At 37.3% G+C, this 256,953-nt stretch overlaps 3 protein-coding genes and 1 pseudogene across 5 annotated transcripts; 2 read left to right on the top strand and 2 right to left on the bottom strand.

Annotated features, from left to right (window-relative positions):
* Positions 1-28,578: 28,578 nt before the first annotated feature.
* On the bottom strand, positions 28,579-29,065 carry LOC115498679 (annotated as a pseudogene).
* A 32,681-nt stretch (positions 29,066-61,746) lies between these two features.
* LOC115528038 (U1 small nuclear ribonucleoprotein C-like) lies at positions 61,747-77,079 on the top strand. Its single transcript, XM_032595336.1, is given in 4 exon segments — positions 61,747-61,920; positions 76,428-76,653; positions 76,656-76,718; positions 76,721-77,079. Coding segments are annotated over 4 exon segments (654 nt in total). The 3' UTR covers positions 76,912-77,079.
* Positions 77,080-109,795: 32,716 nt separating this feature from the next.
* METTL4 (methyltransferase like 4) lies at positions 109,796-180,960 on the bottom strand. Of its 3 annotated transcripts, none has more exons than XM_030336613.1 (9): positions 180,891-180,960; positions 178,473-179,223; positions 176,615-176,677; positions 160,753-161,122; positions 158,251-158,320; positions 142,446-142,620; positions 139,377-139,483; positions 138,891-138,982; positions 109,796-110,163 (listed from the first exon to the last, which is right to left on the bottom strand). In XM_030336613.1, the coding sequence occupies exons 2-9, from the start codon at positions 179,001-179,003 to the stop codon at positions 110,075-110,077; spliced, it is 1,497 nt and encodes a 498-aa protein (XP_030192473.1). In that variant the 5' UTR covers positions 179,004-179,223; positions 180,891-180,960; the 3' UTR covers positions 109,796-110,074. The 3 variants fall into 3 exon arrangements, with proteins under 3 accessions (XP_030192473.1, XP_030192471.1, XP_030192472.1); XM_030336611.1 differs by lacking the exon at positions 109,796-110,163 and adding an exon at positions 132,397-133,329; XM_030336612.1 differs by lacking the exons at positions 109,796-110,163; positions 180,891-180,960 and adding exons at positions 132,397-133,329; positions 180,612-180,884.
* Positions 180,961-181,006: 46 nt separating this feature from the next.
* On the top strand, positions 181,007-243,362 carry NDC80 (NDC80 kinetochore complex component). Its single transcript, XM_030336610.2, has 17 exons — positions 181,007-181,146; positions 182,665-182,774; positions 183,952-184,029; positions 186,405-186,528; positions 186,607-186,779; positions 187,469-187,571; positions 197,039-197,128; positions 199,917-200,010; positions 201,226-201,332; positions 202,078-202,222; positions 204,840-205,045; positions 210,463-210,615; positions 212,929-213,018; positions 227,031-227,123; positions 228,363-228,493; positions 230,762-230,864; positions 242,930-243,362. Exons 2-17 carry the CDS (start codon positions 182,674-182,676, stop codon positions 243,065-243,067), a joined length of 1,929 nt encoding a protein of 642 aa, XP_030192470.1. The 5' UTR covers positions 181,007-181,146; positions 182,665-182,673; the 3' UTR covers positions 243,068-243,362.
* Positions 243,363-256,953: the final 13,591 nt, after the last annotated feature.

Raw genomic sequence — 256,953 nt, forward strand, 5'->3', positions numbered from 1 at the left:
GACCAAATGCTCCAATCAAAAGACAGAGGGTAACAGAATGGATAAGAAAACAAGATCCATCTATATGCTGTATACAAAAGACCCACTTTAGACCTAAAGACACCTTCAGATTGAAAGTAAGGGGATGAAGAAACATCTGTCATGCTAATGGTCAACAGAAGAAAGCCAGAGTAGCCATACTTATATCAGACAATCTAGACTTTAAAATAAAGGCTATAATAAGAGATGAAGAAGGGCATTATATCATAACTAAGGGGTCTATCCACCAAGAAGACCTAACAATTGTAAACATTTATGCGCCAAATGTGAAAGCACCCAAATGTATAAATCAATGAATCACAAACATAAAGAAACTCATTGATAGTAATGCCATAACAGTAGGAGACTTCAACACCCCACTCACAGCAATGGACAGATCATCTAATCAAGAAAATCAGCAAGGAAACAATGCTTTGAATGACACCCTGGACCAGGTAGACTTAACAGATATATTAGGGACATTTCATCATGAAGCAGCGGAATATACATTCTTCGCCAGTGCACATGGAACATTCTCCACAATAGACCACATACTGGGACATAAATCAGCCCTCAACAAGTACAAAAAGATCGAGATCATACCGTGCATATTTTCAGACCACAATGCTCTGAACCTTGAAATCAACCACAAGAAAAAACTTGGAAAGATAACAATACTTGGAGACTCAAGAACATCCTACTAAAGAATGAATGGGCTGACCAAGAAGTTAAAGAGGAAATTAAAAAAGTACATGGAAGCCAATGAAAACGATAACACCACAACCCAAAACCTCTGGGACGCAGGAAAGGTGGTCATAAGAGGAGGTATATAGCAATCCAGGCCTTCCTAAAGAGGGAAGAAAGATCTCAGATACACAACCTAACTTTACACCTTAAAGAGCTGAAAAAAGAACAGCAAATAAAACCCCAAAACAGCAGAAGACAGGAAATAATAGAGATTAGAGCAGAAAGCAATGCTATCAACACCAAAAAACAGTAGAACATATCAATGAAACCAGAAGCTGGTTCTTTGAAAGAATTAATGAAATTGATAAACCCCTAGCCAGTTTGATCACAAAGAAAAAAGAAAGGACCCAAATAAATAAAATCAAAAATGAAAGAGGAGAGATCACAACCAACACAGCAGAAATAAAAACAATAATAAGAGAATATTATGAGCATTTATACGCCAATAAAATGGGCAATCTGGAAGAAATAGACAAATTCCTAGAAACATATACGCTACCAAAACTGAAACAGGAAGAAATAGAAAATTTGAACAGGCCCATAACCAGTAAAGAAATCAAATTAGTAATCAAAAACCTCCCCAAAAAACAAGAGTCCAAGGCCAGATGGTTTTCCAGGGGAATTCTACCAAACATTTATGGAAGAGTTAACACCTATTCTCTTGAAGCTGTCCCAAAAAATAGAAATGGAAGGAAAACTTCCAAACTCTTTCTGTGAAGCCAGCATTACCTTGATTCCAAAACCAGACAGAGACCCCACTAAAAACGAGAACTATAGACTAATTTCCTTCATGAACATGGATGCAAAAATCCTCAACAAGATACTGGCCAACTGGATCCAACAACACATTAAAAAAATTATTCATATATTATATATATATTAAAAATACATATAAAATATAACACCAAAAGCATAAGAAATTGTGAAAGGGAAGTAAAAACATAGTACATTTAGAATTCATTCAAAGTTAGGTGACCATGAACTTAAAATGACTACTATATACATAGATTGTTATCTGTGAACCTCATGGTAACCACAAACCAAAAACCTATAATAGATACATTACTAAAAAAAAAAGAAAAGAAAAGAAAAAGAGAGAGAGGGAGAGAGAGAAAATCCAAGCAGAACACTAAAGAAAGTCATAAAATCACAAGGGAAGAAAACAAGAGAAAATGAAACAGAGAAGAACTACAAAAACAACCATTAAACAGTTAACAAAATGGCAAAAAGTACATACCTATCAATAATTACTTCAAATGTAAATATACTAAATTCAATCAAAAGACACAGGGTGGCTAAATGGAAAAAAGAAAGAAAGAAAGAAAGAAAGAAAGAAAGAAAGAAAGAAAGAAAGAAAGAAAGATGAGAAAGATTAATCTATATGCTGCCCTCAGGAAATTCACTTCAGACCTAAAGACACACAGACTGAAAGTAAAAGGATGGAAAAAGATATTCATGCAAATGGAAATGGAAAGAAAACTAGAGTAGCAATTATTATATCAGATAAAATAGACTTTAAAACAGCCTGTGACAAGACACAAAGAAGGGAATTACACAAAGATAAATGACCCAATCCAACAAGAGGGTATAGTAATTATAAATATATATGCACCCAACACAGAGCACCTAATTATAAGCAAATATTGACCGACACAAAGAGAGAAATACAATACAATAATACAATAATCATAGGGGACTTGAACAGCTCATTTACATTGGATAGATCATCCAAACAGAAAACTAATAAGGAAGCATCAGCCTTAAATGACACATTAAGCCAGACAGACTTAATAGATATATATCAGACATTGCAACCAAAAACAGGAGTATACAAATTCCCCTCAAATGGACATGAAACATTCTCCAAGATAGATCACATGACAAGCCACAAACAAGTCTCAAAAATTTTTTAAAGATTGTAATCATATCAAACATCTTTTCCAGCCACAAAGGTATGAAACTAGAGATGAATCACAAAAAAAAAAAAAAAAAAAAAAAAAAAAAAAAACCTACAAACACACGAACACATGAAGGCTAAAAAACATACTACTAAAACACCCAAGGGGTCATCAAAGAAATCAAAGAGAAAAACAAAAATTACCTGGAGACAAGTGAAAATGGAAACACAACATTCCAAAGTCTTTGGGATGCAGTAAATGCAGTTCTAAGAGGGAAGTTTATAGTGATGAGTGGGGGAGGGGCAGAGAGAGAGAGAGAGAGAGAGAGAGAGAGAGAGAGAGAGAGAATCGCAAGCAGGCTCCACACTGTGTGCAAAGCCTGACATGTGGCTCAAACTCACAAACTGTGACATCCATTACCTGAGCCAAGATCAAGAGTTGGACATTAAAACCCACTGAGCCACCTCAGTGCCCTTAAGCACAGTTCCTTGAAGAACTGAGGAGATACTGAAGTATTAAAAAATATGTATTGAGAACCTGAGGAGGTATGTAAGAACCATCCATTCTACCTCTTTCTTTCTTGCTTTCTTTATGTGGCTTGTTTGCCAAGTGGTAGTAAACCCACATGAGTGGAAATTAAACCATATTGAAGTTATCATTCTCACTAGACTTCAACATTAGACTAAAATGTGTTCTGTCAGAACTAGCTCTGCTGGACTTCTTAAGACTGTTATTTTTTGAATGATACTATTTTAATTAAATAAATAGTTAAAACTTATTTCAGCTGCTATATATCATGCATTTAGCTAGACAATGGGAAACCCAAAGGTTAATAAGAAATTAAAAAAAAACAAAAACCTCTGCCTTCAAAGAACTTGGAGTCCATTGAAGGAGACAGACAAATAAACAAATAAAATGTGTCCCACGGTGATCTGCATTGAGTGCAGTGAGAATTCAGAGGGCTACCTCACCCACCCAGTTAAGAACATAAGGTCGTATTGGAGGTGAGAAAGAATAAGATAGAGATTATCTTTTTTTAATTAGTTATTTATTTTTTAAATATAGATAGAGACATTATCTTAAAGGGCAGAGGTAACACTTGAACTAAGGACTAATTTGAATAGTCAGGAGAAAATGAGATGAAGATATTCTAAAGGGAAGAGGATAAGCCTGAAAAAGGAGGCAATGAACTGTGTGATATGTGCAAGGAACCAGAAGTAGTATGCTGCATCTAAAGCAAATAATGTGAGGCAGAAATGACAAAAGATGAAGTCCATGGCATATTTCCATGAAGGACTTTGAGCTGTATTCCATGGGTGATGAAGAGTCACTAAAGGTTTTATACAGAAGAGTAATATAGTCAAATTGGTGTTGCCCACTGGACAGTGAGTCCCCTGGGTAGAAGAACTAACTCAGTGGCAGTTTAAGTTAGGTCTTGATAAAGAGAAAAGAAGATTTTTTATGCTCTCTAGCACATGAGCTTGTGTGTCCAAAGCAGTTCGTTTTCTTTCCTGTGTATATATGTGTGTGTGCTAGAAAGACAGATTTATCTGTATCTTTATAGCTTCTGGAAAACCACCTTTATGAGAATATTAAAATGTTTATTAGAACATTCATAAATATTTTTGGGCATTATGTAGCAGAGATTACAATAAAACCTAAGGCTATAAGAGCACATAATTTCAGAAGTAATGTATGTAAGGAAGGGACTCTAACCAGTATCTCTCAGAGGATGTGCGCTGTAAATTGCTACTGAAACAGCAATCAACCCTGCTAATACAGCAGTCATTGAAGGTCAGGATCTCCACGATTACCAGTAACATTCAGAGTTCACCCAATCCAGGTATCTAAATGTAATAATCCCATGCTCTCTGGGCTCAGACCTAGTTTGTGGCAACATGGCTAAACATGCCAAGAAGGTCAGAATCATTGGTAAATACAGGACCCATTATGGTGTCTCCCTCAGGAAAATCGTGCAGAAGATTGAAATAAGCCAGCATGCCAAGTACACTTTGCAAGGGCACATTGCAAGTACACTTGCTCCTTCTGTGGCAAAACCAAGATGAAAAGACGAGCTGTGGGAATCTGCCATTGTGGTTCCTGCATGAAAACCATAGCCAGTGGTGCCTGGTCCTACAACACCACTTCTGCCGACATAGTAAAGTTGGCCATCAGAAGACTGAAGGAGTTGAAAGACCAGTTGAAGCTCCACCATTTGAAGCTAGCCTATTAAAAATGGGTTCATTTATATAACAAAAAATAAATGTAATGATTCCTAGAGGGGTTCTTTTGGCTAAGGACCATGAGTAGGCTAAAAGTACTCATTGGGAAGGACTCAATCCAAACTCAAAGACAAGAAACAAAAAACACAAGTATAAACAATAAGCACTAATATTGTGAAATTGACTTTCAGGTCCTTTAAATACTCTAGCAGGCACACATAGCTGGTATAGCTAAGAGCAGAGCCTTAACTGCTTCATCTGGAGCCATCTTCCTGAGTAGCCCCACATATACTGAATATCTCTAAGGTATGCTGCCCTAGGACTGATGCTACTTCCATTCAGTAGTATCAGTCTTGGCATACGAAGTTATTCAAAGTTCTTCTTTACCTGTTGATTTATACTGCAGCCTTGTTTCATACTAATATGCTTTACAAGATGCTTGTAGCCTGCTTTATCTAACTCTTGGAATAGTTTTTATCTGCCTGCTAGTCTAGGCAGCACTAATATAAACTTCATGTGTTTAAATGTCCACTCTGACAGCTGCATTCTCCCTGGGGTGGAGGGGCCAAGAGGAAGGTTTAATCTGTCCCCTTGACAGAAAGAGTGTCCATGGCATTAGGGCTCGAGCTATACAGACCTACAATGCATACACACTTGGCACTTCCTACCTTAAGCATTCATCTCCAACAGTAAAAACTCAGAGATACTATTACTTACATTATACTCACTACACTCAGTTTTCTCAACTTTCTCTTCAATGGGACATATTTGACTTTGTTATCAAAAATTGTTGTATTTTAAAGTAATAAGTAAGGAATCCAGGTTCTCCAGCAAAAGAGACACAGTTCAACCTTGTAGCTTGCATATACTCAATCTTGGAACCCTGTACAGTATACCTCAGTCTCTGAGCCCCTTCTTACCAAAGACAAATCTACCCAGGATGGGATAAATTCCAATTGGTCTCAGAGACATATCTGATTTTGAACTCATTTATGTTCTAAATACTGAGCTGGGATACCTAAGTCTTTGTATTTTATTTATGCTTTCTATGTTGTGATAAACTTCCTAGTTTCCAAAGTTGCCTTTGAATTCTTGTCTTTAAAAATTCTGCACTGGTTAATAATTATTTATATAGTTATATCTATCATTGCTCACTTCTCTCAACTGAGAAACATATTAGGCATATTTTCTTCCACCTATTCACTTTTTTTGACCAGAAATTTAGCAGACAGAATTCTATTCTTGCTCTGGCAAAATGCCTAGAAAGGATCATTATCTTCAAGTAATTTGAGTAGAGAGAAGGGAAAGGGTACTTATCCTATAAAGCCCAGAGTCAAGAGATTCTGTCTTCTGCACTCCACATAGTACTGGAAATCTGTAAGCCACCAACAAAATTTCATGGCATTCCTGGCACTCCATGAGTTGCAGAAACATTTATGTAAGTGTTTCTAAATGACCTACCATTCCAGACCTGGAGATGGCAAGAATGCTACCAGTTCTGACTTCAGCTTCTAACAGCAGCACTTTATTAGTAAAAAATGAACACTGCTTATTATAGAATTCTGTCCTTGACTTTCTCTGTGACAGGGCCAATTCATCACCCTCTGGTTCTCTGCTTCCAGCTTCTGTAAGTGGAAATGTTGACAAAACTTGACCCATCTTCTGAATGGTGATGTGATGATGGCAATCAATACATGTAGAAATACTTAGGAAAAATATAACTTGATATTAACAGCATCAGCATTACTGCAAGTAGTACAAAATAAGTTCCAGCTTGGTGAGGAAATATGCTAAGCCAGTATGACAGATGAGAGGTGAGAACTAAAACTGGGGAATTACTTCTTCTTCTACTCAATTGTCGGGCTTTGGTCCTCCCTCAAAGACAAAGATTATTGGTGGTAAACTTCAAACAGAGAGACCAAGAAATGCACACTTTCTGGCTATTACAGAAAGCTGTAAGTTGGTCTTAAATAGAGCACAGGTCCTTATTCCTATAAGCATCTTCTTTGTTATATCAGAGTCACATAACCCAGAGATGGAAGTGATTCTAGAAATCACCCATCTATCTTGTCTACCTGCCTCATTTTTCAGAGGACATCAAGGCTTAAAAAAGTAAAGCAGGTCCCAAACAACATAGCTACCTAGTGGCACTGCTACAAATAGAATCCAAGTGCCTGGATCCACTGTTACTCACTGCCCATCTCTTTCATGGTTCCTGCATCATTTAAAAATAAGTAACAAAGAAGAGGCAGGGGATGGAAAAAAATAATAAAATAAAATAAAAAAAATAAAATAAAATAAAAGTAAGTAACAAAAAGGACAGCAAATTCATTTATTCATTCATTCAACAAATATCTAATACATGCTTATTTGGGGCCAGGCATTTTCAATGCACTGACAACACAACAGTAAATAAAACAGCCAAAATTCACTGCCTTCGGGGAGCTTACCTTCTATAGTGAGAGACACAAAAATGATTGTTAAGAAAAAATAAATAAGTAAGTAAAGCTCCTGGGTGGCTCAGTCGGTTAAGCATCCAGCTTTTGATTTTGGCTCAGGTCATGATCTTGTGGTTCATGAGTTTGAGCCCTGCTTGGGATTCTCTGTCTCTCTGTCTCTGTCTCTGTCTGTCTGTCTCTTTCTCTCTCTCTCTGCCCCTCCCCTTCTCATTCACTCTCTCTCTTTCAAAAATAATTAAGTAAACATTAAAAAAATAAGCAAAGCAGAGAAGGAAAGTATGGGGGGAGGGGAAAAAATTTCTAAATGAGATAGCCAGGGAAGGTGACTTTTAACTCAAGACCTGAAGGAAGTGAGAAAACCAGTCATGCAAATACATAGCAGAAAAATGTTCCAGACAAAGGAAGAGCAAAAGCAAAGTTCCAGAGGTAGTAGCTCTTAGTGTGTGCAAGAAACAGCAAGGGGGTCAGTGTGGCAGGTGTGATAAAATGATAAAAGGGTTAATAAAGTCCAAGAAGTTCAACAAGAAACAGGTTTATGGAGAGCTTTGTAGGTCATGGCAAAGACAGGAACTGAGTCAGAGAATAAGCCATAGAGAAGTAACATGACCAGATTTTCACGGGAAAAGTTATTCCTGTAAGAGCAGGCAAAATTATTGTAATTATGCAGAGGACAGATGATGGTGGTTTGGGCCAGGATGATAGAACTGGAGGTGGTAGAGTGGGCAGAATTTGCTAATGAACCAGATAAAAAGTATGAGAAAGAGAGATGTCAAGTATGACACCAAAGTTTTTGACTGAACAATTGGAAGAACGGGATTGCCATCAGTTGAGACAAGAATACTGGAGATACTGGTTTGAAAAGGAGGTAGTGAATCTCAGGAATCTGTTCTTTCAAGAGCTTATTCAACATCTGTGTGAAGGTATCAACTGGATGACTGAGTATATAAGTTGAGAGTATAGAGGCAGAGCCTAGCTGAAGAAATAAATTAGTAGGAGTTAAGCAAATAGATATTTAAAGCCATGAATCTGTATTACATCACCAAGGGAGAGTGAGGATGGACAAAGAAGATGGTCAATTACTGAGCCCCAGGGTTCCCCAACATTTTAACATTGAGATGATTTACTAGAAAATATCAGGGAGCTAGAAACCCAACAAAATAATTATGACCATTCTCTCTGAATTCCTGTCTACACATCCTTTTATGCCCAAACTTATATTCCCTCTTATTAACTTATTTGTGCCCAAAAATCATATTGCACAATTTTACCATTTATCTTATTCATCAGTCTTTCTTACAATATTTTCCAAAACCCAAACTGCCTCCCACTCTCTGAAAGAAAACATTTGCTGCCATCAATTACTCTCAAATGGATATGCCACAAGACATTATTATAAAAGTTCATATATTTCTCCAGTGGCTATTTAAAAGGAGGAAATGATCATTCCTATATATAGTTTCTTGTGTGTGTGTGTGTGTGTGTGTGTGTGTGTACACAGCTGATATTTATTAAGTGTTTCCTAGGTGCCAGTCATCCTATTAAACACATTACATTTATACATTATCATAATACTTTCACAATAACCTCATAAACTAAGTACTATTATTATCCCCATTTCAGACATAAGGAAAATGAGGCTTTCAAATGTTAAATTAACTTGCCAAACTTATCCGCTAGCCTGGTTAACAGGAACTGAACCTAGTTTCACTCTAGAACTTCTGCTCTTTAAACTTTTGCCCAGCTGCCAATCCAGGAGATGGACTTGAGCCCATACAGCTCTTTTTTGGGGGCTACATGGTGGTTTGAAAAAAGCAATGTACTTTAAGGGGTGCCTGGGCGGCTCAGTCAGTTAAGCATCCAACTTCAGCTCAGGTCATGATTTCACCATTCATAGTTTGAGCCCCGCATCAGGCTCACTGCTGTCAACACAGACCCTGCTTCAGATCCTCTGTCCCCCTCTCTGCCCCACCCCTCTACGGCTCGCTCTCTCTCTCTCTCAAATAAATGAAAACATTTTTTAAGAAATTTTAAAAAAGAAATGTGCTTTGATGCCTTTTGGAGGTATGCATGTTCATTACCTCACAGCCCACACCAGCGCTCATAGCCTTCGTCCTCCCCCTTCATCATGTACTTTACCTGATGCACCAAATACATTTGAGCTATTGATACTTGCTCTACTATACTACTTCCTTTCATCCTTAACAGGTGTGACATGACTATAGGGTCCAGAACACATATTTTCATTCTTTCACATTCACACACACACTACCACCACCACCACCACCACCATCACCACCACCAACAACAACACTATCAGGAAAAGTACATATAAGTTTTACTTTCCATCACTAATATTTTCCCCTTTGGTGGTCATTCATAGTGCCTAAGATTTATCTCTGCAAAGTTAATTCAAATCCAACTTCTGCAATGTAGGGGCAACTTGTTTCTTGCATAAAAGCATCGGACTATGCCCTGCGTGTGTTCCATAACAGTGGGAATCCATCCTCCAAGAGATGCATCATCTCATAATTTGTTTGATATTGTCATACCTCTTATCTCTGAGCAGTAGCCTAGGACACATTTTTATGTTCTAAGTGCTAGTGGATTAAAATCATTTTTGTTTTTAAATGGAAAAGACTCTGCTGATATGTGTTGCCTTATGAACTCATTCTTAATTGCACATCCATTATACATTCAGCACATAAGAATAGTTTCCTAAATTACTTGTATCAGGAGCTAACATATTTCTTTGATTATTTCTGGCTCTTGAGTACTAGAAAGGGAATTATGGTTTTGTCTCCTTTTTTGGATTTGGAGGGGAAAATCTGAGTTCTGTATGTATCTTTTGTTGTTGTTTCCTTAAAGAAAGTAAAAAGACACTTGAACAAAAGCCATATTGAAATCCTGTTTGCTGTAAAAAGAAATGATGAAAAATGTCAGTTATTTGTGGATCAAATATCTTGGGAATATTATCGTAGCAAGGTATTAAAACTACTTTTTCAGAAGCTACTCTGTATTGCCAGTTCCAACAGAGCAGAAATAAAGACGGGTGCTGAGCACTAAATTGGGCCAGCTGCGTTACCCATCTAATGGGCTGATGTTTGCACCTGGGGCAGTGAAAGCGTGCACAGCTATTAACCCCTATGGGTTTTTTTTCTTTCTGACAGAAGGGTTGAATTTCTCTTCCCTTTACACATTTATACACAAAAGATGATTTTAGCCTTAAACCAAAGAGTCACCTATTACATGTTTAATGATTCAATTCACTAATTAGAACACCAGGACTCATTCTCATTTAAAATTTATTAAACACTTTAAACAAATTAAAAAAAATCAATACACTCTGCCAACTTTCTACACATGGTAACAAATATAATTCAGAGTAATTCTAGTAATATAGAGCTATTACTATTATTCCCACTTCACACATGAGGAAACTCAGAGAACTAAGTCACCTTCCCAAGATCACACAGCTGCAAGTGATAATGGAAAAGAGATTCCAACTTACACCTTATCATTCCAAATCCCATATTCTTTCCATGGCTCTCCTTGTTTGTGGGTTGCCCTGATATTGGTGATGAAAATCACTAAACAGCTGCCCACTGTATCAACACTCACAGTCAACAATCTGCACTAGAAATTGGTTAGGAGAATGGAAAATGCTGTACTTGTCATCTGACAACCTTTCCTTAGTCAGTCTATGGATATGAAAAGCTCCAACAATTCCTAAACTGCTAGGACAGTTTTCCCATGGAACACTAGCTCTGCAGGGTGTTACACATAGAGAGGTTTTGTGAACACATTTCCTTTCCTTCTAGAAGTTTCAGTATGCTAGTGTGTCCCATGATTCTCCCAGAAAAGGGTATAATACAAAGTGTTTTCCAAGTATATTCCATCACAGAACTCATTTTATAGACTAACTGGATAGATCAGTGAACAATGGATGATCTTAGATCCATTGTTCTTGTAAATCTCTGCAACTCACTAAATTCTGGAGAATTTATCCTAGGAAGCATCTCTCTTAGCTTGAGAATACATTGTTTAGGACAGTTGGTAATAAATTTACAGAGATCACTCTCCCAAAATTTGGTATAGAACAAAAATATAAACAGATTCAAAAACAGCTCAGACAAATTTATTAATGGCATATTTACCATAATTTACTAAGGGAAACTTACCAACAGAATGGTACAACTTAACATCTGTGCAGATATCAGAGTTATCACTTAGTCTGTTTCCACCCTGCTCCTATGTGCCACTCTCTGAGAGAGTGTCCCAGGTTGTATGGTCCAAGCCTGACCCGGGATGACAGCCCTTGTGTTCTTAACTCAAATTTACTTCGGGGTGGCACCCAGCACTGTATTCATTCTTGTTAGCGTAAAGAGATGAACTCAAGGCTCAAAAATAATTGTGTTTAGAGGAGGAGCCAAGATGACAGAACAGCATGGAAGTTTTTGTGTGTCTTGCATCCATGAAATACAGCCAGACCAACACTAAACCATTCTGCACACCTAGAAAATTGATCTGAGGATTAACACAACAATCTGCACAGCCTGAACCACAGAATTCAGCAGGTACATGGGGCAGAGAAGTGAACTTGGGGAAAGAGAAGCTGAAGAGGGCAGAGAGCCTCTTTTGCATGCAGAGAGAGGGGGGAGGGGAGAATACGAGAAAAGCAAAAAGCAGCTGGAGAGAAAGTAGAAAAGTGGAAACAGCTGCAGGGACTGAGCTAAAAAGGGATAAAGGAGAAGGTTTAAATTCCATTAAGACTATAAACATGGGGAGCACAGAGTCTGAAACTCCGCAGCTCTGTACCTTGTGGTGCTCTGGTGAGAAGGACGAATCCCCAGGAGAAGAGCGGAGTCCAGGGTTCTTCAGGCCACATGGGGAGAGGCAGTTACCCTGCTCGGAGGACACCTGGTAGAGGCTGTGTGGATCCCCTAAGGCAAGGCCCCAGTGGACCCGGGAGACCCACATTTGCTGGTGCTGGAACAAGGTTGTTAAGGGTGAAGTCTGGTGCCAGATGTGTGTTGTGATTTTCCATAATTCCTGAAACACTGCTACACTATCTCATGAACTTTTTCTGGGGCGGACTGGCATCTGGCTGCAGTCTCTGGGCATTGGCAGCAGCACAGTCCCACAGATGATCCTGGGTGCGGCCAGCACCCAGCCATTGCTCTGTGAGACCCTCCTGGGGCAGAACAGGTCAAAGCCGCAGTCCCTCAGAAGTAAGGTATCAGGGAAAACAGCCACATCTGAGACAGATATCAGGAGGGAGGTGCTGCCTGGGGCTTGGTCATGGACTGTGTAAAAGCGGGGAGTGGTTGGAAGCTGAAGACAAAGGATGGGTGTGTGATTGCTGATCAGGGACAACAGAGTTCTGATACTAGAGACTGGGTAGCTGGGTGACGCCATTTTCACCACTCCCACGCATGCGCATATGCACCAACAAGCACCACAAATCCACTCCAGTAAGCTAAGCAGCGCCATCTAGTGAAGAACGAAGTCGTTACACTGAGCCCGCACAACTGGGCCAACCTCACTCTTCAGGAACACAAATCTCTGCCAACTTAGTTTATGGACTATGAAGTGCTTCATAGTTTGACTTCTAGAGGAAACGAAGTAAATTTAGTCATATTTCAGTCTGTTTGTCGATCCATCCATTCAATTTTCTTTCTTTTTTCTCTTTTTCATTTTTCTTTTTCTTGAATACAGAAAGAGGAAAAGTTCATTTTTATTATCAGTTTTTATTAAAAATATTTTTAATTTTTTTCAACTATATTTTTTACTTTTGTGTAAATTTTTTCAAATTCTACTTGCATCATTTCAATTTAGTCTACTTCAGTGTATTCATTCAAATTTTCAAACTATTTCCTTTTCTTTTTTCTTTCCCCTTTTTTCTCTACTCTATCAAGCCCCTTTCAACACCCAGACCAAAACACACCTAGGATCTAACATCATTTATTTGATTTTTTTGTGTGTTTGTTTTTCATTTTTTAATTTTAATTTTTTTTAATTTTAATTCTTTTACCTCATTAATTCCTTTTCTTCCTTTACAATGACGAAATGAAGGAATTCACCCCAAAAGAAAGAGCAGGAAGAAACGACAGCCAGGGACTTAACAACACAGATACAAGCAAGATGTCTGAACCAGAATTTAGATTCACGATAATAAGAACACTAACTGGATTCGAAAATATATTAGAATCCTTTTCTGTGGAGATAAAAGAAGAAAAAGCTAGTCAGGATGAAATTAAAAATGTATAACTGAGCTGCAATCTCAAATGGAGGCCACGGGAGCAAGGATGGTTGAGGCATAAAAGAGAGTCACCGATATAGAGGACAAACTTATGGAGAATAATGAAACAGGAAAAAAGAGAGAGATTAAGGCAAAAGAGCACAATTTAAGAATTAGAGAAACCAGTGCCTCATTAAAAAGGAACCACATCAGAATCATAGGGGTCCCATAAGAGGAAGAGAGAGAAAAAGGAGTGGAAGGGTTATGTGAGCAAATCATAGTGGAAAATTTTCCTAACTTGGGAAAGGCACAGATCAAAATCCAGGAACCACAGAGGACTCCCATTAGATTCAACAGAAACCAACCATCAACAAGGCATACCATAGTCAAATTGACAAAATACTCAGGCAAGGAGGAAATCATGAAAGCAGCAAGGGAAAAAAAGTCCCTAACCTACAAGGAAAGACAGATCAGGTTTCCAGCAGACCTATCCACATAAACTTGTCAGACCAGAAAGGAGTGGCAGGATATATTCAATGTGCTGAATAAGAAAAATATGCAGCCAAGAATTCTTTATCCAGCAAGGATGTCATTCAAAATAGGAGAAATTAAATTTTCCCAGACAAACAAAAATTAGAGGAGTTCATGACAACTAAACCAGCCCTGCAAGAAATTTTAAGGGGGTCATTCTGAAGGGAGAAAAGAAAAAACAAAAAACAAACAAACAAACAAAAAACACCAAAAGCAACAAGACTAGAAAGGACCAGAGAACACCACCAGAAACTCCAACTCCACAAGAAACATAATGGAAATAAACTCATCACTTTCAGTACTCACTCTAAACATCAATGGACCAAATGCTCCAATCAAAAGACAGAGGGTAACAGAATGGATAAGAAAACAAGATCCATCTATATGCTGTATACAAGAGACCCACTTTAGACCTAAAGACACCTTCAGATTGAAAGTAAGGGGATGGAGAACCATCTGTCATGCTAATGGTCAACAGAAGAAAGCCAGAGTAGCCATACTTATATCAGACAATCTAGACTTTAAAATAAAGGCTATAATAAGAGATGAAGAAGGGCATTATATCATAACTAAGGGGTCTATCCACCAAGAAGACCTAACAATTGTAAACATTTATGCGCCAAATGTGAAAGCACCCAAATGTATAAATCAATGAATCACAAACATAAAGAAACTCATTGAGGGGCGCCTGGGTGGCGCAGTCAGTTAAGCGTCCGACTTCAGCCAGGTCACGATCTCGCGGTCCGTGAGTTCGAGCCCCGCGTCGGGCTCTGGGCTGATGGCTCAGAGCCTGGAGCCTGGTTTCCGATTCTGTGTCTCCCTCTCTCTCTGCCCCTCCCCCATTCATGCTCTGTCTCTCTCTGTCCCAAAAATAAATAAACGTTGAAAAAAAAAATTTAAAAAAAAGAAACTCATTGATAGTAATACCATAACAGTAGGAGACTTCAACACCCCACTCACAGCAATGGACAGATCATCTAATCAAGAAAATCAGCAAGGAAACAATGCTTTGAACGACACCCTGGACCAGGTAGACTTAACAGATATATTAGGGACATTTCATCATGAAGCAGCGGAATATACATTCTTCGCCAGTGCACATGGAACATTCTCCACAATAGACCACATACTGGGACATAAATCAGCCCTCAACAAGTACAAAAAGATCGAAATCATACCGTGCATATTTTCAGACCACAATGCTCTGAACCTTGAAATCAACCACAAGAAAAAACTTGGAAAGATAACAATACTTGGAGACTCAAGAACATCCTACTAAAGAATGAATGGGCTGACCAAGAAGTTAAAGAGGAAATTAAAAAAGTACATGGAAGCCAATGAAAACGATAACACCACAACCCAAAACCTCTGGGACGCAGGAAAGGTGGTCATAAGAGGAGGTATATAGCAATCCAGGCCTTCCTAAAGAGGGAAGAAAGATCTCAGATACACAACCTAACTTTACACCTTAAAGAGCTGAAAAAAGAACAGCAAATAAAACCCCAAAACAGCAGAAGACAGGAAATAATAGAGATTAGAGCAGAAAGCAATGCTATCAACACCAAAAAACAGTAGAACATATCAATGAAACCAGAAGCTGGTTCTTTGAAAGAATTAATGAAATTGATAAACCAGTTTGATCACAAAGAAAAAAGAAAGGACCCAAATAAATAAAATCAAAAATGAAAGAGGAGAGATCACAACCAACACAGCAGAAATAAAAACAATTATAAGAGAATATTATGAGCACTTATACGCCAATAAAATGGGCAATCTGGAAGAAATAGACAAATTCCTAGAAACATATACGCTACCAAAACTGAAACAGGAAGAAATAGAAAATTTGAACAGGCCCATAACCAGTAAAGAAATCAAATTAGTAATCAAAAACCTCCCCAAAAAACAAGAGTCCAAGGCCAGATGGTTTTCCAGGGGAATTCTACCAAACATTTATGGAAGAGTTAACACCTATTCTCTTGAAGCTGTCCCAAAAAATAGAAATGGAAGGAAAACTTCCAAACTCTTTCTGTGAAGCCAGCATTACCTTGATTCCAAAACCAGACAGAGACCCCACTAAAAACGAGAACTATAGACTAATTTCCTTCATGAACATGGATGCAAAAATCCTCAACAAGATAGTAGCCAACTGGATCCAACAACACATTAAAAAAATTATTCACCACGACCAACTGGGATTTATATGTGGAATGCAGGGCTGGTTCAATATCCACAAAACAATCAATGTGATTCATCACATCAATAAAAGAAAGGACTAGAACCATATGGTCCTCTCAATAGATGCAGAGAAAGCATTTGACAAAATAAAGCATCCTTTCTTGATAAAAACCCTCAAGAAAGTAGGGATAGAAGGAGCATACCTCGAGATCATAAAAGCCATATATGAGCAACCCAATGCTAATATCATCCTCAATGGGGAAAAACTGAGAGCTTTCTCACTGAGGTCAGGAACAAGACAGGGATGTCCACTCTTGCCACAGTTATTCAACATAGTATTGGAAGTCTTAGCCTCAGCAATCAGACAACACAAAGAAGTAAAAGGCATCCAAATTGGCCAGGAGGAGGTCAAACGTTCACTCTTTGCAGATGACATGATACTCCACATGGAAAACCCAATAGATTCCACCAAAATACTACTAGAACTGATCCATGAATTCAGCAAAGTTGCAGGATATAAAATCATTGCACAGAAATCGGTTGCATTCCTATACACCAACAATGAAACAACAGAAAGAGAAATCAAGGAATCAATACCATTTACAATTGCAAAAAAAAACATAAAATACCTAGGAATAAATCTAACCAAAGAGGTGAAAAATCTATACACTGAATTTGATATGCTAGTGTCTTACTGAGAATTTTTGCATCCATATTCATCAGGGATATTAGCCTGTAGTTCTCTTTTTTTACTGGGCCTCTGTCTGGTTTAGGAATCAAAGTAATGCTAGCTTCACAGAATGAGTCTGGAATTTTTCCTTCCCTTTCTATTTTCTGGAATAGCTTGAGAAGGGGAGGTATTATCTCTGCTTTAAATGTCTGGTAGAATTCCCCTGGGAAGCCATCTGGTCCTGGACTCTTATTTGTTGGGAGATTTTTGATAACTGACTCAATTTCTTTGCTGGTTATGGGTCTATTCAAACTTTCTATTTATTCCTGTTTGAGTTTTGGAAGTGTGTGGGTGTTAAGGAATTTGTCCATTTCTTCCAGGTTGTCCAGTTTGTTGGCATATAATTTTTCATAGTATTCCCTGATAATTGCTTGTATTTCTGAGGGATTGTTTCTAATAATTCCATTTTCATTCATGATTTTCTCTATTTGGGTCATCTGTCTTTTCTTTTTGAGAAGCCTGGCTAGAGGTTTATCAATTTTGTTTATTTTTTCAAAAAACCAACTCTTGGTTTCATTGATCTGCTCTACAGTTTTTTTTAATTCTATATTGTTTATTTCTGCTCTGATATTTATTATTTCTCTTCTTCTGCTGGGTTTGGGGTGTCTTTGCTTTTCTGCTTCTATTTCCTTTAGGTGTGCTGTTAGATTTTGTATTTGGGATTTTTCTTGTTTCTTGAGATAGGCCTGGATTGCAATGTATTTTCCTCCCAGGACTGCCTTTGCTGCATCCCAAAGCTTTTGGGTTGTTGTATTTTCATTTTTGTTTGTTTCCATATATTTCTTAATTTCTTCTCTAATTGCCTGGTTGATCCATTCACTCCTTAGTAGGGTGTTCTTTAACTTCCATGCTTTTGGAGGTTTTCCAGACTTTTTCCTGTGGCTGATTTCAATCTTCATAGCATTGTGGTCTGAAAGTATGCATGATATCAATTCTTGTATACTTATGAAGGGCTGTTTTGTGACCCAGTATGTGATCTATCTTGGAGAACGTTCCATGTGCATGCGAGAAGAAAGTATATTCTGTTGCTTTGGGATGCAGAGTTCTAAATATATCTGTCAAGTCCATCTGATCCAATGTATTATTCAGGGCCCTTGTTTCTTTATTGATCCTGTGTCTAGATGATCTATCCGTTGTAAGTGGAGTATTAAAGTCCCCTGCAATTACCACATTCTTATGACCCATCAATAGCACTGCTAGGAATTTACCCAAGGGATACAGGAGTGCTGATGCATAGGGTCACTTGTACCCCAATGTTTATAGCAGCACTCTCAACAATAGCCAAATTATGGAAAGAGCCGAAATGTCCATGAACTGACGAATGAATAAAGAAATTGTGGTTTATATACACAATGGAATACTACGTGGCCATGAGAAAGAATGAAATATGGCCTTTTGTAGCAACATGGATGGAACTGGAGAGTGTGATGCTAAGTGAAATAAGTCATACAGAGAAAGACAGATACCATATGTTTTCACTCTTACGTGGATCCTGAAAAACTTAACAGAAGTCTATGGGGGAGGGGAAGAACGAAAAAAAAGAGGTTAGAGAGGGATAGAGCCAAAGCATAAGAGACTTAAAAACTGAGAACAACCTGAGGGTAGATGGGGGGTGGGAGGGTAGATGGGGGGTGGGTGGGAGGGGAGGGTGGGTGATGGGTATTAAGGATGGCACCTTTTGGGATGAGCACTGGGTGTTGTATGGAAAACAATTTGACAATAAATTTGATATTTAAAAAAAGGAAAATCTATACACTGAAAAGTATAGGAAGCTTATGAAAGAAACTGAAGAAGACACAAAAAAAATGGGAAAAGATTCTATGCTCCTCAATAGGAAGAACAAATATTGTTAAAATGTCAATACTACCCAAAGCAATGTATATATTCAATGCAATCCCTACCAAAATAACACCAGTATTCTTCACAGAGCTAGAACAAACAATCCTAACATTTGTATGGAACCACAAAAGACCCTGAATAGCCAAAGCAATCTTCAAAAAGAAAACCAAAGCAGGAGGTATCACAATTCCAGACTTCAAGCTATACTACAAATCTGTAATCATTAAGACAGTATGGTACTGGCACAAGAACTGACACTCAGGTCAATGGAACAGAGAACCCAGAAGTGGACCCACAAACATATGGCCAACTAATCTTTGACAAAGCAGGAAAGAATATCCAATGGAAAAAAAGACAGTCTCTTCAGCAAGTGGTGCTGGGAAAACGGAAGTGACACACAGAAAAATGAACCTGGACCACTTTCTTACACCACACACAAAAATAAACTCAAAATGTATGAAAGACCTCAATGTAAGACAGGAAGCCATGAAAATCCTGGAAGAGAAAGCAGGCAAAAACCTCTTCGCTCTTGGCTGCAGCAACTTCTTACTCAACACATCTCCGGAGGCAAGGGAAACAAAAGCGAAAATGAACTACTTGGACCTCATCAAAATAAAAAGCTTCTGCACAACGAAGGAAACAATCAGCAAAACTAAAAATCAACCGACACAATGGGAGAAGATATTTGCAAATGGCATATCGGACGAAGGGTTAGTATCCAAAAATCTATAAAGCACTTATCAAACTCAACACCCAAAAAACAAATAATCCAGTGAAGAAATGGGCAAAAGACATGAATAGACACTTCTCCAAAGAAGACATCCAGATGGCCAACCGACACATGAAAAAATGCTCAACATCACTCATCATCAGGGAAATATAAATCAAAACCACAATGAGATACCACTTTACACCTGTCAAAATGGGTAACATTAACAACTCAGGCAACAACAGATGTTGGCGAGAATGCAGAGAAAAAGGATCTCTTTTGCACTGCTGGTGGGAATGCAAGTTGGTGCAGCCACTCTGGAAAACAGTATGGAGTTTCCTCAAAAAAATTAAAAATACAACTACCCTTTGACCCAGCAATTGCACAACTAGGTATTTATCCAAGGGATACAGGTATGCTGTTTTGAAGGGACACATGCACCCCAGTGTTTATAGCCAATGTATGGAAAAAGCCCAAATGTCCATTGATGGATGAATAGATAAAGAAGAGATGGTATATACATACAATGGAGTATTACTCGGCAACTCAAAAGAATGAAATCTTGCCATTTACAACTACATGGATGGAACTAGAGGTTATTATGCTAAGCAAAATTAGTCAGTCAGAGAAAGACAAATATCATATGACTTCACTCATATGAGGAATTTAAGACACAGAACACATGAACATAAGGGAAGGGAATCAAAAATAATATGAAAACAGGGAGGAGGACAAAACAGAAGAGACTCTTAAATATGGAGAACAAACAGAGGGTTACTGGAGGGGTTGTGGGAGGGGGGAATGGGCTAAATGGGTAAGGGGCATTAAGGAATCTACTCCTGAAATCACTGTTGCACTATATGCTAATTTGTATATAAATTAAAAAATAAAATTAAAAAAATAATTGTCTTTATATTTAGATTTATCTACATTTAGAATGTGTCTCCAAATCTCATTATATTCTTTTGAACTAATAGTTATTATTTTTCCTTATTTTCTTTCAGTGATAAAAAAATTAAAAATTAGAAAGTAATATTGTATAAGAAATATTTTATAAAACTCCCTTCTTACCCTGAAATGAATTCCATAGATAATCTTACCTGTATATACATAATCTTTGAAAATAAAAACAACCTAATATCTAAATGGTAATATAAACGAGAGATAATACTTTATAATGAATTCATATGAATGTCAACATATAAATGCAAAAGGATTGCAGTATTTCAGGATATAGAGAATCCTGACTCCTACCAACTAAAGAATAGTAGCCCACCTTCACTGTGACAGTTCAAAACATGTCCTCTCCTTTTGAGAATGCCTTCTAGGCATCCATTTCCTCCCCATTTAAAAACAGCATATTAAAGAAATTTAAATAGAAAGCAATGTGTTCCAATTACTTCCTTAAAAGATCACTCTGGCTGTTGTGTGGAGAATGAACCAGGAAGGGACAAGAGAGGAAACAGCACGAGCAGCACAGAGGCAATACAGTGACCCGAGCAAAAGATGTTACATTCATGCTACTGACAACCAAATCTCCAGTCAGTCCATTCCCTGTGTCTAGATGTCTCTATATTAATAAGCTGGTAATATGTGAAATATTTTAATCGTCAAATTAAATTTTAGAATCCCCCTCATTCTCTCACAACACACTAGCATATCCAATTTTGTCAGCATATCAATTGTACATATCTCTTCTGAAGCACCTCTCGAATTTTTTTTTTTTATATCCAATCCCACTGTTGTTTTTCCATCTGGAAAAAATGACAGCCTCTTAGTTAGCCTATACCTAGTATCTCCAGTTGGAATTCACTCTATAAGCAGCTTCTGGAACAATCTCTCTCAAATGCCAACATCTACACATCATCCACTCTTTGAAACACTGTCTTATTCTGGAATTGAAAGACTGACTGGAGCCTTCACCTGGCCTGGGATGGCCATGGAACACATGGTGGACCAAACTCATTGTCAAGGTATCCTAACCATGTAAGTTATCATTCTAATGCAACATCTTTCCCATTCCTCCTCTCCATTGCCTACTCATATTTTGCAATTCCTTACAAAGAAATTGAGAGACTTAACGACCATCCCCAGCATTCTGAGAAAACAAAAACAACTTGTTTCTCTCCTCTTAAATGATACACACACACACACACACACACACACACACACACAGGTTCTCAGTAAATGATAAATTCACTTCAAATGTTAAAATAAGGCTCCAAAAAGATGACATACAGGAGTATAAAATGAAAACCTTAGTTATTTTTTGTGGATTTAAGATTTTTCATGACTTTGCAAATCACCTGATCATTCTACGGTGGAACATCAGTTTAAATATTCCATGAAGCAATAATGCAGTGCAACTCTGAAGCACTGATTCCAAAGTCAAATTATTTGTGTTCAAATCTCAGAAACATCATTTACTACCTGTAAGAATTTAGGCAAGTTAAACTCTCTGTGCTTTAATTTCCTCAACTGTTTAATGAATAGCAATAGTATCAACTTCACAAGATTATTCTGATGAGTGAATGACTTGTTGCATATAAAACATTTGAAGTGATACTGGACACATAGTAAACATTTCTCAAGTATTAGCTATTATTAATACAGCAAAGTTTACCCCTAAAATGCTTATAAATATATCCATAGACAGATACCATTATTTTATGAAATTAATAGCCTTTTCTCAATAAAGATATGAGGCTTAGCAGTTATATATAACATTTAACACTACCAAAAAAAAACTTACTAATTAGAAATAAGTCACAGACTCTAAAAATAAAGGGAAGGTGTAAAAATAATCAGGTTCCATTTATTCCTTCTCATGTGATAGTTGTGACACTTTTCAATGGCTATGAAATAGGCCTACTGAAATCTTTTAGAAAAGCTGAGTTCTCAATGGTATGCTTCTTATGAAATCCTAATTTTATTTTATTGATGGCCACCCTAGGAACTTTAATTTTCATTGATATCACCAAGAAATTGCAGTGCTAAGGTTCCTTCCCTTTCCGGTCAGAAATTAAGACTGAGAGAAATTGATTTCTTACTATTTTCCAAGTAGGTTACTCTCTCCAGAATTAAAAGAATACCTTTTTTATCCCACCATTAAAACATAGTTCAGTAAATGGATATCAATAGAACATGCAGTTATAAAAAGGAAAAAAAAAAAAAAAAAAAAACATTTTGACCAAAACCCTAGAATGTTAACTACAAAGAAGATTCCAGAGATAGGCTCTCTATATAATAAATGCATTAGTATTTGTGTTTGTATATAACAAAACAAAACTTTATGTGGATTGACGCTTTCCTTGGCTCTTTAAGAACACATCACAATCAGAAAGAAAAGATAAAGGGAAAAGGCATTATCAGATATGTCCCAAATTCCTTTTACTGAAGTGGCAGACAATGAAAAGCCATCATGTAACCTTGTGCAAGAAGTACATTTTGTAGCATAATTCCCGAGTCAAAGCAGAGGGAACATTTGAATTCACATCTTCAACTACCAACCACAAAAAACAAAGCAGACTTACTTCTGTTCCCTACATGTTCAATCATTTGTCCTAACTTCTCTCTGGTGTCTGGGAGTCTACTAACCAGTGATGCCTCATCACTTTCCCAGCTTCCACTGAGGTCCTGGACACTTCTCAGAGATAACAGCCACTCTGAAGAACCCAAGGAGAGGTAGGACATCTCTAAAGGATGCCAGCAGAGGCATGATCAGTTCATCAGCCACTTTTCTATGTTTCAGAACTCAGCAGTGAGAGGTCTGAGCTCTACCCAGGTCTGGTAAAGTTCTGCTTGAAAACTCTCTGGTTTCCAAGAAAACTGTGGCCAATTCCCCCCAAAACAGAACTACTCTCAGGGAAGAACTCACACCTCCAGTCTAGCTCAGACTCTGCCCTATAGTGGATTCTTCTCCTTCTATGAATTTCTTCAGCAAGTGCTTTCAAATTGCAAATGTGGCCTTGCATTAATGCCTAAAGGGCAATATCTTGTCAGAGAAATTGTAAATGCCTCTCATGTCAGGGATGTTTCTTATATATCCCTTTGAAGACCAACATATGCATGTACTAAACCAATAATGAATGAATGAATGAATGAATGAATGAATGAATGAATGAAGTTATTTGGGAGGAAGGAGGAGCTTAACTAGCACAGACTCATTCCCTACATGTCTGCGGTTTAATAAAACATCTTTATATATTAGTCTCTGTTAAATCAAATTATTTTAAATGTCTTGAACTCATTCATTCAATATTTAGTGCCTGCTCTTCAAGGGGAGGAATGCAATAGAAGGTAGAGACAGAGTCCAGGTCATGGAGACAGTCATATATCAAACTAAAGAACAGGAGGATCTTGTCTTTAATAGGTTGGAAAGTCACTGGGGAATTTTTGCATGGTTAAAATGGTCGGTTTTGCTTTATAGATAGAACTCTCTACTGACAATGTGAAATGTGTATTTGAAGGGCAAGACTGGAAGCAGAGATAGATGCAGGACACCAGGAGAGAAATAATGAGGACTTCAACTAGGGCGATAGTCTTAATGATGTAGAAATGGGAACAGATGTAAGATACAAAATAGATACAATTTGGTGACCGACTCAATTTTGATGATCAAAATTGAAGAATGACAGGTTTCTAACTTGGATAAGTAGGTGGTAATGGTTTAGAAATATATGATTGGCTTCCCTTCAGACAAGAACCCTAGATTTTTCTCATGCTTCTTTCATAATACTCATCACCCTAAAAATGCTATATGTGTCTTTCCTGTGTGCCTATAATCTGCAAGAGGTTGTGGGCCATGCTGTGGTATTTACCATTGTCTATTACCTGGTACAGACACCAGTACATGTTAGATGCTTAAGATATACTCTTTGAATTAAAATTGGCATACTAATTTGAGGTGAGTCGTATATATCTAAGAAGATCATTTGGAAAAAAAAAAAAAGCCACTTCATACTTTTCTACCTCTGAGCCTACCAAGTCAACTTTAGGAGTAAAAACTGTATTCTGGGGGCGCCTGGGTGGCGCAGTCGGTTAAGCGTCCGACTTCAGCCAGGTCACGATCTCGCGGTCCATGAGTTCGAGCCCCGCGTCAGGCTCTGGGCTGATGGCTCGGAGCCTGGAGCCTGTTTCCGATTCTGTGTCTCCCTCTCTCTCTGCCCCTCCCCCGTTCGTGCTCTGTCTCTCTCTGTCCCAAAAATAAATAAACGTTGAAAAAAAAAATTAAAAAAAAAAAAACTGTATTCTGTATCACTATTTATCAGAAACAAAATTCCATAGTCTAATTTAACATTTCCATGGTTCAGCAGACCTTGCTGTCAAAAAAAGTCTTCCTAAATATGGTGCAAAATCATGGTTTCCATTTAAGTCATAATTGTATTTCATGAAACAAATATGTTAGTTTTGTTTAAGCTGTTCCTTCATATGAGTCAAAAAAGGTTTGAAAGAAGACATACCTCCATGAAGAAAAAGTGAAAGCTGGTATCAAGCTGTTGGCTGAATACACAAAATTTTATTTTCCTTAAAAATAAATTTATAGGGACGTCTGAATGGCTCAGTCAGTTAAGCATCCGACTTATGCTCAGGTCATGGTCTCACAGCTGGTAAGTTCAAGCCCCACATGGGGCTCCGTGCTGACACCTCAGAGACTGGAGCCTGCTTTGGATTCTGTATCTCCCTCTCTTTCTGCCCCTCCCCTGCTTGCGCTCTCTCTCTCTCTCTCTCTCTCTCTCTCTCTCTCTCTCTCTCTTTCTCTAAGAAATAAATAGACATTAAAAAAATTTTAAGATAAATAAATATATAAAACCGTGATAGTCACATGGTCTTTGAAATCCTAACAGTCTGGCCTTAATATTCTCCTAGGTAATAGAAAATAATATTGTTCTTTGCTTTTTTGTGAAGTTAAGCATTAATCACTGGGCCAGTGTAAATCTAATAACATTATGTGCCTAATATACAGATCCTTAATATTTGCTTTCTTGTGGATTAATAGAATTTTAACCAGAATTCCAACAGGAAACAGGTGGCACACTTGAAATAGGCTAATTTGACAAGTTTATTTACAAAGGGATTAATTATAAAGGCAATGCTATCAGGGAACTACAATATACAGGAAAATCACCCAGGGCTATTATAGCCTGACTATGATTATCCCTACACCAGAATGAATGTGGGAAGCAGTGGTTACTGGAATATGAAGGGAGAAAGCCAAGTAGGGAATAATCCCTCGAGAGGACCAGAGACTTCTGTTGAGAGAGACTAAGTCAGCCTCACAGTAGGCAATCCAGGGGGAAAATACCCGATCAGCTCTCCCCTTCCTTTTTCTCTTTTACCAGATCTCTCTACTGGTCAAACGCATCTGAAGACAAAGGGAATGGGAGCCATACAAGTTAGCCTCCTGAGGCATAGAACAGAGTGCAGAAAAGTAGAAAGTTGATTTGAGGGACAAATAGAAGGTATCAGATCAGAGTTACCCTTTTGAACTTTTCTACCTAGAAAAGACTACCTTTGTCCATTTTCCAGGGCCCAAACTGTTTTCCATGACCTCTCTCTTGCAGAGGAGAATTTTCCCTAAGTTTACATTTAAATCTCTAAGTATACAGCTGTCAACAAACCCTGTGTTCCTCTAGCATAGCAACAGAAAATCTAAAAGATGAATGCAGTTCTAGAACATTGGGGAAACAAGTACAGAGAAAGTACAAAGTAAAACACCCAGTAAAACTGTAAATAAACATTCCAGGAATTACATGCAAAAAGTTCTATAGAATCTTTTTGAAATTTTTTAGAATTTAGGGATGGATTCATGATTTGTATCTCATGCATACAAACACAAACATCAGGACCTATGACACTAAAAGCATCCTCCTTTTCTCTCTTTTTGGAGATCTAAAATCTGCCTATCTGTGGAACTGTACTTCAACAGTCCCTTTTATCTAAATGCTTAGATATGTCCTCAGATAGTACTATTTCAACCTGAAAAACATCATTATTGATTTCTACTGCTTAACAATAGTACAATTTTTTGTCTTTTATGTTCATTTATGACAATATGTCCAAAGGTGTTAGACTCCCATTCAGCACTTTCTTGACTATTTGATATGTGTACGAGAGAGTACAGCACTTAGTAAGTGCATAAAATTAGTATAATAGTAACAGGTAGCTGTTGCTCTTATTTGTTTCTCTTTTGAAGATATAGTATATTTTTTCAAAGCATGGATTCAGAAATGTACTCCTTAGCGTGAGGTTAGAATCAAATTTCTTTCTCACAATAGGTACTGCCATGAATGTAAATGTTAACAACAATAACAACAAAAAAAAAGTTTCTACATTCCCCTGGTGAATATCTTAAAGTTTAGGATAAAGACATTAAAATTCAATGAACCAAAGAGATTCTAGGTAAAGCCATACTGGCAAAGACTCTAAAATCAACCCCCCAAGGAGGAAACAAAAAAGAGAGAAAGAGGGAAGCAAACCCTAAGAGACTGTAGAGAACAAACTGAGGGTTGCTGGAAGGCAGGTGGGCAGGGGGATAGGCTAAATGGGTGATGGGCATTAAGGACGGCAGTTGTGTTGAGCATTCGGTGTTTTATGTGAGTGACGAATCACTAAATTCTACTCCTGAAACCAATATTACACTATATGTTAACTAACTAGAATTTAAATTAAAATGTGGGGAAAAAAGAAAAAGTAAGAAAATAAATAAAACCAACCCCCAATATAGTTATTTATTCATTTATTGGAGCATTACATCCTGTTTCTTCCCAAAAGAAATAAAATGCTTCACTGTCATTTCCTCCTTATTTTCCCAATCTTTCCTTAGATTAGAAACTGACAGTTTAGATCACGCTCTGTCAGAGCACTGAAACCACAGCACAGCCATATGTTATTTAAAGACCTGGATTTTATTCACCTTAGGTAAAGTTGACTGAAGTGCAAGAGCCTGATTTCTATCACTGGGCTGCCAGCGGGATAGGGATCACAGCCCCTGCCTCCCATTGTGAACAAGATCTATAAAGGAAGCTGAGCCTCTATTTTTCTACCAGAGCACTCATTTTACACAGTGCCAAGTGACAGAATTTTCAGGAGCAAACCTTCAGCGAGTAAAACATGAGAGTCTCTCTAACTGGCTTAGAGATAACTAGTCAAAAGATAGTAAATATAAGAAACAAAGGAAAAAATAGTTACAAACAGAGAGGGAGGGAGGCAAACCATAAGAGACTCTTAAATACAGAGAACAAACTGAAGGTTGATTGGTGGGGGGGGAGGGAGATGGGGAATGGGCATCTAGGAGGGCGCTTGCTGGGATGAGCACTGCGTGTTATATGTAAGCGATGAATCACAGGAATCTACCCCCAAAACCAACCAAGAGCACACTGTATACACTGTATGTTAGCCAACTTGATAATAAATTATATATTAAAAAAAAAAAAGTTCAGGCATGACTTCTCTCAAAAGATGTCTGTTACTTTGAACTTGATATTGCTAATGCCACTTAGAAAGACAGGCATATTGGTTAAACTCTCACTTGAAATGCAAGTTTAAAATGTTTATCTCAAGTCGCTATTTCATAAGAATTTCATAGTCAACCTATCTTTATACTCATGGTTTTCATCGTTAACAGTACTATTTTAAAATATGACAATCCTCTGACCAGAGGCTATACTAGCCACTCTGCCTTAACCAGTACTCTACTACACTGATTACATTATCACCCTGAATGTAAGTGCTGTCCAAGGACCTTTAAAGAAGGACTTCTATCAACTTCTTTTATTATTAAAGGTATCAAACTAAATTATACAAGTCCCACTTCTAGTTAGAGCACAGAAAATCATAAAAGAATATTGCTCTTGCCATAACAAGAATACACCAGCTAAACTAAAAAGTATGCTCTCCTTTTCTTTTCTTTTTTTTTTTTTTTTTTTACTCATCAAAGAAAATATTTTATGCAAGTTCCCAAAACAAATTTGAGGAGTTAAGTTGGGTCTGAATTGAAGAAAAAGGCCAAGTTAAGTCTGGAAACAAAGTTTTAATTTGGTGGAAGTTGAACTCGATGTATATACATTCTAATCAAAGACTTGTCCCATGTAGGATTTTTCAAGTTTTTAAGAGTCTACCAGACCAAACCCTTCATTGCCTTTGCTGCTCTTGCTTTGCTTTTCCCCTTACCTTTTCTCCCTTTGCCTTCAGCCTTTTCGTTTGTCTCTGGTTCATCCATATGGGGTAGAAGACTCTTTGTTTCTCTTAATACAAGTCTCCAAATTCATGTCATCTTTTTCATTTTGCACTATGCACTGAGATTTCTCTTGACAATGTTTCGGTACTACCACAGTTGCTACCTCTTGAACATCTTTCATTAAAACATCACTGTATACTTTAAGAATACTTTTAAGTCTGCTATGCTCCTTTGGGGCATTCTTTTTTCTCTTTTCAGCACCCATCTTCCTTTTCCACTTACTCCACAAGCTTTTTGCCATATTTTGCCTGGAACACAGGAAACTCAGAAACTTACTGACCGGAAGCCTCCACACTTCCACCCTCCGGGCAGCATCTTCCACAGACTCCCCAAGTATGCTTTAATTTAATGCCATCAAATAATAATTCACACAATTAAATTAAAATTTCCAGAGAAAAGTGTGAGCCTTTTCCAGGTGAGTAAAGACTGAGACTGCTTTCATAGCTGGGAATATGTCTTATCTGGGGATATAAACAAGTAGAGGAGCTCCTCTCCTATAAGCATTTGTTTGTTTGGACAAAGAAATGGACAAATAAAATTGTATGACTGTAAAAACTGGAAAGATGGTATAAAATCTAGAAGAGTCACAAATGTAATGCTAATCTTCCTGATCCAACAATTCTTCTCCAATCTTACTAAGTACCAGCTGAGGGCAGAGCTCAAAAGAAGAGAAAGCTTTCACTGACTTCTAGTTCTTAAGTCATAAAGTCTCGCCTGAGGAGTAGAACTGAACTCATCCAAAACCTATTTTAAAACAGAGAAGATCTGAAATTAGTTAAAGCTTCAACCTAGCACTGATGTAACTCAACTCTATTAAAATAAAAAATATCAAACTTTCACCCTAGCTTCCTTACAAAGGAAACAGCATGCCCTCCAAAGGAAAAAAAAAATCTAGTTCAAGCTTTACTGTGTCTTGTTTTTTCATATAACATCTAGCATACAATAAAAATTAAGAGGGAGATGCCTGGGTGGCTCAGTTGGTTAGGAATCCGACCGCAGCTCAGGTCATGATCTCATGGTTTGTGAGTTCAAGCCCTGTGTCAGGCTCTGTGCTGACAGCTCAGAGCCTGGAGCCTGCTTCAGATTCTGTGTCTCCCCCTCCCATGCTCATGTTCTGTCTCTCAATAATAAATAAACGTTAAAAAATTTTTTTTAATTATGAGACATGGGCTAACGCTTGAAAATGTGACCTATAATCAATAGAAGCAGCTCCACAATTGATTAATACGTTGCTATTAAAAGACTTGGATTTTTAAATAATTGTTGTAAATATTTAGAGAAAAGGCTGGACAAAATAGGTGATCAGATAGGATTTTCAGCAAAGAAATAGTCTGCAAAAAAAATTTGAATATCCTAGAAATTAAAATTTTTTAAGTTGAAATAAAGAATATATTGGATGGGCTTTAAAATATACTGAGCATAGGGGCGCCTGGGTGGCTCAGTCGGTTAAGCGTCCGACTTCGGCTCAGGTCATGATCTCACGGTCGGTGAGTTCGAGCCCCGCGTAGGGCTCTGTGCTGACAGCTCAGAGCCTGGAGCCTGCTTCAGATTCTGTGTCTCCCTCTCTCTCCGACCCTCCCCCCGTTCATGCTCTGTCTCTCTCTGTCTCAAAAATAAATAAACATTAAAAATATATATATACTGAGCATAGTAAAATAAAGGATCAGTGAACTTGTAGATACATGAAAAGAATTACTCAATCTGAAGAATGGGAGATAAAATATTAAAACCAAATAATAACAGCTTGGGTGGCTCAGTTGGTTAAGCATCCAAATTCAGCTCAGGTCATGATCTCACAGTTTATGAGTTCCAGCCCCACATCAGGCTCTGTGCTGATAGCACAGAGCCTGGAGCCCACTTCAAGTTCTGTTCTCCCTCTTTCTCTGCCCCTCCCCTGCCCCTGCTCACCCTCTGTCTCTCTCTTTCCCAAAAATAAACAAACATTAAAAAAAATAGCCAAGGGGCGCCTGGGTGGCGCAGTTGGTTAAGCGTCCGACTTCAGCCAGGTCACGATCTCGCGGTCCGTGAGTTCGAGCCCCGCGTCAGGCTCTGGGCTGATGGCTCAGAGCCTGGAGCCTGCTTCCGATTCTGTGTCTCCCTCTCTCTCTGCCCCTCGCCCGTTCATGCTCTGTCTCTCTCTGTCCCAAAAATAAATAAACGTTGAAAAAAAAAAATTAAAAAAAAAAAAAATAGCCAAATAATAACAAAGCACCAGAGACTTGTGAGACAATAACATACATGGAAATTAATCCAAGAAAAATAAAATAGATGGTAAAAGAAGAAATATGAAAAAATAATGACTATAAAATTTTCAAAATTCATAAAAATCATCAATTCAAAGATTCATGATACTTAGCAAGTGTCAGTCAGAATAAACATAAAGAACATAAAGGGAAATCATAATTAAACTGCTGACAATAAAATGTAAATAATTTAAAAAGATATATACATACATATATACACATACATATATTGATAGAATCAGCAGAAATTTGAGAATAGCAAGAACTCATAAATAGTGGAATCTAGATGACATTTTTTGAATGCTGAAGGCGGGGGTGCGGGGGAGAATCAATCCAGAATCCTACAGAAATTAAGATGAAATTAAGGTATTTTTAAGACAAACCAAAACTGAGAGAATTCATTGCCAACAGACCTATGCCTCAAAAATTACTAAGGGAAGTCATTTGAGCTGAAAAAAATGACCCCATATGAAAAATAAGACCTGCAGAAGTATACATAATTACCAAAGACTATATTTAACATCTTTATAGAAAACTGATTGTTCAAAGCAAAAAATGTCAACAATGTATTATGTGATTTATAACATACATAGAAGAAAACTGATAGTAATAACACAAAAAATGAGAGTGAGCTAAATGGAATATACCTTTGTACATTTCTTCCATTGTTTGTAAAATGATTTAGTATTAATTTAAGGTAGATTAAAGATTCATTTTTAGGGGCACCTGGGTGGCTCAGTCAGTTAAGTGTCCAAGTTTGGCTCAGGTCATGATCTCACAATTCAGGTCAGGCTCTGGGCTGGTGGTGCAGAGCCTGCTTGGGAATCTTGGGATTCTCTCTCTCTCTCTCTCTCTCTCTCTTTCTTTCTCTCTCTCTCTCTCTCTCCCCCATTCTTCCCCCACTTGTGATCTCTCTGTGTCTCAAAAATAAACTTAAAAATTTTTAAATACATTTAAAAAAAAGATTCATTTTATAATTCTTGGAGTAACCAAAAAAAAACTAAGACATATATAAAAAATCAATAAAACAAGGGGCGCCTGGGTGGTTCCGTCAGTTGAGCTTCCAACTTCTGCTCAGGTCATGATCTCACGGTTTGTGTGTTTGAACCCCGCATGCGGCTCTGTGCTAACAGCTCAAAGCCTGGAGCCTCTTCAGATTCTGTGTCTTTCTCTCTCTCTCTGCCCCTCCCCCACTTGTGTGCGCGCGCGCGCTCTCTCTCTCTCTCTCTCTCTCTCTCTCTCTCAAAAATAAATAAATAAATGTAAAAAAATCAATAAAGCAATTAACATTTTTAAATAGTTGATTAAAAGAAGGCAGTAACAAAGAACAACAACAACAAAAAAAAATAGCAAGATAGCAGATACAAAACAACCATATCAATAATTATACTATGTATACATGGATAATGACGAATGAAAATTTCAATTTGCCTGGCTATCAAATCCTTTTTGAAATGATATCTAATTATAATCCTATGTATTTTGAGAGATATAGAACTAGTCTGGTCTTATCGTTTTACACTTTAATAAGTATTTTCAGAACATTGTTTCACTCTAACCATGAGCACTTCAAAGAAAGGATTATGTCTTCTATTGTTGTTGCTCCTCCATTAGCCATAGAGCATAATTTATTGCATTTAGTTAAGTGTCCTCTCATTGTCTGGTCAGCTACTGTATCCATGAGCTGGATAAAACCATGATACATTGGTTTTATGTATAAAGAGAAAAGTGAAACATTTTGCTCAGTAATCAAATTAGCCAGATGTTGGATAGTTCAAAACAATAAATTGTAGCAATAAGTAATGAACTTTCCTTTAAAGCTTAATGTTTATTTATTTATTTTGAGAGAGAGAGAGAGAGAGAATCCCAAGCAGGATCCACACTGTCAGCACAGAGCCTGACACAGGGCTCGATCCCATGAACCATGAGATCATGAGCTGAAATCAAGAGTTGGACAATTAACCAACTGAGCCACCCAGGCACCCCTCCTTTATATTTTAAATACCCCTAAATGATAATATTTGGTAAAAATGATAATAATTGAGCACTTACTTTGACAGGCATTTTCTTATTTAACTTCATGACAACACTAGTGTTTTACAGACAAGTACATTGGAGGTCATGGAAAGCAATCTGCTTTCCCAAGGCCACACAGCTGAAAATGCAGGGAAGCTAGGATGCCAGCAGAGGTCTTTAAGTTCCCATGCCCTTGCAGACCAAGATTCCCTTGATCAGGATGGCTGCATGAATAGTTCAGGACCAGATGAGGTGTACCACGCTAGGTGTACCTTGTTCACCTGGACTGCACTTGAGGGTTGACCAATTGCTCATTACTAAACAATGACCCTTACCAATGCACTTTATTTGATGTCTGATCTTTTTTATTGTTTATTTATATTTTCTAGAAGTTATTATATAAATGGAATCATGCAGTATGTACTCTTTGCTGTTTCACTTGCCATGTTTTTGAGCTCTATCCACGTTATGTATAGCAGGAATTCATTTGTATTGATGAGTAGTTCATTTGTATAAATATACCACAAATTTTTTCACCTATTTTCCTAGTTATGGACACTTAAGTTACTTACGGTTTTTATTGTTGTGATGAATAAAGCTGCTATGAACATTCATGTCCAAATCTTTGTGGACATACATGTCCATTTCTCTTGGATAAATACTTAGGAGTGAAATTACTCGGTCATAAAGTATGAGTACTTTTGTCTTGGAAAGCAACTGCTAACATTCGAAAGTAGTAGTTATCATTTTTTATTCCTACCAGCAATGCATGAAGGTTCTGATTATTCTATGTCCCTGTCAGCATCTAGTTATTACCAGTTTTTTTCAATTTTAGCCATTCTAGTTGTTGTGAAATTGTATCTCACTGAGTTTTTAGTCTTCATTTCCCTGATGACTAATGATATTATACACCTTTTAATATGCTTATTGGCCATTTGTATGTATTCTTTTTTCTTAATTGAGCTGTCTTGTCATTATTGGCCTGTAGTAGTTCTTTATATATTCTGGATACAAATTCTTTGTCACGTATCTACATTAAGAGTATTTTCTCTGTGTAGTTTGCCTTTTCATTTTCTTAAAGGTGCCTTCTTATGAGCAGAAGTTTTGAATTTTGATTAAGTCCAAGTTGCCAATTTTCAACTTTTCATTTGTTGCTCTTTGTGACCTTTTAAAGAAATTCTGCCTACCTCAACATCACAAAGATGTTGGGCTTCACATTTAGGCCTATGATTCATCTCAGATTACTTCTTGTTTGTATGCAAGGTAGGGAAGTGGGATCATTTTGTTCTAAAGCTTCTCTCCAATTTTCAGCACTATCTGTTACAAAGACTTCTCTTTTCTCATTAAACAGCCTGGGGGCCTTTGTCAAAAACCACTTGACTCTCTCTACGTGGATCTATTTCTGGACTCTATTCTGTTCTATCAATATATTTGTCTACCACTGGAGGGCTTGGGGTGAGTGTGTATGTGTGTCATAATCTGATTTATATTTTAAATATATTGATCAGGGGGGCGCCTGGGTGGCTCAGTCAGTTGAGTGTCCGACTTCGGCTCGGGTCATGATCTTGCGGTTTGTGAGTTCGAGCCCCATGTCGGGCTCTGTGCTGACAGCTCGGAGCCTGGAGCCTGCTTCAGATTCTGTGTCTCCCTCTCTCTCTCTGCTCCTCCCCCACTTGTGCTCTGTCTCTCCCTCTATCAAAAATAAATAAAAAATGTAAAAAAAAATCTTTTTAAATATATTGATCAGGACAAAGAACAGAAAAGGACAAGAGTGGGAACAGAAAGACCAGTCTGGAGGTGACTGTAAGAATCTAGGCAGGAAACAAGAATGCCTGCAATTGGGTGGTTGGAGAGGAAACCACAAGAAGTGGCAGGTGTGGAATAAGTCCTGAGGTTGAGCTGCCAGGGCTTGATGCTGGATTGGATGTGAGTATGAGAAGCAAGCAGAAAAAGAGGGTAATTGCAAGGGTTCTGGCTCCATCAATGCGAAGAATGTAGTTGCTATCCACTGGGATAGGTTCTGGGCCAACCAGACACCTGTCTTCTTGTGGGGAGTGGTATCTGAGCTGGGGAAGACATTCAAGTCACCCAGTGTAATCTCTACCTATATGGTCATTGACAGCACTGGGTTCTTGATCTCACAGCTGAAGAGGGCCTACTTGTCCATCTGCAGGTTGAGTGTCCAGGTGAGCAGGGCATGTACTTCCATGGTGCCCTCACTGCCTGGGGAGTGGCTGTGGAACAGGAAGTAGATGGGCTTGGCACTGTGGACCCAGCACGGGAACTCTTGGCTCACTGCTGTCTCTTGGATGTTCTCTCGGTGGTTACCCTGGAGGAGGATGCTGGGACCTGGGGTCAGATTGTGGCCGGGGTGCTCCATGTAGGGACACCCACCCTGGTTCTCAGTGTTCAGCAGGGACAGCGACCTCTGCATCTTGCTGTCATCCAGGTGATGGTGCAGGAGGCTGCAGAATGGCCTGCTGTCCTGGAGTGGGCCAGAGCTTGCAGCCAGCAGCTCTGACAGGGGAACTACATTGATGAGTTCTCCTTCTGGTTTGAAATAAACCTCTGTCTTTACTAGCAGGTGAGCCTCTTTTAGCCCCAGTTTCCTTCCAAAATCTGATCTTTAATAACTGAGTCTTTACTAACTGATTGCCTCCTTCCTTCTGGTCCCTCCTCCTTATTCACTTTGCTAGCTCCTCGTGTCCTAATCCTCCAAATTTTTCAGTATCTCAGTTCTCAGTCTTTGGACTTCCTTTTTTTCTCAACATGCATTCTCTAGGTAATCTCACCAGTCTCATGACTTTAAATAGCATCTATGCCCTAATGATTCCAAATGTACATTCCAGCCTGGACCTCTTCCTCAAACTGTCTCCATTTGGATATCCAATATATATTTCAAGTTTGACATGTTTGATAATGAGTTTCTGACTTTTCCCTCCAAACTTACTGTCTCAATAGGCTTCCCCATTTCACTAAACATCAACTCCATCCTAGTTAGGTAGGTTAAATTCCTGAGTTGTTTTTGGCTCTTGTCTTTATCTCATACCCCTTACATCTGACGCATCAGCAAATCCAGTGTACTTTATCTCTGAACTCTACCCAGAATCCAACCAATCTTTTCTTCTCCTCTCAGCCTCTATCATTTTGGTTTAAGCCACCATCCTCTCTTTCCTAGTTATTACAAAAGCTTCCTAATTGTTCTTCCTTCTTCCTGCCCTGTACTATATACTCAACACAACAGTTTTTAAAATTTAAGTCTGATCATGTCACTCCCCCGCTCAAAATTCCTTTCCCAGCTTCCTATCTCATTTCAAATAAAAGCCAGTGTCCTTACAATGGCCTGCAAGGTTGTGTACAACCTGGCCCCATCTATCTCTCTGACCTTATTCCAGCCACAGTGGCCTACCTGCTATTCCCTGAACACATTAACTTTACTCCCATCACAGAGCCTTGCAGGAATTATTCCCCAAATATCCTTATGGCTCTCGCCATCATCTTTTATTTTTTTCCCCATCTTCTCTTTTAGATCTTTGCTCAAATGCTACTTTCCTAGTGAAGATTTCCCAATTTTTGAATGCTTTGTTCAGTATCCTAACTGAAACAGTTCCTGGTTCAAAGTACATATTCAAAAAATGTTCGTTGAATGCACGCATAGAAAAATGACTTTCCAAGCTTGAAATCAGACCTGAAGATAAATGCACAGAGCCATGATATTTCCTAAGTAATAAATGCCCCACTTAATGTCTACCATGTATGAGTGTATAGAGATAATATTCTGGTGGTAAGCACTTCTTCCATGCCAACTTAATTCTCACAACAATTCTGTGGGTAGGTATCACTATCCAATTTTATAAATGAGAAAACTAAAGCTTGGAGAGCTTAACTAAATAGCCTAAAGTCCCAGAGCTAGTATGGATAGAGCTAGATTTCAAACTCAGATACGTAAGACTACAAAGTCCAAGTTCTTAACAATAACAGGCTGCCTCCTTTAAAAAAAATCTTTCAATATGTTTTAATACATCAAAATCAATTTCTGATTTGGATGTAGATTAACTATATGTCACACTCCATGACTATATATGTCACACTGCATTAGGCATGTAGAAGGTAATCAATGAACAAAGAAACTACAAGACTCTTCAATGTTAGCATTCCTCAAAAAAAAAAAAACCTTTTTTTCATATGTTGCTCATCTGTGTCCCAAATTTAGTGATACCCCAAATAAAATAGATCCTTTTTCATTACTTGTTGCCATAGATTATTGATTCCATAAATATTAACTTGAGATTTTTAGAGGTAGAAATTTATATTACCTTATTTTGCTGTTATCCTTTGTTTTATGTTCTTGTCAGGCATGACAGGCCATTTAAAACTTGGGCTGTGGTGAACTTAGCATTATGTTTTATATTCAAATAGACTATGATGAAGAATGGAAGAAACACAGTGATGATTTATATACATCAAAAACTTTTCATCGGCAACATGAATATCATTTATTTAGTCACTGGCCAACTGACTAATAGCAAGGGCCTATATAACAGAAATATTTATATTAAAATTATCCCAGTTAAAAAGCATATATATGTGTATATGTTTACTATTATGCTTTGCTTATTCATATTTCTTATCCAACTGATACACTCAAATGCTGCTTCTATTTTGGGCCTATTGGAGAACCATCTGAAACTTGCTTGTCTTTCAACTGTAAACAAAAGAATTAATACAATCTACTACATGAACTTCAGAAACCATAATTTATGCAATAAGGTACCTACCACAATCAATAAGAAACAAGTTTCCATTTTTAAATTTTTTTTAACGTTTTATTTATTTTTGAGACAGGGAGAGACAGAGCATGAACAGGGGAGGGTCAGAGAGAGGGAGACACAGAATCTGAAGCAGGCTCCATGCTCTGAGCTGTCAGCACAGAGCCCGACGCGGGGCTCGAACCCACGGACCGCGAGATCATGACCTGAGCCGAAATCGGCCGCTTAACCAACTGAGCCACCCAGGCGCCCCAACAAGTTTCCATTTTTAATGTAATTGAGCTCTAAGCAGTCTTCATCAGACTGAATAAGCATGAGAAATGAGAATTAGGGGTGATTTCGATCAAAAAAATTTAGGTAGGATTAAAATTTAAGTGTGAATATTTCAGTCACTGAGCCCATCCTTAATTTCTAATCTTTTGTAGGGAGAACAACCACCCAGTATTGTAAATCTGTACTAAGAACATTCAGTAAATAATGCATTGAAGGTCTAATGCTATGCCAGCTCAAGTACATAGAAAAACACTTTAAGTGATTACACATAACTGAAGCATACACCATGCTCTTCTCTGTTTCTTTTCTTTGCAACCCATGAATAATTTCTGGTCCTAATGATCACAAATCCCCTTCTCATCAGAGTATATAAAGAACTAGACTTAGATTTACAGTTAATCACATGATGAAGTATTTAAATAAACTAAAGTTAGAAATGCTGCAATAGGCATCTATTACAAATACATTTCTTTTAGGAAAGAGAAAGAGATGAAAGACATTTAGAAAAAAACAGTTTAATTTCAGGGAACAAGTATAACACAAGAAGCAAACAATAATAAAAGGAAAGTCATGGAAATCCATAAAGTAAAAGTGAAACTCTTTTAGTTTCTCTCAGTCAGATGATGAGAATATTGTCTTCTTTTTTATTTTTTATACACAGTTGAATATATACATTCCATGAAAAAGTTAGAAAAATGAGTTAGAGTTATAATGATGACATAGATATATGCCTAATACTTATGATTAAGTATGAAAATAAAGCTGAAGAGAAATATGTACTCATGAGCTCTTTTATGGAAAAGCATTTTTAACCAAACCGATATATCACTATGTGTATGTAAATGCATGGGGAAATGTTTAGAACAGTGAAAATGGCTTCCTGCAAGAGAGAACTGTGATAGGTGTGGGAAAAAGGAATTTTGATGTTTATTCTATTTATTCATAGTTATTTCTGTGTTGTTGAAATTTGCAGTAAGAACACATTTATATATTACTTACCAATTTACATAATGAGTACAAATATGTAAGTGTTTAAGACATATGCACAACCTCTTCTTTAATGGATACCTCTGTAGACTAGAAAACATCAAGGCTAGATTCCACTCCAGTCTTAGAGCTGCTTAGAATCCAGTCCCAGCTTGACCCTGGCTGAATGTGTGACCTTAGACAAGTTGTCAAATCTGAATTGATTCACTTCAATCTCGTCATCAGTGCACTAAGCAGATTGAATTCAGTGATACCAATAAACTCCTTCCTGCCTATGTTTATAAATTTATAATGAAAAGGAAGATGCAACATCAGTGAACTATTCCAGCTTATATTCTTTTGGTAAGTTTTTTTTCTCTATAATCAAAGCATATGATCACATACATAGTTCAAAATATTCCAATTTTTATACACACTCAAGCCAAGAACTTATACAAACATGTACATCCTTCAGGAGGAGCTCAAAACCAGTCATCTTTTACCCTTGTCTACATCCTTGACTGCAATATTTAATAAAGTCAACCAAATGTGAGGAAGTAATGATTAATGTTTACCTTAATCACCCCTATTCTATTTCAACCACAACTGGTACTTCAATTAAATTCTGTTATGAAATACATAGAGTTAACATAGAGCCCAGAAGTTAAAGGACCCAGGCTACAACAAAAATGCCCTCACTTCAGAGCAACTGTCTATAAACCTATGACATTCCCATAAGCCCCCTAATGTTTGATAATTCATTAGAATGACTCACAGAACTCAGGATTACTTATGATTACAGTTTTGTTATAAAAGATACAACTCTTCATGGAATCAGGACACTTCACCCTCGTAGCACATCAATGTGTACACCAGCAAGGAAGCATAACTAAACTTTGATGTCCAAAGTTTTTATTAGGGTTTCAGTACATAAGCATGATTGATTAAATCATTGGCCATATGGTTTAACTCAATCTCCAGCCCTCTGTCCCTTTGTGGAGGTCAGTCTGGCTCTAAGTCCCAACCCTGGGACAGAGCCCTTCCTGAAGCTATCTAGGGGCCTAAGCTTGAGTCCTCTCAGTAGCATAAACTCAGGTGTGATCTAAGGGGCTCATGAATAACAAAAATACTTCTATCATTTGGGAAGTTCCAAGGGTTTTAGAACTCCATGCCAGGAACCTGGGACAAAGACCAGACAAATTATTATACAGCAAACTCCAAACCTATTGGAGACAGTACTTAAATTTGACAGATCCAGAGTTTTTATGTTATCAATCTAGAACTTCTACCAACAGAGTATCCTTGATTATTCCACTGATTAGTTGACTTCCAACAAATAGTTTACACTTCAAATTTGAAGTTGGTTTATCTCTCTACAGTCCTGACAGGCAGGACAGCATCTTGGTTAAGTACTGTAAGCTCTAGAACTAGATTTCTTGGGTTCAAATTCAGGGTTTCGCTACATCTCAGTTTTTAGACAATCACTTTACCTGCTTCTCCATCAAAAAAATGGGATATAAAAATTACACCCATCTCCTATGTTGATTGTAAGGATTAAATGTGCTAATATATGCAGTGTTCAGTACCTGGCACTCAATAAATGTTCACTTTCATTGCATTCCAACTCAGAAATATGATAATTATATAACTGGCCTCTTGCCATCTAAAATAACTCTAGGGGCACCTGGGTGGCACAGTCGGTTGAGCATCTGACTCTTGATCTCAGCTCAGGTCATGATCTCACAGTATGTACGTTCAAGCCCCGCATTGGGCTCTGCACTGATTGCACGGAGCCTGCTTGGGATTCTGTCTCTCCTTCTCTCTGCCCCTCCACAACTTGTGCACTCTCTCTCTCGCTCGCTCTCTCTCTCTCTCAAAATAAATAAATAAACTTAAAAAAAAATTTTTTTAACTCTAACTATGTAGCTTAACTGGTATGACATCCTTATACATTCCCTTAATTGCTCTGATACTGACACCTCATTGCAAGTGATCTTCAACCATTCTAATGTAGTGATTCAAAACTGGTTTTTTCTGAACTGTTATTCAAAGTATGAAGAAGGAATCTCTGCCAATACATCCCAGAGAGGCTCTATTTCAGAACTTTGAGAACATACACAGACCTGCAGGCATCTAGCAAGGTGGGAAGAGCTATTTTCTATTTTCTGCAAAGGAAAGTCCACTTTATCCTCCCCCAGCTTTCAAGCAAAGAATGGAGTGTACCATCTGCCAAACTCATCCTCCGTTATTAAGCAATACCACTCTGTGTTTGTCTTTCACTCATCTTTTTTCTTCCTGTAGGAAACTAGCTCACAGCACTTGATATGACAGATCATAAGATTTTATTAAAACCATTTAGAATACCTAACATCCTGCCATCTCTTTGCCTCTGATCTTTTCTTATTATTTCACCCATAGGGTAGAATCCCACAAGTTACATCTAGATGGGAGAAAATTAAATCAAAAAATTTCTCTATTTCTATAGATCAATATTTTAAAGATAAAAAATAATGCTTTGGCTTCTTTAGAAATCTAACATTCAAATGTTAAGAACCATTTAACCTTAATGCTAAGAGGGCACAGATCTTAATTCTCATACATATGGATGGGTATATATCTGTGTATCAGCACATCTGCAGTTATGTGTTCCATTCCAAATGCCTCAAAGTGATAACAGAGAAGAGAGTAATGAGAATGGATGAGGAAGTAGTTGGGGGGGGGGGGGAGAGAATGACAAAATAACTTTAACATAAATAAAATAATAAGAAATCAGAAAAAAATCTGACATTTAAGAATGGAATATTATGCTAGAGAATGCTGTCTATGTCATATATCTTCCTTTTAGACATCGTCATTAAAGGTGAACTTATTGATTCATGTAGCTATAACTCTGAAATTTTGGCTGCATGAGAGTAGAGTAGAATTCCTAGCTAGCTGATATGCATGAAGTACCCAGAGGGTTGACTAATATCCACCTACAAGAAGGACTTTTGTGTCATGCTACAGGACTCTGACCCTGCTCCTATCTCATTCAACATTTTGTAATTTTTTATCTAAATGAATGCACCTTAAGATATCTTCATCAGATTTTCACATCATGCCAAATAAAGTGTTGGCATGATGATTGATGGGCCCAATATTCAAAATTATCTTGAGGGTTTGAAACAACAATATGAAAGGGAAAAAAGATAATAAACATAAAATCATGCGTGTAAATTTTTTTAATTGCACAAATACAGCATAAGGAGATCCATTTAACTACATGGTCTTAAGAAAATTACCTGTTCATCTGTTTAAGGATAAAATCAGTATGAGCCAAAAGTATAAACCAGAGAGGACAGTGAAAATTTGAGTTTCATTACTGAAAGAAGTGGTCCAGATCAAGAATTTTAGAATATTGTGCGCTCATGAAGTTATAGTTTGGGTTCCATTTTAGATAACTATCACTTGGTCATTAAGAGGAATACTGACCACCAAGAGTATTTGGATTTACATTTCAAAAATTTGGCTAAGGTTCTTTATCATTTACTCTGCCAGTTTTTCCCCAGTGCTGCTTAGAAACCAACAGCAGCAGTCTTTCTCCTCCAACTCCTATTTATTCTGAAAAACAGAAAGAAAGAAATAGGGAGAGAAAGGGCATTGGTGCTTTTTCTTGTTCTTAACTTACTTAACAATTTTATAGGTTAGAGATGTCCACAGAAATTGGAGATGAAAACCATCTTTGAAACAGTTCCATCCTGGAATGGCTTTTTAGAGGATTTCACCTCCTACATTGGATGGAGTGAACAACCTGTCCTGTTTTCCCCTCACTCAGTGTAGAAGGAATCTACATTCTTCATTTGTCTGGGTAGTCTGGGCCTCCTGCCTAAATGGACGGTTTTTATTTGGCATCACAGGGTTTTTTTGTTTTGGACACACAGTGTCAGTCCTCATTATGTGTGTAATATTTTTATTTGATAAGTATTGACGTCATCCTCCTTGTAGATATGAATTTGTACTATACAGATATTATGTATGTTCTTAATACAAATGACTTTCTACTTTATAATTTTACTCACACAACAATTCATACTCATAAACTATATTAGCACAGCATTCTCAAAGAGGAAGTAAAATAATTTTAAAAGGTATTGGGCTAATTAAAAAGAATAGGAGGTTACAAGTTAAAATTTCCCTCAAAACATTTCTTCAAAATAGAGATTACAAAAGAGGAAAATGTGAATGGAGAAGAATCAGGATACACAAAACTCCTGAACTTCTTAGAAGATTCTTAAGAAAGAGGAAATACAGCATTACTTTGATTATATCAACTAATGAGCAGGAATGAAAATGACAGAGCTTTCTATTCAATGTCAGAATTTTCAACAATGAAAAGAACTTCAGCCAAAATAGCAAGTTCCGTGTCAATGGAAGAGTTCAAGTAAGGGTTGGGTAATCTTTCAATGACATTGTAAGAAGAAATAAAATTCATGGGGTTCAAGATTGACTAGAGGATCTCTAAGAAATTTCCAACATTTAAGAATCTATGATCTATAATTATGATAAAGCAAAATGAAAACTTTTAAAATGTGAAAATTATAAAAAAGAATATGTCAAGATTTTGCTGCAACAGCTTTACCCAAAACATGACTATTGTTTATGAATTAAATGATAGTATTATATGGCCAAGAGGCTATAGTACATAGTCTATAATATTAAAAACTAAGGTTGCATGGACCTTGAGAAAGGACAAATTTGTGAAACATCTGGGTTGGGTTTTTTTTTCATTCAAAAGACAGATATAAGAGAGATGATAAGACAACAAGAAATTTAAAAGTATGTTTAAGGAACCCAGAAAAAAAAGGAAGAACAAACAACACATTACCTAAATGAAAGTACATGAATACAATCCTTCTTAAAAAACAACTGAATGATAATTCTAATCAAAGACAAGGTTAATCAAAACAAAGAACTCCCCAAAGGTGAAGCTATGGTAAAATGATTGGTGGGAAGCTTTGAAATTATTTTAGTAAATACAGACCAAAGGCTAAAATAAACATGGTATTGCGGCTACATGTTACCCTCCCTGTACCAAGATAGATGACTTCCTTACCATCAGAGACAGGGAATTAGAGCCAAGAGGCTGTATAAATAACCCTTGTTAAACTAACCCTTATCTTCTTAGTTACTTCTTCATAATTTACTACCCATGGCCCAAATGTCTTTGTCTTGTCAATGCTTTGCAAATATATTATTTCTTTCTCTAAAAGGTATAAAAGCTTCCTTTTCTGGTCACTTCTTCTAGCCTTCATACTCTTGTGAAGGCTTCTATGTACATGTAAAAATTCAATAAAATGTGCATGCTTTTCTCCTGTTATCTTATGTCAGTTTAATTCTTAGGCCCAACCAGAGATGCAAAGACAGTAGAGGAGAATTTTTCCTCCCCTATATAATAAGTAATTCTATGTGAATATGAATCCATTGCTCTTCCCCTTAGTTTGTTGGGTATTAATATAAATAAATAATTGCTCAGTATTTTATGATTTTTTTTTAATTATGAGTCTTCAATATGAAAGCTTAAAAGAATATGTCAACCTTGATTAACTGCAAAATAAATAACTCAGTCATGGAAAAAAAAATCTACTTACTTATCTCCCCCCAAAAAACATTGGGAATTTTTGGGCAGGACTTCCACTTGTAGAATTTTAAGGCATTAACATCACAAAATAATAACAAATGCTATTCGCAGTGCATGGGGCTGTTGTTCATCATTTAAATGGAAGTCCTTCTTGTAAGAAAAAAAAAAACAACTTTCATCTGTGATGTTCAAGGACCCTTTCAAAATGTAAGAATGTGTTTATATAAACAAAGGTTAGCAGAAAAGTGACGCGAATCCAGAAGACCTAACCCAAAACTGTGGCGCAGGTCTTGGTAAAGAGGAACCCATCCAATAAATCTGGGACTTAATAACTAGCCAGTTGTTAAGCCAGTCCCAGACACTGGGACTGAAGAGAGGAATGATTAACTATAACTGCAAATTTACAGTTCTGAGAGTAAAAAGAATGGCAGTGCTTAAATAAAATTAAATTAGGAGCCATAGTCTCAGTAGAAAACTTGATTGAAATCAGGCCAGACTCCCTACAGCCCCCCAGTCCACCCCCAGGTACTATGAACCTAGGACTAGATTTCCAAACTCACAGAAAATGCAAAAATATCAATTGGTTTAAAGGTGGGAAACACTCAAAGAAACCCAGGGAAAATAATTTCTTTCCATATTCTCTTCTAGAGAAATATCTACAATATAAGGAAAGAAAAAACACCTCTCCAGTGTAGCAAAATAGACAGACTACGACCTTATAATGTGATTAAAGTCTACTGTGCTCATAAAAAAAGGTGACACTTAATTACACCATGCTTTTTCATCTTCCAAGCACTTTACAAGTACTATATTAACCAATTAACAATGGAAAACCTGATGTTTCTTGGAAAAGACTGCTGTCGCTACTTTTTTTCACCTTTTAAATGAACTTTTTTAAATCTTGAAATACAACATGCACAAAATGGGTGATATTTAAACTTTTTAAACTAATGATTATGGCAAGCAGTTCATTTTCCTGGTACTTCAGAGTTAAATTACAATAAAGGATGTAGGTAAGCTCTCTAAAAAGAGAAACAACTCTACTGGCTCATAAAAGGCTATCTGGTAAGCACCAGTGAGCCCTGATAAGCGATCAAGTAGCAGTAATGCAAAGATGCTTATTTCTCCCTCCTCCAGAACCAGATGGCATAAGGGCACCCATTCCCACATGCACTGGGTGCTCTAATGTGGGTTTCAACTGAGATTGTCTTTTTCACCTCCATTCATTTTTAAGTTAGGCATTTGTCAAAAGAACACTGGGCTAATATAGTATGTTCCCCACCCCCCATGTTTTTGATCCATAAAAAAGTCTTTTAAGGGCTCATCTAAGAATCTGACTCACACTACTCAGCCATTCACTCATTCAACTAAAGAGTATTAAGTACCTATTGTGAACCTCTAAGGAGGGTGTAGACTCGCGTGCACATCTCTCTAATCACTTTAAGAACTGACGCTGTATCCTTCTAATCACTTCAAGAAATGAGCAATTATCATTTCATACTCTTTCTGTCTGCCCATAAAAATCTTGCCTGCCAAGGTCAGGCTAAAATTCCCAGTCTAGAAGACAGCATGAACTAGGGAAAAATCAACAGGCTTGAGTTTATATACAAGCTCTGCATATACTGCTCTAGCAGTCAAAACTTAAGAAGGTTAATGAACTCCTGTGGACCTCTGTTTCCTCACATAAAAGGAGAATGATAATACTTTCACAACTATATAAGCAAGAACCTGTATATAGAGTTCAATTGGCTTGGTTCTTTTGATTTTGAAAAATACTTTTCCATTTCTTATATTGCTAACGGGGTTCCTTCTACTGAAATGGTGGAGTTTTCTGAACAAATTATAAATAATCATTTCTTTGCAAGCTTACTGTAAACATTAAATAAAATAATGTAAGAAAAATTCCTAGCTGATGGTACAGTATAGTAAAACATACACGATTTGGAGTCAGATAGACCTGGCTAAAAATCCCGATTATAGCATTCAGTGAGTAGAAGCCTATATTACACCTTCCTGACATCTCATGGTATCTTTCACAATGCTAAGTATACAATATACATTCACTAAAATCTTCCTGTCTGACATTGACTTATTAGCCAGTCAAGTAGAATACACAGGTGTGCACCTACACTTTATTTAACTCCTTCCAGCTGTATAGTAACAAGTAGATGCTAGCAGAGACTTTGAGCTCTTCTTGGGGTTTAGCCCTAAAGTTAGTGGAGTCAAAAAGAAATTGACACCTTCATCTCTGATATACACATATTCTCAGTTCAGCAGCTCCAGAATGAACTAGGGATAGTAGGATGCCTGTTACTTATCCTGTGATCTGAGCTTTAAGAATAAAGCTATAGTGAGCTCTAGATATCTAATAATCCTCAGTCTATGTGTTATTCCAACTCAGATATTTAAGGAATATTCTTTCTGACCTCTGCTTATGTGCTCTTCAATAATTTACTCCAGAGGTCATGGATTACAAAGGCATGGATTATAATTCTAGTAAATATTTTCTTAGAATTGTTCATTTATTTTTCCAATCTTCCCAGTCATCCTTTAATCAAAACAAGATCTGAGCCAATATACAAAAATTCTAATTTGTTCTATCTAGACAAATTTTAAATCCCTCTTGCCTATTTCTAACTTTGTTATTTATATTTATGATATAAGCTATAGCTATATTATTCTAGTGAAGAGCAGTTGCAAAATTATCAAGAATTCTCTTAAGAAAACTATTCTCATGATAAGTACAAATTGTTAGCATCTATCACTATACGATGTAATCATATAAAAGCCTTTTCTAACTTCATTCCCATAAGGTACCTCTCTATTACATTGTAAAGATAAATGGCAAAATGTTTTGCATGACACTTAAGCCATTATAGAATTCTACAGGGAATTCTACAGGGAATACGAAGATACTACAAGTTTTCTGATAAGGAACTATAGCTAAAAATTGGCCTTACATTCTATATTTCTTTTTTTTTTCAGATTTGGTATTTTGTTAATATTTTACATATCCAAAAGATAACTAAAAAACTAAAAAGTTTTTAAAAATGGAAATGAATGCTTCATTATTTTTAACTCTGTATCAAGTTGATGATAGAACCACACAGAGAACACAATTACCTCAAGTTATTAACACTGTATTTTTACTATACATGCTCAGTGGAATGTATTCTTTTGTTTGTTCATTTTTGTTTTATTTTTGCTTTTATTTTTGTTTTATTTAAATCTAAGTTAGTTAACATATAGTGTAATAATTTCAGGAATAGAATTTGGTGATACATTACTTACATATAACACCCAGTGCTCATCCCGACAAGTGCCCTCTTTAATGCCTATCATCCATTTAGCCCATTCCCCTAACCGACACCCCTCCAGCAACCCTCAGTTTGTTCTCTTACGGTGTCTCCCTCTGTTTTTATCTTATTTTTGCTTCCCTCTCCCTTTGCTCATCTGTTTTGTTTCTTAAATTCCAAATATGAGTGAAATCATATGATATTTGTCTTTGACTTATTTTGCTTAGCATAATAGACTCTAGTTCCATCCACGTTGTTGCAAATGGCAAGATTTCATTCTTTTGAATTGCTGAGTAATACTCCATTGTATATATTAATACCACATCTTCTTTATCCATTCATCAGTCGATGGACATTTGGGCTCTTTCCATACTGTGGCTATTGTCTAGAGTGCTGCTATAAACATTGGGGTACATGTGCCCCTTCGAATCAGCATTCCTGTGTCCTTTGGATAAATATGTAGTAGTGCAATGGCTGGGTCATAGGGAGTTCTATTTTTAATTTTTTGAGGAACCTCCATGCTGTTTTCCAGAGTGGTTGCACCAGTTTGCATTCCCACCAGCAGTGCAAAAGCGTTCCTCTTTCTCGCTCCTCAGCAACATCAATTGTTGCCTGAGTTGTTATTTTTAGCCATTCTGACCAGCATAAGGTGGTACCTCATTGTGGTTTTGATTTATATTTCCCTGATGATGAGTGATGTTGAGCATCTTTTCATATGTCTGTTAGCCATCTGGATGTCTTGTTTTGAAAAGTGTCTATTCATGTCTTTTGACTATTTCTTCACTGGATTATTTGTTTTTTGGGTGTTGAGTTTGATAAGTTGTTTACAGATTTTGGATACTAACCCTTTATCTGATATGTTATTTTCAAATATATTCTCCCATTCCATCAGTTGCCTTTTACTTTTGCTGATTTTTTTCTTCTCTAGGATTTTGATGGCTTCCTGTTTTACATTTAGGTCTTTCATCCATTTTGAGTTTATTTTTGTGTATGGTGTAAGCAAGCAGTCCAGTTTTGTTCTTCTGAATGTTGCTGTCCAGTTTTCCTAAAACCATTTGCTGAAGAGACTTTTTTTCCATTGGATATTCTTTCCCGCTTTGTCAAAGATTAGTTAACCATACGTTTGTAGGTCCATTTCTGGGTTCTCTATTCATTCCATTGATCTGAGTGTCTGTTTTTGTGCCAGTACCATACTGCCTTAATGATGACAGCTTTGTAATACAGCTTGAAGTCCGGAATTGTGATGCCTCCATCTTTGGTTTTGTCAAGATTGCTTTGGCTATCTGGGGTCTTCTGTGGTTCCATACAAATTTTACAATTGTTTGTTCTAGATCTGTGAAGAATGCTGGTGTTATTTTGATAGGGATTGCACAGTCTTTCTTTTTTTAATTTTGATTCTTTATTTGAGTATAGTTGACACATAATGCTACATTGGTTTCAGATATACAACTGTGGTGATTCCACATCTCTATACACTATGATCCACCACAAGTAACCTCACATTCTTAAATCAACTAATCTCTTTCACAATATTTATTTCCCCCAAAACAATTTACAACTGAGCACAATCAGATCACAAAGTCAACACAAACATGTATCAGGAGTAAATATGCCATTGTGTGTTTGAAGAGAAAGTAGTTAAGTAATCAGCTTGGGGATGGATGTGACATTTCGTTTCAGTTGAGAACAGCCTAAACCAGTTACATCATTCTATCCTGCAATGCTGCTAACTCCCAATTATCCCTGATGACCGGATATGAGTAATTAGGATTCACAGATAAAACCCAAATTTATATTAGGCAATAGTTAATTCCCAACCGTTTACTGCTACTTGAAAGGAAGCATTACGTTTGGGGTAAATACAAATATTGAGTAATTTGTCCCTAAATCCTTCTTCTACTTTCTACCACTCCCAGATTAGCTGTTAAATCATAATCCATTATTTTCTGTATGATATTTTTATTCAATTGAATGCAACATAGTGCTATTATGTCTCTTTGACTCTTTACATTAATTAACTTAAAAATTCTTTATTAAAACAAAATATTCTAAATGTTCACACTTGAAAATATTCCATATTCTATGTATCTTTAATACCAAATCATATTTTTACTTATCTAAATTAGAGCGAAAATCATGAACACTCATAACATCTTTGTTCTTTGAGAAGCTTTTTTTTCTTTTTACCAAAACCTGACAATTTTTGTATCTTCTCTGGAGCTCATGTTGATATTACTCATAACAACTATAGTAGCTAATATTTATTGGGTATGTAATGTGCTCCAGCCATTGCGCTCAGTGCTTTGTCTCTATTGCTTAGCACTCAGCAAGTACTGTTATTTGTACATTTTACATATGAGGCAACTGACAGCCAGCTTCAGCCAGAAGCCTCTGTTCTTAACTACTTCACCGTATTTCTTCTTCATATTTGCTCATATTTTAGTCTATGTCTGTATAGCCTTACCTAATTTATGTCCAGGATATATTCAAAGAAATTATATTAGTAAAACATACACTAGCTTCTCAGATCAATGACAAAACAAACAACAAACATAACCAAAAAACACAGTGGCAGGACAGTCACCAGGGCCTAAGTGACTTTCTTTCACCCTTCTACTCTGGTGTATCAGTATTGCCTCTTCTCACTGTCCCAAGAGGCTGCACTTCTAAACATCACAGATGACAGACAACATCTAGGGAAGAAGAGGGGCAGCCCATACTGAGTATCAGTTTTATTTATGTGTTTGTTTGTTGTTTTCTTTTTCAGTTAAAGGAACCTTTCCTAGGAGGTCCCCAGAAGATTGACCTTGGGTTCTAGTGGCTAGAACTGGGTCATCTGCCTACATCCAAATCAACTCACATGGTAGATAAGACCACATTACTGATTTTTTCACTAGATAGATATAAAGATAATAAGCTCAAATTGTTAGCTTCTATCACAGCTATATGTATATGATATAATCATATAAAAGCCTTTTCTTTTCTTTTAATGCTTTTATTTATTTTTGAGAGACAGGGAGACAGAAAGACAGAGCGTGAGTGGGAGAGGGGCAGAGAGAGAGAGAGGCATACACAGAATCTGAAGCAGGCTCCACGCTCTGAGCTTCCAGCACAGAGCCCAGTGTGGGGCTCAAACCTGTGAACCTCATCATGACCTGAGCCAAAGTCAGAGGCTCAACCAACTGAGCCACCCAAGTGCCCCTATAAAAGCCTTTTCTAACCAAAGTGTCACGAAAGGCCTTCTCCAGAGGAGTTACTGTTGTCAATCACCATGAGAAGTCAATGTTATTTCCTTATTTTGAGATAAGAAGGTGTTAAGAATTACAGTGGAAGTTTAGGTCCTGCCCTGACAGGGAAGACTAGCTGGAGAATCAAAAAAGAGACACTGTTCCATTTCTAACATATCTAGGAATTGCAGTGAATTTCACTACAATTTCAAGGACTATTGTCCTTATTTTTCATTAAGAACCTGCCTTTACCCATCCCTCCCAAAATTCCAAGAAGCTTTACACTGTGCCCTGAGGCCTTCTTAAAACAAAAGGAAAGACAGCTGTGAAAGTATTGGGATGAATGCAAAAGTGATATGGGGCAGGAAGGAGGGGTGGAGAGCAGGGAGAAGCAGAGAGACTGAGAAGGTTTCTAGCAAGGAAAAGAGAAGGACAAAAAGTTTAGAGATTAAGAAGAAAAAAATGCCCTCCAGCCCCTGCCCTCTGCAATCCAGTCTCTGCAAACCAGAGGGCTTGTTTTAGAAACCACAACCATTACACTTTCCACCTGAAGCAAATAATATCAAAGACCCTTTTCATCTCTCCTCTTTTCCCTAAGCATCCTCTGAGCACACTTCCCACTTCAGATCTTGTCTTTGCAATTTGTCTAGGTTCAACATTCCTCTTCCAACCTCTGACAACCCAAAGAAATATTTTCTAATGAAATTCATATGTCAAATAGAAATTCCAGCCAGGAGGCATGGCAGGCTGAAGCATCCAGGTATAAAAGCAACAACTGACAGTCACCCCCACTTCACACTGGATTAGCTTTTCATCCCTAGAGCAAATATACGTAAGCCGTGTAGTCCCTAAAACTATAGAATATACATATTTTTATATCTGTAGGTGGTTTCCATAAGCAGCTCTCTGATTTCATTCTCCTCAAGGAACTAGAGTGTAGAATAGAGGCTGAGCAGTCTAGCTGCAAATTCATTTCTCCAGCCAGACAAAAAGGAAAAGCCGAATGCTGTAGTTGGGATTCCATGGTACTACTGAGCTGGCAGAGGGATTTTCTCTCATCCATTGCTGACAGGAGTTATAAAAGGAAGGGATCGTGCAGGGCAAAGATGCACATGGCAATTTGAGAATGAAGACTGGATGGTGGTAAACTAGAGAAGAGCACATGAAATGCCCATGTTTAGGGCCAGGGAATCAGAGAGCAAGGAAGCAGAGAACCTTATCCCATAACTGAATGGGACAAGCACCAAGGCCAGACTGAGCCAGGTCTGACAGGAACTGGAGATAGCAGGATCTAGCTGGCTATCCTATACCCTCACAGGGCACTCACCTCCAAAAAAATGCTCCTTTCACTGTTTCCTTCCCATGGCTATACAATAACTACTCCTTCACCTTCTTCCTCACTGTTTTCTTTTTTTTTTTTTTCCAACATTTCTTTAGTATTGAGAGAGAGAGAGAGAGAGCAGGGGAGTAGCAGAGAGAGAGGGAGACACAGAATCGGAAGCAGGCTCCAGGCTCAGAGCTGTCAGCACAGAGCCCGATGCAGGGCTCGAACTCACAGAGATCATGATCAAAGCCAAAGTGGGATGCTTAACTGACTGAGCCACCCAGACTCACTGTTTTCTTAATAAAAACCCCTCACTGTTTTCTTAATAATTCACTGAGATTTGTAAACAGAAACATCTGTACTTACACCCTCTCTGTTATCTCCTTCCTGGTTCTATTTATTGTTAAAGAAATTATTTCTCCTTCTTTCTCTACACCTAAATTTTGGTAAGTGGAAGAGGGTACACTCTTATGGCCAGAATAAAGGCGCCAACAGGGTTTTGCCTTTTTACCATTTATCATGTCCCTCCCCCACAGCAAGTACCAGAGTTGTGACATCAGTAGAGCCTCAGCCTCTTTCAACCCTTTTTCTGTTACTTGAAAAATCATAGCCAGATTAATATAATGAAAAGCTACTCAAGAGCTCAAATTACCTGTGAACTTTCAAGTCAATAGTTGAATCTTAAGCATGGTAATTCACGTGGAACATCAAGTACTTCATAATTTGCCAGCAGCTGCATGCTTGTATGTGTCTAAGAATTCCCAGAATAGTAACCCCAACATTCTCACCCTTTTCCATCCCTAAAGTCTCCCTACTAGAGCCCATTCTGGAGCAAGGAAGTCTTTGGAAAAGTCATGTTATTCCAGAAGCATAAGGAATTTTCCCTTTTGGAGACTTATGAGTTGAATTATGTCCTTCCAAAATTCATACGTTGAAGTCCTAATCCCCGTACCTTAAAATGTGACTGCATTTGAAAATGGGTACTTTATAGGCATAATGAAGTTAAAATGTGGTCAAGAGGGTGGCCCTAACCCAATATAACTGGTGTTCTTTTTAAAATGGGAAATGTGGACACAGAGATGTACAAAGAGGGAAAACAATGTGAAGTAGCATAAAGAGAAGACAACCACCTGCAAGCCAAGGAGAGAAACCTGGAATAGCTTTGCTCTCTCAGCCCTGAGAAGGAACCTGCAGACACCTCGATTTTGGACATCCAACCTGTATACTGTGAAACAATACATTTCTGTTGTGTAAGCCACATAGCCTATGGTACATTGTTATTGCAGCCTTAACAAACCAACTTAGTTAGACACATCTGAAATTACATCTGGAATAGAGGATACGAATGTAGGGTTCCAGGGGCAACATTCCATCCCCAGTAGAAGATAAAGAAGTGAGAGCACATAGTGCCTGACATACAGTCAAAATATATGGGCTCTCCCACAGTTCCAGTTCTTAAAGGACACAAATTCCATTGGTATTGCTCTGTGAAGTGAGTCGCAGACTTATCTACCCAGACAAAGAATCCAAGACTGACTTCACCGGCTAGCACAGGCCATCCATTAAGCCTCTCTTACCAGGTGAAAAACACCCAACACATTCACACTATCAACTATAATGAAACATTATGTAATGAAGACACTGGGATGGGTGCTGTAAGATAAACAGAGTTAACAATATTTACCCCTTGCTTCAAAGAATATAGGTTCAGAGATATCATCAAAATAGATACCATCTAAGGGAAGGAATCTGTTGACTCCTCACAGACGTTGAGCACATGGGCACACTTCACCAAAACATCTCTCTCAGCTCCTTATAGTCACCAAAGATTACTCAAAGAGCATTCCCTGCTTAATAGGAGTCTAGCACTTCCTGCAAGAAAGCAAGGTGTTGGGGTGCCTGGGTGGCGGAGTCGGTTAAGCGTCCGACTTCAGCCAGGTCACGATCTCGCGCTCCGTGAGTTCGAGCCCCGCGTCGGGCTCTGGGCTGATGGCTCAGAGCCTGGAGCCTGTTTCTGATTCTGTGTCTCCCTCTCTCTCTGCCCCTCCCCCGTTCATGCTCTGTCTCTCTCTGTCCCAAAAATAAATAAACGTTGAAAAAAAAAATTAAAAAAAAAAAAAAAAGAAAGCAAGGTGTTAATCTGCATGCACTCATGTTTCACAAATAACAATCCCAGAGGGATAAAGGAGCCAAATGGCTCAGCATAAGGTCACAGCATATGTCTGTTTTGGAACTTCTAGTATAGTAGTTTCTCATTTCTGCATCCTAAAAAACATGTCTTCTTGGGGGAAACAAATGCATTACACTTATTTTCATACCTATTCAATAGTGAAGAGAAGGGTATAGTAACACTTCCACCACCAGCCCCCCCCCCCACCCTTGTATATCCATCACCCACCCCCATGCCACTTACATGAGATTATCTCATTTTGTCCATAACCCACCCACTTCCCTACCCACTAGATTATTATAAAGCAAATCCCAAACCTATCATTTCATTCCCAAATACTTTAGTGAACATTTCTACAAAATAGGACAGTTAAATACCACACAAAATTAATAACAGCTCCTTAATCTCTCTAAACTTCCATAATTAGTTTATCATTTTTATAGTTTATCATTTTTATAGCTTGTTCTAAATAATTAGATTTGGGGGCACCTGTGTGGCTCAGTCGGTTAAGCAACTTTGGCTGAGGTCATGATCTCCCAGTCTGTGGGTTTGAGCCCCATCTCAGGCTGGGCTCTGTGCTAACAGCTCAGAGCCTGGAGCCTGCTTCGCATTCTGTGTCTCCCTCTCTGCCTCTCCCCTGCTCACACTCTCTCTCTCTCTCTCTCTCTCTCTCAAAAATAAACATTTAAAAAAATTTTAATAAAAAATGAAATTAAATAAACCATTAGATTTGACTGATATCTCTTAAGTGTATTTTAGTCTAGTTTTCTCTTCCCTCTTTTTTCTTGTACAATTTAGTTATGGCAGAAACTGTGCCATTTGTTCTGCAGAATTTCCCACATTCTGGATTACTGGTACTGATAACTACTATGAACTAGTAATTAAATCTGGAGGCTTGGTCAGATTCAAGCTCAACATTTGGAGAGAATATATATGGTGCTAGAAACACAGTATCTAGCTATCTCTCTTTCTGTGACATCATGAACCAGTGAGCTCATGTGTTGTCAGCCTGACCTATCCATTATAGAATTTCTGTTCTAGTTTTGTTTTTTCCAAGTAAGAGTCTGGAGCAAGAACTTGAATGCAAGAGGCTTATTTGGGAGCTGATCTGAGGAAGCAGCAGTGAAGGTACAGGGCCAGAGACACAGGAAAGGAAGAAAAAGAAATGAAAGTGTGTATTAGCAACTCCACTAAGTCCTCCTGAGAAGCATGCAGAAGACCTTCAAAAATGGCCACCTAGAAAATAGGAGGCAGGAGCATTTGTCCTTCAGTTCCTCTTTGTTGAGGGTTGCTCCTGGGGACATTACCTCTTCCACACTCAGGTCTGACTATGAATGCTGGAGCCAGGACAACTCAAAGAGGTAAGAAGGAAGGCAGAGGAGCATAGAACAAAAAGACTCCACATGCATTGAGGGGTGCTGGCAGTGGGAGAGGAGGAATGTGAATGCAACAGATCTGTCTGCCATAGATGAGGCCAAAATCAGAGGTGGTCCAAGAGGATGCTGCATGAGCTCCAGGGATACCTTATCTCTTATGCTGGTGATTTTAGCAGCCAATAATGACCATTGCCTATGTCCTTTGTATAATTAAATTAGAGGTATAAAATGCAAATAATTCCATTGTTCCTTTTTCATTTGTTAGCTGATATTCCTTAAGAAAGTATTTTCCCACAAGAACTATTTGGTTATCCTGAAATAGTGTCTGTTCAGATTATGGAGTTTGTTCAAGAGTTTGATTCTTCCCTTTCTTCACCTGTTTTCAGAATAATAATATGATGACCAATAAATCATTATCCTTAATAATAATGTGATGACCAATGAATCATTATCCTTATGTACTAATGGGTTTTAACATATTTTATATGTTTCAATCCATTGTAGTAATTATTCTTTTTGATATTCAAATCACACCATCACTGTTGGTTAGTGCGAGCCCCTCCAATGAGCTTGTGAGTCCTTTTGACATGACCCCAGTTGTCTTTGCTAGCCTCCTTGCTTTTTGACACAGCAAAGATATTTCAAAGTCATTCTTCACATATTCTCCAAAAGACCCGAAATTAGCTATTCACCCAAGGAATATCAATTCCTTTTAGGAGACATGACAATTATAGACCATAATCTAGGCATCAAGAGTACTCTTAGCTACTAGGTTGATCACTGTTGCTAGCCTTTTTGATGGACAGATATAATACATCATGAGCCCACATTAAAATTTCCAACTCAAGTGGTGCCTGGGTGACTCAATCGGTTGAGCATCTGACTTTGGCTCAGGTCATGATCTCATGGTTTGTGAGTTTGAGCCCCACATGGGGCTCTGAGCTGACAGCTCAGAGCCTGGAGCCTGCTTCAGATTCTCTGTCTCCCTCTCTCTGCCCCTTCCCCACTCCCACTCTCCCTCTCAAAAATAAATCAACATTAAAAATTTTTTTTAAATAAACAAAATAAATAAAATTTCCAACTCAAATTTAGAAATTTAGGAAGTTTATATAATTATTTAATTTTGTTTCTGTATTTGTATCTCTTGTCCTTTATGCTGAAAAAGAAGGTTGTTTATGACATTATTAAAATTAATCATTTAAGCCAACTGTTTGTATAATATATTTTCAAAATAAGAATACCATTATTCTAACCAAAGACATGAATCTTTTAAAAAGTTTTAAAAAGTTTAAAATTTCTTATTTGACTTTAAGATATGTCCCATCAAGGATATACACTGTCAAACTGATGTGCCATAAATTCACCCAAAATATTTGTTGCAATGTGGGTAAGCCACCAACTTTGTACACAAGTTCATTTGTTTTATTTTCCTCTCAACTGTTTAGAATTTTTTTTTAATTTTTCTTTTTTTTAATATGAAATTTATTGTCAAATTAGTTTCCATACTACACCCAGTGCTCATCCCAACAGGTGCCCTCCTCAATACCCATCACCCACTTTCCCCTCCATCCCACCCCCCATCAACCCTTAGTTTATTCTCAGTTTTTAAGAGTCTCTTATGGTTTGGCTCCATCCCTCTCTAACTTTTTTTTTTCCTTCCCCTCCCCCATGGTCTTCTGTTTAGTTTCTCAGGATCCACATAAGAGTGAAAACAGAGTGTTATGCTAAGTGAAATAAGTCATACAGAGAAAGACAGATAGCATAGAATTGCTTTTTAATGTTGATTTAATCTTGTTTTATAATTACAAAAAACATTACATAATTCCAAAATCAAAACTAAGGTACATTCAGAAAATTCAAGTGTCCACATCTTTTCTATCCATGGGAACCACTTTTTTTTTTTTTAATGTTTATTTATTTTTGAGAGAGACAGAGACAAAGCACCGGCTCAGGGGGAGAGGGGGCATGGAGGGGCATAGAGAGAGGGAGACACAGAATCCAAAGCAGGCTCCAGGCTATCAGCACAGAGTGGGGCTCAAACTCAGGAACCATGAGATCATGACCTGAGCCAAAGTCAGACGCTTAAAGGGCTGAGCCACTCAGGAGCCCCTGCACGGGAATCACTGTTTAAAAAATCAGTTTTTAGGGAGTACATGGCTAGCTTATTAGAACAGCGTACAACTCTTGATCTCAGGGTTGTGAGTTTCAGCCCCATGTTGGATGTAGAAATGACTTAAATAAATAAAACTTTAAAAAACAAAAAATAGGGGCACCTAGGTGGCTCAGTTCGCTGAGTCCAACTCTTGATTTTGGCTCAGGTCATGATCTCACGTTTTGTGGGTTCAAGCCCCATATCAGGCTCGTCACTGACAGCACAGAACCTGCTTGGGATTCTCTGTCTCCCTCTCTCTCTACCCCTCCTCTGTTCACACTCTCTTTCTCTCAAAATAAGGGGAAAAAAACATTAAAACAAAACGAAAGGAAAAAATAATAAACAATAAAATTTAAAAATAAAAAAAAATTGAAAATCAGTTTTGAGCTTTTCCCTTTCATTCTTTTTTTTTTTCTTAAATGTTTATTTATTTTTGAGAGAGACAGAGCGCGAGTGGGAGAGGGGCAGTGAGAGAGAGGGAGACAGAATCCGAAGCAGGCTCCACCCTCTGAGCTCTCAGCACAATCCCCCATGCAGGGCTCGAACTCACGAACCATGAGATCCGAGCTGAAGTCAGACGCTTAACTGAGCCACTAAGGCGCCCCTCATTTTTTTAAATATAAGCAAATATATCCCATATTATTTATAGTTGTGATAGGTGATTTAATGTGTCAACTTGATTGGGCCACAGTGTCCAGATATTTAATCAAACATTATTCTGGATGTCTCTATGACAGTGTTTTGGATGAAATTTACATTTTAATTGGTAGACTTTGATCAAAACAGATTGCCTTCCATAATGTCAGTGGGCATCATCCAATCAGATGAAGGCCTGAATAGAGCAAAAGATTGACCTCCCTCAAGCAAGAAGGAATCTGCCAGCAAAGTGAGACTCACACTACAACATTAATTCTTCATAGGTCTCCAGCCTGCTAGCTCACCTTTAATATTTTGGAATAGCCAATCTTCATAAGTGTATAAGCCAATTCCTTAAAATAAAATAAAGATATATATATATATATATATATATCTTTGTATACACACACATATCCTATCAATTCTAAATTTCTGGAAAACCCTAATACCTTAGTAATTATTATTATGAATTGTACATTATATATTAAATGTTTCATACTATATTTTGTATATAATATGCGAATATTATATATATTATATTCCTATCCCTCCCTAATTTCTTAAATAAAAGATAGCATACTGTACATGTTCTTCTGTATCTTGCTATATCCTAGAGATCCTTCTATACCAATGTATAGAGCTCATTCCCATTTCTGACTACATCTACATAGTAGTGCATTATGTAACTGCACCAGTATTTATTTACCAGTTCCCCTATTGATGATCAATTTCCCAGTCTTTTCCATTAGAGATGGTACTGCAATAAATTACCTTGCATATCAGTCATTTTGTGGTTTTTGCCAGTGAATCTTAATAGATCCCTAAAAGTAGGATTGTGGGTCAAAACACACATGTATGTGTAATTTTGCTACATAGAATGATATCCATCCCATAGGAGTTCTACAACCTTGCCCTCTATAAGCAATAAATTAAAATGCCTATTTCTATCCAGGCTCCCCAACAGAATATGATGAGTATCAAACAATGATATTTACAGAGGCAGTTACAATTGATAGGTAAGAAAAAGTATCAGCCTAATTTTGATTTGTCTCTCTCAATGTGAACAAGGTTGTATGTCTATTTACATGTTGTAGGACATATTTACTTCTTTTCATGCTAACTGCATGTTCAAATCCTGTGCCAATTTTTCTATAGAATTTTGGTATATTCTCTATTTTTAGTACCCCTTATATATTAGATATATTAACAACTTGTCTGTGATATATTTTTTCCAGTTTATCTTTTTTTCATACAAAATTTTTAAATTTTTTTTATCATCATTCACTCCTAGTAACTACATCACATAAATGTCATTGTTTCTGTTAACAATTAAGTTGGTATTAAAAGTTAATTCCAGGGGTGCCTAGGTGGTTCAGTCGGTTAAGCGTCTGACTTCGGCTCAGGTCATGATCCCACGGTCCATGAGTTCGAGCCCCACGTAGGTCTCTGTGCTGACAGCTCAGAGCCTGGAGCCTGATTCAGATTCTGTGTCTCCCTCTCTCTCGGTCCCTCCCCTTGCTTGCCCTCAGTCTCTCAAAAATAAAAAAACAAATTTTAAAGTTAATTCCAACCACAGAGAAACCCAATTATTGGCATTACAACACTTTGGGTACTGTGAGATCTGGTTCCATTTTCCAGTCTCCTCATCCAATTTCTGCTGTGATTGTTTACATTAACCTGATGTTTACCCTATACTATATGTGCTTAGGGTCAAATTCAAGATCACCTCTATAAAACAGAACTCCCTGTCCTCATTTATCTCCTAAAAAGTGCCTTTTTCCACAAGGACGGGGTAGTCCAATCAACCCAGATGCCAGTCCCTTAAGTTATTGGCTATGAAAAGTAGAAGGGTCACATTTCTTTCTTCTGAAAAGAATTTTAAGATGTGCTATAAAGAAATGGTTTATTTGGGACCTTGATCCTTGAATGATACAGAGTCAAGAAGTCAAGACCACGGGAAAGATTGGCTCCGGCAAGGAGGGCATATAACAGCTAGCAACTCTGACAAGGGCTATTTCTGAATCATGAAAAAGGAGTCTCTGAATTGGGGAAGTGGGGGGTGAATAGGAGAGGAGGAGGATAGAACATTCTTGTGTTGGCTCCTGAAGGCCAGAGCATTCCTGCAATACATCTCTTCCAGGGTTTTTCACCTGTCATGAGTCATAGGTAGAGTGGAGAAAGTTCTGATACCTTCTCTAACTATAACAATGAGCACGAGAAAATTAAAATCAGTGGGGAAAATAGTGGAGGAAGTTTATGAGTAGGATCCCTTAATTCATCAAATGAGTGGATACAAGTCATAACTTCTCCAATTGACTACTGTTTTTGAAATTTGTTTTCAGCGAAAACAAAACCTTTGATTCCTCTACTGGAGGTGGTGGGGTACTTTAAATACTCTCAGAGAGGTGATTCTGTGTATTATTGACTGATAGAGTCATTAAGGATATCATTCTTACCTAAGAGCAAGTTTTGATTGGGGTGAGAGATGGAGGGCAGCTTATAACTGAAGGTGAAAGTGAAATAAGAAGGGAAGCTGTGAGAGAGGAAAGAAGGAAAGACAGCTCGGAGGCACTAAAATCAAATTCTCAGCTTCAATGCTTTGCCTAGAGCAAGCCCTGGGTGTATAATTTCTTAGCCTGCCTAAAAAATAAAAAATAAAAAAGATTGCCCCTAAAAGCTTTATTAACTCCATAAACCAGTGATTACTGCAGCCTTTAATACAGAAAAACGACTTCCCTTCTAACTGAAACCTTAAGGGAAGACACCTCCAATCAACTTTGAAATGATCCTAGAGGAAACAAGAAGGAACATTAGAGAGGCAGAGAGGAGAAGGGAGGAGGCAAAAGAAAAATGGAAGTTGAGGAAAGGACAGTGAGCATGATACGAGTCACTAAAGAAGACACCACAATCACGTGGTGGAGTGTGGTTAATAGTGATATAGCTAACTCTGAGGTACCCTTAACAAAGCAGATTAAATTCCACTGGTTAATCATTATAGACTGCAGGAAGTTCAGCAACAACATTCTTAAGAACAATAGCCATACTGAACAGGTATCCTTCTTTTTGGCTACTTAACAACTGAACCCATTTCTTATGTCCTAGGACTCCCCCTACCTTGTCAATCTTCAGGACAGGCTGGGCCACCCCCTACTATAAAAGCTGAAAATTCCTGCCACTTTTTGTTTCCTGGCTTCCATGGCAGGTATGGATACGTTACCTACATAATCCCTCCTCAGACTTTAGTGGGCACGGTGTGCTATGCCTGAGGATTCCCCAAACCAAGAGAACTTGTTAAAATACTCCCTGAGATTCTGACTCAGTAAGACACTGGAGCCACATAATTTGCAACTCTAGCAAGCTCTCAACTAATGAGGATGCTGTTAGTATCTGAACTACAGTTTCAAGGAAACTGATAGCTGTCACTTATCTGATGAACCCACATCAGGCTTTGAACTGAGTCCTAGTGATGCAAAGTAGAGATTGAAAAGAATTTTCTGGTGAAAAAGGGGGTTTGCAGCAGGTCCACAAGGGCAATGGTGATAGGGTGGCATCCATCTTCCCAAGTCATAGATGCTGAAAGTGCAAATGCATATGGGCAGGAGGTGGGGAGTGGGGGAGGACAGAGAGGCAGAGGCATCTCTGCTGGCCAGTTCTGTGGCATAGACCTCAAGTCAGCTTCTCTAGTCCTCCTGGCAATTTTGTGAGCCAGCAAATCATTTTTCCACTAAAATCTGTTAGATCCTGTAGTCTGGAAATAAGGGCTTTGACAGAAATAAAAATTATTAAAATAAGGACAAGACCTCTCATATCTGCTCCTCACAGTACTTGACATGTCACCATACACTCAACAAAAATTGCATTGCTGTTGTCGTTTGCTATTACCACCTAGAAAATAAATAGATCTCAATAACAATTCACCTCATGTACTTTTTTAATTGCATGTCCCTTCAAAGACATAAATACGTGTAAGAAAAAGATGAATTTCATTTTGCAGCCCCCTCTTCACTAACATTCATCAACTCTCTTTCTGTCAGCACCTTTGACCTTGAGAAAGCAGAGAGAAGGGAGGGGAAATGGGAGCAGGCAGAATATTATAGTCAATGCTACTGATTGGGGATGGAACTGAACAGCTTTGATCAGTTATATAGAAGAGGAGAAAATGCTGACTATATCCTAAACAGATATTCAAAGAGGAATATCCTAATCAACATCTGTAATGACAATGTGCAAAGTACGGTGTTCAGCTGACTTGCAATAAACATTTTCAACTAATCTAAAGCCAGTAACATTATACCACTTCATAGGTAGTTCAGGTATCTGATAAAATATTCCTGTTCCTCCCAGCTGACCTTAATAAGATTACTATTATTCATTTTATTTATCCATAAACTATTACCACACAATATATGTTGCTATTATTTGTTCTATCAATTAATAAGAAAAATAAAAATGTTATTTTACCTTTATTGCTTCTCTAACATTTTCTTTCTACATGTAGATCTTACTTTCTGACTTATATCATTGCTCCTCTTTCTGGGAAACTTTTAAAACATTTATTGTATAGTAGGTGTACTGGCAACACATTTTCTGAATTTTTGTTTGTTTTAAAAGAGTTTCTATCTCTTTCACTCAAGAAAGATAAGTTTGCTAGATACAGAATTCTGGTTTGATGGGGGTTTTCGTTCAACACTTTATATATTCCACTTCCCTATCTTCTTGTTTGCATGGTTTGTAAAGGGAAGTGTGATGTAATTCCTATCCTTGCTACTCTACAGATAAGGTACTCTGTAGATAAGGAGCCCCACCTCTCCTTTCAAGATTTTTTTCTCTGTTCTTGATTTTCTGAGTTTGAATATGGTATGCTCAAGTGTGAATTTTTGGTATATATCCTGCTTGCTGTTCTCTGAGCTTCCAGGATTTGTAGTTTGGTGTCTGTAATTAATTTTGGAACATTCCCAATCATTATTATTTCAATCATTTCTTCTGTTCCTTTCTCTTTTCTCCTCTGTCCTTCCCATTACACACACCACATGTTTCACAACTGCCCCACAGTTCTTAGATATCCTGTGTCATGTTTTTTCATTCTTTTCTTTTTGCTTTTTAATTTCATTCTCTCTGAGTCTTTCCTCTACTGATGAGCCTATCAAAGGTATTATTCATTTTTTTTTTATTTTTATTTTTTTTTTAAACATTTAAATTTTTTTTTTCAACGTTTATTTATTTTTGGGACAGAGAGAGACAGAGCATGAACGGGGGAGGGGCAGAGAGAGAGGGAGACACAGAATCGGAAACAGGCTCCAGGCTCTGAGCCATCAGCCCAGAGCCTGACGCGGGGCTCGAACTCACGGACCGCGAGATCGTGACCTGGCTGAAGTCGGACGCTTAACCGACTGCGCCACCTAGGCGCCCCATATTATTCATTTTTTTAATCTTTTTTGTTTTATTATTTTGAGAAAGCCAGCACAAGCAGGGAAGGGGCAGAGAGAGGGAGAGAATCCCAAGCAGGCTCCACACTGTCAGCTCAGAGCCTGATATGGGCCTTGATCTCACAAACCATGAGATCATGACCTGAGCAAAAATCTAGAGTCAGACACTTAACCACTGAGCTACCCAAGTGCCCCAAAGGTATTCTTTATTTTTCTAACATTTCTTTTTTATTCTTTCTTAGTTTCCATCTCTCTGCTTACATCTCTGTGTTTCCATCTCTCTGCTTACAATGCATCACACAAACTGGATTATCAACAAAATGACTTCAAAGTTTATATGAAAAGGCAAAAGACCCAGAATAGCCAATGCAATACTAAAGAAAAAAGCTAGAGGACTCGTACTGCCCAATTTCAAGGCTTAGTATAAAGTTACAATGATCGGGGCGCCTGGGTGGCTCAGTCGGTTGGGCGGCCGACTTCAGCTCAGGTCACGATCTCGCGGTCCGTGAGATCGAGCCCTACGTCGGGCTCTGTGCTGACAGCTCAGAGCCTGGAGCCTGTTTGAGATTCTGTCTCCCTCTCTCTGACCCTCCCCTGTTCATGCTCTGTCTCTCCCTGTCTCAAAAATAAATAAAAACGTTAAAAAAAAATTAAAAAAAAAAAGTTACAGTGATCAAATAGTGTGATATTGGCAAAAAAAAAAAAAAATCAATGCAACAGAACACAAAGTCCAGACACGGGCCCACACAAATACAGTCAACTGATCTTTGACAAAGAAGCAAACACAATTCCATCAAAAAAAGACTGTCTTTTCAACAAATGGTGTTGGAACAACTGGACATTCACATGCAAAAGAAAAAATAAAAAAGAATCTAGACACAGTACTTACACTTTCACAAAAATTGACTCAAATGGATCATACACTTAGTTAAAATGCAAAACTCTAAAATTTCTAGAAACTAAAATAGGGGAAAAGTAAGGTGATCTTGACTTTGGTGATGAATTTTTTGATACAACAAAAGTACAATCAATGAAAGAATAAAATTGATAAATATAACTTCATTGAAATTAAAAACTTCTGCTCTGCAAAAGCCACTGTTTAGAAACTGAAGAGACAAGCCACATACTGGGAGAAAATCTTTGCAAAACACATATCTGATAAAGGACTTGTATCCAAAATATACAAAGAACTCATAAAATTCAACAATAAGAAAACAACTTTGAAAAGATGCTCAATATCATGTCATTAGAGAGCTGCAAATTCAAACAATATTGACATACCACTAATATCTATAAAATAACTAAAATCCAAACAGTGACACCACCAAAATACTGGTGAGGATGTGAAGCAAAAGAAACTCTTATTCATCACTGGTGGGAATGCAAAATGGCACAGCCAACTTTGTAAGACAGTTTGGCAGTTTCTTACAAAACTAAACATACTTTTACCATATGATCCAGCAACTGCACTACTTACTATTTTACTTGAGTTTTTTTTTTAATAGACTGCACACAAATGTTTGTAGCAGCCTTATTCATAATTACCAAAACTTGAAAGCAACAAAGATGTCCTTAAATAGGTAAATGGATAAGCAAACTATGTACATCCATACAATTTTGGAATTTTATCCATCAATATAAAGACATTATCAAACCACAAAAAGACATGGAGGAAAATTGAATGCATATTGCTAAGTTAAAGAAGCCAATTTGAAAAGGCTATATAGTGATCATTCCAGCTATATCACATTGAGGAAAAGACAAAACTAGGGGTGGGACACAATAAAATGATGCATGGTTGCCAGTGGTTCAGGGCAAGGGAGGGAGAGAAAGGAAGAAATAATAGGAAGGAGAGCAGGATGATTAGAGGGAGCACAGAAAATTTTTAGGCACTGAAACTATTCCATGCGATACTGTAATAGTAGATATATGACATTCTGCATTTGTCCAAACCACTAGAATGTACAACATAAAGGGTGAACTCTTATGTAAACTATGGACTTTAGTTAATAATTATCCATCTGGGGAGAAACGGGAACCCTCTTGCACGGTTGGTGGGAACGCAAACTGGTGCAGCTGCTCTGGAAAACAGTGTGGAGGTTCCTCAAAAAATTGAAAATAGATCTACCCTATGACCCAACAATAGCACTGTTAGGAATTTACCCAAGGGATACAGGAGTGCTGATGCATAGGGGCACTTGTACCCCAATGTTTATAGCAGCACTTTCAACAATAGCCAAATTATGGAAAGAGCCTAAATGTTCATCAACTGATGAATGGATAAAAAAATTGTGGTTTATACACACAGTGGAATACTACGTGGCAATGAGAAAGAATGAAATATAGCCCTTTGTAGCAACGTGGATGGAACTGGAGAATGTTATGCTAAGTGAAATAAGTCATACAGAGAAAGACAGATACCATATGTTTTCACTCTTAGGTGGATCCTGAGAAACTTAACAGAAGACCATGGGGGAGGGAAAGGAAAAAAAAAGTTAGAGAGGCAGGGAGCCAAACCATAAAAGACTCTTAAAAACTATGAACAATCTGAGTGTTGATGGGGGGTGGGAGGGAGGGGAGGGTGGGTGATGGGTATTGAGGAGGGCACCTGTTGGGGTGAGCACTGGGTGTTGTATGGAAACCAGTTTGACAATAAATTTCATATTAAAAATAATAATAATAATAATCCATCAATATTGGTTCATTAATTGTAACAAATATACCACACCAACCTAAGATGTTAAAAATAGGGGAAACTGTGTAGAGGAAAAGAGGTAGGTATATGGAACTCTCTGTAGTTTTGCACAACTTTTCTGTAAACCTAAAACTGCTCCATAAACTCTATTAAAAAATTTTTAAAGCTCTGAACAAACACATTTCTTCTCTAATGTTGAAAATCTCAGAGCAAAAGTAGAGTATAATCTATCAAAGAGGTATCTACATATAATATTTCCAAGGGTGTTTTTAGTAAATAGCCCTAAGCTGTTTTCTTAGACTCCAAGTAAACAAACCAAGTTTAGTCTATGGCTTGTGATTCATCCTGCCCTATTACCACAAAACAGAAAAATATCCCCCATAATTTACTTCACTAAATTACTTCTTTATGTGTCATTCTCCAGAGCCTTCTACATCAGATATTTGAAAGTCCTTTCATTGAAAGTCCTGACATTATTATCATCATTATCATCATTATTATTATTACTATTTCAGATCATCCCCTACTTTCCTTTAACAAAACCAGCTCATGTTCTCTTGGTCCCTGGATTTTCTTGTACATATCTACCTCTCATGGAGATTCCCTAAACTTCACACTTCATTATCTTCCTTACTATTGTTTTATCTTATCTTCCATAAATTACTCCTATTTTTTAAAATCCGTTCCTGAATTCTTCCTCTATTTCAATATTTCTCTAAATAGTTCATCACCTAAGTCTCAGATAACCAACTGGGGCTAACATATGACTAAAAAATAAAAAAATATATATATAGGGAAAATGAATTACTGTGAGTTTAAATGATTCCTGGCTAAAAATCATAGAGGAAACTTTTGAAGTTGAAATTGAACTGTCTTCTGTGTCCCAAACTAATCCTCTTCCACTGGGCAACATTATCATCTTAAATAAGGGAAGGAATAGCATGTACCATTCAGCAGATAGAAGAAAACTTGGCATCAAGAAATGCTTAAGTAATATTTATACATAATCACCACAAGTACCCAGGAACCAAAACTAACCCCACTTGTCTGGAGCTACACATCTTAAATATAAACTAAACTGACAGGTGGTTTTAAAATATAACCAAGAATGTGAGTATAGGTGTAGGTTAATTTGGAGGTTGTTTATCTCTATTACTACTCTTACTCTCCTACTATTACAACTAAGAGGCAAGAGAACACCACAATTCAGAAATACTGAATAAGAGTCCTGAAAAAAAAAAGTGATCCTCTTGAAAAACACTGATATCTGAAACTTCAAGGCAAGTACACCCATGTTGTAACTCATGAATATATAAAGTTTAGACCACAATGAGATATCACCTGACACCTGTTAGAATGTCTGTTATCAAAAAGACAAGAAATAACAGGTGTTGGTGACTTGGTGGACAAAAGGAAACTCTTGTGCACTGTCAGGAGGAATCTTAATTGGTGCAACCACTATGGAAAACAGTATGGAGGTTCCTTAAAAAATTAAAAATAGAAATACCATATGACCCAGAAATTCCACCCTGGGTATTTATCTGAAGGAAACAAAATCACTATCTTGAAAAGATAACTGGGGCACCTGGGTGGCTCAGTGGGTTGGGCGTCCGACTTCAGCTCAGGTCACGATCTCATGGTTCATGAGTTAAGTCCCCCAATAGGCTCTGTGCTTACAGCTTAGAGCGTGGAGCCTGCTTCAGATTCTGTCTGCCTCTCTCTCTGCCCCTCCCCCACTAACACTCTTTCTCTCTCCATCTCTCAAAAATGAATAAACATTAAAAACAAAATTTTTTTAGAAAAAGAAAACTGTATCCCAATGCTTATTGCAGCACTATTTACTATATCCAAAACACAGAAACAACCTATGTGTCATCAAAGGATGAATGGATAAAGAAAATGTGATATGTATATATCACACATATATCATATGAATATTATTCAGCCATAAAAAAAGAAGGAAATTCTGGGATGCCTGGATGGCTCAGTTGGTTGAGCGTCCAACTCTTGATTTCGGCTCAGGTCATGATTCCACAGTTCATAAGATCGAGCCCCACATCAGGCTCTGCAGTGACAGCATAGGCCTGCTTGGGATCCTCTCTCTGCCCCCACCCCCTGCTGTGTTCTCTCTCCTCAAATAAATAAATAAACTTAAAAAAAAATGGAAATTCTGCCATTTGCAACAACATGGATGACCTTCAAAGACTGTATGATATCACTTACATACAGAATCTAAAAGGGGCACCTGGGTGGCTGAGTCGTTGGGTTTCCAACTCCTGATTTCAGACTGAGTCATGATTTCATGGTTCCTGGCATCAAGGCCCATGTCAGGCTTTGTGCTGGTGGCACAGAGCCTGCTTGGGATTTTCTCTCTCCCTCTCTCTCTGCCCCTCCCCCAATACACACACGCACACACACACACACACATGCTCTCTCCCTCTCAAAATAAATAAACATTAAAAAATTGGGGCAGGGGCGCCTGGGTGGCTCAGTCGGTTAAGCGTCCGACTTCAGCTCAGGTCGCGATCTCGCGGTCCGCGAGTTCGAGCCCCGCGTCGGGCTCTGGGGTGATGGCTCGGAGCCTGGAGCCTGCTTCCGATTCTGTGTCTCCCTGTCTCCCTGCCCCTCCCCCGTTCATGCTGTGTCTCTCTCTGTCTCAAAAAAAATAAATAAGCGTTAAAAAAAAAAAAAATTGGGGCATACCTGGTGGCTCAGTTGGTTAAGCATCCGACTTCGGCTCAGGTCATGATCTCACAGTTCATGGGTTCGAGCCCTGCATGGGGCTCTGTGCTGACAGCTCAGCACCTAGAGCCTGCTTCAGATTCTGGGTATCCCTCCCTCTCTGCCTACTCCTCCCTCATTCTCTCTCTCTCTGTCTCTCTCTCTGAAAAATAAACATTAAAAAAAAATTTTAAAAGAAAAACAATGGAAGTTCTAAAAAAGGAATCTAAAAACAAAACAAAAACAAAAACAAACTAAACTCAAAGATACAGAAAACAGATTATGTGGCTGCCAGAGGCAGGTAGTGAAGAGTGGGCAAAATGGGTGCAGATGGTCAAAAGGTACAAACTTCCAGTTTAATAAGATAAATAAGTCCTGGGGACGTAATACACAGCATAGTAACTATAATTAAAACTATGTTGTACATTTAAAAGGTGGTAAGAGAATAGAGCTTAGAAGTTCTCATTACAAGCAAAACTATTTTTGTAACCATGTGTGGTAATGGATAACTAAATTTATTGTAATCATTTCATTTTTTTTAATGTTTTATTTCTTTTGAAGAGACTGAGCATGTGAGCAGGGGAGGGGCAGAGAGAGAGGCAGGCAGAGGATCTGAAGCAAGCTCTGCACTGAAAGCAGTGAGCCTGATGCTGGGCTGAAACTCAAGAACTGTGATATGATCTGAGCCAAAGTCGGACACTCCACCAACTGAGCCACCCAGGCACCCCTGTAATCATTTCATTGTATACCTAAAACTAGTACAATGTTATATGCCAATTATGTCTCAATTTTAAAAATAAATAAAAATAGCAAAACAACAACAAAAGGAAGGAAGGAAGGAAGGAAGGAAGGAAGGAAGGAAGGAAGGAAGGAAGGAAGGGGAAAGAAAATAAAGAGAAAGAAAGAAAGAAAGAAAGAAAGAAAGAAAGAAAGAAAGAAAGAAAAGAAAAGGGAAGAGAAGGGAAGGAAGGGGAGGGGAGGAGAGCCTGGGTGGCTCACTTGAGCTTCTGACTTGGTCTCAAGTCATAATCTCATAGTTTGTGGGTTCGAGCCCCATGTCAGGCTCTGTGCTGGCAGCCCAGAGCCTGAAGCCTGCTTCAGATTCTGTGTCTCCCTCTCTCTCTGCCTCTCCCCAACTTGCACTCTGTCTCTCTCTCTCTCTCAAAAATAAATAAAAAGGAAGAAAAGAAAAAAGAAAAGAGAGAGAGAAAGAGGGAGGGAGGAAGAAGGTTACTTAGTTCAGGAATAATACTTGGGCCAACCAAAGATGGCCAGAGCATTCTGGGATAACTGATAACCATCTGATAACTTTATTGTCATAAGGACCACCACTTGGCTTCACTGGAATATGGAAATGAAACACATGTAGAGAATCCACACTTTAATCAACTTAAAGTTAAGACTGGTATGGATGCAGTTCAGCTCTTTAAATAACTTCCTCACTGAGCTGGCAGCCACAAAACAAAATCTTTTTTCTGTCAACTAAATTAATAGGGGTGACTGTGGTTTTGGCCTCATTAACATCATGATATGACCAACCAATGCATCCCCAATATCAAACACTCTCTATGAGATAATGCAGTGGAAAATAGCACCTTGATAGAACTTTAATTTTTTTTTAAGTTTTACCTTATTGAGTATAATTTCCATGAAAATATTTAAATCATTACTGAAGCAATTGACTATTATATCATAATTTCTGTTGCTGTGATAAGAGATTATTCCATCACATACTTATCTGATCAAATCTGATCACTTATTTAGATGATTCTGTGATTTTCATGACCCCTTTGTACCTACAAGATAAGACACAGACATCTTAAGGTCTTTCAACAGATGGCCTTTCTCTACCTTCCTAATCAAATCAAAGGCACCTGTGCTCTAAATAGCATTGACTTTTTGTGCTCTCATACCCTACTTTACGAGGAAGATCCTTTCACTTTGGCCCATGTCACGACCCATCACTTGAGACTGGAACCAAATGTTACCCCTTCCCTCTACTTCCTCAGGAAAACTTCATTATTCCTTCCTTCCTGTTGTCATATTACAAGGTACTCAGGAGCTATTTTAGTATAGTTATTACATGTCTATCCTTCCTAGTAGACTATAAAATGTACATGGCAGGAACAACGTTTTATTCATATGTATTTCCCCAACATCTGACCCAAAAAAGAGATTACATATATAATTTTTAAATGAAAGAAAAGTCTAATTTTTTTCAAAAGATGTCCTTCTAGTTTCTGCCATTCTTTATTTAGGACAATAGATTTTTGCCAAATTAGAACAATCGAGGTAATACAAGAAAAAAACTCAGCAAAACTTTTAAATAATTTTTATTTCATTTCTGATAATATATACATTCACTTCAGAAATCTAAGAAAATACACAACACAAAAAAAGAGAAAAATAATTATTAACCACATAACCCAGAAGATAACCATTTTATATTTTACTTTATTTCTTTCTATTATTGTTAAATTTATTTCTATGGAATTTATATTATTATTTATATCATTTTGGAATTATACTCTATAAGCATTTTAGAAGTCTAGGTGTTGTTTTTAAATGTAATATTATATCATAAGAGTTTTCCACACCATTAACAAAAATTTCAAGACACTTTATTGGACTTGGAGGAATACTGTAATTTATTTAATCCTTTCCCTATGTTGGATATGTGTACTCTTTCATATTTCTTACTATTTTAGATACCACAAGGAGAAATACTTTTATAACAAATTTTAGTAAGCATTTATTATTGCCTTAGAATGGAACTATATCCTTAGAATTTGAATTACTGGTTATGAACATTTTTAAGACTCTGAAAGGGTGGGCCTATTCCTGCCGACTCCATCTTGTTCTGTGTCCTTCACCTTGACCACACCTCCTCCCCTTGAGTAACCTCCCGCTCACCCGTTCAAACTTCCCAATCAAAACACGCCCGGCGACCTGCGCAACAGGACTCCCACCGTTCCCCAGCCAATCGGCTGAGGCCACAGCCATTATTACCTCACCAACTGCCCCTAGACCCCAATAAAACCTTTGTGTTTTTGAAACTACCTCTCTCTCCCCACATCTCACCGCTGTGTCGGTGCAGCTAGGGGATTGAGCTCGAGCTAGCTCAAATAAAGGCTCTGCTTTTGCATCGGACTCGGTTCCCTGGTGGTCTTTGGGGATCACGAATTCTGGGCATAACAACTCTTAACTTGAATTATTAATTTGATTTCCAAAACCTCTGCCCCAATTTATACTCCTAGCAACAGTAAAGCAATCTGTTTATCCCTTCACCTCTTCATCACAAAGAACATTATTGTGGTTGTGTTTAATCTGAGCTAATTTGTTGTGTTAAAATGGTAAAATTTTTATTGTTTTAATTTGCATTTCATTGATGGCTAAAGTGGATGAATAATTTTCATTTCCATTAGCCATTTATACTCCCCATCTGCATATCTTCATTTCCTTCACTATAATTTCAACTGGGTCTTTTTTTAAATTTTTATTCTAATTTGAGTTAGTTAACATACAATATTATATTAATTTCAGGTGTGCACTATAGTGATTTAACAATTCCAAACATCACCCAGTGCTCATCACAAGTCTACTCCTTAATCCCCATCATCTATTTAACCCATCCCCCCACCCACCTCTCCTCTGGTAACCATCAGCTTGTTCTCTATAGCTCAGTCTGTGTCTTGGTATGTCTCTCTTTCTTTCCCCCCCCTTTCCTTGTTTCTTTTCTTTCTTAAATTCCACATGAGTGAAATCATATAGTATTCATTGTTCTCTGACTTCTTTCACTTAGCATTATACTCTCTAGCTCCATCCGCATTGTTGCCAATGGCATATTTCATTCCTTTTTATGGCTTGAATAATATTTCATTGTATGTATATATCACCTCCTCTTTATCTATGCATCAGCTGATTGACACTTGGGCTACTTCTATATCTTGGCTATTGTAAATTGTGCTGCTATAAATATATGGGTGCATGTATCCCTTTGAATTAGTGTTTTTGTATTCTTTGAGTAAATACCCAGTAGCACATTACTGGATAGCAGGGTAGTTCTATTTCAACATTTCCATACTATTTTTCACAGTGGCCACACCAGTTTGCATTCCCATCAACAGTGCAAGAAAGTTGCTTTATCTCTACATCCTCACCAAAGCCTGTTGTTTCTTGTGTTTTTGATTTTAGCCTTTCTGACAGGTGTGAGGTGATACCGCACTGTAGTTTTGATTTGCATTTCTCTGATGATAAGTGATGATGAGCATCTTTCCATATTAGCCATTTGGACATCTTCTTTGGAGAAATGTCTAGTCATGTCTTCTGCCCATTTTCTAATTGGATTATTTGGTTTTGGGGTGTTAAGTTTTATAAGTTCTTTATATTTTTTGGATAATAATCTTTTATCAGATATGTCATTTGCAAATATCTTCCATTCTGAACGTTCTTTTAGTTTTGTTGATTGTTTCCTTTGCTGTGCAGAAGCTGTTTATTTTGATGTCGTCCCAATATTTTATTTTTGCTCCTGTTTCTCTTGCTTCAGGGGATCAACTGGGTCTTGATGTTTAGCCTGATGTGTATATTGTCTTTATAAATTAAGAATATTAATCTTTTATCAAATCGTAACAAATATTTTTCTCAATATGCCATTTACTTTTCCATTTTGATATCCTAAATTGGGAAAGAGCCGTAATTCATCACCTATTTTGGGAGAGGATACCAATTCCTTGAGAATCTGATACAGTCCCTCATTAGAAAAATGAGCACATGCATATACCTATTTGCAAACAATTTTAAAGGGTTTACGGATCTCTTGAATTCCATCTACAGACTCTTTCAATTATATTATTCACTACTTTTCGATCTAGGTCCCAACCACCTTATAACCCTACAGGATGATAGAAATTCATTGCACTTTCTTACCAATTGCAATGTGTGAAAAGAATATAGAGTGTGTTGTATACATAGTGCTGTGTTGAGCAGAACTAGTATGTAAGTCAGTATGTAAGGTCAGAAAGAATGTAAGGTATGTATGTAAGGTCAGAAAGAAACTGTTATATCAGTCCAAAAACCTGAGCTCTCATGCTAATTCTGTCAATAGCTAAATGAGCTGAGAAAAGCTACTTAATCTTCTTTCCAGATCTTCATCTGTAAAGTATGCACGTATGTGTGTTTACTCATGTGTGTATGTGTGTGTGTGTATAAGGCATAGTTAACGGGATAATTAACATTCTCCATTCTATTTCTTAAAAGTACATATATCACGTACCAAAGTGATATTCTGTTATACAACACTTTTATTTTTAAGTCATTAAAAACCATACTGTAGAAAAGACACATAAACTCCAAACAACACAGCTGTGACTATTCAGCACTCCTTAGTTACAAGTAGTTACACTGCCATTTAATGGTACCATTAAAAATGCATTGTTACCATAGTAACTGCAACATTACAAGACACCAAATCTTTCCCTGAAATACTCATGCTGAGCAGCATACAGTATCTTATGCAACAGTTGCTTCCACCTTTTGTTTTTTTAACTGAGAATGCTTAGCTTTCCCTTCTTCTCCAATTTATTTGTAACCCTGAAAAACTATCAAGAAACTGCTTAAAAAAAAAAAACTTTCTGATACAGTACCAGATAACAGGGCACTATCTTATAGAATGAGAAACAAAAATGTTCCCACTGTAGACAAAATTCTGACAGAATTCTCCTGCTACCAGCTTTTCATCTCTTTGTCCCTATTATTCCTGCCTGCTGGTCCTTTGCCCTCTGTTTTTTTTACACCCCCGCTCCTGACGGTCTGTCACTTGCACATTCTATGTCCTATTTCTCCCTGGGTGGTCACTAAGAACTAAAATATTAGTAGACATTGATTTGAGAGATGAACTCACAAGGCTAATTGTATTTTAAGAGGACAGTCCTGAAGGCTACAAATCTTTCAAGACTCAAAGCTTTAAAAGTCAAGGGACAGATAATACAGTCAAGTAATTTGACATAGAATAGCCTAGCCTCATTAACTCCAGATAAGCTATCTTCTACTCCACCCACTTTTGAGGTCTTTTTTTGCCTCCATTAAAAAAGTATTTGTTGAGCACCTACCCAGTGCTTTCCAAGGCATAGAAGCTATACCAGCCAATGAGACTGACAATGCATATCATCTATTTCCGTTTAGTTCAAAGGGAGATAGAAAATCAAAAAGTAGGGGAGCCTGGGTGACTCAGTCGGTTAAGCGTCCGACTTCGGCTCAGGTCATGATCTCACGGCTCGTGAGTTCAAGCCCCGTGTCGGGCTCTGTGCCGACAGCTCAGAGCCTGGAGCCTGTTTCAGATTCTGTGTCTCCCTCTCTCTCTCTGACCCTCCCCCGTTCATGCTCTGTCTCTCTCTGTCTCAAAAAGTAAATAAATGTTAAAAAAATAAATTAAAAAAAAAGAAAAAAGAAAATCAAAAAAGTAGGAGCACCTGCGTGGCTCAATCAGTTGAGCATCCGACTTCAGTTCAAGTCATGATCTCACAGTTTGTGGGTTTGGGCCACACATCAGGCTTACTGCTCTCAGTGCAGAGCCTGCTTCAGATCCTCTGTTCCTCTCTCTCTCTGCCCCTCCCCTGCTTTCTCTCTCTCAAAAATACACACACACACACACACACACAATCAAAAAGTAAACAAGTCATTTCCCAGGGGTGCAGGACGGAGTACCCAATGGCCTACAGAGCAATGTGTCTAAGTTTTATTGTCACTACTGCAAAACATACCTCACCTATGACTCTCCATCAATGAGAAAGATACACTGCAGTGGTCAGAAACACAAAAAGAATGTGAAAGACTACTTTCAGAAATGGATGGAAGAGCACGCTCAGAGCCTGATTGAGAAAATAACCGTTGCCTTTCAGCAAGGGAAGATGTCCCCTACACCATTCTCTGTTCTTCCTCCTCAAGGGCAATGATCCCACCTCACCCCAGTCTCCTGGGTCCTCCTCATCCTGGTATGATGCCAGCACCCCATATGGGGGCCCTCCCATGATGCAAATGATGGGCCTTCCTCCTCCTGGGATGATGCCAATGGGGCCTACTCCTAGAATGAACCTGCGTACAGGAGGCCACATGTCAAAGATGCCTGGGCCCCCAGTGATGAGACCTCCAGCCCATCCCATGATGGTGCCCACTTGGCCAAGAACGAATCGACCAGATAAATAAGGAGAGACAAGAACCTCTTTATATCCATTTTATTTTACTTGTTCTATTTCACCAAGAGATCATGGTGCTGTGACTCTGGGTGTTTTCTAACAGCATGACAAGGAAGACTTCTTCTCCTTCCTATCAAAGGAGAATAGTTTTCCAAGGAAGTAGTGGGACTTAAAAAAAAAAAAAAAAAAGCATTTGTATTGTGAAATGTGAAAATAAAACTGTCCACTGTTTAAAAAAAAAAAAGTTAAACAATTTTTTTTACAAAAGATAAACTCAGCCCTGAAGGTCTAAAAGAGCTTTTCAAGTAAGATGGACTGACCCCTTGGTTGCAAGTCTTGAGATACAGAAGAATTCTACATGTTTTTGGAACAGTAAAAGGCCAGTGTGTTTAAAGCACAGTTTATGAAAAGGAAAGTAGTTTAGGATGAGGTCAGAGAAAAGTATCGGCCAATTCCTGTAAGATCTTAGAGATGAAAATGAAGTCTGGAAATCTAATGGGAAGTCAATGGAAGATTTCAAAGAGGGAAGTAAAATGATCTGATTTACCTTTTGTAAACATCATTCCTGGCTTCTATATGAAGAATCAACTGTAGCAGGAGACAAGGGAATAAAGGAGACACATCCGAGGAAAGTGCAATTGTCGAAGTAAGGTACAGTAGTTGTAACTGCCAGCAAGGGCTATGGCATGGCTTTTCAATTAAAACGAAAAGGCTTTGACAGGGATGTTAAAAAGTGTTATTTGCGGGGTGCCTGGGTGGCGCAGTCGGTTAAGCGTCCGACTTCAGCCAGGTCACGATCTCGTGGTCCGTGAGTTCGAGCCCTGCGTCAGGCTCTGAGCTGATGGCTCAGAGCCTGGAGCCTGTTTCCGATTCTGTGTCTCCCTCTCTCTCTGCCCCTCCCCCGTTCATGCTCTGTCTCGCTCTGTCCCAAAAATAAAAAACGTTAAAAAGTGTTATTTGCTTTCACTCCCCAAATGCCATCATGGCTGCTATTTTCTAGTCCAGACTCTAATGGACAAGTGAAAAGAATACAATCACAATTCTTCTATTCCAGGACTTCTGTGACTAGCTCTGATTTGGTCAATACTTAAGTGAAGCACCAATCACAGAGTTTCTAAGACTTTTAATAAAATATAGTAAAAGCAATAAACATAATTTATACAGAAGAGAACAGAGTTAAAACCAAGGTAGAAACCCTGCATTCCTACCTCCCAATGTGTAGTTCTATCCACTAGCCCATACTTCCAGTGATTCCAGGTATGTTTCTTAATATGTTCCAGATATTATACCTCTCAATACCTATTCTAAAAATCCTTATCTATGTAGCAACCATCCTAAAAGAATGCAACAAATAAGCAAGGGAATTAATTAAGTGCCTAATTAACCTTGAGGTGTCATGAGAAACTTTACCAAGGCTTGCCATAATCTTTTTTTAAAAACTGAATCTTGGGGCGCCTGGGTGGCTCAGTCGGTTAAGCGGCCGACTTCAGCTCAGGTCACGATCTCACGGTCCGTGAGTTCGAGCCCCGCGTCAGGCTCTGGGCTGATGGCTCAGAGCCTGGAGCCTGCTTCCGATTCTGTGTCTCCCTCTCTCTCTGCCCCTCCCCCATTCATGCTCTGTCTCTCTCTGTCTCAAAAATAAATAAAAAAAACGTTAAAAAAAAAAACTGAATCTATTCTTCATTAGTATATATATTATGTGCTTTCACATGGAATCACAGAATTACAAATTGTTAGAGGTGCAAAGAAATCTTAGAGTTTATTCTAAGGTTAAGATTGCACAAATTGGTATATTTAAATAATTTTCCCAAAATTATAATGCACACTAGAATCAGGTGCTAAACAAGAACACAATTGGTACATGCTCTGACAGGTTGCATTCAACCCATTTATCTTGCCCCTTTTCCAAAATCCTAACCTATCTCATGCTCTCATTCCCCCACTTATTAGTGTGTATTCCATGGGCATCACTGCAACCACTGCCTTGCATATATGCTCAATTTTCTTGACCATCATTCACTCTGTCATACTCTAAGCCCCAATCATGATTAAATCCAACTTTCCACCTACTCCACACCTATATCTAAGCATCTGAATATGTCTGGAGAAAAGTACACACTTGACAGATGTCAGCTAAATGTAAAAACACTAACCTCAAGGGGCTTCTCATTCTTCTCCGTGATCCAACTGAATTTCCACAGTCAATCTCACTCCCATTCTTCAAATCACACCTTCTCCTTTTAGCCTCAAACTCTACAACTCCCCACCACCCTCATTATCTTCACACCAAGAAAACTGAAGCAATCAGAAGAGAACTTAAAAGTTATCCCCACCAAAACTGCCCTCTTTTCTTCAGGTGTACCCATATATTCTGCCGTCCCTTCTGTTATAGAGGATGAGCTCCTCCATGCATCTAGTTCCTTCCTTTCTTGACTAGATTCTACCACCTCTTTCCTACTACAGAACATTTCTCCTGCAATTGTTCCACCCTGCCTTAATTTATCCACTTTCCCTTTCTACTGGAGATACATGTGCATTTATTCATGATTCTGCAATTTAGGTGGGCAGTTCCTCTGATGTGTTGACTTATGAGGTCACTTGTGTGCTGCAGTCACCTGGCAGTTCATCTGGAACTGGAAGTCTAGCGTGACCTCAATCCTTTGTCTGGTGGTTAGCTAGGGCTCTTGGCTGGGGTGTGTCAGTTCTCTTCTACAATGCCTTTCTAGCAGGATAGTTCTAATTTCTGGTATGATGGGGGAACATTCCAAGAGAAAATGAGCAGAAACTGCAAGGTATCTTAAGACCTTGCTGAGAAGTCACACATCACTTCCACAGCATTATTATTGCCCAAAGCAAGTTTAAAAGCCAGCCCAGGTTAAAAGGGAGGCGAAAAGAGACCCTATCTCTTGATAGTAGGGGCTGCAAATACATCCAACACAATCAAGGTATTTAAGGAAATCTCAATGCCTCATTTGCTGAAAGCAAAAAGAAACCTCCTTAAGCATTATCCCAATATCTTCCAAGTGTTCTTATTAAACTTTCAGATACAGAATTATGCCCCAGGCTGGAGCTATAAACCATCTTCAATCAGAATTCCCCTTCTTAGTAACACTGGAAAAAATTTCATAGAATTATTCTTTCTTCCTTTCAAATCTCCTGCCCTCTCAGACACAACCCCAATCCAAACAGCAAAATAGTTGCCAAGAACAGTTGGGGCAAATAGAGAAAGGTGGGAGTAAGAGAGGGATTGCTAAATATGCTACATGCATTCATTTTGAGTTAAATAACAAGTCATTTCAAACATTTCATTCAGTTAAATCCTAAAATATGTACAAATGGTAGAATTTTAAAAGGTCTTCAAAGGAAAAAAACTGAATATTTAAGATTATATTAATCAGCTTGGAATGTACGTGGTAGATTCTGATGAGAGGTGTATCTAGGTTTGCATGGAATATTGGGTTGAAAAAGAAAAGTAATAGATATAAATGAGCTACTTTGAATAAAAGTGCTGACACTGGAACTTGAAACTGACAGTAGGAAGCATAGTTAATGAGAAGAACAATCTAAAAACATTGCAGATATTCTAACATGAAGAAAATTGTGTTCTCTTCGCATTTGGTACAAAAATTCCTTTGTAGAGAGAACATCACCTTTATTTGAGAGATGCCCTGATAAGCCCCTTTGCAAGAGAAACAAATTGGCTGGGCTTTGGTTTCTTGAGGAAGAGACGAAGTAGTCAGCATTAAGTGAGAGCGAGAAAGAAAAATCAGGGTTGCCCAATGCTGACAGGTGAAGGGAGACTAAGGAAAGACACTGGGCTCATGGGATGGAGTGACTTTAGGGCAATAAAAGGCTGTTGGGAGATATTTTAAGGGAAATGTTGAATGTAAGTAACTCCCCCCAAAAACCCAGCAAAGTCTACCAAAATTCATAAAATGCTGCATGTGGCTGAATTTTTCTTCCTTTACAGACTCTTAAAGTAGAATGTGGAAAAACATTTTTTAACTAGATTAGGAGGAAAAAAAGAGGATGAGTAGAAATGGGGCTGTAACGTGGAACTGAAATATAGTCATTCTCTCCACCTCTCATTTCAGCTTGTCTCTGGATGCCAACCTCACCCTTCTCCGCACCAAGGAGTAGGGAATATGATGCTTGGCAGCTCCAGACCCCACATCCCACAGTCTCACCACCCTACTGAGGCCAAAGGTGATCCTATTGTTGGCCCAGCACACGTCAGATGTGTATCCTTAGACCAATCGCTGTGGCCAAAAAGATGACATCTTCCATTGCGTGACTGTTAAAATGCTGGTCTAAAAGGAGAGGTGGAATTGACACACAAAACAGTAAATGTCCACTCCAGCCTTTACATGGAAAATACTAAAGCGTCTAGGTCTACATGCCAGAAGGTTCAGGAAAAAGAAATAGTCAACCAACACTCAGTGCTACAAGGCCAAAGACTGAATTACTTTCGATGTAAGTAACAGTTTAAATAATTTACTACTCACTTTGTCTTTAGTCATCAAGTAAATATTATGTCATTTCTGCTTGCTATTTTTTCAAGAGGTTCTTCACAGGTGGTAAGACACTAGAGTTCCACATGAATATATAATAAATGGTAAATTGAAAAACACAATTTTTCACTTTAATTTTTTTCTGGTTCCATCAGGCCTATACATATGAATGCATACATATATTTCTCTGATATTGTTAATACATAAAATATTCAAAGGAAATATTAAAGAAAAACTCAATTACAGACACATGAAACACAAAATGGTAGGAACCTTATATCTTTTAGGCAATGAAAGTATATGTGAACTAAAATATGGCTGTTTGGTCTATTAGCAAATCTCTTTCATATTTGGTATGAAATCAAACCCTATAGGCTTGAGGCACCGAGGTGGCTGTCAGTTAAGCAACCAACTCTTGAGTTCAGCTCAGGTCATGATCTCACAATTCATGCAATTGAGCCCTGCATCAGGCTCTGTGCTGACAGCACAGAGCTTGCTTGGGATTCTCTCTCTCCCTCTCTCTGCCCCTCCTCCACTTGTGCTCTCTCTCTCTCTCTCTCTCTCTCTCTCTCTCAAAATAAATAAACAAACTTGAAAAAAAAAACAAACCTATAGGCTTTATCTAAGTCACTGACTCTAAGTTTCTCTTGCTTATTTTGATTTTAAAATAAAAAGTAATGATACTTTGGGGGCAGCTACACATGAAAAGAAAGCAAAACTAATCAATATCTAATTTTAAATGGTGATATTTACATGTAACAATAACTGTCATATTATCAAGATAACTCTCCAACTTCTCACTATATATGTTCCATGCCTCAGGGCATTCACTTCTGTCAGGAAGCAACTTCACCACTATAAACCATACTTTATAGGAAGTGAAGAAAGAAAAAAAAAAAGAAAGAAAGAAAGAAAGAAAGAAAGAAAGAAAGAAAGAAAGAAAGAAAGAAAGAAAAAGAAAGAGAAAGGGAAGAAAGACTTCTGGGTGGTTTGTGACAAAAAAAAAATCTCATTGCTTAGAATACGAAGCACCATGGCCACAACCATTGCTGGGGTTTTTGTGGCTGGTAAATTACCAGGAAGGAGAGAGAACATGAAGCTACCTTCTTTTATACCCACCCTACCTATCAAAAACAGTCCTCTTTTTCATGCCTTATTAGATGTCTGTCCAGGAGGATAACACAGGAGACCACAGAGGAAATAAGCTTACTTCAGTGTGAGAGACCATTTATTTACATTTTGAGGTGGAGTAACCACTCCAGGCTCATCTTTTTTTATTCCTTTCAAGGAGATGATTGCTTCAGATAAGCCTGCCACTCTTTTCCTACCCGGAGTTCAAGTGCTAGTTGTCCAGAGGAGACTTTAAACAGAAGGTGTGTTGCCTAAAATAGGGTCCTATCAGCAGTTTAAGGAGTTTTGTATTCTAGTCACTTGTATTGTACTTATTATAGAAATACACACATTGTTGATCCAAGCAAAACTACATGGCGCATGAGATAGAAATAGGTCTCAGCAGGGTCATCCCTACGGGGGGCTGAATACTTGTTCTGCCCACCTGGAGAACCAAAAATATTAGGCAGAGAAGCTGACCCAATTCAAGTACCTCTCCTGAGTAATATAAGAAGGCTTAGGAGTTTGTTTGATTATTTATTGGTTGGTGAATTGATTGGTCAGTTGGCTCAGCATCTTAAAGTACAACTAAAAACAATGTTCAAATTGATTAAACTTACCTAATGGAGCATATTATAAAGAATGTAGAATATATAGAGACAGACACAGCATACACAGACCCCACACTACAAATACAGGCAAACTGGTGGGAACACCAGCTCCTCTCTACTGAGGTACTGGTAAAAGTGTTAACCAGGAGCAGCTAAAGGAATCATGCAGACTGGTTCTATACAGATCCTTTTTTCTTTATTTGTCCAATGTACATAATTTACAAACCTCTTTGATGGCTATATAGAACTATGTTCTATCTTCATTGGTCACTTCCTTTCACCAAAGCTGATGAATTTTCTGACTGAAATGGCTCAAAGTTAAGATTTACAAACTTTTCAACTGTTACAGCCTTTATTCAACTGCCCTAAACAACATAGATTTTTTTTCCCCTCTGCTCTCATTGGAGGTGATTCCACCCCTGGCAAGAATTAAACGATTTCTAGGCTAAGTGCTACCTCAAGGACTCTTCTCATTATTCAAAATAAAAATCACTAGGGCTTCCTCTGCCAAACACCACTCCCACCTCCATCCTTCAACATTTGTTGTTGAACAATTTCAGGCTCACTAATGGGGGGGGAGGCCTTAAAAAAAACCCTACACAAATGAGTGATAAACAATGTGTAGTATATATATAATGGAATATTATGAAACATAAAAAAGAATAAAATCTTGCCATTTGCAATCACAAGGAGGGACCTAGAAGGTATTATGCTAAGTGAAATAATTCAGACAGAGAAAGACAAATGCCCTATCTTTTCACTTATATGTGGAATCTAAAAAATAAAACAAATGAACAAAGAAACAAAAAAACAGAAACAGACCCATAATTACAGAGAACAAACTAGTGGTTGCCAGAAGTGGGGGGAAAGGGGACGGTGTAAAATCGATGAAGGGGAGTGGGAGACACAGGTTTCCCGTTATGAAATGAATACATCACAGGAATGAAAGCTATAGCATAGGGAATATAGTTAATGGTATTTTAATAGTGTTAAATGGTGACAGATGGCAGCTACACTTGTGGCAAGCACAGCATAATATACAGAATTGTCAAACCACTGTGTTGTATACCTGAAATTAATGTAACATCGGTGTGCCAACTATATTTTTAAAAATACACTACAAAATCTATAAATTAAGGAAATCTCATTTTACAAATGTGTTCACTGTAAGATTCACTTAAAGAACACATTACTCTACCTCCTTTGACTTTTGACATTATTTAATTTATATGCCACATTTTAGATTCACATTAATTGAGCAAAATTAGCTTGCTGGTCTTCCTAAAATACAATTTCATTCATTTACAAGTATGTACTGCCACAGAGAGTCATTTACAAATACACATTGTCTATAAGGTTCTAGTATATTAAAAGCTAAAACAAAGCAATGGAGCCCACTACTATAACATACTCTTTCCACAAGGTAAAGTTTAAAGTTCCTTCTGCAAATCCCTGACAGGGATAGTCAGGTGAATTATGGTGGTAAAAATAAAAAGATTATCTCTAGGGAAGATTCAAAAGTGAGAGATGGAGATTCGCATGTCTAACACAGTGGCAGACTAGACAACGTGAAAACCTTCTACAAATGCTGACTTTGCATATTCACACCCTCTTAAACACATTCCTTAGAAAACTAGAAGGTAAGAGAAATAATCCCCCAATGCTAAAAAAATATCAAAGCAGTTCAAATGTACTGAAGTTTTGGCTACTCTGGAGTGGAGATGTCAGTATCTATTTCTATAAAATAAGATCATGAGTTTTAAAGACTATATGGAGACAGAAAGACCTTAGGCTCAGATAAGGCAAGATGTTGAAACTCGGGCCATATCATGAAGCCAGAACCCTCAAACGGCAACATCCTCAGTAAGAAGTGAACTAAGAAACTTTCTGCTCACATCAAAGAAAACAAGAACTGTTGTCTATCTCACCTTGACTCTGTGCATCAGTTATTGACCACTGCATAACAAACACCCAAAACTTTGTGGCTTAAAGCAACAATGATTTACTATTTCTCAGAATTTTGTGGGTTAATTGGTGATCTTCTCCTGTCTGCCCCAAGGCATTCCTGCAGTTTCAGTCAGAGGTCACTGGGAAAATCTAGAAGATCCAAGATTTCATCCCAGGTCTGGAGCCTTTGTGCTGGATGTCTTCCTTATGACCTTCATTCTCAAGATAATTAGACTAGGTTATCCTACATCTTTCCTTGGGCCACACTTGCATCATGGACTGACAGCTCCCCCAGCCTTCCCTTGCTCCCTCTCTACTTTCATTCACATAGGCACTTTCCTATGAAAATCCCCATACACTTAATCCCATTTTGGTGTCTGCTTCCAGGAGGACCTGGATTAACACACTAATTCATAATAACTATAAATTGGGAAGTAATTATTTGCTTAACAAAGTAATTCTATTAAACAATGAATTAATTCCCTTGGAGCACTTTTACCTTTTTCAGCTTGAAGTTTTTTAACCTTCAGAAAGTACTAAAGATAACATAATAAACACTTATGTACCCAACACCTGTAAGGGACTAAATTTAGCACATTTTATGTGATTTGATTGAAATATAATTTTTCTAAAGTTAGGCAAGCTATGATTGGATTAGTGTTTTGCCTCTCAGAAATACACTGCTCTGTTCACCTCCCCAAATTCATGAGGCTCTAGGACAACTCAGGAAAATTAGTTGCCTGATTCCCCAATGTTCTGAATAATAAAAACATTAGAGGATTACAATAAACAACCTATAATGTGTACCATTTGTTCATTTTTAATTTGGGGGCCACTTGATTATAAGCTTCCTTTAAAAAGATCCCATGAAATGCCTCTACAAAGTTAGCATAGTGGTTCATCAGCATTTTTACTCATCAAGTAGGAAAATGTAAGCCTTGAAATTCCAAATGTCACAGTGATTCACTTAGTGGGATACAATAGGTGTTACTTAAAATCCATTATTTTTAAGAATAACTAAACCAGAAAAGCTTTAAAGACCTATATTTCAAAATAAAAAGAACATTCTCAGAAGAAAACACATTTGGAAGCAATGTTTTTATTGTAAATATTTTGTAATAGTAGAGGAAAATGTAAGAACTTTTTATCTCTAAATAAAAAAATACATTTTCAGAAGGCCTTGGGATTCCTTTCAAAAAGAAATGTCTTCCATAATTTGTATAAATGAAGCACAGTTTTTATTTCTAACTTTGTATCAATCATGAAAAGATTTGTTTACTTTCCTCTGAGTTCACTTATTCACTCACTCATATATATAACTTGTTATTAAAGAACACCAGAATATCTGGATGTAGTTAATGATCCAGTTATGTTGATCATATAACAGTAAAACTCCAGAAATCAAAACTTAATTCACATCTGTTCAGAATAACAATAAAGGTAAATATCACTGTTTAATTCCATGCCACTCAACTTTTTTCTAAACTCTGTTGAAGGTGCAGCTTTAGGAAGCTTTTCTTAACTATAGTCTCCTATCTGCTTCTTCATTAGGACACTCTTATAAATGAAAAATAAAAAGGTTTATATATTGAAGAACATGGATTTTTATTTGAACATGTTTGCATAATCTGAGTGGTTCCAGACACATCTCTGCTTCCAATTCTTCTGTACTGTCCTCAAGGCTAAATTTTCTACTTTCTTTCAGGAGATTTTTATTCTGTCACTCTACTGAATTTCCTTCAGCCATGACATTAGGATTAGATAGCTGTCAGAAACACCAACGAGATGACCAAAACTCAGAGACGTGGGCAGGAATGTCTGATGCCACTGTCTCACCTGCTAGAATCTTTCCTCCAAAGAGTGCTGAAGAATTTGTGTTTAGTCACATTGAGCACAATATCTCAAAGGTCATATCTTAGTCTATTCAGGCTGGTCTAACAAAGTACCACACGCTAGGTGGTTAATGAACAATAGAAATTTATTTCTCATAGTTCTGAAGGCGGGTCTAAGATCAAGGCACCACCATAGTCACATTTTGGGCCCTCTTCTGATTCAAAGCCAGCACCTTTTCTTGCTATGTGTTCTCACATAATAGAAAGGATGAGGAGCTGAATGTCTTCCTTAAGAAAGTCTTCCAGAGGCTTCAGATGAAAGCAGAGACCCATGTCAGAAACATGGGCTGAGTCATCTTTTGCCCTCTCCATCTGGTTTGTTCCTCACACACTGCCAGGCCTTACCAATCCCCTAGTCGGTTATCAGTCATCAGTGCAGGCTCCACAAACCTGTGCATCACCGCTACTGCATTATCCACTCTGCCCTCCTCAGTTCCCGGGTGCACATGACCTGTGCTGGACCAACCAGCACTGCCTGGTCTCAGTGAATGATCAAGGGAAAGGGCATATGGCCCATGCCAGGTTCCCTTTCTCACCTGGAATTGTGTAACTGCATTAGGATAGAAGATTCGCCTTCCTCTTGAGGCAAGATGCTATAAGGCTCCAAGCCAGAATTAACCTAAGGCTATGTGCCCTAATAACCGGGAAAAGCTCTTGTGAAGTAGGAGAAAATGAAGTAAACAGGTAGAGGGAATGAAAACCAAAAGAATGAGAAAGAACTCTGAAAACTTTTGATTATCTTGGTCAAAGACAGCTCTCCCTTATCCTTTTCAGAGTTGGTTAGATGAACCAATTAATTTCCTATTTTTGTTACAGCGTGTGCAATTAAGTTTCTGAAACTTAGAACCAATGAGTCCACACTAATGTTTTCTACTTTTTGTGCATAGATAAAACCACAAGTTAAACAAGTTTCATGTGTAAGATCATGGGCTAATTTAAAGTTGCTTTACTGAATGTCATACTTGAAAGGAAGATCTCGGGATTTTCTTTTATCACACTTACTTGACAGTATGCTATTCTTGTCATAGCTTCCCCTCATAATGAATATATAGTATCACAATCCACTATTGTAACAGAGAGAAATAAAATGAAATTTGAAAACCAAAATGCGGTATCTCTTTCTGTATTCTGAAAGGGGGATAATGGATGAGATATGGGGACAAATCTCCACTCTGTTCTGTTCCTCTTGAAGAGCCAGATAGAGAAGGATGGATAGGTGGGCCCAAAGTTGACATTCTATTGCTTAGCATAGCCCTATGAGGGCCTTCAGACATACAACAAACATCCAAGGACTAAGTTTAGAGACAGGGGTTGGAGAAAGCTGAACTAATCTGTACATAAAAGGAACAAGAACTAGGGACAAAGAAGCAAGAGAAAAAAAGGAAAAGATGGAAGGAGAAAGAGAGTTCCACACATATACCTGGAAACTGGAGCCACGTTGTGCTAGGAGGCTCTTTTGAGAACAGGGAAGCCGAATATTTAATTTAGTAAGTTATCTGCTTCCTGAAGTTGTAGTGTAAGTAGGACACCCATATAATTTATGACTCAAACTTGTGCCCTTTGAGAGTAAAATGGGGTGCTATTAATAATCATGCAGTGTCAATAGATATAAACCAGGGCTTCCACATGCAAGCCAGACTTACTGTCCCCTCAAGCATAACCTTGTTATTATCCTCATTATTCAGTGAAGTTGGCCACACCCAGATGATTTGTGTGAGGTTCTTAGAGGGAAAATAAGAAAAACTCTGCCTCAGATTTTGGATGGTGAATGCTGAACAGGAACAACTTCCGCATGACTGCTAAACTCCATTCACCACACTGCCCCAGTGGGGTGAGGACTGAGAGCATGGTCATGGTGACTAAGAGACAGGCTGGTTGGGGATATGTAACCCTCACTGCATGTGAATTTGCAGTGGCCAACAAATTAGTTTGAACACTGGCCAACAAATTAGTTACACCATGTTCCACCTCTGTTGTACTTTCTTTCTCTCCTTTTCAGAGATTAGATTATTAGGAGTTAAATAAACTCTCAACTGGAAAACAAAAATTTTTCATTTTAATTTTTAAAAAATGTAATAGATGCCTCTTTCCCTATAGCATCTCTGCTATACAGTTCTAACTTCTACAGTTTCTCCCTTTACTCATCTAAAAAAGGAAGAACAACATTTTGGGGTCTTTCCAGAGTTCCCAGGCCTACCCAGGTGGCCAGATAGAGTTCCAAGTATGTTAGAATATGGCAAGAACATTCCCTGTGGCTGACAGCATACATACCCCTGAGTTTTACAGCCTGTCCAGAAGTCACAAGGCAGAAAAAAAGAAGTTAGTACAATGATTATCATGAGTTCTGATATCATGCCCTTCCCTCACTCTCAAGCATGCAGACATTCACACAGACTTAGATTTGAATCCTAGCTCCATCGTTTACCACCAGCCTTGTAAATTAACGATATTAACTACCCTACCTGAATCTGTTTCTTCCTCTTTAAAATGGGATGATAGCACCTAACTGATAAGGAGATTATAAAAATCAAATCAGCGTATCAGACATCTACTGTGCCTTACTTCATATTTTCTTGGAACAACTTCTTTATTCCAGCCACTGTACAGCCTCATGCAGAGTACCAGTCTCATGTAAAAATAATTCAACAGCCAAAGAGAGCTACATCATTTGGAGGGGTCAGTGCAAAATGAAAACAAAAGGCCCCTGATTCAAAGATTATTGAGAATTTCAAGACAACGATATGAGTGAATTAAAGCTAAGCACTTAGTTGAACATGTTGCACACGCATGGAGCCAGTCCTACTGCTCCTCCTCTCCACTGTAACGTCCATCTCTCCTGTTCTGCCCCAGGACTTCTTGGACACCATGGCACTCATACCTGTGCAGTCTGGAAGCCTGAGTGAATTACAACTACAGAACAACCCTGGAGCAATGGATGATGGGAGGCGGTGAATAAATGCCACCCTCTTCTGTCGCTTAGGTGGACAATCAGAGGTGCATTCTACATGGCTCTTCAGAGGCTGGCAGGAAAGGATCCAGCTTTAGCCACTCACAGTGTAAAGAGCCTGATGCTGAGCCCAGGAATCAGCTTTGCCTCCTTCCCTTCCCCACACACAAGCTGTCTCAGGCTTAGACAGGGGTACTCTTTTGGTAAAGTACTCTATGAAGACCTGGCTTATCAAAGCCCTCCTCCTCTCCCCTTCTGAGCTGCAAAATCCAGTGACCAGAAAAGTAAAGTGAGAATCAAATTCTGACCATAGTCCAGAAAAGAAAACAAAAAGAGAACTTTATGTTCATCTACCCTTCCATCCTCTCAGTTTACCCCTCCCCAACCATCCACCCCTCCTCTGCCTCAATACCATATACTCAGGTTTTCTTTAAAACCCATCTGGTTAGTCCTTGATACAAAATTCTAAAGATTCTATTTATTGAAGTCCTATTTTCCCTGACATTCATTTGGCCTTGGTCCTGTAATAATCTCACTAGAAGAGAAAACATGATCATGACTCAGGCTCTGAATGAGAAAAGAGAGTAAAAGTCATTATTTTTTACCAATAATACAATAAACTAATTTAAAGGAAGTAAAGTACTCTCAAGACACTACTTTAAAAGAATAAAGAACAACTGGATTCTTGGCTAGCTATGAAACACATTCTGATAACTATAAAAAATTTATATATTTCACTTGTTTTATATCATATGTTACAGTATTGTACTTTGTTCTCCCAAAAATAGTATCCGTTCTTTCATATCTTTTATTCATCAGCACAGTTATTCAATAACGTCACTAAGAGCCATATTAGAACAGGAAAATTGTATGAAACAATAAAATGACCTTGGATGAGCACATATTGGTTGCACCTCCAATCTAGTTTCTGCCACCTACTAGATGCCTACTCTTAGGCAAATTTCTGTAAAAAAAACAATAATCTGACAGGATCCAAACTGACACTGTATCAGTACCACAATTAGATTTTTCTATAATGCTGAGTATTACACTCCTAATATCATATATACCAAAATACCTCTCAGTTTTCATCATTAAATCTACAATACAATACTTACAAAAGCACAGTACTGTAAATAGAAAAGTATATTCTAGAACCCACTGGACATGATAGATTATAACACACTAGTAAATCAATACCTATAAATATTATAAATAACATAAATATTAGTTTGATCTTTCACGGTTGCACATTTGGTAATTTATTGCAGGAGATTAGGGTACATAGTATCTTCATTAAAAATATTACATGAAGCTTAAAAAATTATTATGTCTGTAACTTAAACCATAGTTTCTTTTTTTAACCAAAATCATAACACACTATTTAGGTAATTTTGAATAAATGTATTCCACATTTACTCATTCAATAAATATTTCTTGAAGACTACTATGTGCCAAGGGATAAAATAATACATATAAATGGATTCTAGCCTTTGGGAATTTATATGCTGGTCAGGAAAACAGACAAGTAACAAGCAGTTAGAATACGGAACAAAACTACTGCAGAGTGCACTGAATCCATACATAAAAGGGTCAGGGAAGCTTCTAGAAGGAAGGGACAATTAAGCTGAGACTTGTAAAATGAGTAGTAGAGGTTGGACAAACACAGGAGAAGTGCAAAGTCAGAAAAGATTTAAGTCAGAGAAAATATATGTTCAAGGCCATGAAGGCAAAAAACCAAGGTATATTCTTTGAGGGACTGAAATAGATTTCACATAGCTATATTATCCAAAGTTTTAAAATGCTTTGTATTTCTTAATGTGAATAAAATTTACTTAATATAAATTAAACCTTTCCTTCCTGCTCTGGCTGCTCCACTGTTGGGATGGATGCACCATTGACACCCCAATGCCAGTGATGTGTTGATGCATTAATACCACTGATGCCCTGGATACAGTCCCCAGCTAACTGTCACCAAGAGAGACTCTATACTTCCCTCTCTGACAACCTAATCATAACTGTTTACCTGATGTTATTTTTAAAAATTCCATGCTTTCTTATACAAACTATTAGTTATAATTAATATGCCTTAGGTATCAGAAAATACTATAATACCAAATTTAATTTCCTCATTGTATAGTTGACCCTTAGATAAAACAGGGGTTAGGAGCGTCAACCCTCTGCACAGTGGAAAATTTATGTACAGCTTAACTCCCCAAAACTTAACAACTGATAGCCTACTATTGACCAGAAGCCTTACCAATAACATAGTGAATTAATACATATTTTGTATGTTATATGTATTATATACTGTATTCTTAAAATAATCTAGAGAAAAAAATGTTAAGAAAATCATAAGAGAAAATACATTTATAGCGTAGTACTGTATTTATTAAAAAATATCTGCATATAAGTAGACGTGCAAACCCATGCTGTTAAAGGGTCAACTGTATATGTTTTCATTTTCAGTTTCTGAGGTATCGCCCAAAAATCTTGATGCTCTCATTCTATCCATTTACCACTGAAATCCATAACCACAAAGGGTTTGAAGAGTTAGTTAAAAAGCTGAACATGAGGATTATCGTTTATTTTCAAATGAACAAATATTTTTGGCTAAAACCTTAACCACTCAGATCTACACACTACAGAATGACATATTTTTCAGTTGCAAATAGGGGTCTTTAAGAAACTAGAGGTTTCCCAGAAGAGAGGAGCCTATTTTTCCAGGTGGCTGCAGATTTTTCAATGCTCATTTGTCTCCATTCATTGTGACACAGTTGAAGGCTTCTCCCACCAAAGACCCACAGCAGTTTTGATCAATAAACCAACCAGAAACAGGCTCTTATTATAGTGTACTGTTACACAGATTTTCTTCTAATGATTTCTCAACTCTTTCAAATGTAACCAGGGAGAAAAGATTCTTAACTTTGCTACATATATTCAAAACCAAGTTTCTACTATCTTTCTCAAAAGTAAGCAGCATGTCCTAGTCTGATGCTGGGCACCTAATAGTTAGATTAACTGAGAAAAAATACAGACAGTGTATCAAGGTTACTAATTTAGAAAGACTTTCAAAAACATTGATCAGGAAAAGACCAACAGACTAGAAGGAAAATGGACAAAATATATGAACAGACAGTTTACAGAAAAGGAAAGGAAAAAGGCTCCGGAATGTATAAAGTAATGTACAACTTCACTCGAAATAAGAAAAGTACAAATTAAAGCAACACTCACCCACTGTTTTTTGACTATTAGATAGGCAACAACCAAAAAAATTAATAATACACTATGTTGGTAAGTGTATGGAGAAATGGGCAATATTATATATTGCTGGCAGGTATGTAAACCGATTCAACTTCTATGAAGTGCAATTTTGCAATATATACCAGGTAATCAACTCTTAAACATAGAAAATTCCTTTTCTAGGAATTTATCATATAAATTGAGTCAAGCATGTATAAAATTATATATGTATAAGATATTCCACTGCAGCATTATTTGCTATTGCACAGACTAGAAACAACCTACATGTCTATCAATAGATGATTGATTAAATAAATGATATATCTATTCAAAGAAATATTCTATAGCCATAAAAATTAATGAGAATTCTCTTTTTGTAACAATATGAAGTGATTTCAAATGCTGAGTTAAAAAAAAAACACACAAGGTATAAAATCATATGAAGAGTATACTACCATTTGGATAAAAAGAGACGAGGAGAGTATCTACACATATACTTATTTGTACATGCATTAAACACTTCTGGGAGCATACTTACAAAACTGATAGCATTGTTTCTGTCCAAAGAGGGGAAATGAATGTCTGAGGAATGGAATGGAAGGGAAGGGAGATTTTCATTATAAGCCCTTTTTTAATTTTTTTAAATGTTTATTTTTTTAATTTTTTTATTTAATTTATTTTTTTTTTGAGAGAGAGACAAAAAGAGAGAGAGAGAGAGACAGAGCCTGAGCAAGTGAGGGGCAGAGAAGGAGGGAGACACAGAATCTGAAGCAGGCTCCAGGCTCTGAGCTGTCAGCACAGAGCCTGACACAGGGCTCGAACTCACAAACTGTGAGATCATGACCTGAGCTAAAGTCAGATGCCTAACTGACTGAGCCACCCAGGCGCCCCAATGTTTATTTATTTTTGAGAGAGCGAGAGCACATAAGCAAGGGAGGGGCAGAGAAAGAGAGGGTAACAGAGGATCCTAAGCAGACTCTGCACTGACAGCAGAGAGCCTGTTGCAGGGCTCAAACTCACAAACCATGAGATCATGACCTGAGCTGAAGTTGGACACTTAACTGCCTCACCCTTTTGTAATTTTTGATTTTTGAACCATGTGGATATATTTCCTATATAAGAAATAAAATTTAGATTAAAAAAAAAAAAAACACCTTAGGCTGAGAGTATCAGGAGCTCTGATCACTGGTTCTATCTCAGCCTCTCTGGTCTTAAATCACCTCATGTCTCCATGGCTCAATTTTCCCTTCAGAAAAGAATTAGACTGGCAAATCTCTAATTGTAGAGTTTTACACATATATAAGAAATCATAGCTGCAGGGGAGAAACAAAATAATTCTTTAATGCATTTCACATACAAAGCTTAATGGTGGTTCTGGCCAACACAACTGTGATTCATTTCCACATAATCATATAGCAAAAGGCCAGATTCTATGCAAACAGTCCCACTCTCTTCTTACAAATACGTGACATCAACAAGGTCTTTATGGAAATTGGAAGTATACCCCAAGAGTCCCCATAACCACATGCCAAACAAGCAGGTTCCTGTCATTCTCCAACTTAGGACTCCTGAAAATAGATGGTTCTTACTTTTTTAACACAGCTCACTTAAGGAATGCCAAAGACCCCAAGGCCCATCCATCTCACCCATTCTCCCTATAGGGTACATCTGCTTCATTCAATATACAAGTATGCTGGTTCACATCTGTGCATACACAACTTAGTGTTGCATATACAACTTAGTGGCTGGCATACATTTATGTATACAATAAAACATACTATACATATTTACCTAAAGGTAAATTTGCTTATTTTATATAATATATAAATATATTATATATATTCCACTAATACACATATATAAAAGTAACCTTAAAGTAATAACTTACCTTAAAATCTATTTTGATCAAAAGAGCCACAAATATCATTGTTGCAAATATGCAAACATCCTACAGTGTAAAGTTAATCAAACAACTCACAATACTCTAACAGTAACTCATAATTACGAGACAAAGGAGCATCAACTAAAATCATTCCCACAGTCAAGAAAACAAGGATGATGTAGGGATAACTGAGTGCTTTTCCTTGACATTGTGGGAACTGCAACTATCTACATGGGAACAAGTACAATAGAAGTTTTGTAAACTCACCAAATACATAGTAGCCAGACTCTTTAGTCACGTATATACTGACTTAGAGCCCTCTAGTTACCTATTAATTTTCCTCATGAAAACCAAATTTTAGTCAATTGCAATGATTCACTTAATAGATTATTGGTTAATCAACCCTTACTCATAACTTAAAAATGAAAGTCTATGGAACATGTCAGTTGCCTCTGTAAAACAGTTTGTAAAACAGTACTTATTCCAACCTCACAGGATTGTTTGGAAGATCCCATGATAGAAAAGGTTGTAACAATCATTTATAAACAGCAATGGGGTTGTTAAATCCCCCATCAAACCCTAAAATGACCCTGGCTGCAAAAGCCATGACCTAGAGCTGCCAGGTACAATAACTGCTGAATTGTTAAAGCTCTCAGAGGATCTTCGCAAGACTGAGGAAATTAGGATAAAAGTTAATGTTTAGTTGAGTGACTGAAATTAAAGTTATTTATAACTGTATAACTAGAAAATTATATATTGAAGATGTACTCATAGATACATAGAGATAGATAGAGATATAAGTAGATATAGATATCCACATATATAGATACAGATTTGAGCAATGTAACAGATTGCCCAACAAATACAGCTTACTGGTACACTCAATCTCTAGTTTCTGGTAAACAACTGTTGAAGTAGCAAAACAAGCCAAATTTTCACATTCTCCAACTGGGAATTATGCCCTGTAGATATTTAATAATGTATTCTGCTTTTTTGAAATTATTATATTAGTATATCAAACTTACCTTGAGGATCTGTTTTAATTACAAATGTGTCATACATAAAACATGTGGAATCATTTCAATATGTTCATTATCCTTTGCCCCATTCTTCAATTCACAAAGCAAGTTTAATTGTGGTATATTCATCAACTCTTCTATAGTCTTAAGATTTCCACAGATATTAGTTCAGCTGAAATTTCTAGAAAATAGTCCTCTGGCAGGTTACCCCTGATTGGGTTCCACTTCAGAGGACAGTATTAATCAATGTACTGGAAAACACATAAGCACCAAAACCATATTAAATCTAAGCTCCATCCCATAGGGCTCTGATTATGTAAATAGATTCACATATTTTAGTGAGAATATTAGCAGCCACAATTCTTCCTCAAATGAAACCTGAAGCAGTCATGCAGATTAGCACCAGTTTAACATTTTAAAACTTTGTTTTTAATCAGGCTTGGGAGGAAACTATTGTAGCCTCCCTGGTTATTTATTCTCCCTTCTTCACTAAGGTACCATGAAGCTTAATTATACTTATGTTGAGGCTATTTGCTCTTCTGAAGTTTAAGTTTATATGAATGTTCAATCATTAAATACCTGCAGTGGAAACATAAAAAAAAAATCCTTTCTCCAAATGAAGAGACTCAGGAAATCCCAAACTACCTGAAGCTGGAGGAACTGAAACGTAATTAGTTAATAGATATAGTAATACTTATTTGAAACAACAAACCAGAATTTGATTCTGAGATGAGGAGCCAAAATGGAAAGCCACAGAGAGTGAAAATAGAGAGGCAAACTCCTAAAGAAAGCTAGAGATCTTCAGGAGAAAAACAAAAGTAAGAAGTTATTACAATTGGGTGGAGTATTAAACAGTGAGGGCATCTGAGGTGATTTTTTTATAAGGATGAAGTGCCCTGAGGAGAAAGGGTCTAATCGAATTGGAGTTCAAGTGGCTGAAAAGAAAGCAATTTTGACCAGTCATCAAAAAAGTGGTTTTGAGATGAAGACTAAAACAAAACAAAACAAAACAAAACAAAACAAAACAAAAACAAATCTTTCTTTCCCAATAAGGAAAGATGAGACCAGAGAGAAACAGCTCTATCTTTATACTAAAGCAATTGTTTTGTATCCCTTTTCCTAGCACGACACAAGTCAAATGATGTTTTCATTTAGGACACATCCCCCACAAGCACAAATACATGCAACTATTTACATTCATCCCTCTCTCTCCAACTTTGGAATTGTAATGTGTGACTATACCATCTTTATGGGATAAGCACTCTAATGTGTGGGAAAGGCAATTATTCATTATTTGGAACATACCTCACAAATGACTCCAACAATGTCGTTTGTTACCCAACCAGAGCTAAGACAAATTAGGAAGGGTAACTAGAAATCCCCAGGAAAGGCTAAAATATCTGACTACTTGTAATAAGCTCATGAGAGCCCATAGGTTAAAAGAATTTGATATTCCCCAAAGACTCTAGATTTGAGCCCTGTTACTCACTACCAGTCCGCCATACTAGGAGCCAAGATACCTGTACCACGCTCACACTACCTTCTATTTTGAGGTTAAGAAATCAGAACAAACAAAAGCCAACGCAAAATCTTAAATTTTGGAACCCTTTGAAAATCTATCAGCTCACACCCCCAAACAGAATTTTCTAAACAATGTTCTATAAAGGATAGACCAAGAAAAACAAAAGTTGGCCACCAAGGGAACTTGCTTCTGACTTGGAAGTGGTCAAAAATATGAAACTAAAGGGGCGCCTGGGTGGCGCATTCGGTTAAGCGTCCGACTTCAGCCAGGTCACGATCTCGCGGTCCGGGAGTTCGAGCCCCGCGTCAGGCTCTGGGCTGATGGCTCAGAGCCTGGAGCCTGTTTCCAATTCTGTGTCTCCCTCTCTCTCTGCCCCTCCCCCGTTCATGCTCTATCTCTCTCTGTCCCAAAAATAAATAAACGTTGAAAAAAAAAATATATGAAACTAAAGACTCACTACAGGGTACTGAAATACACAGAGAAAGATCAAAAAGTCTTTTTCATTTCACATCTTTTAGGAAGCTTATTTTGTGTATATCTCCATTATCTGAGATGCAGTACTTATCGTCATTACTATGCAGACTAAAACTGACGCATATACACCCTGCAAGTTTATTTAATTTTTCTGCTTTGTCTCATCTCTCCAATTAGATTGCAAATTTCATATGATCAGGATTGTAACCCTCTTAGCCCTTAGATCAATGCTAAGCACCAAGAAACCATTCTGTTAAATTTTTATATGATTAATAAAGCGATTTTAATTAATTCCTACCATTTCTCTAACATTGTTTTCTTACTGTCTATTGTTTTCTGTGGATTTATGTAAATGCTATTACAGTTGAAGTGTGTCTGTGTGTGTGTGTGTGCGTGTGTGTGACACACGAAGGCAACTGGCAGATATCATAAATTGCAAATTAAGAAAAATGTCTGCCTTTAAATCAGATACATCATCAAAAACGAAATATCCTTTTCATCTTAAACAGCAATTGCTTTTAGCATGGAAATCTTATCAAACTCTTGGGATAAACAGACCAAAATGTACGTCAAAATCCAAGGAATCTTTTTGTTCTATATATCATACTCCTAATGATATAAGTTGTGTTTATTTTAATATATCATTCTAATGGTTTCTTTTTGCATCAATTTTACTATTGAAAGTTATCTTCTTACTTCTAGTATCGCTTCCTTAAAGCAAGCTTCTACAAAGATAAGTCTGAGAAAAATGTAAATCTCAGTAAGACAACATAGAGAACTTACACAGAGATTCACATTTACAGCCACTTTATTAAAATCAAAATTAAAGATGAGCAGTGCCTAATCGTATGTCCCTGGCCAGTTTTATAGAAATCCCAAATTAGAAAACACCACAAAAGCCAGCAACTAGATTTTAATGTTATGCCCATTATGGGGAAAATTACAATGAGGAAAAGAGATCAATAAAAATCCATGTGTAGGTAACTTGAATTCCTCAAGGAACAGAAACACGTTAGGTCTTTGGTTCTCAACTCTTATTAAAAGTTGAAACTGAGCTTTTAAAAAATACCAATGTTTGGGTCCCAGCCCCAGAGATTCTGATTTACTTAGTCTGGGGAGGTCCTACGGATCTGCAGTTTTAGAAGCTCTTCAGATGACTGTACACCCAGATTTGAGAACCATTAGGTTAAATGATACAAGATTACAAATAAACTTTCTTTAAAAATTCTTACATTTTCCATGTGTCTACTTCCAATACTAATTCATACAAAGTCTTAACTTTAAGTACAAAGAGTTCAAAGTTACCCTTTTAAGTACAGCCTCCTTTATGTAGGCTTAAAGCAGTATGTTTCCCCTGAAAAGCATCTGCCAAAATTATACTATGTATAGCTACAGCCAAAATTGTAAAGACTAAGTTTATAAGTAATGTTAACTTATTAATTCTATTGCACCTCCATGGACTCTTTTGGTCTGACGTGATGAAAGCTAATCAATCTAATTTAAATGAAAGAAAAAGGGAGAGTGGATTTATCAGCTAATAACTGGAAAAGACTGTAATAGACCTAACATTACACACACCAGATCCAGGGCTCAAAATGTCACCATGACTTGCTTTCTCATTCTCTCATATTCCCTTCCTCCCATTCTTAGCTCTACTTCTCCCTAGATGTTGGTCTCAATCTCTGCCAATGAGTTCCTCCAAATGATAGAAGCCCCAGGTTCACATCTTAGCAGCATCTTTACCTGAAAAGCAAAAGAGAGTCTTTCCCACTCCTCTCCAGAAGAAAAGTCCCAGAAAATGACTCTGATTACCCCGAATTGGATCATAAGCCCATTGTAAAAATATCAAAATATTATCTATCTACAAACATACTACTCAACAATCAAATTAAGTTTTAAAACATTAATAGGAATGAAGATGGGAAAGCAGAAAGAGTAAAAGCCCAGTCTAGATAACTCTATGTTTGGAGCAAAATATACCTTACAGCAGATATAAAAGTTGAATTACAGAAATAGTCAAAGGTCATATCAAAGACAGACTTTTATCTTAAAGAGTTGAATTCCATTTTTATTCTGAGAGCTAAGAAAGCCACAAAAGGGTTTCAGCAGAAGAATGAAATAATCAGATTTGTTTTAGGAAGATTACTTTGCCATGTCGTTATAGATTGAAGAGAATGCATTTTAAAAACAGGAACCAGTTAAAAGGATATTGCAGTTAACCACAAGAAAAGAAATCTAAACTTATACTAAGGCAGTAATAAGACAAAAAGAAACAGGAAATGGTCTCAAGAGATTTTTTAAGAAGGTGGTAACTACCGTAACTAGATTGTGTGTGAAGTACTTAGAAAGGGAGCGGATTCAGGATAACTCACTGATTTCGGGCTTGGGAAACTTGGAGGATAGTGATGCTATTAACTAAGAGAATTCAGGAAAAGAGGCAGATTTGGAAGGACTAGTTTATAAATTCAGTTTAACATATTAAGAGTTATCTATAGGCTAAAAAATGGAGGTTAATTCTTGCCCATTTTCTGAGCCTGGTTCTCAAACCTTCCAAGTACTGGGTATAAATTCCTTTTCTGTTTAAGCTACCCAAGGGTGGTTTCTGTTGTTTGCAAGCTGTAAGTTCAGCTGCAAGATCAACTTTAATTGTAAAGTCATGGTGCTGAGCACCTGGGTGGCTCAGTTGGTTAAGTGTCCGACTTAGGCTCAGGTCATGATCTCACAGTTCGTGAGTTCGAGCCCGCATCAGGTTCTGTGGTGACAGCTTGGAGCCTGGAGCCTGCTTCAGATTCGTGTCTCCCTCTCTCTCTGCCCCTCCCCCACTCATGCTCGCTCGCTCTCTCTCTCTCTCTCTCTCTCTCTCTCAAAAATAAATAAACATTTTAAAAAAATCTTTTAAAGTCTGGTGCTGGATGATTAGTGAATAAATATACTAAAGTCAGTACTCCAGACAAAGGCAGAACTAAAAGCAGTGCTCAAGAAGATGAGCCATGTGATATTTCTAATCGACGTACAGGCAAGGCAAGTTAGTCAATAACCCCAACTCGAAGGGTGTAAGGGTTGGCATAAGCCCCAAGGAGGTACAACATGAAAAGAGGAACACAAGTTTTGAAGTGGACAAAATGGATGCTCATCTCCCCTCACCTCTATCCAGATCTGTGGTTTGGAATACCAAGGAGGAGCACAATGACTTGACCAGGATGCTAAGGGGGTGGGGACTTTAGAGGAAAGCCAGGTCTATAGTGCAGATTTCTTTCTTTTTGGCCCTCCAGTATCCGAATCTTAGGACAGAGGCAGTGCCCTGGCCCCTGCAAAGAGGGCACTCCCATGTAGCCTAGGTTCAGCTAACTCCATCTCCCGCGTTCCACCTTAAGGCAGTCATGTAAGGCATGTAAACGTGCAGCCAACTTGAGAAATTCCTCATGGCACAGGCAGCAGCTTTAATGACAAGCAGGATATGAGGCATATTGTAAACATTAAATACTCCAACATATGATATCCCCCAAGCAACAACAGGGTAGGAAAAGACTCCCAATACTCACTTTATCTTTAAAGGCACCATTTTCTGTCATGTCAATGTATTCTTTGGTCTGCTCTAATCTGGCAATTTGGGCAGCATAACAGAGGTGGGGGGTTGTAGGCCAGGGAGAAATAAACAGGTATGTCAATTTGAAAAACAGCAGCTGGTAATAATTACAAACATAAAACCTCTTGGTATTATTTTACTCTAAAATATTAATTTCCGCATATACCACATGTATTTTATTATTGAACTAGAGAACATGGGTGGCTGATAGTCCATGGTAGCATGATGTAGACTGGAGCCAGTGGCAGCCCCCTAAACAAATTGACCCAATACTGCACTTGGGCTGTGATTCCAGCAGTAGCTGCCCCAGCTTCCCTTGGTTCTTGCCCATTTTCTGAGTCTGGTTCTCAAGCCTTCCAAGTACTGGGCATGTTTGCAATAAATTCCTTTTCTATTTAAGTTAGCCAAGGGTGGTTTCTGTCATTTGCAACCAAGAATTCTTCACAGCTACAAGGGACAAAGGTTTTTATAGGCAAAATGAAGGGTGTCATATGCTAGAGTCCCCGGCTCTGTTAAGACCCCTAAATTGTAGTATTAGGAGTTTCAGAGTTTCTAAACATAAAAGCAAAAGTTCAAAGGATAAAAGTGATGTGACAAACAAAAATTAAAGTGTTTCTATATCAAAATATACCATAACTAAAATTAAAAGGCAAACCAGAAGAGTATTTAAGAAAATGGCAAGGTATCCTAAGGGCTTTCCAAAATTAGTAATATATCCTATCTCTGGTCCAGACTGTGTGTTGGTTCTTTGGATCCTCATGAGAAAGAAATTATATAAAAGATAAAACTTGTCAAAAGATTTCACTCTCTTTTTCTTATTAAATGCAGGGCCCAGTAGAACTACCTGTACAACTCCTACCTCTCCCTGAAGGTGAGAGTCTACGACCAAGTAAACCATTCCTGGGTTTGAGAGATGAAACTCACTTGGCAATGAGTGTTTTGGTGACAGAGGGATGGTCCTTGAACTTAACAGAGTTAAGCCTCCATGGGTGTAACAACAGTCTTATCAAGGCAGGGCAGAGAGTAGACGCAGGGTCGGAAGAGAGTATTGTTCCCATCACATTGTTTCTCACTCAAGCAGGAAGTTATGATTCGAACTACATTGCTAGTTATAATTTTCCTTTACCTTACATGGGCTACCTAGGGAAACATGTAAGGCAAACAACCATGATTGCTAAATGAAAGGGTTTCTAGCAGGTAAGTAGACCTTCCACGTTTTCTTGTATTGATTATATAGCCCATGTCTGGGAAAGGCACTGTTAAAAAAAGAACACAAAACAATTCAACTGAGTAAATCTGAAGATCTAATTGGCTTTATCAACAGTTCATGAATAGGTAATATCTCACCTATGAAACAGAAGGGAGCTATGAGGAGTTGTACAAAATGGAAGGCTTTTATAAGCAGAAGGAAGGTGGGACATGGAAGGTAAATGAGTAGATTATGCTGATCAGGAAACTCCAGGCTGATTGATTTAAAAATCTGCTCCTGGGACAGGCTGATACTGCCTTTAGGTTAGGTATTAAGTCTTGGTGGGGCTTGGCAAAGTGACTCCATTTGGGGCCTATTGTTTCTTTATAACAGCACAAAGACTGGTTGCCTCACACAAAGCAGCTCATGGTCACAGTCCAGGCATCCCATGTGCTTCCCATAAAAGGAAAAGATAACTTCCTAAGTGTCAAGTCTCATGGAGTAGACTGTCCCAACGTTCTCCCTATCTATATAAAATCACTTTTTTCTCAGCATCTTGGACTCAGCTTCAGCCCCACAGCAGTAAACTTACATATGACTGATTATGCAAATTAATGAATTGAACTCCAATGAGCTCCGTTTGTAATTGTGAAACCCTTTGCAATTATGAGCAGCCCTGTTAGTCTGGAGAATTCCAACATACAGGAGATCCAAAAGGCACAGTGGAAAAAACTGACAGAGGGCAGTGTGGGGGATGGTTTGAAAGGAAGAGGTTGCAGCACGAAACCAGGCTAGAATAGCCATATTGGAAACGACAAGCCTGAATGGGCTGACATTTCAGGGATAGGGAAGATGATACAGCTAGAGGCAAAGTGAGGTTAGCTAGGCATAGTTCTGACTGGAATGCATCACAGGTTACTGTGCTGAGACAGAGTAAAGAATTGAGTGTTGTCTTGTTACTGCAGGACGGGCAGAAATCTCTACAGAGAACCGACCTGCTCTGGGCTCTGAACTGAACACTGGTTGGGAAAAAAAAAAAAAAAGTTTTATGCCTTAGCAAATTACAGGCACCAGGGCACTGAGTTGTCAGATGAGGGTGAGGCCCATGTCAGAATGGAAGTAACCAAAATTTTGGCAACCTTTTAAAGAAGCAAAGCAAAATGACAGTAAGGAGATCTCTTCTGTCCTCATACTCAAACTCACAGGATTCCTGTTTGACTTTTACCTTAACACGTAACTTTCCAATCAGTATGCTTCCATTCTATACTCTGTAAATTCTAAGCCCAGGAGGCCAAGAACGGTGTCTGTCTTGTTCCACACCACATCCCTAGCACGTAGCACGGTGCCTGATAAACAGGTGTATCATAAATATTTGTTGAATTAATGCATGCATTAGATTTTTGACCCAAGCGCCACATAATACTCTATCATCATATCTCCCACTTTATCACAATACACTGAAAAATTTAAGAGGAAACTTCTAAAATATTCTTATGTCATTTTTCAGGCCCTTTTTCTTGGGTAGGTACAAAACTATTATGTCATAGATTACGAACTTAGAGCAAACTCTAACAATTGAAATAATAAGTAAGATACTAAGGATATAATGAAAGTAAAAATAACGTACATCAACACATGAAATCTTTGACATTTCACTGAGGTGGCGATAAGCTCTTGATATTCATTCCATCCCTACGCACACTACATTTCTATCAGGTAAGTGCACACATTGCTATATTTGGACAGGGGGGTGGTGATTGGGAGGCAGTGGTATATGACTATCAGAACAAGAGCAGCTGTATAACTTTTATTTATTTTTTTTAACTTTTTTTATTTTTTTAAAGTAGGCTTCACACCCAGCACAGAGCCCAAGCAGGGCTTGACCACTTAACTAACTAAGCCACCCAGGCACCCACAGCTGTATAACTTTAAGCAGAAATGTCTTGACATTCATAGAATAAAGTTTTCTAAAATATTAATTTCCACAGATATTTCAGCAATAAACTGTGGAACACTGGAAAAAAATTACATAAAAAAACATGAGTGGCGACATAAGAAATTCAGAAACATCCTAACTAAAGTACATTTTGCTCAATAACAATCTTACCTGTATATGTCTTTTAGTAAATGCTTGTTACTACCTCGGAGAAATGTGGCACAGATTTGTAGCCCTTAAAGATTTCAAAAAATAATTAATTCTAAATGAAAAAAAAAAGACTAATATTCCCCAGGTATTACAAGTTTTACCACTTTAGCAACTTTAAATTTTTCGGGGTGTGCCTGGGTGGCTCGGTCAGTTAAGTGTCCAACTTTAGCTCAGGTCAGGATCTTATATCTCGTGGGTTCAAGCCCCGCATTGGGCTCTGAGCTGACAGCTCAGAGGCTACAGCCTACTTCGGATTCTGTGTCTCCCTCTCTCTCTCTCTGCCCCTCCCACTCGCACTCCATCTCTCTCTCTCTCTCACTCTCTCTTAAAAATAAATAAACATTAAAAAATAATAATTAAAAAATTATAAATTATTTGGAAACTATGCATTTACAGTTGAGCTAATATTACAGAACAGTGTGGAGTTATTCAAATCATTAACTTTGTCCAGTCATAAATATGGAAGAAAACTATTTTGCTTAGAAAAGATTTTTCCCCCATGAAGAAAATATGAGTATCTACTCTCAGTAATCTGCCCACCTATACCTGTCTTACAATCTTTCTGCTCCACTGAATGGTTTTTTTTTTCTTTCAAGAAAGCCATGAATGTTATTGCAAAATTACATCTTCCTCAATATTTGTGTAGCTCTAAATCTTTGGTTAATCCTCTCCTTCTGGAAAACTCTCTCTTCCATTTGAGATAAGACAGTAAACAATCACTTAACTTCCCTGGGCCACATAAGTAAAAGAGAAATAATATCTACCCTACACAGTTATTGTGAGGAAAAATTAGACACTGTCTGTAGCAATCCTTTGTAAACTGAAAAGTTTTGTAGACCTATTAGTGTCTCTCAATATTTGGCAACTAAAATTTTGGCTCATTCCATCAAAGATCTGTCATCCCTACAAACATCTTCAACTTTAATGCAAATAATCCAATCAAATTCCAAAAAAATCTATGTTTAATATATTAAACACCTATTCAATGAGTTTTCCCATATTAATTGTGCTAGGAACTAAAGTTCCAAAAAAGGAGTAGTCAAGGAGGAAGGAGAAAATCGTATGGGCTCAGCTGTCCCAATGTATTTAACAGAAGAGAACAACCTTGAGCCTTGTTGTATACAAGCATAATCAAAATGCTTGACTTTTTTTAACTTAAGGGTTTTTTTTTTTCTCATTTTTCTCCCTTTATGTTTGTTCACTTGCTAAATTTTAAGAATGCCTAGAGAGGAAACCTAAATTTTATTTAATTAAAAGCTTTCAGAGCATTGAAGTTGCTATAGAACACTGTGCTCTCAGAGACAACAAACCATCCTTCCCATCAGTATGTTTAAAATCATAGTGCAATTAATATCAAACACATTTCTTAGTCTTAACACATGGAAAGGCTGACAGAATCTCTCAAGTCCTGATTCCTTTATTAACTGCCTAACTTCATCAGAAATCATTAACAGCATGTTTCTGGTCCTAAGCCCTAAGGCCTCTCTTATTTGGGTGAGCTTGGACAGATCATGTATAAATACAAAAACTAGTTTGTCAGCCAAGGCTATAGTCAGACTCTCCACATTTCCTCTATGCCCTACCCTAGTGCCTGCTAGCACTAGACTTCCCAAGAGTGAAAGTGAAAGGGAAGTAGCCCTAAGCACTTTTTATCAGTTATTCTGGAGAGAAGAGAGAACACTAGAAAGGAAGGGAAAAGGAAGACACCCAAAATATATTACCACTTCCAAAAAAATATCATGTGAAAAAAGTACATTTAACCTCTTTGTACCTCCCTGTCAAACTTTCCCCATTATGCCACATTCAACGCCACACTCCAGCTGTATACACCTGAGGACTTTATTCCAGATCTGAGTTGCTTTTCCCTAGCAGGGAGAGAGGGGCAAGCATGAGTTCCTTGAGCCCACATCGAGACCACAATCAGCCACTATAATACCAATTTAACCACTTCAATCATGTTTTCTTTTATGAAACTCAGTCCTTAATTTACCAAAATGATAAATCCATTCACAAAGGAGGAAATTTAAAAGGTTATTTTTTAAAATTTGCATGCAAGTGCTATTTGGACCCACCCCTATCTGCTATATCCATTAAGCTCTTGTTTTTAGTTTCATTTTTGGTGAGCTAAGAGAACAGAGACCTCTCCCTATTGAATGCCCTGAGTACCTCTCAAACTCAACTTTAATAAGGTGAGTTGGGTCAAAATACATATAAAGACTGGCTTTTGAAGAATTATTACCTCTGAGATGATATCAATGAAAAGAAAACTTTATTCCACCTTATAGAAACCATACTTTATCAGAGCTAGAAAGAACTCTGGACTCCATCCACTCCAAAGCTTTGCACATTGGGCTCTCTACCATAGTAGAGAAGCTTGGGAGTTACTGAAAGATAAAGGGATGGCTTAATGAATAGGACTTTGCTGCCCAAAACCATCCCACCCCTTTCACCTCTGTCTTATCTGAGGTTTCTGCTCAGTTTGTTTGGCTGTTCCTAAGAAAAAAAATCCCAATGTTAAATATAAATTCAAAAACCAAATGACTCCTTGTTTTCCAGGCAAGGAAAGGTCCAGAGAGATAATATGCCCAAACTGCTAAATTATGGCATAGCCAGATGAGGATGCAAGCCTTCCCACTCCATAATATATACTGCCTCCTCTCCAAAAACATCCTAACAGGGTCAATTACACAGGGACAGAGAGAACCTGTGCAAACTTAACATGTTTTTTTTTCTAACTCAAATTACTTTTTTTTTTTTTGCAATTGGAATAAGAAATCAAATTGAAAGTCTAACAAATTAGCCACTAGACTACATGACTTAAGTTTTAATTAATTAAAATGAAACAAGATGAAACAGTTACTCAGTCACACTAGCCATATTTCAAGCATTCAAGAGCTATTGTGACTATATTCAATAGCTACAGTGACTACTGTTTGACATCACAGATACAGAACAGTTACATCACTACAGAAAGTACTATTGGAAAGTGATGGTATAGACAGTATCCCAGCACTGTCTAAACAAAACAGCATTTGATTCACATGTCACAATGCCACCAACAGATACTAATCACCTCAATTCAGCATTATAGTCCCTTTCAAAGAAGAATAGGGCAAGATACACATTTTACTCCCCACTTTCTTCTATTTAGTTGAAAGCACAAATATGTCACACAGAAACTTTGGAATTTTTCCTGTCACACTTTTTAATACAGCTAAATCATGTTCAAGGAGAAGTACAGAAAAAAAGTATTTTTCAACTGTAACTGTTAATATTTTCCTTCACATAATCTTATGTGAAGCAAATACAAATGGAAATAGCATTGCCAAGATTTTTTTAATAGGGTTAGGTGGGGAATCTAGGAACTCTATATTGATACTTTAAGTTCATTATTACATTCTCTACAAGAATCAATCCAAGTAAAGTTGATCCAATTTTTCATAATTTAAAAGGAAATTCCTACAGTAAGATACATTTGAAGATTACATACTTTTATGATGATACTCTAAAGGACCATAAAGCATGTGAGAAAATAGTATTATCATTAAAAAGATTTCAGTTTGATGTTGAACCTGGCCCCAAGGTGAGTCAAATTGCTTCAGAAATTCTTTGGCAATGTAGTAAAAGATAAATTAGCTTTTTAGAGTCAAAAGCATTTCAAAATGGAATTCAATGAAAAAGAACTACTCTAAGATAAAAATTATATTAGAGACAGAAAGAAAGGAACCTGGAAAATTTTACAGCAAGCCCTCGTTTCCTGGCATTAATCAGTTTTACACAAAGGTGAATTTAAGTTTAGTGCCTTTACTACTCTTGCCAGAACTCTTAACAAAAATCAGACACTTACCAGTCTAACAAAACAAGGAAATAACTATAATTTAACACTTTCTTAAAAACACAGTCAGATTTATGATCTGGTATTACCATATGGAAATGCCCATTTTAGGTAATCCCCTTATTAAAGTGTGTAGGGCAGGGGCACCTAAGTGGCTCAATTGGTTAAGCATCAGACTCTTGGTTTCAGCTTAGGTCATGATCTCATGGTTTCATGAGTTTGAGCCCCTCGTTGGGCTCTGCTCTGACAGTGCAGAGCCTGCTTGGGCTTCCCTCTCTCTCCCTCTCTCTCTCTCTCTCTGCCCCTACCCTGCTCACACTGTCTCTGTCTCTCTCAAAATAAATAAATAAACATAAAAATAAAATTTAAAGTGTGTAGGGCATATTTCTATACACTGATTATAAAATCCCTTTATTTACACTATTTCGTTGTTTTATTCATTCAGCAAGCATTTATAATGTACATATTATGTGTGAGGCACTACAGCTAAGTGTTAGAATATAAAGACACAGCTGTTACAGTTCTTGCTCTCAAGGAGTTATAATTTGGAAAAAGAAATTTGCAAATAAACGGTAATAATAAAAACAAAGCAGTGAGCAATTATTATGTATCAACTCACACTATCTTAAGTGCTATGATAAAAGTATATAAAGGATATACAAGAGAGGGTTCCTAATCCAGACCACAGAGAGACTGGCCTTTAGGAAAAGGGAAGAGGCGAGAGAACTTGGCAGGTTCAAGGGCAAAGGAAAGGTCTTGGAAAGAGACAAGCAGATGCTTATCACTTGGAAAGGACAGGTACCCAGAGGAAGGCTAACAGTCATGGAAGGTATATTGTGATTGTCTGGAGTCCAGTTGCTTTCGTTTGGGACAAACTACAACCCTGGATGGTGTCAAAGGCTTTGTGAAGCTTCAAACTGGCAGCCTGGTCTTTGGCCTTGGAGGCTAGCCCACAACCAAGGCCCTAAGTGGAAAGGCAGTCTAAGGACAATAGCAGTTGGCCAATCAGCAGTTTATTATAAATGCTCTAGACCCACAGGTGCTAAACCTCAGGTATGGCTGGAGCTTTCTTGACAGTGGAAGCCAGCCCTCTGTTCTGTAGCAGGCAACAGCCAGGCTGAGATTCATTCCCCAGGTAGGTCCCAAGTATGGTCTTCAGGCGTGGTCAATCTGTTTCTTCTAGCTGTAGATGGCTTGCACTAGTTCTTAACTGTTGTATTTTCAGGAATTTTGCAAGTTGTTAGGGTGGCCAACTATCCTCATTGGCCTAGAACTGTCTCAGTTTTACTCCTATGTCCAGAGAAACTCCTCAGTCTCAGGTACAGCTGGCTGCCATCAGACTGGTAACCTAAAATCAGTCATGGTGGGAATACATCTGCAATGAAAACTGGCAAACATAATAAATCAGTCCCAGGCTTTCCCCTCTCCTCATCCCCACAGGTGGTTTTTAAATATTTCCTAGCATGCCACTAGATTCCTCTCGCTGCTGTAAACATTAATTTATTTTTAAAAAGTATCAAAAAAGGAATTGCTGGGGTGCCTAGGTGGCTCAGTCAGTTAAGCATCCGACTTTGGCTCAGGTCATGATCTCATAGTTCATGGGTTCAAGCCCCCCATCAGGCTCCGTGCTGACAGCTCAGAGTCTGGAGATTGCTTTGGATTCTGTGTGTGTCTCTTTCTCTGCCTCTCCCCTGCTCAAGCTCTGTCTTTTTCTCTCTCTCTCTCTCAAAAATTAATAAACATTAAAAAACAATAAAAAAAAAAAGAAATTGCCAGGGTGCTTTCTGAGATCAGATTATATTGCTTTATTTGCTATGTCCACTGACAATGGAAGAGGACAGCACGCTAAGACTAGAAAGTGCCTCTGTCTGCCCCAATGAGGGGTTGCTAAGCAGGCTCTCAGACCTCTCTACTCCCAGCAACAAAGGTCATCTGCTTCAGCAGGAAGACTGAAGGCTTTGACTCCACTTCCTTCCTGCTCATTCACTACTTCTACCAACTCATTACTTAGTCACCTCACTCACATGTTGAACTGTTAAATCACTTATTTAACTTTATCTCTCAATTCTTTTATTTAATCTACCATGTGCCTCAGTTTCATCTTTTCATCTAACTTTAACTCAGTTTTATTTTTACTTTTGTCCTTATTTCATTTTCTTCACTTTTTTTTATTATTGAAATGCAATTGACATACTATGTTGTATTAGCTTCAGGAGTACAACATTGATTCAACAATTCTAAACATGACTCAATGCTCAACACAATAAGTCGAGTCACCATCTGTCACCATACAACATTATTACAACTTTATTGACTATATTCCCTTTGCTGTGCCTTTCATCTCTGTGACTTATTTATTTTATAACTGGAAGTACAAACTTCTAGTTGTCCTTATTTCATGTTAAAATCATTAATGTTACTGCTGGAGTTTTAACTTGTCTTATCCTAATTCTTTTCTCTTTCCCTTTGCAGTTTTTAGCTTCTTACGCATTTCTTTTATTTCCTTTCTACTATCTTAACCCTTTCCTATTTCTCTAGGATGTAGTCTTAACTTATTCCCATGTTTAAATCATCTTTCATTGACTTATCTATATAGGAAGGAATGTGAACAAGATAATCTGGAGAGCATCCACATTAGATTCCTGGAAGTGTGGAGGCTTTCTTCTCCCTGCCCACATCACCCCTCTACTCACGTCTCTCAATTCCTTCAATAACTTTATCTCTGCTCTCAGAAACCCATTCCCTAGCCCAGTACAAGATGGTTCTGCAAAGCACCTAAGTCCATTCCCTAACGATGCTAACCACATAGTCGATGCAAACCACATAGTCGACTTGTTATAAATGTTTCCAGTCAATCCCATTTACAACTACCAAAAACCATAAAATATCTAAGAATAAACTTAACCAAAATGTGAAAGATCTGTACTCTGAAAACTGACAAAAGAAATTCAAGAGGATGAAAAGACATTCCATGTTCATGGGTTGGAAGAACAAGTATTGTTAAAATGTCTATAATACACATCTACAGATTTAATGCAGCCACTATCAAAATACCAACAGTATTTTTCACAGAACTAGAACAAACAATTCTAAATTTGTATGGAACAACAGAAGATCTCGAGGAGGCAAGGCAATCTTTAAAAAGAAAAACAAAACTGGAGGTATCACAATGCCAGATTTCAAGTCATATGACAAAGCAGTAATAATTGAGAGAGTATGGTACTGGGATAAAAACAGACAAATAGATCAATGGATTAGAATAGAAAACCCAGAAATAAACCCACAATTATATGGACAATTAAACTTTGACAAAGGAAAGAATATCCAATGGGGAAAAGACAGTCTCTTCAACAAATAGCGTTGGGGAAACTGGACAGTCACATGCAAAAGAATGAAACTAGACCACTTTCTTTCACCATATAAAAAATAAAATTAAAACGGATTAGACTTAAACGTGAGAGGTGAAACCATAAGAATCCTTGAAGAAAGCATAGGCAATAATCTCTCTGACATCAGCTATAGCAACATTTTTCTAGATATTTCTCCTTGAAACAAGAGGCACAAAGGCAAAAATAAACTACTGGAACTACATCAAAATAAAAAGCATCTGCACAGCAAAGGAAACAGTAAACAAAATTGAAAGGTGACCTACAGAATGGGATATAAGAAACAAGGGGGTAGTATCCAAAATATATAAAGAAATAATATAACTCAATACCCAAAAAAACAAATAATCCAGTAAAAAATGGGCAGAACGTATGAACAGACATTTCTCTAAAGAAGGCATTCAAACAGCCAACAGACACATGAAGAGATGCTCAACATCATTCATCATCAGGGAAATGTAAAGAAAAACTACAGTGACACATTGTTTCACACATGTCAAAATGGGTAAAATCAAAAACACAAGAAACAAGTGTTGGTAAGGATGTGGAGAAAAAAGTGGGAATGCAAACTGATGCAGCCATTGTGGAAAACTGTATGGAGGTTCCTTGAAAACACTATATGTAGATTCATTAAAGAATTAAAAATAGAACTGCCCTACAATCCAGCAATCACACTACTGGGTATTCACCCAAAAAATACAAATACATTGACTCAAAGGGATACATACACCCCTATGTTTATAGCAGCATTATTTACAATGACCAAATGATGGAAACAGCCCAAGTGTCCATCAATAGATGAATGGATAAATATGTGGTATATATACAATGGAATATTATTCAGCCATAAAAAAGAATGAAATCTTGCCATTTGCAACAACATGGATGAGCTAATAAGTCAGTAAGAGAAAGACAAACATCATATGATTTCACTCATATGTGTAATTTAAGAAACAAAACAAACAAGCAAATGAAAGAAAAAAAGAGAGAGACAAACCTAGAAACAGACTCTTAACTATAAAGAACAAATGAACGGTTACCAGAGGGGAGGTAGGTGGGGAGATGGGGGAAATAAGAGATGGGGGTTAAAGAGTACACTTATCATGATGAAAAAAAAGAAAATGACTTTAAAAAAAGGAAAAAAGTGTTGCCTGTCAAGATTTCAAACTGTCACACTCATCAGTTTCCAAATAAACAATAGATCTGGAGCAAACCAAGATATCACAGGTCATGAGCCAAGAGAAGATCTCAATAGGAAGGGACTGCTTACTCTTTCCATCCTAATTCTTACCAAGATGTCACATTCTTCTTGGAGGAATTTTTTTTTTTTTTTGAGAGAGAGAGAGAGAGAGAGAGAGAGAGAATGCATGCAAGCAGGGGAGAGGGGCAGAGGGAGAGAGAGTGCATGCAAGCAGGGAGAGACAGGCAGAAGGAGAGAGAGAGAAAGAGAGAGGGAGGGAGAGAGACAGAGAGACAGAGAGAGAGAGAGAAAATCCCAAGCAGGCTCTATGATCAGTGTGAAGCCAGACTGAGGGCTCAATCTCACAATCATGAGATCATGACCTGAGCTGAAATCAAGAGTCAGACACTTAATTGTCTGAGACACCCAGGTACCCCTTGGAGGAATTTGTTTTATTTTTTATTTATTTTATTTTTATTTTTTATTTTTTTTAATTTATATCCAAATTAGTTAGCATATAGTGCAACAATGATTTCAGGAGTAGATTCCTTAGTGCCCCTTACCCATTTAGCCCATCCCCCCTCCCACAACCCCTCCATTAACCCTCAGTTTGTTCTCCATATTTATGAGCCTCTTCTGTTTTGTCCCCCTCCCTGTTTTTATACTATTTTTGTTTCCCTTCGCTTATGTTCATCTGTTTTGTCTCTTAAAGTCCTCATATGAGTGAAGTCATATGATTTTTGTCTTTCTCTGACTAATTTCACTTAGCATAATACCCTCCAGTTCCATCCACATAGTTGCAAATGGCAGGATTTCATTCTTTTTGATTGCTGAGTAATACTCCATTGTGTGTGTGTGTGTGTGTGTGTGTGTGTGTGTGTGTGTGTGTGTATACACAATGTGTATATATATATATATATATATATATATATACATTGTGTGTGTATGTGTGTATATATATATGTGTATATATATATATATATATATATGTATACACATATATATATATATATATATACACATTTTCTTTATCCATTCATCCATCGATGGACATTTGGGCTCTTTCCATACATTGGCTATTGTTGATAGTGCTGCTATATACATAGGGGTGCATGTGTCCCTTCGAAACAGCACACCTGTATCCCATAGATAAATGCCTAGTAGTGCAATTGCTGGGTCATGGGGTAGTTCTATTTTTAGTTTTTTGAGGAACCTCCATACTGTTTTCCAGAGAGGCTGCACCAGCTTGCATTCCCATGGAGGAATTTGTTTTAAAAACCTCTTGAGGTCAGGCTCTTCCCCAGCTCTTTTCATCTTGGAGGGATAAAAAGCAATCTGTATCAAGGGCTACTCCACAAAGAACATAATTTAAAGCAGCATTTGTGTTTTGCCCCACTGGATGGTTCTTAACCTGAGGCATGGATTCCTGTGCTTAGATGCTCAGGCCCCCCAGGAGAGGTGTCTTTGGAAATGACAGAGTAGCTCCTCTCACTTTCCTGTTCAGGATTCAGTGGATGTGAGGCTCATGACTGGAGTACAGAGGCCAAGAGGCTGTATTACTTTGATATCCTATTAGATAAGGGGAAATTAAATATTGCCTTGGTACCTCCAATTTAAGGTTTCTCTTTTTCCACATATTGAGAAATTGAAGATAACCTTAAATCAGAATTACAAAATATAATCAAAAATATAAATCTGCCCTTCCTAATACCTGTTTTTCAAGACTTTCAGGTAGCTAAAATAATTCTGTGTTCTCGCAATAATAAAAAATACAAAATACAACTAACAAGCATTATGAAGTATTTCCCTAGGCATTTCTCCTTCAGACCCCCCAATAACACTATAAAGTTGGTTTTTTCTACAAACGAGGTATTCTTACAGGTAGAATTGAGATTTGTATGCCAACCTCCTAACTGCAAGATCCCATGCCACTTTCACTGTGCCGCGTGAGGGCCCACTCTCTTTGAAAAATGAAAGACTAACTTGCATCTATTTGCCATCCAGAAACCTATTCATTTTAGCTTCAGGTCAAAGCTGAGTTTCCAGGAGACAGAAGACTGGATGGCTGACCTCCTAATAGGAAGATCTTCTCAGTCATATCACAAACCAAAAAGAAAGGGAGAGAGTTAAGACAGAAAAATCAGAGATGGATATGAGACAAAAGGGATCCTAACCAAATGTAAGCCATTTCTATAGTAGCAAACATAAATCCAGTAATAAAAAAGGATTAAGGCTCTAATTCAAGATGGTGAGACAGGAAGACTGAACTCACCTCCTCCATGGAACACACTAAATTATACCTATTAACAGAACTCCCGAAAAACTAAAGGCTAACTGAATAGCTAGTGAACAACTAAAGACAGAACAAGCGAGATGGAGACACAGTAACAAAGTGAACCCCCACCCTTGATGCTATCTGGGAACTGCAGTGGGGAGGAATAATACTGAAGGACTGGGAACAGATCCTTCTGTTCTTGGGCACAGAAAAAAAAAAACTCACATTTTAAAAGAGCAACTAGCACATAAAAGAGACAACACTAGAACTCTGCCAAGCAGTAGAGGAGCTGCAGGAAATTTCTCCAGGCAGACAGACTAGAGAACAACATAGCTTATGTTCCCACCCCAGCTAAGCCTGAATGGGAGCAAAGTCCAGGCACCATTGGTGGGCAGGTCCAATTGTCTTGGTCGGCTTGCATCTTCAGTCCACAGGCCCACACCGGCCCTAGACACACTGGGACACAGAAGAAAAGTGAAGGTTTACAGGGGCCAGGGAAGTAATGCTCTCTCCCCTTGTACCTCAAGGGCCCAGACCGAAGCAGGGTCTGGCCACCATAAGGAGTGGTTCAGATGCCATAAATGGAGGATCAGATCGTCACAGATGGCTTACAACCTCAGCAAGCACAGGGTACACAGGCCCACCTCAGCCCTACCTGCACTTGGGAAGCAGTTAAAAAACCATGATTTAGGGGGCAAGGAAACTGCAGGAACACTCTCTCTTCCACCACCTTAAAATCCCAGAAAGGAAGACACTCCAGCTCACGGTGAGCTTGCAACCTCAGTGAGCCCAGGGTCCACAAGCCCACACCTGCCACTCTGTGATGTGGGGGCACAGCAGGTAAGCCATAGTTTTATGGGGGTTGGGGGCTTTTTTATTGTTTTATTTTATCTTGTTTACTTTTTTAAAATGTGTCCTGTTTTGGTTTTATTTTTTTATTTTTGGTTTTGTTCTTCTCTTTTTTATTTTTTCTTCTTTTTTTTCTTCATTCTTTTTTATTATTTTCTTTTATTATTATTTTTTCTTTATTCTCTCTGTAAAAAGCCACAGTTGAAAAGAGTAACTATCCTGAAACCAATACTACACTGTATGTTAAGTAACCTGAATTTTAATAAATGAAATAGTAACTAGCATATACAGTCACAGCTCCAGCCCAGCCAGAATAAGTAACCAGACACACACAGTCTGCATCAGGGTCACCACACACAAGATCATTCTTTCAAATTTTAGGAGAAGTAGCCATTTCACTTAATCCATACAAATACACACAGAAAATTCAGCAAAATGGGGATACAGAGGAATATGCTTCAAAAGAAAGGGAAAAAAAACCTCAGTAAAAGAATTAAATGAAACAGAGATATGCAATATGCCCAATAAAGAATTTAAAGTAATGTTTATAAATATAATCACTGGGCCAGAGAAAAGATAGAAGAACTCAGTGAGACCTTCAATAAAGAGAAAATATTAAAAATACCAATCAGAGCTGAAGAATACAATAACTAAAATTAAAAAACACACAAGGGAATCAACAGGAGATTAGAGGATGCAGAAGAACGTATTAGTGATCTGGAAGACAAGATAATGGAAATCAAACATGCTGAACAGCAAAAAGAGAAAAGAATTTTTTAAAATGAGGACAGAATAAGAGATCTCTTGAATATCAAATGAAAAAACATTTGCATTACAGGAATCCCAGAAGGAGAAAGAGAAAGGTGTAGAAAACTTGTTTGAAGAGATAACTGAAAACGTCCTTAACCTAACAAGGAAAATAGATATCCAAGTCCAAGAAGCCTAGAGAGTTCCAAACAAGATGAACCCAAGGAGGTCAATACCATGACACATAATAATTAAAACGCCAAAGGTTAAAGATAAACAAACAAACAAACAAACAAAAAGGATCCTAAAAGCAGCAAGAGAGAACAAAAAGTTACCTAGAAGGGAAAACCCTGTAAGACTGATTTTTCAGCAGAAACTTTGCAAGCCAGGAGTGGCATGATATATTCAAAGTGTTGAAAGGAAGAAACCTACAATCAAGAATGGTTATCATTCAGACTTAAAGGAGATATAAAGAGTTTCCCAGACAAAAGATAGAGGAATTTATAACCATTAAACCAACCTTACAAGAAATGTTAAATGGATTTCTTTAAGTGGTAAACAAATGGCCATAATTACACATAAGAAAATGTGAATAAAAAGATGTAAAATATGACCACATATAAATAAAATGTGGAGAAGGGAGTACAAGGGAAGAGAAGGGGTAAACAAAGAAATTTTTTTCTGTTTGTTTTTGGGGGGGGGTTTAATAATGTGTTTGAACTTAAATGATCATCAAATTAATATGGACTGCTATTTACTTAGGATGCTATATATGAACCTCATGATAATCACAAACCCAAAACCTATAATAGATATACAAAAAAATAAAGAGAAAGAAAGTAAAACAAAACACTGTAGATACTCAATGATCACAAAGAAAGAAAGCAAGAGAAGAAGAAAGGAATAAAGAAGAGCTGAAAACAGAATTTTTAAATGTCAATAAGTATATACTTATCAATAATTACTTTAAGTGTAAATATCCTAAATGCTCCAATCAAAAGACAAAGAGTGACAGAATAAACTAAAACGCATCTGTATGCTGCCTATAAGAATAAAACAAAACTCATCTGTATGCTGCCTATAAAAGACTCACCTCAAACCTAAAGATGCATACAGACTGAAAGTGAAGGGATAGAAAAACATTCACCGTGCAAATGCAAGTGAAAAAAAAAAAAAAAAGCTGAGGTCACAATACTTATATCATACAAAACAGACTTTAACACAAAGACCATAACAACAGACAAAAGCATTACATAGTGATAAGGGAATCAATCTAACATGAGGATATAACAATTATAAATATCTATAGACCCAACACTGCAGCACCTAAATACATAAGGCAAACATTAATGGACATAAAGGAAGAAACTGATGGTGATACAATAATAGTAGGGGACTTTAACACTCCATGTGCATCAATGGATGTATCATCCAGACAGAAAACCAATAAGGAAACAACATCTTTGAATGACGCATTAAACCAGATGATCAAAACATACAGAACATTTTATCCAAAACAACAGAATAAACATTCTTTTCAAGTGCACATGGAACATTCTCCAAAACAGATCACTTGTTAGGCAAGAAAATAAGCCTCGATAAATTTAAGAAGACTGAAATCACACCATGTATTTTTCCAAAAAAGACATACATGGCCAACAGACACATGAAAAGATGCTCAACATCACTCATCATCAGAGAAATGCAAATCAAAACCACAATGAAATACACACACACACACACACACACACACACACACACACCGTTAGAAAGCTAAAATCAAGAAGACAAGAAACAAGTGTTGGCAAGATGTGGAGAAAAAGGAACCCTTGTACACTGATGGTGGGAATGTAAACTGGTACAGCCACTTTAGAAAATAGTATGGATATTCCTCAAAAAATTAAAAATAGAACTACCATATGATCCAATAATTCCTCAACTGGGTACAGTAAAACCTTGTTCTGTGAGCGTTCCACAAACAAGGAAACATAAATTTTAACTTGATAAAACAAGCAATGTCTTGCAATACAAGCAGTACGTGATGCCAAACATCACATGATCACAACTGAGGCAATGGTTCTTTCTCTTTGCGAGATTGTGGGTGATCATCTTTCATGCTCAGACGCTCGGTCGCAGGCCGTGGTGTTTGGCAGAAATCAGTGATTTTTCAGAACTTTGGAAGTTGCCCACAACTGGCACTACTGTATTTTTTGTCACTTCAAAGAACTTATGGAAAGTCCTTTGTTTTACCATACAAGAGTAAGCTTAAGAATGCTTTGCTTCATTCTAGGTCAGGCTTCCTACAGATATAAACCCTTTCCTCTGCTGCCTTATTGCCAGTTACATTAAATACAGTATATGACAAGAGTTTATTAATACTCTACTGTAGTCAATATATATTAGTGATAGTGAGTCATCCTACACAATAACCCTCCTCTCTCTGCACCAGCCATGAAGATTTTCAAAAGTGACTGAAGGTTAATTTGTTTATTTTTGTTTATATTCTGTATTTTATTATTTTGTATTATATTACAGTATTTTAATCATTTTTGTATGAATATTTTTGGGTTGTGGAACAAATCATCTGAGTTTCCATTATTTCTTATGGGGAAATTCACTTTGATATACAAGTGCTTTAGATTACAAGCATGTTTCAGGAATAAATTACACTCTCAAACCAAGGTTTTACTGCATTTACCCAGGGAAAATGAAAACACCATTAGAAAAAGATATATGCACCCCCATATATTTAATGCAGCATTTTTTGCAACAGCCAAGACATGGAAGCAACTAAGTGTGCATCAGTAGATGAATGGATAAGGAAAATGTGATGTATATACACAATGGAATATTACACAACCAAAAAAGGATGAGATCGTGGCACTTGAGACAATTTGGATGTTATCTAGAGGGTATTATGCTAGGTAAAATAAGTCAGACTGAGAAAGACAAATAGCATATGATTCTACTCATAAATGGAATCTAAAAAAACAAAAACAATGAATAAACAAAAATCAGAATCAGAACTGTAAATACAGAGAACTGATGGTTGCCAGAGGGGAGGGTGTGGGAGGGTAGCAAAACAGGTGAAGGGGAGTAGGAGATACAGGAGGAATATGTTCTAATACACACACAAATGCGCACACACACACACACACAATACTACTACTACTGCTACTACTATTACTACTACTAATAATAATAATAATAATAAAAAGAGGGTAGGAGGAAACTTTGGGAGGTGATGGATATGTTTATGGCCTTGATAGTGATGATGGTTTCACAGATGTATACTTTATCCCCATACTCCTATGTTGTACGCATTAAAGATGCATCAGTTTTCACATGTCAATCACACTTCAATAAATCGTTTAAAAATAAACAAATAAAAGTGTGGGTTTTGGAGTGAAACAGACTGGGGTTCAGGTCCCAGTTTTGCCACTTATTAGCAGTGTGACTTTGACTAAATCATTTGAATTCTCTGAATCTCACTTTACTCATCTGTAGAATTAGGACACCATGGATAGAATAATATGATGTCTGGGATTGTCTTTTTAATAGTCCAGGTGGGAGGAGTGGGCAGGGGTATAAAGTAATCAAAACTGGTCACAGGTTGATAATTGTTGAAGATGAATGATGGGTATATAAAGGTTCATTATATCATTCTCTTATTTTGTGTATCTTCTAAATTTCTATATTATAAAGCTTAGAAAAATTAATTTGAAAATATGAATGCCTCACCAGAAGACATGGGTAATCAAAAGGAACTGTTGATAATTCATGAAAGAAATACAAATGGCCTAGTATTTTTAAATGTTTTATTTTACTAATAATTTTTTTAAGTTTATTTATTTATTTTGAGAGACAGAGAGAGAGAGGGGGAGAATCCCAAGCAGGCTCTGCACTATCAGCACAGAGCCCAATGCAGAGCTCAAATTCATGAACCACGAGATTATGACCTGAGCTGAAATCAAAACGCAGATGCTTAACTGACTGAGCCATCCAGGTGACCCTTACTAATAATTTTTAAATGCAAATTTTACAAATAAAAATAGTACCTCTTAAGTGATGCGCCAAACCAACAACAACAACAAAGTTTGTGGACTGATCATATCTGATTTCAAGATGTCTTATAAACTATAGTAATCAAGATAGTGTGGAAGTGGCATAAATAAAGGCATAGCTTAATGGAACAAAACTGGAGTGCCTGAATGGCTCAGTCGGTTCAGCATCAGACTCAATTTCAGCTCAGGTCATAACCCCAGGGTCCTGGGATCGAGCCCTAAATAGGGCTCTGCACTGAATGTGGAGCCTGCTTAAGATTCTTTCTCTCTCTCTCTGCCCACCCCCTCAAAAATGAAAATAAAAATAAAAACAAAACAAAATGAAACAAAACTAAGAATCTCACAATAGACACATATATCTCTGTCAATTGTTTTGACAGATGCCAAGGCAATTCAGTAGCAGAAAAGAAAGATTTATCAACAATTAGTGCCGTATGAACTGGTTATACATTTGGAAAAAAATGTTGACATTTACCTCACACTATACATAAAAATAACTGTAAACAGATCACAAACCAAATTGTATAAAACTTCTAGAAGAAAAAATAATAGAAAATGTTAATGATCTTGGGTTTAGTTAAGATTTTTTTAAATAGGACACAAAAATCAAACTAAAAAAAGGAAAAAAAAACACAAACAGAACTTTGTCAATATTTTCTCTTTAAAAGACACTGTTATACAACTTACAAGATATAGATCAATTCCTCAAAAACCACAAATTATCAAAAAACTACCAACACGAAATAGATAATGTGAATAATCCCATAACTATTAGATGAATTTATAATTAAGAGCTCCCTAGGGGCGACTGAGTGGCTTAGTTGATTAAGCGTCCAACTTTGGCTCAGGTCATGATCTTACGGTTTGTGAGTTCAAGCTCCACATCGCACTCTGTGCTGACAGCTCAGAGCCTGGAGCCTGCTTCAGATTCCATGTCTCCCTCTCTCTCTGCCTCTCCCCTGCTCACACTCTGTCTGTGTCTCTCTCCCAAAAATAAATAAACATTAAAAAAATATTTAAAAAGAAAATGGAAGGGAAAGAGGGGAGAGGAAAGGAGGGGAGGGAAAGGGAGGAAAGGAAAGGCAAGGGAAGGCAAGGAAAGACAAGGGAAGAAAATGGGGAGGGAGAGAGAGACAGAGAGAGAAAGAACTGTCTAGAGGAATTCACACACAAAAAAATTCTACAACTAATAAATGGTCACAGGATACAAAATCAACACACAAAAATTAATCACATTTTATTTAGTAACAAAAACATGCAGAAACTAAAATTTAAAACACAATACCATTTACAATTGTGCCAAAGAAAATGAAACACTTAGGTGTAAATTTGACCACAGCATGTACAGTGGGGTGGCAGTGTGGTATGGGATTGAGGAAGACAGGTTAGCAGTGATAAACATAAGTAGAACTAAAAGTGAAAAAAAAAAAAAAAAGACATGCAAGGATCTGTATGCTGAAAATTACAAAATACTGTTTAAAAAATTCAAAGAAGACCCAAATAAACAGAGAGCTATAGCAGGGTTTTAAAGATTCAATATAGTAAATACATCAATTTTTCCTAAATTGATATATAGATTTAATTTATCCCTATGAAAATTCCAACAATATTTTGTAACCAGCAACAGGCAGAATAATAGCACCCCAAAGATATACATGTCCTAATTCCTGGATGTAAGAGTTGTGTATCTTGACAATGGTGATAATTACACAAATCTGCATGTGTGATGAAACTGCACAGCCCTATACACACACTGGTCCATGTAAAACTGGTGAAGTTTAAATAAGCTCTGTGGATAGTTCCAATGTCAATTTCCTGACTTTGATATTGTACAACAGTTATTCAAGATGCAAGATGTTACCATTGGGGGAAACTAAATAAAGGGTACACAGGACCTCCCTACATATATTTCTGCAACTTCCTGTGAACCTATAATTAAAAAAAAAAAAACAACTTTAAAACAAACAAAAGACGTTGCTGTGAAAATTAAAAGGCAAATCTCAGACTAGGAAAAAACATCTTAAAACCTATTAAACAGAGAACTTGTATCAAGTATATATAAAGAACACTTACAACTCAATAATATAAAAACAAACAACCAAATAAAAAACAGGCAATGATTTGAACAGATTCTTCACTGGAGATATACAGATAGCAAATAAGTACATGGATAGAGGCTAAAAATCATTTGTCACTAGGAAAATACAAATTAAAGCCACAATGAGCTATTACTTCATGTAATAGCTAAAATCTAAATGACCATACCAAGCATTGACAAGGATGTAAACAGGAATTCTCATTTGCTGCTTGTAGAGAATATAAAATAATACAATCACTTTGGAATACACTATTTCTTAAAAAGTTAAACTTATACCTACCATATGACCCAGACATTCCACCCTGAGGTATATATCCAAAAGAGATGAACACATAGATCTATACCAAAATTCACATACAAATGCTCACAGAGACTTTATTTATAATTTCCCCACACTAAAAACACCACAAAGGCCTACCAAAAAAATTAATGTAGGAAAATTTTAAGAATTTTCTTAATTGACCCCCAGTAACCCAGTAGAATCCCCTCTTCTTGGACTGTGAGTGGAACCTGTGAATAGGAAATATCACTCCTATGATTATGCTATATAATAAGGGAGATTATCCAGCTGGACCAACCTAATCACATAAGTCCTGTAAAAGCAGAGCCTTTTATCTGGCTGATAGCAGCGATCAGAAGCACAAGAAGGATTTGACACACCGCTGCTGGTTCTGAAAGTGGATGGGAGTGCAGCTTCCGCAAGCTGAGAGCAACCACTGCTGTGGCCCAGCAAGGAAACAAGCGACCTGTCCTACAACGTGGACTGAATTCACGTGGAACTGAATTCTGCCAACTATCTGAATGAAGTTGGAAGCAGATTCTTCCTGAGAGCCTCCAGATAAGAGTCCAGCTTGACCAACCCCTTGCTTTTAGCCTTGAGACCATAGGCCAAGAATCCAGTCTAGCCCACCTAGAATTCTTACCTACAGATTTGTGAGATTAAAAAAAAAAAAAAAAAAGATGGTTTTAAATCCCTATGTCTGTGGTAATTTGTTACACGATAATTAAAAAAAAAAAAAAAAAGTGACACACACTCTGGTACCTAGATGTGGGATGCTGTGGTAATACCTAAAATGTGACTTTGAAACTGGGCAGGGGGCAGAGACTGGAAGAATTTGGAGGAGCATAACTGAAGTCCTGAACAAACTATGAGTAGAAATGTGGCAGTTAAAGATGATGCTGGTGAGAGCTCAGAAGAAGTAAGGAACATGTCACTGGAAACTAGGGGAGGGAAATCCTTGTTATATAAAGGCATAATATGTAGCCAAATCATATCCTGCAGTTATGTGGAAAGCAGAATTCACAAGTCATAAACTTGAATATTTAGCTAAGATGTACAAGCAAAGTGTTGAAGGTGCTTCCTAGTTTCTTCTTGCTGCTTATAGTAAAATGCAAGAGGAGATAAACTGAGGGGAAGCGTCTTAAGGAATCAAGATGCTGATTTAGGAAATTCTTGGCCTTTCCAGGTGGCAAAATATGCTAAAAGTAAGAGAGTGCTTCTGAAATCATGGCATAAAGAAATGGCTGGGTGGGTGACTGTCCAACCCTTTGATGAAACCTTGGAAAGATTAAAAGGCCAGAGTATTCAAGCATACAAAAAAGCCTTCAGAGAGATGAAGAGTATTCCTAATAGATCTTCTCAACCAACCAAGAGGACTCAAGGAAGTTTAAGAGGATTGGCCCTCAGTCATTTCAGGAAAAGGCAAAAAAAGAGAAGGGATTATTTTTTCAAAATCTGTGGATCTGGCTCTTGTCTGATGAGTGATTCCCCTTGAATTCGAAACAAGGTCCACAAGGTTCTTGAGAATTTTAGAGCAGCAGAAATTATACCAGCTTAGGCTGAAAGGGAGAGAGTACAAAATTAAAAGAAAGCTGTCAATTATACTCCAATTATACTCCAATTATACTGCCAGGAAGCAGGCTGATAAAAGTAGTCAGCTGTAAACACATGCTACCTTTCACAGAAAAGGAAGGATGACACAAAGGATGAAAACCAAAGCCAAGAGAGATGAACCATAGCTCAGAGGGTGGAGCCAAGAGCCCTAAGTGCTAGGAGCCAGGGTTATTGCCAGGCCTTACTAAACTTATATTGAATCCTAATCAAGGAAGTCTGCCTAGAGTTCACCTGGCTAGATTTTCAGACTGATTTGGATTTAAGTAAGGCCATTTTTTTCCCATATCTTCTTTTTTAACTAGAATAGCTATAACTCTAATGCTTTAACTGTCCCGCTATTGTATGTTGGTTGTGTTAGAAGCAGGTCACTTGTTTCTTGAGTTCCACAGGTCCACAAATGGAGAGGAAATTTTCCCAGAAGCTGTACTTAATGGATTATACCAGAAGCTTCTGTTCTAACCTGATTTAGATTTTTTAAATGATGAGATTTGGGGCTTTTAAGTTGATGAAATTTAGATGAGATCATGGACTTTGAGTTCATGCTATAATGAAATGATACCATTGCAAACCTTGGGAAGGGCTGAATGTATTTTACATGTGAGACAGACATGGAATTCTGGGGGCCAGAGGCTGGGCCCATGGTAGGCAAAATTCTAAGAAAGACTCCCAAAGAGCTTCACAACTGTAAAGTCTCCTCCCCTTTGAATTTGGTTGGAACCTGTGAATATAATGACTTTAACACTCACAAAAGGGAGATTATTCAAGTGGGTCTAATCTAAGCATAAATGCCCTTTAAAAGCAGAGAATTTTCTCTAGATGACAGCACATGGAGAAGTTAGAGTCGAAGGCTAGTTACTGAAAGTGCTATTGTGACTTTGAAGATAGAGGGAGCCATGGGCAAGGACTGAGAGTTGATCCCTAGCTGACAGCTATCAAGGAAACAAAACTGTATTGGGCTATCAACCTGAATGACCTTAAAAATGGATTTTCCCTAAAGCCTCGATAAGAGTTCAGCCCAGCCAACACCTTGTTTTTAGTGTTCTGAGATCCTAGGCAGTGACCCAGGTGAGATTGCCAGAATTCTGACCTACAAAATTGTAAACTAATAATGAGTGTTTTTTTAAGTCATTATGATTGTGTTAATTTGTTAGGGCATCTATGTACAATTCTAGAAAATGCACACAACTCCACGGTACAGAATGCAGATCAGTGATTGCCTAGGGATAAAATGTAGAGGGGTAGTTATGGTAGATGGATTATATAGGATCTTGACAAAATCTTGGGAGATAATGATAACATGTTTATTATCTTGTTTGTGATGGTGGCTTTGCAGGTACACACATAAGTCAAAGCTCATTAAACTATCCATTATAAGTATACACAATTTGTATCAATTATACCTCAATACAGCTATAGAATCATAAAAATAATCCTACAAGAGGCACCTGGGTGGCTCAGTTGGTTGAGCTTCCAACTCTCGATTTCAGCTCAGGTCATAATCTCACAGTTCAGTTGATGAGATAGAGCCCCATGTCAAGCTCTATGCTGACAGTGTGGAGCCTGCTTGGGATTCTCTCCCTCCCTCTCTCTATCCCTCCCACTCATGCTCTCTCTCTCTCTCTCTCTCTCAAAATAAATAAACATTTAAAATATAATCCTGCTAGACAACTCTAGAAAAGATGCCCAAATAACATTCTCATTCAAAAGGTAGAAGATCTAGAGAAACAGGTAAAAAAGCCTCAGTTAATTTAGCCTCTAGTTCTATTAAATTGATCAAATAAACTGCATGTACTAATATCCTCTGGATTTCTGGAGAAAAAATTTTTAAAGTTTACAATCTAGAAAGAACAGAATGCTTTCTTTGTAACTTCTCTGAACTCACACATTTTAGCTGCCTACTGTCTAGTAACATCATCACAGTTACTCCTACAGTTAGAAAATAAACCAAAATTTAATCAAGACTTGTTTCCTATTCTCTGTTTCTCATATTGCTTAGTGATCTCTAAGTGATCTGCTTCTCTAAACTTGTGCATCACTTTCCACCTATTCCATCCTTTAGTCTTTGACTGTATACTGTGGTTTATTATGTTCTAATGGTTTCTTACATGAGTCTTACCTAACTCAAAGATACTTGAGGCCAAGAGTCAGTTTATTCATTCATTAATTATTGGCAGTTCTAGGTATATGCTGGTATGAGAAACATAAATAAAAATTTTTCCTACCTCCCACAATGTATTCAAGAGGATATGAATTCATCTATATGTTTGTTTGTTTGTTTGTTTGTTTTCAGTGAGCCACCTAAAGAATAAACCACTTTCTGTTTTCATGATAAATGTGAGAAAAAACCTATCTGTATAATCCATATATGTGGAAAATGGCTCTAAGGGCAAGTATAAAAGCCTCCCTTTAGAAAGAAAAAAAAAACTGGATCATGAAATAAAAGGTGTTGCCAAGAAGACCGTAAATACAGAGAAATAAGCATATACATTGAATAACTTCTAGGTACCAGGTCCTATGTTAGATACCTTCACATATGTTACTTCACTTCATAATAATCCTACTAGGTCTAAAGATTACCCTTCTTATTCCTCAGAAAACAGGATAGCATAGTTAAATACTTATTCAGACACTCAGAAGATAAATATCAAGACTCAATATATAGATCCAGCTGATCCCACAGCCTAGTCTTTTTTTCTGACTGAGGAAAATCCATGAGCAAAAGTAGAGAGTCCTAAATTTAAATAACAACAAACAGTCCAGTTTGACTAATAATCAGGATGTATGCGGGTGATTTTGGGAGAAGAAGCTAAAAATCAAACTGGGTGCCTCATATTTTTTGTTAAAGATAGTGACCAAAAATGATTTTAATACTACAAGTGACCATTCATTTGCCTTAGCTGTCGTCCAAACTTGTCCCATGTTGTGTCACAGTTATCTGATAATCAGGCCAAAGCCTAACTGGAAAAAGTAAATGGTGAATGAAAAAAAATTTTTCCTCATGTTCTCCACCCCTAGAGATAAATTTGTTTTTATACAGTCCCAAGGATTTGGACTGCTACTGAAAAAGTCCAAGAGGTCCTCCTCAAGTTCCCAGAAGCCCCAGAAGATTTAGGTAAACTCCTAGTAATATTTAGAGGGAAAGGTTGATTGTGGAGTTATCATGGTATTCTGACATGCTTTCAAGCTGGAGGAGACTAGTCAATAGAACCATGAATTTAATTAAAACCATCTACAGAGTTCTGGGTTGGTCCATACATCCAAACACTGACAACAGGTCACCATGGTACATATAGTAATTTGCACCTGTACTTACCTTATTTAATCTCTCCTTTCTAACCACTTGAATAGCTGCCTTCAAATCCAATTCTATATTCTGCAGAAGAGTTTCCTTAAAAATGTGAGCTTAAAATGCCTAATCTGATTGAGGGACACATGATTGCATGGTAAATGTGCTAATGGCTTATGTCAACGGGTTTAACAGCTTGTCTGATTCTGAGTGATTCTGAGTGGAACTCGGGCTATTAGTTCAACCAATGTCACTAAAATCTCTAACAAAAAATACTGTGTTAAAAACTCAAGACTGGTGATATCATATATTGAGAAAGGTTTGTTTGGATCATTATATATAAACCATTCTAAATCGCTTCAGGCCACCCAACAGATCCTCTGATTATTAGCTAATGAGCCTATTATTAAGATCTCAGGTTCATTAGCAAACATGATACAACATAAAGTGCCTTAATTTAGGAATCAGAATTCAAGTCTTAGTTATCGCTTATTAGCCACGTCAGCTAGCCTCTATGAACCTGTTCCTTTATTATAACTACAACTTCATAAAACTGCTTTGAGGGTAAAGTGACATAACTGAAGTACAAGAACTCTGATAACCAGAGAGCTATGCCAACAGCACTGTGGTGCTTCCCAGAGTGTGGTAGGCCAGTGGTGCATGATAGGAGTCAAATGAGGTGAACTGGAGAGCATCTTCAGGGAAGGGAAGCCCCTTTAATGTAATTATAATCCTCCTCTGAATCACTATCAAGAAAAAACCCAAAGTCTCACTAAAGCTGAATATATAAAAATTCACTAAAGATATGTCTCTAGGGTACCAAACCTGAAAAGGTATGTTTAGGGTTTCTGATAAGAATGAGTTTGAGTCACAGAATTGGAAGAACTAGAATAGGACAAAGTAAATAGAGCCTATAACAAGGACAGAGCAAAGGGAGCAATTAAAGCCAGGCCCAGACCTAAGTCATGGACTAAACTCTCTGTCCTCTTCCAAGAAAATAACCAGCCCACAGTAATGTTCGCCTCTCGAAAATGTTGACATCCAAGAGAAAAATCCTATTCCCCACTGGTGCCTTTCAGACCATTGGAAGAAAAAGGCCTTATTTACTTGGTCTTTACCTTATCAACTAGAAAATCCCTTTGGTGGCTGTCTCAGTCAGTTCCAGGCTGAATAAACATTTATTCTTCAGGGTTCAGGAGGGTCAAAGCTCAAGATCAGGATGCCAGCATGGTCAGGTTCTTGGTGAGAGCTCTCTTCCTGGTTCTGTCCTCACCTGGCCTCTTCTTGGTGTGTGCATGCAGAGTGAGGTTCCATAAAGCCATTAATCCTATTATGAGGGCCCTACCGTGATGACCTAATCTAACTCTAATTGCTTTGCTCGCTTCGGCAGCACATATACTAACTCTAATTGCTTCCCAAAGGCCACACCCCTAAGTACCATCACTTGAGGGTTAGGGTTTCAGCATATGAATTTTGGAAGGGTACAAACATTCAGTTTGTTGCACAGCGGTTGCACATAAAAACCAAGTTCCTATAAAAGGTAACAGATCATCTAGCAAAGTGTAAGAGATCTATTTTGAACCAAAATTAACATGACGTGAGCCTAAAGTCTCTGAATGTAGAAAAAACATCAGAAAGGCCACCAATTAACCACCTATGGAAGTCATCAAAGAACAATGCAGAGTAACTATGAAGTTCAGAGTCAGCATGGCAGTACACAATCAAGAGCTGAAGCCCAACACTAAATATGGCCTTTGTTTTAATTTGTTTTTAGTTACTTGTTTTTAGGCAGGACCACAATGGGAATGATGGATTTCAAATCTTCCTCATGTAAGAAACCAGGTACAAGCTAGGAAATCTGATCTCAAGAAAAAGATCAAGAAAATATGATGTTCAGACAGAAAAACTCTATGGAGAGTATTCAGGTGAATCTCCTGAATTTGAGTAGAGATTGTGATAGAAAACCTTTTTGACCTGAAACTGAAAAATATGCAAGCAGTTCAAACATTTATTGATCACTTAAAATATTCCAAGTCCAGTTCTAAGTGCCTTACGTGTATCAACTCATTTAATCCTCATAACAACTTAAGAGGTAAGTATTATAGGGGCACCTGGGTGGCTCAGTCGGTTAAGCGTCTGACTTGGCTCAGGTCATGATCTCGAGGTTTGTGAGTTCAAGCCCCACATCGGGCTCTGTGCTGACAGCTCGGAGACTGGAGCCTGCTTCGGATTCTGTGTCTCCCTGTCTCTCTGCCCCTCCCCCACTTCTGCTCTGTCTCTCTCTATCAAAAATAAATAAAAATTTTTTAAAGAGAGATAAGTATTATTATTGCCCATTTCTATGGATGAAGAGGCTAAAGCATAGAGACTTAACTAACTTTCTCAAAGTCTTAAGCTACTAGCTGAAAAAGTTGGGGTTCAAACCTAAGCAAGTTGGCTTCAGAATGCACTGACTGCTACACTGAACTTATTACCATCTATACAAAAGAGGCCCTTGCCTAAAGTGGCCAAGAAACTGAAAGAAACTAAGTCAAACTTTGACTAGAGGATACAAATAAAGGCTGAGTAATAGGGTCTATCCCTTTGCCTGAGCATTTCCAAGCATCCTAAAAGACTTTAAGTCTGTAAAAAAATATGATAGAAAAGAAAATCCTAAGAAGTTTTAAAGGTAATATAAAAATCTCTGAATGAAAATATCTTATTAAATAAATTTGATAATAAAGTTCATTAGGTCAGTTGGCTAAACTCTGGTAATGAAGTCAAAGGTTAATCTTAGTCTGGCCTTTTTGTTCCCACATGGCATATGACTGTTCCGTTTTCCAGAATCATCCTTTGTTCAAAAAAGAGCCCAACACTTAAACAGGAATTACAAACAAGGCCCAGAGTTTGTACACCTTAGGAGCAGAGGTAAGACTAGAACCACTGTTTCTTAAAAAAACAAAAAAAAAAAAACAAAAAAAACAAACTTCTGTGTTTTGAATACCAGACTCAGTGAATAAAAATTCTCTTTTTCTCTCAAGTATCAGGATTTGTGATGCAAAAATAAAAGTCCAAAAACTTGGTGAGGATAAAATGTTTCCACGAACTATATAAAATCTATAAATACTACAAGAAGCTGGAAAAAGTTTCAAATGAGGTTTGGAGAGGTTTGCTTCGAGTTTAATACCTTTTTCCATTTCTGTAACAAGTTAGAGTATCCCTATAAATACAAAGTTAAGCCTATATTACCATATTCACACACTCAAAGAATGAACAAACTTCAAAAATAACACTTCTCTTTGGCAAAATCAGTAAATGAATTAATTTTGTCATATAATCATTTCAATCTAACATTTTACTTAGCAGATAAATATTTATAAAAAAGCTGTAAATTGTATAAATACTTTTGTCAAAATGCTAAGGGAAAGAAGCCAGACACAAAAGATTACATGTTCTATGATTCTGTTTACATGAAATTCTAAAAAAGCAAAACTAATGGTAGAAAACAAATCATTGTTTACCAAGGGCCAGGGGTGGGAGGAAGGGAATGACTGTAATTGGACACATGAGTTTTGGAGGTGAAGAAAATGTTCTATATTATGACTATGGTGGTAGATACAGTTGTCTAACTGTATATACATTTTCTAAACCCATCGAACGCTATACTAAAAACTGGAGAATTTTATGTGAAATTATATCTCAATTTGAAAAAAGATTATACATAATAAATCAGCATGCCTTTCAAAGAATCATTTCAGTAAAAATATTTTACTTAGTAAAGAAATATTTGTGGAAAATCTGTAAATAATATAAATATCTTTTAAATCATAAGCACTGTTTTCTGACATTTTTATAAGAAATATTTCTTAAATATTCTTCTAGAAAACAAAGCAAAACTATGAAGCACTTGAAAAGTGACCTTGAATGCAATTTAAAACCCTCTAAAATGTTTCATAAACACAACACAATGATTACTTGGTAGGTCTTTCAGTATTTTTTCCAGAATGTAACAGTATACCGAAGGTCATAAGTTTAGGTTGCACAGGGGCCAAGTAGGCAACACGAGTAGCACAGAGCAAGTGTTAACTATAGTAAACTGCAAAACACGGGTCCCTTCCCAAGTGAGCTGCTACCAGTGGTTCCTACTTACTGATGCCAGGAAAGAATACAGACCACAGTGCAGCCAGAGCTTCTAATGTTTAAAGAAAAGCAGAAATCTAGACTTCATGTGAAATTCCCTCATTTTTTAGAATGGTGGTTTAAATTTTTTTACAACACCATAGGGCCAAACAAAACATATCCATGGGCAGAATTATGACCTCTGGTCCACAGTGCATGCTTTCTGAACTTTTTCAATAACAAAGTCTTGTCGTTTTTCTAACTGCTTGCCTTTTTATTTACAGTGAATCTGGAATAATGGGGAATACTAATGCAACTGAAGTAAATTCATCTCAAAATTACATAAAGACTAGTCACTTATGGTCTTTTGCAGAAAAACCAAGTCTTGTTTACATTTCTAAGCATACTGGTTGGTAAGAAAAGGAACAATCAGTTAGAATGGAAGAAGGGGTGGGGAAAAACTGAAGAAAATCACAACTTTAAGACCACAGTCAGCTTCTAGACTCCAGAGCAACAAAATAATCCATGTGTTGAAATTTGAGAACTTCATTGCCCCAACTAGTCCAACCCGGCTGTAAATTTCGAGCAAACAATTCCAAACATTCCCCATCTGGCTTGACATAGTCTTTTAGAACCTCTGTCCAAAAAAGAGAAAAAAAACACAAAAATTATTATTAAGAAAGGAATCAATTTCCTTTTAGCAGTTAAAAGCAAAGAACAGGGATGTTTCCTTTTAAAAAAGGGGTGGGGAGGAGGATAGCTAATTAATTTCAAGGATTTCATCACAGGCTTTACTATTTATAGTTAGAAATCATTTGAAATGAGCACTCCTGAGATTGGGGATAATACCATCAGAACTTTGAGAAGTCCTAATTTATCAGGTTTCATTTGTAGATGAGAAATAAGGATTTTAACACCCACACAGGTGACTTTTCAATTTTCCAATACTGACACATCTCCTGAGTACTAACTTAATTTTTTAATAAATGTAATCCATGCATGAAAAATAAGTGTATAGGAACAATACAAAAACAATTCACTTAAAAAACTGAGACAAAAATATAAGTGTCTGCAAGCATATATACCAGCAAAAGAGCAGTAAATGAAAAATTAGGCATCAATAAAAATATTGAGAACACATAACTAACAAATATAACAATATCCTCTTAGCTATAACTGGATATAGTACATTCCCTCATTTCCAAATTATAGACCCTTTTTACCTAAAATTTCACCATACTATTTCCACAGATAAGTATTTTTTTATTTAATGTATATATGTATTAATAACTACTGAAAACTTTATTTTTGAGAAAAAAAGTACATCATATATATGGTGACTAAATGCTATGATATACAGTGACAGAAAGAATATACCATAGAAGCCTTTTTTTAAAGTACATGTTCATTTGGATGACAATATTTAAATCAATTTAACCTTGATCATGTTCTGGTTAGCTATATTAACATTACAGGAACTGGGTATGAAAATAATAATTGAGGGATGAAAAGTCACCAGGAGAGTATTTTCTAAATATAGTTCTTAACTGCTATACAAGATTGAGCTTAGAAGAAATCTATCAAATTCCCTTTAGGAATGATAAGTATTCCTTAGGAGTACTTGATATAGGTAAAATTTAAAAGAAAATGTATTTAAAGTTACAGAGAGGGAGGGAGGCAAACCATAAGAGACTCTTAAATAGTGAGAACAAACTGAGAGTTGATGGGGGTGGAGGAGAGGTGAAAGTGGGTGATGGGCATTGAGGAAGGCACTTGGGATGAACACTGGGTGTTGTATGGAAACCAATTTGACAATAAATTGTATTAAAAAATTTTTTTAAAGAAAGAAAGAAAGAAAATATATTTAAAAACATGTTTCATAATGTTCTCCAGTTGCTCTCACAGCAAAATAACGGTTTATTTGTTTAAAAGCATCGGTATTATTCACCAAAAATCAAGGAATTTATGAAGTATTCATTGTCTATAACCCAACTGAACTCAAATTTGGGCTTTGATAGTTTTTAGGAGATGCTAACATGAGACTTCTAGTTCTTTTTTAAGTGTATAATTATAACTAAATGTTATTAAGCCTGAAAGAAAATTTGCCCAGAGTCTTAGAGGACAATAAACCTATATCACATTTCTATTTTTTCCTCGTGAATTCAATGCCTTACCAACCTCAATTCACTTTTACTGTCATCTAAGGTTATAGTGAAGGAAGATTTTGTTTGTTTTTGCTTATTTGTTCAGTTTTTCAGTTTTTAGGCACAAAGATGTTAGCAACTCTATTTTAGACCCTTAATCTGGAGTCTAAACTGGAGTCAGTCAAAATTGTTTACTATTCTGAGCACTCACTATAATTAGTGCTATGGAATTTAACAAAGGAAACAGTTATCCATGTTTTCTAAGAGCACACAAGCTAGTAGAAAACAATGGCCATGTACTTGGAGTTGACAAATACAGTACATAAAACCTAAACCCATTTACTACTTCCTACTTTCCCAAGGTAACACATTTCTGCATGTGTTTTTTTTTTTCTGGTTGAGAAAACTAGAAAATCAAGGAGCAATGTTTTTAAAATGTTAACCACATTTCAAAACAAAGCAAAAGAAATGAGAGCAAATTAATGAAAATGTTTTCTTTTCTAATCTTAAGTATCAATTTAAAAGTAAACTCAAGATCTTAGAAGTTCTAACCACAAGGAAAAATATTTTATAACTGTGTGTGGTAATGGATGTTAACTAGACTTGTGATCAGTGACTATTTCTCAATATATACATACACGAGCCATTGTGTTGTATATCTGAAATTAATATTATATGTCAATTATATCTCTATTTTTAAAAAGTAAATTCCAATGTATAAATTTAAGTATGAATATGATATATACACATACTTAAGATAATTACATAACATTGGACATTAGTAAAACATGCTACTAACCACAGAAGAGGAAATAATCCGTACATAGCCAGTCATTCCTCTTTTGCTCTAGGAGCAAAGGGGCAGGGCCGGGGGGGGGGGGGGGGGGGAGAAGCAGCTCGAACACCTGTGCACAAAACCTCATCAAACTGTGTTTTACTCTTCAGACAGAAACTGTTAGTGAATAAAGTAGTAAAAGGGAGTAGAGATTCCTCTAAGGTAAAATATGAAAACCAATTTTGATTCAAATACTTTCATAATTTTCCCACCTTAAATCTTTAAATTTAATAAACATTTATAAGGTTATGTGATAAGTTATAGCTATTTATGACTTATATATGTATCTTTTAAAACATTTTTTATAGTTAGCAGTAGAAATCAATTAAAAATTTTTTAAAATCTTAGTGTTTCTAGAAGTAAAAGAACATTTCATTTTACAAATTTGCACAAAACAGTTTAAGAACCTTTACATGTAAGTTCTAAGCATATATATAGGACATGTAGTATCCCAAATCCCAGAGTTATGATTTCAGAGTAAATTACAGTCAGAAATCTGAAAGTTGTTTTTTGGTGGCTTTAGTTTGTATGGCTCTGTACTTCTGTACATGCACTTGCTAGACATAGTAACATGAATTCAAAAATACAGAATTACAAATACTTCTTGTCTACCACTACCTAACTAAAACATAAGGATTACATATATCAAGTCATGTAGATTTTTCCCCCCCAAAAATCTTTCTTTTCAAAATGTTCCAAATCCTAAAAATATGTTTGTGCTGCTCTCTACTGGGAATATGGCAGAACTACACCTCATACACAGGCTATAAGACTAATTTTTATTAGCATTAATAAAAGACTAATTTTTACTTACTATTTTAAAACCTTGCTTCTTAACACTAATATTTAAACATTATTTTATTCTATGTAAAAGGAATTGATGAATATTTTAACTATAATTTTGGAATGAAAGTTTAGGTCTTAGCATTTAGATTTTTAAAAGTAAAAACATAAGCCCTGGGGCGCCTGGCTGGCTCAGTAGGAGGAGCATGCAACTCTTGATCTCAGGGTCATAAGTTCGAGCCCCATTCTGGGTGTAGAGATTACTTAAATAAATAAAAACTAAAAAAAAAAAAATCCCTAAGAAAAACACTAAATTATTCTTTGATACTTAACTGATAAAATTCAAATGAAAAGAATACAAATTAGATTTCCTCCATCAAATATAACTGGTGCCAACCATTATTTTCTTCTCAAAGAACAGTACAATCTCACTTTTCATTTAAGTCACATATTTAATGCATTAAAGAGTCTACGATAGTACACGGCTTAAAGACAATTACTCATTCAGCATTTCTCTAAGTCAAAGAATGGATCATCAGGTAAACATCTGAATATTTTTCAAATTAAGCAACACTACAACACTACAAGACTCTTCTGTATAAGCAATTTAAGATAAAAGAAATTCTAAGTGTTATCAATATAAATTACCTTGGGAATTTATATTCACTTTCCTATGTATTCTAGCTCTATCCCATATTCTACAAAATAATATGATAGGTTGGGAACCTTATAGTTTTCCTGAGCAGCATCTTGAAAGTTTTTGGTTTTTTAAGTGAGGATCACAAAATCAATACAATAGATATTCCTAAAGAAAATTTTTAATAGATAACTCATATCAAATTTGGTGTCTCTCATGAACTTACAATTCTATTTTTTTAAACTATCACTTGAAAAATTTAGCATACACTAACCTTCCACTATAAGCTACAGAATTTCAAATACATTATAATCAATCCTCACAACTCTAAAAGATTAAATACCATTAGTCTCTCTTTAAATGAGGACTTTCAGGTAGAACATGTTAGAGTAACATATAGTAGCAGAGTCAGGATTCAAACTCATGTTAGTCAATCTCCAAATCCAAACCTTTCCACTATTCCTTGGTGGTTAGTTTCGCTGAATGATGAACATTACACCAACGCATTAAGACTAGTAAGAACCGTAGCCTGCAGCAATTACCTTTCCGGAGGTTCAGAATAGCAACACTACCTCAACATAAAACTGAGTCTCTACCAAGTATCAAGGGGATTCTAACCATGTCTCTGACTGCTATTCTAAGCACCTGATTTCAGAACAAGCTAGGGACAGAGCCCTCATAGTAAAATAAAGCCACTAGTAGAACTACAGTCCTCAGATGCCCCATCAGTCTATCAAGGACAGTGGGGCAGTAACAACCAAGGGGAACCTAAATAAATGGTATTAAGGGGAAAAGCAGAGGTGAAATAAAATGAACCTATGCGGCGCATCAACAGTTCATAATCTTATTCAACAGTCTTTAGATGGAACCAGTCTCTGACCACCTTCTAACTACTTTCCAACCTTCTCACCAGGCACAACCTCTAGGACCAGCCAACACCATTTTTTGTGGTTAGCTCCTTATTGCTGACCAACAATGAGCTCCCAGATTTGTCAGAATTATTCTACTGAGGTGTCAACCACCTGATCAACCTGGATCTGTGGGCCTCCTACACCTACCTCTCAGGGCTTCTATTTTGACTGTGACAATATGACTTTGGAGGGCCTGGGCACTTCTTCCACAAGTTGGCCAAGCATCTCTTGGAAGACGCAAAACCAGTGCAGCAACTGTGCCATCTGCCAAAGCATGAAGAAACCCTCCCAGGATGAGTGAGGCAAAGCCCTCATTGCCATGGAAGTTGTCATGGCCCTGAAGAAGAACCTGAACCAGGCCCTTCTAGATATGCATGCTCTGGGCTCTGTGTACACAAATCCCCATCTCTGTAACTTCCCAGAGAGCCACTTCCACATGAGGAGGTAAAATTCATCAAGAAGTTGGGTAACCACCTAACTAACCTCCACAGGCTGGATGGCCGCCAGCTGGGCTGGGCAAGGCCAAGTATCTCTTTGAAAGGCTCACCCTCAAGCACAATTAGGAGCCTCTGGAGCCCAGCAGCCTTTGAGGGACCCCTCCACACCCCCTGATGTCAGAGCTTCTGCCTGCACTTCTCCCTGCAGCCACTAGGCAGCTCTTTAACCATCATGGAGCCCCCTCTCAAGTCATGGACCAAATGAAAACAACAAAGCTTTTGCAGCAAAATAAAAACAAAAAACACTATTCATAAATTCTTCTATAAAATTTTAGAGAACTAATAAAAATAAACATCTGATTTAATTTCCAAATGTCTACACCAAATACTAAATTTAATCCTTTTCTCAATTTGACAGAAGTCATAACAATTCTATTTTATAAAAACATACCAGCAAGCGGTGGCTTATGTGAGTGAAGAGTACAGGGCACACTGACAATTAACTTGTGATCTGGAATAGGAAGCACTTTTACATCTGCATTCCTAATTAAAACAAAACAACAATGTAAATTATACTTTAAAGGACAATTTTTCATATATAAGCCACAGTTGCCTTGATTTTTTTTTTTACTTTTCAAATACTATCTGAATTTAAAAATAAATTCAAGAATAGAAAAAATAATCAAAATCAACAATTTAAGTATTGAGACATTAGTGATAATTTCCTTTTCTTCAATAATGGCAGTTACACACTATATAAAACAAAGGATAATATAAAATTCCATGTGCCATACCATTCATACTTTTCTGGTCTGGGCCATTTTCAGATTTTCAAAAATGTAAAAATTTAAGGAAAATCAATGATCTTTATGCCGTTAATTTTATAAAATGTACAATTGTATACATTTATACAGTTTTGAAAAATCATCTTTCCTACCTTAATGGTACAGCAGTTTTTTCTTGAACTCTCCCCAGTACAAGACCTTCATAAGGCTTTTTGTGTGGAGAATCTAATGGGAACACAAACTCTCCTGAATTGGTGATCTGATAGGAGGGGTCAAAAAAACAAAACAAAATTAAACCATACATCTGTAAATACCCAGGAAAGAGTCTGGCTTTTTATCTATCACTATACAATTTCCACCAAAGAAAAAAAAATTATTAAACCTCTAGGCTAGTGTTAATAAAAATATAATGTAAACCACAAATACAAACCGCATTTGTAATTTAAATTTTCTACTAGCAACATTAAAAACGTGAGAAGTTGGGGCGCCTAGGTGGCTCAATCGGTTGTGTCCGGCTTTTGATTTCAGCTCAGGTTCATGAGTTCAAGCCCCACTTCAGCTCTGAACTGACAGTGCTGAGCGTGCTTGAGATTCTCTCTCCCTCCCTCTCTCTCTGCCCCTCCCTAGTGCGCACATGCACACACTCTCTCAAAATAAATAAACATTAAAAAAAAAGTTGGAAGCATGTGGTAAAAATAATTTTAATTATATATTTAGCTTAATTTCACATATCCAAAATATTATTTTAATATGTAATCAATTCAAAAAGTTACTGAGGTATATCCCATTTTTTCTTTCATACTGCCTTTGAAATCCAATGTACATTTTACACTTAGCATCAATTCAATTTTGAACAGCCGTAATTCACGTGCTGAAGAGCCACATATGGTTAGTGACTATCACATTAGACAGAGCAACTATAAGGGACTAAAATATTTTAAATATCACTTTACACATAAAAATCTACTTTTCATTAAAATTTATTCCTGGAAGCCATGTCATCATTAATTCATTTATTCACTCAAATAACATTTACTGATTACTGATAATATAAATAAGTAGATTACAATAAAGTATATTCCTTCATAGAAAATAGTGTCATAAACATTGTCAGAGCGAGAATTAGTAATAAAACAACTCAGGGATTGATAAAATAGACAATACTTAGTCTAATCCCTTGGCATTATAAATCCAGAAATTCAATTTTACCATTTCACCTGGAGTTATTATACTCTCAAAGACTCACTTAAGCTAATCAAACTGAAAACACTATTTATAATAACAATATCAATTTATTAACCATTGAAATACATATTTTCACTATCAGAATATTCATATCTATTATCTATGGAACACTTTACTCAACATCAAGATACCTAAAAAGCCAAATCGGTAAAGTCCTTTTATCACCTCTAGGACCCATAAGAGATAGATCTCTTTCACATAGTGCTGTACAAATACAGACAAGTTCTTATTCTTTGGATATCTTCTATATTCCATGCAAATTACTCCTTCTGTTATAACAGTACATATAGTTACCTAATAGTGTTTCATATCACTTACTGCATTTTTGTCTTAAACTCTAGGCTTATCATATCATCTCTCAGAACTGATTACTACTACAAATAAATAATCTTGGCTTTTATGGGCTAACATTTTATTGGTTTTGATTTCAGAAGGTACCTTTTCCCTGACTTTGGCCCCAGTTTCTGACAATAAAAAACCTGTAATAATGTACAAGGTAGAATGGGTTTTATATTCCTGTAAATGTCCACATCAACCAAATCAACCAAAGCTTAGCCCAGGGTACAACATGAAAGCACAGATACAACTATTAAGGTTTTTTTCCAAGTCCATTAAAATAGGTGCAAATAAACAATATACACAGCTTTTAGAAGATATACCAGAAGAGCCTTTAGTGGCTCAGTTGGTCAAGGGTCCCAACTCTTGATCTTGGCTCAGGGGTTCGCGGGATCAAGCCCCATGTCAGGCTCTGCACTGACAGCACAGAGCCTGCTTGGGATTCTCTTTCTCCCTCTCTGCCCCTCTCCTACTCATGCTCTCTCTCTCTCAAAATAAATAAATAAACTTTAAAAAATAAAAGAAGATATACCAGTAGACTACAAAATACATAGGAAGAACATAAACATAGAACTCTCCTGTCTAAAATGAATATATCAGCTATATAAATATTAAACATTCAATTGACAAGTTGGCTTATCTTTTTAAAATATAGGAGTGCTTTTGCAGGATTCATCTAAGTAGACAATAATCTTTAAAAAGATGTCCAACGGACTCTGAACTGATGCCTTATTTTTCTGTATTTTTTTATTTTTATAGCAAGCAGAGATATAAAAGACCAGTCAACCAATCCAAGAGTTGGAATCATTTCTTTCAAAAATAGGCATAGCAGCACATAGGCACTGAGGACCTATGGTAAAATTCAAAGTATGTAAGGTTCTTGGTTCTTTCCACCTCTTCCATGCTGAGTTACTTGGGTATTCTCTCTCCCATCCCCAGCAACATAAGAAAAAAGAAAAAGAAAAAAAAAAGAAGGAAAGAAGTTGCAAATGGTGACTGAAATTGTGGATGTGAAAAGAGGAAGAAAATGAAGGGTAAGACTATTTCTATGTTTAGTGCTAAACAGATTTTCCAAAGTTTTTGTTTGTTGTTTTTAAACTACAGACATCAGGGGCGCCTGGGTGGCGCAGTCGGTTAAGCGTCCGACTTCAGCCAGGTCACGATCTCGCGGCCCGTGAGTTCGAGCCCCGCGTCAGGCTCCGGGCTGATGGCTCGGAGCCTGGAGCCTGTTTCCGATTCTGTGTCTCCCTCTCTCTCTGCCCCTCCCCCGTTCATGCTCTGTCTCTCTCTGTCCCAAAAATAAATAAACATTGAAAAAAAAAAAAAAATTTAAACTACAGACATCAGAGCTTTTTAAAATGTCATCCTGATATCTCCCTGAGTGACTTCCTAAGGCCAGCACGTTGGGACTCTACTATAAAAAGACACAGAACAAATTAGCAAAAAGCCTCCGAGAATAAGAAAATAAAAGTATTTAGTAAAAAAAAAAAAAAAGTATCAAAGTAAAAGTTTTAATTAGACCGTGTTAAAGGAGTAGAGCAGTAACATGCTAAGCATTAAAAATTACATGCTACATTTATGTGTAAGTTATGTGACTTACATGGCACACTATATAATAACAAGTTAATTTCTGAACTTACTTTTACCCAGTGCCATTCAGCGACTACCTCAACAGACCAAGAAGGATAAAGTTCTTCCTTTACAAAACGCAGGTGCTTCTGTCTATTGGTCACCCAAGTAATAACAAGGCAGTTTGGAGCAGCCAGTTTAGGGATAAGTATCTCCTTTATTTGCAGTGGTGATAAATAACTGTACCTACAAATAAACAGAAAAAAAATATTAGCAAAATTCACTGCAAAAAGGAAGAATAAGCAGAGAAAAGACCCATATAATACTGACTCCACAAACACAGAGCTCTTATAGCAGTTTATTTATATAACTAAATATGAGGCCACAGTGACACCCAGTGGACATACTATTACATGCAAATTGGAATTAACCCATTTTCATTTTTAACAGTGAAAAATTGCCAGGCTATATTTATCATTTTTAACTGTATTACATTTCAGTAATTTCACTAATATGCTTTTCTCCCATTCAAAATTAAACAAACATTATTGCTCGTTTTTCCTAATCCTACAATATACAGGGACCCTATCACAGTGAGTCTTGAAACCACCAACCCTCAGTCTATCATCCTGCTTCTTTTTTATTCCCAATCAATTCTACTGGGCTCTCTGAAACCTTCATACTTTCATTTTTTAAATATTCTATATAGTCTTGCACCTCTGAATCATTAACAGTACAAACTTTGATTTCTCTTGCTAAAACTGCTTGCTCTATAATATCCAATTTAAAGAATGTGGCCCTTTCTCTAACACTCAATACACACCAGAAAGAGAGATGGGTCAATATTCTCCTAGCTCTCTTACTGCTGCTTCTAGCCTATACTCCTCCATCTGCATAAAATCCACTTCTCCTTGAGGGACATGCCATCCAGCTATGCTAGACTGTAATGTTCTATCAAACCCATTTCTTCCGCACTCCCCATAATCGATGAAGCCTTAAGCTCTAAGAACCTTCTCCCTTACCAACACAAATCTTGCCATTATCCTGGGCAATTTCAAGACACAATTTATATAATGTGCACACCTTGCCTAATCTTCCCGTAAACAAATACAATTACATTCATCTCAATATTCCATTCCCAGTGACCCCCAACCTGGACCTTGGCATCACTCATACTTAATTCCATCTCAAACTAAACACCAATCTCTGGCAGTAAATACCTATCTCTTACCTATTCTTTAACCTTACCAAAGCATCCCATGACCCATCCCTCTACTTTTACTGAGTCTATCATTTCTTCCTGACCACATGCTCCTCTTCTCCACAGACTAGCAATCATCAATCATTTCACTGTCCTCTCATTAGCACCCTAAATTCCCATCCCCTCTTTATCCTTCACCCCACAGCTCCTTCAAACCTCCAATCTTCAAATCAACTTCCACACAATTCACTTCTACTTCTTCACATGGGGAAAATCTGATGATTGAAAAACACAGAAGTGAAGAATTGGCTCAATTAAACCCATTCTGAGGCTCTCAAAACTACTAAAACTACTCATCAATTCTTTTATTTATTCTTGGTCAACTACAAACCCTCATCTCTTTTCAAATCTCTTGCCCAAATTCACTATTAGCAGATGAAGTTAACTCATATTATCAGTAAAAATAAAAGCCAACAGACTCCTTCAATTTCCTAACCCTCTCTTCTTGTATACCTTCACTTATTTCTATACATTTCCTCTTAAATGAAATGGTATGGCTTCACCTATTTAAAGCTTATCAGTCCATGGGGCGCCTGGGTGGCGCAGTCGGTTAAGCGTCCGACTTCAGCCAGGTCACGATCTCGCGGTCCGTGAGTTCGAGCCCCGCGTCAGGCTCTGGGCTGATGGCTCAGAGCCTGGAGCCTGTTTCCGATTCTGTGTCTCCCTCTCTCTGCCCCTCCCCCGTTCATGCTCTGTCTCTCTCTGTCCCAAAAATAAATAAACCTTGAAAAAAAAATTAAAAAAAAAAAAAAAAAAAAGCTTATCAGTCCAGCTGTGTTCTCTTATTCCCATTTTCTACTATCTTATAATGCTAATTATTCCTCTCCTTTGTATTTCAACCTCACTAGTAGTTCCTTACCACCAGCCTCAATATTAAAGGAAGAAAAGAAGAGAGAAAGAGAGGAAGGAGGTAGTGGAAGAGAAAAAAGACAAGAAATTCCCTCAATTCAGTCTTCTAATGTCTACATCTAACCTAAGGACTGGTATGCATTTAGTCTTTCTACTTTCTTTTATGTTATTCCTCAATGGACTATAATAGGCTTCTACTATTATACCTGTTCTAGAAAAAGTAAATGACATCCTAAAGGCCAAATACAATAAATATTGGAATCCAACTCTCATACACAGCAACTGTATGATATAAGGAAGTGATCAATAAGTATTTTCTTAAACAAATAAGTAAAACAATTCAGATCTCCTGCACCCAAGTTTTCTGCCATCCAGACCAGTGCTCTTCCAGTAGGCTAGCATTTCATATAATCAAAGTGATAATTTAAAAAAAAAACTAAGGGGAGCCTGGGTGGCCCAGTCATTAAGCATCTGACTTTGGCTCAAATCATGATCTCACACACAGTTTGTGAGCTCGAGCCCCGCTTTGGGTGAGCCCCACTTCTCCCTCTCTCTCTCTCTCCCTTTCTGTCTCTCTCTCTCTCACTCTCCCTCTACCCCTCCTGGAATTCTTTCTCTCTGCCCCTTGCTCTTTCAAAAAAAATTTTTTTAATTAATTTAAAAAATTAAAAGCTTGGGGCTCTTGGGTGGCTCAGTCAGTTGAGCATCCGACTTCGGCTCAGGTCATGGTCTCACAGTTCATGTGTTCAGGCCCCACATCGGGCTCTGCGCTAACAAACAGCTCAGAGCCTGGAGCCTCCTTTGGATTCTGTGTGTGTGTGTGTCTCTCTCTCCCCCTCCCCTGCTCATGCTCTGCCGCTATATCTCAAAAATAAATAAATGTTAAAAAAAAATTTTTTTTTTAATTAAAAACTAAGTTTGCCACAGTGTGAAAAACATCAAGTCAAAAATTTGAAGTCTGATGTTCCCAATAACTACAGATTCTTTGACTGTCTTAATTTTATTTAATTGGGTTTATTTGCCAGGGGTAGTGGAGAATGAAATATTCCATTTATTAGTGTTATTCTCCTAGAAGTTATTCAACAAATTCTAAAATATGCATCTTTATCACCAAGGTAGTATTCTAGGCAAAAAATGTTTAACCTGAATCTAATCATGAAAAAATAATCAGACAAATCCAAATGGTAGGAAATCTACAGAAAAGTGGCATGGGATCTTAAAAAAGAGTCAATAACCTGAAAAAAAAAAAAAAGCCAGGAGATGGTTGTGCAGTAAAGGAATAAAAAAAAAATAAAGACCAAACGTAATGTATGATCCTCGATTAGAGCTTAAATCTGAAAACCAAAAAGAAAAATATAGCCATAAATAATAGTTTGAGAAGAGATAAAAATATATATATATATTAGTATTTAACGTATATTTGATACTATTATATTTGACAATATTAAACTTTATTGGGAGTAATACTGGTATTATAGTTATATAGGAGAATATACTTGTTTTTAGGAGACACATGCAAAAGAATTTGTGGGTGAAAGCATGATGTCTGCAACATCAGATAAAAAAGCAGACAGATGGAGAGAGAGAAAATACACACAAATGTGGTACAATATTAATAACTGATGAATCTAGAAGAAAGGTAATTTGACATTCACGTACTATTCTTTCAAATTTTCTCAAAATTTGGAATTTTTTAAATCAAAAGTTAAGAGAAAGAAGCAATACAATAAACATTACAAAAAGATCATAAAGACACACCTATAAGCTAAATGGGAGAAAAAAAACAAAAAAATGTCAAAATATGCTGTGTAAAACCATTACAAAATATTATAAAAGGAATAAGTCTATTTTTCTGATTTATAAAAGCTGCCCCCAAAAATGCAGGACTTGTTTACTTTTTTAAAGTTTACTTTTTTAAAGTTTTACTTTTCTAAAACTTCTAAAAAGGATAAGAATAACCTAAAAAACTATCAATTTTCATTAAAGTAAAAAGCAAATGAAATTTAGACTGAATATTTTTTTTTAAATGTTAACATTTATTTATTTTTGAATGAGACAGAGACAGAGTGCAAGCTGAGGAGGGGCAGAGAGAGAGGGAGACACAGAAACTGAAGCAGGCTCCAGATGTGGGACTAGACTCACAGACCGCGAGATCATGACCTGAGCCGAAGTCAGCCGCTTAACCAACTGTGCGACCCAGATGTCCCTAAACTGAATATTTTAAAAAGTAATTCTTAGAGCATCTGACTTCAGCTCAGGTCATGATCTCACAGTTTGCAGGGTCAGCCCCGTGTCGGGCTCTGTGCTGATAGCTCAGAGCCTAGAGCCTGCTTTGGATTCTGTGTCTCCCTCTCTCTCTGCCCCTCTCCTGCTCGCACTCTGTCCCTCTCTGTCTCTCAAAAATGAATAAACATTAAAAAAAAATTTTTTTAAGTAATTCTTAGAGAAAACTGAATACATTACCAAAGAATATTATAAAATTGGACTCTTTGATTCTTTTCAATTTAACACTTAACTCTAATAATGAGAAGCAATTGGGAACAGTCTTTTCAACAAATGATGCTGGGACAACTGGATATCCAAATGCAAAAGAATAAAATTGTGATTTTATCTGATTTCATATATAAAATTAAACTCAAAATGGGTCAAAGCCCTAAATATGAGAGCTGAAACTCTTAGAAAACAGGTGTACATCATTGTGACCGTGATTAAGGCAATGGTTTCTTTTTTTTTTTTTTTTTTTTTTTTTTTTTGAGAGAGCAGGCACGAGTGAGGGACAGAGAAATAAATAGAGAAGTGGAGCTCACCCAGAGCTCGTGTTTTACCCAAAGCAGGGCTCATGCTCTCACCAAGCAGGGCACAAGCTCACCTGAAGCAGGGCTCGATGTGGGACTCAAACTCATGAACTATGAGTCAAATGTTTAACGACTGAGCCACCCAGGTGCCCTAAAGGCAATGGTTTCTTAAACACAATACCAAATGCATAAGCAACAAATGTTAAGTTTGACTTCCACAAAATGTAAAACTTTGTGCTTTGAAAACAGTAGAAATTGAGTGAAAAGGCAACATGGCAAATAGGAGAAAATACTTACCAATCATACAAGGTAAGGGCCTAGAATCCAGCATATATAAAGAACTCTTAGAAATCAACAAAAGACAAATAACTTTAAAATGTGCAAAGGATCTGAACAGTCAATTCTCCAAAGAATATATACAGATGATCAATAAGGACATGAAAAGATGCTCAATATCATTAGTCATTAGAGAAATGCAAATCAAAACCACAAGACATCACTTTATGCCCATCAGGATGGCTATAATTTAAAACAAATATCAACAATAAAAACAGAAAATAAGGGTCACTAAGAATGTAGAGAAACTGGAACCCTCATACACTGCTGGTAGGAATGGAAAATGGAAAATGACACATACAATGTGAAAAATAGTTCAGGGGCGCCTGGGTGGCTCAGTCGGTTGAGTGTCTGACTTCGGCTCAGGTGATGATCTCACGGCTCATGAGTTCGAGCCCTGCGTTGGGCTCTGTGCTGACAACTCAGAGCTGGAGCCTGCTTCTGATTCTGTGTCTCCCTCTCTCTCTGCCCCTAACCCACTCACATTCTGTCTCTGTCTCTCTCAAAAATCAATAAACATTAAAAAAAAAGAAAAGAAAAGAAAAATAGTTCAGTGGTTCCTCACGAGCTAAAGGTAGAATCACCATATGATGCAGCAACTCTATTCCTAGGTAAATACCCAAGATAATTGAAAACATGTTGCCTGGAATTAGTCAACTACAATGCCTGAAGGAACAAGCCTTAAGACTGCCTCTCTTCTACAACTAACTAGTTTGGGCAGTTTCTAAAACCACTCTGAAGTTCAATAATTTGTCAAAATGACTCATAGAACTTACTGAAAGCTATTATAATCATGATTACAATTTGTTATAGAAAACGATTTACTACAGTTTATCATGTAAAGGTTATTATGCTTTATTACAGATTAAAATCAGGCAAAGGAAGAAATTCAGAGCAGAGCGGGGTTGGGGGGGTGGGGGGCGCTTCCAAACACAAAGCCTCCAATGGTCCTTTCCCATGAAGTCAGAATGCATTACCCTCCTGGCATCAATCTGTGATAATGCACACAGAATATTAATAACCAGGGAAGTTCACCCCAGCTTCAGTGTCCAGAGTTTTAACTGGAGATGCATTACATACGCATGACAGAGTGACTAATTGCCCAGGTGGTTGAACTCAGTCTCCAGGTCAACTAATACCATTGGGACTCAAAGCTCCTACCTTAAATGACACCAGACTGTCTCTAGTGTAGACAGTCCCTACCCTAAAACTGTTTATGTAACCAGTCTCCCAACTTCCCCACCCCCCGACTCAAGCACACTAAAATAAAAATAATCCTATCAGGTATAATATAGATTACCTCCCAGAAGCTGAAGACAAAGGTCAAACTTCTGTTTGGGCAAGGCCAAATTCTTTAATACACATGTTCATGGAAAAGCTTATATACAAATGCTTATAGCACCATTACAGCCAAAAGCTGGAAATCATGCAAACATCACCAACTGCTGAACCTATAATATATTAAGGTATATATATATATATATACCTTAATATATTATATATATATATATATCTACCTCGATATATATGGATGTATAGATATATCCATTCAATGGAATATTGTGCAGCCATTAAAAAGAATGAAATACTGATATATGCTAAAACATGGATGAAACATGAAAACAAATATCAAATGAAGCAAGCCAGATACAAAGGCCACATGTTATATGATTTCATTTACATGTAATGTCCCAAAAGGTAGGTTCATAGAGACAGAAGGAAGATTAATGGCTGCCAGTGTATGGGCAAAAAGGGGAACTGAGAAGAACAAGGATTCTTTTGGGAGTGATGGAAATATTCCAGAATAATATAATAGTTGGACAACATTGTAAATGAATTAAACCACTAAACTGTACACTTTAAAGTGGAGAAAATGGTTAATTTTATCTCAGTTTTTAAAAACCTATATTAGCACCCTTCTCTCAAAGAGCACACAATCTAATGTTTATAATATAATAACAAAAGAAAAAAGAGATCACTCACCCTTGTAACTAAAATACAGAACAGACTGAAAGCATTAAAATTTGCTAAGAGGGTCCAACATGGCAACATAAGACTCTGAACTCACCTCCTCCCACATGCTAAATCTAGGCCTATATAGAGACAATTCCTCTGGAAGAAGACAGGGCTGATTACACAGCTTCTACACAACAAATGGTAAAGGGACCAATAGGAAAAAGTAGGAGAAATATGGATAAAACAGGAACCCCAGTCCTGACTAGGTGACCTAGAGGAGAGAAGGGTATTGATGAGAGGCCAGCACACTGACTCACCTGCTCTCAGGCATAGCAGTTTAAAAGGCAAATAGACTGTAAATGAAGGAAATACATTTACTCACACTAGAGCATTGAATAAATAGGTATAAAACCACTGGAACTCTCACTGGGGTTAAGAGGCATTTTTACATTCTACATCCACCTTCATTCCATAAACAAGACCAGGGTCCAGGTACTCTACCAACTTGCTAGGGCCACCCCAGCACACTCTAGACCTCTGGCCCACACCAGCTCCAGCTATCCCTCAAAGACAGCCCCCACACAGTACACAGGTCCCTAGCCATGTCAGCCCTAGCTCCAGCCATCCTGCCAAGTCAGCCCTGACATAACACCCTCCAGAACCCAATGGGCCTATGCCAAATCCAGCCATTCCACAAAGGCAGCCCAGCATAGCACATCCACATAAGACATACCCAGCCTACACCCACTCCAGCTCCACCATTTCCACAGAGGTAGCCACAGCACATGTCCCAGGACCTCCAAGCCATGCCCACTCCAGCTCTAGCCAGCCTGCCAAAGTCATCAGGCACACTGCCTACACAGCAGGCAGTCCTACACAAGGCCACTCCTTCAATACCAAGAAAGTTAGCTCTTTTAGCTAATTCATACAAACACACACAGAAAGTCAAACAAAATGAGACAGAGAAATACATTCCAAACACCAGAAAAAAAGAAAAACCTAAAGAAAAGAAGATAAGTAATTTACCTGATAAAGAGTTCAAAGTAATGGTCATAAAGATGCTCACCAAATACAGGAGAAAAATGGAAGAACACAGTGAGAACTTCAACAAAGAGAAAGAAAATATTAAAAAAGAACCAATCAGAGCTGAGGAATAACTGAAATGAAAAATACACTAAAAAGAACCAAAAGCAAATTACATAAGAGAGAAGGATGAATCAGCAATGTGGAAGAGAGAACAGTTGAAATTATACAATGAGAACGGCAAAGAAGGTTTTTTTAAGGAGGATAGTTTTAAGGGCCCTCTGGAACAACAAGCATACAACATTCTCATTATATGGGTCCCAGAAGGAAAAGAGAGAGGAAAACTGCCAGAAAATTTGAAGAAATAATGCCTGAAAACTTCCCTAACTTGGGAAAGGAAATACATACCAAATGCAGAAAGCATAAAGAGCCCCTAATAAAATGGGCCCAAAGAGCTCCAACAAGACATATTATAAATAATAAAATAGCAAAAGTTAATGAGAGAATGTTGAAAGCAGCAATAAAAAAACCAATAGTAATAAATGAGGAAAACTACATAAGATGATCAGCTCATTTTTTACTTTAGAGAGAGAAAGAGAGAGAGAGCACACACATAAGCTGGGGAGAGGGACTGAGAGAAAGAGAGAATCTCAAGCAGGCTCCATGCTCTGTACAGAGCCTGATGCAGGGCTAGATCCCATGGCCCTGGGATCACAACCTGAGCAAAAATCAAGAATCAGACACTACACTAAACCAAATGAACCACCCAGGCACCCTGATCAGCTCATTTTTCAGCAAAAACTTTGCAAGCCAGAGGGAGTACCAGGATATATTTAAAGTGCTGAAAAGGTAAAACTTACAACCAAAAATACCCAGCAAGGCTGTCATTCAGAATTGAAAGAGAGATAAAGGGTTTCCCAGACAAGCAAAAACTAAAGGAATTCATCCTAAACCAGCCTTACAAGAAATGTTAAAAGATCTTCTTCAAGCAGAAAATAAAGTACCATGACTAAAAATAGGGAAATATATGAAAGAAAAAAATCTCACTCATAAAGGCAAAAACTATAGTAAAGGCAGCAGTAGATGAACCAATTAAAAAGCTAGTATTAGGGTAAAGACAAAAAAAGTAAACTTGGGCACCTGGGTGGCTAAGTCAATTAAGCATCCGATTAAGCATCTGATTTTGGCTCAGGTCATGATCTCACAGTTCGTGAGTTTGAGCCCTGCATAGAGCTCTCTGCTGTCAGTGCAAACCCTGCTTCAGATCCTCTTTCTCCCTCTCTCTCTGCCCCTCCCCAACTTGCACATGAGCATGTATGCACACATACTCTCCTTCTCTCAAAAATAAACATTTTTTAAAAACTTAAACTCAACTATAGCTACAATAAGTAGTTAAGGGATACAAAATTTAAAAAGATGTAAAATATGATGTCAAAAACAGAAACAACAGATATACAAAACATAAAGACAAAAGAACCCAAACATAACTCTAAAGAAAACCATAAAATCACAAGGGAAGAGACCAAAGGAAGGACAAAGAAACATAGAAGAACTACAAAAACAACCAAAAAACAATTAAGATGTCAGTAAGTACATACCAATCAATAATTACTTTAAATAAAATGGACTAAAATGTTCCAGTCAAAAGACATAGGGAAGCTTAATGGCTAAAAAAATAAGATCCATCTATATGCTGTCTGGAAGAAACTCACTTCACATCTAAAGTCACATATAGACTAAAAACATAAAGTGATGGAAAAAGGTACTCCATGCAAATAAAAACAAAATGAAGGCTGAAGTACCAATACGCATATCAGACAAAATAAACTTTACAACAAAAGATAAAGAAGAGCATTACATAATGACAAAGGAGCCAATCCAAGAAGATGATACAACAGTTACAAATATTTATGAGCCCAACATAGTAGCATCTAAATATTTAAAGCAAGTATTAAAAGACCTAAAGGAAGAAATTGACGTTAATACAATAATAATAGGGGATTTCAATACCCCACTTACATCAATGGATACATCATCCAGATAGAAAATCAATAAGGAAATATTGCCCTTAAACAACACACTACACCAGATGGATGTCATAAATATATACAGCACAATTCACCCCAAAACTGCAGAATGCACATTTTTTTTTAATGGCACATGGAACATTCTTTAGGACAGATCATGTGGTAGGCCACAAAACAAGTCTCAATAAGTTTAAAAAGACATGGAGCATCTTTTCCAACCACAATAGTATGAAACTAGAAATCATTTATAAGACGAAAACTAAAAAAAAACCATAAACATGTGGAGACTAAAAACTGTTACTGAACAACCAATGAGTAAACAAAGAAATCAAAGAGGAAATCAAAAAATACTTTGAGACAAATGAAAATAGAAACACACAGGGTGCCTGGGTGGCTTAGTTAAGTGTCCGACTCTTGATTTCAGCTCAGGTCATGATCTCAGGGTCATAGAATTGAGCCCGTCTGCTTAAGATTCTCTTTCTCTCCCTCTGCCCCCCCCACTTGCATTCTCTCTCCAAAATTAAAAAAAGAAATAGAAAAGAAAAGAAAAGAAGAGAAGAGAAAAGAAAAGAGGAAAGGAAAGGAAAAGAAAAGAAAATGGAAACACTTTTCCGTCTTTTTGCAACTTTCCAAAATTGCAGCAAAAGCAGTTCTAAGAGAGACGTTCATAGTGATACAAACCTACCTAAGGAAACAAGAAAAATCCCTGAGGTTTGGCTGTAGGGTACTTGGGTGTTTGGGAAGGAAGAATTTTTAAGTTTACAGGTCTAATAATTAGGAAACCAAATTACTATACTTATTGATAACTGAGAATTCTGTAATTTGGAGTAAACATGTACTAAAACGAAAAGGGGCTTTCAGTTGAGGCTAGGGAGAATAAACTGTTTTCCCAAAAGGACACTGTGACAGCTGTGTGTCAGACCTCTTGAAGCTGGCATGTGGGGGCATAAATGAGGGTTCTTGCTTTCCAGAAAGGAAGGGAAGTTGTGGATAGTCTGTATGGTTGGCCTGCTGGGTAGTGACACTCAGGCTGGTCCCAGGCCACGAGCAACAGCTGACATGAGATGTAGAAAGAAGGAGCAATAAAGCAGCTTGTAGCAGAAAAAAGAAAAAGAAGAAAGAAGAAAAATCCCAAATAAACAATATAACCTAAACTAGAAAAATAAGAACAAAGCCTAAAGTTAGTAGAAAAAAGGAAATAACAAAGTTTAGAGTGGAAATTAAAAAAAAAAAAAAAGATTATAGTGGCATAACTGAAATAGAAACTAAAAAAGAAGAAGAAGAAGAAGAAGAAGAAGAAGAAGAAGAAGAAGAAGAAGAAGAAGAGCAGGAGGAGGAGGAGGAGGAGGAGGAGGAGGAGGAAGAAATCAATGAAACTAAAATCTAGTTCTTTAAAAAGTTAAAATTGAAAAACCCTAGTCAGACTCATCAAGAAAAAAGAAAGGGCTCACATGAATAAAATCAAAAATGAAAGAGAAGTTACAACTGAAACCACAGAAATACGTAGGAGACTATGTATCACAGAAGAGTACTAAAAAGAATTATGTGCCAACAAAATGGAAAACATTGAAGAAATGCATAAGTTCCTGGAAACACACAACCTTACAAGACTGAATCACAGAGAAATAGAACATCTGAATATACCAATTACAAGTAATGAAATTGGATCAGTAATTTAAAAATTCCCAGAAAACAAAAGTCCAAGACCAGATTGCTTCATATATGATATCTACTAAACATTTAAAGAGGAGTTAGTAACTATTCTTCTCAAATTATTCCAAAAAATTGAAGAGGAAGAAATTCTTCTAAACTCATTTTACAAGGCCAGCAGAACCCCAACACCAGAATCAGACAAAGATACCACTAAAAAAGAAAATTACAGGCCAATATCCCCAATAAACACAGATGCAAAAATCCTCTTCGAAATATTAGTAAATCAAAATCAACATGTTAAAAGGATCATACACAATGACCCAGTGGAATTTACCAATATAATGTACAAAATTAAAGATAAAATATGATCACCTCAATAGATGCAAAAAAAGCATTGACATATACAACATCCATTTATGATAAAAACCCTAAAAAAGTGGATACAGAAAGAACACACCAAGTATAATAAAGGCCATATGTGATAAACCCTCAGCTAAAATCATACTGAGTGGTGAAAAGCTGAAAGCATTTCCTCCAAGATTAGGAGCAAGACAAGGATACCCATTCTCACCACTTATTCAGCATAGTACTGGAAATCCTAGCCACATCAATTAGGTAAGAAAAAAAAAAAATTAAAGGCATCCAAATTGAAAAAGAATAAGTAGAACTATCACTACTTGCAAATGACATAATAATCATCTATAGAAAACCATAAGGCTCCACTGAAAAACTATTAAAACTAAAAAAATAATTCAGGAAAATCTCACAATACCAAATGAACATACAGAAATCTAACCCATTTCATTTATGTACACTAATAATGAGCTATCAGAAAGAGAAGTTAAGAAAACAATCCCATTTACAATTGCACCAAAAAGAATAAAATACCTAGGAAAAAATTTAACCAAAGAAGTGAAAGACCTGTATTCTTGAAAAGTGTAAGACATAGATGGAAAAAACTGAAGACAAGACAAATAAATGGAAATATACACTGTGCTCATGGACTCGAAGAATTAGTATCGTGAGAATGTCCACACTACACAAAGCAATCTACAGATTTAACACAACCCCTATCAAAATAGCAATGGCATTTTTAACAACTAGAACAAAGAATCCTAAAATTTGTATGGAACTACAAAAGCCCTAAATAGCAAAAGTGGTCTTAAGAACAAAGCAGGAAGATCGTGCTGATTTCAAAGTATATTAAATGTACGATAATGGTACAAAGAAACACACATACATCAACAAAACAGAATAGAGAGCCCAAAAATGAGCCCATACATGTACAATCACCATTTAGCAACTACCTTAAAAAAATAAGTGATTTGGGCAAGACTCATCAATGGATGCTGTATTACTTTTTTATTGCTACTTTCAAAAATGTCAATTGCCAGGATGCCTGGATAGCTCACTTGGGTTAAGCATCAAACTTCAGCTCAGGTCATGGTCTCACGGTTCATGAGCTCCAGTCTCAAATCAGGCTCTGTGCTGACAGCTCAGAGCCTGGAGCCTGCTTCAGATTCTGTGTCTCCCTCTCTTTCGGTCTCTCCCCTGCTCATGCTCTGTCTCTCTCTCAAAAATAAACATAAAAAATTAAAAAAAATTTTAAATGTCAATTTCCTGAAACACCTGAGAAAAGTTCCTGAGAAAAGACTCAGGAACTTCCAAATTAAAGGATACTAAAGAGACATGACAACTGAATATAAGGCATGATTCAGGATTTTATTTTGCCAAAAATTTCCGGGATAACTTATAACCTGAATAAGGTCTATATATGAGATACTAGTGCTATATCAATAACAGTACTATATCAATGTTAATTACCTATTTTGACAATTGCATTATGATTACATGTGAGAATTTCTTTGTTTTTAGGAAATATAGAATGAAATATTTCAGAGTAACTTTTTCTCTTAAATAATTTATTTTCAAATGGCTTAGAAAAAATTATGTATAGATATCTACATACAAACACACACATAGAGGATACAAGAATACTCTGTATGATTCTTGCAACTTTAAGAGAAAAATATCCCAGCTCATAAACAAAAAACAACAAGAAAACTGGAGATAATTGTGAAGATAAAGAAATTTCACATGAAGTTGAAGTCAAGGTAATAGGAAGTGTTCAAGTCTAGACCTGAACATTCAGAGGAAATATAACTGAAGATATTCACTATTATAAGAGAGGAAAACTTAAAGTTTTAAAAAAAAACTATTAAAAGGAAATGTCCTCGAGGCACCTGGGTGGCTCAGTCCATTAAGCAGACTCTTCAGTTTGGCTCAGGTGGTGCCTTACAGTTTGTGAGATGGAGCTCTGCACTGGGCTCTGTGCTGACAGCATGGAGCCTGCTCGGGATTCTCTCTCTTTGTCTCTCTCTCTGCTCCTCCCCCCGCTCAAAATAAATAAAAAAAAGAAAAAGGAGAGGCGCTTGGCTGGCTCAGTCGGTTACACGTTCAACTTCGGCTCAGGTCATGATCTCGTGGTCTGTGAGTTCAAGCCCTTCATGGGGACCTGTGCTGACCACTCAGAGCTTGGAGCCTACTTCAGATTCTGTCTCCCTCTCTCTCTGCCCCTCCCCCAATCTCTGCCCCTCCCCCTCCCTCTCTCAAAAATAAACATTAAAAAAAAAAAGGAAATGTCCTCTTAGTAATTAAACTGATTACTCTAAGAGATGACATACAAAAAAGCTGACAAAGTAAAAAAGTTAAAGATAGGGTAGACAAATTCATTCATAGCAGCTACTGAGGAAAACTATACAAGCATACCTCAGAGATACTGCAGGTTCAATTCCAGACCACCACAACAAAGCTAATATCACTTTAAAAAAGTGAGTCAAGGGGCGCCTGGGTGGCGCCGTCGGTTAAGCGTCCGACTTCAGCCAGGTCACGATCTCGCGCTCCGTGAGTTCGAGCCCCGCGTCAGGCTCCGGGCTGATGGCTCGGAGTCTGGAGCCTGTTTCCGATTCTGTGTCTCCCTCTCACTCTGCCCCTCCCCCGTTCATGCTCTGTCTCTCTCTGTCCCAAAAATAAATAAACATTGAAAAAAAAAAAAAAATTTAAAAAAGTGAGTCAAATTAATTTTGGGTTATGCTTATACTACACTCATCAACTAAGTATGCAACAGCAATATTTCTTAAAAAACAACATACATATTTCATTGCTAAAAAACGTAACCATCATCTGAGTTTTCAGTGAGTTAATCACTGATCACAGATCACCATAACAAATATAATGAAGAAGTCTGAGATATGGCAAAATGTGACAGAGAGACACAAAATGAGCAAATACTATTGGAAAAATGATGCCAAAGACTTGCTGAATGCAGGGTTGCCAAAAACCTTCAATTTAAAAAAAAAAAAAAAGGCAATAACTGCAAAGCACAACAAAGTGAAGCACAATAAAACAAGGTATGCCCATATTTTGGTACATATTTCCAAAGTTAAAAATTTGATATCAAAGAAGGCAAAAATGTTGCCATTTGGTGTTATAGAAATATCCCTGAACTGGTTCAGTCAGTAACCTCAGTCATTAATAAGTATATCACTTGTGACACTTTTATTTTACCTATACATAGTTCTAATCCAAGAGAATTACCTATTTAGGGAAATTAAAAATTTAAGTGAAAAGGGGCACTTGGGTGGCTCAGTTGGTTAAGCATCTGACTCTTGATTTTGGCTCAAGCCCTGAGTTGAGCCACCACACTGGGCCTGGAGCCTGCATAAGATTCTCTCTCTCCCTCTCCCTCTCCCTCTGTCCCTCCCAGGCTCACATGTGCCCTCTAAACAAATACATACAAACATATGTACATAGACACATAAATATTTTTAAAAATAAACAAAATTTAAATGAAAATATTTTAGTAGTTTCAGACAAACTTTATCTCAAAATAATGCTTTTGGCATATGTAACTAGAATTTACAAAGGACAATATCTTTTAGAAACCACATCTAATAGGTAATTTATTTATTCTTACCTGTTACTCCTTTTAACTGATTTGTTCTGCCATGGTGGATCTATCACAATTACATCATATGTTTTCCTACCTGAAAACAAACACACAATGTATTTCAGAAAATACCTTCCATAGATGATCACTTTAAAAACTAAAGTGCAATGGGGCGCCTGGGTGGCTCAGTCAGTTAAGTGTCTGACTTCAGCTCAGGTCATGATCTCACGTTCTGTGAGTTTGAGCCACCCCGCGTCAGGCTCTGTGCTGACAGTTTGGAGCCTGGAACGTGCTTCAGATCCTGTGTCTCCCTCTCTCTCTGCCCCTCCCCCACTCACACTCTGTGTGTGTCTCTCTCAAAAATAAACATTAAAAAATAAATAAATAAATATTAAAAGTGCATTTACTACAGATACAAATATAATGGAATGCAACAAAAGGATTTGTAGCATTTATTCAAATAGAATAATTTAACCTAGAAAAATTAAATGTCCCTTATAATTTAGTACAACTAGAATTTTAACATAATTTCACCTATTGCTATTTATTCAAAGACTACCTGAAAATAACTACAGCTCACTTAGCTAGATACCAATCATGTGTAAATGCCCTATAAATCTTTGCAGCCATGTTAATATGGTCCTTTCAAATGTAGGAGGGGTTAGTTTTTTGGGGTTTTTTGGGTTTTTTGCTTTACTTTTTTTAAACTTTCTTTTGAAATAATTTATCTTAAACCTGATATGCCCACCATAATATAACTTCCCCAATTGTCTATAATTGCCTTTTTCTGGCCCAGGATCCAAACCAGGATCACACATTGCATCTAGTTGCCATGTGTCCTCAATCTCTTCCACTCCGGAAAAGTTCTTTTTTTGTCATTTATTACCGACACTTTGAAGGCTACTGGCCAGTTATCTTATAGAATGTCTCCTAATTTGGGTTTGGTACTTCCTCATGATTAAATTTAGTTATTAATTTTTGGCAAGAGTATTACCAAAGTAATCAGGAAATAAGAGATGTCAAAATGTCTCATTATTGGTGATACTAACTCTAATCACTTGGTTAAAGTGCTGTCTACCAAGTTTCTCCAGTTTTCCCTTTGTAATTAATAAATATCATGTAAGGAGATATTTTCAGACCATGCAAATATCCCATGTCTCATCTTTTCACCTACCACTTTGACATCCAATTACTATGGTGTTTGCCAGATAGAAACTTTCTAGTTCTATCAGTCTACCCACATTTATTAATTGGAATTTTACTGTAAGGAAGAGCTGTCCTTTTATAAACATAGCTTTTATAAACATAGCTATATTTTGGTAAATCTAGAATTTCATACATAATCAAAACAGTGCAAATTAAAATGAGGAAGTAACAGTTTTCAAACTATTAGAGTGACAAATATCAAAAAGAATGGAAAACAGCATTCAAAATAGCATAATTTCCCATTAATTTATTATCCTGTCATCTACCCTGAAGAATCTGACATGAATAACCACTCGTATGTAACATGGCTTGATAGCAATTAAAAGAAGCTTTTCCTTAATGAACTATGTCAATTAATACCTTAAAATGTTGCTATTAAATGCCCAAATAACAATAAATAGCAAATTTAAATATTTCTTTCCTACCTCATCTCTTAGATTATAATAGTAACAATTTATTAAATACATATAAGTCCCTGACATAAGCAATTGATGCATATTAATTCACTTAATCCTCAAAATGACTTTCAGAAGTAGGTTATTATCATATCCATTTTATAAACGAGGAAACCAAGGCTCTTTTTATTAGCCCAAAGACTAACAGTTAAGCTTCAGAATCTAAATCCAAATTCAGCTGTGGACTTCAATCTTTAAATTGTGTTAACATTATACAGGAAAATATTTCAAGAAATTTTAGATAATAAATGTGAACATTAGCTTAATATGTAACCTAAAAGGTTATGGTGTAAATATTCATATCTGAAGTGTTTCTAATTTGCTATAAAGAAAAGTTAAATAAAATTGTTTAGGGGTGCCTAGGTGGCTCAGTTGGTTAAGCATCTGACTTCAGCTCTGGTCATGATCTCATGGTTTGTAGGTTCAAGCCCACGTTGGTCTCTGTGCTCACAGCTCAGAGCCTGGAGCCTGCTTTGGATTCTGTGTCTCCCTCTCTCTGTGACCCTCTCCTACCCACACTCTCTCCCCAAAAAAAAATTTTTAATTTTTTTTTTAAATTTTAAATAAAATTGTTTGGCCAAAACCAAATGTATCCTGAATTCCAAAGTACAGAGCAGCAACTGTGTTTGCTCTCATGGGGACTAATTACTTTTTGATGTTTTGTTCACAATTCTTATTTTTTTATTTTTTTTTTAATTTTTTAAACCCAAACTCAGCACTTTTAAAATTTTTAAACAAAAATTACACAGAGAAAATGAAGTGTTTACCCTATCCTCATAAAATGTTGACCCTCATTCAGCATTCAGACTAGCTCTTGACTTTTAATGCCACAGAAAAATTGTATTTTTCTAATAGCATAATTACTTACAGTTCAGAAGTGGATGCATGCAAGAAATGTCAGACAAAAGAAAACTGCTTTTTGGTGGCACCAGGTATTTCTGTCCCATTAACGTAATGATTTTTGTAGAGCTAGAGTTGTTTTCAACAATCCGTGAAAATAAATCCTGTTCTGTAACAGACATATCCTCTTCCGTCAATTGTAATGCCTGCAGTTCCATTTCATTCAGAGAAGGCAAATGCTTTGCCATTGCACATAATTCTGACAAATTGCAGGTATCAAGTGGTAAAGTAATGGGCTCACTACACTTGTTCCATTTTTCAGAAAGTGGATGAAGAAAGCCACTTTTGAGGCCTTCTTGGATTAACTCCGAAGAGCCATCCAAAATCAGTCCCCTGATCTGTAAGAAAAATTTGTTACAGTATATTAAAAAGTCATTAACATTAAAACAATTACCTAAATAATGAAATTCCTACTATGTTTTGAGTATTTGAACTTATGGATGAAATCAGTATTTTTAAAGCTTACACTAAAATAATTTTAACATACAATGTAAAAATAAAACTATGTGAGTATACCTTTGAAGTACTGTTTCTTAAATGTGGAATGAAACAAACCTCATAAATTCACTTACAGTTAAATAACTAAATAATGCACATTAAAAAAACACATTCTTAAAAATGTATTAAAACGAAGGGTGCCTGGGGCGCCTGGGTGGCGCAGTCGGTTAAGCGGCCGACTTCAGCCAGGTCACAATCTCGCGCTCCGTGAGTTCGAGCCCCGCGTCGGGCTCTGGGCTGATGGCTCAGAGCCTGGAGCCTGTTTCCGATTCTGTGTCTCCCTCTCTCTCTGCCCCTCCCCCGTTCATGCTCTGTCTCTCTCTGTCCCAAAAATAAATAAACGTTGAAAAAAAAAAAATTTAAAAAAAAAAAAAAAAAAACAAAAAACGAAGGGTGCCTGGGTGGCTCAGTCAAGCATCCAACTCTTGATTTCAGCTCAGGTCATGACCTCAGGTTCATGGGATTGAGCCCCAGGTTGGGCTCTGGCTGACATAGAGCCGATCAAAATTATCTCTATTCCTCTGCCCTTCCCTACTCACCGCCCCCCCCCCCTAAAAAAAAAAAAAAAAAAGAAAAAGGTATTAAGATGAATTTGAAAAAAAACAAAACAAGGGTGAATTTGATAACATGCATGTTTCCAAAAGAAAGCAGAATTTCTAATCTGTAAAGCAAACTAAGTTTAAATCACATATAATATTGTTTCTTTAGTGATCCACTTTTAAAATAAACATACCTTTTAACTCTAATATAGTATTTAAATTGTAAAGAAAAAACCAACTGTTGGGGCACCTGGGTGGCTCAGTCGGTTCAGTGTCCGACTTCAGCTCAGGTCATGATCTCGCAGTTTCTGAGTTCAAGGCCCACATTGAGCTCTGTGCTGACAGCTTGGAGCCTGGAGCCTGCTTTGGATTCTGTGTCTCCTTCTCTCTCTGCCCCTCCCCCCAAGCACACTCTGTCTCTCTCTCTCAAGAAATAAACATTAAAAAAATTTTTTTAATAAAAAAAAAAGAAACTGTTAAATGAACATAAAAACACAGTTCTGCGAAAATATAACTACAATAATTATAAAATTGAAATCTAAGTTCCACTTCTGGACAAGATGGAGTACCAGAAGTCAGATTTCACTTTTCATCTGAAATTACTTTTTACAAATGTATAAAATGTGTAATTTATTAAAAAGGCTTTCAGACCTTAGATGGATGTCAAGTAATGAAGAACAGTGGTCCCTAAAAAAAAGGAGAAACAAAATGATTTCTCCAGCTTACTACCTTGAGAGTTTCCAGGCAGCAGCACAGAGAAGGAGACCCATTCAGAGTCCATGAGTTGACTTGGGAAGATGGGGCTGGAAAGGTCTGGAAAGGTCAAAGCAGCTAGAATTTGCCAGGCAGGATACCAAAGAGGAGACTACACAGAGAGTTCTTATAAGCTGCAGAAGGGTCCACTTAAGTCTACCCAAGGCCAGGGAAAGAAATAGATGTGAAATGATCATAGGGAACAATACACAGAGCTCATAGAGAGCTGGGAACAATGCTCCCAACAGCCAGAATGGAAAATCTCCTAATTCACAAAGCAACAGGTAGACTACTCAAAAGGGTATTGCCTCAATGTTGGGGAGAAAAATAGCTCTAAAATAAAGGCTGCTCTGGTTCTAACTAAAAAAGCTTAGAGCAAGCTTCAAAACTTTGTTTAAGAAAATCACAGGGGGCCAAGATGGCGGAACAGCCTGGAAGTTTTTTTGGGGCCTCTCATCCCTGAAATGCAGCCAGATCAACACTAAACCATACTGTACACCTAGAAAACTGATGTGAGGGTTAACACAACAATCTGAACAACCTGAACCACAGAACTCGGCACGTACATAGCATGGAGAGGTGAACTGGGGGAGAGAGAAACAGCGGAGGGTAGGGAGCTGTTTTTGCTTGTGGAGAGAGGATAGAGACAGGGGGAGAGCACAGGAAAGCATCCACCAACCCCCAAAAGCAGCTGGAGAGAAAAGAAAGAGTACACAAGGGACTGAAAAAAACAAATGGATGAGGCAGAACAGAGAATCAGCGAGGACAAACATACAGAGAATAATGAAGCAGGAAAAAAAAGGGAGATTAAGGCAAAAGACCATGATTTAAGAATTAGAGAAATTAGTCACTCATTAAAAAAGGAACAACATCAGAATCATAGGGGTCACAGAATCATAGGGGTAGAAGGGTTATATGAGCAAATCATAGCAGAAAACTTTCCTAACCTGGGGAAAGACACAGACATCAAAATCCAGGAAGCACAGAGGACCCCCTTTAGATTCAACAAAAACTGACCATCAACAAGGCATATCATAGTCAAATTGACAAAATACTCAGGCAAGGAGGAAATCATGAGAGCAGCAAGGGAAAAAAGTCCTAAACCTACATGGGAAGACAGATGAGGTTTGCAGCAGACCTATCCACAAAAATTTGGCAGGCCAGAAAGGAGTGGCAGGATATATTCAATGTGCTGAATCAGAAAAATATGCAGCCAAGAATTCTTTATCCAGCAAGGATGTCATTCAAAACAGAAGGAGAGATAAAGTTTCCCAGACAAACAAAAATTAAAGGAGTTCCTGACCACTAAACCAGCCCTGCAAGAAATTTTAAGGGGGACTCTCTGAGGGGAGAAAAGACCAAAAAAACAAAACAAAAACAAAACAAAACAAAACAAAACAAAAGCAGCAATGACTAGAAAGGACCAGAGAACACTATCAGAAACTCCAACTCTACAGGCAACATAATGGGTATAAATTCCTATCTTTCATTACTCACTCTAAACGCTCCCATCAAAAGACATAGGGTAATAGAATAAAATCCATCTATATGCTGTTTACAAGAGACCCACTGTAGACCTAAAGACACCTTCAGATCGAAAGTAAGGGGATGGAGAACCATCTATCATGCTAATGGTCAAAAAACGAAAGCCAGAGTAGCCATACTTATATCCGACAATCTAGACATTAAAATAAAGACTGTATCAAGAGATGCAGAAGGGCATTATATCACAATTAAGGGGTCTATCCACCAAGAAGATCTAACAATTGTAAACATTTAAGCTGCAAATGTGGTGGCACCCAAATATATAAATCAATTAATCACAAACATAAAGAAACTCATTGATAATAATACCATAATACTAGGTGACTTCAACACCCCATTCACAGCTATGGACACATAACCTAAACAGAAAATCAACAAGGAAACAATGGCTTTGAATGAAATACTAGACCAGATGGACTTAAAAGATATATTCAGAACATTCATCCTAAAGCAGCAGAATATACGTTCTTCTCCAGTGCACATGGAACATTCTCCAGAATAGATCACATACTGGGACACATATCAGCCCTAAGTAAGTACAAAAAGATGGAGATCATACCATGCATATTTTCAGACCACAATGCTATTAAACTCTAAATCAACCACAAGAAAAAATTTGGAAAGGTAACAAACATGTGGAGACTCAAGAACATCCTACTAAAGAATGAATGGGCTAACCAAGAAGTTAAAGAGGAAATTAAAAAGTACATGGAAGCTAATGAAAATTATAATACCACAGCCAAAAACTTCTGGAATGCAGCAAAGGTGGTCATAAGAAGGAAGTATACAGCAATCCAGGCCTTCCTAAAGAAGGAAGGTCTCAGATACACAACCTAACCTTACACCTTAGGGAGCTGGAAAAGAACAGCAAATAAAACCCAAAACCAGCAGAAGACAGGAAATAATAAAGATTAAAGCAGAAATCAATGCTATCAAAACCCACCCCCCCCCAAAAAAAAAAAAAAAAACAGAATAGATCAATGAAACCAGAAGCTGGTTCTGTGAAAGAATTAACAAAATTCATAAACCCCTAGCCAGTTTGATCAAAAAGAAAAAAGATATGGCCCAAAAAAATAAAATCAAGAATGAAAGAGGAGAGATCAAAATCAACACAGAAGAAATACAAACAATAACAAGAGAATATTATGAGCACTTATATGCCAATAAAATGGGCAATCTGGAAGAAATAGACAATTCCTAGAAATATATAAACTATCAAAGCTGAAATAGGAAGAAATAGAAAATTTGAACAGAACCATAACCAGTAAAGAAATTGAATTAGTAATCAAAAATCTCCCAAAAAACAAGAGTCCAGGCCCAGATGGCTTTCCATGGGAATTCTACCCAACATTTAAAGAAGAGTTAACACCTATTCTCTTGAAGCTGTTCCAAAAAACAGAAATGGAAGGAAAACTTCCAAACTCTTTCTATGAAGCCAGCATTACCTTGATTCCAAAGCCAGACAAAGACCCCACTAAAAAGGAGAACTACAGACCACTTTCCCACATGAACATGGATGCAAAAATCCTCAACAAGATACTAGCCAACCGGATACAACAATACATTAAAAGAATTATTCACCACGACCAAGTGGGATTTATACCTAGGATACAGGACTGGTTCAATATCCACAAAGCCATCAATGTGGTACATTACATCAATAAAAGAAAAGAACCACACCATCACCCCAATAGATGCAGAGAAAACATTTGACAAAATCCAGTATCCTTTGTTGATGAAAAACCCTCAAGAAAGTAGGAATAGAAGGATCAAACCTCAAGATCATAAAAGCCATATATGAAAGACCCACTGCTAATATCATCCTCAATGGGGAAAAACTGAGAGCTTAGCCCCTAAGGTCAGGAAGAACACAGGGATGTCCACTCTCACCATTGTTAATTCAACATAGAATTGGAAGTCTTAGCCTCTGCAATCAGACAACACAAAGAAATAAAAGGCATCCAAATCGGCCAGGAGGAGGTCAAACTTTCATTCTTCAAACATAACATGATGCTAAACCCAAAATATTCCATCAAAAACTGCTAGAACTGATTCATGAATACAGCAAAGTTGCAGGATATAAAATCAATGCACAGAAATCGGTTGTGTTCCTATACACACCAATAATGAAGCAACAGAAAGAGAAATCAAGGAATCGATCCCATTTACAATTGCACCAAAAACCATAAAATACCTAGGAATAAATCTAACCAAAGAGGGAAAAATCTATACACTGAAAACTATACAAAGCTTATGAAAGAAATTGAAAAAGACACAAAAAAATGGAAAAAGATTCCATGCTCCTGGATAGGAAGAACAAATATTGTTAAAATGTCAATACTACCCAAAGCAATCTACATATTCAATGCAATCCCTGTCAAAATAACACCAGCATTCCTTAAAGAGCTAGAATAAACAATCCTAAAATTTGTATGTAACCAGAAAAGACCCTGAATAGCCAAAGCAATCCTGAAAAAGAAAACCAAAGCTGGAGGCATCACAATCCCAGACTTCAAGATGTATTACAAAGCTATAATCACCAAGACAGTATGGTACTGGCACAAAAACAGACACTCAAATCAATGGAATGGAATAGAGAACCCAGAAATGGACCCACAAACATATGGCCAACTAATCTTTGACAAAGCAGGAAAGAATATCCAACAGAATAAAGACACTCTCTTCAGCAAATGGTGCTGGGAAAACTGGAGAGCAACATGCAGAAAAATGAACCTGGACCATTTTCTTACACCACACACAAAAACAAACTCAAAATGGATTAAAGACCTAAATGTAAGACAGGAAGCCATCAAAATCCTAGAGGAAAAAGCAGGCAAAAACCTCTTTGACCTTGGCCACAGCAACTTCTTACTCAACATGTCTGCAGAAGCAAGGGAAACAAAAGCAAAAATGAACTATTGGGACTTCATCAAAATAAAAAGCTTCTGCACAGCAAGGAAACAATCAACAAAACTGAAAGGCAACCAATGGAATGGGAGAACATATTTGCAAATGACATATCAGATAAAGGGTTAGGATCCAAAATCTATAAAGAACTCATCAAACTCAACACCCAAGAAACAAATAATCCAGTGAAGAAACGGGCAAAAGACATGAATGGGCAAAAGACTTCTCCAAAGAAGACATCAAGATGGCCAACTGACACATGAAAAAAAATGCTCAACATCACTCGTCATCAGGGAAACACAAATCAAAACCACAATGAGATACCAACTCACACCTATCAGAATGGCTAACATTAACAACTCAACTCAGGCAACAACAGATGTTAGCAAGGATGTGGAGAAAGAGGGTCTTTTTGCACAGCTGGTGGGAATGCAAACTGGTGCAGCCACTCTGGAAAACAGTATGGAGGTTCCTCAAAAAATTATAAATATAACTACCCTATAACCCAGCAATTGCACTACTAGGTATCTATCCAAGGGATACACATGTGCTGTTTTGAAGGAGCACATGCACCCCAATGTTTATAGTAGCACTATCAACAATAGCCAAAGAATGGAAAGAGCCCAAATGTCCATCAATGGATGAATGGATAAAGATGATGTGGTATATATATACAATGGTGTATTACTCAGCAATCCAAAAGAATGAAATCTTGCCGTTTGTAACTACGTGGATGAAACTGAGGATATTATGCTAAGTGAAATTAGTCACTCATAGAAAGACAAGCATCATATGACTTTACTCCTATGAATAATTTAAGATACAAACCAGATGACCATATGGGAAGCGAAATGAAAAAGAATATAAAAAGAAGGAGGGGGACAAGACATAAGAGACTCTTAAATATGGAGAACAAACAGAGGGTTGCTAGAGGGGTTGTGGGAGGGGGCATGGGCTAAATGGGTAACGGGCATTAAGGAATCTGCTCCTGAAATTATTGTTGCACTATACGCTAACTTGGGTGTAAATTAAAAAATAAATAAATTTTTTAAAAAGAGAAAAAAAAAGAAAAAGGAAAATCACAAAAGGATCAGCCAGTTTCAAAGTAACTTTGTCCAAGACAAAGTTCAGGAATATTTATAGGAATATGATGGGGTGCCCAGGTGGCTCAGTCGTTAAGCGTCTGACTTCAGCTCAGGTCATGATCTCTCAGTTCAAGAGTTTGAGCCCCACACTGGGCTCTCTGCTTCAGCACAGAGCCTGCTTCAGATCCTCTGTCTCCCTCTCTCTCTACCCCTACCCTGCTCATGAGCTCTCTTTCTCTCTCTCAATAATAAACATTTTGAAATTTTTTTTTAAAAATGATTATAGGAAAATGAAAATATTTAGTACCCAATAAGCTACAATTGAAACATCTTACAATAAAATTTAAAATTACCAGGTATAGGGGTGCCTGGGTGGCTCAGTCAGTTTAGCATCTGACTCTTGTTTTCAGCTCAGGTTATGATCTCACAACTTGTAAGTTGGGAGTTCCATGTCAGGCTCTGTGCTGGTAGTGAGGAGCCTGCTTGGGATTCTCTGTCTCTTTCTCTTTGCCCCTCCCCCACTCTGTCTCTCTCAAAAAACACAAATGAAAAAAAAAAACTTAAAAAAATTATCAGATATATAAAGAAGGAAAACACAACATAATGTTGGAATAATCACACATAGGAATAATACAGATGATACAAACAGTAGAAATGTATGAATAGATTTACTTGTAGCCCATTTAAAAGATTGAGAACAAGAGCAAAAAAAAAAAAGGATAATAAGGCACTTATCATAACCATATTCATATGTCCTAAAATGTAAAGCAAAAAATGAGAATGTTCAGAGACATAAAAACTACTAAAAAAAAATTGAGCTTCCAGAGAAGAAAACTACAGCATACCACAGAAATATTGTGGGTTGGGTTCTAGACCACCAGAATAAAGCAAGTTATCTTTATAATAAAGGGAATTATTTGAAGGCAAGGGCTGTAAGCTATATTTTGTAAACCGGACATAGTCTATTAAGTGCTCAAGAGCATTATGTCTTTAAAAATAATGTACATATCTTAATTAAAAAACACTTTATTGCTAAAACATGCTAACTATTATCTCAACTTTCAGCAAGTCATATTCTTTTTGCAGACGAAGGGTCTGGCCTCCATGTTGATGGGTGTTGACTCATAAGGGTGGTGGTTGCTAAAGGCTGAAGCAGCTATGGCAATTTCTTAAAATAAGACAACAATGAAGTTTGCCACATCAATGGATTCTTCCTTTCATGGACATCAATTTCTCTGTAGCATGAATGCTGTTTGATAGCATTTCACCCACAGTAGAACTTCTTTCCAAATTGGAGTCAATCCTCTCAAACTCTGCTGCTGCTTTACCAAGTTTATGGAATATTCTAGAGTCTTTGTTGTCACTTCAACAATTCACAGCATCTTTACCAAGAGTAGCTTCCACCTGAAGGAACTACTTTCTTTGCTCATCCTTCAGAAGCACCCCTCATTCATCATAAGCAAACCCTCACCCTTTAAAGTTCTGTTATGAGATTGCAACAACTGGGTCACATCTTCAGGATCCACTTTTAGTTCTCTTGCTATTTCCATCACATCTGCAGTTACTTCCTCCACTGAAGTCTGGAACCCCTCGAAGTCATCTTTTAGAGTTGGAATCAACTTCTTCCAAACTCCCAGTAATGTTGACATTTTGACCTCTTTCCATGAATCACAAATGTTCTTAGAGACATCTAGAATAGTCAATCTTTTCCAGAAGATTTTCCATTGACTTTGTGCCCAGATCCATCAGAGGCATCACTGTCTATGGAAGCAATAACCCTATGAAATGTATTTCTTCAATAATAAGACTTGAAAGTCAAAATTACTCCTTGATCCATAAGCTTCCAAATGGATTTTGTGTTAGCAGGCATGAAAACAACATTCATCTGACTGTACATCTCCATCAGAGCTCTTGGGCAACAAGGTGCATTATTTATAAGCCCTATTTTGAACGGAATCTTTTCTTCCGGTGAGTAAATCTCAAGAGTGGGTTGAAGAGATTCAGTAAGCCATGTTGTAAACAGATGTGCTGTCATCCAGACTTTGTTGCTCCACTTAGAGAGCACATGCAGAGTAAATTTAGCATAATTCTTAAGGGCCCTAGTATTTTCAGAAGGGTAAATGAGCACTGGCTTCAACTTAAAATCACCAGCTACAGTAGTCCCTAAAAAGAGAGTCAGCCTGTCTTTTGCACTGAAAGTCCTAGATGACATTTTCTTCCAATAGAAGGCTGTTTCATCTACATTGAAAATTTGTTTAGTGTAGCCACCTTCAGTAATGACCTTAGCTAGATCTTCTGGATACAGCTTCTACTTCATCACTTGCTATTTCACCATGCACTTTGATGTTACGGAGATGGCTTCTTAAACCTCATGAACCAACTTTTGCTGGCTTCAAACTTTTCTTCTACAGTTTCCTCACCTCTCGGCCTTCATAGAATTGAAGAGAGTTAGGGCCTTGCTCTGGACTAGGATTTGACTTAAGGGAATGTTGTGGCTGGTTTGATCGCCTATCCGTACCACTCAAACTTCCTCTGTATCACCAATAAGGCTGAATGTATCATTCCTATGTTCATTGGGTTAACACTTTAAATTTCCTTCAAGAACTTTTGCTTTGCATTCACAACTTGGCTACCAGTTTGGTGCAAGAGGCCAACATTTCAGCATACCTCAGCTTTTGACATGCCTTCCTCACTAAACTTAATCATTTCCAGTTTTTGATTTAATGTATGAGACATGCAACTCTTTTTTTCAGTAGAGCACTTAGAGAAAATTGCAGAGCTATCAATTAACCTAATTTCAAGGCCGTTGTGTCTCAGGGAATAAGGAGACCCAAAGAGAGAGAGACAAACGGGAGCAGCTGATGGCTGGAGGAGTCAGAGTACATAATATTTATCAATTAAGTTTGCTATCTCATATGTGCACAGTTTGTGGTGCCCCAAAACAATTGCAATAGTAACATCAAAAATCACTCATCACAGATGACCATAACAAATATAACATAATAACAAAATTTGAATTACCTAAATGTGACACAAAGTGAGCAAATGCTGTTGGAAAAAAATGGCGCTGACAGACTCGTTTGATGCAGGGATCCCACAAACTTGCAAAGTGTATAATAAAACAAAGCACAATAAACAAGGTATGCCTGTTCAATATAAAAATGAAATATATACTAGGTTGTACTAATAGCAGGCGCTGAAGAAGAAAAGATTAGTGCACTTGAAAACAACACACTACACAAGTGTCTAAATGAAAAGGACAGAAAAAATATTTGAAGAGGTAATGGCCAAAAATTTCCACATTTGCTAAAGACTATTAGTCACAGATTCAAGCTTAACAAACAAAGGAGGGGAAAACTGCCTAAAGGAACATCATAATCAAATTGCTAAAACTCAATGATAAAGAAAAAAATGTTCAAAACAGCCAAAGACTTCTACTTTCAACCAAGATGGAGTAACAGGAACAATAACTTTCAAGATACAGAACATCAAGTAATAAAGGACAGTGAAAGAAATCATAGGTAAGGCCTACTGACTGCCCCAGCTAAGACAACAAGAAGGAAGAATCTGGACAGAGGCTGGGAGAAATCCAGAGCTGAGCAGACAAAGCAGAGAATATGGGGAGATCATGACAAGATTTCACAGGACAGAGTACCAGAGAGGAAAGAGCCACCCAAAGGGAGAACTCTGTAGATGTATAGGTAGTCACCCTGGAAAAATTCCCCTAAGTACTCATGTGCTTAAGTGTGTGAGAGAACTATCCAAGGCCAAGAAAAGAACCACCCAAAGGACAGAAGAAAAAGTGCCAGTTCCCACAGAGCCAACAATATTGCCTGTTTACAATATTCAGACTGAAAAACCTCATGATTCACAGGACAAATGGGAGACAATTCACCACGAGTCTCTGTGAGAGGAGAGGCACTGACAGTTTTCGTTCCAGAATAAATCCTCAAGGTTATGTGTACAGCATGGAAGATAGATACTGCATCTCCCTCCAAGGTAGAGGGCAGATTTATTTCCTGTCCAAGTTAATAAAAAGGCTCTTTAGGCTAAACGGTTAGACAGATGTGCTTGCAACCCATTTAAAAGACTAGGGTTTCCATTTGGGGCGCCTGGGTGGCGCAGTCGGTTAAGCGTCCGACTTCAGCCAAGTCACGATCTCACCGTCCTCACCGTCCGTGAGTTCGAGCCCCGCGTCAGGCTCTGGGCTGATGGCTCAGAGCCTGGAGCCTGTTTCCGATTCTGTGTCTCCCTCTCTCTCTGCCCCTCCCCCGGTCATGCTCTGTCTCTCTCTGTCCCAAAAATAAATAAACGTTGAAAAAAAAATTTTTTTTTAAATAAATAAATAAAGACCTCAGTAAGCCTAATTTAAAATTTTAAGTTTAACTTGATGCAATAAGAATTCCAATTGCTTCTTTTTTCTAACCAAGTTAAAATTGATCCTAAAATTGATACAGAGGGATGCCTGGGTGGCTCAGTAGGTTGAGCCTCCAACTTTGGGTCAGGTCATGATCTCACAGTCTTGTGAGTTCAAGCCCCACATCCAGCTTTGTGCTGTCAGCTCAAAGCTTGGAGCCCGCTTTGGATTCTGTGTCTCCCTCTTTCTCTGCCCCTCCCCTGTTCACACTCTCTCCCTCTCTCTCAAAAATAAACATTAAAAAAAAAAAAAAGAAGGAAATGCTCTAAAATTCATATGGAAAAATAAACAAAATAGAAAAACCGTGTAGAACAAAAGCACTAAGGATGGGGGGGAGGTGAGCACATCAAATAGTAAAACATATTATAAAACCTGAAAAGAGACTCAAAAATAAATGAATTAAATAAAATCATAAAGTGCAGAAATGAACTCAAATACATATGTGAATTTAGTATATCTAGCATCTCAAAACAGCAGAGAAAAAACTCAACAGATGATGGCTGGACAAATGGGCAGTCATCCGGAAAAAACAAAGTTAGACCCTTAACTCTTGCTTTACACCATAATGAAATCTAAATGAATCAAAGATACAAATGTGAAATGAAATCATAAATATTCTAGAAGAAAACATGGGGAAATTCTTTTAAAGTCTTGAAGAAGAAATACCTTTTCAACTATGACTCAAAAATCCGGAACTCATAAAAGAAAAAATAATAATAAATTCAACTAAATAAAAATACAATACTTATGAACTAAAAAAAAAAAAACCATAACTAAAATTAAAATGACAAACTGGTAAAAATATATTTGCAATTTATATCATAGACAAAGAACTAATTTCCCTAACATATAGAGAGAGCTTATAAATTAAGGACACAATTTTTTTAACATACAAAAGAAACAGTTAACATAAAAAAAATACAAATCGTTTTTAAACAAATGTGAAAATACTTAACTACACTCCTAATAAGAGAATGCAAATTAAAATCACACTGAAATATTATTTTTTACCTATCAGATTGGAAAAGATCAAAAACAATACATCACATACTGTAATGGTAAGGATGTGGGAAAATATGCAGAATTACACATTTCTGGTTTGCTAATAAGAGGATAAAACCTCTACAGTAGCAATTTGACAGTATCTACCAAAAAGTTCAAACCTCTGACCCAGAAACTTAATTTCTTGAACTGTATCCTGCAAGATATACATGTGGAAAATGGCATGTGTATAATATACCTAAATGTTAGCAGCTAAAGACTAATTAAAGTATGAAAAATAATGAGACATAAAGCAGTTTGTAAAGTATGTTCAACTGAGGGGAAAAAAGCAAGGTGAAAAACTGGGTCAAGTATGCTACCATCTAAATAAAAAAGAAGGGGAATATATGTATTTATCATCTTTCACATATGAACACCACCACTCTACGAACGCACTGGGAGGAGGAAGCGGGTGACTGAAGGATGGGGATTAAAGAAAGACTTTTTACTGCATACTCTTTGTACATTCTGAAGTTTACCAAATGAAAGCATTATCATCCAAAAATAAATAAATATTAAATAAATAAAATAAAATGCAAGTCTGGTCATGTCATCTGCTTTCAACAGCTTCCCACCACCCTTAATATTAAGTCTAAATGTGTTAAGATGGGCTTGTAAAACCTTACATGATCTGCAACTTATCTCCCCAGTTTCACCTCTAACCATTCTCTCTACATTCCACAGCCCAGCCACACTGAACCTTTTACAGTTCCTTAAATAAACTTTATTCCATCTTGCTTCTGAACTTTAGCAAATCCTATTCTTCTCAAAGACTAGAATACTCTTCATCACCCTCTTCATATGACTAATGCCTACTGCAAAGACTCAAACAAAATCACTGCTTCCATAAAGCTTTTTCTTGATACCCCGTCCTCAAGTCTCAGTTGGACACCCACCCTCTGTGCCCTCCTAGCATCCTAGAATTCTATGATAGTGCTTTTTAATATATATAACAGTTCAGTTTAATTGTGTCCCTCAAGAACATAAGTTGTGGGACGGAAACATTATATCTATCTCTACTTCTACTGAAGTCCCAGGGCTAACAATGTCTGGTATACAGTTGGCATTTAATGAATATTTATAAGTAAACTGAATTAATTTAATTAGTGAATAAATGTATAAATAAGTAAATGAATTAGACAGGAAGGAAGGGAGGGGCACAGATAGATTCAGTAAAGAAAATAATAAGACAAGCTCTACTACAGGATTTTCCTTAATATATGTTCCTTAAAGTCATCTACATATCTTGTCTATTAACAGTCCTAGTACCAACCTTGAAAATTCTATTATAGACAATAGATTTTAATTTCTATAAAATCGTTAATTGATAACAAAATGGCCATATATTATCTTTATTCAAATTTACTACTGAAACTAAGAGTTGTAAATTAGATTTTGTAAATATTCTGTTCTATGACTTAAGAGTTTGATTGCACTCTGTAGCACATAAATGTTTCACAATTTATAGTTATCATTAACAGTCACAAGTATTTAGCAATCCGAATGCACATGAATTTAAGAAATTCTATTCTCTAATTTCATTTAACATCTTAAAATTATTAATCTTTCTTATATCAGACCCTGGATTTTTGCATACTTCTGCAGTTTAATCTTGCAAGTAGCATTTCCAGGCAATAGAAAGAGTTCTAAAATTAACAAACTAGAGAAGACTTTTGGTATTGAAAGACTTAGCATTTGTATATTCAACCATCTTCAATACATGTAAAATCCAATGTATTAGTGGAAACCACAATGAGATACCACTCCATTCTTACTAGGATGGCTTTTATGAAAGAAGAAAGAAAGAAAGAAAGAAAGAAAGAAAGAAAGAAAGAAAGAAAGATTACAAGTATTAGTGAGAGTGTGAAGAAACTAGAATACTTGTGCCCTGCTGGTGATAATGTAAAAGGGTGCAGCTGCTGTGAAAAAGTCTGACAGTTCCTCAAAAAGTTAAACATAAAGTTACTATATGATCCAGCAATTCACATTTGGGTACATACCAAAAAGAATTGAAAGGAGAGACTGAAATAGATACTTATACACCAAATATTCATAGCAGCATTATTCGCAATAGCCAAAAGGTAGAAAGAACCTAAATGTCCATCAACAAATGATTGCATAAAGAAAATGAAGTATAGACATACAATGAAATACTACTCAAACTTAAAAAGGAATGAAATTCTGACACAGAAATGGATCTTAAGGACATTATGTTAAGTGAAATAAATCAGATACAAAAGGATAAATATATGATTCCACTTATATACCTATAATAGGCAAATTCAAAATATAGAAGGTAAAATAGAGGTTACCAGGGGCTATGGGAAAAGGAAAATGAGGAGTTACTTAACCAGTGTAGATACTATTTGGGATGATGAAAAAGTTCTGGAGATGGATGGTGGTGATTAGGGCACAATATTGTGAGTGTACTTAATGCCATTGAATTATACACCTAAAATATAGTTAAAATGGCAAATTTTGTTATGTATATTCTCCCACAAAAAAGATAAAAAAATCTTTTATGTCCTATCATCATATTAATACATGTCCAAGACTGTACTTATTATCATCCCTCCTAAGCCAAATTCCAAACCCAATTTTTCCATTTCAGTCAAAGGGTTCCTTAGGGAGTTAAAGCTTAAAATACTTGCATACCCTCTGTTTCCCCTCATTTCTTTAACTACTAGATCCCTTTATTGCTATGTTCTAAAAATGTATCTTTTACATTGTTCATGCTTTCTTCTGCATCTTAATAAGTTGTTTTAGCTATGGACAACAGACTTTAAAACTTATCAAATTTCTAAACTTAACCAATATAGCATAAGTTCACTTATGTTAAACAGTAAACTAATAGAAGTATATAAAGTTTTAATAAAAACTGGTTTGAACTGTTTATTACTGTTAAAGTAACAATAAATCACTCCACTATTAAATTCTAACCTTGATCAAAATAATTAATCTTTAAGAATTTCCATATTTATTTTGTACATTTATACAACTTCACATTAATCTTCCAATGTCATCAATGAATATTTTATACCTTACCTTTGTATGGTATTCCATAGCGTCCAATTCACCTTGATTGAAAACAACACATCTTTTACGCTTCTAAAGAGTAAATTACAGGGAAAAAATTATGTTGCCATCTATCACAATATTGGTAATTTGAAATATATTAGTATTTCTTTTTCATCACTTTTCCATAGCATGTATCTCAGTCTTTAAGAGGTGATAATTGACAACTAAGGTCAAAATCAGTGAAAAGGGCATGGACAAAGGAAGTAAGCTTTCCCAAATAAAAAATTCTATTTTTATTTATTATTATTATTATTATTATTACTATTATTATAAGCTTAACGAGTGATACAAGGTCACCTTAGCTTTATCTGCCATTAATAAGAACTAGTACCAATGATAAAATGTAGCACAGACATCCAGGTAACACAAGAAAGCTGATGCTGTATAAAGTTACAAGTGTTATCTATCAGTTAATATATATGGTATAGTTACTCCCAACTTCTTCGTTTCTGAGGAGACGATCTATCCATGTTCTATCTTTAAAAAAAAAATCCAGTGTATTTTCAATAGCTCTTTATGATTGATTTGAGGGCTAGGTACAAATCAAACATACTAACACAGTTCTATCTGTAACAACTCCATAGAAAAGAACATGTAAGACAGTACAAAATAGAGCAGGAACTTCCTACTTCTTACTGCTGAAACAGCAGTGCTTGCCATAGTCGCAAATTCCTAGTAGGCTGATAATAAATGTTTGCTGGCTGAATAAATAAAAGGTCTTAAGATTAAGCTAATTGTACAATTTGCTTTGGCATATCAGAAATAAGGTAAGTTTTGTCAAGATAATTCATTAAATAAGTTTATCTATATTTTTCCATACTGAAGTGAGAAACTTATCCAACATAACAGTATACACATTAAAAGATGTCCATACTTGGTAAACTGCAAATGCTGGTTATTATTTGTCTGAATTAGTAACAGTAATGATAAATCTATATAGTATTTTACTGAAATCTCAGACATTATCTATATATTTTCCATTCTATGCCTGACACACAGCAAATGGTCAATAAATATTTGTTGAAAGAAAAAAATTATAAGAATATTAGAAGTTCTACTTCGGGAAACTAGAACAATGTAATAAATTATCTCTATTATTTTCTTTATTCTAATTCTTAACATGCTTTCTCATTTAATATCTTTCTTTATGGACCTCAATTATAAGATCCATGAGGGCAGGACTTGTGTTGGTCTTGTTTCATCCCTGTATGTACAACAGCACACAGAAAGATCCAAAACAAAACAAAACAAAATGAATAAAAAAGATCTCAAACATTTGTGGATGAGTAATAAATGTTATTCCTATCTTAATATAATCTGATATGGACTTTATATAATCACCTCTGAACTTTTCAGAAACATAAGAAGTATTAAAGTATAATTTGATCCTGTATGGTACTCTTGAAACTTCACCAAAAGACTGCACGAGTGTATAAATGGACAGGTCTCTAAAAATCTCCCGAAGTCCATATACTGCTTTAGAATTTTGCAGAGAAAGCAGCATGTTGTTGAAAAAAACAAATGTAAAAACTGCAATTAATACAAATGACTAAGCAGAAAGAGTTTTGTTGTTGTTTCGGTTGGTTTAATTTACACAGCATTCACTTTTGAGCAAACATTGCTTGCTTTTGAAATATGCAAATTTGGTCTTCTAAGAATGCCAGAACGTTAGTAAAGAGTTCAAAATTACATTGGATACACTAAAGCCTTCCTACACTTTATTGATTATTTAGACATAGTAAATTACAAGAATTTTGAGATACTGGAATAACAAACTTCTTTTGTGTGTTCTGTAGAAAAATAAAAATTTATTAAAACTTTCTACCTTTCCAATAATAGAATTGAAGTTTTCTTCTTTAACACCACTCATTGGATCCTCCTTTTCATTCCTTTGTTGGCATTCTTTGTGAACAGCTGGAGTTATGTAAGGTTTGGTGACATTAAATAGCTCAGATCGAAAAACATATTTCTGTATGAAGACTTGACTATTTCCTCTGTCATCATAATCTGGCTTAGAGGTAGAGTCTAAAGCAATAAATGTAGTAGAGGTTCCAAAAGAGGTGAAACAAGGCTCGTGATGCTGGTGAAGTTGATAGTTTATGTTGTTAATGAAAGAAAGATGATCTAGTAACCATCCTGGTGACAGCTGATGCACCACAGACATTTTCTTCTTAAAAAAAAAACAAACAAACAAACTCTGGAAATTAAGGTCTAGATATAAAACCCAACTTTCCAGATAAGTTCTTAAATGTCCTGCATTTCCATAAAAATACACTTCATATACACAGGTAAATTTGACGTATAAGAATATAAACTTGACATTTAAACAAAAGAGAATTTGACATTCATGATACATTAAGGAAAAATGTAATGTTTTAATATAAACTTTTAATTTCAGGGTTAATTCAAAATTTTCAGCCAATTTAGCAAAAGAAAATTAAAACTTGATCTTATTTCTGGAATCTCAATTGAATCCTCCCATCTTCCTGGGCCCTCCACACAACTTTCTGTTTGGTCCTTGAATCTGGCCACTAGGTCCACATCCTCCAAGTCAGGGAGTCATTCAAGATAGTGTCCTGTCAAAGCAAAGAATACTACATTACCTATGTGAATCCACCCTTTTTAATGAGATAAACCTAGAGAGGTCACAGAATTTCAAGAGGAGTTATTAGCTGATCAGCCCTTTTTTTTTCAAAGCACATTTGCTGTAAGTCAGCCCATTCTCCAGTAATAATACTACCCTGTTTAACCACTGCTACCAACAGAGTGCAAAAAGGGTAAAATGAAAGACTGGTCTAGGCAGAGCACAATTTTTTTTAAATTTTTTTTTTCAACGTTTATTTATTTTTGGGACAGCGAGAGACAGAGCATGAACGGGGGAGGGGCAGAGAGAGAGGGAGACACAGAATCGGAAACAGGCTCCAGGCTCTGAGCCATCAGCCCAGAGCCTGACGCGGGGCTCGAACTCACGGACCGCGAGATCGTGACCTGGCTGAAGTCGGACGCTTAACCGACTGCGCCACCCAGGCGCCCCAGCAGAGCACAATTTTAACAGATATCATAAGTATCAAACCCTAGCAAAATTCAAAATTGCAAGGTTATGGTTAAGGTAACTGGTTCTGAGCAGTCCTCCTCCAGCAACTGGGTTTTTCAAAACTTCCTTATCTTTTTATAAAAGATGGTAAAGTTCTCAACATTGCTTACTAAATCCAGTGTAATGGAGAATTTAAGAGAGGGACAGAATAAGATATATATAAGGGGTTAATAGCACAGTTAGTAATACTAGTACTTAGATCCAACCTTCCAACTCCAGGTAGTATTAGCAGTACGGCCATGGGCAAGTTATTTCATCTCACTGAGCCCCAAATTCATCATTTTCTATGACATCTCACATGGCAGTTTAGAGAATTAAATGACATAATCTACATGAAGTGCTGTGCAGTACCTGACACATCGCAATTGTTCAAATGCTACTAGTAACGGTAATAATGCTGGTGCTGGCCCTGCCTTCAGAATCACCACTAATGTAGTATCTAGGGAGAGCCAAAAATTTAGTCGAGAAGACAAACTCAGAAAAGGCGACGTGCCCCAAATTTCAATTCTAGTTAACCGCACAATTACTCCAACAATCAGGTATCCGGACTTTGGCTCAAAGGTTTCCTTCCACCCCCACCACTCTCCAGGTACTGGGCAGTACTCGTCTCTGACTTCAAACTCAGCGAAGCGGAAAGTCTTATTTTAGCAAAGTAAACTATTGTGCTTAAAACTATTTCACCTACCTCTCTGCTTCACACCGAACCCCAACCCCCAGCCCCGTGGGTTCCTCCTAGCTTCACTCGCTGGCCACCGCTAGAGGACCATGAAACCCTAGCGAGCAAATTGCCAACCCGAACCCTAGCGGTGACCACTAGGGTTCGATCCTCGAAACCAACTACACCCTACCTCAGCATTAACTATCTCCTACCTCACCGCTTCCTCTGTCAGAAAATTGCACGACGCCTCCCAGACTTGCATTATGAAAACAGCACCCTTCTAAAGAGTGGTCATGAAAGACGCCACTTGCACAGCAAAGCAATTTCTCCTTTCCTACGAGCCGACGGGCGCGGCCATGTTGCTGTACGGAAAACGTGTTTCCAGGGCGATTTGGAGCGTTCTGCCCGCTACTTAGCGACGCACAGCGCCCGCGTCTTCAGCGCTAACTTTAGAAATCGGACCAGACGTCGGAGCGGACGTTTGCACTGACCAGAGACACCAGTATGCTGAGTGAGACGATGGGACGCGCTCAATACGCAGAGTCCCAGAGACGGGGAGTGGCGCGTAAGATTTGCGTAGCCGCGCGACGTACGTGATGACGTAAGCGCCGGCGGAGATTTTTAAAATTCGAACCGCGCTGGCGGGTGGAAGGAAGAATTGGTGTTTTGGCGGCTGCTGTCCTGTCCCTCAGTTGCACAGGTTACAGAAATTCGGTCCCTGGGTCGTGTCACGAAACTGGACGAAAGGTAACTTTGGGTTAATTTCGTGCAGGCAGAAGTGTTCTGAAAGGAGAAAGTGATGGCGCCAACAACTTAGAGGTCCTGAGGGACGTTTTAGTGTCTGCTGTTGTGAGAGGCCTCCGGGGCGGAGTCTGTGCGAGGCGCGTTTCCCGGAGTCTATCAATAAATTTCTACTAACAGTGATTTACCGAGGGAGAAGAGGAGGGACTAGGAGCATAGTGGTGGGGAGAAGACAGGCTGGAGGAAAGGGGAAGAACTGATACGCGCAGGGAGTGGAAGGACAAGATGAACTGTTTCAGATGTTGCGTTTGAGATACTCCTAGTGGGCGTGTAAGGAAGTCTTAATCTTAAATTACGTTTTAAGTAGAGATTTGGAGTGCACATATAGGTGAGTGGGAAAGTTGAATGGATAGTAGAAATGTATAAAGGAGAAGAAATTGGTGGCCTATCGAAGATGGAAAGTAATCAGTTTGAAAAAAAATGTTTTTAATGTCTGTTTATTTTTGAGAGAGAGAGGGAGCGAGCGAGCGAGTAGGGGAGGAGCAGAGAGAGAGGGAGACACAAAATCTGAAGCAGGTTCCAGGCTCCAAGCTATCAGCACAGAGCCCAATGCGGGGCTCGAACTCACAAATTGTGAGATCATGACTTACCTGAGCCCAAGTCGGTCGCTTAACGGACTGACTGAGCCACCCAGGTGCCCCGGAAAATGTAATCAGTTCAAAAGACAAGTGACAGCCCAGAAAAGAGAAGGGATAACAGCAAATGTCCACTTCCCAGGAAGCCAGGCCAGGACCTGAGAAATCTTAAGTGTATAGTGTCGAATGCCACACAGAGATGAGAAAGGATGGAAAGTTTTGTCAGTCATGAGTATCCTAGGAGGCAACAGTTTCAGTAGATATGCAGGAAATGAAGTGTTAATTTTCTCAGAAATGAGAATCAGTAGACCATTTTGTGGACAGATAATTAACCTTTGTTAGAAGAGGGATTGAAGTAAGTGGGGCAGTGATTGAGTATAAATGGGAAACAGTGGGTTAAGGACAGAACAAGGGAGATGGAGGTTAGGAAAAGAGAATAGCTGTGTTCTCTAAGACCAAAGAAAAGGAAACATGTTGAGGTAGTTCTTGTCAGGTCGTCTCTGACTTTTTCCCGGTGAAGTCAGTACAGCCAACAGCAGTAATGTGGTCTAGGTGAGGATTCAAGGCTTTAACTACCATAGATACGCTTGCAAAGGCAGGAATTACACCTTATTTATCAGTGTATCATTTCAGTTGCCTTGCACACTCCCAGTGTACACAGTAGGCAGTAAGTAAATATTCGTGTGTGTTGAGTAGTTTTAAATGAAGTTAGATAGATTTCCCTGCAAATGAGGGCTTCACCTACATGAACATGAGGGCCCAGGAAAACATTATCTTGAAGAAACAACGGAACTTGGCTGCTTTCTGTTTGAGGATGAAGATAACAGTTGGTGCTTAATGCACCATCTATATCTGAAAAGATTTTTTAATACTGAATTTGTGAATGCAGGTAATAAGCATGAAGCGCAGTTCAGTTTCCACCGGTGGTGCTGGCCGCCTCTCTATGCAGGATTTAAGGTCTCAGGATTTCAATAAACAAAGCCTCCATACCCCTCAAACGTAAGTACCTCACACCTTACTATCTTGGACAAAGAAATCTGTAAAGACGGTTGATACAAAAATGTACTATGAGTGATGTTCTGATGAATCTTGTTTGTTCACGGTGGTACCCAATTTGGAGTCAGTGAAGGGTAAAAACTGGCATGTTATTACGTGTGTTTTATCTAATTTGTTCCTTAAATTTCCAAAGCTACACCCTTTGCCAGGCAACCTCTAAAAAAGACTGCATTCCCTGCCAGCACTCTTTTCCTTATTTTCCTCCTTTTTTTCTAGACCTGCTTATGTGAGTGGGCTCATTGCTACAACTTTGAATTTACTAAAGTATATCCAACCAGCAAAATTCTTAATCAGAGTTATTCAATGATAAGCTGGTTTAGAATAACCTACAGAACCACTTCTTCAAACTGTTTTCTCATTATTCACTGGAAAAAGGGGTGTATAGTTTACTATCATAAACTAGTTTTTCTCTGTGAGTTTCTTCTAATTAAGAGAAGACTATTTGTGAGCCACTGTAGAGCTATATCAATCCTTCCCTAATACCAAGGTACAAGGTACTTGCTAACTGTACTTAGGCTACTTATGTTTATGTAGTATAAGCCCCTGCTACTTTTAGAAATTTGAAATATTTGTATCTTTTCCTTCTGATTCAGATAAATTTGTTGTACTATTACACATTACATACACTGAAAGATTAAATTTATGCCTCAAATTGTATTGGAAGCCAGAAGGCTGCTATTGTCAATGTTTTGATTCTGTTGTTTAAATAATATGTGTTTTTAAGTGTAGCTGCAATCCGACAGAGTAGGCCTTAAAAGAAAAATGTTAAATGTAGCTATCATCCTCTGACTGGAGATACTTACTTTTAAGTCTTTTTCCTGTTACCCATAAATGTACATACTTTAAGATAATTGAAATCAGAATGTAGATATGTTTTTTTTTTTTCTGCTTTCTTCTTAACACTTTAGTATTCCTGCTTATACATGTTGTTAGGTTAGCCTATCCCATTTATAACAGCTATGATTGCTACTAAAAATTTTCATGATTCTGAGTTATTTTTATAGGTAATGGGGAAAAGGTTTTAGTTCCAATGTATTTCTAAAAATTTCTTAAACTAATATTTTTTGTATTTATTTTTTAAATTTTTTGTTTGTTTGTTTGTTTTTCCATTTTGTTAAAGCAAAGAGAAACCAGGCTTTGGAAAGTTGAGTATAAACAAACCCACATCTGAAAGAAAAGTCTCTGTATTTGGTAAAAGGTAATGATGTTTTTTTATTAGTTCTAATGAAGGTGTTCTCAAAAAATTAGATGGCATGGTCCCTTACAAGAGAAAGTTATAAACTAGCTTTCTTCCGTTTTAAATAGTTATATGGTTGTATCTGCTTTAGATAGAGCTAAGAAATATATCAGCACTTCAGACCACTGTTTCATATTATAAGTGAATAGTTGATTGAAAATCCTGTATCTAGGGGCGCCTGGGTGGCGCAGTCGGTTAAGCGTCCGACTTCAGCCAGGTCACGATCTTGCGGTCCGTGAGTTCGAGCCCCACGTCGGGCTCTGGGCTGATGGCTCAGAGCCTGGAGCCTGTTTCCGATTCTGTGTCTCCCTCTCTCTCTGCCCCTCCCCCGTTCATGCTCTGTCTCTCTCTGTCCCAAAAATAAATAAACGTTGAAAAAAAAAATTTTTTTTTAAAAAAATAAAAAATAAATAAATAAATAAAAATAAAAAAAAAAAGAAAATCCTGTATCTAGCTTTCAAATAGTATGGAATCATAGCATTTTAAAATTAAAAGGAACCATCATCTAGTTCGACATTTTAGTCCCCAACTTTTTTTATACTCTTAAATATTAAGGCTCTTTAGAGATGAAATGTTTGTTACCTTATGAAAAGTTTTTGCCTTGAAATCAAATTAAGGTATTTCTGGTAGTCATTCCAGTTGATGAAAAATCGTAAGGCTTTTTTTTTTTTTTTTTTTTAATTTTAAGAGAGAGGGAGAAAGTGTGCACCTACCGGCAGGAGGAGGAGCAGAGAGAAAGGGAGGGAGAGAGAATCCCAAGCAAGCTTATGCTGTTAGTGCAGAGCCTGAGGCACCACTCAAACTAACCAACCATGAGATCATGACCTGAGCTGAAATTAAGACGCTTAACGGACTTAGCTACCCAGGTGCCCCTTAAGGCATTTTTGTAATGTAACTTTTCTCTTGGTGGTGAACTTAAGAGATAATGATGATAATTATTATAAAATTTAACATTTACTGAACATTTTTATAAGCCAGATGTTGTTTTAAATGCTTTATCTATGTTAACTCTTTTAATCCTCAGAAGCACCCTATGAATAGATATTGTCATTGTATCCATTTTATAGATGAGGAACTTGAAGCACAAAGAGCTTATTTACTCAAGGTCATAGAACTAACAACAGAGACAGAATTTGAAACCACAGACTCTGGTTCTAGACACTATGTTCTTGAGCTATAAATTGAATGATACAGTATTTTGATTGGTTGAGGAATTCTCTTAAAATTTAAAAAAATATCTAAGGGTACTGTTTTGTGTAGAATACGAGCTATGTCTGGGGCACCTGGGTGGCTCAGTCTGTTAAGCATCCAACTCTTGATTTCATCTCAGGTCTTGATCTCAGGGTCATGAGTTCAAGCCCTCTATTGGGCTTCACACTGGGCATGGAACCTACTTAAAAAAAAAAAAAGAAAAGAAAAAGAGCCAAGTCTATACACATATTCCTTTTATGGTAAAAAAAAAAAAAAAAATTAAAGATTAAGTAATAGCAGTATGTAGAAAAGTGGTTTTCAAATTAGCAAATTGTCAGGAGAAAAATAGCTAATTAATCCAGGCCCAAGCTAAAGAACTTTTAGAGCCTTGGCAGGAGAGAATTTGCAAGCAACAAGCAAACTTGCAGGGAGAAATAAAGCTCTGATGAACGGAGTTCAGGTGTTACAGCAATGTTCATCGCAACTTAGTTTTGTGGCACTTGTTCAATAAGGAAAATTATTATTCTCAGGATACTTAATAAACTACAGTTGTTAGCTAAATTGGGCCCCAAAGTTAGGCAAAAGGAACCATTATAAACATATAAACAAAGTTTTGTTTTGGGGGGGGAGGGCTTAAAATGGAGCATATACGTTGTATCCATTAATAACTAAAAAGTAGAACCCTGTATATTTATGGTAAATAAAAATCAGATAAATAATATCGCATGACACAAAATATTCATGAAAAAAAAAGCATGCACAACCTATTTTAACATCTCAAAAGCAATTTTCCCACAAGAAATGATGGCAAATGAAGGGGGTGAGAGTGAAGAAGCGATGATGAAAAGCTAAAGAGGATGGTGAAAGGATTTAGATTATTGAATAGACTTGGAGAATGGTTGATACAGAAGATCTAGTAGACTCAAAGTTTAGATGATAGTATAAGTGTTAATAATGCAAAGCACCACAAGTGCATTTTTCTTTCCACCTCACTTTATACTTCTCATTGTTTCCTCTTTTTCTTTGCTTTGAATAAGAAAAAAGAATTGAACTTTAATGTTTAATGCTATTAAAATATAAAATCACCTTGAAATAATTTACACTTGACCACAGAAGGAAATAGTGTTGACTATTTATGTTTCCAGAACGAGTGGACATGGATCCCGGAATAGTCAATTTGGTATATTTTCCAGTTCTGAAAAAATCAAGGACCCAAGGCCACTTAATGACAAAGCATTCATTCAGCAGTGTATTCGACAACTCTGTGAGGTATTTAATGTTCTCTTAAGTATTTTCCACTAGTTTTTCTATTATCAAATGTTTGATGTTTCATAAAAATTATTGTAGTTTCTTACAGAAAATGGATATGCGTATAGCGTATCCATGAAATCTCTACAAGCTCCTTCTGTTAAAGACTTCCTAAAGATCTTCACTTTTCTTTATGGTTTCCTGTGCCCATCATATGAACTTCCTGACACAAAGTTTGAAGAAGAAGTTCCAAGAATCTTTAAAGATCTTGGGTTTGTATGTTATATTTCTTATTAGCCTAAAGAGACTGTTGGAACACAGAGAAGAATCAAACTCAATTGATTTGTGAAGATTTTGAGTCAGAGAAATCATATCTTTTAAGTTGGTCACTGTGGGCAGCATATGTTAGGATAAATTTAAAAGGAGAGAAAAACCACTGTTTGGAGGTTATTCCTGGACTATTGAAGATGATAGATCATAAGGCCTTCCAACTACTGACGTGAAAAATAAATAGGATGGGCTGGATTCGACAGATTCTATAGAAGCAAAAAAGACAGGATTGAAGCGCTGGAGAAAGTGGGATAGGATGAAGTCAAGAAGGGCTGTGTAGAATAAACACAAAGAGGATGGATTTGAGGATGAGGAGTACACTCATTGGAATACATTGAATTTGAGGGAACAAACAATCTTTTACAAGTCCAATATACTGGTTGTAAATCAAGCTCTGCAGCTTTAGGGATATATGTACAAAGTAATCTGCAGAGAAGAAACCAAAAAATACACAAAATCATTTGAGAATAAGATAACCAAGGATAGAATCTTGATAAATATGTTACTTCTAAACAAGTCAAGACTATTGATATATATGTGGAATTTTTCTAATGTAACTTCTTGCTTAATTTAGCCCTTATTTTCACAAAATGAACATTGTTAGCTTATTTTTTTTCCCAATTTTTCATAGGTATCCTTTTGCATTATCCAAAAGCTCCATGTATACAGTGGGGGCCCCTCATACATGGCCGCACATTGTGGCAGCTTTGGTTTGGCTAATAGACTGCATCAAGGTATTTGATTTTTCATTTTAAAATGTATATGTAGAAAAGTTTTTTTTCCCCTCAAGGTAGTGTTATTTCTCTTTTAGTCTTTCTTTTGCTAGTTATGTCACAGTCTGCATCAGTTTTAATTTTTCAAAGCACATTTGATTTTAAGTTCTTCAAACTGTTAATAAATTGCTTCCAGAGGTGAGAGGAAGGAAGTAACACATTGGCAAGAAGATCATTTTCACAAGGTTTTAAAGCTTTTTAAAAAAAGTTAGTAGGAAATTATTTCTTCCATTATATACATAATTTGCTTTTCTCTTTTTTTAATTGAAATCCATATTCATTGCAAAAAATTTTGGAAAATACAGAAAAGCATACACAGAAAGTAATGTACCCATAATCCCCACAACTCAGAGACAACAATTTAAAAATTTTGTTGGATTGTAGTTTTAAAGATGGATTTTTGCTGCACAATTTAATGTGTTTTTTTTTTTTTAACTTTGGATATATACTGACAAATTCCCCTGCAGAAAACTTGCACCAGTTAAAAGCTCCTCAGCAATGTGTGAGCATATGCATTTTCCCACTCTGTACACATCATTATTTTAAAATCTTCACCATTTGAGAGGTGGAAAAAAAAAGCTTGTTTAATATATATATTATTAAAGCAATTATGTTTTTGTATGGTTTGTCATTGATATTTTGTGTGTGTGCTTTTTTGGCCTATTTTATATTTCATTTTTTTTGCTTCTGCTATTAATTTGAACCTTTATATATTAAATGCTTTATATGTTAGCTTATCAATATTTTTAATGAACACATGACAAGCAAAAACATCATCTTTTCGTATTTGCAATTTTTGTTTTCAACTCGAACATTTTTCACATTTATTACAACTGCCTGTCTTTTGCCATTTTTCTATTTTCTTACTGATTTGTAGGAGCACCATTTTGTACATCAAAAACAATCAAATTGGGGAAATTAACTCTTATGGATATGGTGCAATTATTTTTTTCCTTTTTTTTCTTTTGATTTATTTACTGTATTTTGACTGTTGAGAAATATAAAATTTTATCTAGTCTAATTCAGTCTCTTCTTTTATAGTTTCCGAGTTTCCTGTCCTTCTTAGTGCTTGGAATCCTTAAAACTAATACTGTCCCCCTGGCATTCTCTTGGCTGTTGGCAATCCCTTAACAAAATACAGGCAGGCACTACATGGATGGATTTTGACCCGGAAGACATCTCAGTACTTGCAGCACCACTATTGTCAAGATAGGAGTAGAAATCCAATACTATAGCCCATTAATACAACTCACATTTTACTGAACTTTATATATAACATTTGTGCATTCACTTTGTCTCTTCTCAATGATATCCATGGGCAGTGGATAGCTACCTCTCTGTTCCCACCACCAAATCCTTGTATTGTTAGAAGAACACTTTACCCTTGTTTGACTAAGCAGCTTATGTCATTCTTATGTGATTGGGAGATAGCATTTCCACAGTGATGCAGGAGCTCATGGAGTACCTGTATTGACTTCTGTTGGAGAGAGACCCCTTGAGATGCCTCCAAGTGTGTTATATAGGTTGAAATCCCCTCCTTCCTATCTTGGTTTGCTTGAGGTGGTAGAATTGAACACTATAACAATGTGAGAATCAATGAGAAATCATAGGCCTCTTGTTCTAATTATCTTTCCCAGTTAATCCTAGAAATTTAGCCAGACTTAGGATGGCTCCTTTAGTCTCTGATTTGAAAAAAAAAAAAAAAAAAATTCTACTTTTTTCTCTACTGTGTTTTTAATTTCATTGTATTGTAAATATCTTTATAAGATAGCTTGAAATTGAAAGAGTGTAATGTCTCCCACATTGTTCTTTCTCAGGATTGCTCTGGGTATTTGTGGTCTTCTGTGCTTCTATATAAATTTTAGAATTATTTCTCTACCCCAGTAAAAAAAAAAAAAAAAAATGTCATCGGAATTTTGAAAGGGATTGCATTGGTCTGTAGATAATAGATGGCTTTGGGTAGTATGGACATTTTAACAATATTAATTTTTCCAGTCCATGAACACAGGATTATCTTTCCATTTATTTGTGTCTTCAATTTCTTTCATCAATGTCCTATAGTTTTCAACATAGAGATCTTTCACGTTGTTATTTAAATTCAGTCCTAATTATTTCATTGCTCTGATGGTATTGTCAATGGTGTAGTTTTCTTTCTTTTTCAGATAATTTGCCATTAGTATTTGGAACTGCTACTGAGTTTTATATTTTAATACTATGTCCTGCAACACTACTGAATTCATTGATTAGGTCTAACAGTTCTTTATGGAGTCTTTAGGATTTTCTATGTATAAAATCATGTCATCTATAAATAGCGATAATTTCACTTACTCCTTTTCAATTCTAATGCCTTTTATTTCTTGTTTTATTTTCTTGGCTAGAACTTCCAGTACTAAGTTGAATAGGCATGGTTGAGAGTGGGCACCTTTGTCTTGTTTCTGACCTTAGAGGAAAAACTTTCAACCTTTTACCATTGAGTATGATGTTAGCTGTGGGCTTTTCATATATGCCCTTTATTATGTTGAGGTACAATTCTTCTATAACTAATTTGCTGAGTTTTTATCATGAACAGATGTTAAATTTTGTCAAATGCTGCCTCTCCGTTTGCTGAAACTATGATTTTTTCATTCATTCTATTAATGAGTTATATCACATTTATTGATTCATGCATGTTGAACCATCCTTGCATGCTGCAATAAATCATACTTGATCATGGTGAGATCCTTTTAATGTACTGCCAAATTTGGTTCTATAATGTTTTATTGAGAATTTTGCATCTATATTCAGCAGGGACATTGGCCTGTTTTCTTATAGTGTCCTCATCTGTCTTTGGTATCAGGGTTATGCTGACCTTATAGAATAAGTTTGGGATTATTCCCTATCATTCGAAGGATTCTAAGGATTTGCATTAATTCTTTAAATGCTTGGTAAATTTCACCAGTGAATTCATCTGGACTTGGACTTTTCTTCACTGGGAGATTTTAGATTCCTGATTCAATCTAATAATTGATCTGTTTTCCTGTTCAGATATTCTCCTTCCTTATTCAGTCTTGGTAGGTTGTAAGATTCCGAGAATTTATCTGTCTTCTATGTTGTTAATTTTTTTGCCATATGTTGTTCACAGTAGCCTTTTATGATCCATTGTATTTCTGTGGTACCAGTATTAGTGTCTCCTCTTTTATTTATAATTTTGTTGGTTTAGGTATTCATCTCTTTTTTTCTCTGGTTAGTCTAGCTTAAAGGTTTGTTGATTTTGTTTATCTTTTCAAAGAACCAACTCAGTATTAGTAATCTTTTCTATTGTTTTCTTGTTCTCAATTTTCTTTGTTTCTACTCTATTGATTCTTTTCTTCTAATTTTGAATTTATTTTGTTCTGCTCTTTCTACTTCCTTGAGGTGTATAAAGTTAGGTTCTTTATTTGCAATCTTTCTGTTTTCTTGATATATGCTTATATAGCTGTAAACTTCCCTCTAAAAATTGCTTTTGCTACATCCCATAAGTTTGGTATGCTGTGTTTCCATTTTCATTTGTCTCAGGATACTTTTTCATTTCCCCTTTAATTTCTTCTTTGATAGATTGGTTGTTCAGGAGAGTGACGTTTAACTTCCATGTATTCATGACTTTTCCAGTTTTCCTCCTGTTGTTGAATTCTAGTTTCATATTTAGAGAAGATACTTGATATGATACTTGATCATACTAAGACTTGTTTTGTAACATAACATATTCTCTCCTAGAAAATTTTCCTCGTACTCATGAGAAGAATGTATATTTTGCTATTGTTGGATAGAATGTTCTGTAAGTGTCTGTTGAGTCCCATTTGGTCTGTAGGGTTTTCAAACTGCTATTTATTTATTCTGTCTGGATTATCTCTCCATTGTTAAGAGTGTAGTATTAAAGTCTCCAACTATTGTGTTGCTGTTATTTCTCCTTTTAGTTCTGATAGAATTTGCTTTATATACTTAGGTGCTCCAATGTTGTTTGCATAAATATTTACAAATGTTTTATCTTTTTTATAATGTTTATTTATTTATTTTGAGAGAGGCAGAGAGGGAGTGCACCAGTTGGGGTGGGGGCAGAGAGGGAGGAAGGGAGAGAATCCCAAGCAGGTTCCACACTGTCAGCACAGAGCCTACCAGGGGCCAATGTTTTATCTCCTTAGTGAATTGACCTTTTTGTCATCATATAATGACTTTCACTGTCTCTTCTTACCATTTTTACTTTAAAGTCTATTTTGTCTGGTATATCTTTTTTCATCCGTTCACTCTCAGTCTGTGTCTTTAAAACTAAATTGAGTCTCTTGTAGGCAGCATATTTTTGAATCTTATTTTTTGTCCATTCAGTCATTCTGTGTATTTTGGTTGGAAAGTTTAATCCATTTACATTTAAAGTAATTATTGGCGGAGGGTGCCTGGGTGGCTCACTCAGTTGAGAGTTCAACTTCAGCTCAGGTCATGATCTCATGGTTCGTGAGTTCAAGCCCCACATCAGGCTCTGTGCTGACAGCTCAGAGCCTAAAGCCTGCTTCAAATTCTGTGTCCCCTCTTTGACCCTCCCCTGCTCACACTATCTCTCTCTCTCTCTCTCTCTCAAAAATATTAAAAATGAAATAAAATAAAATAAACAAATATTAAAGTAATTATTGGTGGGTAAGGACCTATTGCCATTTTTTTTCATTGTTTTCTGACTGTTTTGTAGGTCTGTTGTTCTGCTTGGTCTTTATTCTACTATCTTCTTTTGCAGTTTGATGATCTTTGGTATCAGCGTGCTTTGACTTTATCATTTTTTATGTATCTACTTTGTGTTATTTCCTTGTGGTTATCATAAGGCTTACATAAAACATCTTTAAAACTATACCATTCTATTTTAAAGTGATAATTTCAATAACTTCATAAACTTTACACTTTCACTTCTCTTTTTACATTTTAGGTTATTGATGTTACAGTTTACATACTTTTTATATTGTGTTTCCGATAACAGATTATTTTAGTTATGGTTCTTTTTAACACATTTGTTTTTTTAACTATTAAACTAGAGTTGTAAATTAATTACTCAGTACCATATTAGAAAACCAGACTTTGTATGTTTATCATTACCAGTGAGTTTTACACTACCTTCATATGTTTTTACAATGTTGATTAGCATTTTGTTGCTTCCATTCGAAGAACTCCCTTTAGCATTTCTTGTAAGGCAGATCTTGTGGTGGTGAACTCCATTAGCTTTTGTTTTGGAAAGCCTATATCTCTCCATTTCTGAAGGACAGTTTTGCCAGATAATGAATTTGGGGTTAACCTTTTTTTTCCTTTCAATATATGTTTCAACATAGCCCAGTTTGGGTTCAACCTATTTGGGGTCTTTTGAACTTCATGGATCTGGATGTCCATTTCTCTTCCCAGGTTTGGAAAGTTTTCACCTCTTATTGCTTTAAATATATTTTTTGATGGGGCATCTGGGTGGCTCAGTTAGTTAAGCATCTGACTTCTGATTTCATCTTTGGTCATGATCTCACAGTTCTTGAGTTCAAGCCCCACATTGGGCTCTGTGCTGACAGTGCAGAGCCTGCTTGAGATTCTCTCTCTTTCTCCCTCTGTCTCTCTGCCCCTCTCCCACTCACATTGTCTCCACCTCTCTGAAAATAAAGTTTAAAAAAAATGTTTTTTAATAAAAATAAATATACTTTCTGTCCCTTTCTCTCTCTTCTCCTTTTGAGATTCTCATAATGCAGATACTGTATCATTTGATGATGACCCATAAGTCCCATAGTCTTTCTTCACTGTTTTTTCATTCTTTTTCCTTTCTGCTTCTCTTAACTGGATAATTTCAAATGTCCTGTCTTGTAGCCCACTGATTCTTCTGCATGGTCAACTCTGATTTTGAAACTCTATTTAATTCTTTAGATAAGTTGTTTTTTTTTTTTTTCCAGCTATCATTTGTTTCATTTTTTTTTATAGTTTTTGTTTGTTGAATTTTTTGTTTTGTTCTTGAATGTTTTTCTTTTTTTTATTTATTTTTTTAATGTTTGTTTATCCTTGAGACAGAGCACGAGCAGGGTAGGGACAGAGAGAGAGAGAGAAAGAGAGAGAGAGAGAGAGAGAGAGAGAGAGAGAGACAGAATCTGAAGCGGGCTCCAAGCTCTGAGCTGTCAGCACAGGGCCTCATGCAGGGCTTGAACTCACGGACTGTGAGATCATGACCTGAGCTGAAGTCGCATGCTGAACCGACTGAGCCACCCAGGCGCCCCACATGTTTTTTGTTTAAAAAAAAAAAGTTTATCTATTTTGAGAGAGAGTGCAGGGGAGGGACAGAAAGAAGGAGAGAGAGAATCCCAATCAGGCTCCATGCTGTCAATGCAGAGCCCAACACGGAGTTCAAACCCATGAACCACAAGATCATGACCCAAGGCAAAACCAAGATTTGGACACTTAACTGACTGAGTCACCCAGGCACCCCTCTTGTATCATTTTTCTAATTTTGTTTAGTTGGCTCTGTGTTCTTATAGTTTACTAATCCACTTTGAGAGGATTATTCTGAATTAGTTCATAGATCTCCATTTCTTTAGGGTCAGTTATTGGAGTTTTATTCATTTCCTTTGGTAGTGCTATGTTTACCTTATTTTTCATGATCCTTGATTCCTTGTGATGGTACTTGCACATTTGAATAAGTGGTCTCTTCTTCCACACTTGAGAGGATCTCTTTGGCAGAGACAGTTCTTTACCAGTCAGCTCAGATTGGGTTTTTAGATGTGTCCTTATAAACGTGGGGTTTATATCAAGGTCTGTTTTTGGGAAAGGTCACTGTCCATGCTCTGAGGATAGGGGAGAGAGGGAAGTGCTGCTGTCTGAGAACAGTTAGAGAGGACTGCTGGCTTGGTTCCCTGTCCAAGTGAAGCTATAGGGTAGGCTCCACAATTTCCTGGTCAGGCTTCCTAGATAGTTGGGACCAGCTACTGTACTCATCTGTAGGCAGTGCTAAAAATTAGTTTCCCTGCTTTGGTGGGGCAGGAGAATAGCCCCAAAGCCTCCATGACTTGTTTGGGATCTGAAACCAATGGTATAAGTATGTGCTGAAATCCCTGGTCAGAAGAGGCTACCACTGATTTTTGTCTACATACAAGGAAGGCCATGAGCTATGCTCTCTCTTTAAGTGTCACTGTCAGTAGGGCTGTAGGATGGGCTACACAGCCTCACATGTCCTCTTATTAGGTTCCCTGGTCAGGTGGGCTGAAGAGTGTAAAGAGCATTGGACAAGACAGCAACTTAGATTCCACGCCTAGGAAGGGGGGGAGGGGGGCATATACATGCCCCAGGATTGGAAAGACTCTTGTTTGGGGATCAAACTAGGCAGGACTATGCTCTAAGTTCCCTGGCCTAACAGGCCACCATCCCAGCCCTGCAGATGGTAGGGCAACCAGTCACATTCTCTACTCCAGTGCCACTGTAATGAGAGTTACAGGGTGAGCTAAATATACTCCTAGGTGCTCTGGTTAGGTTTTCTGGTTAGGTGGGACCAGAGGCTGTATTTGGCTTTGTGGGCTACTGAGATTTCCATGAGCTCTGGTTAGGAGGGTTGGAGGCTGTAGTCATCAGTGGGCAGGGCTGTGGATTAGATTCCCTACCAGAGTAGAAGAAGGAGGCAGAACAGACCCCAAGACCAGCAGGATTCTTCTTGGGTAGCTAATCAGGCAAACCTTTGGCCAGACTAGGTTTGCTGGCTTGGCTCTGCAAATGAACAAAGCCCCAGCCAAGCTCTCTTCACATGCTCCTGAGCTAGGCAGTTATTATCTAGGTGCTCCAGCTAGGCTTTCAGGTTGGCCAGGGCCAGAAGCTACACTAGCAACGGGTGGGGTCGTGAATAAGTTCCCCTGCCTGAGCAGAGCAGAAGAACAGACCCCAAAGGCTCTTTGTGGTCTTCACTTAAGCCAACCCATGCCCCAAGTTTTCTGTCCAAATGAGGTCAACAGCTTTCTCTGTGGATGATCAGTTCTGCCTTCCAGGCTCTTAATTCTAAGTGTTTCTGAGCCAAACAGCTTTTCAGGTGTCCCAGCTAGGCTTTCTGGTCAGATGGGGCTAGGAGCTACAACCGAGCAGTGATTAACTCCCCTGCCTGGGCAGAGTCGTTTGTCCCTGTATAAGGGTCTTTTTGAACTTTGCAGAGTATCAACAATATTCACGTGGACTTTTGACATGACAGCACTTTCTTTATCTACCCCAATGACAAGGTAGAAGATTCTGTTCTTAATCTTGGGCTCTGCTATACATGTCTTTCAGATTTAGTTAAATCTGATTGTCACTTGAGACCTTGTCAAAGGAAGAAGTAAAGGATGAGTTGATAGAGCTCACCTACATCCACCTTAGATATACAAAAAAGTCTTATGAGTGCCTTTGGAATAAGAGAGGTGTAGATATGGCAAGCAGCTCTGGGCTAAGAACAATATTCTCGCTCAGGGATCTGGTGTGTAAGTCCTAGGATAAGAAAAGTTAATGAAATATTTTTAGCAGAAACTACATTCTTTTACATTCCTAATGCATAGTCCTTTTCTTAGAAGCTTAGTGTGCATTATACTAGATACACATTTATATCTTTATATTTTATAGCAAATTCACTTATGTTTTCTAGAGTATTTTTCATGTTTGGAAGGTTATATTTTTAAAACAACTTATAGGGGAACCTGGATGTCTCAGTTGGTTAAGCATCTGATTCTATTTTAGCTCAGGTAATAATCTCAGGGTCGTGGTATCCAGCCCCACAATTGGCTGTGCACTGGGCGTGGAGCCTGCTTAAGATTCTCTCTCTCCCTCTGCCATTTCCCACTCGTTTGCTCTCTCTTTCTCTCTCTCTCAGAAAACAAAAAATATAAAAACATGTGTTCCAAAATGGAATTTCTTTGCCTTAAAAACTTTTAGCCATTTTCTTTTTAGCTTATCAATTATAAATATCTGAATATTTTGCTATAATGTATTCTCTATTTTTCATTTTCAAGCTTAAACAATTGTGTTTCTAAAGATTTTCTATTATAATCAATCTGAAGTTCATATTTATACATACCAAAGGAGTCTGTTGTTGATATGTAAGCACCAAACTTGAATTCATAATCTTTCTGGTTCACCTGTGGCAAGTTTTTTTTAGATTCTCAGAGTTGCATTAAAATGTGTATATATGCTTTCAATGGATTAATAGCAGCATAAAGATCAGCATATTTTATAGAACTAAATATGGAATCCATCCCTTTTTAATCCTAATGGATTTAGTTACTAAAATATCAAAAGGATTATATTTTAAGGCTCAATAAAATAATGTCTCAAGAGACTTTCATTCATGCAGTAATTTAAATCCTTCTAAAAATGACACTAAAACAAATTTGTCAAAACATGAAAACTATGTGTTTTTCTCCTAACCTTTATCAACTTAAATATGTTGCTTGTGTATTTATCAGTTACATACTGCCATGAAAGAAAGCTCACCATTATTTGATGATGGACAGCCTTGGGGAGAAGAAACTGAAGATGGAATTATGCATAATAAGGTACCACAAACATGAGACTTATCTTGGTATTATTAACTGTGTCACTATTGAAATTAGTCTTTTGTATAAGTTGTCTTTTTGCTTCCTGAAAAACTTCTAAAACTGATTTTTTTTTTTTTTTGATGTTAATAGAGGGGTGCCTGGGTGGCTCAGTCGGTTAAGCATTCAACTTAGGCTTAGGTTATGATCTCATGGTTCATGAGTTTGAGCCGCACATTGGATCTCCACAGAACCCACTTTGGATCCTGTCTCCCTCTCCCTCTCTCTGCCCCTCATTTTCTTATGTGCTCTCTCTCTCTCAAAAATAAACAAACGTTTATAAATAAATAATAAACAAATATTAATAGATTTACTCTTGGAATCACATTGTAATTTCTTAAAACTAAGTAGGCATAGAAATTTCAAATGTTGGGGCTCTTGGGTGGCTGAGTTAGTAAAGCATCAGACTTTGGCTCAGGTCATGATCTCATGGTTCGTGAGTTCAAGCACTGCATCGGGGCTTCAGCACAGAGCCTGCTTCAGATCCTCTGTCTCCCTCTCTTTGCCTCTTCCCGGCTCATGCTCGAGTGCACACTCACTCTCTTTCTCTCTCTCTCTCTCTCTCTCAAAAATAAATATTAAAAAAAAAAAAAGGAAATTGAAATGTCAACTAAGTTAAAAATGCAATGAAATTAGAAGTAAATCATAACATTATTTTATGTATAGATGTAATATTTCTTTATGTTTTAGAATGAAGATATCAATACTGACAACATAAGTCTAATATAATTCTTTGCCAATACAAAGCATAATCTTTGAGTCTTAAAATATTACATTGTAGGTTTTTTGTTTTGTTTTGGCCTTTTTAGTTAAGCATATTCCCACTTAGATCTGAGTTATCACTTCAAAAAGGGGTTGAGATAAAAGTAAACAGGTGGTCAAAATTGGTTCCCAAACCATACTTTATTGGAACCGAAACTGTGTAACTAACCCCACCCTGTTTCCTAAAATAAGCAAATTTACGTATGTAAATGGAGCAAATACCAACTCCAAGGAATAGTTTATAATATTGAAATTAAACATTAATGTGCCCTAGTACATGTAAAAGATCACCATGCAGGTCCCTAAGAAGAAAAACTATTTTCTGTTTCTAATTCTAACCTACGCTCTTTGAGCATTTGACTTGAAAGTGGCAAGAACTTCAGTTTCATCTTTTATTTCTACCTGGGAAATAGTTCAAAGAGGTATCTGAGTTTTTTTGTTTTGGGGTTTTTTTAAACAGAGAGTAACCCTACCTTTTACTGCTTCAGCAATGACCCCTGCTGGTGAAATAGTTAGAAAGCCTTCGATCCTACTTGAGAGAATTTTCCTCCCATGTTGCAATATGTGTACTGGACTAGATTTAGTTGTACCTCAGTTTTCAAGCCAAATATAATTACAGCATTTATTAAATATTAATTTTTTTATATTTATCCTAAAGGTTAAACCAGTAAAAGGTATTTTCACTCTTTTAGCTATTATTTCAGATGACAGTATACAAAGCAGCACTTTGGAAATTATAAAGTGCTATTTTTTAATTAAAGAGGGTTATCGAAATATCCAGTTTCACCAGATTCTTTGCCTCAGCTTTGTAGATCCAGAAACTCAGTTTGTTACTGGCAGAGCATTTGACTGCAGAAATTCAATTTGTTTTTTTAATCTGCAAAATCAAAATTGACCAAGCTTAAAGAAACTGATTCATTGTCACCAAATTCATAAGAGACTGATCTGAAAGAGAATGAAAATGTATTAATTTATCATTAGTGGTATACCTTTCCAGTTAGAAGAATGCTATTCAGGGTATCCTTTCCATATCAACCAAATAATATGAAGGTTGCTTAATTAGAGAATCCGCGCAAAGGGAATTGGTTTGTCTTGAGGGATATTTCTTTCATCTAGGCTTTGGAAAATTCTGATCAGCCATCCTCACCTCCTAACAAAGTATGCATCTTCAAAGTGACCAAAGCACCACATAACTACAAACTGTAGTATTACTTTCTTTTGGATAAATATTAAGGATTTTAGTACTCTACTGTTTAGATCTCTACTAACCATGCCACTTTTGAGACTGAAGTAACAATGTATTTATAGACTTCATTCTGATTTTCACAGCTAGACATTGTCAGTGTGATTGTACCTAGGTGATCATCAATTCATTTACCTTTTTCATAAGGTTCATTCATAGGGATGATCTATCCCTAAAGGTAAATGTGCATTTTATGTTGAATTTGTTTATTTTTTTTAATGTTTTTTGTTTTTTTTTTTTTGAGAGAGAGAGACAGAGCAAGAAGGGGGGAAGGGGCAGAGAGAGAGGGAGGAACAGAATCCAAAGCAGACTCCATTCCAGGCTCTGAGCTGTCAGCACAGAACCTGATGTGGACCTCTAACCCACAAACCATGAGATCATGACCTGAGCCGAACTCGGAGGCTTATCCAACTGAGTCACCCAGGCACCCCTGAATTACGTTTATTAATAAGCTTCCTTATTTGACCTCAAAATTCTGAAGGTGTGGTTTCTTTACTAAAAATCACCATTATCCAAATTTAAGTGTTCTTTTCATTCTCATTCACATTAGAAACAGCAGACTAAGCAAGTCTGTGTAACATAATTATATATCCTAGGTTTGTGTCTCATTTATAGGAGTTCATATAACTACTTAGTAGTCTTGACCTTTCTTTTTTTAATTCAAATTTAAATTCCCACTTAGAAAAATGGAACACACTAAATAGAGAATAATGGCTTTTTCTAAAATCTGCTTAACCCAATCAGTTGTTTTTGGACTACACCATAAAATGCTATGAGAGTTTCATGACTGGTGCCGACAGCTTTGAAGAGATGAACACAGAGTTGCAGTCAAAGCTGAGTAAGTGTTCTCATTCCTAGTGTGCATGCTTTTAGTCATGTATTAAACTCTATTCATGGAGCTATAGCTTATTTAACCACACCCAGTGTTTAGATGAGCTATTCTAAATTTGTTTGGATGCCTACTGATTTTTGTCTTCATTGTTTCTTTGATGGAGAAAAGTTAGTTAAGCTGAAAGAATGCTGATGTTAGAGTCATACCTGAGGCAAAACCCCTTCCTGCCTATGTGACCTTAACAAATTAATTAACCTCTCTAAGAAAGTTTTGCAAGATTAGGTAGCTGTGTACATAAAGTATCAAACACACTACCAGGAACACAGAAGATAATCACCAAATGTTATTCCTGTGATATCCCTATAATATTCTTGCTTTACAGTTTGAGTAATTAAAATTAATGGGCCATTATATTTCCAAAGAAAAAAATTCTTTATTTTTCCACTCAGTGATAATCTAGTGACATTCAGTATATACTAGCTAACTCTAAAATGTTCCAGAGGTATTCTTTTACATTTCTTTCCTTTTATTGACATAGTCTTGTATATAAAATAGTAGAACTGTGGGTAAAATAGATAAATTTAATGGAATCAGTGGAATCCAATGGAATCAATCCAAACAGGAGAATATCACCTTGCCACTACTGGCAGAAAAGTTGAAAGCATTTCCCTTATGTTGCCATGGGATGTATCTTGCTGAAGTAACAGGACAACTTCAACTTGTCCAACATAAGAAAGGGACCAAGGTAAATGATGTTTCATTTTAAAAGAGGAAAATTCACAGTGATCTAATATAAAAAGCATCTAGTGAAGTTTTTGGGTTTTTTTTTTATAATTAGTTAAGCCAATTAATAGTATTCATTTATTCAAACAGTATTTATTATATGCCTACATTGGGGAAGCCACCATTTAGGCACTGAGAATACAGTCATGAATAAGAGATAGAAAATCCCTGCTCTATGAGGCTACCTCTAACAGAGATGATAATCAAATAACTGTAAACCAAAGGGTGGCAAGTACTGTGAAGAAAAATAAAGCAAGGTAAGAGAATAGACCGTGTAGTAAAGGTAAGGTTTGCTATTTTAGAGGGTAGTATATCCTTCACTGGTAGTATTTTGACCAGTCTAGAAGGAAGTGAGGGAGAAACCAGTGGTGAAAACCTGGGGGAAAATGTTTCTAGACAGAATTGAGATCTCACTAAGTTTTGGGGTTTTCTCTCCAGAGGATTTATTTAATGTAGATGCTTCCAAGCTGGAATCATTAGCAGCAAAAAACAAAGCATTGAATGAACAGATTGCAAGATTGGAACAAGAAAGAGAAAAAGAACCGGTTAGTAAACATGCTTATTATCAGTAGGCTTATATACTTAGCTCTTTTGGATTTTTGGATTTCCTTAGAGAACACCAGCTATTTCTTTCCCTAAGATATAAATAAATAGCAAAATAAGCTTCTTAAAAGTTAATTTTTTTTTTACATTGGACAGAACTCCCCATGAAAACATGTTTGGTGTCTCTAGAGCTTTGTTTTCCCTTGTGATTGATCAGTCTTGTGCTAATGGTGTTCACAATATGATGAAAGAGTCTAACCTACTTACATAAGACCAAAAAGATCTTTTGAACAAGGTCCCCATGTTACACACCTCTAGGGAACACGATTTACAAGAAGCCCTGAGTTATGTAGTTAATGAAAAGGGAATGGTGTTAAGTGGGTTTATATAATATATTATATTCTTAGGGTTTTCTAAAAGCTAAATGATAATATCCAGATATCTAATTTTATTTTGTGTATTATATTATTGAACTATCTAGACTGTTCTGTAAAATATCAGATTTTAAATGTTTGTGCTCCTTCATCCTGGCCCTTGACTTTTTGTATCCCAAACTGACTTCCTGAAAAGTACATCTTAATTAGGTAGTAATGCCAAAGTTTCCTTTTAGTTCTTTTGACTTCCTCTAAAAGTGAAAGGAAAATGTAATATACTTTTCTCTAAGATGAATTTAAATAATATTGTGTCACTTTTAAGTAAAGTATGGAATGGTTATCAATAAGAATAATATGTTCTTTTCTTTTAAAGAATCGTCTAGAGTCATTGAGAAAACTGAAAACTTCCTTACAAGCAGATGTTCAAAAATATCAGGCATACATGAGCAATTTGGAGTCTCATTCAGCCATTCTTGACCAGAAATTGAATGGTCTTGATGAAGAAATTTCTAGAGTAGGTAAGTACAACCAATGAATGCTAAAAGAAGACATTCAGACTGGAATGTGGACTTCCTGGGGTTTATCACATGCAGAGAGAGCTTTGTCATCCATCTTTTTTCCTTTAATGGTGAGTGGCTATAGCAGGCTACCAAATTTTCAGTGCCTTCTACATGTATTAGTTTTCTGAGGCTGCTATAAAAAAAAAAAAAAAAAAAACCACAAATTTGGTGGACTAGAACAATAGAAATTTTTTGGCTCACAGTTCTAAAGGCTAGAAGTCCAAAATTTAGCATGGCTAAGCTTCCTCCAAGGACTCTAGGGGAGAATTCATTCCTCATCTCTTCCAGCTTCTGTTGTTCTTGGCATTCCTGAACTTTTGGCCATGTCACTCCAGTCTCTTCTTCATCCTCACATTGCCTCTTCTGTGTATCTGTCTCTCCTCTTCTCTTTATGTTAATTTCTCTCAGCCTCTATCTTTTAAGGACATTTGTGATGGCATTTAGGACCCACTAGATAATCCAGGGTAATCTCATCTCAAAATACTTAATGTAATTATACCTGCAAAACCCCTTTTCCAAATAAGGAAATGTTTATAAATTCCAGGGATTTGGACTACATAACTTTGGGTGGCCATTAATTAGTCAACCTACTATACCTTCTAATGTGTTTTCAGGTGTCTGATTTTTTTGAAGCAAAGAGGGACCTAACTTAAGAACATATACTACCTGATATAAATATTTATTCTATTCCACCTTGTAATTAGTAAACCAGATTCTTTAATCTTTGCTGGCTTCAGTCTACTACAATTATCTTATGATCCATCACTGCCTCCTAAGCTACTTGGCAGCTTAAGCTGATTGGAAAGTAAGATGAAAAGATGGAACTACTATAATTCTCTGTAAGGAAGAGCCCAACTAAAGAACGTTTGTTTATATCCTTGTGTGTTCCTAACTTTGTTTTCATAAGCACATATCAGTCATAAAACTCTAATAATACTGTGACACATGAATTAATTGATAGTTCTGTAGTGCCAGAAGGAGAGCAAAGAAAGGTATCCATAAAAGGCAGAGCCATTGGATGGCACTTTACCAAATGAATAACTCTGTGGACCTACTATGCTGTTTTTTCCAGGTGTTTGCCTGCTTCAGTTTTATTCTTGTAGGATTTTACAGGCTGTGTCTTTCCCACATAGGATTTGTGTAGATAGTCCTTAGGATATTTGATTTATTTCTTAGTCTATGGAATATTGACCATCTGTCAAGTCAAGGATAATATTTATCTGGGGTATTTGTTTAATCAGTTTATTTTTTTCCAAACTCTAATTACATATATTAGATTTACTCTAAACCAACTCTAAATAATTTACACTTGGTCCCTAATGTTTGTTCTCCGTGATGACAAGAAGCCATAGACTAATTTTTTATTACAGCAATATTTGTAATTAAATCAATAATTTATAATATTAATACTCTGTCTTCCTCATTGGTATTTAATTAAGACAATTTTCATACTTTCTACTTGTGAGAATTTTTTTCCAATAATTACAAGCTGAAGAGGTGAGAGAGATACTTAAGCAATCATTTACCATTCCAGATTGACTTAGTTTGAGATAATTCGATAACTTAATCTAAAATGTTTTTATTCTGAGTATTTTAACTTTATTGATTATTTAAAGTCATTTGTGGCCAAGAATGAAAGAGACCTATTTAAACTGTATGGATAATGTACATTGTGGATTTTTTGTGCAGATTCCTGTGATAAATATAAAAAATTTTACTTAAACCAACTATTAATTTATTTTGAGCTCAGATTGGAGCTTTCCAAGTATAGTGCTACAACTGAGTTATAACAAAGCCAAGATCTTGATCCTGTCAGCCTTTGGGGTGATTCTCATGGCCCCTTTGGTCATGAACTTCCTCATCCACCTATCCCAGACTGCTTAAAAGTACTATCATATTCTTTATAAGCTATGAATAACAAAAGGTTAGAAAACACTATTCTGTATAACCCCAAATATTTTAAGTTTGAAAACTTCTTTCTCTTTGCATGATCATTTCCTGTTTGTGAGTACCATTTTGTCTTAGTACAATATAGTCATTTTTTGTTACAAATTTTGGTAAATAGACAAAGCAAGAACTTAACCATTATAGTTACTTAATATCTGATAAAACTACTGAAAATGTCAGTGAAACAAGAATAAAGTGATGTATTTAAATACAAATTTTTGTTTGTTTGTTTGTGGAAAACTTGTGGGTTTTCTGACTTACTGAAGAGAATCATACTGGAGTATTAAAAGCATTTGAATTGAATACCAGCAGACTATCCCTCTTAAGTGTAGTAATTCTCAATCCTAATCATTATGTGTGGGGCCATATTTTTTTCATATAGCACTTTCTGAAAATCATAGCAAGCCAATAGGGAAATATGTTCCTAACATAAAACTTTAATTGTACCATCTTTCAGGAATGTTATTAACAAAATGAGATCAAATAGAAGTATCCCCCCTCCAAAAAGAAGAGAAAATATATATATACATAACTTTGAAATTTAGAAATCTTAATCAACTCTATTAAATAATGGCATCAACTTCTTTGTATGAATTGAAAGAACTTAACAAATTTTTTTTCAATGCAGAACTAGAATATGAGACAATGAAACAGGAGAATACTCGCCTACAGAATATTGTTGATAACCAGAAGTACTCAGTTGCAGACATTGAGAGAATAAATCATGAAAGGAATGAACTGCAGCAGACTATTAATAAATTAACCAAAGACCTGGAGGCTGAACAACAGCAATTGTGGAATGAAGAGCTAAAATATGCCAGAGGCAAAGAGGCGGTATGTCATACCATTTTCAGAGTGGCAACTCAGAGCTGACAGTTTGTAAAGACCTATCCCTGTTAAGAAAAACTGAGTGGGTAGAATAGATTGGCTAAAAAGGTAAAACTTTTTGCATTGACATTTTACTAAAATCCACTCATCCTTTTATGTCAAATCAGTAACACCCCAATTTCTTTCAGTCAGATTTAAGTTAACTATGTTTTTTAGCAGTGAACCAAGAAATAAAAAAGTCTCTAAAGCCATGAAAATAATTTTCATAAACCTTGTGCCTTTCATTCAATGTGAGTCCATTCTTCCTTTACTTATTTACTATTCAAACATTTATTTAACACCTGTTGTGTGCCACTTAGAAGAAGCTGGGCTTAGAAGAAGCCAGATTCCACTCTCCCCTTGAGAAACTTCCAATCTAGTCAATATTTTTCTACCATGAGATCAGACCCCGTTTGCATGGGGTACTGAGGAAGCATATAGTATACCTAACCCAGATGTAGTGTGTGTGGTGTGGAGAGATGTATGAAGTGATTTTTAGAAAGGCTTCCTTGAGGGTGCCTGAGTGGCTCATTCAGTTAAGTATCTGACTTCAACTCAGGTCATGATCTCACAGTTCATGAGTGCAAGCCCATGTTGGGCTCTCTGCTGGAGATAACACCTGAACTGAATTGGGAAGTATAAGGAAGAGTTATCTTGGCAAGGTTAGGGGAGTCAGCAAACAGCATGATGCCCTCTGGCATCAGAATCTTTTCATATGGCTGCAGGTTAATAGCAAGGGATAGGGACACATAGCAACAGATAAAGACTCAAGAGAAAAAGTATAGACTAGATGATAAAGATTCTTTTCTTACTTAAAAGTTTGGACTGTATCCTAGAAGTTCCAAAAAGCCCTTAAGATTTTTAAACAGATAACTATATTTCAGAAAGATCTTGTTTTTGGTCATGTGAAAAATGGATTGGAAGGGAGCAAAACATTTAAGGATCTTTGTCAGCAATGTGGTGAGAAGTTATGAGCTGAATTTAGAGTCTATTAGTGGAAATTCAAAGAAGTAGGTGGATTCTGACTACTTAGGTAGAGTAAGACTTGATGAAAGAAAAGGGATACATTCACAGTGTCTGGCTTGAGCAATGGGACAAGCAATAGTAAAACTCACTCTGAAATAGAAGTTGCCAGTCAGGAGTGGAAATGGTATGCTGACCTGTTGTGTCCATGGGGTGTGCAAGTGAAAATATCTACTAATCTATTATGTATCTGAACCTCAGGATAAAATAATGTAGGTTTGCCATGTAGATTAAGTAAAACTCAGTATGTATTGTGATTGAAGCCATAAGGGTAGATGAATTCACCAAGGAAAAATACATAGGAGGAAGGGAGCACCAGCATCTTGAAGGACGAAGGTCCCTTAAGAGAAGCCTAAAAAAGACTGAGCACTAGCCAGAGAGGTCAAGAAGATAGAAGCTGAGAAAGGAAGAGTCAGGAAGGAATTAACAGTGTCAAATGCAATAACAGGATTTAAACATTTCTGTCAGATTCAGTAACGGCAGTCACTCTCGAACTTTACCACAACCAAATTATTTGACTTTATTTCAATTTTGTAAGTGGTACATTATCCTTTTAGCCAACATTGTTGAAAAAGTGGGCTCATTGACCATATGAATTTCTAGATAATTAAAGTCTGTCCTTATTTTTGTTGGCAGTCCCTTATAAATGTTCCATACTTCTGCCTTGCTTAGAGCTATGCACTATTTTTCTTACTTTTTTTTAGTGTTTTTTTATTATTGAGAGTACGAGAGATAGAATGTGAGCAGGGGAGGGGCAGAGAGAGAGGGAGACCCAGAATCTGAAGCAGGCTCCAGGCTCTGAGCTATCAGCACAGAGCCCAATTGCGGGGCTTGAACCCATGGACTCCGAGATCATGACCTGAGCTGAAGTCGGATGCTTAACCGACTGAGCCACCCAGGTGCCCCTCTCACTTTTTAATGTAGCTCTCAATAGACGTGAACTTTTTCTTAATGGTTCAGCATAATTTATGGACATGACACCAATGTATTCTAAAACAATAAGTTAACAAGTTGTCTAGGGACCAAATGTTTTCCTATCAAATAATTCCAAAGTGATCTTTTTCGCTATATACACTATTACATTCCCAAGAAAAAAATATGTAAGGTAAGACTCTGTTTTAAGAAAAGGTAGTAAAACATGTCTTTCTAAGGGCTCTCTCTCTCTCTCTCTGTCTGTCTATTTATTTTGGGAGAGAGAAAGCACGAGCCAGGGAGGAGCACAGAGAGAGGGAGATTGAGAATCCTAAGCAGGCTCTGCACTGTCAGCACAGAGCCCAACACAGGGCTCAAACTCATGAACCTCGAGATCATGACCTGAGCCAGAATGAAGAGTCAGACACTTAACTGACCTAGCCACCCAGGCGCCCCTCTCTCTCTCTCTCTTTTTTTTTTTTTTTTAATGGAAAAAAACAGACTACAGAGTTTCAAAATTAAATTTTGGTTTGAAGTTGTCTACCCTAATATTTGTTTATCTATGCAGTAGGTATAGTACTAAAATTTATATTTCACTGAGAAAAATTTAATCTCTGTTTTGTTCCAAAAGTAATGAGGTTTTCTCCTCTACTACTTCAAACACTTTCCTTAGTACATTATTTCTTACATATATTTACCTCTATTGTTAAAATTTAAAAAAGTAGTTCAAAGAAAGCAGCTGTTTTTGCCCAACAAGACAATACTGGTTTTTAATCCTGGTCACCTTATAAAGTATGTTATCATTATAGGCATAATACAATAGTTTCTTTGTCAGGTTTTAACTATTTTACATTTTTAAAAATCTGTATTTTACACACCTACATATGTAATTTTTAATGTGGAATGGACAGTTCAGCATGAGCAGTAAACATTGTCTCTTTTTTTAGCCCTATTTCACCATATTTTTGCTTTGCCTTGCCTATCTGTACTCTCTCATCCTCCTTATCCTCTACAGAATCTCTGTCCTGTGTATCACGGAGAAACATAGACATTTATAAGAAGTAGACTATAGTGGTGATCCCAGAAGTCTTTGAACCTAGAATTTGGTAAACCTATATTTTAACCCTGGATTTGCCATTGCATACCTGTGTGACCTCAACCTGTTATCTAACCTCTCATAGCCTCAGTTTCCTTATTAATAAAGTGAGGTGTTGTTGGACTACATCAGTGAATCTGAAATGAGTTCCTTCAACATACATTAACGAATATATTTTTTCTCTCAAGCACTATGTGGGAAAGGGGAGGCTATGAATCTCTGGATCAGGTGAACTCTTAAGTTTAGCTAGCTAAAATTAGCTGTATAAATACTGTTTATTTGGAAGATCAGGATAAAAGAAGAATTTTTTTTTTAAAGAAGAATATTATTTAGGAAATAGGTAAGCAGTGATCTAATGAGGGCCAGAGTAGGCCATAGACCAGAAAACCTTAGGGTACTAAGAGAGAGATTAAAGAATGATAGCAGAATGTAACAGCTCAATGTAAACATTTATCCATCATCTTTTTTTTCTGAACTTATTTTTATTCCGCATGCCACCTCTGGCTGGTAGTAGTCTTCTGGATCTATGTTGAGATAGACACTGAGCCTGCATCTGCTCATCAGGAAAAGGTGTGATCAGTTTTCACTCTTAATTGGCTGTTGAAAGAATAAATGTGCCACACATTTACTCTCCCTGCAATAAGACGTGATGAAGTGCATGGACTTGTGAAAGCTGTTTTCATTTAGATAAATAAAATGTTAGTGAAGAACAGAAGCAACTACCTCTAAAACCATTTAGTATTAAGACAAATAGGCTACATATCTTAGTACTCCCTAGAGAGCTACCGTATTACAAATTGGAGTAGTTGAAATTATTTCCTGATTCATTAGTAAGAAATCTTAAATGTAATATATATCTACTAAATGCCAAGTACTCTTCTAGGTCCTGAGGGGATGCAGCTGCTTTCATTGAGCTTACAATGAAAGTGAATAAATATGTCAGGTAGTAATAAGTGCTATGAATAGGGGCGCCTGGGTGGCTCAGTCAGTTAAGCATCTGACTTTGGCTGAGGTCATGATCTCACAGTCCGTGAGTTCAAGCCCCACATCGAGCCCTGTGCTGACAGCTCAGAGCCTGGAGCCTGCTTCAGATTCTGTGTGTCTCTCTCTGCCCTTGCCCCACTCATGCTCTGTCTCTGTCTCTCTGTCAAAAATAATAAACAAATATTAAAAAATAAAAATAAGTGCTATGAATAAAAATAAAGTAAGAGGATTAAGAAATTTGGGGGGCTACATTTGAGCAAAAGCCTTTCTGATAATGTAATTTGAACAGAACCCTGAAGGAAGGGATAGAGACCAGGTAATATGGAATTGTTTTACTAAAATATTTTTGTTAAGGGGTGCGAGCCTGTTTGGGATTCTCTCTCTCCCTCTCTCTTTGCCCCTACCCCTCTCATTCTCTCTCTCTCTCTCTCTTTCAAATAAACATTTTTTTAAAAAATAAAATATTTCTGTTAAAATAACATTTGAGACTTAAATGATTACATTTCACTTATTTTAGATAAATGAAATGTTTTATTTTTTAGGGGCTCCTGGGTGGCTCAGTCAGTTGGTTAAGCATCCAACTTTGGCTCGGGCCATCTCATGGTTCATGGGTTCAAGCCCCACATCAGGCTCTGTGCTGACAGCTCAGAGCCTGGAGCCTGCTTCGCATCCTGTTTTTCCCTCTCTCTCTCTACCCCTCCCCGGCTCGTGCCCTCTCTCTGTCTCTCAAAAATAAATTAAAAAAAAAAAAAAAAGAAGAAATGTTTTACTTTTTAAATTGATAAATCCAGGGGCGCCTGGGTGGCTTAGTCAGTTGAGCATCCGACTTTGACTCAGGTCATGATCTCACGGTTTGTGAGTTCAAGCCCCACGTCAGGCTCTGTGCTGACAGCTCAGAGCCTGGAGCCTGCTTCGGATTCTGTGTCTCCTTCTGTCTCTGCCCATCCCCCGCTTGTGCTCTGTCTCTGTCTCTCAAAAATCAATAAATAAATGTAAAAAAAAATTTTTTTTGAAAGATAAATCTAAAGTTTGTGTTGTTTTCATGATTTCTCTGCCTGGCACTTTAAAAAGTAAATTTTAGTTTATACCTAGATGTGGATTCTTGTTCCGAGCTATTTGGAAATGAGAAGAACATTAGGAAGAACAGTAAGATAAGAACAGATAAGAAAGAACAGTAGGATATTGCTTACTAATTATAGTTTTTAAATTACCCTACAGATTGTGAATAATATCTTTCATTCTTATATACCAAATTACAAAACTAAAAAAAATACGTATAATTTTTGTGTAAAATTGCAGATGCCAGTTGAAAACCATATGGAATAGGGCTATTTGGTTTACTTTAACATTTATTTTGGTGTTCTTACAGATTGAAACACAATTATCTGAGTATCACAAGTTGGCCAGAAAATTAAAACTTATTCCTAAGGGTGCTGAAAATTCCAAAGGTTATGACTTTGAGATTAAGTTTAATCCTGAAGCTGGTGCCAACTGCCTTGTCAAATACAGAGCTCAAGTTTATGTAAGTAATCATGAGATTAATTAATTAATCTTCAAAAGATTTTTAAATGATATGATTGATGTTTATTTATTTATAACTAATAGTTTAAACATCAGCCTGTTCATGACTGAGGTCAGAGCATGGAAATAAAACACTAAAACCTTTTATCTTCCATCTTTTTGATAATTAGAAATCTATTATACTTTTCTCTTTGAATTACAAAGCCTTTTCTTCCTCTCTACCTACTTTATCAACTCAACTATCCAATAGAAACTTTGATTACATTTAAAATACACACCAGGATTATAAAGAGAAAAATTACCTGACTCTTAATCTTAAATTGCTACTTGTCCCAATAGAGACAGATATAAATAAATAATTGCTATATATGTACTTTATTAGAAATGTTTACAAGATATGGTATTGATCAATTCTTGCCAGAATTAAAGAGAAAGAAAAGTTTCCACAGAAATGGTGAACCTGGAATGAAGTCTTAAAAGATGAGGTATTTATTGGGAGGGTCTGTGGGAAAGAGTTTCAGGTACAAGGACACACATGAAGGCATGAAATATAACAGGACATTAAGTAACACCAGTAGTCAATAATGAAAAGTGTGCACCTAATTTTTAAATATGTCCAAGGATGTAATTTGGAGAAGAAAATTTTTAAATCGTTCTATTGCAACTTCTTAGTTATTCACAGATATTAGTATTTTAGTAGCCCCCACAGAAATGTCAACTTTCAAAATACTTAGTTTTTGAATAAAGAATATCAGAGTATAAAGCTATGCATTTTTCCCTTGAGAATCATTCATTCAATACATTATTTATTGAGTACATATTAAGTTCCATACCAGCTAGGTGCTAGAGATGAAACACCCAGAAAGATACAGTTCCTACTTTCCCAATGATCACAGTTTATTTGGTGAACAGACTGTGATTAAATAAAGTCAGACTCATTTTCAATAGAAAAAATCCACCCAGTAAACATTTAATCTTTTACTGAATTGTTTCTCAAGCAATAGCTGGGTAGGCAGGTAGACAGACACTAGTGCAAGAAAATAAAACCTGCATCAAATCAGTATAGGAAGGATTACCCAATACAAAAAGAATGCATATTCTTGGAAAAGGGGAAAGTTTTTCTGTGATCTTTGGACATAGTTTTACATAATAATAGAACAATAGAAATAGAAATAGCATCCAGAAGGTGCAACCCAACCGTCACAAATAATATTTGGAGAAAAGTTCTTAGATTAAAAAGGCATTGCATCTTTCAAAGAAAAAGAGCAGCCAAAATTAAAACTCCGCAATTAATAACTTCAAAAGACCTACTAAAAACATAGTAACACAAAATTTTCTTTTGGTGATGAAGATGATTTGGAACAACAGGTGGTGTGGTTACACAACATTGTACTAAATGCCACTAAACTATACACTTTAAAAGAAGTAGTTTTATATTAAATTCATTTTAACTTAATGATTTCAGTTTAACCATTTTAAAGTGAGTTTGACCTCAATTAAAAAATAGTGATGGGAAACTATTAGAATAGAGGACAAACATAAGGAATGCAAGCAGATTATGAGCTTCAAGACTGGTGAACATGTGGAGAAGTAGGGAGAGTGGCACACCCAGAGGGCATGGAAGCTCTGCATCCCTTTCCGAGTACCTTACGCTCTGCATCTCTCCCATCTGGCTGTTCCCGACTTTTATCATTACTTAAATAAACTGGTAAACATCTGCTTATTCTGGACACCCATCTTGCTTTTTTTCACGGAACAACCTCCCCTGGTTATCTCTCCGCAGTTGTATTTCAAGATCTTCCCAGTTCTTTTTGCAGCCTCAGACTCCTCCATGTGTAACTTATTCAGTCATTCCCTGATGGTGGATATTTGCTGTGTTTGAAGTCTTTTCTATTATAGTGGAGTTCCAATGAATAGCAAAAAGAATAAATACAAGCAGATAATTGTGAAACTAAGCAGTTGAAAAGGATTAAGAGAAAAATACAAATTGTTTTCAAGAAAGATACTGCATTAAAATAAGTATACTTATAAAATGTTTAAATAATAGCAGTGAATCTCCAGAATGGATAAAGCAAATCTAAAATTTTCCAGGTATTGAGAAGCAAAAGCAAGTTGCATTCTATAGTTAGAAAAATTACATTGAAAATTAGTTTTATTGTCTTATTTCTGATGTATTGATTTAGTTTAAAAATATCATAGCTTCACTTTTTTTTCCTCCAAAATTGGCTCCTTCTATTAAAATGTGTAAATGCCTCATGAGAAATTTTGTAATTTCATATATCATATGGATCTCCTAATCATATGTCTTTTGTAGGTGCCACTTAAGGAACTGTTGAACCAAACTGAAGAAGAAATTAATAAAGCTCTAAATAAAAAAATGAGCTTAGAGGATACTTTAGAACAAGTAAGTAACAAAACAGTTATTAAAAGCAAAAGTAAGGGGCGCCTGGGTGGCTCAGTCGGTTAAGCAATGACTTCGGCTCAGGACATGATCTCGCGGTCTGTGGGTTCGAGCCCCACATTGGGTTCTGTGCTGACAGCTCAGAGCCTGGAGCCTGCTTCGGATTCTGCGTCTTCCTCTCTCTGTTCCTCCCCTGCTCATTCTCTGTCTCTCTCTGTCTCTCAAAAATAAATGTTAAAAAAAATTTTTTTAAGTAAAAAAAATAAAAGCAAGAGTAAGATATTTAACACTTAAATGTGATTTGTAATTTTTAATTGTTAAGGAATGAACTTTTAATAAGATATTATGGAAAATGAGAGTTGGGTATACCCTTGACTTGGAAACATTTGAAGTAATTTTTTAAATAACTTAAACATTCTAGGCTTTACATATCATTGATGAAGTGATACAAAACTGAATAAATTTCCCTTGACTTTAAATGGAGAATTTCCTCCTTCAACTTGAAATAATTTAATATCCTTTTTTTTTTAAGTTTTATTTTTATTTAAGTAATCTCATACCCAGTGTAGAGCTGAAACTCACAACCCCAAGATCAAGAGTCGCATGCTCTTCCAACTAAGCCGGACGGGCACCCCTTAATATCTATCCCTTTTTGTGCTTAAAGGAATTTGACATGGCTCCCTTAAAAGTAGATATATATCATTTGGGGCTAGAGGCTAAGTAGCTATGATAAATTAAGAGATTTTTATTTATCAAATTTTTCACTCCGCACCATGAAATTCAGGGGAACTCAAATGCCTATAAAAGTCTATTTCCAAAAGTAAGTTTCAGAAAGTTCCTGCTTCTAAGATACTTGAAACATGATATGACCAATATCTCTCAGAGAGAACAGTACTATTGATTTGATAATCTTTAAATATTGTTATACTTGATTAAGAAAAGTTAAGAAGCTACTTCTCAACTGCAAACAAAAGGTATTGTTTATGTGACACCAAATAATTGAAGGAAAACCCCAGTTAATTCGTATCTTCAAGAACTATTGTGGCATTTCAAGATACAAAATCCTATCTTTACCTGGAATACAAATTTTTTTTCTCATCTGGAAATAAAACCTATGCATTAAACGAATAATTATGCAAGTAACCCACGTTTTTTACATGTTAACAAATTGTATCAAGATTTACTTTGTATTAGAAAGAATTTCCAATCAAAAAAATAGTAAACTTTGTAACATTAGATAAGTGGGCAGTTTCATGATACTACTGTTGTTATAATTTGGGGTTTCTGTAACATCACACATTGGAAAGAAGGAATTGGGACTGCTTTAACAGGTACTCCACAGATGTGACTGTTATTCAAGATGAAGTCTTCCCTTAGCTTCCTTCAGTTTGATTTCTCTCTTCTGTTGGAATGGGCACTAAACCTATAGATTTTCAAACTGAATTGAAACTTTTTAAAACTTTTTTTTAATGTTTATTTATTTTGAGAGAGAGAGATAGAACAGGGGAGATGCAAAGAGAGAGCATTCCAAGCAGGCTGTCAGCACAGAGCCCAGCACAGGACTCGAACCCACAAACCACAAGATCATGACCCAAGCTGAACCAAGAGTTGGACGCTCAACTGACTGAGCCACCTAGGCACCCCAGACTTGAAACTTTTTAAGGGCTATAAGCAGGAAATTTAGGGGGGTGAACAAAATGGGGATTATAAGATGCGTACTATAGGCTAGGCCCAATATTAATATTCCAAAGGTAAATATAACAAGTTTATATGAAATATAAACTACCATTTGGAGAAAAAGACTGACCTGCGGTTATGCTAATCAGATTTGCATTTTTGCAAAACCCCTTTGGGCATAGAAAAAAATGACTTGTGGGGAAGCAACTAAAATTGTTAAGAGGTTAAACCAAAGTACAAATAGAAGGAAGTGGACAGGTTTAGGAAATGTTGAGGTAGAACCCAAGCATTTTTGATGGACTTTTAAAGCTAAGAGAGAAAGAAGCACTGTCAGTGACTTCCATTTTCCCGGTGCGGGTAACCCTGCAGAGAAAAAAATGAGTGCATGTGACCAGGAGAGTACTAGAGATGTTGAGCTTACTGTTTACAGAACATAGACCTCCAAAAGGAAGCTGAAACAATAGATTCGGAACATAGGGGAGAAATCAAGTCTAAAAATATACATTTCAGGGTCTTTACCATATACGTGATACTTTGAAGCCAGATGTGAGTGATATTTCTTAGAATATGTAGAGGAAAGTGGCAGAGGATTAAATCTTGAGAAATAGCACCACTTAAGCAATTCAAGGAAGGAGATTATGGGGAAATTATGGGGAAAACTCTTAGAAGTGGACAAAATAGTTGGAGATCACTGGAAGAGAAAATGCTATAAAAGCCAAAAGCCAAAGTAGGGAAACTTTCAAGAAAGTCCTGATTTTAACTCAACTACTTATTGTAGTGTTAGTTTTCTCTCTCTCTCTCTCTCTCTCTCTCTCTCTCTCTCTCTCCCTCTCTCTCCCCCTGCCCCTCTCCCCCTCCCCCTCTCCCCCTCCTCCCTCCCTCCTCCCTTCCCCCCCTTATATCATATACACCTTACACCTATACAGTGATATATATACATTATATCAAAACTAGGGGAAAAAAGAAATGATTAGTAATATCATATGCTTCAGAGACTGAAGATTAAACTATTTCTTAAATTTGACAATTTAACCAAATTAAGATGGCATAAGATAAAGTAGCTATTTGACATAGTAATGACTAAACGTAAATTAATGAATTAAAATAATTAAACAAATGCTAAAATTTCAACTGGGTAAATTTGAAGATCTAATTGACTTTACTCAGCAATTCATGAATTGGGCAGTATTCCATTTAACAATTAGAAACTCTAAAGGACTACAGAAAGGAAAACAATTTTTAATACAGGACAAGGAAGTCACACACATACACACAAAAGGATCATTTCAGGCAAGATTTCACCTCCCTTTGAAAGACAAAAGGGTCTTATGAGGTGGATTATCTCAGTGGTGCTAACCAGAAACTCCAGACTGACCTGTTAAGATTATATTCCTGGGGAAGGTTGAAATTGCAGTTAGGTTGAATATTAAGCTCTGGTTTGGTGACATGGGCCCAGCACAAGTAACTCCATTTTGAACTGGTAGTTTCCTTTAGTTTTCCCCTTTTGATCACGCTATCACCTTGATTGAGAGATACGATTGCAATTTAAGGCATCAGCACCACTTGCAGCTTTTGTTGTTCCTTTGTGTGATATCCATGACCTAAGTCATGACATTTGTGCTTAATCTCTGTGACAGTCACAGGTCTCAGTTCTAGGTTCATATTCCTTAAGTCTGTCATTCTTTTCACTTTTCTGATGTTCTAGTCCTAGGGAGATCATTTGCTTGATAGTTCAAGGCTGCAAACATACACTTAAAGTTTTTGAGAGAATACAACATAGGAGATTTTTATGATTATAACAAATAAGTCCAATGTTTGGACTGTACTTTCCAACCATGGTCCCCAAGACCCAAACCAATCAAAATCAAGTAAGTCAAAGAAAGACCCCACTAAAGGAGTCATCTTTTTAAACCAAGTGGCTTACTCAGTGATCTTATATAACTGAGTTTCAGTTTCCCCAGAAATGTTAGTCCAGGTGCAACAGGTAGTGTTGGCCATAGCACAAACACCTCCCTGGTCAGTTAAAAGATAATCAAGGGCTGTCCTGTTACCAAGAACAACTTTGGCCAGAGTCAAAGGAAGCTAATTTTGAGTCATGAATGCCTCCTGTGAAATCCCTCTGACTTGACAGTTTAAATTTAGGGAGTTGACCAGTGAGGTATCTCAGTATGGGCAGTTAGAGGCACAGTTAAATAACCTAAGAGGCATTATCCAATTATATGTTAGCCATTTAGGCCTTCATAGTCCCAGGGGGGATGATAACCACCACAGACAAAGAAAAACCCTGTTGGGGCACAAATCATTCCCATTAAGGAAGTCCTGTTAATGGATTAAATCACAAGGATTGCTGCATTTACCTATACACACCAAGGGTCAGTTAGGTTTTGTCCTAGCCTGAAATAAAAAGTTGTTCCAAATACCCCCTTAGCAATGGCCTGGGAGATACAGATGATGGCTTTATCTTTCCAGACCAGTGCCAAAGTAAAGGAAGAGAATAGAAGATGTTACGTTTAGTTAAAGTACTAAGTCTTGATCCAGTGTCTTGAGAAGAAGCAGTCTACCTTGCTGTCAGCTATTTCTCTTCTTGGTCAATTTGATTGGGAAGTCTCCATCATTTGCACAGGACTAGATGTCAGGCAGAGCCTTCTTCAGCTGTGAGATATGTATTTAGGGTTCAAGTCCCTGAAATCTTGCTGCCATCTGGGTAGTAAGGAAGTAGTAATAGTCCCTTTCAAAGAGATTCAAGGCAGTCTTGGTTCTTAATGTTCCAAATCAGAAGTCAGGGGAGAAAAATGGAAACATTAATTTGGACAGTTATAGCCAGATATTTGAAGAAATTAGAAGAATCCAGGACCTAGTCCAATCTATAGGTATGTAACAGAACCTCAGAGACAACAGGATTAGAATTTAATATCTACACAGGTTCAAACATAATTTTTCTCTCTACAATTACCCCCATTTTACCAAAGATAACCACAATAAAACTAATTTATATGCATTAGACTTGGCCTGATTAATTACATAAGAATAGCAAGAAAAGTGATTGACCATATAAGCTCTTTTTAAAATTACTTTGCTGGAAACTTGTAAGCAAGGTGTACCAGATTGATTTTTGCAAGGGGCTTTATTGACTCCCTTAAAGTCAACCTTAGTTCCTTAAGAGTGTCCAGTCACATATGAGTCTATGCAAACCTTTCTCAAATATGAAAATCCAATCAAAGCCTTGATAATATACCCAATATTTCCAATTGTGTGTCTTATTACAAGGAGACAGATTGTTAATGAACTTATACAAATAACTAACTGTATTATCATGAAAAGAATACTCAAAAGAGTTTCCAAAATCTGGACCAGGTAGAAAAAGTAAATGTTTCATCATTGCTTATAAAGATATACTTTAGGAGTGTCGGGGTGGCTCAGTCTTGGTTAAACATCTGACTCTTGATCTTGGCTCAAGTCATGATCTCATGGTTTGTGGGATGGAGCCCTGCATTGGGCTCTGTGCTGACAAGCGCAGAGCCTACTTGGGATTCTCTCTCCCTCTCTCTCTCTGCCTCTCCCCCACCCAGATACATAAACTTTAAACATATACACACACACACACACACACACACACACATACACACACACACACATATAACCAAATTGTTGTAAATCCTACATATCTTAACACAAAGGTGTCCTTAAATCTGGAAAAGCAAAACATTAGACAACAGCATTTCAAACAACAAATCATAAAAAGTTATCATCCTCCTCAGTTCATTCAGTTCCATGTTACTAATTCTTATTATACTTGAATACAGTTTACTGTTAGTTTTGGAAATTCTTACCCAGTTCAGTTTTATGATCATAAAGTTATCAGAAATCTGTACTTGTCAAAAGCCCTTTCCTTACATCTCCTTGAAGATGAAGTATTTTTGCAGGAAACTATTGCAGAATATCAGGGTAAAACAATAACAGTCTGTGAATGACAAAAGACTTGTAAAAATGTCCATTGTTGAAATCTGATTAAAGTTCACTGTAATGGAATTGACAAGGAAAGTTGGTTATTTCAGTAACATGGAATATTTTAAGATAATAAGTGAAATTATGACTGATAACACTATACCAAGATATATTAGACTTTGGGAATTTAGTACAATTTCTAGAAAACATATATTTACATAAATACAATAGAAAGAAAGCTTAGTCTTCTTACTTGACAATACTTCCCGCATAATTTAACATATCAAATAAGCCTAATTAGTTTAGCATCTCTTCTTTTTCTGGAGAGATAAAAAGTCTCTTGGGAGGTTCTAGAAGCCCTCCAGAAAATCTCAAAGTTAGTTTGAGGTTGGAAAGTTAGTTCGCGGGGCGCCTGGGTGGCGCAGTCGGTTAAGCGTCTGACTTCAGCCAGGTCACGATCTCGCGGTCCGTGAGTTCGAGCCCCGCGTCGGGCTCTGGGCTGATGGCTCAGAGCCTGGAGCCTGTTTCCGATTCTGTGTCTCCCTCTCTCTCTGCCCCTCGCCCGTTCATGTTCTGTCTCTCTCTGTCCCAAAAATAAATGAACGTTGAAAAAAAAAGAAAAAGTTCCCTTTGGAGAAGTTTGTAGGAATATCAAGAGGTTTTAAGATACTTTGTCAAATAAGATCATAGGTCACTGTGAAATAATACTTAGTTATCCATTTAACTATGGTGACAAAGACTTCACAGACAAATACAGAAAGTAAAATAGTTATAAGTAAAACTTAGCTCTTCTAGTAGAGAATGCTCAGCTTTCTTAAGTAATCAAAGACCTGATAAAAACAACACAGGAAATTATTTTAAGAAAACAAAATCTTTGCTTTCTAGGCAGATTACTTTAAAAGTTAAGAAAAAAGTTTGCTTAAATATCTAAATAAGAGTGGACCAGTAATCTAAGAAAACTTTGCTCTATTAACAGAAAGAAAACCACATTCTAAGTTTGTACTAGCTTATTTTTTATGTTAAAACTCTTTTAGTTAATTAAATTTATTCTTTTTTTTTTTTTTTAATGTTTATTTGAGAGAGAGAGAACAGGGGAGGGGCGGGGCGGGGGGGGGGGGGAATCCCAAGTCCCTGATCCGGGGCTCAGACTCGCAAACCGTGAGATCATGAGCTGAGCCAAAATCAAGATTTGGACACTTAACTGACTGAGCCACACAACAGCCCCTAAATTCATTCTAATCAGCCAACCCTGACCACACATAGAATGTGTTTCCCTTATTATTTCTAGCAATTTCAGTTACACATAGTAGAATTTTTAACCCTCAGAAACTTTTAATTTCTAGTGAAATCTAAGTAAGAAATTATAAATTGTCTTTTCCATTACCATTATATGAATTAGCAGACTAATAAATACTTTTGTATGACTTTAAGAAACATGTGCTTTCTCACAGAAGATTTGTCAGAGCAGCATAACACATGTTTACTAGTAGACCCACATAGCTTTATAGTTCCTCTGTAAAAGGAAGTAAAAAGTGGATAAACCGATATTCAGTAATTAATGTTTCAGTATTTTATCTTATTTGGAAATAATATGAATAGTGAATGAATTTAACGCAACTCATCGTTTAACTTAACCTAGCAAAACTCTAAAGTTCCAGGTTAAAAAAATAGATTTGGGAAAACTATTTAAAAATTGGCCTAAAAACTTTTTATCTAATTTACATCCATTTAATATACTTGTTCTTTACTGTGTTTATTTTTTAACATTTTTAAAGTTTATTTATTTATTTGGAGAGAGAGAGAGAGAGAGATGCAGAATGCCAAGCAGGCTCTGTGCTGAGGCTCTAACTCACAAACCAAATGATTATGACCTGATTGAGATCAAGAGTCAGATGCTTAACTGACTGAGCCACCCAGGTGCCCCTTTACTATGTTTAGTTTACCCACCAAAAGTTTATTAAACAAAGTCACCTATCAGCCCAAGCTAATTTTTCTTGCTGACAAATTTTGTAACAGATAACATTAACTCATTTGATTGATAAGCCCAGGTGGAATAAGACTTGTATGTAAGTATTTTATTCAATGTTGATAACTCTTAAGGAAGGTTTATTTTAATTAAATCAACAAAGTTAAGCTAACTTAAGCACTTACGTGATATGCATTCAGAAAGCATTTGGGTTAGGGGTGCCTGGGTGGCCCAGTCGGTTAAGCATCTGACTCTTGGGTTTTGCTCAGGTTACAATCTCACAGTTCATGAGTTCCAGCCCTGCATCAGGCTCTGTGCTGACAGTGCGGAGCCTGCCTGGGATTCTTTGTCTCCCTCTATCTTTGCCCCTCCTCTGCTCTATCAAAATAAAAAACTTTAAAAAAAAAAAAAAGAAAGAAAGAAAGCATTTGGGTTAGTTTCTATTATATTTTTTTTTAATTTTTTTTTCAACGTTTTTTTTTTTTTTTTATTTTTGGGACAGAGAGAGACAGAGCATGAACGGGCGAGGGGCAGAGAGAGAGGGAGACACAGAATCGGAAACAGGCTCCAGGCTCTGAGCCATCAACCCAGAGCCCGATGCGGGGCTCGAACTCACGGACCGCAAGATCGTGACCTGGCTGAAGTCGGACGCTTAACCGACTGCGCCACCCAGGCGCCCCAGTTTCTATTATATTTTAACAATTTTTATGAATACTTTAAGCACTTATTTAAGTCCAGTTAAATAGAGCTTTTTTACAGACTAATTTTAGTAAGACCGTCCAGAGGCAGAAAATACCACACATCTATAACACACATATAATAGACACACATAAACATGTAAACAGAGACCTTATAACTTGTGTTTTTCTTTTTTTTTCTTGATAAAAATTACCTTCCTGAAGTTGTACTTTAACATGTACATCTCAAAGGCACCAGGAAAGAATACAAGTTACAAGTCATTTAAGATAAATAGAGGAGGTTTGGGGATTGTTTAAAATAAAAATAGATGAATTTTGTATTGTCTCTAGGGCTGCATTTCTAGTTTTGTAAAGAAGTGAGTAAATTTAAAGATCTAATTGGCTTTGTTCAACAGTTCATGAATCAGGCAGCATCCCATTTAACAAACAGAAAAGAGCTTCAAAGGACTATAGAAAGGAAAGTTTTTAAAGGCAGGACAAGGAAGTCATAAACCAAAAAAAAGAGGATTATTTCAGGCAAAGTCACCTCCCCTTGAGGAAGAAAATGGTCTTATTAGGCAGATTATTACCTCATTGGTGCTAACAAATTCCAGACTTGACCTGTTAAGATTACATCCCTGGGGAAGGTTGAAACTGCAATTAGATCTGGAGAAACAAAAACATAGTTATGAAGGAACTTGTCTATTCTTTTTTTTTTTTTCTTTTTTAAGTTTATTTATTTTGAGAGAGGGAGAGCATACAAGCAGGGAGGGACAGACAGAGAGAATCCCACTCAGGCTCCGTTCTCACAGCAGGACTCAATCTCATGAACCTTGAGATCATGACCTAAGCCAAAACCAAGAGTTGAACATTTAACCTACTTAGCCACTCAGGTGCCCTGGAGCTTGCTGTTCTTGATTACTGGTTGCATTCTTATTCTGTAGACACCAGATACCATTGAAGATTTTTAAGAGAAAGCAGAACACCTGTGTATTTTTTTTTTAATGTTTCTTTTATTTTTGAGAGAGAGGGAGGGAGACACAGAATCGGAAGCAGGCTCCAGGTTCTGAGCTGTCAGCACAGAGCCCAATGCGGGGCTCAAATGCATCAACCATAAGATCATGACCTGAGCCAAAGTCAGACGCTTAACCAACTGAGCCACCCAAGTGCCCCAACACCTGTGTATTTTAGTAAGCCCACGATGTTGGCATTTTGAAGACTAAGTTAGAGGTACATGAAACTAGAGACACACAGTTAAGAGACCTAACAGTATCCTGAGTGATAAGTAAAGCCTCAAACCAAGGCTATTGCAGTGACAATGGAAAAAAGAAATATAAAGATTGAGACTATGTAATTTAGTGGTCTATTTGGATGTGAAGGTTAAGGAAGAAAGAAATTAAGAATGCAGGTGTCCACCTTTGGTATATGCTGTTAAAGGAAAAGAAAAATTAGCCATGACACTTAATGGTGGTAAGGTAGACTTTATTCAAGGGGGAGCTATTACAAAGAAGTTTTATAGTAGGTGAGAAACATTGGGCTTATCTCCAAGTACAACTGAAAGAAAAACTGGGAATTAATAACCAAGGAGTAGTGTGCAGATCAGTGGATAAAAATTTACTGAGGGAAATGCTAGGGGTAAGGGAGGATTCTGTCTAAACCGACCTAATAGGGTTTATACTGAAGGCAGGTCAAGGTGATCAGATATCAACTGGGAGATGTTGGAGAATGAGGAACCTGATTAGATATTGAGGTTAGGGATTCTGATTAAATTGTCTTAGCATGGTTCTTGCTAAATCTGAACAATATAGAGGACAAACACAAGCCAGAAAGAGAGGTCAGGGGCACCTGGGTGGCACAGTCATTTAGGTGTCTGACTTTAGCTCAGGTCATGATCTTGCAGTTTGTGAGTTCAAGCCCCTGTCGAGCTTTGTGCTGACAGCTCAGAACCCGAAGCCTGCTTCAGATTCTCTATCTCCCTCTCTCTCTCTCTCTCTGCCCATCCCCACTCATGCTCTGTGTCTCTCAAAAATAAATAAATATTTAAAAAAAGAAAGAAGAGTTCAGGAGAGCATGAATGGTTTGGTCAAGAAGAGGATCTTTCAGTGGTGATATTCTAGAACGTTGATAAAGAATACAAGAGAAGGGTATAGAAGAATTTCAGGCTGGGGTATGCTGAGTTTCAGGTCTCTAGGACATCAAAGTGGAGAATGTCCTGTAGGAAGTTGAAGTTTGGGCATAGTTGTAAATAAGTATCTCTTAGCATGTAGTAATTAAAGCCAGGAGATCTTTCAGGTGTGAAAATGAGAGAGAGACAGAAAGAGAGCTCTCACAAGTGAATAGATAAGAATACAGCAAAGATCAGAATCCTGGGAGAACATCCACTACCAAAGTACAAGCAGAGAAAGAGAAATCTGCAAGGAAGAATTAGAAGGACCTCTCAAAACTTAAAAGAGAAAACTAGGAGCTTCCATGGTCATAGAAACCAAGGAAGGGAATTTCAGGAGGGAGTGATCAGCAACTACAAATGTTAGATGGATATCTAATAAGATTAAGTCTGAAAGGTGTTCATTGACTTTAGTAATTGAGATGTTACTGGTGATATCTGCAAAAGCAACTTCGTGAAGCAGAGGAGCCAGAAAGCATATTATTATAGACTGAAGTTTAATGGTAGTAGAGGAAGATGCTGTAGAATATGAATAGTCTACTCTCTATGAACTACTACAAATTAGACTATCACAAAAGTTTGAGTCTGAGGAAAGAAAATGGAATAATAGGAAGTGGTGTATGGAAAAGGTTTTCATTTTTGTGCAGTGGGGTTTTTTGGTTGGGGAGGGAGTTGTTTGGTTTTAAAGATGAGTGCGTTCAGGGGCGCCTGGGTGGCTCAGTCGGTTGGGCATCCAACTTGGGCCCAGGTCATGATCTTGCAGTTGGTGGGTTCGAGCCCCGCGTCAGGCTCTGTGCTGACAACTCAGAGCCTGGAGTCTGCTTCAAATTCTCTGTCTCCTCCTCTCTCTGCCCCTCCCATGCTCATGCTCTGTCTTGCTCTGTCTTTCAATAATAAATAAACATTTAAAAAATTGTTTTTAAGATGAGTGCATTCAAGGGAAAGATAGTAAAGTTTAAGAAATTATGATCAAAAGGGATTGATGGGTTTGAATATGGTTCATGAAGAAATATGAAGGCTTGGGGTCCAGAAAAGAGCTAAATGTGTTGCTTATCTTCATGAGTAAAATGGGTGTCCTGCATCCTGAAACTGACTGGAAGGAAGAAGGAAAGGTCTCAAACAAATATTTTGGTTGGGTTGACTGAAGGCAAGAAGTGATGGAATTCTATTCTAGTGGCTTCTGTCTTCTCAATGACAGAAGAAAAAAAATCATCTAATTAAAGTAACTAATGATATCTTCTTTGCTTATAAACTGCTGGACAGTTGCTTATTGAATGAATGAGTGAATGAATGAATGAATGAAAAAAAAATACTAGAAGAAGTATGCCAAATATTAATAGTAGTTCTTTGGGATTGTAGTATTATTGGTAATTGTTATTTTCTTTAAGCTTTTCCTTATTTGCCACCATGGAAATGTATATTTTTGTAACTGGAGAGGGGAATGTTCAATTGATGAAACTTTGATAAAGCTTACATGGAAGGTAGAAGCTGCTCAGAGATAAGTAAACATGATTTTGACCAAACATGACAGCCTAGTGGAAGTCTGGTTATTTGGGTGTCCATTGGTCTTATTGCAGGTAAACTTAATGCAACAACTTGTTTAATTTAGTAGTTACTTCAGAAATAACATGTCTTTAGACTGGAAGTTTATAGTGTCAAGGCCAAGGGCAAATTGTCCCAAGATGTGCCATTTGGCATGCAGCTTATTTAGAGCTGAAAACATTCAAGGCCCAAAAGACTCAGAAACTTTGATCTCCATCCCCTAACTGCCTAAAAGAATTTAAAGGATCTGCTCCCAGAAGACAGCTATCACCACAGATAACTACAGTATAATATAAACTGGGGGTGGTAGACAGGGAGGAACTTAGCAAAGTCCCTTTGTTAAAATTCCTTTCTGTGTCCCATTGTGTCTGTGTGGCCCAGCAAACATTTGTTCAACAAACACTTACTCTTTTCATCTTCCCATGAATTGCTGTCCTTTTCTTGAAGTCCCAGGCCCCTACCCTTATCCTTAGTTCAGGATAACACTCATACCTCATTTTGCCTGTCTTTAGAATCTCATATCTTTGTGGATTCCCCATACATACGAAATTAAATTTGATTCTCTCCTGTTAATCGGTCTCATGTCAGTTTAATTCTTAGATCAGCCAAAAGAATTTTAATGGCAGAGAAAATTTTTTCCTGCCCAACAGTAGCTTCAGTAACTCCATCCTTTAAAATAACTTGAAAGTCAGGTGGTATAGAAAAGTCCTTGGAGTTAGTAGAACATGTAGTTTGGAGTTCGGGGCATATGCTGGTTGCATGATCCTAAACGAATAGCATTTATTCTAGCCAACTCTTCTCATTTGTAAAATAGGAAAAGAATATTCCTTACCAACGGACTTTGATAATTGAATGTGAAGTATATGCAAGTTTTTTTAATAAATATGTAGTCATTTTACCATCCTATCTTTTACCAAATAACAATTGCTTCATTAAATTTTTCCCAAATATATATATAAACATAATTTTTTTATAACTTCATATATGTGTTGAATCGTTCTTTTAAGGAAGGATCCAGCAGGGCGCCTGGGTGGCACAGTCAGTTGAGGGTCCGACTCTTGGTTTTGACTCAGGTCATGATCTCATAGTTCGTGAGTTCGAGCCTCACGTCAGGCTCTGCGCTGATGGCTTGGAGCCTGCTTTGGATTCTGTCTCTCCTCTCTGCCCCTCCCCAGCTTGTGCTCGCTCGCTCTCTCACTCTCTCTCAAAAATAAATAAACTTAAAAAAAATATATCCAGCTTATTTATACATTTTGCTATATTCTGTTTCATGCAAGAAATACCTTCTTGGTCTAGCTGGAAAACGTTCCGTATTAATTACTGGTATCACCTGGTATTAGCACTTGTTGACAGGAATTGAACTTTGGAAACACTTTTCTTTCTTTAGTTTTGGTTTCAACAGATCTTAAAGCTCAAAGTTTAATAAGACTAAATGTGGTTACTTTATTACTTTTTGGAAGGAAGCACTAATAACCAGTTAGCAAACATCCAATGAAATCACTATTCATACTTCTCTTTTCTCCTAGAAAGTAAACAAATGGGAAACTAGAGAGCTAACAAAATAGATCAAGTCTAAGTAAAGCTAGACTTCAAAACTAGAGGGCAAAAACAACTTATATGTACTAATAAATTAATATTAAAATGTTAAGAGTATATGTAATATGTATAATATTGTTACAGTATAGAGCTTAAAGACACTCCCACAGCTACTAGTGGAAGAAGTTATTGGTATCATTATTTTACTGAGAATTAAGCCACATTTTTTATTCCTAACCAATGCCACTCTGCATTTAAGTATTATATGTTAAAAAACATAAGTTTTTTTGTTGTTGTTTGAATTTCCTCTTTGGGGAATAATAAATTTGGGGTATAAATGATAGGTGAGAATAACATGGTTCAGCTAGTAGACTTGATAATATGAAAGTTCTATAACTTATTAAGATGTTTTTGATGTTGTGATTTCTCAACCAAACTTTTTTGGTTGTGGATGTTTTGATGTTGTGTTGTTGGTTGTGATTTCTCAACCAAACTTTTTTTCCCCAAGTTAAATACAATGATAACAGAAAGCAGGAGAGGTGTAAGAACTCTGAAAGAAGAAGTTCAAAAGCTGGATGATCTTTACCAACAAAAAGTTAAGGTAAGAACTTTGTCATAGTCTATATAGGTGAGCCAAACTATGTCATAATATTTACATGTTCCGACATCTAACTGAATCTCTAAGCCATATCCTATAACTTGTGTTTTAGTCTCATCTTCCAAAGTTTATTTTAAAGAGTTATTTTGTTCTTTTAAAGGATTTTTTTCTGGAATTGGGCTGTTATATCCTAGAACATGTTTACTGTCTAATTAATATTTTAGACTTGCTTATAAGATTCTGCATGCTTGTAAGACCAAAACATGTTTTAAAAATAATCTCTTCTACCTTTTATAGAGATTTAGTGTTAAGTACTCCTAAAGCATAAACCTCCAGTAAGGCCTGTGTATATGGGATAGCCTGTAAAGAGTCATTGCAAACTGACTATCTTGACCAAATTTCAAAGACCATTTGTATGAAATCTAGAATGTGGGTTCATTTCCCACCACCTGTAATTCATCCCCTTTCTGGCCAGCATTTTACTTAGGGAAGCACTCATGTGACTGTTCATTACCACCTATCCAATTTAGGTGAAAATTTTAGTCATACCAATATTATTTACTTGGTTACACCAAAAAAGTAGCAGGAATTGAAAACTTATCTCTTGGCCTTGTACTGTATTATGTTTAGGGACTGTACATTTTGTTAGGCAGGGTAAAATTTTTAGAAAATATGCCATGGTAATGTGATTTACATGTGAAATATGAGGCAATTGGTAATCATTTGTATTTTTTCATATGTTCTCCATGACAGTACCTCAGTTTATTCTCTTAAAGCACTTCAGTGAAAGGCTCTCATATTTCATTTTGAGAAACCTAAGAATTGATGACCCTGAGCTCCTTTGCCTGTGCATAATTAATACACTTGTGAAATAAAAGTAGTATGAAAGTGACCCACATTTTTGCCTATATAAAAGGCCTTTTTGATGATCATAGGAAAAATTCAAATCAGTATCATAAGATTTCCTATAGTACATACTTGAAAATACTGCTGAGTGAATTCTATATAGGCCTGTTGAGAAGGTCACATTTAGATTGCATTTAGGTTGACACTATAAAATTCCCAACGGAGCATTTTAAAGTCTCTTACATGTAAAATAGTACACATTCTGAGAATACAAATGGTGATGCAACCTGATTTTTTTCAATGCTTCACATATATATGGTACGTGCAGTATACATAGTATATGGAGTATATAGAACTTGAGTATCACACACCACAAGGGTGGCTTTATCTTGATAGGAAGCTGAAGAAGAGGACAAAAAATGTGCCAATGAGCTGGAGTCCTTGGAGAAGCACAAGCACCTGCTGGAGAGCGCTGTTAACGAGGGCCTCAGTGAAGCTATGAATGAATTAGATGCTATTCAGCGAGAGTAAGTTTGTGTCACCAAGATTTATAATGTGTATTTTCAGGTTAATTATTTAACTTTTTACTAGATCTTCATTTATTTGCTTTGATTTATATTATAGAGCTATTTGGGGGAGAAGGAGTAATGAACAGTACTTACATGAAAGCAGCTTATAACTTGAGATACTGTCCCTAAACAAATATATTCTGCAACTATTATAAAAAATCATTCCTTTTTAAATGTTTTTATTTATTTATTTTGAGAGAACACATGCGTGCAAGCAGGGGAGGGGCAAAGAGAGAGGGGGAGAGAATCCCAAGCAGGCTGCATGCTGTCAGCACAGAGCCTGAGGCAGGACTCCATCCCATGAATAGAACATGACCTGAGCCGAAACCAGGAGTCAGATGCATAACAAGACTGAGCCACCCAGGTGCCCCAGGAATCATTTATTTTTAGATCTAATTAATAAATAACTTTTAAACCCTGAAAACAACATAAAATTTTAAATCAATTTAAATACTTTGGCTATTTGTTAGTATTTTTAAGATATGTATACTTTCTAGAGATCACATGTATTATATAGTAAACTATATACTATAAATCATATAATCGTTCTATAACACAACTTGTGTCCTCATAATAGGCACCACAAAATCATGCAATAAAAAATCAGGACTTATAGGAAAATTGGGATTAGGGCACAACACTCAAAATCTCTGTCAGTGACACACAAACAAAAGATAGGAACCTAACAAAAATGTTAGCACAATTGTACACATTGTAAATGGTTAAGAAATACATAAATGCTATGACAAATATGACACTTTATCTTAAAAAGACTTGAAGTGTGCCTATGGGAATGAGCATTCAAAAGGTTGCAACTTGTAAATTATTGAGATGGGGTGGAAGGAGGATTACCTAAAATCAGATGGAAAGGTTTTTTTTTTAATGTTTTTATTTATTTTTGAGAGAGAGAGAGAGAGAGTGAGTACAAGCTGGGGATGGATAGAGAGGCGGACAGAGGATCCGAAGCAGGCTCTGCACTGACAGACCCAGTGTGGGGCTTGAACTCACAAACCATGACCTGAGCTAAAGTCGGACACTTAACCAACTGATCTACCCAGGTGCCCCTCAGATGGAAAGATTTAACACCAGATGTGGATGCATGTGGCTCATCACACAATGCAATGAACTGACAGAGCTGGTACACACACACATTTGTGGGCTAATGTGTTTTGTGTATTCCTTTGCGTCTGGATTCAGCTGAGTACAGCTTTCTACGTTCACTTAGTGTTTCTCAAGAAGGTAAAGGCATATAGGAATGCCTGGCTGCCTCCGTTGGAAGAGCATGCAACTCTTAATCTCAGGACTGTGCGTTTGAGCCCCACGTTGGGTGTAGAGAGTACAAAAATAAATAAATAAACTTAAAAAAAAAAAAAAAGGAAGGAAGGAAATGGCATAAGCAAATACAAATTTTGCATTATGCTCAAATTGCTACATAATATATCAGTCCAGTTGGAACAAATACATATTTCCAAACAAGCAGCATAACTGTATATATTATGTTACATTTCTTAGAAGTTCTTCATTATCAAATTACACACTGTCAAGTTTTCTCTCTTGGTTTCCCTTATTTTAAACCTTACATAGGAAAAGTTTTAGCCACATTGTTTATTAACAGTAACTAAAATAGCGACATCCCTTTTTGAAAGAATATTCTGCCTTTTTGTATATAATTCTCTCATGCAACCTATGTAAAATCAACATACCGAATAGGTAATCCATATGCTCTTTTTTCTAAAGTTTCAATAAAGGGGCCCTCAACTAAAAAAATTTCACTTTTAGGTTAGAAGTACAACCCTTCAGAAAATCATACCTCTTCATTTGCTTATTTGTAGTTTAGGGATAAAAAACTCAGCTGAAGGGTTTTTTGGCTTGCAGTTTTTGTTTTTAATTTGAATTTGCATGCCTAAAGGTAAGACTCCCACTCCCCCATTCAAATGTATTTAATGCCTTACCCCTGAAAGCATTTAAGTTTACAGTCTTTTTGGAGATTCAATTAAGACCATTTGCTCCCAGGTTTTATATGTTAAAGCATGAGGTTTTGGTGCTGTATTGTTTTGTTGCTTGCAAAGGATCTTTGAAAATGTTTTTTGGTTTCAATGGTTGAGAAGCAAACAGCACATATACAATCACAACGTGGTCTTATTGAATATGAAAAGAAGTGAGCTAACTAGAACTGATACATTAAGTTTTTCCTAAGCAACACAAATAAGACTGTTTATTCTACAGATACCAACTAGTTGTGCAGACCACAACCGAAGAAAGACGAAAAGTGGGAAATAACTTGCAGCGTCTTTTAGAGATGGTTGCTACACATGTAGGGTCTGTAGAGGTAAGTGTATGAAGGTCTCCCCTACATGCTAAGAAAGCTTTTTAAAACGATATTTCCGTTTTGCTTCTACAGATACAAATGATAAATTGCATTTCTATGGAAAATATGTTCTAGTGAAAATTTATCAGAAGAATCTTGTTTAGTGGTATGGTAAGGGGACATCTGTGCATTTCATAAAGTAATCTGTTTTTTTCACATAAACAGCATATAATGATATTTATTATATCATGATGTGCCAAGCCACATTCTGCATACTGAAAACATATCAACACACTTTAGAATCCACTAAAATGAAAGAACATGTGTTATGACAAATATTTTTCCTCTCTGTTAATTTCATGTAGAGTACTTATAAAATATTGAATAGAGTACTTAGGAAACATGAAGCATAGCTTGAAAGTTCAACAATAACACTATTCCTCCAATCTGCTGTACGGAGTCCAAAAGCCAAGGCAAATGCTAAACTTTAAAATTCCTGGGTAGTTTTTTAGATGGCAATATATTTCCAATTGTGAATGGATTAAGAGGAAAAAAACTCATTATATCACATTGACAGTCTTCCATTTATTGAAAACAGAACATATGGTATTGTTACAGCAAAGACGTGACACCCAGAAAGAGACAAGTGACACGCACTCGGAAAATCAGAAAAGACTGTTTATTTTGCACCAGTGCTAGCCCTGCGGAGTCACCTGCAAAGGCTGAGCCCTTAGCCCTGGTGCTGGCCTTCTTTCATGCCTGGCTAGCTTCTAGGCACTTGGAAACATTCTATTGGCTGCACCATGGGGTGGGGTACTATCGGTTGTACTACATGGGCAGCTGGCTGATGCAACTGAGGCAAGCAAGATTACAGAAGCCAAAAGCATGCAAGGGGAGTATCCAGCCTCAGACATCTGGCTGGGCCCCTTTTTTATCTGCTCTTGCCCGCATTCCTTCTCATTACCCCCTCTTGATTCTCAGGCTTCTGTAGCCTTAGAGAAAATCAGTTTGTGGGGGGGCAGGGAACCCCTTGCTGTCACAGGAGGAGGGGCAAAAACCATTCTGGCTTCTTCCTGCTGAACAGGGGCATCAAAGGGAGGGGTGTGATAGGTAGGGTTCTTCATCCAATGGGGAGTAGTGACAGCTATAATGGTCCAACTGGAGCATCATCTGGAGTTTATAGCTTCTAGGCCAGAGGAAACAAACCTGGTTAGCATGTTCAGAATATAAGGACCAAACAGGAGGGCTATGAAAAGCATTAGGAGAAGATCAGCTAAAGGGAGGATCCAGGATGCCCAGTTCCATATGTTGCTCCAAGAGTTCCATGAGTCTGCTAATTCTTGCCTCCGTTTGATGATCCACTCCCTTAGTTGTTGGGCCATATCTCTAACTATCCCTGATTGGTTAACATAGAAGCAGCATTCCTCATTTAGGAAGAGACACTGTCCTCCTTTTTCAGGAGTTAACAGGTCTAGCCCTCTCCTGTCTTATAAGACTACTGCTGCTAAGGAGTCTACTTGATCCTGTAAAACCACGAGACATTTGGCCACTCATTCTATGTCATCCATTACGTCCTTGGATAATTTATGATAATAAGTGGTTGAGGAGTTAATAGGGTAACATTTACAGTTGCCTGTGTGATTGGAGTAGCTGCTTAAAGGGGCGGGGGGCCTGTGGAAAGCAGAGCCATCAGGCTCTGGCCAGACTGGGATTGGTATCATTGAGGAGGCAATGAGTTGTACTCAACATCTGGTGCAGACAGGGATCTAAATCAAGTGGTCTGCCCAATTCAAGTCTAGGCAAAGGCCAATAGGTTGGGTTAGCAGTGACCCAACAGGCATGGAGAACATCAGGGCAGGTTGGATCAGGCAGCCCCCAATAGTGTCTTATTTTTATTTTTCCCATCCAGTAAGTTCTCCCGTTCCTGTTAAGGTAGTGATCCTCCTGGCATTATAACATCTGTCTGGCATGTGGGGATAAACAGTGGCACAGAGGCATGGTATTATCTCATCTTTTATGGCCAGAGGAGCATGAGAAGGAATGGGAATAGGGAAGGGAATATGAGCAGAGGAAGAGATAGTGGAGTAATAGGGCAACCTGGGCCTGTAATATAGGGCTTTCCCTCATGGAGGCAAAAGACAGCAGAAGATCCTTTGACACATCCCTCCAGTCAGGGAGGAAGGTTCCAAGAGTGGCAGTGGTAAGTGGAACAAGTACACAGTTGGTAAGTGGAGAAGATTCCTTTTGAGCATGTTAGGAACAGGTATATGTGCAACAGGGATAGGAGACAAGGCTGATTCAGCATTGGAGAGAATGATTCCATCCTGAGGTAGGAGACAGTTATAAAGGCAGAGAACAAACATGCAGAGAAAGATATCAATCACAACTCAGATCGTCTACAGCTAAGGAGAATAAGGCATCGTGACACTAATAAGTAGAGGAAGGCTAACAAGGGTTTGTGACTGAGGTGCCAATCTGCAGGAATAACTTGTGTCGGCCCCTACAGCAAAGAGTATAGCAACAAGTATGGAAAGAGAAATAGGGATGACAATGAAATTTGAGAGAACAAGTTGCTGTAATTCATTTAGGTCACTTCATGATTTCCTTAAGCTTCTGGTTATAGAGTGTTCTCAGGTGTTGGCTGCAGGCTGCTTATCGTCTGCCATCTTCTTAAGGGTGATCTGTAGAGGACTTTTCTGGTTAGCAGTTACTTTCCATTCCAAGTGGTTATCAGGTGACAGATGGGCTGCCTCTACTTGTGAACAGTGGATCCAGGCAGTTAGTCCTGCAACCTTGAGGGCTATGGGCATGGTTAGCACAACTAAATAGGGTCCCTTCCAGGTAGGTTTCATTGGTTCCCTTTGCCGATCTTTTATCCAAACCTGATCCCCAGGTTTTTGAGGGTGTACAGTTGTTCCTAGGGAAATGGGTATCTTGGTCTGTCACCCATCTATGTATCTCAAATATAGTTTTCCCTAATCCTTTTAGTTGTTTTTGTATTTCCAAATTCCCTAGCTCTATCAAGTCTCCCCTGAATTTGACTAGTAGGTGGGGTCTTCTCTATAGGATCTCAAATGGGGAGAATCCTATTTTTGTCTGTGGTGTACAGCATATTCGGAGAACTAGGGGTAGTATATCTGGCCAGGGCAAGTTAGTTTCCTGACATAGTGTGGCCATGGCTAATTAAGGGTCTGGTTCACACATTCCACTTTGCCTGAACTCTGGGGCCGGTAGGCTGCATGTAAGTTCCATTGGATACCTAGGGTTTTGGACTTGTTGCAGCACCTCGGGCACAAAGGTTGGGCCGTTGTCTGAGCCTGTGGTTAACGGCATTCCATGTCTGGGAATGATACCCCTTAGCAGAGCATTAGTTGCTTCTCTTGCTTTTTCGGTGCATGTAGGGTAGGCCTCAACCCAACCTGAAAATGTGCAGATGAATACCAGAAGAAATTTATATCCTCCAATGGGTCTTATTTTGGTAAAGTCCACCTCCAAATCTTCAAAGGATGCTTGACCACAGCATTAGATTCCCATGAGCCCATTAGGGCCTTATTTAGCGTTATTTTGAGCACAGGGGCAGTGTTGAGAGATCGAGGTACAGAGGGATGGGAGTCGAGCAATTACATAGTAACAGCTCAGTAAGATTTCAAGGGCGGTTTTTCCTAGGCGGGTGAGCTCATGCTTTTGGGAGAGCCACCTAGTGGGCTAGCTGTTCCCATGTATATACTCTTTGGTCTAGAAGTACCCACCATGTTTCTTTTGTCTGGCTTCCCTTTTCCTGTTGTGCCCATTTTGTTTCTTGGATTGTGTACCTTGGGGAAGTTGGCAGTTCCAGGACCAGCATGATTTTCGAAGGTGTTGTTTGTTCTCCTGCTGCTTGTTTAGCTGCAACGTCTGCCCATCAGTTACCTTCTGCCACTGAGTCTTTTTCTCTTTCGTGTCCCTTGCAGTGAATGACTGCTACTTCCCTTAGTTCCCAGACTGCACTTAATATTTTCAGGATTTCTTCCCGATTTTTTATTTCTTTTCCTCCTGCAGTCAAAAGTCCTCTCCTTGTAGAGAGCCCCATGTATATGTAAAGTGGCAAAGGCATAGCGCAAGTCAGTGTGTATGTTGACACATTTGTCTTTACTGAGTTCTAGTGTTCTTATTGGGGCCCACAGCTGCTCTTTGGGCTGACCACCCTTGTGGAAGGGCCTTTGCTTCTATGACCTCAAAATCAGAGATTACTGCATAACCGGCATGTCTTTTGCCTTCATTCATGAAGCTGCTGCCATCGGTGTACAGGATGAGGTCAGGATTTTGTAAGGGCCTGTCTGATAGTTCGGGTCAGCTAGAATATACTTCATCAAGTACCTCTAAACAATCATGCTCTGGGGGCCCCACCGCTGCCAGCAGGAAAGTGACAGGGTTTAGAGTTTTTACGGCTTCCAGTCTTATTCATGGGTCTTCCTATAGTAGTCCCTGATACTGTGTCATCCCAGCATGAGTTAGCAAGTGTTGCCCTCTGGCATTCATCATGGTAATAACAGAATGGGGAACCTTAATATTTAGGTTTTGTCCCAACATGAGTTTATCTGCTGCCTTGATTAAAAGTGTGGTGGCTGCCAGGGCCCTCAAACAGGGTGGCCATCCTACTGCAACGGAGTCAGTCTGCTCTGAAAGGTATGCCACTGGTCTTTGCCAAGGTCCAACGAAATTCCTGGGTGAGAACCCCCAGGGCTACCCCATTGCTTTCATGTACGAGCAGGTTGAAATCTTGTGGTACATCTGGGAGTCCCAAGGCTGGTGCCTCTGTAAGTTTTGTTTTTATGGTCTTGAATACCTCTTCTTGATTAGGGTCCCAAAAAAGGGGTGCCCTTTCTTCCCCCCTTTAGTGCTTCGTATAGAGGTCTAGCCAACTCCGAGAACCCTGGGATCTATATTCAACAGAATCCTGCTGCTCCCAGGAACTCTCGGATCTGCCCACGGGTAGTGGGAACTGGAATGGCACAGACTGCCTGTTTCCTTTTGGCTCCCACCATCCATTTACCTTGGGTAATTTTGAAGCCCAAATACTTAACTTCCTGTTGACAGATCCGTGCCTTTTTCTTTGATACCCGGTATCCCGCCTCTGATAGTAGCCTGAGTAGGGCCCTGGTTCCTCCCAGCTTTTGGTTTGCATGCAACTGGCTAGCAGGAGATTGTCCATTTATTTATTGGAGGAGTCCCATCCCGGAAACCTGGCTAAGTCAGATGGCAGCGCCCCACAGGTTTGGTGAATTTTTGAATCCTTGTGGCAGCCTAGTCCAAATGAATTGTTCCTGTGCCCCTGTGGTAGGGTTTTCCCATTCAAAGGCAAATAGGGGTTGACAATTAGGCCTTAGCTAGAGACAGAAGAAGATGTCCTTTAAATCCAGACATGTGAGCCATCCTGCCTCAGAGGGTATGAGTCCTAGTAGAGTGTATGGGTTAGGCAACCCTGAATACAGTGTGATGACTGCTTCATTAATTGCTCTTAGGTCCTGTACAGGGTGGTAATCATTTGTCCCAGGCTTTTTCACAGGCAGCAGGGGAGTATTCCATGGGGACTGACATCATTTTAGAAGTCCCCATTTGAGTAAACTGTCCAAGTGTGTCTTGATCCCCAGGTGTGCCACCCGTGGGACCATATATTGGTGTATTTTGACTGGTTGAGTCCCTGGCTTTAGGTCAGTTAATATTAGGGGGTGTTTTTTTTGCCAGACCAGGGTGGTTTCCTTCTGCCCAAACTGAAGGGAATTCAGCTTCTAGCTTGGGGGCCACAGTTGGCTCACCAGGAGGGGAAGTGTATAATCTCCGTTCCTCTTCTCATGGAATCATCAGGGACAAAATCATGGGCTGGGTCTTTTCATTTAGGCACAATTGTATCTCTCTATCCAAGGTGAAGGCTATTCCTGCACCCAACTTGTCAAGGAGGTCTCTACATAACAGTGAGACCAGGCAGTCAGGTAGATACAGGAATTCATGAACTGCTTGGTGACCACCCAGCTGGCATTGTTGGGGACCACAAAATGTCCTTTGAGTTTGCATCTCAGTGACTCCTATGATGGTGACTTCTCGACCAGACAGAGGTGCCACCTTCTGTGTCACACAGAGTGTTCAGCCCCAGTGTCGACCATGAAGTCTGTTGTCTAGCCTTGGGCTTCATTTTGACCATGGGCTCATGGGGGTCCAGTTGGATAAAGCCAGTTTTTCCTAATCAGAGTCCACTCCTGCCAGTCCAATCAGGTCAGCCTTGTGTGGTTCTGGTTAGTAGTGGCAGGCTGGAGCAGAAGTTTTTGGTTTTCCCTTTTGGCATTTGGGGCATTCATTTTTCCAGTGTCCAGATTCCTTGCAGTAGGCACATTGATCCTGTTCCCGTGGTGCCCTTCATTTTTGTTCTTGAATCCCTTGTGGTTTCTGTGGGGCCCCTTCTAGAGGGGATGGTCGCCCCAAGGCTGTGACCAGCAGAGCTGCCTTTTGTTTCATTCTTTGGTCTGCCTCCTTTCTAGCAACTCAATCCCAATTTACAAAAACCTTGTTGGCAATTTTCAGTAGTTCAGTGGGATCCTTTCTAGAGAATCCTTCCAATTTTTGGAACTTCTGTCTAATGTCACTTTGGGCCTATCCCATGAAGGTAGTATTGACCATGTGCTGGATTTGGGGTGCTTCTGAGTCGAATGGAGTGTAAAATCTGAAGGCTTCACGTAATCTTTCATAGAAGTCAGCTGGACTCTCTTCTGCTTTTTAGGACCTCAGATACCTTTGCCATGTTGGTGGGCTTTTGGCCCCTGCTTTTACCCCTTGGAGGGAGGCAAGTCAGTATCTTTCTAATCTGGCCCTTCCCACTTCTGTGTTGGGGTCCCAGCAGGGTTCTCTTCGGGCATAGCCTCCCATGCCCAAGCCTCAAAGTCTAGTTGTCCATCTGGTGCCTGAGTCTGGAGCCTTTTTCTGGCTTCAGTGACTATTCATTGGTGCTCTTCTGTGTTGAAAAGGGTGAGCAGAAGCTGCTTACAGTCAACCCAAGCAGGGAAGTGAGACTGAAATATGAATTCTAGGAGATCTATCATCACCTGCGGCTTCTCAGAGTAGGGCAGTATGTGCTGTTTCCAGTTGAGGAGGTCAGTAGTGAAGAATGGTTGGTAGTAGAAAATTGATCCCCCCTCTCATAGGATCCCGTCAGTGGCATCCTAGTCTCCCCTAGTCTCCCACAGTGGCATCTGAATTGCCATTAGGGACCCTGGACCTTGAGCTGTAGACCTAAGGCATCTTCCTACCGGTTCAGGTGTCTCTGGTTGGGGTGGACTGGCTGCTGGCGGAGACGAGACTGACGGGAGTAGACTGTCAGGCAGGCGAGGTTTCCCTCCCTCAATTGATGGGGTGCTGGGGGCATATGGTGGTAGAAATGGAAGAATTTCTGAATTTTCCTGGAAGATGGGGGGGCAATTTTTTCTGCTGTGAGGTCTTCTCGCCCCGTGGCACTAAGACCCTTCATTGTCCCTTACTATTAACGCAGAACCGGACTCAAGGAAGCTTGACTGGGGCTATTTCCAGCCATTGATCGATGTATGGGAATGGGTTCTGGTGGCCCGGGTCTCCAGTAACTACTTTATAAACAGCTCGGACTGTGGGGACATCTAGGGTGCCCTCAGGGGGCCAGCATATACCGAAGGTAGGCCATTCTAATTCACAGAGGGTGTGTAACTTCCCGGGGGTCAATTTGACCCCATAGTCACCTGAAAATCCCTTTTTAAAATTCTTAATCATATACTCCAAAACCATTGGTTTTGAGGAATTTCCCCCCAATCCTAGTATCCTAGATGGGTCCCTCCCAATGTACGGTGTCACAAGACAAACACAAGAGAAGAGGTTGTTTTATCTGCCTGGCCACTCCCCTCATGGGGATTAGACATCTCTTAGCATTGGCAGGTCAGTATAAAACCCCTGACTTGGATCCTGCCTTGAGCCATATGAGGTCATCGGAATTTCAGGGTAGGACCCACTCAAGCTCTGTAGCCAAAACCGTGGAGCACAGGCATTCAACACAAACATTCAGACAGATTACAGACTTCCACCCAAGACTTCCCTGTTCTGTGTCGTACCTCTGTCGCCTGGGAGGTGATCAAGCTCCCCTTTCACCTCTAGAGTGAGCCTGAACTCACTCTGATGTCCCCGGGACACTTACCGATCTGACATCCTGAAACAGGCCTTTTCTATTCCCCTGGAGTCCGTTCAAGCGCAGTGGTGGCCGGCTGTTGTCAGGCCCGGCAAGGGTCGGGGTCCAGTGAAATCACCGGTGGATACGCCTTCCTTTCCGTCACACGGGCTGGTGATAAGTGGCCTCTCCACTGGCCTCCAACAGTGGTGGCTCAACAGGCCAGCGTGGCTGTCGACTTCCTGGCCAATGCACCAAAAATGTTACAGCAAATACTTGGCACCCAGGAAGAGGGAAGCAACATGCGCTCAGGGAATCAGAAAAGACAGATTATTTTGTACCAGTGCCAGCCCAGCAGAGTCCTCTCCAAAGGCTAACACCTGAGCCCTGGTGCTGGCCTTCTTTTATGCCTGACTAGCTTCTGGGTACTTGGAAACATCTTATTGGCTGCATGGGGGGGTCACTATTGGTTGTGTTATGCAGACAGTTGGCTGATGCAAGAGGCAAGCAAGATTACAGAAGCCAAAAGCATGCAAGGGGAGTGTCTGCTTTAACATCTGGCTGGCCCCTTTTTTATCCTCTCTTGCCGGCTTTCCTTCTCAATATCCTACCTCCCCTCCTTTCTGCTAAAAGACATTGATCTGCATTTTCTTGTTTGCCAGTGCTCTTCACTTTCCTAAGAACTAGGAAAAACATGCTGGATCCTACATCACAAAACCTGGATTCTACCTACTTCTTCCTAATTCAGCCACTTAATGGTTCTATAGCCTTCCATGGATTCTTTTTCAACCAGTTAATTTGTTAAATTTTAACCAGAGACCAGAAAACTATTTGAGTAATTACTTTCTCATTCTCCAAAGGATGATGTATAATAGATGCCTAAAAGAAAAATTCATTCACAACATATAATGGTTGGCACATAATTGGCAAGTATGGAAGGAGCACATAAGTCTACCAATCATCTTTAAAACCTAATATGGGGAAATTTTACAATTGGTGAAGTTTGAAGAAAACAGGAGTTTGTATCTAATGGTATCTTTAGAAGGAATATTTTTCCTCTGGGGCAAAGCATTTCTTTGAGCAGTTGCTGGTTGGAGCCTCATGTAGGTCCTCATGTGGCTTGGTATTCTAGACTAGGAGACAGCAAACTACATATAGTCCACAAGCCAAATTATTTGGCCCTTTTCGGGAAGAGGTTTCTGACTCCTGTTCTAGACTCCTTCCTTCTTGAGGGGCACAAAATCTTTTTTGTCTGTTTAGATGCTCAAAAATTGTTAAGCTATAATAACTAATCCATTGTAGTATTGATGCATATAAACCAATCTCTCTGATTCAGAGTACAGAAATAGATGATGAGCAAAGACAAACTGATTTATGAGAGAGGTACTATTGCAAACCAGTGGGGTGAAATGAATTTTTCAATTAACGGAGTTGGGATTCCTACCTTAAACCCTAGAAACAAATCACTTCAAGATGGATTAAGAAATTAATGTGAGGCTAAATTTTTAACTTTTAGAAGAATTACGGGCACTATATATACACCTCAGGAGTTGTAAAGAAGTTCTTAAATTAGACACAAGGAGTACAAACCACAAAAGAAATTATTTATAAATTCAGCTTTGTTAAAATTGAGATCTCTATATCAAAACATAAAGAGTGGAAAGGTAAGCCACAAAACAGTAGATGATATTTTTTAAACAACTTAATAAAGGGAGGCACCTGGGTGGCTCAGTAGGTTGTATCCTGACTCTTGATTTCAGCTCTGGCTTGTGGATTCAAGCCCTGTGTTGGGCTCTGCGCTGACAGTGTGGAGCCTGCTTGGGATCCTCTCTCTGTCTCCCTCTCTTTCTGCCTCTCCCCTGCTCATGCAGTCTTGCTCTTGCTCTCGCTCTCGCTGTCAGATAAATAAAGGGAAGGGGCACCTGGGTGGCTCAGTCAGTAGAACGTCTGACTTCAGCTCAGGTCATGATCTCGCAGCTTGTGAGCCCGACATCTGGCTCTGTGCTGACAGCTTGGAGCCTGGAGCCTGCTTCAGATTCTGTGTCTCCCCCTCTCTCTGCCCCTTCGTTGCTTGTGCACGCTTTCTCTCTCTCTCTCTCTCTCTCTCTCTCTCTCTCTCTCTCTCTCTCTCTCAAAAATAAACATTAAAAAAAAATTTTAATAAATAAAGGGAAAAAAAACAACTAATAAAGAATTAACATCCAGATACATAATGACCTCTGGAAAATAAGTGCAGAAAGTGGGCAAAAGACTTGAATGGGAATTTCACAGAAAGCTAATATGGCCAATAAACATATGAAAAGATACACCACTTCCCACCCTTAAGAAATTGGCAAAAAAAAAAAAAAGTTTGAGAATACTAAATGCCAGCAAGAATATGGAGAATTGCAAGTTTTTATTTATACTGCTCAGGTTTTAAATTGATGTTAACAATTTTAGAAAACAATTTGGCAATAAAATGGTACAGTTCCATTCTAGGTATTTAATTAAATTTTTACACTGTGTGCTCGGTTACTGTACTACGTTGGCTAGTATTCCCCCCAAAATTCATGTCTATCCAGAATCTCATAACATGACCTTATTTGAAAATAAAGTCTTTGTGGATGTAGTAGTTAAGACGAGGTCATACTAGATTAGAGTAGGCCCTCAATCTAGGGACTAATGTCCTTATAATAGTCCATGCGAACATGGAGGCAGAAATTAGAGTGACACACCTGCAAGGTAAGTATTACCCAGAACTGCTAGAAGCTGGTAAGAGGCAAAGGATTCTTCCCTAGAGCCTTGAGATAGAGTGGCCCTGTCAGCATCTTGATTTTGGACTTTAATCCTCCAAAACTATGAGAGAATAAATTCCTGTTGTTTCAAGCCATCTACTATATTGTAATTTGTTACAGTATAATTGAAATAGTAAGAAAACAACCCGGTTATTGGCAAGTACACACACCATATCAAAAGCATTAAACCATCATTCACATGAGAAAACACCCTATATTAGTTTCCTGTTGCTGCTATAACAAATTACCCCAATTTAATGGCTTAAAGCAACACAGATTTATTTCTTTATATTTCTGGAAGTCAGGAGTATAAAATGGGCCTCCCAGGCTACAATCTTTCTAGAGACTCTAGAGGGGAATCTGTTTTTTTTCCATTTTCTAGAGCCAACTACACTCCTTGGCTTGTGCCCTCTTCATCTCCAAAGCCAACAGCGCAGCATCTTCTATCCCCTCTGACCTCTCTTCTGTCTTTATATTTTCTCTCTGACTCTCACACTGCTGATTACCTCTTATCAGGACCCTTGTGATTATATTGGACCCACCAGGACAATGCAGAATAGTCTCCTTTTCTTAATATCCTTAACATAATCACATCTGTAAAATTCCTTTGCTGTGTAAAGATAACATATTCACAGGCTCTGGGGATTAGGCCATGGACATCTTTGAATAGGCTGCTATTCAGCCTACCATACCTGGGAACAAATAAAAATTCGTTTGTAGTAAAATGGATAAGTAAATGTTGATATATTCATGAGTAGAAACTACATAGCAGTACATAAATAAACTGAAACTATCTGCATTAACATCAGTGAATCAAAATACTGGGTGGAAAAAAGTCAAAGAATATTATATTTAATATCATTCAGTAAATATGAAGGTTAAAACCAGGTACCACTAAACTAGTATATTGTTTAGAGTTACATACATACATATCTGTGTGAGGTGGAGGGTAAAGTATAAAGAATAGCAAAGCACTGTTCAGGAGAGTGTTTGGCTCTGGGGAAATGATTAGGAAAGGGCATAAAAGGTGATTCAAGAGCATCCCTTTTACTCCTGCCCTTAACAGTTGTTACATGCTTGTTTGTACACTTCACAATTAAATTCTTTGAAAGAAATTAATGTTTTTTATATTAACAATTGTTTATTGTTTCTACTAGAAACATCTTGAAGAGCAGATTGCTAAAGTTGAGAGAGAATACGAAGAATACATGTCTGAAGATCTCTTGGAAAATATTAGAGAGATTGGAGACAAGTATAAAAAGAAAGCTGCTCTACTTAAGGCTTCTGATGAATGAAGATAAAATTAAGCAAGAACTTTATTAACAAGTGTAAATTTTTAAATGTCCTTTGTAGGTTCGAAAAATCTCTTAACATATCCTATACCCCTCCTTACAATGAAGTCTCATGACCATATCTTCCCAAGCCTGTGAAATATTTTTATATCTTTTATAAACCTAGTTTATTAATTTAAAGTATGTATAACCTGAAATTATGATAACTTGTTGGATTGTTGTCTTTAGGTGTGAAAGACTAGTTGTATTATGTACCCAGAGTTAATAAAATTACATCAATAAAGTGTGTTTTTCCCTGATTTCTCAACTGAACTTCAGATGGTCAGAAGATAGTTATTCTCATCTAAACCAGGAGTCAACAAACTGGACCACATGCAATCACACCCATTCATTGACATATCTGACTGTTTTCATACTACAATGGCAATGTTTATTATAGGAGACAGAGACCATATGGCCTGCAGAGCCAAAAATGTGTTCTATCTGGCCCTTTACACAAAGTTTGCCAGTCCCTGGTATAAACTATACAAATGTCAGGACTCTCTAACTAAAAACATGGTCCAACTCACTCCTTATTCAGAGCCAAGAATCTTTCTGGTTTCATGCTACCATTACTCTGAAATAAGCAGAAGAATATGGAATGTGAGAATCAGAAGAAATAAAATAATCTTCTTCAATCCCCTTATTTAGAGATGAGAATTCATTTCTAGAGAAGTTCTCATTTACCTCTGATGACACCTCTTCATAGCAGTAGAAGCCACACAGGAACTTACACATTACACAACTCTGACTACAGCCAGCCACAGGAGCTGTGAAATATGTATGTTTTGGATGGTGAGGAAGTGGTAAGATTTTTGGAGGTCTAAATTGTTAGGAAGCTCCTTAAATTGAACTGACATCTGCCCCCAGTTGAACTTTCTATTCAGACTTTATTACAACTCTAATGCAAGTCAGAATGAAGAACATGTTAAAATGAAATGTACACAATATAAGAGCCCAGAATGGAATTCCAGCAAAACTTTGTGAAAGGAGGTCACACAGCCTGAGTGAGTGGGATGAACAAAGACAGGTCATAATTGAGAGATAATAGGACATGATTAATAGTCACCAATGTAGTCGAGAATCTTGACTCTTAACATGCAGCAGAACCTTCGTCAATGATGGAAATATTTTATCTGCACTATCCAGTATGGTGCCAGCCATATGTATCTATCGTGCACTCAAATGACACATCTGTTTATTACAAAGACAGCTCAAGAGGTTTACCACTCAAATGTGGTATGGAAATTGCAGCATTAGCATCACCTGGGATTTGGTGTTTTAGTTAAAAACACTCTTGGCCCCACCTACTGAATCAGAATCTGAACCTTTTATAGTGTATTGACATAAACTATACATATTTAAATTTTTGTAAGTTTTGACATCCATATACACCTAGAAAACCATCACCACTAAGTTTCCTTGTGGCCCTTTGCAATCTTCTCTTGCCCCTGACAGCTGTCCCACACCTATCCCCAGACAAGCACTGCTCTCCTTTCTGTTACTGTAGTATAATAATTTAGTATATATGTTTGCATGGCTTCTTGCGGAATATTTTGAGATCTATGTTTTTTTGGAGATCCAGGTTGCACTGGATATCAGTAGTTCATTTCTTTTTGCTGACTAGTGTTCCATTATATGAATATATTGAGTTTGTTTATCCATTCATCTGTTGGGTATTTGGGTTCTTTACAGTTTCTTACAAAGGAAGTCATGAACATTCAAGTGTTTGTACGGACATATGCTTTCATTTCTCAGGTAAACACCTAGGAGTGGAATGGCTAGTTCATACAAGGTAGGGGCATATTTGACTTTTATAAAATTCGTGAAATATTTTCTATAGTGATGGTACCATATGTTCCTACCTACAGTGTATGAGACTTCCCAGTTGCTCACATCCTTACCCACATATAGTATGATCAGTCTTTAATTTTAGACATCCTAAAGGGACCTAAAGGGGTGTGGTCCTATCTCATTGTGATATTAATATGCACTTCCTTAATGTTAAGCATTTTTTCATCTGCTTGTCAGCCATATATTTCATGACGAGTGTATCTTCAAATATTTGCCCATATTTTTACTGGGTTGTTCCTTATTACTGATTTGCAAGGCTGTTTATATGTTCTAGGTGTAAGACCTACATGTTTTGGAAATATTTTCTCCAAGCAATGGCTTGCCTTTTCATTTTCTTAATAGTGTCTTTTGAAGAGGAAAAGTTAATTTTGATGAAGCCCAATTTATTTCTACTTTCTGCATTTTGTGAAGTATTTAAGGAATCTTTGCCAAACACAAGAAATCTTTGCCAACATCGTTATGCTTTTCACCTATTTTATTCTAGAAGTTCTACTGGTTCTTTTGATTCTACTGAACCAAAAATCAGAATCCAAACCTGAATCTTTAAGAGGTCTCCAAGTTGGGGCGCCTGGGTGGCTCAATCAGTTAAGCAACTGACTTCAGCTCAGATCATGATCTCACTGTTCATGAGTTCAAGCCCCATATCAGGCTCTGTGCTGACAGCTCAGAGCCTGGAGCCTGCTTCAGATTCTGTGTCTCCCTCTCTTTCTGCCTCTCCCTCACTCATGCTGTCTCTCTCTGTCTCTCAAAAACAAATAAAAACATTTTTTTAAAGTTTTAAAAAAATAAAAGCCCCCCAAGTTGTTTGTATTTACATTAAAATTTGAGATGCACTACTTTAAAGTCACCACTAAAGTATTATTAATGTAATATTATTTAATAGTGACTTTAGAAATGAAAGGAAAGACGTACTAAGTTCAACCAAAATTATTGCCTAAGCACAATCTCAGACATGTTCAAGAGGCAAAAGTGATCAGCAAATTTGTAGGACACTTTTCACTCAACATATTTTACCTCACTTTACATACAGTTTCCTTCTGAATTCCTAAGGACAACGCATGTCTACACCATTGAGGTAGATATTATTCCAGTTTAAAAGTTCTAAGAATCCTAGAGTCAGAAAAGGCTTTAGATATCATACAGTTCAACTTCTCAATCAGTAAGGAATACTGCCCCTGGCATTTTTTTTTTTTTAAGTTTATTTACTTGAAAGAGTGTGCATGTAAGCTAGCAAAGGAGGGGCAGAAATAGAGGGAGAGAATCTCAAGCAGGCTCCATACTGTCAGCACAGAGCCCAGTCCCACAAACCATAAGAACATAACCTGAACCGAAATCAAGAGTCGGACACAACCTACTGAGCCACCCAGGCACCCCTCCCTTGGCATTTTTGTAGATGATGTATCTAGTCCTGGTCTGAATACTTTCAGGGATAGGTCTGCTTCCAAATTCCTTAATTACTTCAAAGCATTGATGGTTGCACAATGCTACTTGCCAGAAGGTTCTATCTTTTAATGGCCAAAACCTGCCTTCATGTAACTTCCTCTAGTTCCATCTTTTTGTCATAGAATATTTATCATAGTCTCCAGTTCCATTTAGGGACTCCAATGATCTATTATTGTTTATCTTATGTTCAATCCCGTGCTTGATGAAATCAATCTGCAATTTTTTAGAAATTTTTTGTTTATTTATTTTGAGAGAGAGTGAGTGGGAGAGGGGGACAGAGAGAGAGGGAGAGAATCAAAAGCAGACCCTGCAGTGTAGCGCAGAGCCCGACACAGGGCTTGAACTAATGAACCATGAGATCACAACATGAGCCAAAATCAGGAGTCAATGCTTAACCAACTGAGCCACTCAGGCACCCCACAGTCTCTTCCCAATTATTTTAATCTCTTTGTTATTCGACCTTGTTTTCAATGTTACTATGTCCTCTATGGAAGTATCTTTATTTATTTTATTTTTTATTTTTTTATCTTTATTACTTTTAGTTTACATCCAAGTTAGTTAGCATATAGTACAACAGTGAATTCAGGAGTAGATTCCTTAATGCCCCTTACCCATTTAGCCCATCCACCCTCCCACAATCCCTCCAGCAACCCTCTGTTCTCCATATTGAATAGTCTCTTATGTTTTGTCCCCCTCTCTGTTTTTATATTATTTTTGCTTCCCTTCCCTATGTTCATCTGTTATATTATTTTTGCTTCCCTTCCCTATGTTCATCTGTTTTGTCTCTTAAAATCCTCATATGAGTGAAGTCACATGATATTTGTCTTTCTCTGACTAATTTTGCTTAGCATAATACCCTCTAGTTCCATCCACATAGTTGCAAATGGCAAGATTTCATTCTTTTGGATTGCCGAGTAATACTCTATTGTGTGTGTGTGTGTGTATATATATATATATATATACCACACCATCTTTATCCATTCATCTGTCAATGGACATTTGGGTTCTTTCGATACTTTGGCTATTGTTGATAGTGCTGCTATAAACATTGGGGCGCATGTGCCCCTTCGAAACAGCATACCTGTATCCCTTGGATAAATACCTAGTAGTGCAATTGCTGGGTCGTAGGGTAGTTCTATTTTTAATTTGCTGAGGAACTTCCATACTGTTTTCCAGAGTGGCTGCACCAGTTTGCATTCCCAGGAGCAGTGCAAAAAGATCCTTTTTCTCCATATCCTCGCCAACATCTGTTGTTGCCTGAGTTGTTAATGTTAGCCATTCTGACAGGGGTGAAGGGGTATTTCATTGTGGTTTTGATTTGTATTTCCCTGATAATGAGTGATGTGGAGCATTTTTTCACATATCAGTTGGCCATCTGGATGTCTTCTTTGGATAAGTATCTATTCGTGTCTTTTGCCCATTTCTTCACTGGATTATTTGGTTTTGGGTGTTGAGTTTGATAAGTTCTTTACAGATTTTGGATACTAACCCTTTATCTGATATGTCATTTGCAAATATCTTCTCCCATTCCATTGGTTACCTTTCAGTTTTGCTAATTGTTTCCTTCGCTGTGCAGAAGCTTTTTATTTTGATGAGGCCCCAATAGTTTATTTTTGCTTTTATTTCCCTTGCCTCTGGAGACATGTTGAGTAAGAAGTTGCTGTGGTCAAGGTCAAAGAGGTTTTTGCCTGCTTTTTCCTCTAGGATTTTGATGGCTTCCTGTCTCCATTTAGGTCTTTCATCCATTTTGAGTTTATTTTTGTGTATGGTGTAAGAAAGTGGTCCAGGTTCATTCTTCTGCATGTTGCTGTCCAGTTTTCCCAGCACCACTTGCTGAAGAGACTGTCTTTATTCCACTGGGTATGCTTTCCTGCTTTGTCAAAGATAAGTTGGCCATATGTTTGTGGGTCCATTTCTGGGTTCTCTATTCTGTTCCAATGATCTGAGTGTTCTTATGCCAGTACCATACTGTCTTGATTATTACAGCTTTGTGATACAGCTTGAAGTCCATAAAAGTATCTTTCTTTAATTTTAATTTTGAAATAATTTTACTTTAGGAAGTTGTAAGACTGGCACTAATAACCCCTTCACACAAATTCCCTAGCTAATATTTTACTATTTTTACTTATCATTCTTTTCCCCTGCCTTTCCTGTTTATCTATTTATCTTAACTTACTTGTGAGTAATTTGCAGATGTGATATCCCTTTACCTCTAAATATTTCAGTGTATATTTCTGGAAAACAATGACAATCTTTTATACAACCATAAGACAATTACCAAAAACAGAAAATTAATATAGGTACATTAGTACCTAATCTACAGAATGTACTCAAATTTTGCCAAACATCCTAAAAATTTCCCTTATTAGGATTTTTTTTTCTGGCCCAGATCCATTCCAAGATCACACATTCCAATAGTTGTTAAATCTATTTACTCTCCTTTATGCTGGAAGAGCTGGTCATTCCATCTTTGACTTTCATGACCTTGGTATTTTAGAAGAGTCCAGTAAATTTATAGATTGTCCCTCAATTTTTGCTTAATTCATTCTCATGATTAGATAGGATATGTTTCTGGGGCGCCTGGGTGGCGCAGTCGGTTAAGCGTCCGACTTCAGCCAGGTCACGATCTCGCGGTCCGTGGGTTCGAGCCCCGCGTCGGGCTCTGGGCTGATGGCTCAGAGCCTGGAGCCTGTTTCCGATTCTGTGTTTCCCTCTCTCTCTGCCCCTCCCCCGTTCATGCTCTGTCTCTCTCTGTCCCAAAAACAAATAAACGTTGAAAAAAAAAAATTAAAAAAAAAAAAAAAAAAGATAGGATATGTTTCTTGTGGATATCACAGAAATGATGTTACATTCTTTTCAGTAAATTGCATCAAAAAGTACATGATATTTATTGGTACCATTAACGTAAACTTTAATCAGTTGATTTTGTTGGTATATGCAAAGTTCCTATTTTCCCCTTTGTAATTACAAAGTGGGGAGGATACTTTGGAACTATAAATATTTATAATTAAGCTTTCACCTACTACTTTTAACATCTATGTCTCTTGAATGATTTATCACTATGATAGTTGCCAAAAAGTGATTTTTTATTGAAATATAATTGACATATAACATATTAGTTCCAGGTGTACAATGTAATGATTCAATATTTGTATATATTGCAAAATTATCACTACAACAAGTCTAGTTAACATTCATCATCACACATAGTTGCACGTTTTTCTTGTGTTGAGAACTTTGAAGATCTACTTTCTAAGAAACTTTCAAATATGCAATACACTTTCATTAGTTATAGCCAACCTGCTATACATTAAATTATTTTTAATTTTCTAATTCCAGGGATGCCTGTATGGCTCAGTCAGTTAAGCATCTGACTCTTGATTTTGACTCAGGTCATGATCTCATGGTTATGAGATCAAGTCCCATGTCGGGGACCATACTGGGCGTGGAACCTGCTTAAGATTCTCTCTCTCTCTCTCTCTCTCTCTCTCTCTCCCTCTGCCCCTCTCCCCAACTTGTATTCTCTCTCCAAAAAGATTCTAATTCTGGAAATGTTTAGTTGCAAACTGATTTTTAATTTCTAATTCTATTCATTACTTCTATATAATCAGTTGGCATTCTACTCTAAGGAAGAAATTGCCCTTCTCCACTGTTTATTTCCATTAGTATGGACCTCTAGACCTTATTTTAATCAATGGGTTGTAATCTATAACTACCATTATTTATTTTTAAGTGGTCCCAGGTTTGACCAGTGACAGCCCCCTTCAGGCTGACTCCTCTGTCCTTTTTGACATTTCTCTGTCATTCTTTGAGTATTTCCTCCTTTCTGGCATATTACCATGTTTCAGGCCCAGTCTTTACTTTCTCTGCTCAATCCCTGGTATTGGCCAGTTCTCCAAGCATGACTGGTCCCTTTTAGGGGACAATAATATTTAGAAACCAAAATCTGAGCACTATATGTGTTCATTGCTCCTAACATGCCAATGCTTTTAGGCCTCCCCCAAGGACAGAGCTAGAAAATATAAGCATTCATATACATACATATATCTATACATTTCTATCTATGTCAATATATTAAAAACCATGAGTTCATATCAATATCTCCAGTTCCAATCCAATACCACACAGGTGCTTAATACTAATAGGTTCAATAAGCAAGAATTCATTGGCTTAGGGACACTTTTTCAGAATATGGAATTTACCACCCTGGAAAGGACTCCAGAGGATGGGGCAAACTCACTGATGAGGTGGCTCTTAGGCTAGATAAGATGATGGGTAATTCTCAGCCACGTGGAAATGCCTGAGTTTCCCTGGCAGGAAATAGAGGAAGAAATAGAAAGGCTGAGGGAAGTGAAAATGTTGTAATACATAATGTAAAGCCAGAGGAGCCCCCAGTGTTTCACAGGAGGACTCTGAGGACAATCCATGCATGAAGGCCACAGAGACTGTCCTGGGGAGAAGGGCAGCAGTATCACTAGAAAGCTCAGTGGTAGCTCTTCTACAGACTGGGTTGATGGGAGAGTGGGAGAGGCAGACATAGAGCTCAGCTCATGAACATTTATGGGGATAATGGAGTCCTGCAGTAACGAAGGCCCACAGTGATGGACAAGTTCAGAAAGGCAGTTAAAGGGGCTTAATCTGAAGAAGTTTGTGGAGGTGGTTAATAAAAATGGTATCTTTAGGGGCAAAGAGAAGGACAGAACTAAGTCAACTGTCTTACCCTCTGTGATAGTATAGTCCAAAGAAATATGAGCTGCTTTGATATCATACCGATCCAATAAAGAGGGGGGGTGAGGGCAGTAATATATTTTTTAATTGATAGACTATACTTCAGGGAAGTTTTAGATTGACAGAGAAATTGAACAAGGGTGATTTTTAACTCTATAATTAACTAAAAGCAAGAATACTAGAGCCAAGAGCTAAGGATGGTCACCTCTATAAAAAGTCATAATCTCTTGCTCAGTTCCTGGATCTGGGCCATTTTCAGATCCGAATCCCATTGGCTGAAGTGGTAGCTGAGCCTCTAGAAGGAAGGACCTAGCAACACCATGACAAGTGTATACACTGAGGATTCCCCCAGTCCCCAAAGAGCCCCACAGTGACTCACTTGAGTGATTGTACAGTGTGGAAAGAAGACTACCCAGAAAGGGGAACCTGGGTGGCTCAGTCTGTTAAGTGCCTGACTCTTGATTTCAGCCCAGGTCATGATCTCATGGCTTGTGGGATTGAGCCCAGTATGGGGCTCTGCTCTGTGCTTAGGATTCTCTCTCTCCCTCTCTTTCTGTTTCTCCCCTGCTCATGCTCTGTCTCTTTCTCTCAAAATCAACAAATATACATGAAAAAAAGACAACTAACCAGACAGTTTTAGGACTATTTGACACAGGATCTGACTTGACATTAACCAAAAGCACCAGCACGGTCGGCCCATCTATGACAACATGACCTTTAGGACCAGCTAATGGAGTCCTGGCTAAGATCTGGCTCATTGTATAACCATTGGATCTATGAACCCACCCAAAGGTCATTTCCTCAACCTCCAAGTACATAATTGAAATTGGTATATTTGGGATTTGGAGTATACCCCACGTTGCGTCTCTGGTTTATAGCATAAAAGCTCTGATAGTGAGGAAAGCCATATGGAAACTGATGAAACTGCCTACCTACCCAAGATAGCAAATAAAAATAACATCACATACCAGGGAGGATGGCAGACATTAGTGCCACCATTAAAGACCTGAAGGATTCAGAGGTAGTAAATGATTCACTATCATATCTCCATGATATTCACTAGTCTGGCTCTCTCAGAAACAGGGTGGCCCCTGGAGAATGACTAGGTACTCCCACAGACTTACTCTAGTTAGTAGACCCTTTCCCATCTACTATGCCTATAGTATCACTGATAGAGCACATCAATAAGTCCTTGGGTATATGGTATGCATCCACTGATTCAGTGACTACATTCTTTACCGTATCAATTGAAAAGAGGATCAGAGCAGTTTGCATTATTGCAAGATGGACAACAATACTCATTAATAGTCTTTTACAGTGTTGTCACAGGCTATGATAACTCTCCTGCCTTCTATCGTAATACATTGAGACAACCTGGACAACATACTGATCCATTATATCAATGATATCCTGATTAAATAGGATGACTACGAGCTGGCTAGGATGGTGGTGATATGCTCCAGACGATTGGAGATAACCCTTAAAAAGATTCATCAGAGACTTGCCGCCTCAATGAAGTTTTTAGGGCTCTAGTTGTTAGGGGCATGCTAGGATATCACTTCCAAAGTAAAAGACAAATTGCTACATCTTGCATTCCCTACCATATGAGAGAAAGAGTGCCTGGTATACCTCTTTGAGTTCTGGAGACAACACATTTCACACCCAGGAGTATTATTACAGCTCATATATCGGGTGACCTGAAAGGCTTGAATGGGGCCAAGAACAGCAAGTCCAGGCAATGGTGCAATCAGCCTTGCTTCTTGAATCATATAATCCTGCAGACCCTAGTATTAGGGTGGCAGTGACAGGAAAAGATATATTACAGAGCTTATATAAGCTCCGGTGAGAGACTTAAGTGGCAGATCTCTGTGGTTCTAGAGTAATTCATGCCACCCATGTAGAGAAGTGCATACTCTTTGAGAAAAAGCTCTTGAGGGTAGAGACAGAACACTTGACCATGGGACATTAAGTGTCTGTGCTTCTGGAACATCCTACTGTGGCCCGTGAAGTCATAACGTCAGACAAGTCCAACAGCAGTCCATCATCATAAGATGAAAATGGGGCAACCAGGATCAATCTGAGCAGGACCACAGAGCACAAAGGAGCTGTCAAGCAGGCAGTTCTGACCCTCATTTGACATACTACAATTGCACCCGTGTTCCTTCACCAGCTTTCACCTGTAGACAAAGAAGATCCCATACAACCCACTGAAAATGGAGGAAAAATTCGAAGCTGGGTTTATAGATGAGTCAGCTTGTATATAGGACCCAAAGGGGAAATACTCACCAGGTGCATTGCAGCCACATTTGTAAATAGTCTTCGAAGACTGTGCCAAGGGAAGATCTTCCTAATGGGTAGAAATGAACTATGAGCAGTGCACCTGGATGTGCACTTTGTATAGGAGAAGTGGCCCAAGATGAGAGTATAAAACAGCAACAATGGCTTGGCTGTCTGGTCAGGGCTTAGAAGGCAAAGGACTAGAGGACAGGAGACAAAGTTATCTGGGGGTAAAACCAGGGGATGAGCATATGTGAATGGGTACCAAGTGTGAAGATTTTTGTATCACATATTAATACCCACCAGAAAACATCTACTGCAGAAAAGCCACTGTCAAATTACTCATCCAGCTGGAATTAGACAGCACTGATTGATGGGCACTTGAGGGGACTGGCCATGCTGTCAGAGACAGTAGTTCTGTGTAGGCCCAATAGCAAGGACTCCCACCTACCAAGACTGACCTAGTTACTGCTACCTCTGAATATCCATCTTGTTAGCAATAAAGACCCGCCATAGAGCCCCTAATACAGCACTATCCTTGGAGGAAACCAACTGGCCACAGGGTGGCAGATTGACCATATGAGGCCCTGTCCATCCCAGAAGAGCGAACACTTCATCTTCAGAAGAAAACATAGCTATTCTGGATAAGACTTTGCCTTTCCTGTCCATAGAGCTTCAATCAACACCCCTGCCTGGAGCTTATGAAATACTTGGAACATAGGCATGATATTCCATACACATAACATCTTAATAATGAAAGAAAAGTATAATTAAACCCATAACTATGGAAACCTATAAACATGGGGTCGTATCATGTACTTGACTATCCACAGGACTTTCTAGAACGCTAGAACGGCCTTTTAAACATGCAACTGAAATATCAGCCTAGAGGGAACACTCAAAGGGATAGGGCCCTACCCTTCAACACATAGCATATTTATTAAATCAGAGAGCTCTGTTTGGATCTGTGTCCCAACAGGAAGGCTAGCCAGGATGGGAATCAAGGGGTAGAGATGTGTTGTTTCACTTGTCATCATTCCTAGTGACCTCCTGGAGGTTTTCTGCTTCTCATTCCCAAAACTCTGCAAGATTAGAGGTCCTGCGTCCATAGTGGACACATTCTTGCCAAGTGACAGAGCAACAGTCATGTTGAACTATTGGTTCCAGCTGCCACCAGGACACTTTGGACACCCTATGGTCAAGAGACAGCAGAAGACTAAAGGAGCCACCATCACGAGAGGGACAAATGACTCTGCTCAGCAGGAGGAGCTAGAGACGCTTTTACAAAATTGTGGCAGAACCAGGTGATCCAGTGGGGCACCTCCCAGTATGCCCTTGCCCCGTTGTAACCATGAACAGATGGTTCAGTTTTGGGGTGCAGCAACCTCAAACTGAGAAGGAAATACCTATCATATGTTCAGGTCTTTCAAGTATGAGGGTTTGATTCATAGCACCAGGTAAGCCCAAGTGATAGTTGACAATGAAGGAATTTCAAATGGACAGTGGAAGAGGGAGAGAATGAATACCAACTGTGGCCCTGAGATCAACCACAGCAACAGAGGCTGCCATTATTCCTACTAACCTCCCTCTTGCATTCTCTCAGTAAGAAATATCCATGAAAAAAGCATGGGGGAGTTGCTCTCTGAGCCTTTGTGAAGTAGATGTCTGTAGCACAATAGCTGAGCTTGTTCCCCTGCTCATTCTCTCTCTCTCTCTCTCTCTCTCTCTCTCTCTCAAATAAATAAAAAACACTAAAAAACAAAAAAAAAGTTGAATGGTCAAGTAACTGAGCCACCCAGGCACTCTGCTCCAATTTCCTTCTTTTGTCTAATTGTATTGGCCAGCAAAGCAAATATAATATTGAATATTTGTGAGAATGGCCATCCTTGTCTTAGTGGAGATGCTTCAATTGTCTCTCCATTAATCATAATACTAGCTTTTGTGCTGAGCTAGATATATCATGTTAAGGAAGTACTAAGCTTTTTTTTTTTAAGTAATGGTGGTTGAATTTTATCAAATGACTTTCAAGCATCTATGACATTGAATATATTACTTTTCTCCTAATATTTTCATCTGATTATTTTCCTAACATGTAAACATCCTTGTATCCATAGAATAAATCCTGCTTGGTCTTGGTCATGATGTATTTCTTTTCTTTCTTTCTTTCTTTCTTTCTTTCTTTCTTTCTTTCTTTCTTTCTTGTGTGTGCTGCTGGATTCTGTTTGTTAATATTTTATTTAAGATTTTATTATTACATTGATATTCATAAGTGAGATTGGTGGTCTGATATATATTTTTTTTAACTTATGTCAGGTTTTGGTATCAATGTCATATTCACTTCAAAGAAAGAAATTAGAGAGGGGTGCCTAGGTGGCTCAGCCAGTTAAGCAACTGACTCTTGACTTCAACTCAGGTCATGATCTCACAGTTCATGAGTTCAAGCTCTGTGACAGACTCCATACTGACAGTGCAGAGACTGTTTGGGATTTTCTTTCTCTGTCCTTCCCATGCTCATGCTCTCTCTCTCAAAATAAATTTTAAAAATTAAAAAAAATTTTTCAAAAATTAGACATTTTCTTTCTTTTAAAAATTTCTCTGGAACTGATATCAAACTATTAGAATTATATGCTTTTATTTTTTATTTATTTTTATTTTTATTTTTTGAAAGAGAGAGAGAGTGTGAGGGCAAGCAGGGGAGGGAGCAGAAAGGGACAGAGAGAGAGAGAGAGAGAGAGAGCGAGAGAGAGAGAGAGGGAGAGAATCCCAAGCAGGCTCCATGCTCAGCACAGGGCCCAACAAGGGGCTAGATCCCACAACCCTGGGATCACAACCCAAGCTGAAATCAAGAGTCAGATGCTCACCTGAGCCATCAGAGCACTCCTAGAATTATATGTTTTTAAAGTTTGTTAGAATTTCCCATCTTGTGTGCTGCTTTTTGTGGGTGTAGTTCTTTGACCATTCTACCTATTTCTTCTACAAAAATCAGTTTTAAGTCTTTGTTTTTAATCTCTTCTATAGCCTTGGTAAATTATATTATCATAGACATTTTTTTATTTAATCCAGTTTTTGAAAGTGATTTGCATAGAAATGAACTAAGTAATCTATTGCAATTCTTCTTATTTTCTGTGTTTTATTATTTCTCCTATTATATATTATATATAAGAATATATTATATAAGAATATGTTATTTCTCCTATTATGTATTAGGTATAAGAATGTATTATATTCTTACATATTTGTTCTCACTCCTTTTTCCTTGTACCAAGTAGCTAATGGTTTCTTCATTGAACTAGTTTTTTTTTAAATTAAACCTTATGTATTTCTGTTGTCTAACTTATTAATTTTTACTTTTTTCCTTAATAAATAACTTCTGCTTTTTCATTCCACTTATTTTTTGTTTTTTATTTTCTTTCTAACTTTTTTAAAAAGATTTTTTTTATTTTTAGAGAGAGAGAGTTGTGCAAGCAGGGGAGAGGGCAGAGGGGGAGAGAGAGAGAGAAAGAGAGAATATCTTAAGCAGCCTCCATGCTCAGTGCAGAGCTCGATGT

The sequence above is a fragment of the Lynx canadensis genome, chromosome D3, assembly GCF_007474595.2.
Source record: "Lynx canadensis isolate LIC74 chromosome D3, mLynCan4.pri.v2, whole genome shotgun sequence".
Classification (NCBI taxonomy): domain Eukaryota; kingdom Metazoa; phylum Chordata; class Mammalia; order Carnivora; family Felidae; genus Lynx; species Lynx canadensis.

Bases quoted from the DNA above. Each gene is read 5' to 3' on its own strand.
- METTL4 (XM_030336611.1), bottom strand. From the start codon at position 179,003: ATGTATCATGAATGTCAAATTCTCTTTTGTTTAAATGTCAAGTTTATA. The intron at 158,321-160,752 runs GTAAGTAATTAT...GTTTGTTTTCAG, and splicing joins CATGCATCCACTTCTGAACT to GTAGGAAAACATATGATGTA. The intron at 133,330-138,890 runs GTATGTTTTTAT...TTTTTTGGACAG, and splicing joins ACATAAGCCACCGCTTGCTG to AGGTTCTAAAAGACTATGTC.
- NDC80 (XM_030336610.2), top strand. From the start codon at position 182,674: ATGAAGCGCAGTTCAGTTTCCACCGGTGGTGCTGGCCGCCTCTCTATG. The intron at 187,572-197,038 runs GTATTTGATTTT...TGTATTTATCAG, and splicing joins GGCTAATAGACTGCATCAAG to TTACATACTGCCATGAAAGA. The intron at 210,616-212,928 runs GTAAGTAATCAT...TGTCTTTTGTAG, and splicing joins AATACAGAGCTCAAGTTTAT to GTGCCACTTAAGGAACTGTT.